This window comes from Talpa europaea (genome assembly GCF_964194135.1).
Source record: "Talpa europaea genome assembly, chromosome: 12".
Taxonomy (NCBI): Eukaryota; Metazoa; Chordata; class Mammalia; order Eulipotyphla; family Talpidae; genus Talpa; species Talpa europaea.
Genome location: NC_140079.1, coordinates 54,648,145 through 54,873,472, shown reverse-complemented (window position 1 = coordinate 54,873,472; position 225,328 = coordinate 54,648,145). Strand labels below are relative to the sequence as shown.

At 36.8% G+C, this 225,328-nt stretch overlaps 1 protein-coding gene across 2 annotated transcripts; it reads left to right on the top strand.

The window, feature by feature from the left end:
* Positions 1 to 20,426: 20,426 nt before the first annotated feature.
* Positions 20,427 to 207,622, top strand: XPR1 (xenotropic and polytropic retrovirus receptor 1; the record flags this gene model as incomplete). 2 transcript variants are annotated; one of them, XM_084251517.1, is made up of 15 exons in its annotated part: positions 20,427 to 20,495; positions 67,392 to 67,443; positions 133,754 to 133,855; positions 144,123 to 144,346; positions 146,938 to 147,087; positions 147,331 to 147,414; positions 150,135 to 150,216; positions 164,801 to 164,991; positions 165,227 to 165,406; positions 172,614 to 172,785; positions 173,851 to 174,045; positions 195,306 to 195,472; positions 200,263 to 200,402; positions 204,731 to 204,952; positions 207,562 to 207,622. In XM_084251517.1, 15 exons carry the CDS (start codon positions 20,427 to 20,429, stop codon positions 207,620 to 207,622), a joined length of 2,091 nt encoding a protein of 696 aa, XP_084107643.1. The 2 variants fall into 2 exon arrangements, with proteins under 2 accessions (XP_084107643.1, XP_084107644.1); XM_084251518.1 differs by lacking the exon at positions 173,851 to 174,045.
* Positions 207,623 to 225,328: the final 17,706 nt, after the last annotated feature.

Below are 225,328 nucleotides of genomic sequence, written 5' to 3'. Positions count from 1 at the left end.
CGTGGGTAAAACTCCATCCAAATGGGATCGGCCCAGAACAAGGCCCCAAAGCCTGCCACAAGTCTAAAGCATCTTCCAGTGGGGACCCACAGAAAAGGGTCACAAACAACCAGACAAGCCCGGAAGGAAAAGAGCAAAATCAACATTAAGATAAAAGCTGCCATTGTCACCTCCCCACGGGTCTCACCCACATTTGTGTCACCCAGTCCACGACCAAAAGACAAGCGCAGTTTCTTCACGTGTCTCTAGGTTCCATCCTGCTTCCTTCCTCAGTCTCTTCTTCAGCTTTTCCTCTTCCTGCTCAGCTCCACCCTCCCTTGGGTGGGGCAGGGAACCTCCCCCTTTCCTGGGGACCACCCTGTTACAATGGGAAGTATAGCAAAAAGGAAGGGAGCTAGATATATTACAACTTGTCTATTTCCTGCACATCTATTTCCAGTTCCAGAGCACAGTTACTGTATTAGCTTCTTACCTCCCTCCTTCTCTAAATGCAAACATTATTAACCCTGTTTTATTGGAAAAAGGCAACGGTGACCAAGGTAATATAATATTAAAGTTAAAGTTACCATATATTGGATACACACTTATCTTTATTTTCTTTCTTTTCCCTGGGCCTTGAAATTTTCCTTGAAAATTTTAGTGTGCTGTAGAAAATTTTTATCTTTCTTCTGAGGGGATGATAAAGAAGGACATGTTCCCTTTGTGGTGAAATGGGTAGTATGTGTTGCATTTGAAAGGCCCAATTTTACCATATAGTAATTTCCAGTAATTACACTTAGAGTGACTTATACAGAAATTAATTTCAGTAATAAAGGAGAGTTTAGGTATATCATGATAACTGGACATTCCTAAATCCTAATTAAGAGTTTGAGTACTAATACCATTATGCAACAATCTGATTCTTAGCTTTCTTACTTTTCCTATATTATACAGTTTAGCTCTTTACTACCATGTCTTTCATGTTCTAGGTCTGGTCTTTCCAACATTTTGTAAATAAATTGAATTCAGGGCTTCTCATTTCTTTGAGATCCTACAACTGAAATCTTTATTATTATTTTTTAAAGATTTACATATTTATACAAGAACTGGGGAACAGGACAGAGGCTTGGGAGGGTGAGAGAACTCACCAGGGACAGAGCAGGGAACAGAACAGGCAGACGACCAAAGGCACTGCTGAGGGGAGCAGTGGGCAAGACAGGAGAGGTCTGCACACCATGTGGGTGTCTCTGTAGTAGGAATCGAACCCCTGCTACAGAGGCTGCAGACAGCTTCACAGCACTACGCTCAACCCCCTGTGCCACTGGGGAGGCCCTATTACTGAAATCTTCAATCTTCAGAATACTCTTGAAGCTTTCTTCACTTAAAAACTTTCCACACTCCATTTCTGTCCCATTATTGTCTATCTTCAATCTGATTTATTATATCCTGTAAATAGCAATTGTAATTATTCCTTTGTTAATTCCTTCATTTATACATCTATAAAACTAACATGTATTATGCTCTTGTAATATTTACTACATTGTGTTGCAATTATGTTACTCTTTCTAAATTCTAACTGTCTGATGGCAAAGACTAACCTTTTAATTTAAGGAAGTACCTGGTACATAGTAGGTGTATGATGAATATATTTAGATGAATGGCATCTAAGAATATGCCACCTACCTGGCAGGCAATGACTAAATGAGATCTAGTGGTGAAGAGAACAAAGATTTCTTTCATCTTGTTTTAATCATTTTTATAATAAGTCAAAGGTTTGAAATACTTAAAAGAATAAGGCTCTCCCTTTTTTTTTTATAGAGGCATGCTTTATTTATTTAGTTTGTTTGTTTGTTTGTTTATACATGCACTGGGTACAGTCAGAAGCGCGGGAGGGTGAGAAAATTCACCAGAGCCAGAGCGGGGAGCAGAACAGGCAGAAGGACCGAAGGACACTGCTGAGGGGAGCAGTGGGCGGCAGGAGAGGTCTGCGCGCCATGTGGGACCCTCCTCCGGTGACCAGGGAGCAGCCGGGGATCGAACCGGCGCCGCAGAGACCGCGGGCAGCTTCGCAACCCAGCGCTCAACCACTGTGCCACCGGGGAGGCCCAAGGCTCTCCCTTTTAAGTGGAGTTTAAAATTGCATTACATGCAAGATTCTATCTAGATAAACAACCTATTTTGGGTGGCTAGATATTAAATGCCCCTGAAGCTTTTAAATATTTTATCAATATGCATAATTTTTTCAATAGGTTGATATATGCAAGTTATAATGGCAAGAAACGTTAGGTGGGAATCAATAGGTAGTATATTTTAAATCCTGTTAGAATAAACAGAAAACCATGAAAAAAAAGCAATGGATATTTATTTCTATGTTCATTTGAAATTTTGCCTCTGGTTAAACCAAGCAGACTTTTCAAAATCATTGGACTGTAATAACATGCCTCTAAATGCTTTCACTTGTTCAATTTTTCATTTGCAAAGGTAACCCATGCTTTAAAACCTGGAAACCTTTGAAATATGCATCAGGCAGGAGGCTTGGTGTGGAGATTGCCTTGAGGTCAGGGCTTTCAGTTCTTGGTTGCTGAGTCTGAGGTTTCTGCCAAAGGCCATGAAATATCCCTTCATTAACTGGTTCTTGGCGGCAAATATAATTAAGAGCTCACTGTAGACCAGAATGTTGTAAAGGGCTAGATGTCTCCTGTGGTGTGAAAATAGGGCCAAAGACGCTGATCCTATGACAAGAGTCCTGTACAATCACTACCCTGTAGTTGGTGGGGGTTTGACTTAAAAATGGTATGGAATAAAGCAGCTCTGTCATTCTGGTTGTTTCTAATAATACGATCTTTTATGATGCTGGCATGTACAGAGCACAGTGTCTTGACTCCACATGTTGGCCATTCCTCTGGTTTACCAAAGTCCTTCCCCAGGGACTCTTCATGTCAGGTCAGTTAGGTGCATGTTTGTGCAGGTGGTAGATCAGCTGTTTTCCCTGGAAATCGTCCCTGTCTCTTTCCAGTTTTCCCGTAGAGAAGCACTCAAGGGTGACAAGGAGTTTATTGCTCCTTACAGGTTGTGCCTGCTATTGCTGGGCTGCCAAAACAGTTTCAATGAGACAATGGTTTGAACCTGGCTTGTTGACTGCTGTCTCTAGACTCTCTGGCACCACTCAGTTTGAGGAAGAAAAAATATACCTGGTAGCATTCAAGTCTAGAATTGTAATGCAGTTAAGGTGTCCAGATAAGTCTTTTAAAAAGGGATTAACCTAGTGTTCCAGGAAACCTTTCGAGGATAATAAATTATTCACTTTTTCCAAAGGAGACAGGAATAGGAAATCTTCAACTATGCTTATGGAGATTAGAATTTCAGATAGTCAGGCCTTTTTTGAGTAGAGAGAAAGTAGCTGTTTGTGTAACAGAGAATATACCCACAGTAGATCTTTGTTTTCACCTGGGTCATTAATGTGTGCTTCTGATCATGCAAAGGTCCCTGAGCACACCAATTACACTTTGCTGAAGTCTGCTATAAGAAAATTGGATGATGTGGTTAAAAGAAAAATTCAAAACTATCTTGGGCTTGGAAGGAAGAATCCTGAACTGCTAATATTTTCCTTTGCAAGATTACATACCTATGATAACCCCTTCCATCTGCAGTTCTGTTCTCAGTTGGCTCACTACACAGACTTAACCATTTGCCAACACCTCTTTTCATTCCCTTGACACTAGTCTAACTGGATTCCTTACCATTTCCTGAACACAATATCAAATAAATATTTGTCAAGCCCATGCAATGCACCAGGTACTGTGTTAATTGTTTTATATACTTAAAAGCTCTTCAAGATGACTAATTATTGTCCATTCTATTCAATCAAGAAATACTTAATGAGCACTTACTATGTCAGGCATATGCCAAAAAGTGAGTGTATGGCCACACACATAAAGACATGTTCCAGGGCATCAACATGGGTTGATAGGCTTAGTGGTGACAGTTGAGGGGAAATGGAGGGTGGTGGAGGTTTTAGGAAGCGTGATTTGAAACCTGAAATACAGGTTGTGAGAGAGAATTTACTGGGAAACTAAGGTAGGGTGGGGGACCAGGTAAGTTTGGTGATGTTTCACTTTTAATAGCACTCAACTGCCTACTGTGAGGTTTTTCTCAGCAATACTCAGCTATAGAAGAGACATGAGAAGCTGAGAGCTCTGGGATCAGGATAATCAGATGATGATAATAATGATGCTATCTAACACTTATGAAGGCTGATTAGGTGTCAGGTGCTGTTTTCAATGCTTTGCATATATTATCTCATTTAATTAGAAGAAGGCGAGTCTTACAGTTGCATGGAATGTGGTTGATGGTGCAAGTAAACAGACTAAATTCAAGTCATCAAATAGAAGCTTAGCCAGCTGGGTCATGTTCTTTTGAAACCTCTGGAAGAGAATCTTTCCTTGCTTCTCTGTGGGTTCTCAGACTAGTCCTAGCTGTTCCACAGCTTGTAGGTACAACATTCTGTCTCGTGTTCTGCTGTGTCTTGATGGTCTCCTGGTGTGTCTCTTCTTTACAAGGCATTTCCCTTTTCTTATGAGAACACCAGTTATACATGATTAAAGCCCACTCCCTGAACGCCATATTAGCTTGAATACGTTTGTGATGACCCTATTTCCAAATAAGGTCACCTTCTGAGGTACTTGGGATTAGTACTCCAAAATGGCTCTCCTGAGGGACACAGTTCAACAAACACCTTCCAAGTAGCTCTGAGGTGCCCCAAAGTGCCTCTAGGTGGTTATGATGTAGTACTCTGTTGGCATGCACTTTTCTCATCTCTTGTTTTGGGTTGTTACACGGTGACCTCTCATGCTTCTGTCAATTCTGAAAATACCTCCAAACCTGCAAAGAAAAACCAGAAGGACAAGACCCATGGAAGGATAGGGGCCTCTCCTTGATGCCACTGCAGTCTGGTGCCCTCTTCTGCATCTTCCCTAAGCTGGCTACAGGATGGTCAGCTGTGCATGTTCTCAGTCCTTACAGAAGCCACAAGGTGACCAGACCCCTCCCTGAAGCTCTTCCACACTGTTTGTACACCACTCTACCTTACACTTTGTTTTTATCCACTCTTCAGCAAGTCTTTCTCCTTAAGTTCAGTTAGGTTGGAGGACAATCACAGTGGCAATGGGATTTCCACTGACACTAAACTTGATCAGAGACCTTGAACCAAACTTGTGAAATTTGCTTGATATGATGACTATTATGTGCCCCTTGATAAAAAATTAAACTTCTGCTGTACCCAGACAGGCCCAGAAATATCGACAGAAATCCTAGGGTGAATGCAGCTTAGCTTCTCAAACCGAGACTACAGCTTCCTAAAATATATACTTAATTTTATACAAAAGTGGATCCATAGAATGGTGCTTAGCTGTTAGGTTAGGTTGTTTACTGGATCTGCTGCTCAAAATTTGAAATATCATCTTCTGCCCTATTAGAAAGGGCTTTCTCATCAGTTTCTGTTCTGCTCCTCTCTCCAAGCCTATGGAATCCAATAAGATGTTTGATTTCAGTCCATACTGCTTTCTAGTCAATCATAACCTCTCACTGCAGATAATACACCCTTGCCAAGTAATATTCAGCTATAGTGCATCTTGATTACTTTTTCTTTTAAGAGACCCTATTATTAAAGTAATTATAAATGTGGGTACTTAATCCTCACCATGACAGTATTCGCTTTCACCACAGTGAGAAAAAGGTTGACTGTAATTACACCTGGGTGCCTTTGATCCTAACCTGCCTCCCGATGTGATATCTTTCTCCTAACCCAAAATACCAACCTAAAGTTAGTTAATTAATCAACTCACAAATATTTGTTTCTTATGTCCTGCATTAGTAAGGAAATGATCTTTTTGGAAATTATAATTTTAAACTCTCCAAACCCAGATGATTTAAATCATCCATTCAGAAAGTACTGAGGGCCTACATGTCAGGTACTATTTCCAGGCACTAGGGGATACAACAGAAGTGAAACAAACATAAAATCTACCATTTGTTGGGGGATCTGGACCTTAACAATCTTACAAATGAACACTCACAAATTTTAATGAGAATTGTAAAGGAAATGTATGGGATGCTGTGTATCATAGGAAGAACCCAAATTAGATTGGACATGGATGGTCAATGATTTTTAAGCTGAAACTCAAAGGTTGAGTGAAAAGAAAGGGAGAAGAATATCTCATGTGGAAGAATAGCTCACAGAAAGACTCAGAGGTAGAAAAGAGCTTGATGCTTCAATGAAATTGAATACAGACCAGTGAAGTGGTTGGAACTCAGAGAATTAAGAGAAAGCTGAGCCTAGATAAAGGAAAGGGAAGTAAGGACCAGATCCTGGATAGCCATGGTGAGGATTCTGGATTCTATCACATATGCCATTGAGAAACATTGAAGGATTTCAAGCAATTACATTTGTATTGGATATGGGTTTTAAAAGATTTCTCTGACAGTTGTGTGGACTATGGGGGTAGGACCAGAAGAGAGAGACAGCTCAGAAGCTGTTGTTGCACTTGAGGTGAGAGTGTGGTGATTGGTATTATGGAGAATGAAGTGGAAGATTTAAGAGAAATTTTGGAGACAGAGCCAACAAGATTTTTCAGGATAGTATGGGGGAAAAAAACCAAAGCAATATACATCAATGAATTATTTTGGTTCTAATCCAAGTAATCTGAAGTTAATCACCTATTCTTACTGGAGTCACCACTGAGAATATGTCCCAATGCATTTCAGGGAATTTACCGTTGAACAAGACCCAACCCTCCGGTATACATGCAAATAGAAAAACTGGCTTTCATTTTAGTGCATGCTTTGCCTGGGGCTGTGTGGTCCATTTCAGGAAGTGCACAAATGAAAATTGTTGTGTGTGTGTGTGTGTGTGTGTTTTTTTTTTTTGCTGTCATCAGAAACCAACTTTCAGAGATATACAGAGAACAGAAGCAGGAAATGATGAATGTTTTTCTTATTTTAGTAGGCAGCCCCCTACTTGGTGTTTCCTCCCTGTTCTCCTGCCTGTTCTTGACATTCATTTTCAAGAGCTCGTAGGACTTATCTTTGAAATACACCTGCCCAATAGACACCCAAATCAACAGTCCTTACACACCCCCTGCTATACTGACATACTCCACTTTCTATAGACACACCCTGTCCCTTTCTTGCCAGACCTAACTGATTCTTCTCATGGCCTTCTTTCCCCTCCTTCTACTGAGATCCTAGCTCTCAGAAGACAATTGGAAAGACATGAAATGTAATGTATCACAAACTGCTGCTGGTTCTCCCAAACTGTTTTTTTTTTTTTAAGATTCATTTTTTTTTATTTATGCACACAAGAACTGGGGTGTAGGCCAAAGGTGCAGGGGTGAGAGGATTCACTGGAGAGAGAGTAGGGAGCAGAACAGACAGATTGACTGAAATACACTGCTGAGGGGAGCAGTGAGCAGGTGAGACAGGAGAGGACTGCTGTGTCCTCTGGTACCTCCCTGGAAGGGGATGGAACTCATGCTGCAGTGGCTGGTGATAGCTTGATTGTGCTGAGACTTAAACCCTTGTGCCACTAGGGAGGCCCCCAAACTGGTTTTTCTTAATATCAATCAGTCATGCAAAAAAGTGGAACTCCTTTTCCTTGGCGTCAAGAGAAAACTTCTCTCTCTGGGTTAATGCCCAAGTCAGAGGTTTTGGGTAGCTTGAGTGGTGTCTTGTGAAGCGGTGGCTTCTTGATTCAGAGACCAGTACACTGATGTCAGAAATTCTAAAGACATACAAAAGAAGAATACACTTCTGCTCTCACTTTCTCTAATGTCTCAACTACCTTAACTTTAGAGACAAAAGCAATGTGTCCAATGTAATGGTAGTTCCTCCTGGATAATTAGATGGGGATCTATTTTTTCTTGCTACTTTTCTATCTGTTCTAAAGTCTCTACATTTATGTGTGCTAATTTGATAATTAAGAGAAAACCCACAAAAAGTTGGGAATTTTTTCACTGGATATACTTGAAACTGAACAGAAACTCAAAAGGCTCTCAGGTACACAACAGGACTTTGGGCACATTTGATAATCAGAGCCTAATTCCTCTAGTGTTTCAGATGCCTCATGTTTCTGGATTATCTATATAACCCTTGCATACAGCTCTAACTTCAGCTTAAATTGCTAGCCATCCAGATACTCCAGAAGAGTTGAGATTCTGATGACACGTTTTTCTAAAATGAACAGATCTGAATGGATCCAGAAATTGTCATGCTTATCATTCTTGAGGTGGGGAGGCATCTATTAAAGATTCTATTTATATTACTATGTGGAGTCTACTGTGTTAAGTGCTGGTAAGAGTGACTGAGATAAGAATGGTTCTTGTCCCTAAGGAGCTTGCTGCAATTTAGGAAAGGTTATTTCTCCAACTTTAAAGATGTAAGTGTTAGCAGAAAACAGTGATTCTTCTTCTTTGATCAAGACATCTGTGAGATTCATAAAAGAAAAAGCCATGTCAAAGTGAACTATATAATGGCCTACAGCAATTTTTATAGCCTGAATAAAAAGTAAAAAACCCTTTTAAGTAACCAAAGGAGATAATCTAAACCACTGTTCCATACTCGTCTTGACGCAACAACAAAATAAACGTATCTTATGCTTTTTGGTTCCTTGCAGTGTGGTTTTGTCTTGCTCTTTGGTCAGGGCTTAGGTACAGATGACAGAAAACCGTTCTAGCTATTTTAAGCAAGAGGTCTGAATGTAGGGAATTAGATGCTTACAAATTTTTTGGAAAGGCTGGAGGAGTAGACTACAGTGTGAGAAATCAGGAAGGCCTTAGAGAGACTCCTGGCTGTAAGTGGACATGTATTCTCTTCTATTTGGTCCCAATACTACTTCATATCTTGTAACCTAAAGTGTAACATAAATGTCACCATCTCCAACACAGAAATATGAAAAAGGAGAGGAAAAGTAAAGGAAATTCATTGCTATATGCATAACAAAACAAGGGAGAAGTGGGGTAGATAGTACCGACCTTATTTCTGCCTCTGGTCCCAAGTGCATAGCTGGTATTTATAACTTTCTTCCACTCCCATCTCATATTCCTTTTTTACCCTTAGCCAGCACCTTGGTTAGTTATGCTACTTTATCTGATGGTGTAATTCTAACCTTCATACTCAGGGGTCTGAACCCTTAGTGATCCTGCCTGTGTTGAGCTGGTGGTACATCCTCAATTAACTCTTACCACTGCACAGAGCAGTACAGGGGGTTCCCTGGAGGTTCTCCCTGATTTTAGACCAAATTCTGCCCATCCATTTCATTTGTAGTTGAAACTCTCTCCTTGGAAATCAGGATAAATCACCCTGGTAACATAAGAACTTCCCTTTACATGTTGATTTAATATCATGAAGAGCTTATTTTGGCCAGTTGACTGTTTCAAGTTCCCCACTAATAGAATTGTTTGTAGAAACGTCAGTTGGAAACACTTCTCCTCCAGGTTTTAAGCCTTCTCAGCCACCAAGGAGGCAAGCATTATGAGAACCAGATACAACATTTTTGTGATTGCGTCCTTGTATGTAATAATGAGAGGTACTACCACCCTTCCATTTCTTGGTTTCTAGACTCATGTCGCCTAGTTGGGAGAAGCAGCACCTTATATAGGCTACTGGTCAGAGCACTATGTTATTCTATACTACAGTACCCCAATTACTCAGAATGGTGTCTCCTAGCTGATACCAATCTGAGTCTTCCAGCAGTTATTCCACTGTTCTGGAAAGCCATGTGCTTAAATGGGATGGGATACATGGTGAGACCAGGGAAATCTGAAGACATATATATACCCTTTTACTTCTTTGGTAGCAGTACCATTGAATGGAAGACTGTGATGGTAAATAAATACCATCACAGATGGTTTCACTACAGGAAAGGCAAATAAAAGTCTAGAGTAAATGTTTATTCTAGTAAGGAGATGTTTTTGTCTCTCTCCCCCACCTCCATGATGGAAAGGAATAATGTAATCAATCTGCCACCAGGTATCTGGCTGGTCTACCCCCACCCCAAATATAGTATCATAATGGGTACTCAGCATTGGTCTTTGCTGGGAATCTAAACAATTAGCAGTTGACAAATCAGGCTTGGTGAGAGGAAGGCAATCTTTTACAAACCCTTCACATCCTCCTTCCCTGCTACTAGGACCATCAAATCCATGAGCCCATTGACAGGCCCCAAAGTAGCTATGGAAAAAGGTTGATTATTGAGTACCTTCTCAGCAATAATTACAGTTAATTCTCTGTGACCCGTTCAGAATTCTTGGCTACAAACAGTAAAATCTGACTCTGGTTATCTTAAACAGAAATAGATTTTATGGGATAGCTTTGGGTTGCTCACAGTATCAACGTGAAGGCTGGTAAACAAATCTCAGAGAAAGACAGAAGCCAAAAACAGAGTAGAGGTTGTGCCTCTCACAGTGCAATGTTGGACACTTGCTGCCATTTTCACTGCTTGACACTTAAATTTGTTGCAGCCTCTGAGAAGACATTCTATCCATTACCATATATTAGAGTGTTTCCACATGAGGCAAAAAATCTCCGGCAGGAGCATCTGATGAGTTAAATCTGGATCACATGCTTCCTGTAAGGAACTGGGATAGAGATATTTGCCTACTTCAGGCCTAGCAGGAGCTGGGGTCTTGTTTCCTATGAAGACCTAAGGGATGGGGGATCCCACCAACTAGGAAAGTGGCTCCCAGACCTGGCAAATGTACACCATACCTTCTAGGCCTGTTTTCTCATCTGTACAATGGAAATTGCAATATCCTTTTGATTATTCTTGTCTTTTAATATACTATTTTGCCCTGATAAATTTTTATCTTTATCCATTGCTATGAGGATTAAGTGAAATACTTCTTGAGAAATACAATAAATAATGGTTAATGTTATTATTTTGTTTCCACTAGTACCTCAGTATCTTCACCTCTTTGTTTTGAGGCAATTTTTATGATTCCTAACCTTGGATTCAATCCAACTATTCTTTCCCTCAACTCCTGCTCCTAGATTGCTGAGTACTGCTGAAAAAATTTGATAAAATCAGTTGATTCTGTTACAAGTAAATAGTTTTCATACTCAAGGAACTCACTGCTACGCACATCCATCTTGCCCAACTCTACTCCCATATTCCCAAGCAAATGGACAAAGTTGTCTTCTTTAGAGAGAAAAGAGGGAATTTACATGTAAATTCACAGTTCTTTCTCTCTCATTTAAAAAGTCATGTCTAGCCCAATCATTACTATCACCCCATACACACAGTATTAACTGCTATAAAGTTACCTCTCCACATTCATTGGACATCAACAGTTTCTGGATTATTTAAAGAGAACACTTACTATCTTAGTAGATTTGATAAATGTACTTTGTAAAAAGAAAACAAAAATATAAGGCAAAAAATCACCTCAATTCTCTAACCCAGAGGTTACCCAGAAAGTTCTTCTTGATTCTATCTTACTATATATATATATATATATATATACACACACAAGTGTATTTTTTTTTAAATTTTTTTTAAAGATTTATTTATTTATTTGTTTGTTTGTTTATACAAGCACTGGGTACAGTCAGAAGCGCGGGAGGGTGAGAGAATTCACCAGAGCCAGAGCGGGGAGCAGAGCAGGCAGAAGGACCGAAGTACACTGCTGAGGGGAGCAGTGGGCGGTAGGAGAGGTTTGCGGCCATGTGGGACCTTCCTCCAGTGGCTGGGGAGCAGCTGGGGATCAAACCGGTGCTGCAGAGGCTGCGGGCAGCTTCGCAACCCAGCGCTCAACCGCTGCGCCACCGGGGAGGCCCTACACAAGTGTATTTTATGTCCGGTTTTACATAGCAAAAATTTAGGTCCCTATCTTTACTATATAGTCTGTTTTTCTTTGTACATTGAATCATTTCCACCACAATATATACACACTGCTATTTCTCCTGTTTAAAAACCAAACACACAAAACCCCTCTATTATCACATTCTAATTAAACTATCACCTCATGCACAATCATTTCCTGAAAGAAGGATCAATTATCACTGTATTGGCTTCCCATCACCTTAATTTCTTCTCAGTCTCCTTTGCGTATTCCTCATCTTCCCAACCTTTAACATTGGAGGGCTCCAGGGATCTATCTTCAGATCTTTTTTCTTCTCTATCTGCACTGACTTGCAGTCTCTGGGAGTCTCCTGATTTTAAGTATCATTTTAATTTTATTTACCCACATGTTTCTACCTCCATCCAGGGCCTAATGACCTCCAATTTCTAAATTACCCACTGGACATTTCCATGTACATGTCAACAAACATCCTCAAGATGTCATCTCCAAAACTGAACTCTCAGCCTACTTTTGCAAAATTTATTCCTGAACCCCAAAGACAAGAGTCTTGATACTTCTCTTTTGCTCACATTCTATATCTAATCTTCCAGGAAATGCCGTTGACTCTGTCTTCAAAATATATTTAGTTTCCAACCTCTTCTCATTACATCCACTGTTAACCTCCTTGTCCAAACCACCATAATATTTTCCTTGTGTTACAATACTCTCTTTACCAGTGGTCCTCTGTTGTGGGTTGATTTATGTTCCTCAAAAAAAAAAAAAGATGCTGAAATTCTAAAATTCTAACCCTTCGTAGCTGTGAATGTTATTATCTTTGAAAATGGGGATTTTACAGATGCAATCTAGTTAAGATGAAGTCAATCAAGTCTATTTCCTCTTATAAGGACATGAGTTTTAATGGCTCAGGACCCATCAATTTTTCTTATAAGAGGAAATAGACACAAAGACAGAACAGCTTTGTGAAGATTCAAAGATACGGAGGGAGAATGCCATATGACGACAGAGGGAGAGACTGGAGTTGTACAGCTGCAAGCTAAGGAATGACAAGGATTGCCAGCAATAATAGAAACTGGGAGAAAGGCATGGAAAAGATTCTCTGCTAGAACCTTTGAGAGAATGTAAGCCTGCTAAAACATTGATGTTGCAATCTTAGCTTCTAGAACTGTGAGATAATAAATTTCTGGGTTTTTTTTTTTCAGATTTTGTTATTTATTTATTATGCATACAAGAGCTGGGGTACAGGCCAGAGGTGTGGGGAGTGAGAGGATTCACCAGAGACAGAGTGGGGAACAGAACAGGCAGATGTACCAAAGTACACTGCTGAGGTGAGCAGCAGGCGAGTCAGGAGAGGTCTGCTACGCATGTGGGTTGCTCCCTGGCCTGCCGGGGATTGATCTCATGCCACAGAGGCTGTGGACAGCTTCACAGGCTGTGTCCCAACCCTTGTGCCACCAGGGAGGCCCAATTTCTGTTGTTTTAAATCATCCAGTTTTTGGTAATTTGTTGCAACAGGCTAGGAAACGAATTCAACCTACATTTTCTTTTCCTTCTTTTAAGATTATGTTCCTATATATAAAATATATTATCTAAATATAGATAAATCCTATCTATCTACCAAACAATATCTGTAGATTTATTTGAGGATCATTAAAAGCCCTCCATTTCCCCAAAAAGTTGAACATAGAATTACAATATAATCAGCAATTCCACTGTTAATCATATTCCTGAAAGAATTGAAAGCAGAAACTCAGGTAGAAACTTGAACATCCTGTTCACAGCAACAGTATTCACAAGCGTCAAAAGGTGGAAACAACCCAAACATCTTCCAAGAGATGAATGAATAAAGCAAATATGCTATATTTTGATTACCACTAATAGATGTATATAAATGGTTAGTGTTTACCACTAACAAATGATATATTTAGCTCTAAAAATGTAAACAGTGGGATATTCTCCAAAATTATAAAGGAAATTCTGATTCATACTACAACATGAAGGAATCTTGAAAAGATTATGCTAAGTGAAATAAACCAAACATAGAAGGACAGATACTATATGGGTCCATATATTTGTCCCTCATGCCCTTGCGTTCCTTTCTTTCCTATATAACCTTCCTTCACTTGCCACTTGAGGAGACAGCCTTTTTTAGGGTACTAACTGCAGCTCTTCAATGGTGGTGCCACATGTTAATGAAAGGATTCCTTTGTAGGAATAATCTCAAGGTTCAAGGTGGGCTTTGTGAACAGGAGCAATAGGACTGGGTTACAGTGTGGATGAATCCTGAAAACATTTCACAAAGAGAAAGAAACCAGATGCTAAAGGCCACATATTGTATAATTCCATTTATATGAATTACCTAGAACAGGCAAATTCATAGCAACAGAAAGCAGCATAGAGGTGAATCAGGGGCAGAAATGGGGAGTTATTGTTTAATGGATATAGAGTTTCTGTTTGGCATTATGAAAATATTTTGGAAAAGGATAGTGGTGATGGTTATAAGCATAGTGAATGTTTTTAAATGGACTGAATAGTGTATATGTAAAAATGTTTGAAATGGAGAAGTTTATGTTCTATATCATATCTGTATCTTAACCGCAATTGTTAAAAATGCATAGGGAAAAAAGGTGGTTATTAACATATGTAAAGAGGAAAAACCAAACCAAAAAACAAAACAAACAAACACACGAACAAAAAAACAAAGTCAAGAAATCTCCGAAGACCTCAGTTCGGTCAGATGCCAAGTCTTAACCTTGGCCTACAAGTCTGTAAGTAATCTGGCTCCCAGCTGCCTGTCTGACTCTTATCTCGCTCCCTGTAATACTTTTTAACCACATTGGCATCCTTGCTGTTCCTTCAACACACTCAGCACATTCTAGTCTCAGGGCCTTTGTCTCGGACCCACCTCCATCTCCAGCACATACTGCATAGTTCTCTCTCTCCCTTTTTTCAGACTTCACCTCTGATAGACTTTTCCTGACTACCTTATAAAATAATGCAACAATCTTTCCCTTTTTCTGCTTTATTTTTCATTATCCATTTATACCCATCTAATTTATTGCATACTAACTGATTTGTTTACTGTCTGGATGCTCTCATTTGACAGCAAGGATTTGAGGAGGTCAAGGATTTGATTTGAGTCACTGTTCTAGGTGCAGTACCTAGAACAGTGCCTGGTAAGTAGTACTTGCTTAAAATTTTTTTGAATAAGCGACTATCATACTGTTTTGTAACCTGCAACTTTCTCATTCCTTAAAAAAAATACTCCAGATGTACTTCATCAAAGTAGTGTTGAAATAAAGGTATTTGTAGAAAATACTCAACTGAATCATTTGAAACTTCATTTGTATAATTTTGTTAGTTTTTTTGGAGGGGAGAGGGTGAGTATTTGGTATGCCCTGGTACTATTCTAAATACTTTGGGGATGTGAAAACTTTTGAGAAATGGTGTGGACATTTTTGCACAACCCCCCCCCCCAAAATAAAAATTCAAGTAACACACAGTTCTATGTGTAGTTTTATGCAGGTGACAGACCATCTATTATATATGTATATATATTTTAAAGATTTATTTTTATTTATTTATATAAGCACTGGGTAAAGTCAGAAGCACGGGAGGGTGAGAGAATTCATCAGAGCAAGAGGGGAGAGCAGAACAGGAAGACTGATGAAGCACACTGCTGAGGGGAGCAGCGGGCGGCAGGAGAGGTCTGTCGCAACATGTGGGACCCTTGCCGGTGGCCAGGGATTGAACCGGCACTGCAGAGGCTGCGAGCAGCTTCGCAACCCAGTGCTCAACCGCTGAGCCACCGGGGAGGCCCCATCTATTATATTTTAAAGCAGGACTGGGCCCCATATATTTTGGACTATGGGCTGTACTGAGAACAGGATCTTTATTTCTTATTGTGCTTCGGTGGGAGGTGTCGCTGAAGACTTGATTCCTCTGCAGGTCGGTTCCGCACTCTTCAGCATGATCACCAGTCTCATTTGCTCAAGCAACAGTTTGACTTTATATTTATCACACATAATTCTAAGTTTAGAACACTTACTTTGTGGTAAGTATAACTGTTCCAAAAGTTAGAATTATATGTGATAAAAATAAAGTGTTCAGACTCAGCACTTATGAATTTCTAGATAAATTGCTGAGTTTACTATTAAATTCTCACTCCTGGTCATCTTACAATATGTACACAGAATAAATATGATTTAGGATATAGGAAAACAAAATGCTGTTCACTGCTCAGCCATCTGCAGTGCTTCATGTTAGTGAAGTGACTTGCTCTGAGATTACTAGTGACTCTGAAATTGCTAAAAGCCATGACTTAGAAGTCACCCTGCTCAACTCTCGGTCACATCTGATACTGTTGATCACTGCCTCTTTTATGAAACTTTCGTCTTTTTATGGCAGCATTAACACTGTTCTCTCTTAATTGTCTTGCTGCCTACTCTGGTCATACCCCAGCTTCCTTCCTGTCCCATCTTCTTCATCAGGCTCACACCAGGATGTTCGCTTGGCCCTTTCTGCATTGCAGGCTATGCTTTCTTCCTGGGCAGACTTACTAGAACTAAGTTATCGCCTCAAAGGGAATGGGTCCCCTGGCTTCACCCTAATCTCTCTTTTCAGAACTCTGATCTGTTTTTCCAACCGAAGTATGACATGTCTCATAGATTCCTAACTATTTAACACATCCAATTATACCTGAAATTTGCACTCCATGTCCATCCCTCATCATAGTTCATGGCAGCACATCCACGCAGTCACTGTCCATAACCACGACTGGCCTGGGTTGTTGCTTCAGCAGTCAGCATAAGTACAGGTCAAGGGCTAAGTCTCTGGAGCTGGATGGCCAAGGTTCAAACCCAGCTCAACCACATAATAGGTGGGTGTCCTCAAGCAAGATTCTTAACTTCTCTGTCTCATTTTACTCGTTTTAAAATTGATAATCACTTTAGCTACCACTTATGGTTCTTGTGGAGATTAAATCATTTTGGATTTTAAGTATTTACAACAGTGTCTGGCACAGATTAAGTGCAACATAGGTGCATGTTATTAAATTGGTCTCTGGTTTGTTCCCACTCTATCTAATCCATCTTTCACACTGCTAACAAGTTTTTGGAGGGGCTACCAATTATGCAATTATGGAGTTGGCTCAATATACCAAGGGTTGGTAAAAAACAAGAGTTCTTTTTTTTTTTTTATGGGGCTACCAATCAAGACTTTGTGCTAAGTGCTCAATTTGTAGAATCTCATTTAATGCTCATAACAACTTGTTAGGGAGGTGTTATTATCCTCATTGAAGAGATGAAGATGTAGAAGAGGTGAGAGTTAATGCCCAAGATCACACAGACTTTGCCCAAGATCTTTGCCCAAGATCACACAGACTCTAAATGCCAGCATTGAGATTTTTAGTTCAGGTCTATTTCCTGAGCCAGTGTTCAAAGCCAAGAAGCTATACTACACTGCCTCCCCAGGTTTGAGCTAGTCACTTAACTGTTAAAACTTCTTCAAAGACCCTGAAATGCTTATGCAATCATGATGTATTTCTTTACCATCTTCTTCCAACTCTATTTCCTGCAACTTTCCTCCACGTGGCCTCCTTCCTCCTTGCCTCTCCACCTCCCTCCATTCTTTCCTTCCTTCTTTCTTTCCTTTGTTTCTCCAACATTTATCAAATCTTTGAGTGCCAGGAACCTTCCTAAATTGGAGAGAAGTAGAATTGAGCAATTTGTCTTTAAGGAACTCATAATCTGACACAAATTGTTACTGACAATACCATGAGGAGAGAGCACACTAGGGAAATGTGGGAGGCAAACTTGGGATGGGAGAGTTTCTTTGGGGAAGGGATATGTGGCTGCCTTAGAGGATAGTCTGGACAATTTCTTGCCATTCTTCAATAATTCTGACTTCTCCTCGGCTTTGCCTTTGAGATATTTTGGATGTCTTTGCTTTACCAGATTGTTAAGACTGTTTCAAAATCACCTTCTCTATGACAACATCCTTTACTTCTGAGTCAGCTGGATGTTTGTTTCCTTGTGCAGATCTCCTGAAAGCACACATCACACTAGAGTGGCTGTTGGTGTCTTTTGGAACAGAATGTAGTATCTTTAAAGAAAAAGACAGTCTATTTATTTTTGAACTGCCCAAATGGCATAACTGGCTTATCATAGTACTTATTAAAGTTTTGTTAAATAGTTATTTTTCTGCCTATAAAAGAAAGTGTAGGGCCTCCCTGGTGGCTCAGGGCTTTAAAGTCTCAGCACTATCAAGCTTCACCAACCACTGTAGCATGAGTTTGATCTCTGCCAGGAAGCTAAACCACATGGCACAGCAGACCTCTCCTGTCTTGCCTGCTGCTCCCCTCAGCAGTGTATTTTTGTCAATCTGCCTGTTCTGCTCCCCACTCTGGCTCTGGTGAATCCTCTCACCCCCTGTACCTCTGGCCTATATCCCAGTTCTTATATGCATAAATTAATAAAAATGAATATTTGTTTTAAAAAAAGAAAATGGAAGGCAGTGGGCCTTGTTGGTTCAGAGTAAAACTATCTAGATTATAGCTCATAGTACCTAGCACAGAGCTCTGCAGAAAGTGGGTGTTCAGCAAATACTGAGTATTGAATAGTTCTGTCAGTGACATAGAGAAGTAGTGCTAGGAATAAGGAAACATTACAAAATCTACTTTTGTAGATAAATTAAGATTTTCATGTCCAACTGAATGTCAAGAGTTCTCCATCAGGTATGATAACAATGAAGAATTGTTGGTTATAGGGCTACTACTGGGGATTTCCTTTCTTCTCCAGGTTGGGTTATGGTTCCAGAATCTTGTGCACGTTAAGGCACCAAGGTCTGGTGCTGCTGAGAGCAGGATGACATGGTATACAGGGGTTACTGCCAAGAATTTACCATTTAGTCCTTCTCTGGCTAAAAGCCCAGCAATCTCTTTTGCAGCTGTTCCTGGTTCTGCCTTCTTAGGCACCCCATGCAGTCATTTCCTCATTGTGGTTGTGCCTCCTTCCTGGGAGGGTAGCCCTCTCTTCTGCCTATCTCTTTCTCCTGGCAACATTTACCTCCATTAAAAGAGGTTTGGTTTAGTGGGCAGAGAGTAAGGTGTGAAGGTGAGAGGCGTTTTCACTCCACCTCCTCCTCCTCTTCTCCTTCTATTAAAAAAAACCCTTATTACCCTTTCTCTAGAGGTTGAGGCTCTTTGCACAATTTAGAAAGACTGGTAGCCTATGTCTATTTTCCATCATGTTTCATCCCTCTCCTGAGGACCTGATTGCAGAACCATGCAGAATTCATGCATTACTGGCATGAATCAAGGAGAAGGGAAAGGGGAAAAATACATGCATGGATGGGAAAAAAAAAATCAAAAATAGAGACTGACACTACTGTCCCAATCACAATCTTTGGGTCTCTTCAAACTGGTAAGAATTAAAGGACAGGCTACATGTAAGGGATTTGAAATAGTGTCTGGTACATGCTCATGAGACAGCAAGTGCTCAAAAAATGTTAACTATTATTATTATTATTATTATTATCCAGGGCTCCTTCCATCACAGCAGGACCTGACTTTCCGTCCCAAATTAAACCCTCTAAAACGATCACTCCCCTGCACAAAGTAGTGTTAAGCCTTGTGCATGATCTATTTCCCATGCTGCCTCGGGACAGGTCAGCCTGGATGCTGCGTCCATTTCTGGTCTCCCTGGGTGGTGGAGTTAGTACTGTACCTGTAGGGGATTCTCTTCTTTCCCAGTATTGGTTTCCCTCTCAATCCCTACCTCTGATCCCCAGGGAGTTCAATCCCAAGTCCAGTGGGTTCCTCCCAGACCTGGTTTGGGTGTCAGTGTTGCTACTGGCCTTTCTGGTAACCCTGAAACTGGATAATTACATTGAAATTCAGAAGCAGCACGCATGTATCTGCACGGACATCTTTAATTAAATTCAACAAACATTTATTGAACACCATTCTTGTCAATACATTTGGTCCCTAACTGTTTACTCTGTTTTATTACTCAGTTTGGGTAATGCTGATCCATCCTTAAGGGTTTTATGAAGAATAAATAATGCTGATCCACCCTTAAGGGTTTTATGAAGACTATTAAAATAGAAAAACATTTGCACAATTCTTTGCAAATATAAACGTCTTGTGTGGATTACTGTTGCTACAGTATTAATATTAATTGCAATATCAACACTGCTGCTTCCCAAACAGGCAGCAGAAAGCAGCCGGAAGGCCAACAGAAGCCAGACGGAGAAGGTCATGGGAGGTGCCTCTAGCTCGTCCGGCCCAGAAGGGGGTGGAGCCTAAGCAGTAGCCCTAAACCCCGCCCCTCCCTCCGCCCCTCCCTCCGCCCCTCTCGTCGGCGCAGCGTAGGCGGTTACCATGGCGATGACGTCTGGAGGGCGGGGCGGGGCGGGGCCATGGAGAGGAGGAGGAAGATGGCGGGAGGGCGGCTCTGAGGAGACCTCGGCGGCGGCGGAGGAGGAGAGAAGCGCAGCGCCGCGCCGCGCCGGGGCCCATGTGGGGAGGAGTCGGAGTCGCTGTTGCCGCCGCCTGGAACTGCTGGACCCGAGAGGGAGTGAGAGGGAGACGGCAGGATGAAGTTCGCCGAGCACCTCTCCGCGCACATCACTCCCGAGTGGAGGAAGCAGTACATCCAGTATGAGGTACCGGCGGCGGCCGGGGGTGGGGACGCGGGGCGGCCGCCGTCTCGCCGGGGCGACCTCCCCCTCTGCCTTCCGCTCTCGCTGCCTCCCGCGCCCGGGCGGACTTTGACCCGGGGCCGCGGGGGCCGCTGCGGCATCCCCGCCGCGGCCGGCCTCCCCGGGCCCGCTGACCTTCCCCCTCCCCCGCGGCTCCGCGGCCGCCGGGGTAACGGATATGCCGGCGGCGGCCCGGAGGGAGGGCTCGGCCCCGCCGCGCCGGGGAGGGGAGCGGGAGGGCGAGCCGCAGGTGGGGAGCCGGGGTGCGGGACAGCCCCGGGTCGCGGCCGCTCGGCGCCGGCCCCCCCACTCCTGTCCGCCCCGCTCACCCCGACCTCCCGTCCCCACCCCGGGTAGCGCCCCCGCGGCAAGGTTAGGTCTTGTTTCTCGGTGCCCTCCTCTCACCGAGGGATTCTCGTCCTGCGAGACCAGCCCCTCCAGTGATTTCCTTCATTCCGCAGAGCCCTCGGCGCCCCCCACTTGCCCGGTGTTGACAAAGGCTTTGTAACGGGGCTGAAACTTGGTTTAACGCCTGTCACACATGCGGGGGGGACCGGGAGCAGAGCCTTTGCAAGCAACTGTTCTGTGTTGCTAACAAGACGGTGACTCGTCTTTTTACTGATTGCTTGAAGTGTGCAAAGTAGTCGTGTCTTTGGTTTTGGCTCTTCTGTTGTTTTGGAATGGGGTGTCTGGGGGAGAGGAAGGAGGGCAGAGGTGAGGGTTTATTAAATAAAGATTTAGGGTTTTCTCCTAATGTTTTTGTTCGCTAGAGAGAAAAGTATTGTAAACACTAGTGCTTTTAAAACATACCTGTGTGTTGTGACGGCCGCCTTCCTCCCTAATTTCGGTGCTATCAGCTCCTGGAGGGTATTTCATAGTGATAAGCAGCCTTCCACGAATGCAGGGGAAAGTAAAGATAATACAGGCATCTATATATTAAGAAGGCAAGATTCCTAAAGGGATTTAAGCATTGCTATAGGTTGTTCTCAGTAGCTGGCAATTCAGCTCCTGGATAGGGAAAGACTTATCTGTAACCTCCAGGAATTTACATGTATGTTATGTGCAGGAACAAAGAGTATAAAATCAATATGAACATAAACATAGTAGCTGTAGCTTATGAATTACGATTTTTTAGTTTTCTATTTTAAGTTCAGAGATAGGCTATTTAGGCATTAGCAGCAAGTTTTTAATTCAAATAGTCATTGTAGTAATTTAAGAAGACAGGGAAAGAGGTGTAGGTAGGTTAAGTAACCTTGTAGATTGTAAAATAAATTCATTTGTAACATACAGTATTTGGTTATTGCCGGACATGAAAGGCCTAGCATTATTAATGCTTTGTTGTCACTTAATTTTCTTAGAGTGTTCTGTGGCCACATTTTCATAAGGATGAAAAAAGGACTAGCTTTTCAACTGGTAGAATTTTTTATTTATTGTTTCTAATAACATTCAGTCAGTTTTAAAGCCTTGGCTAGAGTCCAGATGATAGTTTTTATTGAAAGGAGGGTATTGGTCTTTCATCTTTCTAGTAGGAATTTTCAGCACCACTGCCAGTTCTTCATAGAGGCAGAGGACACAGCATGCTGAAACAACATCCAGTACTTGTCAGATAGGGTGGAATGCTGGATTTGGCCAGAAGTAATAGTGGCTGGTTGTATGCTATCGTTCATGTTAAGTATTACAGTATTACAGCACTTTTAACTGTTTCATAGAATTGTATTAATTTGGAATATCTCTTGTTGGAAGGGGGAAGCAAAAGATTGCTTTGAAAATGCAATTACCTTGATTTGTAATTTCAGCTTTGTGTTAGAGTAGCTGCAGTAATCCTGGGACTCCTCATTCACATATCCCTTTGAATACTAGACCTAAATGGTTACTTTAGGTTGTTCACAAAGGCACAAAATTCCCAAGCCTGTGTGTGACTTACTCTCTTTCCTGGGCCAATTTAAATTATTTCTTGAAAACATTTTTTGATTGTGAAAAATCGAAATTTGAGTCTGTGGAGTTCCTACTATGTGACTCCTGTTGTGGATAAGCTTATTGTTTAGTAGGGAGAATTACATAAGGGGCACTTTTCTTTGTGAATTGAAACTGAGGAATTTTTTTATAGGGTTGCTATCTTTGTATTCTATATTGTTTTTCAACTAGTGCTAGTCCTTTAAAAATAGTTAAAGAAGCATAAATAAGAGCTTTACAGTCTAGGAATTTTGGTGACTTAAAAACTTTGGGGGGAGAAAAGGACATCATAAGTCATGTTAGCCTTTGCTAGAGAAAAGAACCTTTTCATAATATACTAACATGTAGTTTCTTATATATGAGGATAATGCTTTTGGAACCACGGTAGAACAGACACTTTAATTTTTTTTTTCAAGCATTGATAGTGAAATTTTGGTCTACTACCTCTGATTTCTAGCGTATGGTGCTTTCTAGTGCTGTGAGCTACTGTCAAATGTTTAGCTTCTTTGGTTCTTATGTTATTTTGCTATATTATTATTTTTTATTTTGCTATATTAAATTTTACTTGAAATAAACAGAATATTAGATAGAAACTGAAAATGTATTATTATGTATACTTGGCCTCACAATAAGTGCTAGTTCTTGTATATTTTAGCCTTGAGATCCTGGGGACAATCTTTTTTGGTTTTCAGAGTTCTTCCCTTTTCCCCCAAATAAGAAAATAGATCCAGAATTTTTCAAGGTCCATTCTAGTCCAGTAGGTTTTTGATTTAATTTTTAATGGTTTCTGTTCCTTGGATTAAAATTATTAAAGATAATGGCCCATCAATATCCTGAAAATTAGTACATTTCTAATTTAAAAACAAATTTTGTTCATAGATGGAATAGTAAAATATAAAAGAAATATAGAGCAACATGGAGAAGCCATAATCCATTTGTGAATAGTTTTACAGTGAATAAACACAAAAGAACAGAGACTGTCCCTGAAATAGAGCATCAATAATCCTTTGAAGGAACACATTTTTGATTTAGAATCAGTGATCATATAATTTAGAGCCCTGTAATTGATTAATCAAAATTAACTTAGACTAGCTTTAACCAAATAGATTAGTGTAACCATGTTAATATTTTACAGAATATTAGCAAAAGAAGCAAGTACATTTGGTGCCTTAGGCTGCTGATTTGTGTTTTCTTCCCTGGGGTTCTGTGCTGCTTTGGTTTCTTAGGAAGCAGGAATGGGTTTTTTTTTGTTTGTTTGTTTGTTTTGTTTTTTAGTGTATACTGTAGTTTTGTAAGATACAAAATAATGAAGTAACCAAACTTCAGGATTTTAGAGCTTAAAGAGAATTTAGATATGATCCATCTCTTTGTTTTTTCAGACAGGGAAAACAAGGTCCAGTGAGGTTAAGTCCCTTGTCATAGCTGGTCTCTTGAGAACATAGATGTGTAAGGATTGGGAGCCAGGTCACCCTACCTGTGTGACCCTAATGAAATCACTTTCTCTTTTTGGGCTTTACGTTCTTCATCTGTAAAGTGAGAGAACTGGACTTGATGGTTTCTAAACACAGCTTATATTTTCTATAGACTCATCCATCTCTAAATTTTATATATTTTTTATGGTTTAATTATGTTTGATATATGAAGTGGACAGCATTTAAAGGACTGTTATAAATAGTATCCTTTTAAATTAATAGTGTCCTTTTAAAACATTCTGATGAGATTTTAATTTGGAAAATGGAAAGCGGATCCAATGAAGCACTTTTATTAAACTTAAATAAAAAGTGTGATAGTCATGGATTAATTTTTTTGTTGCAATCTGTGGGAAAAGGGAGATTCTGCATAAACTGGTTTGATCCTTATTTTCAAGTGTAAGGAAATATTGCCATAATATTGTGATTTTCATTTATAGGCTCTCCCAAGAGAACACTTGTGTTGCAGGCTTCAATTTCCCAAAGGTATTGTATTGATTAGTTAGGGTTAACTTGCCTTGCTGGAACTTGTTTGAAATTTCCAGTTTGGCTACCCTATGGGGCACAAACCACACTTTTTCTTTTAAGAATTTCTGCAAATGCAAGTACAGTATAGTGTTTAAGCATATTTTAAGTGATTGAGTCAGAGAGATGCCTGACATTCACAGATACTTCTTCCCCCCCCCCCAAGAGAAAAGCGTACAGATTTATTTAGAGTGGGTTTTTTTGAGCATTTTTATTTTATTTTATGTATTTTTTACATCATTTTTCATTTTTGCGTGATGTATGCTTAAATGAGTGAATGAATGTTGTCTAAAATAGGAAGTTACTGTTCTTTATTATTTTTGTATAATAAAGTGTCAGGGTAAGTACCCTGGAAAGATTATATACTTGTCCATCTATCCCTGAAGCTTGCTTCCTTCCCTCCCTCCCTCCCTCCCTCCCTCCATCCCTCCCTCCCTCCTTCCCCCTCCCTTCCTTCCTTCCTTCCCTCCCCCCTTCTTTCCCCCTTCCCCCTTCTCCCTCCCTCCTCCCTTCCCTCCCTCCCTCCCCTCCCTCCCTCCCTCCCTCCCTCCCTCCCTCCCTCCCTCCCTCCCTCCCTCCCTTTTTTCCTTCTTTCTTTCTTTCTAGAACCCGGGTACAGGCCAGATGCGTGAGAGGGTGAGAGGATTCACCAGAGACAGAGCGGGGAATAGAACAGGCAGACTGATGAAATACACTGCTGAGGGGAGTAGCTGGCGTGACAGGAAAGGTCTGCCATGTCATGTGGACCCTCGCCAGCCTACCAGGATCCAACCTGCGCTGCAGAGGCTGCAGACAGCTTCCAGTGCTGTGCTCAACTGCCTGCACCACCAGGGGAGGCCCTGAAGGTTATTTTGAATCAGCTTTTAGGTGAAGGCCCAATTCATGAAAACCTATGAATCTTATTTTACCCTGGTGACTGTGGACAATTATTTCTGGCTTCACATTTAATCCTCATTTGAAAAGCATTTGAAAGACTAAATTGGGCTGGGTAGGGGTTTCCAATATATTTAAGTTATAGTCCTCCAAAGGAGATTACCCACAAGGCCCATGGAATAGAGAAGGTAGTATTAGAATTGTTCATTATATTTATTTTTTATGCATAAGACAAGGAAGAAGTAAAATTTTACCTATAATGAATGGATTGATATGGTGACCCTGTTTACTATATATTCTGAGGAAGAGAGGATTGTTCATAGTTTTCTCATCTGTTCAACTTCCAGCAAATAACAGTTAATCCAGTTTATAGATACATAGTTAGATAACTTAAGGATATTATCTAGTTTTGACTAATCTAACTCTTATAAAGAGAATGTGACTTTAAAAAGACTCCTCCGAGAAGCCTCAGCAATAATATCAATAAAACAATGGTAAAACAGATCTACTTTTAGTATTAACTTTTTATTACTAAATTACAGATAAAGCAATGATACTTTAATAGACCTGACAAGAAGTTTGCCAAAATAATTGATTAACTCTTTGAAAAAAAATTTTCATTCACAATGACTTTGTCTTAAAAATATATTGTAAAGAATATTCTGGGGCCTCCCTGGTGATGCAAGGGGTTAAGCACCGCACTATGAAGCATTCCACAGCCTCTGTAGCACGAGTTCGATCCCCGGCTGGCCAGGGAGTAACCCGCATGGCGCAGCAGACCTTGCCTGACTTGCCCGCTGCACCCCTCAGCAGTGTACTTTGGTCAGTCTGCCTGTTCTGTTCCCCACTCTTGTCTCTGGTGAATCCTTTCACCCCCTGCATCTCTGGCCTGTAGCCCAGCTCTTGTATGCATAAATAAATAAATCTTTAAAAAAAAAAAGAATATTCTGTATTTGTGAGCCCTGTTTTTCTGCTTTTAGCCATTAGAGTCAAACTTCAGAATCAGTCAGATCCTGCAGTTTGACCTAGACCTTTGAGATACTATATCACAAAATGTTAAAGTAAGATTTAAAAAAATAAAGTTTTTCTAAGGAATCCTCATACACTGTTGGTGCGAATGCAAATTGGCACAGCATTATGGAAAATAGTGGGTGATTCCTCAAAAAAATTACTAATAGGAATACCATACTATCCTTTTGGGTGTTTACCTGAAGAATGTGATAACACTAATTTGAAGAGGTGTGCATCCCCATGTTCATTGTAGTAGTATTCACCAAATGGAGCCAAGAGTTAGAAAAAACCTAAGTGTCCATTGACAGATGATGGATAAAGGTGGTACTTACATATATACTGGATACTACTCACCTATTAAAAAAAAAGACGGACTCATGCCATTTGCAACAACATTGATGTGCCTAGAAGGTATTATGCTAAATGAAATAAAGTTAGATGGAGAAAGACAAACACTATGATTTCACTCATATATGGAAGATAAACAAAATTAATGAGCAAACAAAGCAAAACAAAAACAGATTCTTAGACTATATGAACAAATTAGTGGTTACCACAAGAAAGGGTGGAGAAGAATGGCTAAATTGGGTAAATGAGGTCAATTACGTGAGGAAAGAAAGAAACTTTTGGTGGTGAATGTAATATAGTATATATAGATGTTGACTTATGCTATATATCTGAAACCTACATACTTCAATACATTTTTTTTAAAGATTATTTATTTTATACAAGAATTGGGGTACAGGTCAGAAGCGCAGGAGGTTGAGAGAATTCGCCAGAGCAGGGAGCAGAACAGGCAGACAGAGCGAAGACATTGCTGAGGGGAGCAGCAGGCAAGGCAGGAGAGGTCTGCTGCACCATGTAGGGTTTTCCCTGGCCGGCGGGGAATTGAACTGGCGCTGCAGAGGCTGCGGACAGCTTCGCAGCTCGGCACTCAACTGCTGCGCCACCGGGGAGGCCCAATAAAAATTTTTTTAAATGAAGTTTTTCAGTTATATTTTTTCTAAAGTATTGTTGATAATTTTTTAGGAAAAAAATTTTTTTTACTATTCATAAATAAAAGGTAAAAATTATTTTAGCCTTGTCTCACCTTTTAAAAACTTAACATTTAGTTCAGCATCACTTGTAATCAGGGAAATGCAAATCAAAACTACAATGAGATACCATCTTACACCACTGAGAATGGCACATATTGAAAAAACTAACAACAACATATGGTGGTGAGGATGTGGAGAAAAAGAAACTCTCCTGCACTGCTGGTGAGAGTGCAAACTGGTCCAATCACTCTGGAGAGCTGTGTGAAGATTCCTCAACTTGTTAAAGATAGAGCTTCCATATGATTCAGCAATTCCACTCCTAGGTATTTACCCAGAGAACACAGAATCATTAATTCAAAAGGGCACCTGCACCCCTATGTTTATAGCAGCACTACTTACAATAGCTAAGCTATGGAAACAACCCAAATGCCCAAAATAGATGACTGGATCAAGAAGATGAGGTACATATACACAATGGAATATTATTCAACAATCAAAAAAGATAAACTTATGAAATTTGCAGCAACAGGTTTGGAGCCGGAAGGGATCATGCTCAGCGAAATAAGCCAAAAAGAAAAAGAAAAATACCAGATGGTCTCACTCATAGCAGGAATTTCGAAAACCTAAATAAGGGACCAGGAAAAAGACTAATTATAATAAAGTAAAAATCAAAAGCAACAAGCAGCTATAAACCAGAGACACACTACGGGGGTTGGGGGTGTAGGAGGGATTACGGTCAAAATAAGGGGGGTGGGAATTCTGTGGGGACTATAACCAAGATGAAAATGCATACATTGTGCAAAAATGAAAAATGATGTAAAAAATATATAAAATAAAAAAGAAAGTAAGCGAAATACAGATATATCTTTAAAAAAAACAGCATTTAAAAATTGTTTTATAAGGTTCACAGTGGTGGATGGTTATAATTTGTAAACAAATGTCTATATGTATACATGCAAATAAGCTTTTTTTTCCAAAAAAAGTAGGGCTGAAGTAAAAGTTTAGGAGACTTTGTTCAAGTTGTACAGCTTAACCAAAGCTGATTTGTGGGTTGCTTGGCATTGAACCAGCCTTTGGGATTGAGAGGGTGTCAGAATTCACTAGCATTGTTGTCCTGCTGTATTTGCTTTTCCAGGTCTTTCCCTTACCTAGTAAATCTTAAAAAAAAACCAAATGGGCACATTTCATGAGCAAAGGCCCTAAAAATTTATTCATTTTTTTCAGTAGGAGTTCTGTATGTAAGGGTTCTATTTTCTGTAGGTGGACAAATTTGTTATTAAATCCTAACTCTTTCATTATTCTAAAAACAGAAATCACAAAAAAAGTATCTACATTTGAAACTCATATTATCTTATACATCAATTATACCTCCAAAAAAAGAGACAATCACTTTTTTAATAATGTCCATAAAGGAATGAAAAAATATAATTTTATTGTGGTTATGGACTGCTTAGCTTAATAAGGCTTTCTTTTTTGGGAACAAGGTGTTGTAAATGCTTAGGGGAAAAGTGTTACCAAGGTTTCAATTTAGGCATATTTTGTGGTATATAGTTAAGTTCTCAATAATATTTGTGGAATCATTCATTTGACAAACAAATAACTCATTCAACGTGTATATATTAAGTCCCTAACCATGTAATAGGGACTGTTCTAGATTCATGGGATACAGCAGAAAACAAATGGAAAAATATTTTCTATAATATAATGGAGATTATATTCTACTAAACAGTACATAAGCAACAAAGCAAAAAATACCCCATAGTATGTCGTGTATGTGTGTTTGGTTTTATTTTTTAGTCCATATAGTGTTTTCAAAATTGCTGTAGAAAGAAAGATTGAGGATTTAAAACATGGTCATGATTATTGGTCATTTGTGTTAAAGTTATGAAAGGCTTTCTCATTAACTTTCCAAACAATTTTTGTTACAAACTTTTAAATCTAATTTCTTTATAAGAGGAAATATTGTTACTTTTTTTCCCCTATCACCAAGTAGTGACTGATCAGAATATCCTTAAAAAGTTATTTATTTGCTAGAAGTTAGAAGAAAGTATAATTAACCTTCTGTAGACATAACTTAAAATTTTCATATTCTCTGTAATAAAAGGAGCAATATGTTTATTAAGAAAATGCAGTCCTCTCTTTCTTATTGAGGGTGACTTACAGTGTTAGACTTTAGAGCACGAATAAAGAGATGATACCTTAGACCCAGTTCTGTCACTGACTAGTCATAAAAAATTTGTGAACAAATGTTTTTTTTAGGATTGAAGATCAAAAATAAAATCATACAGAAAATACAAAAATACATTAGGTTATAATATAATCATACATTACATTATTGTGTGACTTAGCTATATTGTTAAAATTGAAATTCACAGAATAATCCATGTGCTTTGTGAGGTTTTTCTATACCGTGGAACAATGGATCTTAAACTTTTTTTTTTTTTAAAGATTTATTTTATTTATATAAGCACTGGGTACAGTCAGAAGCGCGGGAGGATGAGAGAATTCACCAGAGCCAGAGCGGGGAGCAGAGCAGGCAGAAGGACGGAAGTACACTGCTGAGGGGAGCAGCGGTTGGCAGGAGAGGTCTGCGGGCCTTGTGGGACCCTCCTCCGGTGGAAGGGGAGCAGCCGGGGATCAAACCGGCATTGCAGAGGCTGCGGGCAGCTTCACAACCCAGAGCTCAACTGCTGCGCCACCGGAGAGGCCTGATCTTAAACTTTTTAATGTCAGGACTACTTGAAACTGTATTATTAGAAATACAGTTTGCTGTATTAGAAATACAGTTTGCTGTATGCTGTATTAGAAATTAAATCCAAGAAATGTTGAAAACACAAAGAATATACACGTATAATACACCTTCTACTAACCATCGCAGAAATGACATCATACTTCATGCATGTAGCCATTTGAAGGCCCTCACTGTGTACTCTTGAAGGAATGAGATTGAAAAAAAGCAAATGAAATTCTAGTATTGATATGAAAATTGTTTTGACCTCTTGGGTTTCCTGAAAGGGTTAAGAGTTGCTGCCTTAGAAGCATAGGACTTTTAGGAGGTTTGGAGGTAGCCTGAGGAAAAAAATCCCTCTAATCTTAAAAAGAGAATAAATGACTCCCATGTGTGAAGATTCTCCGGTATCTGCCCCATAGCAGAGAAAAATAGAGAGAAGAAAGTTGACTTCCCTGGGATCTGTAATTCCTTTCTCCCTTCCTCCCCCACCTTCCAGAGTCTCTCTCTGTTTCTCTCTCTTTCATTTGTCAGTTATTTACATGTCTATATAATTTTGGGGTTAGGTTTTTACTCCTCCATATGTGCACATGCTTCATTAACCCTCTAGCGAACACCCCATGCCAATACCCTATCTCCTTCCTTCTCCTGTACCCTCCTCCCTCCACCCTGTTCCCTCTGGTGATTAGAATATTTTCCCTAAGTCTAAGAATTATTTTTGATGTGCTTTGCCTTCACAGTATGTTTTTTTTTGTTTTTTATATTCCATAGATAACTGATACCATCTGCTATCTTTCACTTTCTTACTTATTTCACTGATTATACTCACCTAGAGGTCCTTCCATTTGTCCCAAAAAGCATTGTTTCATCTTCTTAAATAGTTGAGTAGTGTGTCATTGAATATATGTCCTACAATTTCTTTTGCCAGTCATTTGTTATTGGTCACTTAGGTTGGATTGTGTAAGTACTTTATGTATTTTGGAAATTAACACCTTGTCATAAATATGATATATAAATATTTTCTCCCATTTTGTAGGTCGCCTTTTTGCTTTTGTGATGGTTCTTTTGAGGTACAAAAGCTTTTAGTTTGATATTGTCCTACCTGTTTATTTTTGCTTTTGTTTCCCTACTGTTGGGGTTATATCCCCAAATACCTCTTTGTGGTAGACATTCTGTAGTGTAGCCCTATGTTTTCTTTTACTTATTTTATAGTTTCAGTTTTTATATTGAAATCTTTAATCCATTTTGAATTAACTTTTATATATGAAGTTAAGTATGGATCTAGTGTTTCCCAACAGTATTTGTTAAAGAGGCTTTCCTGTCTCCATTGCATGGTCATGACTCTTTGTCAAAGATTAACTGTCCATCTTTGTGTAGGTTTATCTTTGGGCTTTCTGTTCCATTGGTTTGTGTTTCTGTTTTTGTCCGATACCATACTGTTTTGATTACTGTTGCTGTGTAACATAGTTTGAAGCCAGAAAGTGTAATACATGCTGTTTTTGTCTTTTCTCTCAGGATTGCTTTGGCTCTTTGGGGCCTTTTGTGGTTCCATCCATACAAATTGAATTGCAATAGTGGAAGTATGGTCAGCTTGTCATTAAGAATAAAGAAATTAACAGTTTTTGAGCAGTTAGAAACTAGGTGTTGGCTGCTTTACTTATTTAACTGCACAACAGATTTGCAAAATAGTTGGTTTATTGTTTCCATTTTACTGGTGAAGAAACACAGACATCAGATATGATTCAGTTTTTTCACAGCTGTACACCTGGTAAGTAATAGAGCCAGAGTTTGTAGTCAAAGATGTCATAGTTTGGAGTTCTTGCTTTTATGCAGTAATTGTAAATAACAACAGTGGTGGTAGCAGTGACAGTAATAGTTATTTTTGAGTGCTTACTGTATCAGGCACTGTGGTAAGTACTTAAGAAACATTTTCTCTTTATAGAAAGCTTTTTAAACAGTTTGTTAGCTTATTTGTAGATTTGGGAAACTGAGTTTTAGATCCATTAAGTTACTATTATATTAACACTGCTAATTGAGGACAACAGAGATGAGATATAAGAACTCCTACTCTTAATTCCTACATCGTGAATTTCCTTTATGAAAAATAAATAAATCCATCCATTTATATATACACACATGTACATACATACATACCTGGTTTGATCTGTTCTGTAGCACCTGCTGAAGAATGGCTGGCCTAGTCTCAGGCCTCAGTGTGCATGATTTGGAGGTAGTGGAGTATGGTCTAGTGTTCACCTCTATTAATTTATATTTTCCTCAAAATTATCAGTTAACTATTATTAGAAAGGTAGCTGCTAATTAAAGGACCTTCTGGAGATGAACCATAGGAAAAAGATAATGAGATTCAATGATAAGGATAAAAAAGAAGAAAAAGAAAATTAGAGTTAGCTATTGCTATATCATAGAATATGGTATGTTAGACTTGTAAGGAATTTAAATGATTATTTAAATTACCAGTTCCCTTTTTTACTTAAATGGGAAATGAGATCCAGAGAGTTTAAATGATGCAAGGGCACATGGGTTGCTTAGTGTGTGAGTCAATACAATACCCTGATTAATTTTATTGATTGTTTTATATCAATGTTAGCATGTTAATAGTGTACATAGAGAACAAACTCTGAAGCCAGACTGCTGAGTTTCATATTTCTGCTCTACAATTTATTGAATCATCTCAGGGCAAGTCACTTAATCTCTCTGTGCTTCAGTTTCCTCGTCTGTAAAATGTAAATAATAGTAGTTTGGGGACTTTTGTAGTATTGGGTACATTAAAATATGAAAAATGCTTAAGACAATACCTGACACATAGTAAGAGTTATATATGTTTGCTATTAAAGTTATTTCTCCTACTGAACTCAATGGCATTTATTGTTAGGTTAACCTTATCTTTGTTAGGGAAAACAAGCCTTGAAACTAGTCCCTCTGAGCTTGCTCATTTTAGACTTTCTTGGAAAATAACTGTTGATTTTAATTATCTGTGATACTTATGTTGATAAAATTGTCCTTAACATTTTTATATATAGTAAGAAAATCAGATGGAAATTTAGATGGGTTTGAAATAATTCTCCCACGTCACTTGTAACTTATAAGTTGTATTAGTTTCTGGTTTCAGTTGTAGGTTCTCTGTATTTTTTTTTAAAGATTTATTTATTTATGCATACAAGAGCTGGGGTACAGGCCAGAGATGGGGCAGGGGGTGGTGGTGAGAGGATTCACCAGAGACAGAATGGGGAACAGAACAGGCAGACTGACTGAAATACACCACTGAGGGGAGCAGTGGGTGAGTCAGGAGAGGTCTGCTGTGCCATGTGGGCTCCTCCCTGGCAGGCCAGGGATCAAACCCGTGCTGCAGAGGCTGTGGACTGCTTCAGGGTGCGGTGCTCAACCCCTTGCGCCACCAGGGATGCCCTCTCTGTATTTTTCTTTTTTTAACTGAGGTGAAATTCACATGTTACTCAGTAAGTATGTTGAGGTATTCAGTGTGTGAGTTATTTTCAGTTTTCTAAAGTAATCTTAATTTTTATGTTTAAAAGACACTGAGCCTTAAATTGGGTAGGAAAACCAGAATTCAAACACAGATGAGTCTGACTTTAGAGTCTGGAGTCTTAACATGGTGTTACACTGTCAGGATCATGCAAGGCAGTGGACATATAAATATAAGTAAATCCCTGCCCTGGAGGAACTCGTAACTTGGGTCATCACCCATTCAAGTATACAGTGATTATGTCACAGATGAATGGCCAGTTGAATTTGCCCTGGAGATTGAAAGTATTTCTCTTGAAAGGATTCACAGATGTGGTATTTGAACTGTATGCTAGAGATAGAGTAGGATTTTATCTTGTGGTGAAGAGGGGGAAAGGTGCTGGGAGCTATCTTGGCGAAGAGTAATACTAAACAAAGGTATATAGATAGCTGGAAATGTCCAGGCACATTCAATGAAATCTGGTTTAGTGGATATTTTGGAGAGCTGATAGAGTGAGCTTGGAAAGGTGGGCTGGAGGAATCGAAGGGTTAAGGGCTTCAAATACCATGGGAAATTTAAACACATTTTTGGGTGTGAACCATTGAAGATTTTAAGGAAGAAATTGAAGGTAGGAATCAGTGCAAAGTGAGATGTGTAGTTTAGATCTTGGTGGATGTGTTGGAAAGAACAAGACCAAAGATAGGAAAAACAAATGGTATAGCCAAAAATAATGAAGACTTGAATCAATACCTTATTTATCAAATTTTGATATATATTTTTCCCACATCTTAACATCTGAAATTATAATTTATCTTATTATTTAATGTTGTCATGGATTAATTAGCAAATGAAGTAATGGTGTATATTACTATTATTGGCATCTGAGGTATGATGAAATATGATAGTAATAATATACATAATATTTACTGAATGCCTGCTGTATTAGGTAGGATTGTCGATATTTGTCAGCATCTAGCATCTGGCAGTGTCTAGCATATTTAGCAACTCACATATTTGTTGGATAAATTATCTCATGTGCTCTTTACAACAGTCCTGTTGATATGGGCATTTAACCCACTTTATAAGAAAGTAGAGCCTTGTATTTAAGTAGCGGTCCAAGGTCACACCGCTAATTTGTGATTGATTTAGGATTTGAGTGTAGGTCTAACTTTAAGTTGCATTTGTCACTATGAAGCTCTTTTATACTGTGTTCCACTGAGCTAGGAAGAAGATTGAAGAGGAATAATTACAGAGTTGAGAGAAAATTTGGTAGATAAAATTGTCAGAACTTTTGTTAGGCTGCAGGGACTGATAAATGCTGATGAAGTTTGAACAGAAGGTACACTTGAGGCCATTGTATCAAATGGTAACACCATATGACTGCCAAGAGACCTCATATTCACCGTGACCAGGTTCTGATCAGTAATTGACTTTTCACTGACCTTGGATTGATGGGATTTGGACAAGAGCATAATTAAGTGACTGAATGTTAAGACACTCACAAACGGAGTGATATAGAAAAATGTAGGTGCCAAATTATTCATTTACAGTAAGTGTACTGAATGTTCACATTCTAGGTTAAAATAGACTTTCGCTATCACTAAATTATGAGGGGAGAAATTATAACCAGAAGGTCTGGGCAAATGTGTAATTAAAAAGGGGGAGTTAATGATTCAGTTATTTGATGGTATCAGGTTAAGGTCCTAGTGTTTGGATGTGTCAAATCCTTGGTTGGGGTACCTTTTTTGTTGGCTGGTGCTTGGATGCACAGCTGTTGATTTTGTTTGAAACTTGTTTTCCTTTGCTTTTAACACTGACCTTTTTTGGTTTACTTTTTTTTTTTTTTTTAAGGTATGTTTATGCCTATACAGGTTTAGGGCTGTTTCTTAACTTTGCCTATATCTTCTGATCTATTGTGTGCTGATTTTATTTATTTATTTAATTGTTTAAATTGAAGTAATGTTGGCTTAAATTATTGTTGCTATTCTGGAAGTATACAATTCCCCCCTCCCTCAGGTATAGCCACCATGGCATACCTGCAACTAAACCACCCTTATGCTTGCTTCACCATAGTCCATTGTACTCCCTTTCCTTTTTGTTCTCACCCTTCCTCCAATCTCTCCCACTCTGGTTTCTTCATTTCTGTAGTTAGCTTTAAAGGTTAGTTTTTATTTGACTCTTAATTTAGTTTCTCTGTATTCCATATATAAGTGACAGCATCTGGTATTTATCTTTCTCCTGCTGACTTATTTCACTCAGCATTATCCCTTCCAGCTCCATTCATGTTGCCTCAAATAGCATGAGATTATCTTTTTTTTGACCACTGAGTAGTATTCCATTGTGTATATATACCACTCAGTCTTTTTAATTGGATTCTAAGGAGAGCAGCTGTCTTGGTTTAGGAAGTCTAGAATGCAGTACTGTCCAGTAGAACTTTCTGTGATAATGGAAGTGTCCTATATGGGTATTGTCCAATATATAGCCACATCAGCATATGACTGTTGAGCAATTGAAATGTGGATAATGAGACTGAGGAACTCATTTAAAATTTCAATTTTAGTCATAAAAACTTTAATTTTAATAGTGATATGTGGCTAGTTTAATGTAGCGATTTTGCACACTTAAAAACTTTAGCTGCTTGTAGTCATGACAAAAAGGAAAATTAACTCAATTGTTTCCTTTCACTGTTTTATGTATGTATACCTATATATGTATTTGTGTGTGTGTATATATCTCTACTGTCTCTCATTCCGGGACCTCCTTGAATTTGTGACAGCAGAGGCCAAGGTGTTGTAGTGCCAATGCCTGTTTAGTGCCTTGATCAGGTGCCCTCTCCCCTCCCCCCTTAGGCTCATTTCTAAATTTTAGGGTAGTTTCTTATTTACATTGCTTGTAAAAATACAGAAAATGCAAATATCTGGTCCCCATTAAAGAAGATTCCATGTGTTCAAAATTCTGATCCACTGAATTCTCAAAACCAAGATTGTGATTTTCCTTAAGTGTTTTCTATAAATTACCAAGATTATTCTGATTACTAGGCTGTATTACTTTGTTGCTTTTACTTCTGATAACTTAAAACAGTGAGATTTGCTAGTTGTTATTCCAATGTGTAAAGTATGTATGTTTGCAATTACTATCTTTTGGGGAAGTTAATTTCTAATGTTATGCATGGGTTCCTGAAAATTATGCTGTGTTTCTCACAATTTCCATATGTTTACAGGAAGAGCATAACTCTCTCCCTTGTTAGAGAAACTAACCCTAAAGAACATTGTCTAGTGTAAGTTAATGGTCTTTTAAGTACTTAATTAAAGAACTAAAGATTCATAACTACCCTAGAGCAAACTCATGGAGGAAGGGAGAGATTCCTTATACAAAATGTTGGGTGTTTAACTGTGAAGTTATTTTTAAAAACCAAATTAGCCACCAATATCAATGGGTCATTGCATTCTGATTTTCTGCTTTTCATGAATGAAGGGAGAAGTCCTGGGGGTCAGACATAATAATTCATTAATTTTAGAAGCAATTATTAGACCTTTATTATATTCACTGGTTGGTTGTGCCAAAAATATGACTTTTTTTAAATTGTTAAGTTATTGTCTTATGGAGTATTGTTGTTTACTGACAACAGTGCTAGCATTGGAAAACATTAGACATACCTAGGCATATTTATTTGATAATCTATTGATAATCACTATTCTGTTGATAATCACTATTTTCTCAGATAATATCAAAGGACTGTAATATCGGGGGAAATGGATGGATTTGACATTATTTCACTAAATAGAATCCTAATGGTTTAAAATGACAAGTATACTTCCCAAATTGTTCTACTATCCAATGAGAATATGTAAAATATTTCCACCTCACAGTTTCTGGTCACTTAAGGATTCTATTTCTTCAATTTCCTTTCAGAGGATAAGAGAACCATATGGTCTGATTTACTTGAAAGTGTTGTGATTTATGCCTGTTTTTCTTTGTTTAGATAATTAATCATACTACCTTTTTTATTCAGGTATAATTGACATTAACATATTAGCTTCACTGATCATTTGATATTTGCATATATTGCAAAATGATCACAGTAAGTCTTGGTAACATCATTCACCACATGTAGTTACAAATTTTTTTTTTGTGATGAAAATATTTAAGATTTACTCTTAGCAACTTTCAGGTATGCAATATAGTATTATTACCTGTTGTCATCATGTTATACATTAAATCCCCATGACAGTTATTTTATAATTGGAAGTTTGTACCTCTTGGTCCCCCTCACCCTTTTTTCCCCCTGACCCCCTTTGGCACCCACCAATCTGTTCTCAATATTTATGAGCCTGGTTCTCTGTGTGTGTGGTTTTTTTTTTAAGATTCCACATATACATTCCACATATACAATTATATGGTATTACTTATTTCACTTGGCATAATGCCTGTGTTAATTTCATTCTTTTTTATGGCTAAATAATGTTCCATTGTATATATATGTGCATACACACAAATTTTATTGATTCATTTATCCACCTATGGACACTTAGGTTGTTTTTATGTTGCCTACGTAGATAATGCTGTGATGGACATGAGGGCACATGTGTTTTTGGGGGTTAGTGTTTTTATTTTCTTTGGGTAAATACTCAAACTGGAATTGTTGAATCATATGGCACTTCTGCTTTTTTTTTTTTTTTTAATGTATTTTTTTTTTAATAGAGGCATGTTTTTATTTATTTATTTGTTTGTTTGTTTGTTCCGTTTACACATGCACTGGGTACAGTCAGAAGCGCGGGAGGGTGAGAGAATTCACCAGAGCCAGAGCGGGGAGCAGAGCAGGCAGAAGGACCGAAGCACACTGCTGAGGGGAGCAGCGGGCAGCAGGAGAGGTCTGCGCGCCATGTGGGACCCTCCTCTGGTGGCCGGGGAGCAGCCGGGGATCGAACCGGCACCGCAGAGGCCGCGGGCAGCTTCGCAACCCAGCGCTCAACCGCTGCGCCACCGGGGAGGCCCTCACTTCTGCTTTTTTGAGGCGCCTTCATAATGTTTTACATAGTGGCTTTGTCAATTTATATTCCCATCAGAGGTGCATAAGGATTTTGTTTCCTTTACATCCTCCCCAGTATTTCTCACTTCTTGCTTTGTTTTGTTTTTTACAATATCCATTCTAACAGATGTGAGGTGATATCTAGAGACCATTCTTTTTTTTATTTTTTTAAATATGGTTGGTCTTCTGAGCTGTGCTGTCCAGAAGATAGATAAAAATTGTATATTGATATTTATTTATTTTTTAAAAATAAATTTTATTTTTATATTCCCCATACAATTGCAACCCCCTTATTTTGACCCCAATCCCTCCCCTCCCCACACCCCACCCCCCAGAGAGTGTCTCTGGTTCATAGTTTTTGTTGATTTTGATTTTCACTTTCCTATAGTTACTCATTTTCCTGGTCCCTTATTTAAGTTTTCTAGATTCCAGCTATGAGTGAGACCATCCGGTATTTTTCTTTTTCTTTCTGGCTTATTTCGCTGAGCATGATCCCTTCCAGCGCCATCCATGTTGCTGCAAATTGCATGTTTTTATCTTTTTTTGAATGCTGAGTAATATTCCATGGTGTATATGTACCACATCTTCTTGATCCAGTCATCTATTTTTGGGCATTTGGGCTGTTTCCAAAGCTTAGCTATTGTAAATAGTGTTGCTATAAACATAGGGGTGCAGGTGCTCTTTGGAATTGATGTTTCTGTGTCCTTTGGGTAAATACCTAGGAGTGGAATTGCTGGATCATATGGAAGCTCTATGTTTAATAGATCAGAAATCTCCACACAGCTCTCCATAGTGGTTGGACCAGTTTGCACTCCCACCAACAGTGCAGGAGAGTTCCTTTTTCTCCGCATCCTCGCCAACATTTGTTGTTGCTAGTTTTTTAAATATGTGCCATTCTCACTGGTGTAAGATGGTATCTCATGGTAGTTTTGATTTGCATTTCCCTGACTGCAAGTAATGTTGAGCTTTTTTTCATATGCCTGTTGGCCATTTGCATTTCCTCTTCAGAGAAGTTTCTTTTTAGCTCTTCTGCCCATTTTTTGACTGGATTATTTTCTTTGTTGTTGTTGAGTTCTAGAGACCATTCTTGAATGATACAAATGCTTTATGGTGAGGACAGTCTATAATTACTAACTTATTTTGCTTCATGTCAGTGTTTAAATAATTGGAGCAGGCGGGCAATATTCTAGTTTTCTTCTAGTTACACTTCCCTGGTTGGCTTAGGCTTCATTGTCGGTGTTACGAGAATTAAATGGATGAAACTGAAGGAATCTGGGGATCCTAGTGTTATTTTATCTTTAGCCTGTATTTCTCACTTCTGTCCTTTGTGGAGTGTGAAGTCTCATTTAATCCAATTTTTTCAGAAACAGTGGCTCCTGGAATCTAGATCAGGAGGGTAGAGAATGGAGTGGTGGAGGTGGGGCAGTGTCAGATTGTAAGTGGACCTGTTAACTTCTTTATTTCACTAATTCTCCTATGTTCAGGCCCCTCCCTTAATCTGCCTTGTTCAGTACCTGGTACTTCCAGTTCCTGAACTCCTCTACACTGTAGAGACTAGAATTGTCTTTCTGTAGGTATCTACCTTTGAAGTTGCAGTTTTCCAGTTTACTACTCTCTATTCTTTCTCTCTGCCAAAAATTTATTGAAAATAAATGTTGGCAAGGATGTGGAAAAAAAGGAACTCTCCTGCACTGCTGATGGGAGTGCAAACTGGTCCAACCACTATGGAAAGCTGTGTGGAGATTCCTCTGCCTACTAAAGATAGAGCTCCCATATGATTCAGCAATTCCACTCCTAGGTATTTAGCCAAAGGCCACAGAAACATCAATTCCAAAGAGCACCTGCACCCCTATGTTTATAGCAGCACTATTTACAATAGCTAAGCTTTGGAAACAACCCAAATGCCCAAAAATAGATGACTGGATCAAGAAGATGTGGTACATATACACAATGAAATATTACTCAGCAATCAAAAAAGATAAACACATGCAATTTGCAGCAACATGGATGGCGCTGGAAGGGATCATGCTCAGCGAAATAAGCCAGAAAGAAAAAGAAAAATACCAGATGGTCTCTCTCATAGCAAGAATCTAGAAAACCTAAATAAGGAACCAGAAAAAAGAATAACTATAAGAAAGAAAAAATCAAAATCAACAAACAACTATGAACCAGAGACACACTACGAGGGGTGGGGGGGCAGGGAAAGGAGGGATTGGGGTCAAAATAAGGGGGTTGCAATTATATGGGGAATATAAAAATAAAATTTAAGAAAATAATTGGGAAAAAAAAAACTCTTTCTGTTGATGTCTCCTTACCAATACAGACGCTTTCCTGTGCCTTTACACTTTAGAAAATGCCCTGTATCTAGTTTTGTGAAGAATATAAGAGAAACATGTGTGGTTGATTCCATCATATTCTACTGTAATTTCTGCTCTCCAGCCCCCCTCCATTTCAGTTTATTTAAAGAGTTATTTGATCACTTTTATCAGTACTGTTAATTTGGAATGGCTGAATTGCAAAGTGATGATGTCATTCAATGTTTAGCTCAGGTTTGATTTGTAAATTTACCACAAATGTGTATCACACTTCTCAAAACACTTGATTTACTTTGACAGTATTTAATATAGTACATAGAAGTGGAAAAGAAAGGAGGAAAGAATCACTAATTGAATTTGAGGTGAAAGCTTTGAACTTTCTTTTTTTTTAAATAACAAAGTTAATTGAAAGGCATTGGATATGTGTGAGATGTCACTATGGGGTAAGACAGATATTCAAAAAAGCATGGTTGAAGATTGTGAATGTAGAAAATAAGAAAAATTCATGTTTGTCTTCTTCAGAGTGATTAGGGGTCTGAAATGAATTACTTTGGTATGAATTGAGAGGCATTTTTTATTCTTGTAGTTTTATTTATTCAGTGACTAAATTTACATAGTTTTATATAAAAACTCAAGTGTATATATCACTGATAATGAAATTGAGATGATATTCTTTTCCTCTTTTAAAATATTTTATAATAGCAGGTAACCTAAGTGTTGGTAAGCATTTCTAATCACAGGTTTCAAGTTATCGCTATCGCCAGCCACTAGGGCATGAGTTTGATCCCTAGCCAGGGACCTGACCCACATGGCACAGCAGACTTCTGTCTCCCCTGCTGCTCCCCTCAGCAGTGTATTTCAGTAGATCTGCCTGTTCTGCTCCCCACTCTGTCTCTGGTGAATCCTCTCACCCCCTGTACCTCTGGCCTATACTCCTGTTCTTGTATGTACAAATAAATCTTTTAAAAAAATAAAACTTTCTGATTGAGTCAATAAACTTACTAAGAAAAATGAATATTTCAAATTATGCTGTCATTAAGTACTTGCTAAAGAGAATGGCAAAATGTTTTCTGTAGTATTTGTTTGCTTTGTATCTTGAACTTTGAAAAATTCAGTTCTTGACAGAGAATTTAGAAAATATATTGATTTAGAGATCACTGAAATCGAAATTGTAATAATCTGTGAACTTGGTGAAGCCATTTAGCCTTTCTCATCCTTAAATTGGGATAATAATAATCCCTTCATTAGAGAATCATGTGAAATGAAATGAATTAGTAGATGGAAGGACATAGGATGGTAAATATGGTACTTATCATATGCTAAGTATTATGTAAGTATTGACCATTACATCATATATATTCCTAGTAGTTTGGAACCAATAGTTGAGCAGTGTCCTTCTAGGTGGTTGATTTACCCTTGAGACAACAGGGGGAAGGGATCAGGGAAACTATCACTAGGAAAAAATGACTTAAATACTACTGTTTATTGAACGTTTGAACAAATGGAAGAGGAAAGAATTTAACTCCTTTTTTAAAGTCTGCTATTGCATACAATAGAAAGTTTATGTTGCCACTGTTGATGACTTAATGAAAGAAAAAAATGATTATATGTTTTTTAAAGTTTCTTTGTTTTTTGGGAGTAGACATGAAAAACTGGAAAGAACTGGTATCTTTTATCTTTTTCCTTCATACTTCCTTTGCAGAGCAATATTAGAATTTCTGAATTAATTTGTAAGCATATGGTATTAGAGAAGATGTTTTAAAGAAATTATTATGAAATGGTATTTTGAAATTCTCCTTTGGCCTTTCATACTTTCATTTTGGAGACAATTTTACTTAATATGGTAGGCCTTGTATAAGGAGCAATTACTAAACTAATATTTAGCAACTTTAATTATGATGACTTTAAAAACTATATCAATAATAACTTGATGCATATCTTGTGCTCTGTTTAACACAGAATATCCTACTTAAGTAGTATCTTCCTTCCAAATAATATAATTTGGAAATTATAGTATAATAGTTAGATCTTTTTAGTCTCATTAGTGTTTGAAATTAAGTAAAAATATCATTGGTGAAGATAGAGTGATACTGTTAAGCATTTTATTTTCAGTTTTTTTTTAGAGAGTTAATTTTATTTATGCATAAAAGAACTGGGGTGTGCAAAGCAGTGATAGTGAAGTCAAAGATAAACAGCTAGGACTACATCAAATTAAAGAGCTGCTGCACAGCAAAACAGATAATAACAAAACAAAGAGAAACCCCACCAACTGGGAGAAAATTTTTGCACACAACACTAATGATAAAGGACTGATCACAAAAATCTACAAAGAGCTGATGAGACTCAACAAAAACAAAGAAAATAATCCAGTCAAAAAAATGGGCAGAAGAGCTAAAAAGAAACTTTTCCAAAGAGGAAATGCAAATGGCCAACAGGCATATGAAAAAATGTTCAACATCACTTGCAGTCAGGGAAATGCAAATCAAAACTACAATGAGATACCATCTCACACCAGTGAGAATGGCACATATTAAAAAAACTAGCAACAACAAATGTTGGCGAGGATGTGGAGAAAAAGGAACGCTCCTTCACTGCTGGTGGGAGTGCAAACTGGTCCAACCTCTATGGAAAGCTGTGTGGAGATTCCTCAACCTACTAAAGATAGAGCTTCCATATGATCCAGCAATTCCACTCCTAGGTATTTACCCAAAGGACACAGAAACATTAATTCCAAAGAGCACCTGCACCCCTATGTTTATAGCAGCACTATTTACAATAGCTAAGCAATGGAAACAGCCCAAATGCCCAAAAACAGATGACTGGATCTGGAAGATGTGGTACATATACACCATGGAATATTACTCAGCATTCAAAAAAGATAAACACATGCAATTTGCAGCAACGTGGATGGAGCTGGAAGGGATCATGCTCAGCGAAATAAGCCAGAAAGAAAAAGAAAAATACCAGATGGTCTCACTCATAGCAGGAATTTAGAAAACCTAAATAAGGAACCAGGAAAAAGAATAACTATAGGAAAGAAAAAATCAAAATCAATAAACAACTATGAACCAGAGACACACTGTGTGTGGGGGAAAAAGGAGGGATTGGGGTCAAAATAAGGGGGTTGCAATTGTATGGGGAATATAAAAATAAAATTAAAAAAAAAACTGGGGTGTAGGCCAGAGGTGCAAGGGGTGAGAGGATTCACTAGAGACAGAGCAGAACGGGTGGGTCTACTGAAATACACTGCTGAGGGGAGCAGCAGGAGAGACAGGAGAGGTCTGCTGTGCCATGTGGGTCAGCTCCCTGGTTGGGAATCGAACTCGTGCCCCAGTGGCTGGCAATAGCTATAGCTTGATAGCGCTGAGACTTTACCCCTGAGCCACCAGGGAAGACCTTCTAGTAAGCATTTTAAATATATCACTTCCTATTGCTTTTTTTTTTAAGCAGTGATTTATATAGGTTCTTCAATATTTATGCATTAAATAACAGAACTAAATGATTAGCTAGATATAGGCAGTGAAGAAGAGAAGAATTAAATATATATGGCTTAAACCTAGAGAAACTGGTAGAGAGAAGCTACTTTTGGGGGTGATAAGTTAGTGAAATTAGATCTCAAATATATTGATTTCATGTGTTAAGTATCTAAATTTAGATATAAGTAGTAGGAATTTGATAAATTGTGTGAAGTAGTAAGATTTTTTATAACTGAGATAGTAATTAAAGAATTAATTTGCTAAGGGAAAGGTGTAAGACAGAAAAATAGAGACCAAATAGAGAAAATCTTGGAAAATATGTTGTCACAGGAATAAAGGGTCTTAAGAGTGAATGGAATATCTGTAATGACATACTTTGTTGATAGGTCAGTGAGAATGAGTATTAAGTATAGGTCTTAGATTTGTCAAAAAGTGTTCATTGGTAAATTTTGAAAAATTGTCTTTTGCTAACTTTCTTAAAGTTTTTTTTTTTTAAGTAAAGCTAGGTTAGATATGATTTCTTTATTATTTTTTAAAGATTTATTTTTTATTTATACAATAGCTTGGGTACAGGCCAGAGGCGCAGGAGGGTGAAAGGATTCACCAGAGACAGAGTGGGGAGCAGAACAGGCAGACAGACTGAAATACACTATCTGAGGGGAGCAGTGGGCACGACAGGAGAATTCTGGGAATCTCCCTGGCCGGATGGGAATCTCCCTGGCCGGATGGGAATGGAGCTTGTGCTGCAGAGGCTGCGGACAGCTTCACAGCGCTGTGTCAACCCGCTGTGCCACCGGAGAGATCTTCTTACAGGTTTTAAGAGATTAAAGTGGCTAAGGCAGATATGTATTTTTTAAGAAATTTGACTAGTAAGAAGGAAATAGAACAGAATCTTTAGGAATGAGTAGGATAAAGCTAAAGGGTTTCTGAGGATAGATATAGCTTCAATATTAACTATATTGCTTTAATAGCATTTCCCTCATTTATTGACAGAGACCTTTAAAAAGTGATTTTACTTCTCTGAATTTCAGTTTTCTTTTGTGTAAACTGGGGTTAATATTTATTTTTCAGGGTTATGACAATTATATGTAATTATAAAAGTGTCAGCACAGATGTAACCTGTAAAAGATATATTTTAGTAAATTATAGCTGTTAATTTTGATCATTAAAATAAGCCATAGGAGTAATTTTTACTCACTTATTCATCATACTTATTTTAGGATGTTAGGATGTTGGTACTTAAATCTTTTTTTTGTAAAAGACTTTCAATATCATGAAGTTTTTTGGAAACCAATTAATGGTAGCTGTACTTTTAGAGAATATATTGCTTGAGCAATTACATTCTGAATAAATGATTTACTTCTTAGATTCTAAGATACATGTTCCCTTATTCTACATTCTAAAACCTTTCAAATTAGGATGCGTCTTACAAATGTCATAGTTCAATTAGTATTGTGTTTTTTAAAAGATTTATTTATTTATGTATAGAAGAACTGGGATGTAGGCCAGAAGTGTGGGGTAGGGTTGGAGGTGAGAGGATTCACCAGAGACAGAGTAGGGAGCGGAACAGGCAGATTTACTGAAATTCACTGCTAAGGAGAACAGTGGGCAAGACAAGGAGAGGTCTGCTGCACCATATGTGGGTTAGCTCCCTGGCAGGGAATGGAACTCAGGCCATGGCAATGACAGCACTGAGGGAGGCCCTGGCATGGTTTTTTTTTTTTTTTTTTTTTTAATGGTATATAAAGTAATAATTCATCTTGACTATTGATGGTGTCTTAAATTTGACAAAAAAAGAGAGTATTTTATTAAGTACAAAATCTTCATCTTTTCTGACAAGTAAGTAGAATGTCAGAAACATCCTTTAGCCTAGTTTATTAAGGTTTTGCTTTATTTGAAAGTGAAATGATATGGTGTGGCATGCATTTTTATAGGCATGTCAGAAACAGCACTGTAGACATTTTGAGTCTTTTTTTGCCTTCTTTCAGAGAAACTGGCAAACTATTACTAAGAGCAGAAATGAGAATTTTACGATGTGATAACTATTGTATTTGGGCAAAATCCAACATGTTTTATCAACCTGTATACAACTCAACTGTTAAATAGGGCTGGAAGCCAAAGCATTAAGAACTTTTGTTGTGACTACTAAATGATGTTTGAATTTTGTGTAGAAATATGAGTGAAAATTGGAAAAACTAAGAAAGGTCTTTATATTTGCTGCTTCCATTTTTTTCATAGTTGGCTTCCCCCAGAGTAGGCATTCCAAGAGAGAGTAAAATGAAAACCAGAGTGTCTTTTATGTTCTTGCGTTGGAAGTCATATTTTCCCATTTCTACAATATTCTATCAGTTTTAGAGGACAACTCTATTGAGGATGGGAGGAAACTGTGCAAGAGCATATTAACAGAAAACGAGAATCATGGGAGACCATAGCAGAAGCTAGTTATTGCACCTGTTACAAAATACAAAAATCTAATGGTTTAGAAATTTTTGGAAATAAAGAGTATTAGAAAATTGTGGAACCAAAACTAGAGATTAATCTTAGAAAATGAATTTCACTCCAAATAGTGAAATATGTCTGTTTACCATTTTAATTGTCCTATGGATGCCTAACATGGTTCGTCATCCTAAACTCTCTCTTCTTTGCTCAAATCTTTTTTTTTGGTGTTTTACCAATTTGATTATTATTAGTGCTGATCAACCTTGTTTTTACCTACCCTTAAAATCTTACTTTCTTTAACTTCCTTAGTTCACGTTGTTTTCCTCGTCCTCTGTTTTGCTTCTTCTTAACTCCTCTCTTTCCCGTAATTTATTCACATTTTTTTTTTCTCCACTGTTACTGCCTTAGTTAGGCTTCAGTGTGCTTTATTTTCTTTTTAGTGTTTAACATGTTGTATTATAACTTAAGTGCAAGCGAGACGGCTAATACCCTTATCTTACAGACAAATAGGGAGTAAGTTACACAGATAAATAATTAAAACATAGGTGAAAATATTAAATGCTTTAATAATTTCAAATAGATGAGTACAGGGTTTTAGAGGAGAGACTTAGGACATCCAGCTGGAATAATCAGGACAAAGCATAAAGGAGGTTGAATATGATGATTAAGAAATTAGATTAACAGATGATTAAAATGATTAAGATGATTAAGAAATTAGATTTTAAAAATGGGGTAGAAGCAGTATTTGTAAACAAAGACAAAGGTGGAAGAAATATTTAGGTCTCAGAAATGAGCAATAAGTAATTCTTGTTTGTTTGAGGGTCAGGCTGTGAAAATGAAATTAGTTGTCTCCATTTTGGAGGATAAACTTGGAGAAACAGATTGATCTTTTTGAGGGGTATGGACATTATTTCATGGCTGTTGGGGAATCCTTGTAAGTTTTTAAGCAGGAGAATCAAATTGGTGCTTTGGTGCAGTTGTAAGATGTGTTAGAGAGATGAAAACCTTTGCATTGCTAAACCAGTCGAGTTTGTTGAAATAGTTCAGATAGAAAGATAGGAGATAATGAACGTAAAAGAGGCTATGTAGTCCCCAGCAGGAAGGAAAACAAGGGAGAATATAAACAACTGGAACTGTATCAAACTGAGAAACTTCTGTACAGCAAAAGAGATAGTAATCAAAATGAAGAGACACCCTACAGAATGGGAATGTATATTATATGCAAATATTTGCACCATACATCTGACAGGAGACTGATCTTGAGCTCATACAGCTCAACAAAAAGAAAACAAACACCCCAATCAAATGGACAGAACTAAATAGAAATTACTCCAAAGAAGTCATGCAGATGGCCAGCAGGGACATGAAAAAAATGTTCATCATTTATAATCAGGGAAATGCAAATCAAAACAATGGAATACTATCCCACACCTGTGAGAGAGACCCATATTAAAAAAAAAAAAAAAACGGAAACAATAAATGCTGCTGAGGTGTGGAGAAAAGGAACCGTCTTATGCTCTTGGTGGGAAAGTAGACTGAGCCAGCCCCTATGGAAAGCGGTGTGGAGAGTCCTCCCAAGACTAAAAATAGATGTGCCATATCATCCAGCAATTCCACTCTGGATATCTACCCAAAGAACACAAAAACACTAATTTGAAAGGAAATGTGCACTCCCATGTTTATAGCAGCACTATTTACCATAACCAAGATATGGAAACAACCTAAATGCCCCAGAACAGATGAGTGAGTCACAAAGAGGTAGTGTATATACATAATGGAATATTTCTCAGCAATTAAAAAAGATAAACTCATGCCATTTGCAGCAACATGTATGAAATTGGAAGTGAAACAAGCCAGAAGGAGAAAGAGAAATACTGAATGGTTTCACTTATATGTGAAATATAGAGAAACCAAACAAAGGGTCAAACAAAGACAAACTATAAAACCAATCCTTGAAAGCTGACGAGAGATCTGAGGCATCTGAGTGGGAGGTATGAGAACAGAGGGGTGGGGGTAATGTAGAACACAGCAAACTGTGATGGAAGCCAGCATTGAATGCTTTGGTGCTGGGGAGTTATAATGACTAAAGACCTAAGGGGAGAAATCCTATATTGTTAAAGTATTAGCAAAGATGTAAAATAATGGTACATTAATAAAAAAACCCAAAAACCAAAACTCAACTTCAAGCACTTAAAAATAGCCTGCCATGGAAAATATATCTGTTGCTGATGCTTGGTCCATCGCTGTCAGTGTACTACTCCTGGACTCTGTAGTCTACCCCCCTTTTTCTTTTTTTTAGTTCTACAAAATAAAAATAAAATGCTTTATAATAAAAAGATAAAACAAGGCCAAAAAAAAAAGTAGTGGAATTGACTAAACCAGATCACTAAATCAGGGATGGAAAGGAGAATGTAATAATATTAACTGCTGGGACAGGGATTTTAATTTTCCTCATGATATATCTTGAGATGCTTAGGACAAGGCAGACACATAGTAGATAGTAAAAATTTGTTGAATGAATGAGACAATACTTGAAATTGTGAATCTGTGATTTGAATCCTGGAAATTACATTAACAAAAAATAATGAGCATGAGAAGACCATGGGAAGAAAATTAATTTCAGACATTTTGAGTTTTATGTTAGCAGACATGTGACTCAAAATACAGATTTGGGGGCCTCCCCTGGTGGCGCAGGTAGTTGAGTGCAGCGCTGTGAAGCTGTCCACAGCCTCTGCAGCGCCGGTTCGATCCCGGCCTGCCAGTGAGGGTCCCACATGGCTCAGTGGACCTCTCCTGTCGTGCCTGCTGCTCCCCTCAGCAGTGTATTTCGTCAGTCTACCTGTTCTGTTCCCCGCTGTCTCTGGTGAATCCTCTCACCCTCCCGCACATCTGGCCTGTACCCCGGTTCTTGTATAAATAAATCTTTAAAAAAAAAATACAGATTTGGGAGGTAGTCACATAGAAGTTTTAAAAACCTTGTCAGTAAATGTCATTTTCTTAGTGCACAGGAATTTATAAGTGTGAGTATAACATGATAGATTCCACATTAGTTATTAAACATTACATATATGTTATACATTTAATATAAAAATTAATAATTTAATGTAAAACTGATGTATAGTGAATTGCCTTTTGCTAATTGATACTTTTAAAAATTTCATGAAAATGTTGAAACAGGCATAATTTTTCTAATATACTACACTTTGGATTGTTGAGTATGTGTAAGAGTACATTAATTTAAAATTTTATTATATTAAGTATTAGATTGTGAGAATTTATGAGTTTTTATTGATATGTATTACTTCTATATTCGAAAACAAAACTAGGTTAGTTTATTTCTATTTGGGACTAGAAATGAAGCTTATTTAGGCGGTAATTCTTTGTATAGGCACATGAGAATGTCTGATGCCTTCTTTTGAGGTTTGTAGTTTGACTTTTCACAGTTATTATGTTAGTTAGGTCTTCAATATGCCTATCACTTTAGTATCAGGAAAATATGACTGATATCTAGATGATGAGACAAAGAAACCAGGTCAGATGTAACTGACTTGCACATTATTCACAGTATTTCTAGTGAAAAAAAATTAAAAAGGGAATGCAAAAAGAGGAAATAGAAAATGAACATGAAATCATTGGAGAATGTTTCTGGGGTGCTATAGAATAGCACATGATGTATTTTTGAGGATATATCAAAAATTTGTCAAGGTGTTATATTTGAAAAAGTTCGGATAAAAAAAGTGATGTAAATTTAAATTTCATCCAATTATTAACACTGTTATACGGGGATTATGACTCCTTTAAAAGTTTCATGATTTGAAATGATTCTTGATCTCCCTCTGCAATTTCCTGTTTATTTTATTGCCTGTTAATTCATTGATTGGATAGCAATGTGCTGACTTTGTTGAAACACGTGAGAACAACATAAGTTGGTTATTTTATTAGTAGAGATGATAGTATCTGTATGTTACATATGAGGCTATTGGTGAACTGGAAGGAAGTAGGAGTTTTTTCTAGCTTCTGATCTTCTTTAAATGGACTGTGAAACCCATGTGTGCATTGGAAAGGAGATTAGGGCTGATAACCTACTATGGGTTGTTAAAAATTAACAGCATAAGAAATTATATTGGCACTTTTATTGAACATGCATGTTAAATTTGAATGACACTCTATTTGTACAGAGATATGTTGTAGAAATTTTAATTAAATAAAGAGACCTTGTTATTTAAAGCCCACTCAGACAGGGATCTGCATATATTTTCTTAGGAATCTATGGGTTTCCTATGAGAATTAAAAATATGGTGTGTTCATGTCAGTAATCATTTGAAAGTATAACAGTAGGGCCTCCCTGGTCCTGCAGGGGTTAAAGTCTCAGCATTATCAAGCTATCTCCAGCCACTGCTGCCTGGGAGGTAACTCACATGGCATAGCAGACCTCTCCTGCTGCTCCCCTCAGCAGTGTATTTCAGTAGATCTGCCTGTACTGCTCCCTACTCTGTCTCTGGTGAATCCTCTCACCCCCTGCACCTCTGGCCTATACCCCAGTTCTTGATTCTTGTATGCATAAAAAAAATAAATCTTTAGAAAAAATAACAAGAGCATATTTTACATCATCTAGATCACCATCTTATAACAGGAGATTATAGTGTTTGTGTTTATGCTTGTTTGGTCATGCTGACTTCAAGCAGTACTGTGCTACTTTGTGAAGATTAATAAGTACTGAGGCATGCTAATGCGTAATGATGTATTCATGTCTAATATAAAGCAAAATGATCCCATAGCCCATTCATTGAGTACCTTCTATATTTTAGGCACTGTTCTAAGTATAATCATGAATCAGAATTAATACAAGGATTTGTGTTCTAAGGATTGCAAATACTCAGTAGACTTCTGAGATATGTGTGAGCACTATTCCTGTTTTACAGATGAGGGCACTGAAGTACAGAGAAATTAATTTTCCCAAGATTACATATCTTTAGAGCTGTTTTTCTTATATTTTGTCTGACTCCATAGCTCCATCCCACTCTGTTAGGCTGCCTCATAGAAAGAGGTACTAGGAAAATTACATCACATGTGATGCAAAGTCATATCTGTGTTCCAGAACTCAGAATAGGTATGTTGGCAGTCAGCACCATGTATTCATATTACCAATGAGATTTTGTTTCACCACATCTTTTTTTGTCATGTTAATGTTGTTGGTTGAATAATATTGGTTAAGTGATTATATTTAGATTTAATTTGTAAGATTTTAATGCTATATAAGTGGTTATATATATATATATATATAAGCACTAAGGTTTTAAATATAGTTTATGTATATCTCAGTAGCATTATGACAAATATAATTTTATACTCAGATTACAGTATAAAATGCTGATATATGAATGTTTTGAATCCTTTGGAAATCAAAACTTTTGTAATGCACTTAAGTATATATTGACTTTGTTTATTATGTAAATTCAGAGTTTTATATAAAGTATTGCATTTTCTTAGAGTAAAAGCACAAATTGAGGAACTATGATTTTCTTTATTTGCATATTTGGATATATTGTTACCAACCCAAGCAAGTGCATTTTGACACATATTATAAACAGATAATCCATAGGTAGTAATGTAGACAGTTCTGTACATTATTCTGTACTTCCCTTCCCTCCCTTTCCCAATTGAGGGCTACTCTGTTATCACAGACATAGAATAGTATGCTATTTGTAGAGTTCTCTAGCTAATATTAGGATAAAAAACATAGAGCGCTTCTTATTTGAAGAAATAAAAGTCTCTGATTTCACTGAGAGTTGTCTTGATTTAATTGAAATTATGATTCAGTTTTTAATCATATTGAAGACTGTCATTTTTCTTCTTTATAAAAATTTTAATTCACTTTTTGAAATTTAATTTCGTAAGCTTTCTTTTTGCAAATTTAATTCATTTTCCGTTACATGCCAGAGATACTACTTAGTATGCTTTGTCAGTGTGTTTTGCTAATCATCTTTAATGTAATTTTCTCTAAGGAAGAAACCTTTGGAATTCAAAATGTATCTATTGAACTCCTGCTGTTTACAAGTAACTCTGCTAGTTGTTGATGGTATTTTTGGTTCCTGATATCATCATTTAATATTGGTACACATGCCTATAATATTCCAGAAGTAGAAAAACTTCTCTCAGACATTTGAATCTCTGATAATACCTGTTCCCATCATAGATTTATTTTCATAATAATCTCTGGCTGTATTACTTGTTCCTTTCTTATATTTTTCTGCTATTTTTTTTCTTTCAGAGATTTGCTTTTATCTCAGAAATGTTTTGTTCATTTACCCTCTTCAAATATCTATGGAAGAACTGTATATAACTACTACTTTATACTTGTATTTTAATATAAAATTGCAATCTGCACTAAAATAATAAAGACTTTCTGATGTTTGATAAGATCTTTTGTACTACTTTTTAAATTGCAAATTAGTGGTTAGTGATGAAATTATATAGAAAAAATTGACAATAGGGGCCCCTGGTGGCGCAGCAGTTGAGCGCTAGGCTGCGAAGCTCCCCTCAGTCTCTGTAGTGCTGGTTCAATCCCTGGCCACCGGCGAGGGTCCCACATGGTGTGTAGACCTCTCCTGCCACCCGCTGCTCCCCTCGTCGGCTGCCTGTTCTGTTCCCTGCTTTGGCTCTGGTGAATTCTCTCACCCTCCCACACTTCTGACTGTACCCAGTGCTTGTATGAATAAATAAATCTTAAAAAAATAATAATAATAAGACAACAACAATTTAAAAAAAAAGAAAAAGAAAATATTGACAATATATACATTTTTCTTAAAAGAGGTTTCTTACCTTTGACATATTCACTTACAGCTTTTATGTGCTTTTAAGTCTAAGGATTGATGCTTATAAAACATGAACCTGAACTTCAAATATAATCTAATAAAGGTTTTCCAAAAAGATTTCTGTGTGGGTATATTGTGACACCTCTTCTGAAACCAGCAACCATTTCTTCAACTGGGTGTCTAACAATTCAGTTATGATACTATCTGCATCACAGGCCCCACATGTGACTGCCATCTACTTAGGATGCCAGCTGCGAATGAGGTGCCCAGGTTACTTGTATTTCTTGCTGGCTGACTACATATTTGAAGATTTCCCTGATCCTCATCCCTGACATTTGATAAATTTCTGTACTGACTCATGTGATTCATGAAAGTACTGTGCTTATTGCTTTACAGATTTATTACGGAGGATACAAATTAGAACTAGCTGAAAAGAAGAAAATGCATAGGGTAAGGGGTGGAAATAGAGGTCCCACAGAGTTTTTCCATGTGTTCTCTCAGCATATCAATATGTTCACCAACCTGGAAACTTCCTGAACCCTGAGATTTTTGGAGTTTTTATTATGTAAACGTGATTGATTACATTTTAAGCCATTGGTGGTTGAACTTGATCTTCAGCTACTTTCCCTTCTCCAGAGGTCTATTGGTTGTAGAGCTAAAACTTCTAATTCTCTAAGCATATTAATCAGGTGGTTGGTCTTCATGGGTACCAACCCCATCTTAAACTATCTAGCTACCACCATACCATAAGCCATACAAATTCCTGATTAGATTGATGAATTGCCTCAAATTTTATATTGTGAATCTGAGTGTTTTTGGATTTAAACATTTGTGACACATGTTTTTATTTATGCATAATTTACTACAAAAATTTTATATAAAGATGGGCTAAAATTAATGACTTAATTTTTAATTTTTCATTTCATTGAAAAAAATTTTCTTATATGTTGTCAGGCCTGGTTAGTCTTGAAACTAACAGGTTGGTCACTGATCCAAAGAAAGTGGTAAATTCATTTGGGAAGAATATTTTAGTAGATTTGAATACAGGGAGTTTACTCAGGAAATTTCTTCTTTTTTTGGCTTTTATATGTTTGAATGACTCTAGACCCCTTTGGAATGATTTGCCCCTTTCTCCCTAGGAGATATTTGGCAATGTCTAGAGATATTTTTGATTATCACAACTTTGTTGGTGGAGGGTTGCTTCTAATATTTACTGGGTCTCTAGGTGCAAGAGATGCTATTAGGCACTGAAAACAGAAATTATCTGGCCAAAAATGTCAATTGTAGGGAACCCTGCAGTGAGCACATTTGAGAATGAGCTCTGTTTAGACAGTATTTGAAGCTTTGAAGCTATGGAACTAGATAAAATCACCTAAGCTTGTACTATGTCTTGAGCTCAGGAATCATACCATTTAATTCATTCTACCATATTTTGGAGGGGAGGACCCCTAAGGATAAATCCAAGGACTTGCATTTTCATAAAGAACAAAATCTCTCACAATAACTTTTTGAAAAAATTTTCCCACCACCATCCATTATAATCCCCTTTTCGCCCCCCACCCCTTAACCTCAGACACCTCACTTGTTTTACTAATGTCTGCTAGTTTTTCTAAGTATTTTACTTTATCGGATTCGTCACTATATAAATGGCCAGTATTTGTCATTCTGACTTGATTTACTACACACAGTTCCTTTGAATGCTTTCTGTTTTGCTGTAAAGGCAGCATTTTGTATTTCCTTGTGACTGAACAGTATTCCATAGTGTGTATCTTCTTGATCCAGTCTTTTGTGGATGGGCATATTGCTGCTTTGTCTTAGCTGTTGTAAATAGTGCTGCAGTAAACATTGCAGAGTGTGAAGTTTTCTGAGTTACTGATTTGAAGATCTTTGGATAGATGTCCAAAAGTGGGATTGCTGGGTCATATGGTCTTTCCACTTTAAGTTTTTTCAGGTAAATTCAGATTGATTTCCATAATGACTGCACCAGTTTACATTCCCACTAATAGGGTGAGAGGGTTCTTCTTTCTCCACATCTCTTCTAGTACTTGTTAGGAATCTTTTTAATATGTGCCATTCTCAGTTGTGAGGTGATATCTCATTGTGGTTTTAATCTGCGTGTCTTATTGGAAGCAATGATGAACATTTTTCCATATATCTATTGGCCTTCTAGATATCCTCTTTGGTGAATTGTCTATTAATATATCCTGCCCATTTATTAATTGGGTTGTTTGTTTTTCTATTGTTGAATTGTGTAAGTTTTTTATATATCTTGGGTAGTCCCTTATCAGTTATATATTATATGAAAATTTTCTTACATTCAGTGGGAAGTCTTTTTAGTAATTCATATATATAAATGTGCATTTATAAAATGTGCAGTAATTAAATATATATGTATAGAGCTATGTAAAAGCTTTATTACTTGAGGTAATCCATATTGTTTATTTTTGCTTTTGTTTTCCTTGCTTTAGGGATCAGTTCTCCAAAAACATCTTTATCATTGATGTCATGGAACATATTGCCAGTGTTTTTGTCTATATATTTTATTATTGCACATTTTATATATCAATCTTTAATGCATTTGAAGTTTGTTTTTCTCCGTGGGGTCAGAGAGTGATCCAACCTCATTTTTTTATATGCAACCTTTCCGTTTTCCCAGCACCATTTTATTAGACATTCCTTTTCTCATTGTATGATCTTGGTTGCTTTCTCATCATTTAAATATTTATATGTATATGGCTTTATTCCTAGGCTTTTGATTTTATCATTGGGGGCTCTCCCCTACAAAATATGGTAGGCTGAATTAAGTGGATATGATTCCTGAGATCAAGACTTACTATAAGTCTTGTCTGTTTTTTATGCCAATAAAATTGGTTTTAGTATTCTTGGTTTATAGTATAAAGTCAGGTAGTGTGATACCTCCATTTCTCTCCTTTTTTCTCAGAATTGCTTTTGAAACTTGGAGCCTTTTATGGTTCCATATAAATTTCAATATTTTTGTTTGAGTATCTTAAAGAATATTGTAGTATTTTGATGTAATTGTGTTAAATTTTTATATCATTTTAGGTAGGATAATTATTTTGATTATATTGATTCTTCTCATCCATGGTCATAGGATGTCCTTCCATACTTACGTCATTATCTGATACCTTTAATAATGTCTTGTGGGTCTCATTGTTTAGGTCCTTTACCCCCAAGGTTAATTCTGAGGTACTTCATTCTTGTTAAAGTGATGATGAATGGAATTATTTTTAATCTCTTTTTTTCTTAATTGTGTGTATATAAAATGGTATGGATTTTTGTATGTTGATTTTGTAACCTATTTTTCTGTATACATTTGTTGTTTCCAATAGCTTTTATGGTGGCATCTTTCCGGTTTTCTATATATAATATCATCTGAATAATGATAGTTTCATTTCTTTTTGACTTGGAGTCCCTCTATTTCCTGTTGTTGTCTGATTGTTCTAGCCAAAACTTCTAATATGCAAACAAAAGTAGTAAGTAGCAGCAGACATCCCTATCTTATTTTCACCATTGCTTTCAATTTTTACCATTAATGATTATATTGGCTGTTGGTTTTGTAGTATTTGGCCTTTATTATATTAAGGTAGGTGCCCTTCTATTCCCATTCATTTAGAGTTGTTATCATAAATGGATTGTGAATTTTATCAAATGTTTTCTCTACATCTGTTGATTTTATAATCTGATTTTTATCTTAGCTTTTGCTGATGTAATTATTAGATTGACTGTTTATATAAGTTAAACTATCCTTGCATCCCTGGGATAAATCCCACTTGATCATGATGCATCCTTATAATAGATGGTTGAGTTCAATTTGCTAGTATATTGTTGAAGGTTTTTGTATTAGTGTTTATCAGGGATATTGCTCTGTAATTTTCTTGTGCTACATTTTTATGGTTTCAGTATTAAGGTAATATTGGCATTGTAAAATGTATTAAGGTGTACCCTCTTCTGGGATTTTTAGAAACAATTTGAGCAAGATAGGAAAAGTTCTTCTTTAAAGGTTTGATAGAAATTTTAAAACCATCTGGACTTGGCTTTTGTTTTTAGGAAGTTTTTTTTAAATTGCTGTTTCAATTTCCATCTTTGTGATCCGTTTATTCGACTCTTCCTGATTTAGTGTTGGTAAACCATATTAATCTAGAAATTTGTCCATTTCTTCAAGGTTGTAAAATGTATTGGTATATAATTAGTCATAGTAATCTCTTATGATTCTTTGTATTTCTATGCCATCTGCAGTAATTTGTTTTCTCATTTATGATTCTGTTTATTAATGTTTTTTCTCTTCTGTGTTAACCACTAGAAGTTTATCTGCTTTTTTTTAATCTTCTCAAGATCTTTTGTAGTGTCTTTATCTCTATTTTGTTTACTTCCATTCATTTTTTTTATTATTTTGTGTATGCTACTATCTTTGGGTCTTCTTTGTTTCTCTTTTTCAAGTTGCTTTAGGTATATTGTTAAATTGTTTATTTGGGATGTTTTTATTGTTTTTTAATGCATGCCTGTATTATAGTTATCATCTCCCTTAGGACCACTTTTGCTGTGTTTCATAGATTCTGGTAGCCTGTATCCTCATTTTCATTATTTTCAAGGTATTTTGGGGGTGTGGTTTTAATTTCCTCTTTTATCCAATAGTTATAAAGCAGAATTTTTTTTGTTTTTTGTTTTTTTAAGATTTATTTATTTATTTATACAAGCATTGTGTACAGTCAGAAGCGCAGGAGGGTGAGAGAATTCACCAGAGCCAGAGCAGGGAGCAGAACAGACAGACTGACGGAATACACTGCTGAGGGGAACAGCGGGTGTGGCAGGAGAGGTCTGAGCACCATGTGGGACCCTCGCTGGCCGGCTGGGGATCGAACCGGCCCTGCAGAGGCCGCAAGCAGCTTCCCAGCACAGCACTCAACTGCTGCGCCACCAGGGAGGCCCTAAAGCAGAATGTCTTTTTATTCTTTATGTCTTTATACTTTTTTCTGTTAATTTTTTATAATTGATTCCTAGCTTTATACCATTATGGTGAGATAGAGTACCTGGTATGATTTTGATCTTTGTAGTTTTATTGACAATTGTCTTGTGTTTCAACCTATGATTTATTCTTTTTTTTAAATTTAAATTTTATTTTTATATTCCCCATACAATTACAACCCCCTTATTTTTACCCCAAGGCCTCCTTTCCCCGCCCCACCCCCTATAGAGTGTCTCTTGTTCATAGTTATTTGTTGATTTTGATATTTTCTTTCTTATAGTTATTCATTTTCCTGGTCCCTTATTTAAGTTTTCTAGATTCCTGCTATGAGTGAGACCATCCGGTATTTTTCTTTTTCTTTCTGGCTTATTTTGCTGAGCATGATCCCTTCCAGCGCCATCCATGTTGCTGCAAATTGCATGTGTTTATCTTTTTTGAATGCTGAGTAATATTCCATGGTGTATATGTACCACATCTTCTTGATCCAGTCATCTATTTTTGGGCATTTGGGCTGTTTCCAAAGCTTAGCTATTGTAAGTAGTGCTGCTATAAACATAGGGGTGCAGGTGCTCTTTGGATTGATGTTTCTATGTCCTTTGGGTAAATACCTAGGAGTGGAATTGCTGGATCTTATGGAAGCTCTATCTTTAGTAGGCTGAGGAATCTCCACACAGCTCTCCATAGTGGTTGGACCGGTTTGCACTCCCACCAACAGTGCAGGAGAGTTCCTTTTTTCCACAACCTCGCCAACATTTGTTGTTTCTAGTTTTTTTAATATGTGCCATTCTCACTGCTGTGAGATGGCATCTCATGGTAGTTTTGATTTGCGTTTCCCTGACTGCTAGTGATGTTGAGCTTTTTTTCATATGCCTGTTGGCCATTTGCATTTCCTCTTCAGAGAAGTTTCTTTTTAGCTCTCCTGCCCATTTTTTGACTGGATTATTTTCTTTGTTTTTGTTGAGTCTCATCAGCTCTTTATAGATTTTTGTGATCAGTCCTTTATCATTAGTGTTGTGTGCAAAAATTTTCTCCCAGTTGGTGGGATTTCTCTTTGGTTTTGTTATTGTCTCTTTTGCTGTGCAGAAGCTCTTTAATTTGTTGTAGTCCCAGCTGTTGATCTTTGGCTTTGGGTGATGTGTCTGTAAAGATGTCTTTGATGTGCAAATCATGTAGTTTTTCGCCTATATTTCCTTCTATGTATTTTATGGTTTCAGGTCTTATGTCTAGTTCTTTAATCCATTTTGAGTTGGTTTTTGTGCATGGTGTTAGGTAGTAGTCTAGCTTCATTCTTTTGCATGTAGCAACCCAGTTTTCCCAGCACCATTTATTGAACAAACCTTCTTTGCTCCAATGCATATTCTTTGCTCCTTTGTCAAAGATTAGTTGACCATAAATCTGTGGGTTTATTTCTGGATTTTCTATTCGATTCCATTGGTCTGTGTGTCTGTTCTTGTTCCAATACCATGCAGTTTTGATGATTATGGCTTTGTAGTATAGTTTGAAGTCTGAGAGTGTGATGCCTCCATTCCCTTCTAATTTTTTCAGGAGAGCTTTGGCTATTCGGGGTTTTTTTGTATGAATTTCATCAATAATTGTTCTATTTCTTTGAAGAATGACATTGAAATTTTTTTTAATTATTATTTATTTATTTTATTTGTTTGTTTTGTTTATACATGCACTGGGTACAGTCAGAAGCGCGGGAGGGTGAGAGAATTCACCAGAGCCAGAGCGGGGAGCAGAGCAGGCAGAAGGACTGAAGTACACTGCTAAGGGGAGCAGCGGGCTGCAGGAGAGGTCTGCGCGCCATGTGGGACCCTCCTCCGGTGGCCGGGGAGCAGCCGGGGATCAAACCGGCGCCGCAGAGGCTGCGGGCAGCTTCGCAACCCGGCGCTCAACCACTGCACCACCGGGGAGGCCCAGACATTGAAATTTTTATTGAATAGCATTGAATCTGTAGATTGCTTTTGGTAGGATGGCCATTTTAATAATGTTTATTCTTCCAATCCATGGGCAGGGGGTGTCTTTCCATTTCTTTTTGTCTTCTATTTCTTTTAACAGTGTTTTATAGTTTCTTTGTATATGTCCTTTACCTCTTTTGTTAGATTTATTCCCAAGTATTTGTTTTTTTTTTGTTTCAATAGTAAAAGGGATTTTTTTTTATTTCTTCTTCTTCAGATTTATTGTTGTTGTATAGGAAAGCTACTGATTTTTGTGTGTTGATTTTGTATCCTGCCACTTTACTGAACTGATTGATTAGTTGAATTAGTTTTTCTGTGTAGTTTTTGGGGTTTTCTATGTATATTATCATATTATCTGCTAATAGTGATAGTTTGACTACTTCTTTTCCTATTTGGAGTCCTTGTATGTCTTTCTCTTGTCTTATTGCTCTGGCTAGGACTTCCAGTATTATATTGAAAAGCAGTGGTGAGAGTGGACATCCTTGTCTTGTCTCAGATCTTAATGGGAATGCTTTCAGCTTTTCGCAATTGAGAATGATACTGGCTGTTGGCTTGTCATATGTGGCCTTTATGATGTTGAGGTATGTTCCTTGTATCGCAAGATTTTCAAGGACTTTTATCATGAATGGGTGTTGCACTTTGTCAAAAGCTTTCTCAGCATCTATTGATATTATCATATGGTTTTTATATTTCTTTTTGTTGATGTGTTGGATTACGTTGATTGATTTTTGGATGTTGAACCATCCTTGTGTTCCTGGAATGAATCCTACTTGGTTGTGGTGAATTATCTTATGGATACATTGTTGGATTCTGATAGCTAAAATTTTATTGAGGATTTTTGCATCATTGTTCATTAGGGAGATTGGCCTGTAGTTTTCTTTTTTTGTGTTGTCCTTGTTTGTTTTTGGTATAAGTGTAATGTTGACTTCATAAAACGTGTTTGGTATTATCCCTTCCTTCTCAATTTTTTGGAAGAGTTTGTGAAGGATAGGCACTAATTCGTTTCTGAGCGTTTTGTAGAATTCATTTGTAAATCCATCAGGTCCTGGGCTTTTGTTTTTGGGGAGGTTTTTGATTACCATTTCTATTTCGCTGCTTGTGATTGGTCTGTTTAGGTGTTCTATTTCTTCTTTCTCTAGCTTTGGGTGATTGTAGAGTTGTAGGAATTTGTCGATCTCCTCTAGATTGTTGAACTTGTTTCCATATAACTGTTCATAGTAGTTTCTGATTATTCTTTTGATTTCTGCTGTGTCCGTTGTGATTTCTCCTCTTTCATTTATGTTCCTGTTTATTTGCGCTTTCTCCCTTTTTTCCTTTGTGAGCCTGGCTAGGGGTTTGTCTATTTTATTTATTTTTTCGAGGAACCAGCTCTTGGTTTCATTCATCTTTTGGATTGTTTTTTTAGTTTCAATTTCATTTATTTCTGCTTTGGTTTTTATTATTTCTTTTCTCCTACTGGTTTTGGGGTTTTTTTGTTGTTCTTTTTCTAGATCTTTGAGCTTCGAGATTAGGTTGTTTCTTTGAGTTCTTTCTTGTATCTTGATGTGAACCTCTATTGCTATATGTTTTCCTCTTATTACTGCTTTTGCTGCATCCCATACATTTAGGAAATTGGTGTCCTCCTTGTCATTCAATTCAAAGAATTTTTTAATTTCTTCTTTGATCTCCTCATTAGTCCAGTGGTCTTCCAGTAGTGTGGTTTTCAATCTCCATGAGGCAGGAGATTTCCTTGCCTTCTTTTTATGGTTTATTTCTAGTTTGATGCCTTCATGGTCAGAAAAGATGGTTGGTATGATTTCAATCTTGGTGAATCTGTTGATGTTTGTCTTGTCTCCCAGTATGCTATCGATCCTGGAGAATGATCCGTGTGCACTAGAGAAAAATGTGTACTCAGATTTTTGGGGGTTTAGTGTTCTATAGATGTCTGTTAAGCCCAAGCGCTCTAGATCCTTATTTAGAGCTTTAGTGTCTTTACTTATTTTTTGTCTCGTTGGTCTATCCATTGTTGATAGTGTTGTGTTGAAGTCTCCCACTACATATGTGTTTTCTCTGATGTCTGTTTTCAAAGATGATAATAGTTGTCTGATATATTTTGGTGCTCCTTCGTTTGATGAATATATGTCAATGAGTGTTATTTTTTCTTGAAGTATTGTCCCCTTGATCATAATGTAGTGACCATAGGGGCCTCTCTTTACCCTTTTGAGTTTGAAATCTGTTTTATCTGATATAAGTTTAGCTGTTCCTACTTTCTTTTTTGGTCCATTTGCTTGTAGGATTGTTTTCCATCCTTTAACTTTGAGTCTGTTTTTATCTTTTGTAGCTAAATGTATTTCCTGCAGACAGCAAAAGGTTGGGTTTTGTTTCTTAATCCAGTTTGCGGCTCTGTGTCTTTTTATTGAAGAGTTTAGTTCATTTACATTTAGAGTTAATATTGATATGTTAGCATCTGTATTTGCCATTGTGTTTGTCTTTCCTTTGATTTTATTTGTTTATTCTTTTAATAACTTTTTTTTTCGGCCTTCTTTCATTGTTATTCGTCCCTCTGAGGTTCTGGCTTTAGGACTCCTTGTAGTATTTTTGGAGTGGGGGTTTAGTCATAATGAAATTCCGGAGTTTCTGTTTGGGAAGATCCTTATTCTTTCTTCATAGAGGAAGGAGAGCTTTGCGGGATAGAGTATTCTTGGTTGGCATCTGTTTTCTTGTAGTCTGTTGACTATGTCCCTCCACTCTCTCCATGCCCATAGTGTTTCTTTGGAGAAGTCTGATGTCAGCCTGATTGGTTTTCCTTTGATTGTTATCTGTTTCTTCCCTCTTGTCAGCTTCATTATTTTTTCCTTGTCTTGGATTCTTGGGAGCTTTACTATTATGTGTCTTGCTGTATTTTTCCTTTCATCATGGACGTTTGGTGTTCTTCTTGCTTCTTGTATATCAATTTTCAGCTCCTTTTTCACGTTTGGAAAGTTCTCTTCAATTATTTCCTTGAATATTTTCTCTGTTCCTACATCTCTCTCCTCTCCTTCTGGGATTTCTATAACTGTTATATTTCCTTTCCTCATGGAGTCAGATAGTTCCCGAAGTCTTTTTTCGGTCTTTTTCCTTCATACTTCTCTTTCCTTTTCTGTTTTGGTTCTTTTTATTTCTGTGTCTTCAACAGTACTTATTCGTTCTTCCTTTTCATTTATTCTGCTTTCATTGCTTTTCCCAGAGTTCTTTAGTGTCTCCTTTAATTCTTTGATCTCCTGCATTTCTTTTACTTCCTTCTTTAGGGACTCAATTTCATTCTTCTGAGCATTGTTTTCCTTAATGGCTTCCCTCTTTAGGGACTCAATTTCATTCTTCTGAGCATTGTTTTCCTTAATGACTTCTATCAGTTTTTCCATCACGGCAATGTTAAATTCTTTTTCTGGAAGGCTCAGAAGTTCTTCCAAATCACCGTAGTTGCAAGCTGGTGGGTGGTTTTTTTTTTTTTTTTTTTTGGTGGTGTGTCTTTTTTCTGAGGTGTTGCTACTTTGCTTGTAGTTTTTCTTTTCCCTGCTGCCTGTCTTCTCATTTGCTTTATGCGTTGGGACACTGTGCCGCTGGTACTGGCTGGCATCCTTTTGGTGTGTTCTTTTGGGAGTTTCAGAAACTGGCAATCCAAACGAGTCAAAAATCGTTATGCCAGAAGTCTACTTTGAGTATGTTAATGGTCACTGTCACAGAATCTCTCCTCCTTCTGTGTTTGGTTACAAATGTGCATCTTGAAGTACCACAGACTTCCCTGCAGGTGGGGCAGCTGGATTGCACTCTGGGTACCAAATCTCTGGATCCTCCTCTGGGCTCTGACTTCCTGCCAGGTGGGACCGGGCTTGTGGGGGCCTTCAGCTCACCTCTGACTGTGCAGGGAACCTTCTCCCTCTGGCTCAACAGGGAGCCTTCTGCCAGATTCAAGCAGTCTTTACTGAAGAAAGGTCCCTGTTCTAAAATGGCGCTTTGGAGACAGGCACACTTTTCCTCACGCCTGGTCTGCCCCAGCCATGGGTGCCCGCTCCCCCTCTGGGTTCGGACTGCTGGCCTGAAGGGGCCTGGCGTGGGCGAACTTCCTAGCTCACCTCTGGCTCCTCTAGGAGCCTTCTGCCAGTTTCAAGCAGTCTTTATTGAAGAGAGGTCCCTGTTCTAAAAAGGCGATGTGGGTACGCACTCCCCTGCGCACCTGGTTTGCCCCGGCTGTGGGTGCCCGCTCCCCCTCTGGGCTCGGACTGCTGGTCATAAGAAGCCTGTCTTGGGTGAACTTTTGAGCTCACCTCTGGCTCCTCCTGGAGCCTTCTGCCAGTTTCAAGCAGCCTTTACTGAAGAAAGGTCCCTTTTCTAAAATGGCAATTCGGATACAGGCACACTCTTCCGCGCTCCCGGTCTGCCCTGGCCGTGGGTGCCCGCTCCCCCTCTGGGTTTGGACTGCTGGCCTGAAGGGGCCTGGCATGGGCGAACTTCCCAGCTCACCTCTGGCTCCTCCGGGAGCCTTCTGCTGGTTTCAAGCAGTCTTTACTGAAGAAAGGTCCCTATTCTATGGGGTGTTGGTGATTTTTTTTCTGGTCGCTAGGTGTCGCCAGAGATCTCTCCTAGTGTCCTTGGAGAGCTTTTTTTTTTTACCCCGTGGGACAGGGGAACAGAGTGGGAGTGGTGGGGAAAGCCTCAACGGCTTTAGGGTGCTGTGTCTGCCTTGTGCCCCACTGTCGTGGGGAACCCACGCCCCGAATTTCGTGCCCTGGGTCTCAGTTCCAAAGCCCTCAGGTCCAGGACGCAGTCTGTAGCCCAGTTCAGCGTCTGCAGAAATGGCGCCTTTTGCACCCCGCTCCTGTGTCCGGATGCCTGGTTTCTGATTACTCTGGGAGGGACATTCACCTCAGTGAGGGCCCCCGCGCGTCTCCCCGCAAGCCTGGGTCGCAGGCGCGGGGGCCTGGGCAGCCGCGATCTGCGTTTGCTTTTCCACTGCACCGCTTTCCCGCACAAGCTTACCGGCCGGCCGGGGGCTGTGTGTAGGTCTTCGGGAGTCTGTTTTTCTCTAATGGCTTCTGGGGCCGTTCACTCACCTCTATGGTGAATCCTGCAGGGTTCTCCACAGCTCCAGTTCACGGGTGTCATGGCTGAAATAGTTCCTTTCCACTCACAGTCCCACTTGATGCATAGTTTGTTCTTGTTGGTTGTTTTAGTTTTTTTGTTTTTTCCTCCTTCCTGTTGGTTGGAGAGTGCCGACTTTGTGGTTGGGGGAGGGTAGCAGGGTTCTGAGCTTTCCTTCCTTCTAGTCCTCTTTTTTGGCAACTTTCTTCTTCGGGTAGTTTGCTGGAGTCGTCCGTTTATCTTCCGTGTCCCAGTTCTCACTGGGACCTGCCGCTTTTCCTCCCTCTTAACTTTTTTTTTAATGGGAGATCTTACTTGCAGCGTTTCCTCGCTGCCATGTTGATCCACCCCCTCCATATGATTTATTCTTGAAAATGTTCCATGTGCACTTGAAAAAATATATATGCCATGTTTTTGGGGGGTAGAGATTCTGTAGATACCTGTTGAGTCTATTTGCTCTAGCTCTAAATTTAAGGCTATTGTTTTTCTCCATCTTGTCAATTTGTCCATAGTTGTAAGTGAAATATTAAAATCACATGGTATTATTATGTTGTTGTCAATATCACTCTTTAATTCTGTTGCTTATTATCATATATTGGTGTTCCATCATTGTTTGCATACATATTTACAAGCATTATTTCTTCTTCTATATTAAGATCATTAATTATAACATAGTGTCTGTCATTACTACCTTTTCAAATTGGAAGTCTATCTTATCTGATATAAGTATAACTTTCTCAGTTTTTTTATTAACTTTTGCTTGTAGGCTTGTCTTCTACCCTTTAACACAAGTCTGTACTTGTGTCGATAAGATGGGTTTCCTGTAACTAGCAAAAGAACCACTTAACCACCCTGTCTGTACCTTTTGTCTAGGGAATTCAGGTTATTTACAACTGAAGTGTTTATTGAGATTTAAGTGTTCATTGCCATTTTATTTATTCTACCATTTTGAAAAGTAAGGAGAACTGTGTTTCATTCCCATCACAAAACCACTGTTTTAGAGAGCTAATTGTAACCGTCCAAATTACCTAAAAATGGTTGGTAATTAATTTAATTTGAAAATTATAAAACTATAAAACTATAAAACTAAACTATAAAACTAAAAACTATAAAACTATAAAACGTGTACTATCTTTATCTTATAAGGACTTCGCAGACCTCCAGTGAGAAGTATTTGTATACAAAGTGAAAACTGTCCTGGGTATTGCCTATATAACAATGTGAATTTATACTAACACTATCGAACTGTAAACTTAAAAGTAGTTAGAATGGTAAATTTTAGGCTACATATATGTTACCACAATTAAAACAGATGCTATCCAGTCTTCCTCCCTCCTTCTCTCCTTCCCTCCCTCTATTCCTCTAGGGTTGTTGTTGTTCTGTTACTATCACTATTTATTTTTAGTAATCCTAGGTGACTTTGCATTCTTTCCCAAATGCCCCTTAATTTTTAAAATGTACAAGCCAGCCCTTGTCTAAAAGATTAAACAATACTGGATTGATATGAAAACATATTTCATTTTTAGTTTATTAAATTTAATTGAAGTACTTGACCCAGTTAGGGAACGAAAGTTTGGATATTGAGGAAGAGGTAATTGTTTTAGCTTCAGATGCTTTCCATGTAAATATTTCTCATGATTTCACATATATCTTTTCTTTCTTTCTAATAGGCTTTCAAGGATATGCTGTATTCAGCTCAGGACCAGGCACCTTCTGTGGAAGGTAAGATGCATTAAAATTACCTTAATAAAACTTATTTTTAAGGAACAATATTTTTAACTGCAGAGTATGGAACTAATATGATGCCTGGTTATGTAGATTTTTTTCTGCTTCTGATAATAGCTGATTATTTAAATAAAAAATTATTATTGAGCTCAATCTCTCTATGATAAATCTTTCATGTCCTTAAATCACCTTAGCACTGTGAATCAACAATACTGATTTAGAGTTAATTCTTAGTCTGTGTTATGCTCCCCCCAAGGTATTTTTATATTAATCTATCCATCCATCCATCCACCCACCAGTCCTCCCACCCATCATTTGGTGAACCCTTAGTACATAATTTGTTAGGGAACACAGTTTTCCTTTTCTATTTATGGCATGTCTTTAGTTCTGGGACTATTAAAAAATTGGGGCATGCTTTCTCTGTGTTTGTGAGTACGTGTGCACTCAATATGTGGGCATATTATAAAAGCATGTATATGTATGCGTTTGTAGTTTGTCAGTCATAAAATGATTGACAGTTGTTATCTCTCCAGTTACCTTCACTGATTCTTTTCTGTTACATCAGTTTCTACTCACTAGCTCATTCTTCATCAGTTTAACCTTGATAGATTTTGAGAGTTGTAAGTTAAAATTGTAGTTCTCATGTCAGCAAATAGTAGCTAATTTAACAATTGTTTCTTGAGGGAGTGTTCCTTTTGAGACTGGATATTCTTTTAAAATTTTACATTAAAAATTTCTAGGAGCAATTTATGTGAAAAATTATTATGCCAAGAATAGTCTGTATAGTCTGTACAGATTAATGTCTTTATGACTCATCAAACTGGAATTCTGTGAAGTCATTCTAATGACAAGCTTTTGGAGGCATATGTTTATGACATTGAGCAGATGCTGAGGTTGTTTAATAAAACCTGAACTATAATTAAAAACTTCATTGTTTCTAGTGACACAATAATATGCCTCTTTTCCCCTGATAAATTCTAAATTCAAAATGTGCTTCCTTCAACATCTCAAAATATTTTTCCCATACCACGTTTAAATTATGGTTTTGGCACTTTGGTATTAATTTTATTTCAACAATAACTTACTTAATTCTCTGATATTTAATTCAGGACACTTAGGATTTATTAGAATGTTTAATTCTTTATTGGGTACTATCTATTTTATTGTCTCAAAATATATTAAGAATGGACAGTTTTATGTTTGGTGTGACTGGTGTCCACAACAACAATTTTACCAAAAACATGACAATTTTTTAAGACTGCCTCTTATAATCCCAAGGTGTAATGTAAGAACTTATTGCTGTGATCTATAGGGCCCTAAATAGTGTTCATGATCTCACCTTCTGTCATTTCCCCCCTTGTTTACTAGGTTCCTCCAGTCACATTGCCTCTTTTCGTACCTCAGTCAGGTGTGCTTACTCTTATAATAGGGCTTTAGGTCATGCCTTCTGTTGAGAATCATTAATCTTTCTATGATTGTGTCCTACAAGAGGACTTCTGAATATCTAATCTAATGTAGCTACTTAGCACTTTATATCACCCTATTTTATGTATTTATTTGCATAGTATTGCTCATCGTCTGCTATCTTGTGTTTTTCCACTAATTTTTGATTTCTCTTGATATCAACGTACGTCCTCTGAGACCAGAGATTTTTTCCTTTAATATTTTATGTTTAACATCTAAAATACATACTTTACGTATTTACTGAGCATGTCAATGAGAAGGAATAAAAACAAATCCTTTCCCTAAATTTTCCTTGAAACCAAGTAACTATTATGAAAAAAAAAAAAGTAAATTGATCTAACTTACTTCTTTGTTTTTATTTTTTTTAAGTTTTTTCTATGTGTTTTTTAATTTTTAACTTCTCATTGTCTTTGGATGCAGAATTTTGCCTGCGGATTAGATGGCTAGCATATTGTTTGTTGTTTCATGATGCTGACACTGATTTTATAAGCTCTGTTTTGAGGTGACCATTGTAGCATTTCTTTAAAAGAATAGAGAAGCAGAAGATGTGAGGTCCTAGTGTAAAGATTTTATGTTGTTTCATACCAAGCATGGAACTTCCTTTAATATGATTTAACTTCCTATAAATCATATTTTATATGCTATGAGCAATTGGTATGTAGGTTTTGTAAGTCACCAAACTACGACTTTTTGTGTTTTTTCCAGTTTGGTGTGCCTCCTTTCAAGGAGGCATGAAATAGGCACTGTGAAAAATATTTGAATTGTTACAGGATTGTTTTTACATCTATGTACTTAGTAGAAACTAATATTTTTTGGTTGCTTGAATTAAAATGAAAAAACCTGATGCATTGATTGATTTCCTTTCACATTTTACCGCTCATCTTATAAAGCATTCCTTTTGATGAGGGAGTGTACATAACTAATACTAGCTTATTTAAAGCAGCTCTTTGATTCAGTTGGCTTAATATAGCTATCTGACTTTCTGAAATGGAATGAATAGATGCAATGAAGGACATAAGTCACTGAATACCACACATTAGTCACTGCTTTTCTGCCATTTCTTCTTTGTCGCCCCACCTCCCATCAGCCTCCCCCAATCTTGTAAACAGGTTTTATTGGATCATTTTTGCTTAGATTCTCTCTGCTTATTCTACTTGGTTAGCAGATGTGCTGCAGTCTCCCTAAGCTCCTTAGAATTCAGCTCTTAGAGGCACTGAAGATGAAAGTGTGGTTGTAAATTATTCATTCTGATTATATGCTTGAATGGGCAGAGTCCACTTCAGGCATCTTTTTCCACCTCACCTCTGTCCCCTGGTCTTTGTTGTTTTAACAGATGCAAACTTGCTTTTTAGTTCTGAAAGGTGGAAGATTAATTGCAATTCTAAAATTCATGAAATAGTTCTTGTATGTATAGGATTACTGTCAAGCCTGTGCATTTATAATATGTTACTTTTTACATGTTATTCCGGATTTTATGTCTCCCCTCTCCCCAGTTTTTCGTTTTGCTGTCTTGTCTCATTACATTAAAAAAAATTACCTGACTTTTCTGACCTCTAAACAAAAACATTTCATATTTATAATAGGGAGACCAATATCTATCTAACTTGCAGCATTTTCAGTTGGGCCATGGCAGGAGAGTAAATGTTCTGTGTTCATCATTTCAACACTTGTTTTGTCAATATGTTTTTTTCTTTAGTCATTTATTGTAGTATTTCAAAGATTGAAGTAGGTTATTGTTGCATGAGAAGGCCATACCAGGGACTTATAGTGAGTTAATCTAAAAAATGAAACTCTAGATTCATGTGTAACCACTGCAGCCATAAGGAGATATACAAATGGCTAAGAGTGGGAATTGAGATATGAAGCAAGTCGACAGGTAATTGTCATTTCTTTTAGAATGATGTATATTTTTATCTTTCATTATTTCTTTTAATAAGGATGAAAAGATCTGATTAATATTGAAAGCTATGTAATGGAATTATTTCTGAAGGACATATTTCATGTTTACATTGGAAAAGGGTGCATATGTATTTGTTTTGTGGAGATCACAACTTCTAGATAACAAATATTATAACCTTCAAAAATAAACGAATATATTCTTTAAAGATACCATTAATCTCTCTAATAGAAAAGATGTGCTTCTGAGTAGTCAGTAGCATTACTATTCAAGTTGAAAAATAGCTACTTCTCTTTTACAGGAAGAGAATTAAGTGTAATTTAATGCTGATTGCTAACAATAAAATTATGTTGTAAATAAATAGTAAAATTATCTCTAAAAGTAAGTATCAAATTTGAGTAGCATAAGGGAGGAAGCTAAAAGAAACAAAGAAATGCTTTTGAACACAGGCTTATAGTCCTGCAGAGTGACACTGCAGCGTATTTTCAGTGTTTAAAATTTTTCTTTGCTTATGAAAATCAGTAATGTATAAAGTCATTTTCAATTATCACACTATTTCTCTTTTTTTTTTTTGTCAGTAAGTTTGAAATAAAGTCATGTAGAGAGAAGGGATAGTTATAAAACATTAAATCAAAAAACAAAAATTTCTGGGAATTACTAGCATAGACTATACTACAGAGGAAAAGATATACCAGGTGAATGAATCTGGCAAACTAATACACTAGCTATTAGGAACTGGAACAGTTGTTATAACTTAAATTTGGCAGAGTTTAAAGTAAGGGAACTTCCTCTTTATATTCTTTTTATTTTCTTAATGTAGAGCCACTTAGGTATTCAGTGAAAGAACACCAATAGAAAAGTAGAAAGAAGCGTAAAAGTTTTGATCAGAGATGGATTTCCAATTCTAGGTATACATCATTGAATAAATGAAACAAACAAACAAACAAAAAACGCCTGCCTTCAAAGTGGAAAAGATATTCTAGAAATCATTGGTGTAAGCAATAACTTCTGATTATTTGAGGCAATATGAGAAAGGATTAGTCAGTAATTGAAGGAGTAAATGATCTCTTATATTCAGTTTCCTGTGGCTGCTGTAACAATTTACTACAACTTTGGTGGTTTAAAATAAAGTAAATTTATACTTTTAAAATTTCAAAAGTCAGTCGGAAATCAAGGTGTTGTCAGGCTGCATTCTTGGAATTGGGGGGAGAATCCAAGATTTGTCTCTTCTAGCTTCTGAGTTGCTGACTTCTGTGATTTGTGGCCACATCTCCAACTTCTGTCTCTTCATTTTGCCTACTCTTCCATCTGTTTGTTCTCCTCTGTGTCTAAGAACATTTGTCATTGGATATATCGTCTATCTATATACTTCAGAATGATTTCATCTAGGATCCTTCATTACCTTTCAGAGACCCTTTTCCCAAATAAGATATTGTCAGTTTCCAGAGACATGTCATCCAATACAGTAGCCATTAGCTACATATAATTATTTAAATTTAAAATAATTAAAACTAAAATGAAATATTTGGGCCCTTAGTCACACTACGTATTCAATAGCAATAAGAGGTTAGGGGCTAACAACAGCACAGAACATTTCTCTCAACAAAGAACATTCTGTTGGTCAGAGCTGAACTATAGGTTTTCCTCCCATCTCTTCTTTTTCTTGGATTTCCCCATTTTTTTAAATTGTTATTTGGTGTGCACACTGGACAGTTTGGATTTTAGTGATTTGTGCCACTCCAGTGTACATGAATTTTTCTTAAGAATATTCTTTAGGTACTAGTGCTACTATTAGAAGAGATGTTGACAATATATAGATAATACCAGATTTTTTTTTCTTTGTAATGTTACTGTTGGTGATCATTGCATAGCCTTTCACCCACCTATTATTAAGGTCTATTAAAATAGGGTGGTTTAATGCTCCAGTGTGTGTTAGTCTGAAATTTATAGAGAGAAACTTCCTTTCATCAACTCTATGGTAACCCGCAGATACAAATTATAAAGGACAGGTAGAAAGATTGCTTGCTTCTGTCCCTTTGTTTACCACTTTTCAAAATAATACTGGTTCAATATTTTCCAATGATGACTAGTGAAAAAATTTTAAATGTCTAAATGAATTAATGAACTTATACATATTTGTATGTTTTGGTCCAGTATAATTTTTCACTCTCCTTCAGTATCATTTTTGTCCTTATTAATGATCAGATTTTCAACTTTGGCCAGTGAGAGCCTCTTCAGGTGGTTTCCTAATTTCATCTCTTGTTTTCCCGACCATCATATATATATATATATATATATCCAGCCTAGGAACTGGTATCAGCCATCCATACTGCCAAGAGATCTTACTTCTTTTAGTAATCACCAGTGACTCTTCCTTCCTCATTCTGGCTACTTCTTTCAGTGTTATTGCTACAGGGTTATTCATTGTTTTAGGCTTTCTTTTTAGTGGAAATACATACATATCCACATTATGTACACACACTTATAAATGGATGAACGAGTATATATTGGATGTATTATATATATTTACTAGTATATATTAAAGATATTATACTTCAGTCTTTAAAACTTTACATTCTTAGCACAAGGGACTATGGTGATGGTACACAGATGAATTGGTGGTGGGAATTTCACAGGGACTACACCTGAAAGGAGAAAGCATGCATTGTACAAAAAGGAAGAATGATGTAAAATATATATAAAATATAAAAAAAAAACTTATATTCATAGTGAAGTTTGAATTTGAAAGTGTCAGGCCTAGGTGAAAAGGTGAACTGTGATGATTCTTAAGACTGAACTTAGGCATGGTAAACACAAGTACAGCTCTTTGGGATTAGAGTGCTGGGGATAGGGAACCTAACTTTACTGATTAAATTTTCATTTTCTTAGTTGAGAGTGGAAACATAGTTTATCACCTAGGAAATTGAGTGCCAATTTGTGATTCCTGATGAGAAATTGACCAGGTATATTCTTGTTACAAGAGGTGCAGTCAGAGAGATTGAAAAAGAAAATCGGATTTATATTTGTGTGTTATTAAATACAATTAATTTTGCTTATATACCTGAAACACATGAATCTTACATGAGGTTGAAATGTCTATACTTTGAATCAATACATTGCAAATCTAGTGTGATTAAATATACTTAAGAGTTGTTGTTGTTCAAAAATTTCAAAATATGTTCTTATTAGGCTATTCAAGCAAGGAGTCTGGTCATTATAATGAGAAAACTAGCTAAATTTGTGTACTTCTTTTACAAAAGACCAACCAGAGTAAAGTAATTTACATTTTATATTATAAGATTTATTATTTTTATACTCTTATTTTTTTTTCCTGTATAGGATCTCTGTCATCTTAGTAGAATAATTGGTTCTTTTTAAAAGATTACAACTAGTCTTTTAGATTAGTTACCAAAAGATCATAACTAGTCTTTCTACTTAAGGAAAAACATGACATATGGTTTACTCACGACATAGTAAATAAATGAGGGTATTTATACCAGAGAAGAACAGTGTAATAACACAGTATATTAGGGAGATACCCTCAGAAGCAGGTTATTCTCAATGACCATAAACCTCTGTTCATAAATTAAGTAGTAAGATAATGATGAATAGAAGAGGTGAGATTTGAGTTTGATCTTAAAGCATAGTTCTCTCCATCAGCCCAGAGAAACAACGTGACAGAACCAAAAGTTTGCAGGTACTTAGGCAATCAGGGAAAGTGTCAGTAGACTCTTAGTTAAATGAAGAGGAGGGTGAGCTGTAAGGGTGAGGCCAAATTTGCAAGGCTCTTAAAAGTTTTTTAAAAGTAAGTCTTTTTTGATAGACCAGTATGCTCCTGTATTTGGGCCTGCTAGTTAACTAATGCAGATTAGAATTTAAAGGTCATTGTGAATTTTGTATTCCAGTTCAGCAATATTCAATATTAGATAGACTTGGTGATGTTTTGAACTGATTACATAATTAGAAGTCTAGAGGAATGCAGGCTTTAGGTATGGAGCCATCCAGTCTTCCACTCTCCATTTTTAATGATTCTTATAGTTGTGTGACATTTAGTACATTTACTGTGTTGTACAGTCATCACTTTATCAAGACACAGAGCATTCTTTTTTTTAATTTTTAATTTTTTTACAGCATTGTTCATTTTTAAACAATATTTGCTTCCCCCCACCCCCTCAGATTGAGTCCCCATAGAATTTCCTTCCCCAAGGCACCCGTGCACCATCACCACAGTCCCCTGTGCTTCTCCCTCCCCTCCTCTGATATCTCTCTCTCCTCCTCCCCTGCAGTAGGTCTCTGATTTATAATTGTTGACACAGAGCATTCTTAAATATAATTTTCTTCAGCTGAAAATAAGATTCATTATAATTTGGGGCATGCCTTTTTCCTTTCTAATTTTTCAGTCCATCTATAGCACATGTAGAAATAAGTTTCATTTTTGATCCTTGCATTCATATTTAAGATGAATAATTTGGGGAATCAAAAAATAACTCAAGAGTAGAATTTTTTTCGATGGTAGTAGGAAAATAACCAACAAAATCAGTAAACCTGAATAGATTTTTCTTGTTTACTGTTGAATAGAATGAACTGTTCACTCTTTTAAATAGTGGAAATATTTTTTAAATTAGAACGGTCCCTGATGGCCTTTGAATTTGAGAGAGTCTATTTTTTAAAAATGTCTACACAACACTGCATAGGACTGTGGGAAAGGTGAAGACTTCATTTATAAATTCCTATTTATAAGTTCCTATTTATAAATTGTGTGTTCTGGACCTAGAAAGGTGAAGATTATGCTTACTGATGTTAGTTTTCTCTTTATGTTTATTCCAACTCTCCAAAAAATAAAATCTACCCAAGTTTTATTGAGAATATCCTGGTAGAAGCAAGGAGTTGATTGTTGTAAACATAAATTCTGGGAATTTGTGTAAAATATTTTAGATTTTAATAAGAAAGGTGTTAATAAGAAATCTTTTGGGGGCCTCCCCGGTGGTGCAGCGGTTGAGCGCTGGGCTGCGAAGCTGCCCACAGTCTCTGCAGCACCGGTTCGATCCCCGAACGCCGGGTGAGGGTCCCACATAGCACGCAGACCTCTCCTGCCGCCCGCTGCTCCTCTCAGCAGTTTACTTTGTTGGTCTGCCTGTTCTACTCTCCGCTCTGACTCTGGTGAATTCTCTTACTCTCCCGTGCTTCTGACTGTACCCAGTGCTTGTATAAATAAATAAATAAATCTCTAAAAAAAAAAAAAGAAATCTTTTGGGTTTGGATTTTGTTCATGGGTATCTTTGTTCTGCATGCTAGTTTTCTCTTAAGATCTCTTTCTCTCTGTGGAAGTGATGGTGGTGTTGCTTAAGTAGTATCTTGATGAGGATTGCAGTGGAATTTCCACTTAGTGTTTCTTTTTTAGGTCTTTTAGAACCCCTGTGAGAAATTAGAATTAAACAGTTAGATCAAATTCACTTAGGAAAACTAACTGGACTCTTTTAGGCACTATATTCAGTAAATAGAATACTCTCTTTGGATTAAAAGTAAAAGCAGTATACTTGAACATATTACAAATGTGAATTTTAAGACTCATCAGATGGATTAGCCAGTAGTTATCACTGCTGATAACTAGACATTGTTTAACCAGTAATTTTGCCTATGGTTCTTGTGAATAATAGCATCTGACTTTCACATCCTTTATGATTTTCAGGACTAGTTTTAAAGAAGTATCTTTAACTTCCTGCTTGTTTCATTTAATAATTAATATCTTCTATGTGCTTTTGAGGTAATGAAAAAGTTTGGAAAAAAGATAGTGGCAGTAGTTCTACAACGTTGTGAATTGACTTAATACCATTTCTTGTGCATTTATATTTGTAAGTGGTTAAACTGGTAAATTTTATCATAATTTTTAAAAAGGGAGAAAAGTCTTATAAGTAAATATATTTCTGGAATGATTTCTTTTTAGTTATGACATTTTTTAGTGGATATTTTTTACAGGTAGATTTTAATCCCAAACTATTGGCATACCTGTCTCCTACTTTTATAGCCTTATGTTTTCAATAGAATAGGAAAATGGAATCTGATTATAACTTTCGTTATCTGGAATCTGAAAATAACTTTCCCCATAGATTTGTGCTAGTTGAATGGGAAGTTTTAGCTTAGTACCTTAGTAATTATTTTAATGAAAATAATTAGATTTATTTGAAGATTTTGTTAAGGAAATTTAAAAAAAAATTTAAAAGATCTTGAGTTAAGCCAATTTTTAAAAATATAACTTTCAGTTTTTTATTAAACTTATTTGTTTATATATTTACATCATTGTTCATTTTTGTACAGTATTTGCTTTCTCCTCTCAGGTGTAGTCTCTATAAAATTCCCACCACCAATTCACCCGTGCACCATATCCATAGTCCCCTGTGCGCTTCCCTCCCCTGTTTTGATCCCTCTCCCTCCTTTTCCCCTGCAGAATGTCTCTGATTTATAGTTGCCTGTTAATTTGTTTATTTATTTATTTATTTTTTCCTGATCCCTTATTTGGTTCCCCTATATTTGTCCTTTAGGTGAAACCAGCCGACATTTTTTTTATTCTTCTGACTTATTTCACCGAGCATAATCCCTTCCAGCTCCATCCAAGTTGCTACAAATAGCATGAGTTTATCTTTTTTGTTTGCCTAATAGTTAAATATGATTTTTTTTTTATTATGGTGACATTAGTTTACAACACTGGGTGCATACCTCAGAACCATCGGGAATTGTTAAAAAATAGACTAATACCTAGATTCCACACTATACCTACTCCATCAAAGTCTTGGGGATGGGATGGGAAATCTATTTTCAAAACAGGTTTGTAGAAACTGTGAACAAAATTTCTCGTTTAAAATGATGAGTTACACTTACTGGTATGTTGAAGCCATCTCACAGGGGCTTGGGATGATTGTCTGCGTTTCTTCCCAATTTTATTTATGCTCAGTTTACATACCTTGAAATTGGCCATGACAGTGTTATTTACACTACAGAAATTGATAAATGCTGCAATGAGCCCACTGTCTTGAAGAACATTTATCAGCATATACTTATACTGCTAGCTAAATGATAGACCTGAGGCATACAGCAGAGGAGAGGGAGGAGGAGGGGTCAAAACATGGGAGGGAAGAGCACAAGTGACTGTGGTGATAGTTCATGGGTGCCATGGTGGTAGAAGAATTATGTTGACTATACCTGAGGGAAGAAATAAAATACTGTTAAAAAATGAGCACCGACCTGAGAGAAAATCATAATAAAAAGTTATTGCTTTAGGTTAAGTGTATAGAACAAAAAAGTACTGTACTATTGTATGAAGCATTATAATTAGACCATCTTTTTCTGGAGTATTGTGAATGTTTATAGCTGCCATGTTTTTTAAAGGATATTTAACTGCTAGAAGTGAACCGCTAATATATGGAAGTTAACTAAAAAAATTTTTATGAGGGCAATAATTGAAAAAATGTTTAGCATAGAATACTTAAAATAGCTCTGCTGATGAACAGAATAAGACTTATTTTATATGAATAGACAAGGTAGAATTTGTATATGTGCTGCCGAAGCGAGCACTAGACAAGGTAGAATTTGGATTGGTTAGACTAGAGTGGTAAATTTTGCTTGTTAGAGCTTTCACATAATTAAAATTGAACTCACTGAGATATAGTGAGTTTTATAATTGGTTGTCAGATGGCTGCTACACAGGGATATTGGAGAGTATTTTGCAAGTGTACAGATTTATATTAGAACAGTGATTCTTAATCATGGTCACACATTAGAATCCCCTGAGAAACATTAAAAAAAAAAAAAAAACCCTGAAATTCTCACTGTACACACTGCATCCTAAACTGACTAAATCAGAGTCTTGAAACTTAGGCATCTGTGTATTTTAAGCTCTTAATGTCATTATAAAATACAGCCAGACCATATAAGTTACATATTTTCCAACTTATTTTACAGCATAATTCTGACTATTGAATGGCAAGACTGTTTTTCTGACCAGATTTTGAGTAATCTGAACTTGTAAATATTTAGAAAACCTGAGATACATAGGTAGCAAGGGAATATATAGGCAAAGATTTATTGAATCTAAGATGTAAATTTCTAATTCTGGAAATAATAAACATTAATAATAACTGGTAGTAAAATAATTGATTAAAAGTCCAACATGTTTAAATCAAAATGCATTTAGAAATTATAAAACAACAAAGAAAAACTTGTGACTGTATTAGATTTTTTTTTAATGGTTAAAATGAGGTGATGTAATTGGCAAAATGTTAAAATTAATGAAGATGGACATTGGGCATATTGGGGCTTCTGTCGTCCTTTCTGCTTTATTAGTGTTGAAATTTCAATAAAAATTGAAAATATCTGAACTAATGCTTATTTAATAACATGCTGAATGGGAGGTGTAGCTGATATATTCTGGAAGCATGATGCATTAAAATTTAACGTTTTTTTCTTTTGAGATTGGTTCTAATATCATTTTTATGTAGTAATAGTCTTTCTAGGAAAACAAATTATCAGATACTTGGAGCAGAGATGCTTATAAGCTTGCAAAGCTCTGAAATTCTGTCAGTGAGAATATTAATATCTGAAATAAGAGACTGTAGATTATATGTGCTCATAATATGCAGAAAGAAAGAGTTTCCCCTGTGGCCAAAAAAACCTCTGGTGTGCAGAGCTCAGTGTCATTAATAATGCTTGTACTAATTTCTGTTTCTTTTTCATGCACTAGTAGACTGTAGGATTCATGCCTTTAAGTAAGGAATTGATGAATACAATCCCTGTTCTCCTGGGTAAGTAGAGGTGGTGTGAGGCAAAGCTTATTTTTCCTTCCTCTTTTGCATCCTGAGTTCCTTTCTTTCTGTCTGCTTTATTTTCTCCTCTCTTTTCTTAGTTTTTCCCCCTTTCACCTGCTCCTTCCCGATTTCTCACCTGTCTCTCTCCCCTGACAGTTTCTCTTTGACTCACTCTTTCTCACTTTTTCTCTCCCTGTCTTTGTAATGCTGCCTCTTTCATGTCTTATCCTCTCTCCTGTGTCTCCCCCCATTTGTTCATCTGCTTCTGTCTGTCATTGTGTCCCACTCCTTGACTACTGGGCAGTCTGTTTCTCCCCTTTTTTGTTTTCAGTATCTCTCTCTCTCTTCCTATCTGCTCATTTGACTCTTGTGCATCATTTTGTTTCTTCCTATTTGTTTTCTTCCTTAGTGCACCTGTCTGCCTGACCACCACTCTCTTGTCTTTTCCTGTCTTTGTCCTTGTTTCCTTTATCTTACGCTCCCTTACCTTCTCTCTTCCCTCACTTCCTTTCTCTTCCTTGCTCATTATTGTTCAGTCTCTGTTACTAACCTTTCACTCACTCTTTAACAGAATAGAATCATTGCTGTAGTTACTATACCTGACATGCCCACACTGTGCACAGAGATGCAGTGGTTGCCACAGGAGTTGGACCAATGTTTTCTTTTTATTTTTCTTTTTATTTTTTAAGATATTTCTTTATGCACACAAGAACTGGGGTGCAGACCAGAGATAGGGAGGTGAGAAGACCCACCAGAGACAGAATGGGGAGCAGAACTAGCAGATTGCCTGAAATACATTGCTGAGGGGAGCAGCAAGGAGATGAGAAAGGCCCCTCCATGCCATGGGGGTTGCTCCTAGGCCGGCAGGGGAACTTATGCTGCAGTGGCTGGGGAGAGCCCCACAGCGCTGTCCTCAGCCCCTGCACCACCAGGGAGGCCCTGAGGTATTTTATTTATTTATTTTTTAAGTTTTATTTTATTTATACAAGAACTGGGGTACAGGCCAGAGGCACAGGAGGGTGAGAGAATTCACCAGAGACAGAGCAGGGAGAAGAACAGGCAGCTGGACCAAAAACACTGCTGAGGGGAGCAGTGGGCGAGCCAGGAGAGGTCTGCCATGCCATGTGGGTATCTCCCTGGCCGGCCAGGAATCAAACCCGCGCTGCAGAGGCTGCGGACAGCTTCACAACTCTGTGCTCAACCCACTGTGCCACCAGAGAGGCCTTGGGGTATTTTATTTTTAAGGAAAATATAGCATTACTTAACATTTGTTGATACTCAAACTGCTAATGATAGGTAGTTCACAATTTCAGTGTTAGAGCTCACTTCATTCCTTTTGATATTATATGTTGTGAAGATCAACTTTCAATGGTTTTTGAGATAATATGCAGTACTTTGTAGAAATCAGTGAAATCAGGGAATGAGGTGGTATCCACTGTGATTTATCATTTAATAAGTTATGCAGTACCCAGCATGACGTAAGTAATTTTAAGGTATTTGAATTTAAACTGCTTAGTAAGTGGCAATATTAGATATTCTTTTAAACTGGGGGCATCACTGAAAAGTTACTGGACAAATTATGGTGTGATTGTGGATTCCAAAACTTTGTACCTAAAGTGAACAAACTGTGGTATATTATATTACCCCTGATTATAATGGGGAACTTGATAAAGCATAAATTCCTTATGTGTGGGATGCTTTAGAGATGAGACTAATTCCTGCATGTAAATACTGAGTAAGAAAAACTTGTGTGTCCTTTGAACTACTCACATAAAATCATTTCTGACACTTCTGGTCACCAAATGTAGATTATATACACCAGCAATTGTCTGTGACAACAACTGTGTATACTATAATTCTATTCATTTTATTCAGTGTCTACCTCTAGGTAATGTCCTTTCCTACAAGTTAAGAATCATGTACATGAGATCAACTGGTTAAAAATCAGGATACCCGCATCACTTTCCTTAGATTCAGTAACTTGTCAGAGTGAGTTACAGAACTCAGGAAAATACTTAATGTTTAAAGCGATTTCTTTTAAAAGGACATTTGTAATGGTTATAAAGTTATTTATGATAAAGGATACAGATGAATATTCTGATAGATACATAGGGCAAGGTATGTGGGAGGAGGTGCAGAACTTTCATGCCTTTTCTGGACATACTGCTCTCCCAACAACCCAGAAGCTCCCTGAACCTTGCCCCTTGGGGATTTTTATGGAGGCTTCTTCATGTAGTCATGTTTGATCATTAACTCATTTTCTAGCACTTCTGCCCTTCCTGGAAGATAGTGGATGGGGCTAAAGTTATAAGCTTCTAATCATAGCCTGAGCTTTCTGCTGACCATCTAGGAGCACATCAAGTATTACTTCATTAGAACAAAGACACTCCTACCACCCAGGAAATTCCATTAAGAGTTCTGTGTTAGGAACCAGGCTCATAGACTAAATATTAGAACAAAAAATGCTACTAGTACTCTTACCAACTTAGGAAACTACAAGGGTTTTAGGAGTTTCATTCCAAGAACAGGGGAAAAGACCGATACATATTTTTTCTTTATTTCAAAGTTCCTTCAGTGTGTCTTAAAAAATTCCTATTGACTTGGAATAGAATTTAAGTCAATTCTTTTGACTGTCATCACTCTTGGTTCTTAGAGAACATCTTTTTGTTTGTTTGTTTGTTTGTGAGTATGATGTATTATCTTTAATCCCCAAAGATTTACAGCTACTTTCCCCAGTAAATATCTTAGTGTATATAGACCATTACATATAGTTCTCTTTGGATCAGCTCTAATCAGAACCCAAATTTAGGGATGTCCCAGGGCCTATGTGAATGTAGAATACTATATTATAATTTTTTAAAAAGATTTATTTATTTATTTATACAAGCACTGGGTACAGTCAGATGTGCGGGAAGGTGAGCGAATTCACCAGAGACAGAGCAGGGAACAGAACAGGCAGACTGACGAAATACACTGCTGAAGGGAGCAGCGGGCGTGGCCAGAGAGGTCTGTCGTGCCATGTGGGACCCTCACCGGTGGCCGGGGGTTGAACCCGTGCTGCAGAGGCTGCAGGCAGTTTCCCAGCCCACTGCTCAACCGCTGCACCACCAGGGGAGGCCCTACTATATTATAATTATGTGTGTCTTAGTTATTTAACCAATCTTACTGCTTTCTTGCTCAAAAAACTCTTTGTCTAGCAATCTGTTTACTTCACTTTCAAATGAGTTTACCCCAAATTAATTTTTTAGCCATACTTCCCAATATTCTCCAAGGTTAAACTAGGTTAATTCTTATTTCTTCAAAACTCAATATTTTTTAGTGAGTTCATTTTTACTTTTTTTCTAGTTGGAGTACAGCTGTATTCCTATATATTACAATAGAAATCTTGTCCAATAGAAATCTTGAATACTTAATTCAAATGTCACTGTTTCCTTAAAGCCTTCTATAATACTTTTTTTTTTTAAGATTTATCCATTCATGCATACAAGAGCTGGGGCACAGGCCAGAGATGCAGGGGGGTGAGAGGACCCACCAGAGACAGAATGGGGAACAGAACAGGCAGACTGACCAAAACATACTGCTCAGGAGAGCAGCGGGTGAGACAGGAGAGGTCTGCCTCGCCATGTGGGTTGCTCCCTGGCCGGCTGGGGATCGAACTCTTGCCCCAGAGGCTGCGGATTGCTTCATAGTGCGGAACTTTATGCCTTGCACCACTGGGGAGGCCCCTATAATACTCTAAACAAGAAATATTTTCTTAATACTCCTAGCATTTTCTTCCATATTCCTTCATGGCACTAACCACATTATAATTTGTATTAGAGTTATCTGTATATATATATGTTTTATCTCCTTATTTAATAATTTATCATTTAATATTTTATAAAATAGCTTATCAGCTTATCATTAATATTATTATTTAATAGTTTACTATTAATATTAAGGTAAGGATAGAATTGTGCTTCTTCCCAATATACTCTGCATCCATATAATGAGGTGCTCGACAAATATTTCTTTTGCGGAGAATATTACTTTGTTAATTATGCTGGGGTTTTAATTTCATGGGGGGTTTAAATGTCATGATAAATTCAGTCTATCTGCTGTTACATATTTTCATTATAGGAGTTATTCTGTAAGGGTTTTGGGCTTAGGTTTAGCTAGTTTGAAGTTAGCAAATTAAGAATTATAGCACAGTCAAAAGAACCCTTACTTTACTCTTGGCTTTGCCTTGACCTGGGGTTCCCAGGTGCTTTGTTTGTAAAATAAGAGGAGTGGATTAGATGGTGGTTAAAGTTATTTCCAGCTTCAAAAATCTTATGTTTTGACTACTCTACTAAAAAAGTTGTGAGTGCAGTTTTGGCCATAAGCCTTGAGCTCTCTGTAATAATCAGTAATAATCATAATGAGGACCCTTGCTAGATTGGTTAACCACCTTCTAGCAGTGCACTGGCTAATACACAGAGGTCATCACTAAGTTGGTAACATCTTAGAGATGTCCCTTGTAAATTAGCCATAGTTTAGAGAAAAATATAAGATAAATAGTAATCCCACGTTATATAAACTGTTTAGTCATTCTATCTCATTTTGAGTTAAATACTATAAATATTCTCCTTTAAACAGATGTAACAGCCAGGTTATAAAAAACAGACAGGTCTGTAAAGGTTTGTTAAAGTAACTGTTACTTATCTCTTCTCCTCACCCCCAACACACACATCCTTCTCCTAAATTTATTTTTAAAATTGTTTTCTCTTAACTGTTGGATAATGACTCATCTGCTGTGAACACTCCTGATTTTGTCATCCACAATTAAAAGCTGCAGTATCACAAATTTTTACTCTAAAGTTACTTCCTAGGTTGTAGTTAGCTACTACATGGTAGGACTTAACAAATATTCTGAATATATTTTGGATTTCTTCACCAACACTAATGTAATGGTTTTCATTAAAGTTGTTACTACTTTTACTGTTAGTATCAGCTGATTATTATTTGATAGATCATGGAGAAAAATGTTTTGGGAAGGCATGAGGCAAATTTCGAGACGTGCTCTATGTCATAGCTTTATAGTTTTCTCTGCTAATAAGCAGTCATATTAAACTTCTTTACATTAGAAAGGTACAATTTTGCCTGGAATGATATCAAGTGTAAGATATGGAGACCAATAAAACTGAGGCCTATAACAAAAAATTGAAGGATTAGAAAACTAGAGATTTTTTTTTTCTTTAAAATCAAAGAATAGGGCCTCCCTGGTGGCCAAGGGGTTAAGTCTCAGTGCTACAACCCCAGTCAGGGACCTCACCCCATATGGCACAGCAGACCGCCTGTCTTGCCCGCTGCTCCCCTTAGCAGTGTGGTTCAGTAGATCTGCCTGTTCTGCTCTCCACTCTGTCTCTGGTGAATCCTCTCACTCCCCACACCTCTGGCCTGCACCGCAATTGTATGCAAAAATAAATAAAATTTAAAAAATAAAGAATAGGTGCACTGATTGAGCAGAAAAATAAAATATAAATAAAAATAAAATAAAATATATATAAAAATAACTTGGTCTTTATATAAGATTCTGTCTTAGGAAATCTTCTAGGTACACTTGCTGATACTTATAAAATTTAAGTAGTATTTTAATTTTTGTGCTTCATGTTTTCTCTGAGAGATTTTTTTTTCAAACCCAGAAAGTAAATAGTTTTGCTGGATTGAATCAGAACATACAATTAAAATTATTCCTGCTCTTTTTTTTATATCTCACAAATGGTTGGTTGGTTTGCATGTGCATGTGTGCATATATGTGCATGGGCGCATACACACACACACACACACACACAATGTAATTTTCAAGACAGTGGTTCTGTGATGGCTATTAAAATGTTTTAACTATTATTTTGGATCAGGACACTGTGATGGAACATGACGACATAGGCAGCATACCTTAACATAGGCAGCATACCTTAAAAGTTAAGGCTTCTTCACTACTAAATGGAATCAACCTGTTTGAGTCACAGTTTACACAGGTTTTCTACTTTTATAATTGAAAAATTTACTTTGCATAGGTCTTAGGTACAAAGAAGAACCCTTATGTGAGAGTCAAAAATAGCATAGTTCTGTTTCCAGTGTAAGTTAAAGTGCTCCTAGTAAACACTGTGTAAGAAACCATTTTGTACTGTACGTAACCCACAGTAGCTGTGAACATAGTGAAGGAATGTTCATTGATGACTAAGAAAGACTTTAAGAAATATTAAAAGGAAAGTAAACAATTACCTATACAAAATTAAAGCAAAGTGTCTTAGAGAATGTCTGATTAATGAGGAATGGCAAAGATAATCACATAAGAATATAGGATAAATTTTCTGAAGACTATCAGGTTTAATTTTCTTAAAGCAGTAGGTGACATGACACTCGTAGCCTTTTGGGAGGATTTTTGTGGGGTTTTTTTTTTTTTTTTTTTTTTTTTTTTTTTTTGCCAAAAGTATAATATAAAAGAATTGAGGAAAGAGGCTGTGGTATAGTTATCTTTCGCCCAGTAATAGAAATTTGAAAACTTAGGCCTACTCACATTTATAAATTAAGTAAATTTGCGCAATCTCAGGTATGATTTTGTGTGTATGACATGAAAATACATATTATTTAATTTTATTAGATCAGTGATTTTCAAAGTGTGATCCCTGTACCAGTAGCATCAATATCATTTAGATACTTGTTAAAAATGTAAATTCTTGAACCTTAACTTCAGAACTGCTGAATTAGGGAACGGGACCTAGCTACATGTGAACATTTAAAAAAGAGGGTAGAATGTTAGCTCTTTCTTATACCAGCCAGTTAATAAAATTCTATATGTGTTATTCTCTTTAAGAGTTGTGTCTTTATCGATTGCCTTGTAATGAGTTAATTCTACTCTTAACCAGAGTCATACTGTTGATATCAGCATGTTTCAAAGGTAGAATCAGACAGTAAATCAGAACATGTTATGATTAGATGTCTTTAGCATTTAAAAGGAAATTCCTCCATTCTGTTCCAACACTGGAGAAATCCGGGTTGTAAAATTGCAGATAAATGTTTTAGATAAAGTCATCTTGCTCATTTTTCTTTTTTGGTAACACTTGTTAACATTCAGCAATCAAGTCAGAGTTTTGCTTTTGACTGAAGGAAGTAATTAGTCTGAATTATCACATAAGACAGCATAAAAGTAGGTCTTCTAGAGAGATGAGAGAGGAAGTTGTACCTGTCTTGAGTTTGAGCAGGGATTGGAACCATCATTTTGCCATTTGGTTATGTGAGTCAGTTTGAAGCGTATTTTTCTAAGACATAATATTAAGATTTACATTTTTTAGTTATATATAATGAGTATTTAAACAGAAATGTTTAAAAGAGGAAATTAAACCTAAATTAGAAGCATTCAAAATGCTACTTTTTATTAATTTATACATTTAGTTATATGTTTTAATTTTATTCGGAACTCTCATTTTAAGAAAGGACTAAATCGCACTGAGAAATTAGTTGAGAAATTGGTCGGATATATAATGTAATTAGTTGAACAGAAATGTACTTTTATTTAATATTTAATTAAGTTAATTTATGGTTATTAATCTAGGAATGACTATTCTTTTGGGGAAAAAAAAATCTGGCTAAGAAAGTTAAATGCTTGACCATCAGAACACTGGTCCCAAAATAGACTGTTTTTCAACTTGACACGGTTGTCTCTTGCTTTTCCTTTCCTCCTGAAATGATGTTTCCATTTTTGGGATAGGAAGAGCTATGATTATTTATAGACTAGTGTGTTTTGGACAGGTGGTGTGTGTACACAGGTCAGTGGAATTATCAAATTTCCCTCAAGACCTTTACTGTGAATGCATTTAATCTTATCACTCTTTATATAAAAGAACAAAATAATTTTGTGGGATAGGTGAATTTTTTAAAAAATTTATATTTTAACATAGCAGGTGTCCTCTATATATTAGGAATTTTTTACAGTTTTGAAATGATAGAGTTACCAGTAAACAAACTATTTAGCTTTGTCCTTCAAAAATTTTGAAGACTGTTCTTAAAGAGCATGCAAATTATATCTCTTTCTCCATTTCTGCTTTCTGTTTATAGGAAATTTTTAGGGAGTCAGAAGCATTCACAAATTATTAAATGTTCCATATTATATAAGTCCATAATTATAGTAATGTGATAAAATAACTATGTAATATGCATAACAAAAAAATTTTTTTTGCTGAAATCTAAATAGCATGTGCATGTTACATTAACTATCTATGTAACCTTAGAGTTACTTTTCCAGTTATTATACTAGGTCCACTTTATCATAAAAGTGACATTCTTTTAGTCAATATCTATTTGATATCTGTCTTCTGTAGTAAGAGTCCACATAAGGAACTACTTTCACTTTCATCCCTGTGGAAGGCAGGTACTACTATCATTTTATTACCTTTTGAGAAGCCCTTCCTCTGGAGGACCTATTCCCATCTGCTTAGAGAGTAGGTGATATAATATAGTCCTATTCAGAAAGATATTGATAGTAAAATATTCTCTCCTTTTCTTCCTCTTACCTGTTTTCAACTCCTGGAACTTCCTCTTTGTCTATATCCACTTAACCTTGCTCATCCAAAGCCATTTTCAGTTTTTTTATGTTCTTCATGATGCTGAATTAGCAATTCAAATACTGTATCTACTAGGAGAAGTAATTCATTTCCTTCTTTAGACATCTGGCTATTTCACGAATTTTCTATCATGTGGATAAAATCCTCTTTCTGTGTGGATATTGTGTGTAACCATTAGTGTTCATCAGTCTTTTTTGTTCTTATAGTTCCTATTTTACCCTTTCTACAAATAAATATGAAGAATGGGTTTTCTCTAGACTTGTTATCAATTTAATAAAAAAACTAGAATTATGTGTCAGGGAGAGAATAGTCAAAAAATGAAAAGGCCATGGTCTTCATAGGGGGAAAAGATTCTTAAGTGTCTGATTCAGTGATATAAATGTTGTAAGAAAAAGTGAATGAAGTTCTGTAAGAGTAAAGAGTTAGCATTCTGCCTTGAGGCAGGACATCAGACAATATTTTGTAGAGATATTTAGGCAAAGCCTTGAAGAACATATAACTTTTCTATTAGGCAATGTATGCACACTGCCTGGGACTCACTAATTTGCCTAGGAACCCACAAAAATGTTTTAATTTTACCTTATTTTAGAATCAGAAGAAAAATTAATATAATGATAAAGAATATGTAGTAATTCCCTAAATTATATTCACTTTATTCTAATAGTTTTTATAAAATGTAATTTTCACTATTCTTTTCGATTCACAAAAGACATAAAACAGCTCTGCCTTGAAGGGTAAATACGGGTTTGTGGGTACTCAGAACTGAGTAAGAAATTGGTAATTAAATCACAGAGTCACTTTAAGGAACTGAGATAAAGATGGTTTCTTACACATGCTGCTGCTAATTGAAGTGCAATAGTAGAAAAATAAAAAGTATTTAGCCAGAATAAACACCACTTGAATATGCTAAACTCAAACTCTAAATAAAGATGCCATTAGTTAGTAAATAAATTAGTCATTGTTTTGAGAGGCAGTATTTATTTAATATTTTATCAGTTATCCATTTAATATCTTTTCAGGAAAAAACAAACATTATGAGAGATACATATCATTGATAGCGGAAATGTGATTAAAATGTGGTGGTATGGAGAAAACTATCTTTGATTCCAAGAATCACCATTGCCGGATAACTGGTATCTTAACATAAAATTAATCACCATGATAAAATAAGGATTAACCATTTCAACCTTGGTTTTATTCACTATTTTAAACTGAAATCTGTAGGTGTAGGATATTTATAGTTATCATTTGTATTTTACAGAGCAAAGAATCAAGTCAATGAAAGATTAGGATATCTTTTCTAGAATCAGATATTTAACATAAGGAGGAATGGCCAGGATTTCAATCCAGGTAGTCTTGGATTCCAGAGTCTTTGCTTCTAACCATTACACATCCAAGTTTCTTAATTCAGTTTGGGACACATTAAATTTGTGGGTCAGCCAATCTCAGATGTTCAGTATAGTATATAAGTCTGGAGCTCAGTAAGTAGTGATAAGGGTTAGAGATAAGATTCTGGTACCTTACCCTTATAGGTGATACACTTTTAGTGGAAAGAATCAACCATGAAGATGGAGACTTAGGATGTCGAGAACTCTGAGTAGTATATATTGTGAAATGCAGTGTAGAGGTCACAAGGATGTCATTGGTAAATATAGCAGTTTAATCAGCATTGTTTCTCTATATTAGAGGGGAAATTGGTGCACAAAAAGATTAACCTCAGAATGAGACCTCATTTAGAAATAGGATCTTTGCAGATGTAGTTAAAGACCTTGAGATCCTTGTCTTTAATGAGCTAGTGAGGAATAACCAAAATGTAGTATTGTTCCTTTGACTACCCTTAGGGCAATATTGTTCTTTAATATGTTTTTATTGTGACTCCATTGAATAATGCCTGTTGAAGTGCAGAAACACACTTAAATTCATAAATACATGTTGTCAGACAGAATGTGTCCGTTCTGTATTTTAGTAGTCCAAGTCTATTTGAAAACCGATCAAATTTTGTCTTTTTAAATGATTTTAAACAGATTTGGATATTCCATTATGGCTTTCTCTAGACATTGAACTTTAGATTCTAGAAAAATTGATTTCTAATTAATACCAGATTTCATAAGAAAGAAAATATTAGCTAAATAATTAATTCCATGAAATGACATTAATTCCAAATAAAAACAGGCAACATCTGTTAATTGAATTGGGAAGACAAGATTGCACTTGATCCTTTAATTTTAAATTAAGTGTTGTTTAGAATTTTTATTTCAGCCATCTCATAAGTATATTTAGTGACTAATGATGTGTCATACCAGAACTTGATTTGTGTATAAGTCATTAGATATTGTATGGATTGATCAAATGGTGAGAACTGGTCAGTTGACATTTTCTTAAACTTGAACTCCCCACTAATGATTCCCTTCATCTAAAATAAAATAATTATTTGAAAATTAACATCTAAATAAGATAGTTAAGGATAATTTATTTTCAAAATAGTCATAGATATTCCAGTCTAATTATTTGAAATTTTATAATTAACATTATAATAAGGTATTTCAGAGAATTTTGAAGGTTCTCTAGTTTTAGCTTCCATTCCTTGCCTTAATCCCTGTTATATTATTACAATGGTCGATGGTCACACAGTCTTCTTTGCACACCTCCACAGATAGGGAGGTCTTTTTATTTTTTTTAAAGATTTATTTATTTATGCATACAAAAACTGGGGTACAGGCCATAGGTGTGGGGGGGGTGAGAGGATTCACCAGGGACAGAGTGGGGGAGTAGAACAGGCAGAGTGACTGAAATACACTACTGAGGGGAGCAGCAGGTGAGTCAGGAGAGGTCTGCTGCGCCATGTGAGTAGCTCCCTGGCCAGCTGGGGAGCTCCTGCTGCAAATGCCGATAGCTTCACAGTGCTATACTTAACTCCTTGCACTACCAGGGAGACCCAGATAGGAAGGTCTTTTCCTTTTAAAGTATAACAGCAACGAGTCATGCATGTCCACCATATTCTAGATACCAGGAATATGAAATCACAATGAAGTTCATACTTTCCTTGTCTTCACAGATTCTATAACCTAATAGCAATTTTGAGTAAGTAACTAGAGGTATGTCAGCATTGTGAAGAAGAAATAGAGTTCTTTAGAAGAATATGAATATGGGAATTTAACATAACCTGGGATATACCAAAGAATATTGCCTTAAGGAATAAGTGTTTTAGCCAACACTTAGTTGGGCCGGGGGAATGAATTTGCTAGGAAGAAGGTAGAAAAGTTTTTCAAGTTGAAACAGCATGTACCAGGATCTAGAGTCAAGTATGACACACATTCAGGGAACATGAAATGATTTCAGGAAAACATTCTCCTCATCTCTGCAGGAGCCAGCTGCTTCATATATTGAAGACTAAAGGAACCCGTTTAAGGATTTGCAGCTTTGGAAGCTCGGCATCAGCATGGTGAAGCACTTCCCTTAAGTAACTTTATAAAAATCAGACAAAATAGGGACAGGATGTGAAGAACATAGGGAACACCTGTGAGACATCTGTGGCCTCCCAGAAATAACTGGGGTATGGGGGTAGGATAGCACTAAACTTTGTTGTCACTAATACAACTACAGACTTGGTACGGATGGAGAAAATTCAGATTATATATTACCTAATATAACATTTTCTAAAATAACTTACTTGATTCACACTATTTTCTTTCTCTTTGTTTCATTTCACTCTTTGCTGGAAAATGGCTTCTTGACAGTAATGATAATATAAACTAATATTTGATTGCTGGGCATTTTAACTACTTTTTTAAATTGACATGTAGTAAGGTTGCATTTTCTTGGTTGTACTGTTCTGTGAATTTTAACATGTGACTACTATTATAGTCAGGGTACAAGACAGTTCCATCATGCAAAAAAATCTCCAGCTTATCCTTCTGTAGTTGCCTACAACTTCTACACATAACCCCATTAACTACTGATCTGTTTCCTGTGACTGTAGTTTTGTCTTGTTTGGGAATGTCATTTAAATAGAATACTGCCGGACCTCCCTGGTGGCTCAAGGGGTTAAACACCGCACTATGAAGCAATCCACAGCCTCTGCCGCACATGTTCAATCCCTGGCCAGCCAGGGAGCAACCCACATAGTGAAGCAGACCTCTCCTGTCTCACCCTCTGCTCCCCTCAGCAGTGTATCTCAGTCAGTCTGCCTGTTCTGTTCCTCACTCTGTCTCTGGTTAATCCTCTCACCCCTCACAATCTCTGGTCTGTACCCCAGTTCTTGTATGCATAAATAAATAAATCTTTAAAAAAATAGAATAGTTTGCTTTTTATATTGATTCCTTTTATTCAGCCTAATTCCTTTGAGATTCGTGTAAGTTACTTTTTTTTAATCAATAATTCATTACATTTATTGCTAAGTTGTAGTCCATTGTAATTGCTTTGCTCTGGTTTTAATTCACCTGCTGAAGGAAATTTGGGTTGTTTCCTTTTTTTTTTTTTTGTTGACTATGAAAAACTTTTAAGCATTTATGTAAAGTTTTTTATGAATTTAAGGTTTTATTTCTCTAGATGTTCAGGAGTAGGATTGCGGCGTCATTTTGTGAGTTTATGTTTACCTAAGAAACTGCCATACTCTTTTCCAGAGTGGCTGAACCATTTTGCATTCCCACCAACAGCATACTGATTTCCAGTAGTTCTGCATCAAAATTATTCTTTTAAAGTGTAAAGTTTAGTGGTTTGTAGTATATTCACAGAGTTTTACAACCATCACATCAATCTTGAGTTTAAAACATTTTCATTACTATGTTGTATTTTCCTTTTCTCTTGTGACTTAATGGTGTTGAACATTTTTTATGTAATTATTTGCTATCTCTGTTTCCTAGTCTTTTGCCCATTATAAAATTTGGATTGCCTATTATTACTGAGTTATAAGAGGTTTTTAAAATATTCTGAATACAAGTCTTTTGTTTATTATATGGCTTTAAAATATTTTTCGCAGAGTCCATTTCTCAGAAAAAGTATTAATTTTCAGTGAAGTCCAATTTATAAGGCTTTTCATTTTGATATCATACATAAGATCTCTCTGCCTAACCTTTGATAACAACAGATTTTCTCCCTTTTTTTTTCTCCTGAAAGTTTTATAGTTTTACATTTTGTCTTGTTATCCCTGTTAGGTTAAATTTTTGTAGGTGTGAGGGTTAGGCCAATACAATTTCTGACATAAGAATGTCCAGTTATTCTAATAAGAATTGTTGGAAAGTCTCTTCTCTTTTGAATTGCCTGGACACCTTTGTTAAAAATCAGTTGGCCTTGGGCCTCCCCGGTGGCGCAGCAGTTGAGCGCGCTGGGTTGTGAAGCTGCCCGTCTCCTCTGCAGCGCTGGTTGGATCCCCAGCTCCCTGGCCACCGGAGGAGGGTCCCACATGGCGCACAGACCTCCCCTGCCTCCCACTGCTCCCTTCAGCGGTATACTTAGGTCCTTCTGCCTGCTCTGCTCCCCGCTCTGGCTCTGGTGAATTCTCTCACCCTCCTGCACTTCTGACTGTACCCAGTGCTTGTATAAATAATAAATAAATAAATTTAAAAAAAAATCAATTGGCCTTGTTCGTTTGGGTCTACTGAATTCTTTATTCCGTTTCATTTATATGTTTTATTTGTCTGACATTTTGCTGCTAATACACTATCAACATTGTCTTGATTATGTCTTAAAATTAGATTTGATTTCTGATTTTGTTCTTTTTAAAAATTTAAGGTTTTTCTACTTCTTTTGCCTTTCCATATAAATTTCAGATTCTGTTTATTTAGTTTTATTGTTTATAGTTTGTTTATAGTTACAAAAACAACTTCCTGGCATATAGAATGTGATTGTGAAATCTGTGGATCACTCTTAATTTATTTAGCTTTTCAATTCATGATCATGGTAAGTCTCTCCATTTAGGTCTTTTACATTTCATCAGTGGTTTATAGTTTTTGTGCTAGAGATCCTTTATTTATATATATATATAGATAGATAGATAGTCATATTCTTAATCATTTCCCCTTTTAAAGTTAAAATAAATCATTTATTTATAAATTCAGTTTTCCAGTTCAATAAAAATGGATATTTAAAACTGTGTTGTCCTTGTATCCTGTGACCTTGAACACTCTTACTAGTTGTAGAGGTTTTTTGTATAAATATTATTTCAGAATAACATAGGAAGGCTCTATGTCTTCCTTTCCAATTTCTGTCATTTTCTTACATTAGTATATTGACTGGGACTTCAAATATATTCAATAGGTGGGTGAGTGTCGTCCCTTTTTCCTTGTTACTATCTTGTTCTTCACCATTAAGTATAATGTTGGCTATAGCTGTAGCTTCCCCCACACTCCCAGGTGACTTTTTTTTTTAATCTGTTTGTGGAAATTCCTTTCTAGTTTGTTGAGATGTTTAATCATTGTAGGATGTGGAGATTTTGTCCTTTACTTTTTCTGCCTCACATATGGTTATGTGGTTTTTATTTTTCACATTGTTAATATGGCTGGGTACATTGTTTGATATTCAGATGTAAAGCTAGTTTTACGTTTCTGAGATCCACCTCACATTGTCTTGGGGTATTATCATTTCCTATTATTGTTGGAGTCAGTCATCTGATACTTTTTTTGAGGATTTTTACATCTCAGTCCATGAGGGATATTGGTCTGTAGTTTCTTTGCTTGTACAGTCTTTGTCTAATTTTGGTGTCAGGATAACACTAATCTCCTAAAATAAGTTGGGAAATTTTACCTCCTGTTTTCTGGAAGAGGTTGTATAGAATTAGAATTACTTCTATAATAAATGTTTTGTTAGAATCCGTGATTGAAACCCTCTAGGTCTAGAGATTTCTTTTTCAGAAAGTTTTTAATGATGATTACTTTTCTTCAATAGTTTTAAAGCTGTTTAGGTTATATGTTTCATTTAGAGTGAAGTTTGGTAGTTTGTGGTTTTCTAAGAATTGCTCCATTTCATCTAAGTTGTTGAATTTATGTGCATTGAGTGGTTTGTACCAGTCCTACCATCCAGCGACTATAGTTCTATTTCCTGTTTAATTTATTTTTATATTTTTCAAGATCTTTCAAACTTTACATGTCCAATATGGAATATTTTTGTAATTCTCTTTCAGCATTTCCATGTTGTTACTTCTTTTTTTTTTTAATTATTATTAAAGTACCATTATTTTATACCCTTGCTAGTGTTTTGAGTATAGGGTATCTCCTCTGCTTCTTGGTATAGTCACTGTAGCTCTCCTACCACCAAAACCCTATAGTCCTTAACCATAGTCCATTGTGTTCTCCCCTACCCTCTGTTTTATTTGAATATTTTTAACATTTTGTTTTATCTAATGTATACTTGATTCTATATTTTCCTCTGGTTTTGGCTTTTAACAAATGATGGCTCTGATTGTAATAATATACTTCATTTTTCACAGTCTCCCTAGAATGAATATTATATAATTTTATTTGGAATGTAGAAACCTTAACAGCAAATAGGTGTCTTCCCCCTTTTCCCTTAATGCTGTCATTGACTTATATATTACATTTACCTACATTGAAATCTTCATCAGACAGTTAAAATATTTTCATTAAACTGTCAGTTATTTTAAAGAACTGAAAGAAGAATAATTTATTACATGTACCCAGATATATTTTACTTCTATTGCTTTCTATTCATTTCTTAAGTTCCTAATGGTATTATTTTTTTTCTGTTCCAATAATTCCCTTTAACATTACGCATACCCAGATATATTTTATTTCTATAAATTCTGTCAGACTTGGCTTCCCATCCCTTTCTTGGATGCAGAAATTTACTGTAATAACTCAAAGAACTGGGGAAAAAGCTTTACATGCTATTACTAGTTTACCATAAAGGATATTATAAAGGATAAAGATGAATAAAGATGAAGGATATTATAAAGGATACAGATGATGGGTGGTGAAGAAACCATAGGACAAGGTCTGGAAGGGTTTCAAGCATAAGAGCTTCTGTCCTGGTGGAGTTGGTATGCACCACTTTCCTAGCACACAGATGCATTTACCAACTGAAAACTATCCAAATCCCCCTGCTTAGGATTTTTATGAAGGCTCTATTATAAAAGTGTGGTTGATTGGATCAGGCTGTTGATGATTGGTTCAATCCATATCCCCTTTCATTTCTTTTGTGGTTGAGATAGGGTGGAGTGGGAGTTGAAATTGATTAATGGCAAACCTAACTCAGTATTCTAGAAAGTCTTTTTATACTTGATTCATTTGATAGAAGATGCCCTTAGTGATGATATAAAATAGACAATGAGCAAAAATTACACAGCCATTGTTAGAAATTCCCAATGCCTGATAGAGTTTTAGAAGGGGGGAAAATCTGTATAATTCAAATTAATCTATGAAAACTCACATACTACCTTAGTGAGTATAGTAGGTTAATTCTTTCTTAACCCCTCCAATTTTCCTTCTATTCCTAATCTGTTGAGTGTTTTTATCATGAAATGGCTTTAAAGTTTTCCAAAAATCTGTTACTGTATCACTTGTTATAATCATTTATCCACTCCCTCAACCCCATAAAAAATGTTTTAACTGTAATCATATGGTTTGTTCCTCTGACTGTCAATACCCATCTTGAAGCAGTCTGGGGGCTTCCAAATGTCATCTCAATAATGGTTAAGGGGGGGTCTCCCTGGTGGCGCAAGGGATTAAGCACCTCACGGTGAAACAATCTGCAGCCTCTGCAGCACAAGTTCGATCCCGGCCAGCCAGGGAGCAACCCACATGGCGCAGCAGAACTCTCCTGACTTGCCTGCTGCTCCCCTCAGCAGTGTATTTCGTCAGTCTGTCTGTTCTGTTCCCCACTTTGTCTCTGGTGAATCCTCTCACCCCCTGCATCTCTGGCCTGTACCCCAGCTCCTGTATGCATAAATAAATAAATCTTTACAAGAAAAAAATAATGGTTGAGGGGTTTGTTATAAATTACAAAAGATGTTCCTCTTATCCCTATCACTCAGGAAGTTACGAGGATTTTAGTAATGTGTCAGGAACCAGGGATAAAGACTAAGCGTATCTTTCTTACTATGTCACAACATCACAGCTGAATATGTAGATTTGTCTTCCACCAAATCTGGGAAGTTTCCAACTATTATATCGTGAAATATTTTTTTCTGTACTGATTTCTGTTTCCTTTCTCTTAGGACTCAGGTGACAACAGTATTAGGTCTTTCGATATCCCTCAAGTCACTGAGCTCCTTCCCCTACTTTTTATTTCTCTGTTACTCAAATTGGATAGCTTTAATTTTGGCCTGTTTTCAAGTGTACTTATTTCCTCTATCATCGCCATTCTTTTGTTGGACGTATTCAGTCAGTTTGTTTTTTTTTTAAAGATTTATTTATTTATACAAGCACTGGGTACAGTCACAAGTGTGGGAGGGTGAGAGAATTCACCAGAGACAGAACAGGCAGACTGAAGAAATACACTGCTGAGGGAGCAGTGGGCGCGGCAGGAGAGGTCTGCACACTATGTGGGACCCTCGCCGGCCGGCTGGGTATCAAACCGGTGCTGCAGAGGCTGCAGGCAGCGTGGCAGCCCAGTGTTCAGCCACTGCGCCACCAGAGAAGCCCTCAGTCCATTTTCATTTCTGTTGTATTTTTCAGTTCTAGTTTTTTCACTTGCTTTTTGTAATCTTCAGTTTCCTTGCTGAAGCTTCCTGTCTTCCCACTTCTTTCAAGAATATTTTTATGTACTTGAATATATTTTTAATTGCTTTTGTAACATAATTCCAACATGTGTGTTAAATTCTTTGAGTTGGTATCTATTGTCTTCCCATGAGTGCTGATATATTTCTGGTTATTTGTATGTCAGGTGATTTTGGATCATATCTTTGGCATTTTAAATATTATCTCGGGGTCCAGGGCCTTGCTTATATGCTGTGTAGAAAGTTCTAGACAGAAGTCTGACATACTCAAGTTGATAGAAGTTCCACCTTACCCTTCTCAGTGAATTGTGATTTTTATGTTAGTGTCTTTTCAGAGATTTTGTGGTGCTATTCAGATATATCCAGTCTCATGCCTAGATGGTTCTCAAAGACTCTATGGTATGATGTTTGGGCTCAGATCTCCATGTATACAGTTTAGGGGTGCTCCTTGCAGTTCATAATCTACTTAATGGGTTTGCTTTCCTAACCTCTTTTATTGTGCATTCTCTGGAAAGTACCCTTTTGGTCCTGTAGTCAGATAACCAGGGCTTTATTTATCCCATTCTGCTGAGTAATTCTTCCACCTTGGCCTGAATCTGGGACCAGGGAGTAGAAGGAAAGAAAGAGAAAAATAGCAAAAGGACTCTTTCCCTCCCTCATTGTTTTTTTTTTTTTTTTTTTAATTTTCTAGAGGCATGTCTTATTTATTTATTTATTTATTTATTATTTGTTTGTTTGTTTTGTTTATACATGCACTGGGTACAGTCAGAAGCGTGGGAGGGTGAGAGAATTCACCAGAGCCATAGCGGGGAGCAGAGCAGGCAGAAGGACCGAAGTACACTGCTGAGGGGAGCAGCGGGCGGCAGGAGAGGTCTGCGCGCCATGTGGGACCCTCCTCCGGTGGCCGGGGAGCAGCTGGGGATCGAACCGGCTGCAGAGGCTGCAGGCAACTTCGCAACCCAGCGCTCAACCGCTGCGCCACCGGGGAGGCCCCCTCCCTCATTGTTTTAGACTTTGCAGACCCTTATCATCAGTGTCACTACTGCCACTATCACAATTTCTTGGAACGGGTGTACAGGAATGACTGTTAATAAAAAAGAATTGTGATTCCCTCCACTGAATGTTGAGATCACTTTCCGTTTACTCAAGAAGATGGATTTACTGGACTTTTGCATTTTGGTTTTGGCAGCATTGTGCCCAGGCCAGCAGATATCAAAGAGGAAAAACTGGTAAATTGCTCATTGCTTGTACTTCAAATTTTGGCATTTTACTCCAAACTGACTGTCCCAAACTGAATGTTTACTTTTTACTCCAAACTGACTGTTTACTTTTCAGAATCTGCAAATAGCTGCTACATACATTTTGTTTAAATGCTATAGATGAATGCAGTGGGAGAGAGGAATGGGGTGTACTTTACTTCCTCCATCCTCCTCAGAACCAAAACTATTTTAAAAAATTAATATCTTCTCTGCTAAACAATGACCAAAAATGACCTTACTAAAACTTTGCTATTCTCTAGTACGTTTATTCTGGTAATCTTCATAAACCCCTGAAATTTGTGTGTGTGTGTGTGTGTGTGGTGGGGGAGGACAGGAATATAGGAGTTACTTAAAAATTTGTTATTTTGTATGTAAATTATCCTTCTGTCTATCTGACTTTAAAATTTCTTCATTGTCTGCAGCATGATTGAAATCTACTTTATGATTTTTAAGGTTCATATTTCAAATTGAAATCTAATTGTGGTGGTTTTATGACAGAAGACTTACTCAAAATCATTAGCAATGAGCACATGCTTATATAATATTTGCAATAACTACTTCTGTTCACAACTAACTCCATGTAATAGATCTGATCAGTGAATCTATGTGTGTTGTAAATTCATAGCCTGAATCCAAAACAGAAATTGGTATACTAAAGAATGCCAATACTCTTAAAAATGTAGCCTCACGGGGTTATTGCCTATAGACAGCGTTTTAGCTTTCTCTTTCTTTCTTTCTACCCTTCCCTTCCCTTCCCTTCCCTTCCCTTCCCTTCCCTTCCCTTCCCTTCCCTCCCCTCCCCTCCCCTCCCCTCCCCTCCCCTCCCCTCCCCTCCCCTCCCCTCCCCTCCCCTCCCCTCCCCTCCCCTCCCCTCCCCTTCCTTTCCTTTCCTTTCCTTTCTTTCCTTTCTTTCTCGGTTTACAACACTGTATATGATTCAGGTATAGAATCAGGAAGACGTATGTTATTGACACCATTTACCAAAGAGATTTTCCTTTTCCATTATGGATTTTTTTCTCTTTTGTCATTAATTAGTTGACCATTGATCTGTCTGCCTGCCTTTATCCCAATACCACACTGTTTTGATTAGCTATGTAGTATTGTTTGAAGTTAGTAAAGTTTTGTTTAGAACTATGTTTTTGTTCTTTTTTCTTGGCTATTCCAGGTATTATGTGGTTCCATAGAAATTTTAGGATTGTTTGCTCTATTTCTGTGAAGAATGCATCTGAGATCTTGATTAGGGTTATGTTTAATCTGTACATTGCTTTAGATAAAATTTTGGCAATATTGTTCTTCTGATCCATGAATGTAGAATGTATTTCCATTTCTTTGTGACTTCAGTTTCTTTCAACAGTGTTTTGTAGGTGTCAGTGTACAGGACCTTTATTTGGTTAAATTTATGCTGAGGTGTTTAAATCTTTTTGCTGCAATTGTAAATTGTATTGTTTTTATTATTTCTCTTTCTGCTAATTTATTGTGTATAGAAACATAGCTGTGTTTTGTATATTGATTTTGTAGCCTGTAACTTTACTGTATTCATTTATTTTCCTAAGTTTTTTGGTGGAGTATTTAAGGTTATATATAATGACATCTGCATGTAGTGATAGTTTTACTTTTTGCTGTCTAATCTGGATAAAATTTCCTTTTCTTGCCTAATTGCTCTCTGGTCAGGACTTCCAATACCATATAATATAGAAATTGTGAGAATGGGCATCATTATCTTTTTGATATTAGAGGAAAAACTTGTGGTTTTAGATAAGCTCTTTATTTCCATTTTATTGAGAGTTGTTATTATAAATAGATGCTGAATTTTAGCAAGTGCATTTACTGCATGTATTGAGATAATCGTAAGATTTTTATATTTTTTTTATTTTTTAAAGATTTATTTTTTATTTATCCATTAACTGGGGTACAGGCCAGAGGAGCGGGAGGGTAAGAGGATTCACCAGAGACAGAGTGGGAAGCAGAACAGGCAGATGGACCAAAAGCACTGCTGAGGGGAGCAGCGGGTGGAGAGGTCTGCCACACAATGTGGGAATCTCCCTGGCCTGCCTGGAATCAAACCCGCCCTACAGAGGCTGCGGACAGTTTCACAGTGCTGTGCTCAACCCGCTGTACCACTGGAGAGGCCCATCATAAGATTTTTAGCTTTCATTTTGTTGACTTGCTGAATTTTTGTATGTTGAACAATCCTTGTATCAGTTTGCTGATATTTTGTTGAGATATTTTCCATCTTTGCTGGTCAAAGAAAATGGCTTATTGTTTTCCACTTTTGTGCTGTCCTTCTCTGGTTTGGGTATCAGTGTTATGACAAAAGGAGTTAGGAATTGTTCCCTCCTCTTCAGTTTTTGTTTTATTTATTTACTTATTTATTTATTTAAATTTTAAAAGGACATGTATTGGATCTTCTTTGAATGTTTGGTAATATTTACCACTGAAGACATATGGTCCTAGAATTTTGTGTTTGGGAGCTTTTTTATTACTGGTTCAATTTCTTTAGTTATGATAGATCTGTTCAGATTTTATGTCTCTTCAGAGACAGTCTTGAGAGGGTGCATGATTCAAAGAACTCATCCATTTCCTCTAGGTTGTCCAATTTGTTGGTAGTGAGATGTGCATAGTAGTCTCTTAAGATCTATTGAATTTCTGTGGTTTCCATCCTAATTTCTGATTTTATTTATTTGAGTCTTTTTTTTCTTAATGAGTCCAATCAAAGGTTGATCAGTTTTGTTGATTTTAAAAAAATGATTTTTTTTTTTGGTTTGTTTTCTGTTCTGTTTATTTCCACTGTGGTTCTTATTTGTTTTTCCTTTCTGTTAGTAATCTACTAGTTTGTCTAGGTGTTAGATTGTCTGAGATTTTTCTTGTCTCTTGTATTGTTATAAGTATCCCTCTGAGAACTGCTTTTGCTGCATCCCAAAGATTCCTGTATGTGTGTATTATTGTCATATATTCACTTTGTTGTAGGCCTTGCTGGCAGATGTGTGTGAGATTTTTAATGTTCTTACCTATTGGCATTATTTGTTGTTTTTCATAGTAATAGAATAGATATTCTAGAATGGTAAGTTATCTGGAATTAGATGAATATTGAAGGGTTTTTGTAAGGTAATAGGGGAGGCTTTATTAAGTATGAGGTAATGCAAAATATTCTTTTATTTGAAATCTATAAGGCAGAAACTATGAGATAATGCAGATGTTTGTAGAGAATAAGTAGAACACAAATGTACAGAAAAGTAGACAGCCATAGAGATAATAAGACTAGCAGTCCCTCAGTTCTCATTGCTTCCTAAATTCCATGAGGTGAACCTGTATAAAGATTTCTCTATTATTCTGTGTGGTGAAATACTATATAATGATGTCCTATTGCATCTCTTCCCAATTCTGTATTTAGTGCTGTCACATTTATCACTTGAAATCTGCCATATATCATGGAAATTGGTAGCTACTACAAATCAGACTTCGATTTTGTGTTGTTGATTGTCTAGATTTAAGAAAGTGATGGAGAAAATGCCAACAAAGCAGTTTAAATTTGTTGTTTCTTTCACTTGTGAAAGGAAAAATTCTAAGGCATTACCTAATTCAACAAAGAAGTTGTTCATTTTATTGATGCACAAGTGAGGCTATGACCTTGGTTTTGTTGTTTTACTTTCCTATTTTTCTTTAACATAAAATATCAAGCAGAATTAAAGTTGGAAATATATCAGTTGCAAATCTAGGTTGGCTTCTCATGGCTTTGGCAAAATCAAGAAAAACTTTTTGGAAGAACTGATGGCTTTTACAACATTTATGATAAAGAGTATTATATGTTGTATTATAATTTTAAATTGTGTATTATGTATCCTTCATATCAGTCAAATTTGTAATAAACACATATACATTCATACACACATACTTACTGACAGCTGATTGTTAAACATTTATTTGCACACTCAGTGTCTAGCAGAGAACAGGTAGGCGTTCGTTGTATGCTATTTTCCCCTTTCCTTTTTTCCCCTTTGGCCTTTTGAGACCAAATCTCAAAATGTCTGCTGTACTTATCATAATCAGGATTAGTGAAAGAAAACCTTAACACAGACTTTAACTTCAAGGCTATGATGTTATCAATCAAGGCTATTGTTATCAATTTCGCCAGTATTAGAAAACAATTTAGTTAAAAGAACAAGTGAAGTAGTGATGGAATATGATTGTCTTTTAAATTTAATTCATACACTGGGGACTCTCAGATCTAAAAAATACCAAAACTTCATTATATTTCAAAAAGGAACATTAGGAGCTTAAAGATATGTTTATTAAATATTGAAAGATAACACATTATCAATATTTGCTTGAAAATAATTTCCCAGGAAATATGAGTAATTTAAATTTGGGTTTAATTTTGAAAGTTTTCATTCCTTTTCATCCTTTGTTCTATTTCCAGTGTTATTAAGGAAATGATTTTATAAAAAGCATTTCAGGGCCTCCCTAGTGGTACAACCTCTGCAGCACGATTTTGATCCCAGGCCAGCAAGGAAGCAACCCACATTGCGCAGCAGACCTCTCCTGCCTCTTCCACTGCTCCCCTCAGCAGTGTATTTCAGTCCGTATGCCTGTTCTATTCCCCACTGTCTCTGCTGAATCTGCTCACCTCCTGCATCTCTGGCCTGTACCCCAGCTCTTTTATGCGTAAATAAATAAATCTTAAAAAAAAAAAAAAAAAGGCATTTCAACATTGGTTATAGTCATGGACTGATTTTCTTTTTCAGTCATTCCAAAGGTATGTTTTGGATTCTGTAACATTACATTTTCCATCATTATGATGGTTTTTCTTCCCATTTTCAATCAGGAATAAAACATTTTCTAAAACTTTTGCTTGATTTCTTTCTAAAAGACATTTTTAAAAAAAATACTGTAGAGGTCATATATTTAATCACTCTTCTCACTTCCTTTGCCTTCACCTGGTGTATGTACAAGAAAAGCAGTGGTATTCTGTAATTCATAGTTGATTGCTTTCCAGTTCCCAAAGGAGAGGAGCTGATGGCTGAACATAGAGAAGATGAAGTGTTGAGATGCCTTTCTGTGTGGATTTAATATGTTACTAATCAGGGAAATGTAAGCCTTTACACGTCTTAATCATTTTAATTCCAAAAGAGTAATATGGAATAGTATGTCTGCTACACATATGTTTCTCATACACGAGAATTGAGTTATGTTGGCGTCTTTGTAGAAAACCAGTCACCCATATATGTGAGTCTAATTCTGGGCTTTCCAATGTATTCCATAGGGTTTGTCCTTACGCCAGTGTAACACTTGTCTTCATTGCTATAGCTTTATAGTAAGTTTTGAATTGCACAGTATCAGCTTTTCAGCTTTTTTTATTTTCAAAATTATTTGGCTCCTCTGTTTTTTGCACTGCCAAATTTTCAAATCTACTTGTCAAGTTTTGCAAAAAATCTTGCAGGGACTGCAGTGAGTCTATATAATCATTTTGGTGATAATTGATATAACAGTATTGATATCTTAATCCATGAATGTAGTATATTTCTCCACCTATTTAGTTATTCTTTGTGTTTGATGTTTTTTGTTTTCAATAATGTATTTTTTGTTTTCCACACTTTAATGTACAAATCTTGCACAAATTTTATTAAATTTGCAAGAAAGTATTTAATATTTATGATGCCATCATAGATAATAATACTTCATCTAATCATTTGTTATTAGTATATGGCAATAAAATTTGTGTATTCTTATAATCTAAAACCTAGGTCAAATTCACTTATTAATTCTAGCAGTACTTTCTTAAGATTTCTGAGAATTTCTATATTATGAATTAAAAACCGTGTTAATTTTTTAACTTCTGTTCCATATCCCTTATATTTTTATAATTGTCAGTTCATGAGCAAATTTTCTTGCTATTACTAAATAGAATTCTTTACTATAGCTGTTCTAGTAACACCAGTCATTAAAAATATGCCTTTAATAATAATGCCTTGATATAGTAAATAATAGAATGAATTTATTAGAAAATGGAAGTTTCTTGTTTTTATAGAAAACTGAAAGTACTTCTTTTCTTTTCAACTATATATTTTACCTACTAAATTTGACAGATGTTTGTAAATTTGACAGGTATTTGTAAAATTAGAACATTTACTTTGTGAGCATAAACAGGAACTTTATAGGTAAAATAGCAAAAAGGGGAAGTCAAATCTACTAGTAGCTTTTAAATTTTTTTGTGTTGTTCCATATTATAGTTGCATGGTACATTACTGTTTTATACATTTCCTGGAAAGTTAAATACAGGTCACTTTCAGAGGTAGGATAATTTAAATGAACTATTAGTTCAGTATGCAGTGGCAAACTCGTTTTCCTGTAAAATAGAACACATGGCGATAATCATTGAAATAAATCTCAGCAGCATGTCTATAATTTTAAGAGACGGTGAGCTCATTTTTCACAGACTATTGAAATTTGTTTCCATTGAGGAGGAAGGAAGAGTTAATGTCTAGGGGAATAAGTGTGTCACCCATAAGTCTGGAATTTTGAGTGCAAACGGACCTTTATGAATACAGAAAGCAATATAACGATAGCATCATCTATTACACTTCGTAATGGAAAAAGAAAAAAGAGATAGTGTGAATGTAAATGAAAATAAGATGGAAGCTTCAATGAAAGGTGAATATTTATGACACTTATTGGCATTTACTTGAAGACTTGAATGTTAACCAAGACTGGCAGAAGAGGTAATAGAATGGAAAAGGTACTTTTGTTATTAAAAGAAAAAAAAATGTGAAAAGGATAGCTTGCATGACTGAATTTTTGGAAGGATTATTCTTGTTTTTTGTGGAATTATGGATAAATGTTGATTTCTCATTGCTATAGTTTCATTGTAAATGGTGAATTACTTGTATATAAAAATTTACTGTAAATCATTAGGCAATACTGGAAGCACCATATTATTATCCTTAACCTTTTTTGAGAGTTATAACAGTAGCAACTTTTTACCAAAAGTGTTATATTTTCTTTTTGGCATATGAAACTTGGCTGATTTTCATTTTCTGTATGTAACTATTCCTATCACGTTTCTTTGGAGATTTTTAGGAATTCTCCTATCACTCTTTTGGTGACCACATACCTTGGTTTACAAACCTGATTGTGTTGAAGATGTTTAATTGATTGTAAATTTAACAGAGGATTAGTTTATCTTTAAAACAGATGTCAGAGACAGAATGCTATTACATAAATTGTACCTCTGAAATGCCTGGATTGTATAATAAAAATGTACATTCTTTTTCTTTTTTTAAAGAAATATAAAAATTTCCAGATTACGGGGCCTCCCTGGTGGCACAGCACTACCAAGCTATCGATCCTTCAATCCCTAGTGGCTAGGGAGCATCTCACATGGCACAGCAGACCTCTCCTGTCTCGCCTGCTGCTCCCCTCAGTAGTGTATTTCAGAATGTCTGCCTGTTCTGCTCCCCACTCTCTGTGGTGAATCCTCTCACCCCCCTGCACCTCTGGCTTACACCCCAGTTCTTGTATGCATAGATAAATAAATCTTTAAAAAAATTCCAAATTCCAAATCTTTTTGTCACTAGATCATAATTGACAATATAAATGTTCTTTTAAAAAGTACTTTAAGATATAAAGGTTACTGATAATGATTTCAGATAGGCACAGTGATTCATAGAACTAAAAAACTCCTATTTGGTATTGATACATTAAGCATTGGAAGTTATTTCTGTGTTTATGGATTTGCTGGACATTTACTATAAATGTGGTCATGCATTATGTGGTCTTTTTTGACTTTTTTCATCTAGCAAATGTTTATATAAATTACATTTAGTTCATCCATGTTGTAGTATATATCAGTATTAGCATGTAATTTTTTGTGTACCCTTATTTTCACTTGTCTTGGGTATTTAGCAATATATGATAACTGAATGTTTAAGCAGCTATGTTATTTTCCTCTCCTGTCATCAGTATATGAGTGTTCAAATTTCTTATATCCTTGTCATTTGTCATTTTACAATTTTTAAAAATTATATTCATCCTAGGCATCTGACTGACATGTTACTATGGTTTGCATTTCCTTTCTGGCTAATCATGTTGAACATTTTTCATGTATTTATTAGCTGTTTGTGTATTTTCTTTGGGGTAATGTATATTCACTTCCTTTTCCCATTTTTAAATGACTTTTGTTCCTTTCGTATTAAATTGTTAAGAGTTCTTTTTTTCTGAATACAAATCTATTATCAGTTATATGCAAATATTTTCTTCCATTCTGTAGTTACCTTCATTTTGTTTGATGTCCTTTGAATTACAAAAAATTACATTTGATAAAATCTAATGTCTGTTTTTTCTTTTCTTTTTCTTTTCTTTTTTTTTTTTTTTTGCTTTTTTGGTGTTGTATTTAGAGGCTCTACCTAATTCTTGGTCACAAAAGATTTTCCTATGTCTTTTTCTAAGAGCAATGTAATATCATCTATGACAATTCACAGTGGAAATGGAATATTGGAAAATGGAAGATCTTTGATCAACTTTGAGTGAAGTTTTATATATGATATAAAGGGCTCCCCTACTGTTCTTTCATATATGGACAATCATTTATTCTATTCCCATTTGTTGAAAAAACTGTTCTGTCCACCACTGAGTTGTATTGGTGTATTTGTTGTTAATTAACCAAAAATGTGAAGTTCTTTTTTCTAGCCTCTCAGTTCTTTTCCACTGACCTACATGTGTATTCCTTTGTCAGTACTATAGTGTTTTGAGTATTGTAGCTTTATAGTTAGATTTAAAATCAGGAGTGTGAGTTCTCAAAGTTTGCTTTTCTTTGTCAAGGTGTTTTACTTCTTTTGAGTAGTTTTTTTTTCCCTTAAGAATTTTAGAATTAGCTTGTCTGTTTTAGCCAAAAGAAAACAAAACAAAAAACAAACATGTGTTGTTTTATACCTATGCAGGTATGTCTGTAGATAATTTGCTAATACTGAAAATTGCTAACTTCCCCTATATGCAAGTTTTTGTTTGTGGTCTTCCAGGAATGTATGAATGCTTCTTTCTCTCACACCTTCATTAACATATTATCAAATTGTATCTATGCTCCATAGGTGTGTAAAAATGGATCCTTATGTTTCAATTTGCTTTTCTCTTATTATAAGTGACACTGAATAATCTTCATATGTATAAGTGGCCATGTATATTTCTTTTTCCCTGATTTGTCTTTTTTAAAATCCACTATCCAATTTTATGTTGAATTTTTAAAATTGATTTTCAGAGAAACTTTATATATTAAGTAAATTAGGTCTCTGTATATACTTTTTAAAAAAAAAGATTTATGCATACAAGAACTGGGGTACAAGCCAGAGGTGTGGGGGTGAGAGGATTCATCAGAGACAGAGTGGGGAACAGAACAGGCAGATTGACCGAAATACACTTCTGAGGGGAACAGCAGGCAAGACAGGAGAGATCTGCTGCACCATGTAAGTCACCTCCCTGTCCAGGGATTGAACTCATGCTGCACTGGCTGCCAATAGCTTTATAGTGCTGTGTCTTAGCCCCTTTCACCAACAGGGAGGCCCCTCTGTATATATTTTTCACCTAGATTGTAGTTTTTTTTTTTGGTAGTTTTTATTTTTAATAAAATAAAATAGTTTTAAAAAAAACATTAAAAATGTTTTTATTTTTTGGTAGTTGGGTTTATAAAATGTTTGTCTTATGATTGATTAAATTAAAACTTCCTTATTTTCTTCTAGCATGTCTATAGTTTAACTTTCATGGTTACTCTTTGATCCATTTAGAATTTATTTGAGAGACTATTTCTTTTTTTAATTGTATATATTTTTTTACATCATTTTTCATTTTTGTGCAATGTATGCATTTTTGTCTTGGTTATAGTCCCTGTAAAATTTGCACCACCCTTGTTTTGATCCTACTCCCTTCTCCCCGCTGTAGTATGTCTCTGGTTTATAGTTGCCTGTTGATTTTGATTTTTGTTTTATTATAATTAGTTTTTTTCCTGATCACTTATTTGGGTATTCTACATTCCTGCTATAAATGAGACCATCTGTTATTTTTATTTTTCTTTCTGGTTTATTTCACCGAGCATGATCCCTTCCAGCTCCATCCATGTTGCTGCAAATGGCATGAGTTTCTTTTTTGATTGCTGAGTAATATTCCATTGTGTATATGTACCACATCTTCTTGATCCAGTCATCTGTTTTTGGGCATTTGGGTTGTTTCCATTGCTTAGCTATTGTAAATAGTGCTACAATAAACATAGGGGTGCAGGTGTCCTTTTGAATCAATGTTTTTGTGTCCTTTGGGTAGATCCCTAGGAGTGGAATTTCTGGGTCATATGGTAGCTCCATTTTTAGTAGACTGAGGAATCTCCACACAGATTTCCATAGTTGTTGGACCAGTTTGCACTCCCACCAGCAGTGTAGGAGAGTTCCTTTTTCTCCACATCCTCGCCAACATTTGTTGTTGCTATGTTTTTTTTTAATATGTGCCATTCTCACTGGTGTAAGATGGTATCTCATTATGGTTTTGATTTGCATTTCCCTGATTACAAGTGATGCTGAACATTTTTCATATGCCTGTTGGCCATTTGTATTTCCTCTTTGGAGAAGTTTCTTTTTAGTTCTTCTGCCCATTTTTTGACTGGGCTATTTACTTTTGTTTTTGTTGAGTCAGCTCTTTGTAGATTTTTGTGATCAGTCCCTTATCATTGGTGGCGTGTGCAAAAATTTTCTCCCAGTCAGTGGGGTGTCTCTTTGTATTCAATTTCTTTTTCTTTACCCAGATGGTAACCTACTTTTCCCTACTAATTGATATCCTAGCAGGAATGTTTTTAGCCTACTTACCCATTTTGTGAAGGTTGGTTTAATTTGAAATTTTATACTGTAGTCCACAAATACACTTATTTATCATCTACTAACCACAGTATAGACTTAATTAAGCACCCCAGGGGGTTATAGAACTCCCATTTTTCTCTTTGGATACATTTTGCATTGGTGAGCTGCATAGCATGATGGACCAAGTAGAAGTATCAAATGTCTTTCTGCATTTTACAAATTATTAAAGTTTCATTTTTTTTTTTTATAAAATATACAAATAGATACTCCAGCATGTTCTTGCCCAGCCCAAGTAATTACCTTTGTCCCCCTTTGGACATCTAGGTTATGACTACTGTATATCCCAAAAAAAAAGATGTTTAGCATAAATACCGTTTTTTGAATAAGTGCTTACTTGTGAATGACAGGGTGCTCTATATTAAGTGCTATAATGGGAGTTCAGATGACATTAACATGACATTAGCCATGTTCCTATTCCTTTCAGGTTTTTAGCATTTTAATCTCTAAAATGAGCTTTTTATTCAATAGTAGCTCAGTTATATTGAACTCTAAAAATTATTTTGTGCTGTCAGAATGCTTTGTAGAGAAAGAGCTTTTAAAGATGGCTAGGTTTTAAAACCCAATGAACTTGCAGTTTCAGGAGAGATTATATATGCATATAATTGGAAGCTCGAACATATTCAGTATAGTAGATAAATAGATCGATTACAGTGGCGGAGTACTTTGTCTCCCCCATTACTCCCATATTGCTACTGTCTAAGAATAGTGGAAAGAATCAGACCTTCTATAAGCACTGAAATGAATAAGTGACCCAAGATTTGAATCTAGGCAGTCTGACTCCAGAGCCATGTTTTCACAGCCATATTATAGCCCATCAAATTCTAAATGATCTTTACATTTGTATCAGCTTCAGCCATTCTGGTCTCCTAATATACTGTGTTTAATTTTACTATTCAGTTCCAGGTCCTTATGCAGCTAGTTCCCTCACTTCCTTATATCTCTTGTCTTCTCTGACTTTTAGATTCTTTCAGATCAAATGCCATCAGGATATTGCTTTTAAATATGGCAGCAGATAGAGAGCTTAACTCTCTGTAGTCATATAGCTTAATCATTAATACAATTGGGGGAAGTTAAATTCTTTCTCCTAGCCCACTGTCATTTTCATCATTCCTTCTCTCCTAATTTAGTAGGTTACAATTTAATATTAGTTATTTATTATCTGAGAAGATTGCATTTGTTAGTACTGCAGGCACTCCCTTAAAATTAAAACCATTTTAATAGGAAATTGAATCAGATACTTAAAAAAAATTGGATCTTTGTTCATTAAAATGATAACGGGGGATCAATTGTAGCTTTCAAGAGAGAATAGACTATTAAAAGATGGATCTGTTCATTTGTGTCTATTTGTGCGTTAAAAATAGGTAAACCAATAATTCTTAGTGCATTTCTCTTTTTTTTAGGATTATTATAGAATGTTAACTTGGTAAAAGTTGCCTGTAGTTTCTCATTGTGTATATTTATTTGAAAAAATAATATCTGGAGATTTTTTAATGTAATAAATTGGTAGTAGTTACAGGAAATTGTGAATTAGAAAAACTAGATATATTTCTCCCCTTCATTTAAAAAAAATAGTCATTTGGTTTATGATAAAATTTGGTTTGCATAACTCCTTTCTTAATAGTGTTTTTACATTCATCAACTCATTAAAGACATTGAGAAATAAGTTATAGCAGTTAATATATTTTTTAGCCTGTATCTGTGGATATATTTCTTAACCTCTTTTTAGACTTGTTCCCCCATTTTAATTTGGGGATACAAATAAAGCAGGTCCTCAAATAACATTTTGTTCACCCAGTGCTGTGTCTATGGCTGTGTGGATCCTGTGCCCTGAATTCTGTGCTCTAGTTCTCAATCTCAGGATCTCAGATCCAAAACGATAGCTGTCACCCTGTGCAGTACCCACTGTTATGGCGCATCCCACACCCCAAATCCTGTGCCTAGCTCTCAGTTCCAGAATGGGGTCTTGCTCCATGCTTTGTTTCCCTTGTTACCCCCATTTGCGTGGCCCACCCCCTCTCAGAGCCTGAGGGTGGTTTTGGAAAGCCTAGCTTCCAACTATTAGGAAGTTGGTGATTTTGTTCTGATCATTAGGTGGCACCAGAGATCTTTCCTACTGTCCTTCCAGAGCTGTGCTTTTTCCCATGGGTCTCTGGGGAACTGAGTGGGGGTGGTGTGGAATGGCTCAACGGCGTGTGGTGCTGTGTCTGCCTTGTGCCGTGCAAAGTGGGGATCTCCTGCCCTGAATTTTGTGTCCGGTTCTCTGCTATGAAGCCCTCAGATCTGGGACACAGGTGTTAGCCCAGTTCAGTGTCTACAGAAATGGCGCCTTTTGCACCCCGCTCTCATGCCCGGACACCTGGTTTTTGATTACCCAGTAAGGGTCATTCACCTCAGTGACGGTTTCCGTGTGTCTCCCCACAAACATAGGTCGCAGAGGCTGGGCAGCTGGGATCCACGTATGGTTGTTGAGGGTGCGCTTTTCTGCACAAGCTAACTGGCTGGCCTTGGGCTATTTGCAGGTCTGTTAGCTGAGTCCTTATCTTCCTCCAATGGCACCAGGAGCCCCCGTTAGCTCACCTCCCTGCTGCTTCCCGCTTGGTTCTCCACAGTTCCCGGTCACGGGGTGCGCTGCCTACAATAGTTCCTTTCTACTCACAGTCCCACTTGATCTCTAGTTTGCTCTTTTGTTTGGATTTTTTTCTTCTTTCTCCTTTCTGTTGGTTGGAGTGCCTGCTTTGTGGTGCGGGAGGGTAGGGTTCTGAGCTTTCCTCTCGTCTCCTCCTTTTTTATGGCAACTTTCCTCTTCAGCCAGTTTGCCAGAGTCAACCGTTCATCTTCTGTATCCCAGTTCTTGCAGGGACCTGCCGCTTTTCCTCCCTATTAATCGTTTTTATGGGAGAATGTACTTGTAGCCTTACTCTGCTGCCATATTGATCCCAATCTTTTTGCGCAATATTCGGTTTTATTTAACAATATTTAAACCAATAAGAAGATTAGGCAAAAAAACTTAAAAGATTCTTCATAAACTTTCTGTGAATAAATGATCACTTTGGGCAATTTATTTTGCATCTTAAAATGATTTTTTATTACTTTTAATTGTAGCACATCTAAGGTTTCCTATTTAAACTGCAAATAGTCTCATGCTTTTGACTTTAATCATCCTAATAATCAAGATTTTTAAAATAATCTTTTATAAACAAAATATGCAAAGACAAAATTATTTATTCTGGCATTGTCTAAAAAAATATCAGAATCTGGCAATTAATTTGAAAAGACAATATCAATCCCAAATAATATGAAAACAAAATAAACTCTAAAACATCCATATGAGGTAATACTATGTAAAGCCATTGAAATCATAGTGCTAAAGTCTATATAATAAAATGGGGAAGTACTTCTAACATAATATTACACCAAAGAATATAAACTGCAAGCATATAATGATCCCAGTTCTGTATAACATATACATGTACACATAAATGTATGTTCATAGAAAACATGTACCAAAATAGTGGCTGACATTGTCATAAGTGATAAGGGCACTAAATTTTTTATAACTTTCATTTAAACTTAATGAGTAGAGTTTTGGCTTAAAGTTAGGGTTTATTATGGCATTTTTGTTTAGTTTGAGTGTTGTGTAAATACTGGAGACTATATATTATGTCCTGTTTATAGCTTTCTGGCAAGATCTGCTGCATTCATAGACAATTCATAAGTCTGTTTCTAGACTTTATGTGCCAAAAATAAATGTCTAAAATTGATGCCTCTGTATGAAACTGTCAAACCCCATAATTCCATTATAATTTTCTTCTGGGTAATGCCACCTTAGTTTAGATTTGAGACATGACTAGGATTACATTTATGTAATTCATGTGACTGAGAAGTTCAAAAGATGAAGAGGATTCTGCACAAAGAAATTATCAGGTATTTCATTCTGTGGGATTGATGCACACTACCCTTTAACAAAGTTACATAGAAAATATAATTGTAGGTAGGGTTAATAAGACCAGGAGTACATAAAACTTTGCTGTAGGAAATAAAGCCTTATTATTCCAATGAATGTATTCCATCCCTTCATCTTTTCAGATTCCTTTCTTTAATAACTAGAACCATTTCTTGGTGTTTTTAAGGCTTCAGCTGTTGTTCATAATGATTCAGAGAATCCTGTCCAAATAAAGGAACCTTACTTTCTTTATGTGAATAAAAATTCCATAACTAAAAAGATTTCAATAAGTTCAGAAAAAAGCAGTGTTTTTTTTAATTGGCTAACATTCAGAAAGTTTAGTCAGCTGCAGTCTGCTTGGACTAATTTATTCCAGCCGTCCTAGAACAGGGAATTATTGCTGGTGTATCCCTTTCTCTTGGCTTCAGGGATTTTAGCACTCAGAAGTAGTACATCTTAACTTTCTTTAAGACAAAAAAAATCACTCTAAGTACTTTAAGAAAAATAATTGTGTCCTAAGATCTATAACATTTTACATTTAGTTTCAGAAGGAATTTCTTATAGTTTATCTGTGAATTTGTAAAGATTACTGCTTTAGGGTTTCCTTGACTTTGTTATTTTGATGTCTTGGAAACACTTTTTGAATAGTGTTTGTCCTTTTTCTAAAAGAGAATTACCATCCTTATTTTTTTCCCTTAATTTCATGCTTATTAATTGTTAAACAAAAGGCCTGACTTTCTTATGAAAAAGTCAGTGAGGTACTGAAAGATATGTTCCAAGTTCAACATGGAGGGTGTGGAGTTGCAACCTTTACACAGAGAACATATCCTTTTATTTTACAAAGGAGGTTGACAAATCAAAAGTAGAATAAAGTACTCCTACTCTCAAACTAAGTGTAATCTTTATTTGATAATAATGATCTCTCCTAGTATTTGTTGAGTAGGACCTAGAAGGCCTCTGGGAGAAATATAGGAGCTAAGGGCTATATACAAAAGAGAGCTGAAAAATGTTAGGATGAATTGTGTTTATAACAGTTAAGTCATCTAAACAAAATTGCATTTATGCTCATTTGCTTTAAGATTTAAATTGTATTGTAAAGTTGCCTAAATGTAGAAGTTAAAACTGTCTTGACCGCCTTAAACATATACTGTGGTTTACATGATGACGGCTACCCCAAATGTAGATAGAAATTATTCATTCCCATGGATGTATGATATGTTCCATTGTAAGTATAGAGATGATTATCAATTGAGTTATTTCACTACAGGCAATTGAAGTTGAGTGCCTATGTAAAATAGGTATTTATTTGAAGGATGTTATGGTAGTACATAGAATTAAAAGAATAAAATAGCCAAATCATTTAAAACCTTGTTAACTTTGTTGCTCCCAGCAGTTGGGCCTATAGATTTAATTTTAGAGCCACATTTCTCAAGTAACATATGGTGAAGGACCTCTATCTATTGTTTTTTATTTCAGTGCCCTTTCTTTTAAATAATTATTTTGATTTTGAACTTATTACTATTTATAAATATAATGTTTAATTTTGTGAATTTATTATTTCATTATCAAGCATCTCTCAGCAAATATCCTTGGAGTAGCCCTTTGCTTCAGTTCTCAGTTCCTTTTTGGGTTGGCATTTTCTCTTAGGCTTTTTGGTGTCTGAAGATGTCTGTTACTCTCTTTTAGCTATGTATTTAAAGAGATGTCTTTTAAATTTTGTACAGTATTTTAGGTATACAAAACTCTGAAGTTTCCTCTATGTCTTTAGTCTGCTTTATTTCCAGGAATCAGTCTCAGTCTCTTTACCCTCATGCAAAACACTCTTGTTAAAAGTGCATCAGGCCATAAAACTCCCCTTTTTATTGTCTTCTACAAGTCTTGCATAGCCCTTTCATTTGCCCCCTGCCTCTTCACCTTTATTTTAGATTACTTTCTTTCACTTGATGTGGTTCAGCAGTAGTGGATTTCTTTCTCAAGTCAGCAAGATTTTCTGCTTTCACATACTGTTAGAATACTCTTCCTGCCCCACATCTCTCAGTTCCTTCCTGATCTCTCCACTGACCTCAGAAAGATTTGCTTGATCACTTTGCACTGACTTAGTAGCTGTTGTCATGCTCTCCTTGTACCTTGTGTTTTCTTCTTTATTACATACATGCTCTTTTACTTTCCTTGTTTAGTATCTGTTTTCTCTCAAAGTTCAAAGAGCTTTCTGAAGCACTGTATTTTTAGTAGCATAGTGCCTGGCACATAATAGACATTTTATAATATTTGCTATAACCAGAAATAAAGTGTCAATGATAATTAGACGCAAGGAGTTTATTAGATAACTCACGGTGAGGACATGAACCCAGGAAGCAGTCTGACAGATTTTACTCTGGAAGAACTGTTCCAGCAAACACAAATTTGAATTTAGTTTATATAGGTAGGAACAGTGAGTCATTGACATTAAAAATGTATTCTCAGCGGGTGCCTTCTGTTTCTAAGTTGTTTTGACCCAGATATGTTGATGCATCTGTGCTCAGAGGAAGGCAATAGAGGGCGTTAGTGTCTTCCTTATTTTTAAGATTTTGTTTTTATTTTATTAAGGTAACATTAGTTTGCAATAATGTATATGATTTACATGATGGTATAGGAGGTATAGGATCACACCTCTTCAAATGTATGTTACCAAACTACACAAACCACAAGTCATCCATAAACCTTCACAATTGTCCCTTGGGTCCCCACCCTCCTGCAGGTGACTTTTAGAAATACCTAAGGATGCTGGCTGCTTAAGTGAAGAACCAACCAAGTAATTAGAGGGTTAAAACTTTAAGTCCCATCCCACTAACCTTTCTAAAGAATACAGTTTAGAGATGCAAAGACTCAGTATCCATTATTTAAATCTTCTTTATCTAACTCCTCAGTCTTTAGTGAGAGTAGGAAAAGACTGACTTTACCTATAGGCAATGAGTTTTGCACAGCTTTTCCCCATATTTCAGATCTATACAGATATTCTCTTGTCTGCTGCAGCTAGGAGGGGTTTTACTCCAAAATATTTTACATGTATTTTACAGTATGTTCACAAATATGTGATAGTGGTATTAAGGCTTGTTATGAGACTATCTTACAAATTAAGAAGTTAAGTGTCTTATTAATTATAAATTAAGTAACATGGTAAATGGTATTAAAATTGAATCTCTTACTAGTTTAAATTGTTTTCATTTTTACATTTGCTGTCATACCTAGAAATATTAATTTTTTATTGAAATAATTTTAATCCTATAGAAAAAATGCAAGAATAGTACAGTTTGTTTATCCTCCTCATCCAGTTACCCCAAATGTTGACAGCTTGCTTAACAATAGTGCAATTATCAAAACCAGGCAATTAACATATTGGTAAAGTAGTCTTGACTAGACCTCCAGATTTTCTCCTGGTGTCCTTTTCTCTACAGGGATCCAATTCAGGGTTCTGTTAATGTGCAACCAAGGGTACCCCTGGTATCCCCAAACTAGAAGGGGCCCAGCCACCTGTGCACACAAAGACAAAGCAGATTCTGAGTTTGAAGAACTGTAATGGAAATTAGTGTGCATAGAGAAAGAAGAAAGAGTAATAGTTTCCCAATAAAACACCCAAAGTTACCTGACTTCTCTTGTACAAATGCTCAGCCAAAGAGGGTTGGCCTGAAGTGGGCCATTGAGACCTGAGAGCTTGCCACAAGTCTGAGGCACCTTCTGACACGGAACCATAGGAAAGAGTGTCTGAAGCAGGTCCCAGGACAAAAGGAGAAACTACATCAAGATAATTGGTACCATTGTCAACCTCTTCACATGTCTCTCACCCACATGTGTCTTCCTCCAAGTGTCTTGACGTGTCTCTTCCATGTGTTTCCTTCCATCTCCTTCCTGCAGTGCCAGGGCATAAGTTGGGTTGCAGGAACCAGAGTTCTTCTGTTTCTTCTTCCTCAAAGTCCATCTACCTTTCATGTTATATAACTTCACCCCTGGCCACTCTGCTCACCTCGTCAGTGGGTACATTGCATTTAGATGAGTTTTTTTATGTTACTTTTTTTTTTTAAAGATTTATTTATTTATGCATACAAGAACTGAGATGTAGGCCAGAAGTGCAGGGGTGAAAAGATTCACCAGAGACAGAGTGGTCAGCAGAACGGGCAGATTGACAGAAATACTTTGCTGGGGGGAACAGCAGGTGAGATGGGAGAGGTCTGCTGTGTCATGTGGGTTAGCTCCCTGGCCTGGGATTGAACTCATGCTTCAGTGGCTGCCAATAGCTTCACAGTGCTGAGACTTAACACCTTGCATCTCCAGGGAGGCCTAGTTTACTCTTTTAATTGTTTCTTAGTCATGGCTGTGACAGTTTGATGAATACTGTACTTTGATGACTAATTTTGTTTATCTGTAAGTTTATTTTTGTCTGACTTTTTAAAATTTACTTACCTATTAATGAATAGATTTGGGCCATGCCTTTTTGCCAACAGTACCACTGAAGTGATGTGTTGAATGGGTTCTGATCACCATGTACTGACTTGGTAGGTGACATCCTCCACACATACAATTCTCCAGATACCGCTTGGGTATCCTACTTTTTCAGTTCAGCTCAATTCTAACACTTCCCAAGTAGTATCAGATTTCATAGGTTAAGAATTCTGTTTTTAACAGTAGGCCTTCTCCCCCTCACTCTCCTCCTCAAAATAACACTTACAGACTGAGGCTGTTGTGCTTTTGAGCAACAGGTTAAATATTGGAGGTTTTCATGACCTCTTCCAGATGCCAGTAACAAGCACAGGTTTGTTACGTGTACTTCGGTTTAGCTATAAAGTAGAAGTTCCCACGTCCTCCTCCTTGAATTCCATTAATATGCTGGAATGACTGACAAAACTCAGGAAACCAATTTATTCATCAGTCTATTGTAAATGAATATAAGTCAGGAACAGCCAGTCAGAAGAGATGCATAGGGCAAGGCTTTGGGAAAGGATGCAGAGCTTCATTGTATAGGTGTACTGTTCTCCCAGCACCTCCAAGCACTCACCAACCCAGCCGCACTCTGAACCCTGTCCTTTTGGGTTTTTACGGAGGCTCTATTCCATAGACATGATTGATAAAATCACTGCCTTTGGTGATTAATTCAACCTCCCCAGAGTTTGGGGTTGGGGCTATAGGACAGAAATTTCCAACCTTTTAATCACTTATTTGATTCGCCTGGTAATCAGCCAGCATCCTTAGATACTTTCAAAAGTCACCTCATTCACAAAAAGAAAGGACATCTTTGTCATTTTCTACTCTTTGGAAATTCCAAGAGTTTTGGGAGCTTTGAGTCATAAGTAATGGAAGAATTCCCAATAACTGTAAGAAATTGATTTTTGGATCAAGAAGATGTGGTACATGTACACCATGGAATATTACTCAGCATTCAAAAAGATAAACACATGCAATTTGCAGCAACATGGATGGCGCTGGAAGGGATCATGCTCAGCGAAATAAGCCAGAAAGAAAAAGAAAAATACCGGATGGTCTCACTCATAGCAGGAATTTAGAAAATGTAAATAAGGGACCAGAAAAAAGAATAACTATAGGTAAGAAAAAAATCAAAATCAACAAACAACTATGAACCAGAGACACACTGTGGGGGGTGGGGGTTGGGAAAGGAGGGATTGGGATCAAAATAAGGGGGTTGCAATTGTATGGGGAATATAAAAATAAAATTAAAAAAAAGAAATTGATTTTGGTCATCTGAATGACCAAATATATATATATATATTTATGTTAAATAATAATAAAAAAGAAACAGACCAAAAATGGGATTGATCCAAGACTTAATATGCAACCTAGTTGTAGTTTCAGCCTCTTCCAAAAGTGGAAATGTAAAATAGCCATTCTGGAGTTTTCTGGTCAATACCAGTGAGGTGTGATATATGTGATGACTCTTGTCTTATTGAATCTTTCTTTTCTTTTGCTAATGACTGTGCTAGCCTCTTTCTGAGTATTAGAAAACAAAAACGCCATTTTGTACAACTTTTTTCAATGCCTTTCTAATTGCTAGATGGGATATTAACTGATTCATGAATTATTTAGTAAGCCCATTTAAAATTTACTGAGTTGGATTTTTGTTATTTAGCACTTAGAAATCTCTGTATCACTCGTGTTCTTTACAGTGAGTCATTTCAGGAATACATAATGTTGATTTCTTATTTTTTTGGTGCTGTTAACCTTGATTATGTGCTGAAAGTGGTGTCTACCCAGTTTCTTCATTATAAAGTTACTGTTTTTCTCTTTGTATTGATAATTATCTTCCTGCTCTTCAAACTTTTGTGTGCTGGTTTTATTATTCTGAAAAGCAACATCACTGGAACCATATTAAAATAGGACCAGAGAAAGCTATCTCAGAAAAGGCTACATTAATGTGCTTTTTAATCTGGATATGACCCTTGGATCAGGCAAAACCGCCAACATTCCAAGAAGCCAACACAATATCCTGTGTGAAAGGACTAATACTCTCTGGAAGAATGTTTTATCTGCTTTTACTCTGTGACATCTCCACCTGACTGTTTTAGCTTGTGATCCTGCCATCCAACTATTTTTCCCTTGTGTCTCCTTCACCTGACCAATTACCTTATTCACTACCTCATCCTCCATGACTTCATCCTTTTTTCTCCCCTTTATAAAAGTACTACCCTCCCCAACCTGAGCCCCTCCTGAGGATATGTTTTAGGTTACTACCTAAGTCTGTTTCCTGGAATTGCAGTTTTGTGCTATTCCCAAATAAATATATTTAGATGTATCTGCAACCTTGCTGTTCTCTTATTAAAGGTTAACATATCTGTAGGTGAATCTTGTATACCCGGTTTAGTATTGTGGTATTTGCCTGATGGTTATTTTGTATTTCTTACTCCTTCCTTCCTTATTTATTTATAAACCAGAAATGTATTGCATAACTCTTAAAATTCCTAAGATGAACTGGATGCTGCAACATCTGCCCTTTTGGGTTTAGGTGTTGTTCCTTCACGGAATCCGTGCCTGAATCTGCAATAGGTGCCTCATATGACTAGTCCTGGTGGTATTTCATCTTTTAGCCTTGGTGCTCCAGATATGCTTTCTCTTCTGCTTGCCAAGGTAGCCACATTTGCCTCCAGTTGACTTCTGAAGGTGGTAGGACTTGTAGCCACAGCGGTGCACAGTGTATGTGTCATATTGCGATGCTTTCCAAATGATGCCCTTCCCTTCATCATCTTGCTTTTGCGACTGGGGCCGAAGAGTCCTTCCACATTTAATAATTAAAATTCTTCTGCAGGGACGAGCTAGCCTATCTATCCATTTATTTATTTATTTATTGATCTGTACTTGTGGATATTTGTTTTATACTACGAATTATAATCTATCAACTAATACAATAATTTATCTTATTGTTTGACCACTGGGAGCTTTTCCTTATTGACTCCTGTATTGTTTTGACATACTCCCATCCTTTGGCAAGAATTTATTTTCTGTTAGCTGTTTTGAATAGTTATTTCATATTCATTTTTTACTTTCCCTGCACTAGTCCTGGATTCAGTCACCTTTCTCCTTTTGTTAGAGAAGATTATTTAGAAATTAAAATCCCAGTGCTAGGTGTTTTTAAAGTATCATTGCTCTGACACTTTGATAGGGCTAGAGTTAAGAAGGTGTGTGTGTGTGTGTGTGTGTGAGAGAGAGAGAGAGAGAGAGAGAGAGCTCCCTTTGCATATATATGTATCTGTTTCTTTCTACGTACATATTAGCAACCATGAGTTCACACTATCTTTGATTCCATTCCTACATATAGGGTTCGTTGTATCTTTCATCCTTTTCTCACTCCCCAAGGCAGTTTCCTAATAATTTTTCTCCTATTCTGTATTTAAAATTCACCTGATAATACTTGTGAAAGATATATATCATTAATAGTCAATAATTTAATGCACTAAGAATGTTCAGAGTTGTTCTGGTCCATAATGTCTCTTAAAAAGAATCAGGGAACAAGGGAAATACTGTGAATATGAATGTTGGTGCTGGGCAAAGAAATGGATTTGGGGTACTTAAGGAAAAAAATGTTCAGGCAAAAGAATATCTTGTGTTAAGTCCCGGAAATGGAAAAAAATGTGATTGCTTAATGGGACTGAAAATAGTTCAGGATAGCTCTAAAGACTGAGACATAGGGCTTCCCTAGTGGCATAGGGTCAAGTGTCAGCACTGTCACAGCTATGGCCTGAGTTGGATCCCCAGCCCTGGAGCTAATCCACATGTAGCGCAGCAGACTTCTCTTGTTCTGCCTGCCTGCTGCTCCCCTTAGCAGTGTATTTAAGTAAAATCTGCCTCCTCGCCTCCCCACTCTATCTCTTGTGAATCCTCTCACACCCCCCACCCCCACACCTCTGGTCTACACCCCAGTTTTTCTATGCATAAATAAATAATCTTTAAAAAAAAAGATTGAGACATAAGTTTCTAGTTTCATAACATTTTGGTTGGAAAAGATACTTGATATTATTTAGCCTTCTTAAATTTATTAAGACTTGTTTTGTAGCCTAACATATGATCTATTCTGAAGAATGTTCCATGTGTGCCTAAGAAGAATTCATCCTGCTGCTGTTGGATGGAATGTTCTGTAAATGTCTGTTAGGTCCATCTGGTTAAATTGTAGTTCAGGCCTACAATTTCCTTATTGATATTCTGTGTGGATGGTCCCTGCATTGTTGAAACTGGGCTATTAACGGTCTCCCCTGTCATTATTGTATTATTATTTCTCTTTTAGAGAAGGAGCCAATTTCTTTTCTCCTTTAGGTAGTAGCTGGAGTTGGGAGTTCTTCTAGATTGTACGACTGTGCCAAGGTGGAGTTTATGTGAGTCTTTCTCAGCATTACCTATCCATTTCAGTGTGAGTAATGTGGGCATTATCTTACTTAACTCAATGGTAAGAGTCACTCGGCTGGTTTGATGGTTTCTCCTTCTGTGGAAGGAGATGAACTTCAAAGCCTCCTTTGTTATGTCTTGGACTAGAACCCCTAATCATACTTTTAGGGGAGATGTAACTATAAGGTATGTCTTAGCTGCTTAGATGGTGAATCTGTCTATATGTAATTAAGAACCAAAAACTATATTTTGGGGATCAAAAATTGAGTGTTTTATATTGAATATGTTACTCTTTTCTTCACGGAAATAGAAAGTTCAAATCTTCCACTTAAATACATAAAATCACTAGACCATTATTTATTTCCTTAATTTCATTGCTTTATTTACTTTTGCTTTGTTCTCTCATGTTTCTCAGTGTGATTCTGGGATGCATTTTGTTTATTTTATTCATTAGATAACTCTTGTATTAGACAAATAAGTGTCTACTTTTGTGGTCTAATTTAAATACCAACTAGTCCCAGAATATAGAGAAGGGAAGCTTATAAAATTCACTTGGAGAAATTTGAGCTAAGAAAAAAATTTTTAGTTGATATATTGCCATAAAATCAAAACTTGGGAATATTGGGGAAATTTTCCAACAAACATGTAGTTTATGGATCTTAAAGAATTGAAGTGTAAAATATACCTTGATTTTACAGTACTTTTTTGTTACAGACCTGTGTTTCCTATTTTATGTGACTAGATTATTGATGTTATGTTCATCATAAATGCATTCTATCTTTAGCTACATGGCTACCACTTTAGAAAGAAGTGAGATAGTTACATAAGTGTAGTTCTTTGAAAGCTTTATGCCTGGCATGTATAACCACTGTGCTTATAATTCTTCTGGTTCATTCTTATACTCATCTTAGCAAAAAAAAAAAAAAAAAAGTGAGATTTCAATTAAATTAATACTATTCACCTTGGGTAGTCATTAGACACTTTGTATTTAACTGGCTTGTAGTAATGCCAGTCTTAATATATATTATTACTAATACATGGAGCTTTGTAGAAGTGAAAAAGAACTATAATCAATAATAATTCAGCTGAAGGTAGATCAGACTAGATAGATTTGATTAACTAGTTGGCTTTGAAGAATCACATATACTTTCCCATCGTATGAATTAATTAGGTTAACATTATTAGCAAATGTAAATCCTTCTTTAAAAAATAATTATCTTGGGCCTCCCCGGTGGCGCAGCGGTTGAGTGCTGGGTTGCAAAGCTGTCCATAGCCTCTGCAGCGCCAGTTAGATCCCCAGCTGCTCCCCGGCCACCGGGGGAGGGTCCCACATGGCACACAGACCTCTCCTGCTGCCCGCTGCTCCCCTCAGCAGTGTACTTCAGTCCTTCTGCCTGCTCTGCTCCCCGTTCTGGCTCTGGTGAATTCTCTCACCTTCCCCGCGCTTCTGACTGTACCTAGTGCTTATATAAATAAGTAAATGTATAAATAAGTATAAATAAGTAAACTTGTATAAATAAGTTAAATATTTATATAAATATAAAAAGTTGACTTGTATAATATATAAAGTTTACTTGTATAAATAAGTAAACTTCCAAATGAAGGTGTCAAATACTTGGTGTAGATCTTGAGAAAAATGAGTAATTAACAGGATAAGAAATGCTTTTGAAGTCAAATTGTTGTCAGTTGAAGAATGATTTGTCAATTTGTATTATATTGAAACTAATCTTTAATAATAGAATACTATATAATTTTTTAAAAATTCTTGGAAGATGTTCAAAGAATTAACATTTCTACAATCATCACTATGTGAACAAGTTTTTTTCAGCACTTACATCTACACAAGTTAGATTATCTCATTCTACACTAGTCATAATATTCTAGTAAATAATGTAATATTCATCATTCTAGCAAATGTAGTATTTACCATTCATGCAATAATGCAGTGTTTATCAATGGATATGTGAAGTAATTGGAAGAAAAAGTTCTGTTCACGTCAATGTGAGATTTTATTTTCAAATTCCCACTAACATTTTACTTTTTATGTTTAATATTTATCTAAGTAATTACATGTTTGTGTTGGATTGATGTAGTGTGTTCCGGTAATTGTAATGATAACCTAACCCAGGAGCATTTTAATATTTAGAGATTTATGACTAGGAAAGTTTTTTTTTAAGAATTATTCCTTTATTGTAAGATTTTTATTTATTTTGCGTAGAAGAACTAGGTGTTGGCCAGAGGTCCGGGGGAGGGAGGGTGTGAGAGGTTTCACCAGAGACAGAGTGGGAAGCAGAAGAGGCATATCTACTGAAATACACTGCTAAGGGGAGCAGTGGGTAAAACAGGAGAGGTCTGATATCCCATGTGGGTTGGCTCCCTGGCCAATCGAACTCAGCTCCCTGACCTAACTCAGGCCTGGCAGTGGGCCGTCACCATGGTAGCACTGAGACTTAACCCCTAGGCCACCCAAGGAGGCCCTGACTAGAAAAGATTTTGTACTTAAAATTCCATTTATATATATATTTAATGGATGATATGATAGGATGATCAATAAATGATTTTCAAACCTAAAAGTATATTAGAATAAATGCTATAACATATCTAGAATGGAAATACAAGTTCACAAAAAAAATCATAAAATTTCCAAGGTTCAAGAGGAGTTTATTTGTATACATGATAATGAATGTTGTTATGTTTCATAGCTTTTAAATTCCATTAGCTACATTTAAAACAATTTCAACTTTAAAATCAAATAATTACAGTGCATCAGACATTACATTATTTGTAACTCTTTAAATGTGCCCAAAATCTTTTGTCATAATTTAAAAATGTGGAAGATGTCTTTCAGAAATTCTTGCAGAGATAACAAGAGCAAAAATCATTTGAAAACATGGGTATATATCACTTATTTTACTATTTGATTATGTGCTGGCTGGAATTATTTATTGCTTTTTTGTTGTTCTTTTTTGCATAACAGACATTTTGTAAATATTCATTAGGACAATACCAGGTCTATTTTAAAAACACATTTAGTTAAACCTCATATTGTGAAACATCAAGATTAGAAAATCTTGTTAATGACCATTTAAGGCCAGTTGGAATCAGAATTACTTTGTATAAATTAGCAAATTTAATTATGGAATATGAAATTTGGAACTTTAGGGGAGGGCCTAGCAAATGTGTGTATTGAAGTACCCTCATTGCCCAAGAGAAAACACAGAGTCAGTCACTACTCAAGCTAATACAGGTAGTTGGCATCAGAACCATATCCAATCTCTCATTAAAACCTATTGATTTTACCTCCAGACTATCTCCTTAATTTCTCTGTATCTCCAATCCCCTCACCCTAGTTTAGGTTTTCATGACTTGTCACTTAATAGTAATGAATCTGGGGCCTCCCTGGTGGCACAAGGGGTTAAGCGTCAGCACTATGAAGCAATCCACAGCCACTGCAGCGCGAGTTTGATCCTGGCCAGGGAGGTGACCCACATGGCACAGCAGACCTCTTCTGACTCGCCCACTCTATTTCAGTAGATCTGCCTGTTCCACTTCCCTCTGTCTCTGGTGAATCCTCTCACCGCCACCCCTCGCAATTCTACCCCAGTTCTTGTATGCATAAATAAATAAATCTTTAAAAAAAAATAGTAATGAATCTGATTGGTTTCCCCATACCCTTCATTTACAAAGCACAGTTCATCACAATTTTTACTCTGCTAAAAATCCTACAAAGATGTTTCTTTGGTTGTGGGAGAAAGACTAACCTTTATCCCTAACTAATCTGACTCCTACTTGCCTGTCTAGCCTTAGCTACCACCACTATCTCTCTTGTTCCCTGGAGTCCAGTCACTTGACCTCTTCAGTTTCTCAAATGCACCATGCCCTTTTCTTTCTTCAGCATCTTGTTAATATGCTTGCTGTTCCTACTGCTGGGAGCGATTCTCCTATTCACATTTTATCTCAAATGGTAATTTGTTGGCATGCCACTGAGGAGGCTTATCAGGGACCCCAAACTGTTAAGGGATTCATGCTCTAAAAGAAGTACAGCAATCCACTCTCACAAAGGCAAAGGAAGCAAACTCCTAGTGTGAAAAGAGTTTTAATAGAATTGGTGTGCAGAGAGAGAAGAAAGGATTTCCAGTAACAGTTTCCCAGTAAAACTTCAAATATTCCTCATTTCCTCCTGGCCAAATGTCCATCCAAACAGGCTTGGCTCAAAGCAGAGCCACTGAGGCCCTAACACTTGCCATAAGTTTAAGGTACCTTCGGATAAGGAACCACAAGAGAGGTTAGGCAGGTCCCAGAAAGCTGGGACATAAGGAGAGACTCAAAATTAAAAATATACTACACAGTCCATCTTGAGGTCAAGATAACAGCCACCATTGTCTCTGCCATGGACCAGGAGCAGTCTCCCCACATGTCTCTTACCCATGTATCTCTTCCCACTACTGCTTCCAAGTGTTTATGTATCTCCCTCCACATGTCTCTTTAATGCTCCTTCCAACTCTCTTCATATGTGTCCTACCTGTATATATCCACCTCTCTTTCCCAGCTATCCCCCATTCAGGAAGTCTGAATCATGGCACACTGAAGTGTACAGACCAAGGTGACTGCATGTAAGTGGAAGCAGGGGGAAATGGTGCCCTTTCAGTGCTCTGCAATGCTCCTCCCCTTTTTATGGCGTTGCCTTTGTAACAGTTTCTTCAGACTCCCACACCTTCCCTCCCTACAATCCTTGCAGACTACCAAGTTCCCACAGCTGTTTTTTCCTTATTTTTTTCTTCAAAACTCATATTACAGTTTGCATATTTTTGTAATCGTTTAAGTATTGTCCTTAGGACGGTGTAATCTCTGAGAGCAAAGTTTTTGCATATTTTGCTTGTCATTATATCCCCAGCACCTGTTTCATTGCCTGGTGCCTAGGAGGACTCAACATTTATTGAATGAATGACTTCCTACTCCCATTTAGCTCCATTTCTACTACACCAATGATTTTAGAGTAACATTTTTATGTTTGAATATTCTTTGCCATATGCTTTATATAATTCACCCATCTGTTGATGAAGTAGCATTTGGGGAAAAAAATAGAATTTTAAGTTATTTATTCTGAATTTGTAAATCACACTTTTAAAAGAAACACCTTTTTTTTTCTTTAAAGCATGAAATCAGTAGTGCTAAATAATTCTTCCTATATTTGATGGAACCTAGTCACATGTTAATTTTTATTCATTAGTTCTCTCACTTATGAGTAGTTTTTGAGACAGAAGGCATAGAAACACTTGCATATAGAATATAATAAAAATACAAAGAGCTGGTCTCAAATCTAATTGCCTTAGAGCAATTTCTCAACCTTGACATCATTGTCATTTGGGACAGAATAATTCATTATTTAGCAGGGGGAGAGAGAGAGGATGATGTGCTGGCAAACTCATCCCTAGTTGAGGTCTACTACCTTAAAGGAATCAGATTAACTCAGTTTATACTCTTAAATCACCGACTCAGTTTAGTTCCTTGGAATTCTTCAGTCATATACCTAATGTCCTGGGAAATACTGTTTTAAATTATCATTTAATAAAATTAAATTAATTCTACTTTAAGACATTTTGCGCTGAGGATAAAATTCAAGCACAGTATGGCCTTATGTGTGTAAGGGACTTTGCCTGTGTCCTTAATTTAATTTCCTGTCACTACCACCTGTAAGTCCTATTGTGACCTGATTTCAGGTGGTCCGGTACCAGTGTTTCTCTCCTAATAAGCTGTTTCCTCTGTTGGAAACCATTTTGCCCTGGATCTATCTTATTCTTCAGGTTCAAATTTCAGATTACGTGTCATCTCCTAAGAAGAGGTCTTTTCTCACTTTCTTTTTCTGCCAAAAAGGATAATCATAATACCAGTTACATACCCTCTATCTTTGTATCCTGTTTGTTTTCACAACACTTTTCAGTTTGTATTTCTTTGTCTGGGTTTCTTTCTGCCTCACTTATTAGAATACAAATTATATAATAAAGTCAAGACCAATATCTACCTTGTTGATCATTTCTTCTCCAGCATTTAACACTGAATGTAGTATCTAATAGACAAATTATTTGTTGTATAAATTAACATGCTTTACCATTATCTCTGTCATAGGGTTAACTTGAAGTTAAAAAATTTTTTATTGAGATATAATTCAAATAATATAAACTTTACCTTTTTAAAGTATACAATTAACTGGTTTCTAATATATTCACAAAGCTGTATAAATATTACCTCTAATTTTAGAACATTTCATCACTTCCCATTTCCCCTCTACTAGCCTCTGCCAACCACTAATCTACTTTAGTTTTCTATGGATTTGCCTATTGTGGACATTTCATATAAATGGAATTATACAATATGTGGTCTTTAGTGTATGTTTTCTTTCTCTTTGTGAAAATGTTTTCAAAATTCATCCATATTGTAACCTGGTCTTATTGTTCTTGCTCAGAAAGCCTGACTGTGATCCATGAGATTATTTCCACAAAGAAATCTATTAACAGGGCCTCCCCAGTGGCACAGTAGGTTGAGCGCAGTGCTGTGAAGATGTCAGCAGCCTCTGCAGCGTGTGTTCGATTCCCGGCCGGCCAGGGAGAAACCCACATGGCAGGGCAGACCTCTCCTGCTTTACCCACTTCTCCCCTCAGCAGTGTCCTTGATCCGTCTGCCTGTTCTGCTCCCCGCTCTGTCTCTGGTGAATTCTCTCACCCTCCTGCGCCTCTGACCTGTACCCCAGTTCTCGTATAAATAAATAAATCTTTTAAAAAAAATCTATTAACAGGTGGCACCACCATGGAAGAAGGGCAGTTAGTACCCTAAATAATACTGTCTTCTCAGGTGGCAAATAAAGGAAGGATATATAGAAGGAAAGGAAGGACTGAAAGGACCTGAAGGCCTTGGTGAGGGTTTCTGCTTTCTCATGTCCAGAAAAGCAAAGAGCAGCCTAGGGATAGTTATCAGATTATTGATGTCTCTCCTGGAATAGTTGCTCTCTTCCTATGTTACCACTTTCAAATGACCCTCAGGTATTCCTGTGGCACTAATATTAACAGCATCCTCAGATGGAACAAAATATATATGTGTGCATTCAAGAGTCTATTATCATGACCCTAAGGATTGTGGCACAGTAGTACCTTAAACTAAAGTTCCAGGTTAAATGTTAAGATAGGGGTCAGGTCATTGTCCTTCACTCAGGCCTGATTCTAGTAGCACATATTAGTGTTTCACTCATTTTTAATGACTGAGTAATATTCTATTGTACAAATATGCCATGTTTTCCTTACCCATTCATCAATTGATACACTTGGATTGGATTGGAGTATATCAATTGATGAATGGGTAAGGAAAACATGGCATATTTGGCATGCCAAACATGGCATTTCCACTTTTATGCTGCTGTGAACATTCATTTGCAAGGTTTGTGTGGACTGTCTTAACTTTTCTTGGGTATAAGCCTAGAAGTTGAATTGTTAGGTCATTGGTAACTCCATATTTAATTTTTGAGGAACTGTCAAACTATTTTCCACGTTCCTGCACCATTTTTTAATTCCTACCAGCAGTATATGAGGATTTCAATTTTTTTTCTCATCCTTGCAAAACATTTGTTACTGTTTCTTTTTTGTAATAGCATCCTACGTGGGTATTAGGTGACTTTATGGTTTTGATTTGGGTGTCCCTAATGATTGGTGATATTGAAATATTTCATGTGCTGGTTGGACATTTGTTGATCTATTTTGGAGAAAAGTCTATTCAGAGCGTTTGCTCATTTATCAACTAGGTTATTTGTCTTTTCATTGTTGAATTCCAAGAGTGAGTTCTTTATATATTGTGGGTACTTATATCCTTATCTGATGAATGATTTGTAGATATTTTCTCCCATACTGTGGTTGTCTTCACTTTATTGATAGTGCCCTTATAAACACAAAAGTGATTAATTTTGATAAAGTCCATTTTTATTGGTATAATTAACATATTATAGATGTACAACATTATGAGTCAACTTTTATGTCTATTCAAAATGATCACATTATAGTTATCTGTGCATAGTTAGAAATTTTTTTCCTGTGATGAGAACTTTTACCATTTACTCTTTTAGTAAGAAAAATATGGAACGCAGAATTATTAATTGTATTCACCTGCTATACATTAACCCTCACCCCAGGACTTTATTATAACTGAGTTTGTACCATTTGACCTATTTTGCCTAACATTCACCCAATGCCTGTGTTAACAGAACCAGTTTGTTCTCCGTATTCAAGAGCTCAGTTTTTCTTCTTTTTTTTCCCCTTCAGATTGATTCTGTTTGATTTATTTCACTTAGCACAATTCCATCGAGGCCCAGCATTGTCACAAATGGCAAGATTTTAAAGATTTCATTCATTTTTATTTTTGAATATTACATTATATATATCTTCATTCATTCATTCATCCACAGATGGGCATTTAGGTTGTTTCCATATTTTTGACTGCTATGAATAATACTGCAGTGATCATGGGGGAGGAAACTGTGGTAGGGTACAAATATCTTCTTAAGTTAGTGTTTTTGTTTTCTTTGGATAAATACCCAGAAGTGGATTGTTGGATCATCATGTGGTAGGTCTGTTTTTAATTCTTGAGAAACTATAGTGGCTATACCAATTTGTATTCCATCAACAGTGCATAAGAGTTCCCTTTTCTCCACATTGCCAATTTTTCTTTTTTATAATAACCTTTCTAACATGTGTGAAGTGAAATTTCATTGTAGTTTTGATTTATATTTCCCTGATAATTAATGATGTTGATTACCTTTTTGCATATCTATTGGCTATCCATATGTCTTCTTTGGAAAAGTCTATTCAGATCCTCTGCCCATTTTTACTTTATTGTTGTCGTTGTTGTTATTATTATTATTATTGCTGTTGAATTGTATGAGTTCTCTATATTTTGGATATAAACTCCTTATCAGATTTATGATTTACATGTATTTTCTTCTATTCGTAGATTGCCTTTTTATTTTGCTGATGGTTTCTTTGCTGTTCAGAAGTTTTGTAGTCCTCTCTGTTTTAGTTTTGCTTTTATTGATGTTACTTTTAGTGCCAAATCTAAAATATCATCACCATAACCAAAGTTTTCTTCTAGGAATTTTATAGTTTCAGTTCTTATATTCAAGTGCTTAATGAATTTTGAATTTAATTTTATGTGTAAAATAATGGTCCAGTTTCATTCTTCAGCATGATTTTCTAGTTTTCCTATAACCATTTATTGAGATTGCCCTTTTTCCATTTTCTACTTGATTACTTTATCATAAATTAATTGCCCATATATTTTGGATTTGTTTCTGGACTTTATCTTATGTTCCATTAATTTATGTGTCTGTTTCTGTCTTAGGGGAAACAAGCAAATAGGACAAAGCCCATTTTTGACTTTTAACTTTTCTTTCCTAACAATAAAAAAATAATTAAGTAGAGCAACATTTTCCTCTTATTTTAAATCAGCTATAGCTAGGTGTTGTTATAAGGGCAGCATCTGTTACCATGAGCTTCATTAACTGGTCAGCTTTTTAAAAGGCTTTGACCTGCTTTATGCTTTGAAAATATAATTCTCACTGGCCTTGGGCAGTTTTAGCCTTTTCTATACCTAAATTGCTGAGCATATAGGAGGAGCTTAAAGTGGCCATCTTTTTTTTTTTTACTGTAAAATCAATAAAATCCTGCATTATCTGTTAAGATCTAATGCATAACAAATAGAAAAGTAGATGTATGTAAGTAAAAGTAAGGTTTCTTGTAGTGCTGATTTGTTTTACATTTGTTGCTCATGCTCTTTAAAAACTTGAACCTTTTATTTTTCTTTGGCATATCTCTGATACAATGGATTTTTGTGTGTGTGTTGCATATTATTCAAGGAAACACCATTTATCTTGTTCCTGGGCAGGTGAACTTTTTAAAGATTCCTGAGATTTCACTAAGTTTACGAATGTCAAACAATTTTTTCTTTTTCTAGACATTTCAAATTTAGAGTGCCCTAAAGATTCAGATAAGATAGTTACATATTATGATTATTTTGGAGTCTAGTCCGTTCTCACTTGGACAGGAAACATACCCTTTCAGGCTTGGGGGTTTCTGAAGCTACATATATTTGTACTTACAGGATTCAATAAATCAGTCTGTTATATGACAAAACTCACAAGATGGATCTAGCCTACAGAGACATGTATTGATTGTATTTAAAATGCACAGTATTTTAAAAATACCTAGTGTAAGATTGCTTTTATAAAGTTGGGAAATCTGATAACCTGGGTCCCTTATCAGCTAACTAGATGGGCATGTGCGCTCCACTCCCATTTGCCTTATCCTGAAGGTCACTTGTCTAGCAGCACACACGCTTGCACAGACTCTTACTGGCTCAACTCATTTGTCTCTACTGAGCAACTAAAGGTTTGGAATGTCAATTTATAACCATCAGTCTGCATCTCCTTCTCTGTTCCTGGTGTAGCTAAAGTAAAAATAAGTGAATATCAGTTTAATATAGTTGGAACAGTCAACACATTTTTTTCCCAGAAACATGTTAGTTATTCGCACCTTCATTTGTTGTCTTTTCTTCCATGACATATTTAATCTACAATCTTGCTGAATCCTACTCACTTCAGTTCCCAGCACCTTGAATCTTCCTTCATCACTTTGGTCTACTGTAGTGTCTTTCTTTTTTGAAGTCTTAGAACCCTCATTTTTTCTTCTGCTAAATTTCTTATAGTAGAGATTTAGATAATTTTATTCAATTATATAATGATTGTGTTTTTGTGAAGAGGACTTTCATTGGTCTTTTCTTAACACAATTCACAGTTCATTTTTTCAGAAAATGCATATATTATTGTCACTTTGGACTAAAGTAGCAACTTCAAATTTTATTTCCCCAATTGGCCTTTGGATGCTAAATTTAAATATTTTTCTTGCTTTCAGTTACAGATGAGGACACAGTAAAGAGGTATTTTGCCAAGTTTGAAGAAAAATTTTTCCAAACCTGTGAAAAGGAACTTGCCAAAATCAACACATTTTATTCAGGTGAGTAGTTTTTTGGTAGAACAAGCAAGAGACAATTTTGGAGAGATTCTACCATGTTGTTTAAATTTCTGATCAACATTTTAAAGTTGGGGCTTGTTTTCCATGCTAAATTATACTTAAGAGAAATTTTCTTTAGTTGAAGTAGGAATATATTTAGCATCTCAATATTTAAGCCTTTGGAGTTAAGAAAAAAATATTAGAAACCCTATTGTTTATGTCTAATTGTTTTAAATTTGGATTTTTGTATGTTTACTTCCCTACTCCTGCCATCTGTTTTTCCATCTTAACTCAAGTTCCTTGACTCCTCATTCAGTTGATCCCCCATACCAAATTCCTTTTCCATCAATTATTTTAACCACTTGACCCTTGTGCTTTTTGTACTTTAACCCTTTGCACTCCACTGTCCCCTCTCAGGGGACATCGGAATTCTAGCATATCAGTCGGATGTCCCCTCTCAGGGGACATTGCAATTTATTAGTGATTATGGGGAATTGAGGTTATTTCAATGCAACTTTTTGAGACATGCATGTTTCCCTGAAGTTTTATCTTGAAATGGCACAAGAAATTAAATCAAAATATCGTAAAATGGTTCAGAGTGCAAAGGGTTAACCTTCATGACATTTTAACTCTCTGCCTAGTGGATAAATCCAGTTTTTTCTTTTTCTTCATACCTACCTGTAGGATGCTTAGGACAGCTGGGAGAAAATCATATAGCAGAACAAATTTGAACTACTATAAATTCATTGCTGCATTCTTAACTGTATCCTCAAAGCTGCCTGTTTGTCCTAATCAGTGTCCTTTTCTATGCTCTAAAGTGCTTCTCTAACCTTATACCATTTTCTTGAATTCTCTAATCCCACCATCTTCCCCATCGTGCTTATTTTACCTTCTACTTGACAAATAAAATAAGGGCCATCAGCAATAAATAAAGGTAATTTCCACGACTAGAAGGTAGGAGAATAAAGAGGAGCCAGTAGTATAGATAGGAGAGGACAGCCATGTAGAAGGAGGAAGAGGAGACTAATGAGAAAGACATATGCAATCAGGAGTGTTTAGGCTGAGAAAAAGCTGTTGGATGTAATCCAACACTGTAAATGGAAAGTATCTAAGGTCACATTTATTAGCATTTTTCTTTTACTATGTTTTTTTGGGGGGAAAGATCTGTGAGCCTACCTCTAAATGAATATTTTTTGTTTGTTTTAAAAATTTATTTATTTATGCATACAAGAACTGGGGTACAGGCCAGAGGTGTGGGGGGTGAGAGGATTCACCAGAGACAGAGTGGGGAACAGTAGATTTACTGAAATACACTGCTGAGGGGAGCAGCGGGGAGACAGGAGAGGTCTGCTACACCATGTGGGTAGCTCCCTGGCCGGGGATCAAACTCTTGCTTCAGTGGCTGCAGATAGCTTCATAGGTTCTGTTTTAACCCCTTGCGCCACCAGGGAGGCCCTAAATGAATACTTTAGATAAAGAATAGATAATGTATCTTGGTTTGCAAGGAAAAATAAATAATTACTCTTAACAATAGATATATTTTATATTATGATTAACAGTAAAAAATATACAAATGATGACATTACACATGACAGATATGTATATCGAATGTATTATGCATCTATTTTTAAATAAAATATTTTAATGAAATACTACTTGTTTACACAAGATACTACTACTGTACTACATGTATTATATTCAGTTTTCTGTAGTTATTTCTCTTTGATTTTCTAAAGAATTTTTTAAGATTTATTTTTGTTTATTATGCATACAAGAACTGGAGTGTAGGCCAGAGGTGCAGGGGGTGAGAGGACTTACCAGAGACAGAGTGGGGAGCAGAACAAGCTAATCTACTGAGATACACTGCTGAGGGGAGCAGTGGGTGAGACAGAAGCTGTCTGCTGGGCCATGTGGGTTAGCTTCCTGGCCAGGAATTGACCTCAAGCCATAGTGGTGGGCCACAGCTTGATAACACTGAAACTTTAACCCTTGCACCACCAGGGAGGCCCCTCTATTTGATTTTTTTAAATGCTGATTTATGATTCACTAAATAGCTTTCAAGTATCTACATTTTTTTTTTTTTACTTTGATAGATAGTATCTTAGAGTTGCTTACTTTTCAAAAATAATTTTGGATAGTCTACTACTGAAAATTTAGGGTGATGATTTAATGAAGTCCTTATTCATGTGTATTAGTAGGGCCTTTAGGGCCTGTCTCTTGATGTCATCAAAGAGTAGTTATAAATTGATACACTCCAGACTAACTTTTTTCCCAGGTCAGGAAATGATGAATGCTATGAAAACATGATTGGCAGTAGAACTTGGCACTTGTCCTAGACAATACCCTTTTTCTCATTCAGACATCTCCAGGGCAGATTGTTTGTAAATTGCAATCTTGAGACATTAGGAAACATGAAAAACTATAAATAATACAGGCATGTGTTCAGTTTATAAACCTTCCACTCATTTACATCTCACAGATCATTTAATGGTCAGCTAACAATAGTCTGTTTTTAAGTGATGTATAATCTTCATTGGAACCTTTAAATATTCAAAACAAAATGCTGTGAAAGCCAAACAAACAAAATGTAGAATGAATACTACTAAAATGTGGGTATTTATTTTTATATTAATTCTGTTATCTACCAGTTACCATTTGGATTTTTGAACCTTATTTTTTTTAGAAGTTTACCATTTAATTTTTCTAGACTTCCATGCACTTGCTTATAAAATGAGCAAATTGGTTCCCAGCCTTCTAGGGTTCCACTGTGAGGAGTTAGAAGCTATTTTCAATATTTCCAGAAATGTGATATATGTAAATCATTTTACTGCTTACTATTTTTGTTACATATTTTTGGTTAATAAGATATGGTCATTTATACTTATAAATGAAATCTTTTAATATTTGAAGAAAAAGAAATATTTTAAAGGAGGGATCCTTTTTGGTGATGACATTGCTAACTAATCACTGACCTAGAAATCTCCCAGATCTCCTTTAGCATGAAAAATGGTATTTAATCTGGAGGCGAATATAGTAGTAGAAATCCTTTTTGTGGTGACCAGAAAGAAGTAGGCTTTTTCACTAGGAATCCAAATCATTTCATGTTACAACATCATTCTCCTTGAATCATTTTGTTTTCTCTCTTCATTCAAAATACTTAGTAGTTTTTAAGTAGTGTTTTTATATGCCTACATTAAAAAAAAGCATATCTGTTGTTTTTAATAATTTCACAATTAAAACAAGCAAGCCCTTTTTTATTGTTGAAATGTTTTAAATGGCTAAGTGCTTTTTCCTTTGTTTTCTAGATAATTTTTTTTTCCTGGACTGTCTTAATTTTTTTACTTCAGTTTACGTTAGGAACTCACAATAGTATTATGTGCTTTTCCTTTATTTACCAAAAAGGATGGAGGAAAAGGAGGAGGTAAAGAATGAGGATTACTGTTATATGGTTATCTGTAGTCCTATTGTACAGTGACTTGCCATATGTTTTTCTTTATGGATTTGAGGTGCTATAGATTGCTTCATACTTATTTGAGGCACAGTATATTGTATACCACCGAGTAATGAAATATAAGGGTTTCTTTCACTGAAATACTATTGTAAATATAGTACAGTGATTATGTGTATCTAGTACCCACATATTGAAACTATGACTTAGTGACTGGTTTTGTTCTTTGTTTATATGTGTGTTAAAATTTGTGTTAAATGTATATGCAGTTAATTAGGGTGATCATAGGTCTACAGTATTTTTTTAAATTCTATTGTCTTAGGATTTCTTCCTACGTCATGATTCTCTTGAGTTCATTACAACAAAATCAGTAAAGCGCTATTAAGGGACAGGGAATGGGAGGGCAGTTAGAGAAGTGAATTAAAGCAGCTAGTCTGTCTTGTTCTCTTGTTAACACATCAGATAAAGATTAAAATTATAGGGCCTCCCTGGTGGCGCAGTGACTTAAGTCTCAGTACAATGAAGCTATCAGCAGCCACTGCAGCACTAGTTCCATCCCTGGCCAGGTAGCTTATCCATATGGCACAAAAGACCTCTCCTGTCTCACCAGCTGCTCCCCTCAGCAGTGTATTTCAGTGGATCTGCCTGTTCTGCTCCCCACTCTGTCTCTGGTGAATCCTCTCACCCTCCCCCGTACCTCTGGCCTGTACCCCAGTTCTTGTATGTATAAATAAAATAAATCTTTGGGGAAAAAATTACAATTACAGTGGAATTTTTCAAAAATGGAATGTGGTGATGATCAGACAACTTTGCAAATTTCCTGAAATTCTTTTTAATTTTGTTAAAAAAAGAAGTGGTTGGTAGGTTTCTATTAAAAACAAGCCATGTGATGGCGCGGCAGACCTCACCTGTCTCACCCTCTGCTCCCCTCAGCAGTGTATTTCTTCAGTCTGCCTGTTCTGTTCCCCGCTTTGTCCCGGTGAATCCTCTTACCCTCCTGCGCATCTAGCCTGTACCCTGGTTCTTGTATAAATAAATAAATAAATCTTTTAAAAATAAATAAAAACAAGCCATGTGAAACCAACTTAATTTCTGTTCTACTTTCTTTTTCCCTCTTTCATTTTCTGTCTTTCTAAGACTGTTCAAAGGGGTCACATAGTTTTCAGGAGGCATCTTCACAAAAATGCAGACTTTTAAATTGTAGGTTGCAAACCCATGTGAGTCAGGAACTGAAAATACATGATGTCATCAGCATTTTTTTAAAACATGAATAAAATATAGTAGAATAGAAAATATTCTACTATACAGCCAATATGTTCGTTTACCAGTTCTGTCTGTTTTTTAAGTATATGTACAATGATGATACTTAGTACTTTAGAGTTTTACAAAGTAGTATGGAAGCTGACATAAAGAAACACTGAATTCACCTGGAGAAAAAAAATGAGATTGAGGAAAAGCTTCCAGAAGAAGTAACATTTAAATTGGGTCTTTGAAAATGCATAAGCATTTGCCAAATGTTCTTTGAGGAGTGTTTGTTTTGTTTTGTTTTATTTTGTTTTGTTTTGTTGTATTTCTCAGGTAACAGTAGGGAGATTTAGAGTATGGTGTTCCAGGGCAAGGGAAAATACCTATCCAGAAATATAATGGCATCAGAGTACATGATGTATTCAGAGGTGAGAAGGGTAAATTGTCTGCTGATACTGGAGTTGTAAAAGAAAAAAGAGTGAGTAGGTGGTTAGAGAGAAAATGGAAAAATAGAATACACATATGGAGACGTCTGACTTTGATATTTGAGAGTTTAACAGTTTCAAGTAATAAGAATTCCATATAAAAAGAGTATAAAAATTGCATGAAATATAACAAGACTAACTATCATGAATCATCTGTGATGGGCCAACTTTCTTATAAACTACTTTGTATTTTGAATAACACTGAGGTTCAAAAGTTGAATCAGCAGCATGGTAACATTCCAAGACAAGTAAGTAAATTATTCCAAAAGACACTATATTTTATCAAAAATTATTTTCTGTTTTATAACTTTAATATTCCCAAAATAGCTTGTAGCTCAAAGTACCTTTTTTCCCCTAAATATAATATATGTGTGTGTGTTGTGTGTGTGTTGTGCGTGTGTGTGTATCACTTTTGAGTGAAATTCAAAAAGATCTTATTTAAGTCTTATGACGTCTGAGGTGGTTTGAAAGTTCTTGAATACTTACTGGGAATTTTTATCAAATATATTTTGCATGAGAACTTACTGCATTAACATATATTACTAAAATAATAATCTGTTCTCATTCAGAATCACTTGATTTCCTGCCTTGAGTAGAAATTGGAATTTATCGCCAAAATAGACTATTACCATAATTATGAAATTGTCCAGAACTGTTCATTTTTATTATTAGTGTGTTTGTAGATTTTCATTCATAGACCATGGTATATTTTATATACACATATATCTACTTTTCCAGGCTCTGTGCTATCCTGTGTGTGAACTTTTTGGACCTCTGACTCTAGAAAATGGAGTTATCATTGCAAAATAGATTCAGAATATTGGTACCAAACTAGTGTTTCTCATCTTTTTAAAATGTATCCCTCTTTTGCTCAGTATGAAAATCTCACACCATGACTGTAGTAATATTCAGTGTGATTTTTTTTTCTATCAAATTACATATGCTTTATACTTCCTTACTCCTACTCAGGGATTCTCATATGCTCTTTTAGATAGCCATTCCCTTAAGAAAGAGAATCACTGGTTTAAAGAAAGTAGAAAAATACTCCTAAATTTTTTATTTCTCTTCTTTTTCTACATAGAAACTTGTATTGCTGGAGAATACTTTTTCCTGCATATTCATTCATTCAGCAAACATGGAGTGAACCTGCTACAGGCAAGCTCTCATGATACAAAGATGAAGCTGACAATACACAGAAATGTGTATATGAATGTTAATAGAGCATAATTTATATAGTATAAACCTAGAAACAAGCCACTTGCTCATCAGCTTTATTCACACAATGAAATGTATTCACACAATGAAATGGTGTATTTACACAGTGAAATATAGTTCAACAATAAAAGGAACAAACTGATACATGCTACAAAATGGATGAATCTCAAAATTATTTGCTAAGTTAAAGAGCCAGACACATACAGAAAAAGTACATATTGTATGATTCCTTTATATAAAATGTCCAGAAATGTCAAAACCATGGAGATAAAAAACAAATCAGTGGTTGCCTAAGGCTGGGGGTGGGAGTGAGAATTGTCAGCTTGGGTGATGGAAATATTCTAAAATGAGCTGTGGTTATACAACTCTGCAGATTTATTAAAAATCCACGAACTGTGAGCATACAGTGGGTGAATGCTATGACATATAAAGTATATTTGAGAAAAAATATTAAAAATGTTAATCATGTGTCTATGAAGATTATAGAACCATTGCCCTCAGAAAACTTGTTTAGTCATATAAACAAAGCAAACATACAAACAAAGAAGTGTATATACTATGCTGTATGTGTGCATACATATAGTTCCGTGAAAGCCCTAAGGAGAGAAGAGGGACTGAGGATTGTTAGGCAAGAAAGATTTTGCATATATAAAAATTGATAATTGAATTATTGAATTGGCTTTGTAAAATGAGTAAGTAGTTTGCCACTTGAGCGGTATTTGTTTCTTGATTTATTACTGGCATACAGCAGCAAATGACAGGTCTTCCTTGTTTGTACTTTTGGGACTTCTTACATTTTTGATATCCATGTAATGGAAAGTGTAAATATTACAAAATATATGTGTCTGTCTGTGAACCAATTAGGTATACTACAAGTTAAACCTGGGCTAACATTCTTGTCACCTGAATGCTATAAACCTCCACCTTGACTGCTTCAGAGCTATATAGTAGGGCATAATTCTAAAATGACCTCCAGGACACCCCCCCCCTTTCCTGCCCTCCCCCACTGCCCCGTTGTACACATACTTTCTTCCAGTTACTCAATCAAACACTAACCTGGGTGCTGCTATGAAGATGTAAATTAAGGTCCCAAATCAGTTGACTTTAAGAAAGGGAGATTATGCAAGTGAACCTGCTTACTCAGAATTGAGCTATTCCCAAGGAGAGTAGATTCAAAGAATGAGAATATTTCACTTGAGGCATTTCACCTTTGCTGACTGGGAATGGAGACTGGGAAAGGTACACTCTAGGATCTAAAAGTTATCTCTTTGGGGCCTCCCTGGTGGTGCCAGGGGGTAAGACGCAACCTATGAAGCTCACCTCAGCCACTACAGCACAAGTTTGATCCCCGGCCAGGGAGGTAACCCACATGACGCAGCAGATCTCTCCTGACTCGCCTGCTGCTCCCCTCAGCAGTGTATTTCAGTCGATCTGCCTGTTCTGTTCCCCACTCTGTCTCTGGTGAATCCTCTCAGCCTCCCAAAAACTCTGGCCTGTACCCCGGTTCTTATATGTATAAATAAATAAATCTTTTAAAAATAATAAAATAAAAGTTGTCTCTTCTACAGCCAATAAGAAAATAGGAATGGCAATGCTACAACTGCAGAGAACTGAATTCTGCCAGTACCAAGTGAGCTGTAAGAGTAACCATCCCTACCAATGAGAAAGTAGCCCTGCTGATACCTTGAGTTTAGTCTTATGGAACCTCACAGAGAACCTAGGCATATTATGCTTGGATTTCTGACCTGCAAAACTGGGCTAAATAATGAATTTTGTTTATAACAGTAAATCTGTAGTAATTTGTCATATAGCAATAGAAAATAAATTGGAAAAACAATGTCTAATAATCCTTGAAAGGTCTGGGTATTTCCTTTTCCCTAGTGCACCATCACTAAAGTGACCACTATAAATGCTCTTTAGCTATTTGAGGACACTTTTAGTAAGATGTACAGTATATACTTTTGTATATATTTTTGACTGGAACCACCCAAAAGGGAATCTGAACTAGCTTACTTCTGGAAACTAAGTAAGAGGTCATTACTCTCCATTGTGGTGATTAAAATCAAGCGTTTGACTATTAAGTCTGAAGGATTTTTTCTGTTATATTGATCAAGCAACATGCTAGTAAGTTGTCTATTTCATTCTGAATAATAACCATGATCAGTTAACATAGCCACAATCTCTATGGGTGAAAACATTCCGAATACTGATTTGCTCTGTTGCCTTCTATGGTAAATGCACTTACCTTGATTTTGATGGTTAAGTGCTACCATCTGGCCCTTCTCTTTCAGGAAATTATCCTTTCCACTGATGAGGTGGCCCATTTCAATGAACACATCTTTGTTTCATACCTGGCCTACAACACAACAACCTAACAGCCTTTTAATGATGCAGGTGTACATACATAAGTGTATGTACAACAGAAGTCATGATCTTTCACCTAGTTTCCAGACCACAAAAAAGACTTAAGGTTAGGAGAAGATAAGATTGTTTAGCAGTATACCAAGTAAAGAAGGGGAGAACTTTAAGGAAGAATTTACTACAAATAATACTTTGTTGTTATTATTGTATATCATTATCATCATTATTTACTGAGTAGTAATTGGCATGTTCTATGCTTCATTTACTCTGTACAACTGCATTATAAGATTATTGGTATTATATTTCATCTATGAATCATAGAAGTGTTAAAAAAAATAACTTTGCCTGAAGTTGCATAGCCCATTAATGATGAGGCAAGAATTTGAACCCAAATTTGCCTGGTTTCAATATACTAGTGATCATGGAAGAAAAGTTACAGAGGATTGTATTTTTAAATGTATGTATAACACAAATACACATGTATCCAGTTACACTTAATATGTTTTTGTTATTTTTTCTTTCCAGTCTTAATTTCATGTACCATCTGACTTTGGAGAAGTAATGAGATGTAGTGAGAAATGCAGCTGATTAGAAATCTAGAACCCAAATTCTAATCCTGTTTCTGAACTAACTTACGTAGCCAAAAAAATTCTTACTAGCGTCCTTAAAAAAATTGAGATATTCACATATCATAGAATTGACACTTTTAAAGTATACAATTCAATAGTCTTTAGTATATTTACAAGGTTGGACAACCATCATCTGTATCTATTTTCAGAACATTATCAACACCTCAAAAAGACCCCATACCTATTAGCAGTCACTCCCCATTTCTCTCCCCCACTTGCCTCCCACCCCAGTTACTGGCAACCACTAATCTATTTTCTGTCCCTTTAGGTTTTGCCTATTCTAAGTATTTCATATAAATAGAATCATATAATATGTGGAACTTTGTCTCTGACTTCTTTCATTTATTTATCTTCTTAAAAATTTATCCATGTTGTTGCATGAATCTGTACTTCATTCCTTTTTATGACTGAATACTATTCCATTGCGCACACATACCACATTTCATTTATCCATTCATTTACGGACATTTGGATTGTTCCCATTTGTGCCATGAATATAGATTTGCATATGCATACAAATTTTGTGTAAACATGTTTTCAGTTCTCTTGGATATATATCTAGGAGTAGAACTGCTGTATTTTAAAGTAACTCTGCTTAACCTTTCAAGAACTACCAACATATTTTTCAAATTCCAATGTGATGTGTATCCTCAATCTCAGTAATCTCTTAAATTATAAAATGAAAAGGTAATAGTTGAGCTTTTGCAGGGAGGGAAGTGTGACAGAGTGAAAGGAACATATTACACCAGTTCTAAATATTACAAGTAATACTTTTTCCCTAGAATTTTTAGGAAAACAAGCTAGAATAATTAGTTGAAATTCAGGAGTCAGAACTTTTCTAGCTTTTTTATCATGATTAATTGATCGTTCTGCTTTGTTTTTTATAGAAAAGCTTGCAGAGGCTCAACGCAGGTTTGCTACACTTCAGAATGAGCTTCAGTCATCACTGGATGTGCAGAAAGAAAGCACTGGTGTCACTACGCTGCGACAACGCAGAAAGCCAGTCTTCCACCTGTCTCATGAGGAACGTGTCCAACATAGGAATATTAAAGACCTTAAACTGGCCTTCAGCGAGTTCTACCTCAGTCTTATCCTGCTGCAGAACTATCAGGTGTGGAGTCTCACCCGGAGAATGGAACCTTTAAATAATTGATAGATTATAATAAATACAATTACCTTGATCAAAAAAGGAAAGTCCTTATCATGTCATTATTCATTACATTCCCATTGGGGTTTCAACTTTTTGTTGGCTAACAACCATGTATCAAAGGTGGTACGATAGTGTTAATAAGACGTCTGTGTTTGAAGATCAGTTTTCTAAATCCTTTTTGTGTGATATTCAGGAGTACCCCTTGACTGAAGATCTAATGTTGATAGTTTCCTTTATATTTTCAGAGGCACCTCTGGTTTGACAGGTAGTGCAGAATAGAAATAAGAGATATTACGTCTATCCAGCCACTATTGACTATAAGAGCTTTTATATTCTTTTTAACCTGTGGTAAAATTTCTACTAAAGTAGTTAAAGAGTGCTAACTTTCGTTCAGCTAACACTAATAATACAAAAGATATTTTCAACCCGCCATTCAGAATTCTTTTGATTTTATTATTCACAGAATGCAGTTAACTATATTTTTGATCTTGTTAAGGAACAGAAATAGTTAGCACAAATGTGTGGAGACTGAGTATCTAGACTGTTAAATTACTGTATATTTTTAAAACTCAATCTGGAAAGTTGAACTACCCTGTATGCTAAATTAAGAAGATACAGGGCACTTAATCATCTGTAATTCTTTATAGGTTTGTTTACATAGTTAAATATATAAATGTACTGAAGAACAGATTTTTGTTCAATAATAAACATTTAAGTACACAAAACATCTCCCTAATCTTTAGAAAGCCCTTATACACTCTTTCTCAAATTATTCTTATGATTATGTTTAATCAATGGTGAGGATCATTACAAGGTCATATCCTACATAAAAAGTAAAGTTTATGTAACAAAAACATTCCAGTATAAATACTGGAATTTTAAAATAAATAAGTATAGCCTCATATCTATACTAATCTAATAGCTAATATATGTTTTTCCATCTTTCCCTTCACAATTCTACTTTCTTCCTTGGTGATTTAATATGTTATTCAAAATATACCCAGTTGGAAAATAGTTTTAGAAAAACAGAAATTATATAATGTGTATGATGGAAAATTCCTTTCTTTTGAAATTACTTATAGCTTCATAATTTATTTTTAAAAGAAACAGAAAAATGTATTCTTTACTATAATGCCATGAAGCATTAGCATTTCACATTGCATTGATTATGCTTATATGTTACAGGGAAATACACTTATTAAATTTTATTTTGTTAACTTTCCCAGATGCTTTTGTCTGGGGTAATCATTAGAATCTACTTTGGAAAACAAGAGTAGCTGATAACTGTGAAGGTTCTGGGCCTCCCTGGTGACCTAGGGGTTAAGTCTCATTGATACAACTGCTATGGCTTGAGCGCAATCCCCAGCCAGGGAGCTAATCCACATATGGCACAGCAGACCTCTCCTGTCTCGCCTGCTGCTCCCCTCAGCAGTGTATTTCAGTAAATCTGCCTGTTCTGCTCCCCACTCTGTCCTGGTGAATCCTCTCACCCCCTGCACCTCTGGCCTATACCCCAGTTCTTCTATATGCAAAAATAAATTAAGAAAAAAAAACACAAACTATGAAGGTTCTGATCTGGTTACCATTTCTTGAGACTGTTTATTCTGTAGGAATACATTTATTTTGAGAATAAAGAGAAAAAAATGGATTGAAAACAGTCTCCAAGTCACAGGATATGACCCCAAGGAGTATTTAAGGTGATTCATTGACTTGTGAGAAAAAAGAAATTATATAGAAATTAGCAAGCAAAGCCTGATTGAGAGTGAGTCCTTAACTTTCTTTTACTGATGGCAATACATGATCAACAAATTTAGAAGACTGTTTAAAGAATCTTGCAAAATCCATGGTTTCCTGATTTTTTTACATGTTGATCAAGAACATGAGAATGTAGAAAAGTATAGTATGTTGATAGTATAAATATTAAATAAAAGACTTCCTTACCCATTATCAACAAAAGCTTGTAAGCATGATCCTTTCTTCTTTTCTACTGACTTTACTTCATTCCCATCTCCAAACTGAGAATGCATGGAAGGACATGAAAATTAAGAGAAGGAAGCTTTCTTTTTCCATTACAGTACACACATGCTGCCATGGTAGGGAGAAAGGCATAGCTGTACCGGTCCTTCAAAAAGCAAAAAACTACTAGATATATTCAGTGCATGATAAAGCCAAAATTTTCTCTAAAAATGCTTTTTTGATCAAAGAATCAAAATAATATAAATCAGTTATTTTGAAAACAACTAGATATAGGAACATGGAAGTAAAAATGTTCAGAGTTAAGGAATTTAATTAATTTACTTGAAATAGAAATAATAGGGTTCATAGTGTAGGAATTCTTTGTATCACTGATTGTATATTGCCTTGAAATGAATAAATGAAATAAGAAAGAAGAGTCTTACATTTTAGTAGTAAGTGCTTTCATTAAAGTGTTGCCATTGCCCTCAGTAAACATTCTTCATCCAGTCAGCTTGTTCAATGCATAGTGCTTATTAATTTTCATTTTCTTTTATGGTGGTGGAAATTATAATAGTGTCTTTCATTTCTTTCTCTAGAATCTGAATTTTACAGGGTTTCGAAAAATCCTTAAAAAGCATGACAAGATCCTGGAAACATCTCGTGGAGCAGATTGGCGAGTAGCTCATGTAGAAGTGGCACCATTTTATACGTGCAAGAAAATCAACCAGCTCATCTCTGAAACTGAGGTGCAATAATCCCACTTATGTAGTACATATTTTCAATAACATTCATCTTATTTCTAATGAAATAATTCCTCTTTTCTGTTTTCCTTTTGTAATTGTTTGCTAGTTTTGAATACATATATTCCTACTCATTTTTTCTATTGCTTTATCAACCTATTGCTTTTTCATTATTATGGTTCAGAATAATTTAAACATTACTCAAGTTTAATAAAATCTGTGTCAGAATTTAATATTATGTCTTTCTAGGCTGTGGTGACCAATGAACTTGAAGATGGTGACAGACAAAAGGCTATGAAGCGTTTACGTGTCCCACCTTTGGGAGCTGCTCAGGTGAGTGTTTGCTTCTAGTTGGGTGATTTTTCCTGATTAGTAATCAACACAGTCTGTTCTGCTGGTAAAATGTATTAGTTTCCTTACTTCAAAAAAAGTTTCAGCCAAAATTTATAAATAGTTGCTACTACTGCTTTTGTCTTAAAAAACTCAATGCCAGATCTCACTTCTTTTTTTTTTTAATAGAGGCATGTTTTTATTTATTTGTTTGTTTGTTTGTTTGTTTGTTTGTTTTGTTTATACATGCACTGGGTACAGTCAGAAACGCGGGAGGGTGAGAGAATTCACCAGAGCCAGAACGGGGAGCAGAGCAGGCAAAAGGATCGAAGTACACTGCTGAGGGGAGCAGAGGGCTGCAGGAGAGGTCTGCGCGCCATGTGGGACCCTCCTCTGGTGGCTGGGGAGCAGCTGGGGATCGAACCGGCGCTGCAGAGGCTGCGGGCAGCTTCGCAACCCAGCGCTCAACCACTGCGCCACCTGGGAGGCCCCAGATCTCACTTCTTAATGAATTCTCCTTCCATAATGAATGTAGTGTCCTCCCACCTTTTTCTTCTTGCTCTTACCAAATGATTAAGATATTTACTTGATGATGTTGGGGAGGGAGAGTCTGATGTGCTTGGGTGCTGCTACAAGGTTTTATCCAAAACACAGAAGTTATCTTTTAAAATACACTTATAAAACAATATCTGCAGAATAATTATACCAAAGAAGCATTTATTAAGTGCTATCATCTGTGAATGAAATAAGTCTCAAATGTAAAAGAATTTAAATCATAGCAGGTATCTTCTGTCACTGCAATGCAATGGAAATCAGTAACATAGCTTCCTCATCCTAATAAAAGGGATGTACAAAAAAATTTATGACTAATATCATACTAATGGTGAAACACTGAATAGTTCTCTGTAACTGGGGACAAAAAAGGATATTCACTCTTACCACTCCTATACAACATTGTACTGGAGATTATAGCCAGTGCAGTAAGGTAAGAAAAGGAAATAAAATTTTTCTGATTAGAGAGAAAGACATAAATGTGATGGGACTTTTTGCTGGTGACAGGATGACCTGTGCAGAAAATCAAGTGAATCTATACAATAGATACTAAAACTAATCATTGAGTTTAGCAGGGTTGCAGAGTACAAATTCAGTATATCAGTTGCATTTCTATCCATCAGGAACAATTGAAATAAAAATTTTAAAAAACAATGCTTCTTACAATCAAAATATTTAGGAATTGATCTGACAAAATTAGATTTTAATTTTCAACACAAAAAATGTTTAAGATGCATTTAGTCCTAAATTAAGAATTTAGGTATCTGTCACTGATAAATAATAAGTGTATTAGAGATAATCTCAATGCTTTTTGTTCACTTGAAGAGTTTTAGAAAACATTTAAAATACCTTTGGCACTGACTGCCAAAGTTTTTTATAACATTCATAGCAAATATTTAAATACATAAGATTATCCATGTTTTTCATTCCTTTATGTTTAAAATATCAGGTACTTTTATTTATTTTAGAAAACGGTTCATTTAAAAATCATTTTCTGGGCCTCCTGGTGGTACAAGGGTTAAAGTCTCAGCAATATCAACCTATAGGCAGTCACTGAAGCCTGAGTTGGATCCCTGGCCAGGGAGCTAACCCATACATGATGCAATAGGCCTCTCCTGCCGGTCCACTGCTCCCTTCAGCAGTGTATTTCAGTAGATCTGCCTGTTCTGCTCTCCACTCTGTCTCTGGCGAATTCTCTCGCCCCCTGCACCTCTGTCCTTCTCTCTCACCCAGTTCTTATATGCATAAATAAATAACAATAAGTCTTTAAATAAATAAATAATAAAAAAACATTTTCTGATATAAAAAAGTACAGTATAATAGGGAAAAGTTTTTTAAATTATCCCAGTATAATAGTGTGTGTACTACTGTCAGAAAATAAATGTTCTTATTTTCACTTTTGTCTCTAAATTATTACTCATAGTACCAAATATATGAACTCCAACTGGATAATACTGACTTAGAAAATCTAAAGATGTATACATTATAAGAATAAAATTGCATCTTGTCTCTCCTTTAAGAAAAACTCAAGATATATATAACGTTATGCCTAAGATTATAATCTTGTTTATTTAGTAACTCAGATTTCTGTAAAAGAATTTCAGTAACTGGCAACTCTGTTCTAATATTATATGATAGTGAAGGAGGATTCTCTTTCAAATTTATAAAAATTCAGATCCTGAAATAATTGTTCTCATGATAGAATTTTGAGACTCTTATTAATAATTTATTATAGCATATACTAAAGTATTCAGGGTCTCCCCTGGTGGTGCAGTGGTTGAGCGCTGGGCTGCGAAGCTGCCCACAGCCTCTGCAGCACCGGTTCAATCCCCGGCCAGGTTCAATCCCCGGCCACCGGCTAGGGCCCCACATGGCGCATAGACCTCTCCTGCCACGCCCTCTGCTCCCCTCAGCAGTGTATTTCGTCAGTCTGCCTATTCTGTTCCCCACTCTGGCTCTGGTGAATTCTCTCACCCTCCTGTGCTTCTGACTGTACCCAGTGCTTGTATAAATAAATAAATAAATAAATAAATAAATAAATAAATAAATAAATGAATGAATGAATGAATGAATGAATGAATGAATAAATAAATAAATAAATAAATCTTTAAAAAAAAAAAAAAGTATTCAATAATTTCCCTATACCCAAAATGCTGTTTTTCTGTCCACAGCCTGCACCAGCATGGACTACTTTTAGAGTTGGCCTATTTTGTGGAATATTCATTGTACTGAATATTACCCTTGTCCTTGCCGGTAAGTATTTTAAATTTTGAATTAATTTGTTCTTACTATTTGCCTATGATGTCTTCTGTCCCTATGTAAGAAATCAAATTTGTAACTACCAAAGGTACCAAAAGAGAAGTCAATCTGTCAGGGTTAAATTTTTTGTTCTTTCTTTGGTAAGGTGGGAGAAGATGGTGTTGGTTGCTTGGTTTTTCCTTTGGATACAGTTGCCTTTTAAAAACATTGAGTTTATGAATTTTTATTTTCCATCATTTTCTAGTTTTTATTGTATTACTTTAGACTTTTTCAGAGTTCACTTACCAAGAACCTCAGTTCCCTTAATTTCATAGGAGAGTAACATATTACAAAATTTATGTATTAAAACTGACTTGTGAAAATTTTCTCACGTCCTCCCCAGAATATAGTTACAATTACTCTGTATTTACTTTTTTAAAACCGTGGTTTTGTAATATCCTGTTCTATAGAAGTTAAAGGTTACAAAGAGGTAGGAGGAGTTGTTAGAAACAACCACACTCCAACATCAAGAAATGATTTAACAGCAGGGGAAGCATAAACTCAGCTAAAATCTTTTAGCAGAAATTGATGCACCCTTCAGCAGCATTTGACATTGTTGATCACTCCTTGAAACTCTTCACTTGATTTTCCTGGGAGACCACACACAGCCAGTTTTCCTATTAAACTCTGCTGACAGTAGAGGCCTCCTTGGTAGCACAAGGGCTTAAGTCTCAGCACTATCAAGCTATCGCCAGCCACTGCAGCATGAATTTGATCCCCAGCCAGGGAGCTAACCCACATGGCACAACAGAACTCTCCTGTTTTGCCTACTGCTCCTCTCAGCAATGTATTTCAGTAAATCTGCCTGTTCTACTCCCCACTTTATCTCTGGTGAATCATCTCACCCTCCCCTGCCCCACACCTCTGGCCTACACCCCAGTTCTTGTATGCATAAATAAAATAAATCTGTTAGGGCATGTCCCTGGACTCAATCCTCAAATCTCTCTCTGTCCATATTCATTTCCTATATAGTCAATGTTATTCAAGGCTTTGGCTATAAATACTATCTGTATGCTAATGTTTTCCAAGCATGTATACTCTCTCCCCTGTGTGATATCTGATTGGCTACTTGAATGTCTAATAGGCATCTCAAACTTAAATGGATAAATTAATTTTACCCCCAAATACATATTTTCTTCTATCACATTCCATCAGTTGCTCAGGCCAAAATTCTTTAGCCTCTCTCTCCCCTCACACCTCATCTCCAATCCATCTGCAAATCCTATTGCTCTGTCTTCAAAGTAGTTCTGAATTTGATCACCTCTACCAGTGCTATCCATATCTAAGCAACCATTTCTTGCTTGGTATACTCAGCAACCATTTCAACTTTTCTCTCTTTAGTCTTTATCCACTCTTGCCTCCTTATAGTCACCAAGGTCTTTTTTTTTTTTTTTTTTTTAGTAATTTAGATCATATCAAATCCATTAATGATTTCTCTCACAATAAAATTGAAACTTCTTGCTGTGGCCTCAAGATTCTGCAGGATTCTGCCGCTGTTGGCTTTTCTGACTGTATATTCTGTTATCCCCCCACACTCGTTTCACTTGTTTATTACTGTCCTTGAGTTCAAACTCATTTCCATGCATGAGGGCTTGTAATTACCTAAAAGTCCCTTTCCCAAGATGCCTACATGGTTGTTCCCTCACTTCATATAGTCTCTGTTCAAATACCCCCTCCTCAGTAAGACATTTCCTGATCACCCTGCCCTGAAATAGCCTGTTCTACCCTTTAGCCTATGTTGATTTTCTTCAGAATGCTTGTAACTATATGATATATTACTACATATTTATGTTTCTTGTTATCTGTTTTCCTACTGAAATGTAAGTTCATTGACTTCTGGGCTTTTGTCTCCCCTATTCATCATTGTAACCCCAGTACCTATGGATAGTATCTAGAACTCTCTCTGGGGCATAAAAGTTTAAAAAATATTGGTGTATAGAAGTGAAGGACAGAGATGAAATTAAATGATACAGAAAAATTGCATAAACAATGGAAAGAGACAACTGAACTTATTTTTCCTTATGAACATACTTCCTTGTAAAGATTGTCATTCACACATTACAAAATTATAATCCAGATTATAATGGCTTTTAGGGAGTATATGTTTTCAGTTGTATTTCTCTACCAGTTACTAAAAATCTACCCTAATAATTGCCATCATGATTTAATATTGTTGTAATTAAAGGTCATATTGTAATATAGATATATTTCTTTAGGTGAATATAGCCTATATAAAATACATGAAAATACTACAATTTAAAAAAAAATCCTACCCATAGAGTATAAAGCTCGTTGTTGAGGAAGAAACACTGACTTGGATCCAAAAGGCCTTGCTTGGGTTTCCAGCTCCACTGCTGATTGTTTGGGCTTTAAGGATTACCTAACTTCTCTGAAACAATTTTCTCATTTCTTAAATGCATTTAATACCTTAAATTTACAGGGTTATTTTAGAATTCATTCAATTAGTAAATTTTATAGATCTCATCATTCTTGATATTCATTACTCTTAAGCTAAATAAAATCCTTTTCCTTATAAAACTTACTATGCCAGAAAGATTAAGATAGTAATAATACACTAAGGAGAGAAAATGTTAAATGTTCTAAGCAGGTCAAAGGAACAAGTAAGTGTTTTAAACAAGTAAAAGTTTAAATGAAAGCATCAGGGAAGACATTGTGAAACAATATGAAATAGCATTATGCTGGACATTAATGGGCTGAAAAGCATTCCAGGAGGAGACAGATGAGCAGAGATTTTAGTTGACTGGAGAATGAGGTGGAGGGCATGAAGGAGAGTAGGTTATGAAAAAGAGAAGTGATACATTCAACTAGAATGAAGGAGAATATTAGATGACAGTGTAAAAAGCTAGCTTGAGACTGGTTCACAGAGGTGAGCTAAGAAGTATAAGTAAATGTCTATAATTGTGAATCACTACAGCAATACAAAATATATGGTGTGTTTTTTTACTCAGCAATCAAAAAAGATAAACTCATGCCATTCATAGCAACATGGCTGGAGCTGGACGGGATTATGCCCAGTGAAATATCCAGAAAGAAAAAGAAAAATATTGGATGGTTTCACTTATAGGAGGAATGTAGGGGAACCAAATAAGGGATCAGGAAAAAAAAGTGGTTATAATAAATTAAAAATCAAAATCAACAGGCAACTATAAGCCAGAGACATTCTGTACGGGAGGAGGAAGGACAAGGATCAAAACAGGGGTGGGAGAGCACAAGGGACTATGGTGGTGGTGCACGGCTGAATTGGTGGGAATTTCATGGGGACTATTCCTGAGAGGAGAAAGCATACATTGTACAAAAATGAAGAATGATGTAAAATAGGTAGAAAATATATATATGGTGTATGTGATAGAAGTTATTTCGCTAGGAAAAAAATCTAGTCATTTTTGTGTACAGGATTTTTCCTTTTATTTCCAAGATGAACTTGGTAGTAGTATTATCATCATCATTAAAATAAGATCTAAGAAAACAAAAATAAATTTTTATTCTTTTTATGTGACTGAATTGCAAAGATTTTTTTTTTTTTTTCATTTCAAGGACTAGTTGAGGTTTTATTTTCTTTTGTAAATACAGACTGCATTTTTGTGAGACATTGTGATTTGTCTTTTAACATGTGTGGTTCATGTATTTAATGTTGTGCACTATGTTCTCTCACCTCAGAAATCTTTGTTTGATCTTTGTGTGTGTGTCTGTTGGGGGTGATGGAGAAATGGCAGGGTAAATATAGTTAAAACCAGCTATCTATCCTTATTTGTCCCCCAGCGGGTCTTAAAAGATAACAGCGTTGAGAGTTGAGAGAGAGACACAGCAATAATAGTGCATGTACAAGCATGATTCTTTTTTTCAAACATTCACATGAAAAAATAATGTGCATAATTGCTGTAGTTTCTCAAGGGGACATGACCTGTTATTTAATAATTTGTCAGAAAATAACATATTCCAGTTATTTAGTTGCATGAAGATGAAGTTGTTTAGATTTTTAGAAAGTTGTTCTGTAATAATCTTTACTTACTTTGATATAATAGCAATATACTTTACTTTTTGATTGTTTAAAGTGCATAATAAGGGTTTAAAATAACAGGTTCTTGTATACTAGTGGTGAGACTATTAATTGTAATCTCTTTAAAGGATAATTTGGCTGTGTATATAAATATCATATGTATAGATATAACAAATATAGATTTTATCTATTAAATAAATTTGATTAAGCAATTTATTTCTAGAAACTTATCTTACAAACATACTCGTACTTGAGTGCACAGGCATATAGGAAAGGAGGATATTCTTTGCTGTTTTATTTATAAGAGCAAATGTCCATCAATTGGGAATTGCTTAAATAAATAGATCATATTAATTGCTATACGGTACAGTGGAATGCCATGAAGATATTAATATGAATGAGTGAAAATGGGTGCTGTACTTTGAAGAACTGTTTGACAGTGTCTGCCAAAACTGAGCATATAATATATTGGGTTGTTTCTATCTTTTGGCTAATATGAATTTGCTGCTATGAACATGTCTATATATATGGATTTATTTGAGTACATATTTTTAATCCTTTTGGATATATACAATAAGTCCTTGAATAACATCATTTAGTTATAACATTAGTGAGAAAAAAATCCCAGCTGAATTGAACAGAATGGCATTATTTGAGGACCTAATTTTTATTCATCATTTTGCTTAAAGTTGCAGTTTCCAAGAAGCTATTGACCCCGAAGGTTAAATGGGCATTTAGTGTACCTAGATGCTGAATTCCTCAGTTCTATGATATTTCTGTTAACAATGAGGAACTACCAAATTGTTTTACACAAAGGCTACACCATTTTCCATTCCCACCAACAATTTATGAGAGTTCCATTTTCTCCACACCCTCACCAACTCTTACAATTTTTTGTTTAAAAAAATTACATCCATTCTAGTGGGTGTGAAGTGGTAGATCTCATGGTTTTGACTTGTGTTTCCCTAATAACTAATGATACTACTGAACATTTCACTTGAGTGTTGGTTGGTTGAATATTTTCTTTGGAACACTGTCTATCCAAGTCCTTTGCCCATTTTAAAATTAAATTGTCCTCTTATTGGTAAGTTACAAGAGTTCTTTATATATACTGGATAGTAGAACCTTATCAGATGCAATTTGTAGATATTTTCCTATTGTATTAATTGTCTGTTACTTCCTTAATGTCCTTTGATGCACAAAATTTTTTAATTTTGTTGAAGTTCAGTCTATCTGTTTTTTCCTTTCATTATGCTTGTGTTGTAGTAGCTAGTAATTCATTGCTAAATCCAAGGTCATGAAATTTACCCTACATTCTAAGAGTTTTGTGGTTTTAGCTCTTTTATTTAGGTCATTGATCCATTTTGAAATAATTTTTTATACTTGTATGGTGTTTGGTAGAAATTCAATTTATTTCTTTGGCATGTGGATAGCCATCTCTCCCAGCCCCATTTTTTTTTATTTTTTATTTTTTATAGTCCCCATACAGTTGCAACCCCCTTATTTTGACCCCAATACCTCCTTGCACCCCCCCATAGTGTGTCTCTGGTTCATAGTCATTTGTTGATTTTGATTTTTTCTTTCTTATAGTTATTCTTTTTCCTGGTCCCTTATTTAGGTTTTCTAAATTCCTGCTATGAGTGAGACCATCTGGTATTTTTCTTTTTCTTTCTGGGTTATTTCGCTGAGCATGATCCCTTCCAGTGCCATCCATGTTGCTGCAAATTGCATGTGTTTATCTTTTTTGATTGCTGAGTAATATTCCATGGTGTATATGGACCACATCTTCTTGATCCAGTCATCTGTTTTTGGGCATTTGGGTTGTTTCCAAAGCTTAGCTATTGTAAAAAGTGCTGCTATAAACATAGGGGTGCAGGTGCCCTTTGGAATTAATGTTTCTGTGTCCTTTGGGTAAATACCTAGGAGTGGAATTGCTGGATCATATGGAAGTTCTATCTTTAGTAGGTCGAGGAATCTCGACACAGCTTTCCATAGTGGTTGGACCAGTTTGCACTCCCACCAGCAGTGTAGGAGAGTTCCTTTTTCTCCACATCCTCGCCAACATTTGTTGTTGCTAGTTTTTTTAATATGTGCCATTCTCACTGGTGTGAGATGGTATCCCATTGTAGTTTTGATTTGCATTTCCCTGATTGCAAGTGACGTTGAACATTTTTTCATATGCCTGTTGGCCATTTGTATTTCCTTTTTGGAGAAGTTTCTTTTTAGCTCTTCTGCCCATTTTTTGACTGGATTATTTTCTTTGTTTTTGTTAAGTCTCGTCAGCTCTTTGTAGATTTTTATGATCAGTCATTTATCATTAGTGTTGTGTGCAAAAATTTTCTCCCAGTCGGTGGGGTTTCTTTTTGTTTTGGTTATTGTCTCTTTTGCTGTGCAGAAGCACTTTAATTTGATGTAGTCCCAGCTGTTTATCTTTGCCTTCACTATCACTGCTTTGGGTGATGTGTCTGTAAAGAAGTCTTTGAGGTGCATGTCATATAGTGTTTTGCCTATATTTCCTTCTATATATTTCATGGTTTCAGGTCTTATGTCTAGTTCTTTAATCCATTTTGATTTGGTTTTTGTGCATGGTATGAGGTAGTAGTCAAGTTTCATTCTTTTGCATGTAGTGACCCAGTTTTCCCAGCATCATTTATTGAACAAACTCTTTGCTCCAGTGCATATTCTTTGTTCCTTTGTCAAAGATTAGTTGACCATAAATCTGTGGGTTTATTTCTGGGTTTTCTATTCGGTTCCATTGGTCCATGTGTCTGTTCTGGTTCCTATACCATGCAGTTTTGATTATTATGGCTTTGTAGTATAGTTTGAAATCTGGGAGAGTGATGCTTCCATTCCCTTCTCTTTTTTTCAGGAGGGTTTTGGCTATTCAGGGTTTTTGGTGGCTCCATATGAATTTCATCAATATTTTTTCTATTTCTTTGAAGAATGACATTGAAATTTTTATTGGAATAGCATTGAACCTGTAGATTGCTTTTGGTAGGATGGCCATTTTGATAATGTTAATTCTTCCGATCCATGAGCAGGGGATGTCTTTCCATTTCTTTGTGTCTACTTCTATTTCTTTTAACAGTGTTTTATAGTTTTCTTTATATAGGTCCATTATTTCTTTTGTTAGGTTTATTCCCAGGTACTTGATTTTTTTTGTTTCAGTGATAAAAGGAATGGTTTTCTTGATTTCTTCTTCAGATTTATTGTTTGTGTATAAGAAGGGCTACTGATTTTTATGCATTGATTTTGTATCCTGCCACTTTACTAAACTGATTGATTAGTTTAATTAGTTTTTCTGTGGAGTTTTTGGGGTTCTCTATGTATATTATCATATCATTCGCAAATAGTGATAGTTTGACTTCTTCCTTGCCTATTTGGATTCCTTGTATGTCTTTCTCTTGTCTTACTGCTCTGGCTAGGACTTCCAGTATTATGTTGAAAAGCAGTGGTGAGAGTGGACATCCTTGTCTTGTCCCAGATCTTAATGAGAATGCTTTCAGCTTTTTACCATTGAGAATGATATTGGCTATGGGCTTGTCATATATGTCCTTTATGATGTTGAGGTATGTTCCTTGCATCCCGAGAATTTCAAGGGCCTTTATCATAAATGGGTATTGTACTTTGTCGAATGCTTTCTCAGCATCTATGGATATGATCTTATTGTTTCTATATTTCTTTTTGTTGATGTGTTAGATTACGTTTATTGATTTTTGGATGTTGAACCATCCTTGTGTCCCTGGAATAAATCCTACTTGGTCATGGTGAATTATCTTATGGATGCATTGTTGGATTCTGTTGGCAAGGATTTTATTGAGGATTTTTGCATTAGTGTTCATTAGGAAGATTGGCCTGTAATTTTCTTTTTTTATGCTGTCTTTGTTGGGTTTTGGTATTAGTGTAATGTTGGCTTCGTAGAACGTATTTGGTAACATTCCTTCTTTTTCAATTTTTTAAAGAGTTTGTGGAGGATAGGCACTAATTCACTGCTGAACATTTGGTAGAATTCATTTGTGAAGCTGTCTGGGCCTGGGCTTTTGTTTTTGGGGAGTGCTTTGATTACTGCTTCAATTTGACTGCTTGTAATTGGTCTCTTTAGTTCTATTTCTTCTTTGTCCAGCTTTGGATGATTATATAGTTCTAGGAATTTGTCCATCTCTTCTAGGTTGTTGAATTTGTTTGCATATAAGTGGTCATAGTAATCTCTGATTATTCTTTTGATTTCTACTGACTGTTGTGATTTCTCCTCTTTCATTTATAATCCTATTTGTATGTGTTTTCTCCCATTTTTTCTTTGTGAGCCTTGCTAGAGGTTTTGTTTATTTTGTTTATTTTTTCAAAGAACCAACTTTTGGTTTCATTGATCTTTTGGATTGTTTTTTTAATTTCTAATTCATTTTTTTCTTTGATTTTTACTATTTCCTTTCTTCTACTGGCTTTAAGGTTTTTTTGTTGTTCTTTTTCTAGTTCTTTGAGATGTGAGATTAGGTTGTTTCTTTGAGTTCTTTCTTGTTTGTTGATGTGAGCCTGTATTGCTATATATTTTCCTCTTATTACTGCTTTTGCTACATCCCATACATCCTGGAAAGTGGTGTCCTCCTTGTCATTCAACTCAAAGTGTTTTTTAATTTCTTTGATCTCCTTATTAGTCCAGTGGTCTTCCAGTAGTGTGGATTTCAATCTCCATGAAGTGGGAGAATTCCTTGTTTTCTTTTCATGATTTATTCCTAGCTTGATGCCTTTATGATTGGAGAAGATAGTTGGAATGATTTTGATTTTCATGTATCTGTTGATGTTTGTCTTGTGGCCCAGTATGTGATCAATTCTGGAGAATGATCCATGCACACTTGAGAAAAATGTGTGCTCGGATTTTTTGGGGTGCAGTGTCCTGTAGATGTCTGTTAAGTCCATGAGTTCTATGTCTTTATTTAGGGCTCTAGTGTCTTTATTTTTTGTCTCGTTGATCTGTCCATTGTTGAGAGTGGGCTGGTGAAGTCTCCCACTATATATGTATTTTCTTTAATATCTGTTTTCAGAGCTGATAATAATTGTCTAATGTATTTCGGTGCCCCTTCATTTGGTGAGTATATGTTGATGAGTGTTATATCTTCCTGATGTATTGTTCCCTTGATCATAATGTAGTGTCCATCTATGTCTCTCTTTACTTTTTTTAATTTGAAGTCTATTTCATCTGATATGTAAGTATGGCTGTTTCTGCCTTCTTTTTTGGTCCATTTGCTTGTAGGATTGTTTTCCAACCTTTTACTTTCAGTCTGTGTTTATCTTTTGTGGTTAAATGTGTTTCCTGGAGACAGCAGAAGATTGAATTTTGTTTTTCAATCCAGCCTGCTACTCTGTGTCTTTTTATTGATGAGTTTAATCCATTTACATTTAGAGTTACTATTGATATGTTGGCATCTGTGTTTGCTATTTTTTTTGTCTTTTTTGTGATTTTATTCCTTGCTTTATTCTGTTCTTCTTGTTCATTCTTCCATTGACTAGGCTTTAGGACTTCTTGTAGAATTTTTTGGAGGGGGCGTTTAGTTGTAATGAATTTGTGGAGCTTCTGTTTGTCTGAGAAGGTCCATATTTTCTCTTCGTAGAGGAAGGAGAGCTTTGCAGGGTAAAATATTCTTGGTTGCCATTTGCTCTCTTGAAGTTTGCTGAATATGTTACTCCATTATCTTCTTGCCCGTAATGTTTCTTCAGAGAAGTCAGAAGTTAACCTGATTGGTTTTCCCTTATAAGTTATCTGTTTCTTCCCCCTTGCCAGTTTCATTATTTTTTCCTTGTCTTGGACTCTTGCAAGCTTTAGGTGTCCATTAGGTGTCTTACTGTAGCTTTCCTTTCATTATGGTAATTGGGGGTTCTTCTCGCTTCTTGTATGTCTATATTCATCTCATTTTTCAAGCTTGGAAAGTTTTCTTCAATTATCTCCTTGAATAATTTCTCAGTTCCTTTGTCTCTCTCCTCACCTTCTAGAATGCCTATAACTCTTACATTTCCTCTCTTCATGGAGTCTGATAATTATCCTAGAGTCTCCTTATACTGCTTCATTTGCACTTCTCTCTCCTTTTCTCTTTTGGCTCTTTTTATTTCTGTATCTTCAATAGTACTGATCCGTTCTTCCATTTCATCGATTCTGTTTTCATTTCTTTTCCCAGAGTTCTTTATCTCCTCTAGTAATCTTTTTATCTCCTGCATTTCTTTCCTTTCTTAAGGTCTCAATTTCATTCTTCAGTTCAGTGATTATTTGTCTCAAATCATTTTTTTCCTTTTCGTTTTCTTTCTGCTTTTTAATCAGGATGATTATTAATTCTCTATCTGATAGGCCGAGAAGTTCTTCCATGGCATTGTTGAACTCTGGTGACTGTATTTCTTTTTGTGGTGTGTCCTCCTGCTGGCATGCTTGGTTATTTGTATTTTTTCTTCTCCCTGTTGTTTGCTTTCTAATTAGTTCTATGCATTGGGACGTTGTGCCACTGGTGTTGGCGGGCATCTCTTTGGAGTGCTCCTTTAGGAGTGTCGTAAACTGTTTACCAGACTGAGACCAGCACTAGTAGGCCAAAATTCCACCAGGGTGTTGATGCTGTGTTGCTGGGCTCTGTCCCTTACAGTTTCCTCCCTCTGTATTTACTCAGTTCCAACAGGGAATCAGCTAGTTGATGATTTAGTTCTGGTCACAAAGGTGGCGCCAGAGACCAGTACTTGCTGACCTGTGCTTTTTCCCAGTGGTTCTCTGAGTAGCAGAGGGGGGATGGAGGGGAGCACCTCAACACAGGTGCTCTTATTCAAGCTGGGTGCTGTATCTGCCCCGTGTTCACCAAGTGTTGTGCCCGCAGCTGTATGGATCCCACGCCCTGAATTCTGCACTCTAGGTCTCATTTCCAGGGCTATCAGGTCCAAAACGCTGGCTGTCACCCTGTGCAGTGCCCGCTGCTATGGCGTGTCTTAGGCCTCAGATCCTGTGCCTAGCTCTCAGTCCCAGGATGGGGTCTTGCTCCATGCCTTATTTCCCCCCTTAACCCAGTTTTGCGTGGCCCACCCTCTCTCAGCGCCTGAGGGTGTTTTTTGGGATCCCTGGTTTCCAACTATAGGGTGTGGGTGATTTTTTCTGGTCACTAGGTGGCGCCAGAGATCTTTCCTCGTGTCCTTCGGGAACTGTTTTTTAACCCCTTGGAGGGGGCAGAGTGGGAGTGGCGTGGAGAGCCTCAACGGCGTGGGGGTGCTGTGTCTGCCCTGTGGCCCACAGTCATGGGGATCCCACGCCCCGAATTTCGTGCCCCGGGTCTCAGTTCCAAAGCCCTCAGGTCCAGAATGTAGGCTGTAGCCCAGTTCGGTGTCCGCAGAAATGGCGCCTTTTGCACCCCACTACCGTGTCTAGGCTCCTGGTTTCTGATTACTCAGTGAGGGACATTCACCTCAGTGAGGGCTCCTGCACGTCTCCCCGCAAGCCTAGGTCGCAGGCTCCGACCTGGGCAGCTGCAATCCGTATGCTTTTCAAGCAGGCCACTTTTCCGCACAAGCTTACCGGCTGGCCTTGGGCTGTTTGTAGGTTTCCTGGGAGTCTTTGTTTTTCTTCAATGGCGCCTGGAGCCATTCGCTCACCTCCAGGGAGATTCCTGCACAGTTCTCCACTGTTCCAGTTCACAGGGTGTGGTGGCTGAAATAGTTCCTTTCCACTCACTGTCCCGCTGGATGTGTAGTTTGTTCTTGTTGGTTGTTTTAGTTTTTTGTTTTGTTTTGTTTTGTTTTTTTCTTTCCTCCTTTCTGTTGGTCGGAGAGTGCCGACTTTGTGGGTGGGGTAGGGTAGCAGGGTTCTGAGCTTTCCTCCCTTCTAGTCCTCTTTTATGGCAACTTTCTTCTTCAGGCAGTTTGCCAGAGTTGCCGGTTTATCTTCCGTGTCCCAGTTCTCACAGGGACCTGCCGCTTTTCCTCCCTATAAACATTTTTTTTTTTTATGGGCGGTCTTACAGCGTTTCCTGACTGCTAGCCACCGTTTTGAGCCTAGTCCTCCCTAATCTCTCCCAGCCCCATTTTTTAAAGAGAATATTCTTTTCCATTGAATAGTCTTGGCATTCTGTTTGAAAATCAGTCTGCCACAGATGTATAGATTTATTTCTGAACTCTCAATCCCATTCCATTTGTCTGTATGCCCATTATTTTGCCAGTGCCACTGTTTTGTAGTAAGTTTTGAAACCATGCAGTGTGCGTCCTCCAACATAGTTCTTTTTCACTGCTATTTTGGCTACAAGGGGCCTCTTGCAATTCCATATGAATTTGAGGATGGGTTTTTCCATTTCTTCACAAAAAGGCTATTGTTATACTAGATAGGTTATATTAATGTGTAGAACATATTGGTTGGTAATACCATGTTAACATGAAATCTTGCAATGCACAAACATGGGATTTCTTCTAGCCACACACTGAATTTTGTATGTTGATTTTGCAATCTATAACTGCTGAATTTATTACCTCTGGGAGTTTTATTGTGCATTCTTTGGTACTTATACTTACTATTTTTGTTTCTGACTGTTATATCCATTATTTCTATGGTTTTTGCTTAGGAAGCAGGATATAAAACCACATGTAGTTTTTATTCATATCCTTCTATCTATCGTATATTCTCTTACACTCTTCTTCACATAATAGCTAGAGTAGCCCTTTAATATTGTTCATCTGGTCATGTCCTTTATGTGCAAAACTTTCATTGACTTCATATATCAGAAAAGCTTGTCTTGGCAAAGTACTACAAAGCTCTCCTTGGTCTGTCCCTGATTAGCTTTTTGTTACTATAATCTCTCATTCATTCCAATCTGAGTGATCTTGGCCTTCTCTGTGTTCCTGGAACATAGCACATTCATACCTGTGTTAAGACCCTTTTGTACATTCCCTTTCCTGAGAGGTCTTCTTGATCACCCTATCTAAAATAACCCCTAACTTTATCGCCTTTTTCTTTGTTTTATCTTTAAAGCCTTGTTCGTTGACATACAGAATAAAAGTTTTGTGGTTATGGTTTGGTCTGATCTTAATGATATTTCATCATTTGTTCATTACTAAATCCCTAAGTCATAGAATGGTATAATGTATAATAAGCACCTAATAAATATTTGTCAAATTAAGAAAATGAAATTTTCTCAAGCAATATGAAAAACAAACTAATATAAATTGAATACTCATAATGGACCACCATTTTTTAGACTATATATAATTCACATTTAATCTTCTTAACAAACTTATGGGAACAGATATTATCTCCATTGACCAACAAGGAAACTGACACTTAGAAAATCTAAATAATTTGGCATAATATAGCTAAGATTTGAAATCTGGTCCATAGTAATGTCCCAAAGTAAAGACTTCCCCTACCCTGTTATTTTTGTAGTGTTAAATATGCTGTATACTATAGAGAATACAAAGGTAAGTAATAAATGGTTATTTGAATTATGCACTTGTGTAAGGTAGCTTACAATTAAATTTCAAGTGATATTAGTACATTTTATAGTTCCTTGGGAAATTGAGAAATTGTTAACTAACTTGAAATGTTTGGCACAGCCTCATATGAAGCAATTAATTCAGTGAATTTATGAACCGATAGGGATCAAGCTCTCAATAAATAGAATTTGAATTGATGGAGAAAAAGAACAAGGACATTTTAGGTACTGGGACAACATAAACAAGGGTAAAAAATAAACTTGTTAAAAGGATAGTAAGGTTCATGAGGAAATAAGAATTAGTGATTTGGGGCATTGTGAGGTGAGTGTGGGGAAAGTGAGTTGGGGAACAGATTGTGAAGAACTTAAATTATGAGACTAATGATACTGCGTATTTGTGTGGCCATATGGGTAATAAAATGAAGAGGTTAAGAATGTGAGTTTTAGAGCAAAATTAAAATCCTGACTCTGTTCTATACTGGTTTGGTAACCCTGAGCAAATTAACTTCTCTGTTCTCTAGTTTCCTCATCAGTAAAATGGAGATAATAGTTTTAAACTGATAGAGCCATTTTGAGGGTTAAATGTAAAATACTGAGAACAATTCTTAGCACATAGTAAACATCCTATAAATATTAACTGTTGTCATTTATATGGCATTTCCATCTTTACATTTCTTTCATGTATACTGTTTTGACTCTCACAACATCTCTGTGAGTTAGGTATTACTATATGCAATTTGATTATGTATAAAACAAAGTGAAGGAAATTGTGTCATGTTAGAAATCCCTACTGACTGAACTATCTTGTGTTTTAAACTGTTTCACCGTGATTTTCTGTAACATAAGAAATTAATGGGACAATGAGTTAACATACTAAAAGTCAAATTATTCTGATGTAATTTTGAAGAGTGAAATGTAAAAGGGAAAGAATGTATAGGTAAGTTAATATTAGACTCTTTAGATAATTTAGGCTTGGGTTTTATTTATGAAAAATTCCTATCCAGGGGTTATCTTACTGAAAAATAAGAGCACATTAAAAGGACAGTGAATTTTCTAACTAATTGCTGATTTCATATTCTTTCAGCTGTATTTAAACTTGAAGCAAATAAAAATATATGGCCCTTGATAAGAATCTATCGGGGTGGCTTTCTTCTGATTGAATTCCTTTTTCTACTGGGCATCAACACATATGGCTGGAGACAGGCAGGAGTAAATCATGTGCTCATCTTTGAACTTAATCCAAGAAGCAATTTGTCTCATCAACATCTCTTTGAGGTAATCAAAGCAAGATAAAATCCCATGAATAAAGTTTGTATTAGCTATAGCTAATATATCTGGTTTAGTGGGCACTGAAATTCATCCTCTACTTGAGGAGGAGGATTGAATTAATGGGCATTTTTTTCTGCTTTTTTTTTATAAGCTATTAAAAAAAGTTTGTAAGATATTTCTGAGTAATGATAAGAATAAAGATAACAATTTCTCTCTCTTTGTCTTTCTTGTCCTTTATTAGATTGCTGGATTCCTTGGGATCTTGTGGTGCCTGAGCCTTCTGGCATGCTTCTTTGCTCCAATTAGTGTCATCCCCACATACGTATATCCACTTGTCCTTTATGGATTTATGGCTTTTTTTCTCATTAATCCCACTAAAACTTTCTATTATAAATCACGGTTTTGGCTCCTTAAATTGCTGGTAAGTTCAGAAACTTGTATGCCTTTTTAGAGTGGTATATTTGGTCATTGACTTCCTCTAGGATGAAACCAAGGTAGTTGGGTTGCATAACACATTGTCCTCTATGTGAGTGATATCCCACCTCCAAGGGCAAAGAATGCTCCTTGACTGGTTCCTTTGACATTTTGCAGTACGCTGGCCCTAGGGAAAGCACTCATGCATTATCTCCAAAAAAATAGAGTGTGAAGTGTCCAGATACTGAAATAGTTTTACAAATTAATAATAATTGATCTGTGGTTAATTATTTCATTACATGATTATTTAATCATTACACAGATTAATCAGCTGTGGTAAATTTCCTTTATTTAAAAGTGGCAAAGCTCTTATATTCCTGTTAAGTTGTTATATGTAAACAAACATTTTTATTTTATGGCAGACTGATTCTCTAAAAGCAGTGGGAATGCCTTGCTACGTCACTTTATTTAATTTGAGAAACTAACTTTGATTCTTGATTATAATAAATTCCATTTCTTCTTCCAGTTTACCTGTTTCGTAATGATCTCAAAATCACAGTCTCAACATTAGGGTATAAAATTTCCTATAAAAATGCTAGCTGTATTTCTTTTTGATAAAGATAACACTTGGAAGGAACATCTACTTCTAAATTAAACCAACTCTATTTTGAAAATCAATTGGGAATGTTTTCATATAATTAGATTATGAACTACAGCTAACAATAGAGTGATGATTAGTGATTAAATTGACCAATCTCTATAAAAACTTTCAGAACTCCCATAATTATTATCTGACTCTTTTTTTTTTAACCTTATAAAGTATACAACCTTTTGAAAACAGTGATTTTTCTTTTCCCATTTGTATGCCACTTAGGTTTAGCAGAATTTTTGTTTTTAGTAATCTACCCCGTGTAGTTAGCATTTTTAACATCTGAAGACATAGAATATGGTTTTCTTATTAAAATCATAATAAGTACTTAACAGATAAAAAGCAACCTATATTCCAATACAGGTTAAGTGTTTATAGCAATCAAGAAAAGAAAATGATCCATATTTTCTTGATATTTTTCCCAAAGTTGATTTTTATTTGTACTTCTTATTTCTTCCACTAGGGTTTTTATCACAAATTGAAACTCTCCCCCTTTTCCCCCAATTTCATTAAATGCAAATAAATAAAAAAGCTAACCATTCCTTTTAAGTGCAGCACCATTGGACTAACTTTGGGTTTGAATTCTGAATTGTACAACTTAGATGAACAAGAATCTTTTGATAAGTCATAAGTCTGTTTCACATTTTATTACACCATCATCTAGAAGACAGAGATTTATTTTTAAGACAAAAGAGCCGTTTTTTTCCTCTTTGAAATTTATAAACTAAAAACAAATATTTTTAAGACTCAGAAAAACTAAGGTGCTAATATGATCACATCATTTCAATAATAGGATGATACAGTTGTAAACATTGCATGCTAAGTGAGCATTTCCCAGTGCATCCTTTTTTAAAATGGTAAACTATGATTCATGCATTACTAGTTATTCTTATTAACAGAACAGTTCCCCAGTGAGTAGACATTTCTGTATACATTTGCTGTGTGTTAGTAAACTAGGACTTGTTGATGGGATGATACAGTAAGTAGGAATAATAAAATAAAATGTACTATCAGAAACAGTGAAATATAGAAGAAGCATTGTGGTCTGTTATACTTATAATAATTGTAGGCAGAAAAGATGTTATTTATAGATCACTTTTATATTAGTTGACCTTGTGACTTATTTTAATTTAAATCTCACTGAGAACACTTACCATTAGACTTTTTCTAGTGAATTAACAAGATTGTTTCCAATCTAATTATGTGTCTATTTTAGGTTTTTAGTGTTTTTTTCTAATTTCATCCTAAACAAAAACTACATTTCCTTATTTCCTTAATTCTTAATGGCCAAAAAACCTATGTCACTTAGGCATAGTCATAGACACTGGGTACCACTTATATCCATATTTAAATTTGAGTCTATGAAATTGATACATGCTGCTCTTCTTCCCTAAAAAAGCTATAAAAAGTTTTATAAAAGTTGACTTATTTTTATATGAATGACATATGTCAAATTAGAGCAGAATATTTACTTTCATTAGGTCATACATCGTCTTTTCCTCTCCCCAGATCTGTATTTGCCTTAATAGAAAATCCCACTAGGAATCATAAAGTATCTAAGATTTTCTTTTCTTTTCTTTTTTTTTAAAGATTTATTTATTTATTTATTTATTTATTTTAATAATAAATTTATTTTTATATTCCCCATACAATTGCAACCCCCCCATTCTGAGCCCAATCCCTCCCCTCCCACCCCTCACCCCCCCAAAAGTGTCTCTGTTTCATAGTTTTTTGTTGATTCTGATTTTCACTTTCTTAAAGTTATTCATTTTCCTGGTCCCTTATTTAAGTTTTCTAGATTCCTGCTATGAGTGAGACCATCCGGTATTTTTCTTTTTCTTTTTGGCTTATTTCGCTGAGCATGATCCCTTCCAGCGCCATCCATGTTGCTGCAAATTGCGTGTGTTTATCTTTTTTGATTGCTGAGTAATATTTCATTGTGTATATGTACCACATCTTCTTGATCCAGTCATCTATTTTTGGGCATTTGGGTTGTTTCCAAAGCTTAGCTATTGTAAACAGTGCTGCTATAAACATAGGGGTGCAGGTGTTCTTTGGAATTGACGTTTCTGTGTCCTTTGGGTAAATACCTAGGAGTGGAATTGCTGGATCATATGGAAGCTCTATGTTTAGTAGGTCCAGAAATCTCTACACAGCACTCCATAGTGGTTGGACCAGTTTGCACTCCCACCAACAGTGCAGAAGAGTTCCTTTTTCTCCACACCCTCGCCAACATTTGTTGTTGCTAGTTTTTTTAATATGTGCCATTCTCACTGGTGTAAGATGGTATCTCATGGTAGTTTTGATTTGCATTTCCCTGATGACAAGTGATGTTGAACATTTTTTCATATGCCTGTTGGTCATTTGCATTTCTTCTTCAGAGAAGTTTCTTTTTAGCTCTTCTGCCCATTTTTTGACTGGATTATTTTCTTTGTTGTTGTTGAGTCTCATTAGCTCTTTGCAGATTTTTGTGATCAGTCCTTTATCATTAGTGTTGTGTGCAAAAATGTTCTCCCAGTTGGTGGGGTTTCTCTTTGTTTTTGTTATTGTCTCTTTTGCTGTGCAGAAGCTCTTTAATTTGATGTAGTCCCAGCTGTTTATCTTTGCCTTCACTATCACTGCTTTGGGTGATGTGTCTGTAAAGATGTCTTTGATGTGCAAATCACGTAGTGTTTCGCCTATATTTCCTTCTATGTATTTTATGGTTTCAGGTCTTATGTCTAGTTCTTTAATCCATTTTGAGTTGATTTTTGTGTATGGTGTGAGGTGGTGGTCAAGCTTCATTCTTTTGCATGTAGCGACCCAGTTTTCCCAGCACCATTTATTGAACAAACTTTCTTTGCTCCAATGCATAGTCTTTGCTCCTTTGTCAAAGATTAGTTGACCATAAATCTGTGGGTTTATTTCTGGATTTTCTATTCGATTCCATTGGTCTGTATGTCTGTTCTTGTTCCAATACCATGCAGTTTTGATGATTATGGCTTTGTAGTAGAGTTTGAAGTCTGGGAGTGTGATGCCTCCATTCCCTTCTTTTTTTTTTCAGGAGAGCTTTGGCTATTTGGGGTTTTTTGTGATTCCATATGAATTTCATCAATAATTGTTCTATTTCTTTGAAGAATGACATTGAAAGTTTGATTGGAATAGCATTGAATCTGAATATTGCTTTTGGTAGGATGGCCATTTTAATAATGTTTATTCTTCCAATCCATGAGCAGGGGATGTCTTTCCATTTCTTTGTGTCTTCTTCTATTTCTTATAACAGTGTTTTATAGTTTTCTTTGTATAGGTCCTTTACCTCTCATAAAGTATCTAAGATTTTCTAAGCAAAAATATCAACTCTTCTGACTGAATTCTTAGAGTCCTTTTCTATATAATTTGAAATAGATTTTTCCAATATTTTCTTTAGTTATATAGTAACAATTTTATATATGTCTCTACTGTAAGATTAGATGCTAAATGAGAAATGTTCTCAATAATACACTATTCTGGACATTTTATATGTATTAATTCATTTGATCTTTTTAATGACCCATGAGATTGGAGCTGCTATTAATCCACATTTTATAAATGAGGAAACATAGCTTCAAAGAAGTTTAATTAGGTCACACAGCCAGTAAGCAATATGGGATATGAGTCCAGGTAGTCTGACTCCCTAATCTATACTTTTAAACACTAACATTTAAGTTACACCTGCTGTTCACTTTCTCTAAGATAATACTATACAAAAATCAAATTTAAAAAGAATGTGATTATTCATAAGCCTCTAAAACAAGGAAATTAAAACTTCTTCTTAACTGTTTATCTACATTTACTTAGAAGATGTTGTTAGTATATCACCTTTTTAATAACCTATCAGTGACTTTTTGTATATGTAGATAAAACATCAGAGACCCAGAATTATTATCTGTCTTTTTTACTACTGAAATGTAGTCATTCTTTACCATTTTGATCAAAATCATAACAAGGTAGAAGTTGAAAGACTTTAGCCAGAATAAGAAAAGAATTCTCACTCAGGAGAATTCAAATAAATTTGAGATGAACTTGATAATGTGTAAATGTCAGGGAGTTAAGTATGATTTGTTTTCAGCCCACCTCACCCTACCTCTGACTCTGAACTTGTTACTTGTTCCTTTCTTGGTATTTCTAGAGTATTTTCTGCATATCTGTATTAGCGCACTTACTACATGGTACTATCTTTTTTTTTTTTTTTTTGGCTTTTATTTGCCCAACCAAATGTGGGCCTTTGAGAGCAGAGACTATGTTTTGTTTATCCCTGTACCTTTACAATGTCAACATACAGTAAATAATCTTTGGGAAATAAATGAAATAAATGAATAACTTATCTTTCCTTCATTAGTCATTGTATACCAACATTTTCGATTCCCCCTTTTCTTCCTTTTTTCCATCTGCTTTCTTCTGTAGAATTTTCCTCTCTCCTGTTAATATTTTCATGCCACTCCTTTCCTTTCCCAGTTCCTTACCTTTATCTGTTTGTTATTTGATGCATTTTTCTCTTACGGAGGTTTTCTGTATTAGCTAGGTTTTGAGGCTCTCACAATCTGTGAGAGTGATGGTTATTTGTCCATGTTAGTGAGAAAGTGAAAGTTTGTCCTAGGCTACAAATTTCACAAAAGTTGATGACCAAACATTGAGTTAGACTTCCTGACCCTTTAGTGTTATATCTATATTATCCTATTGCTTTTTGTCTCTTTAAAGTCCATTAGATACTATAGAGTTTCTTAAAATACCATGTGAACTGGTAGTAGAATGTAACTCCTGCCACCTACCTTCTACCCCATGAATAACAGGAGTTTGCTGTATTTGGCACTTATGGTTGCTTGCTTCTCTGACTATTGTACAACTTATTGAAACACAGTTAAGAGAGTGTTAAGAGACCAAGCCATGGACTCAAAATATATCAGCTCCAGAAAATAAGTTCTCAAAGCTTTTACTGTGTCCTGAAACTACCTAGTCCAAAGCTCTAAGGCAGTTTCTGTCATAGATAGATGACACCCAGGACTGGGTCATAACTTAGCCATTTGTCTCCCTGAAATAATAGAGAAATATTTAGAGAAAGAACAGAAATAACAAGAACCCACCATATCTGAGAGAAGAGAGGAAAAGACTCCAGGCTGAATATGTCTGCTAAATTAATATTGCTAGGTGGCAAAAAGAGCTGCAGATTTTGTACTCATTTTCTCAAAACTACTTAGTGAAATTACCTTGTTTTAGGAGTCCATTTTTTCATTTTTTAATTTTTTACATCATTGTTCATTTTTTTTCAATTTTTTTATAGAGGCATGTTTATTTATATTTATTTGTTTGTTTGTTTTGTTTATACATGCACTGGGTACAGTCAGAAGCACGGGAGGGTGAGAGAATTCACCAGAGCCAGAGCGGGGAGCAGAGCAGGCAGAAGGACCGAAGTACACTGCTGAGGGGAGCAGTGGGCCGCAGGAGAGGTCTGCGCGCCATGTGGGACCCTCCTCCGGTGGCCGGGGAGCAGCCGGGGATCGAACCGGCGCCGCAGAGGCTGCGGGCAGGTTCGCAACCCAGCGCTCAACCGCTGCGCCACTGGGGAGGCCCTCATTGTTCATTTTGAAACAATATTTCCTTCCCACCCCCCCCCCCAGGTATAGTCCCCATCGAATTTCCTTCCCCAACGCACTAGTGCACCATCACCACAGTCCCCTGTGCTCCTCCCTCCGTCCCTCTGATCCCTCTCTCTTCTCCTCCCCGGCAGTATGTCTCTGATCTATAATTGTCTGTTTTTGTTTTGTTGTGTTTTTTATTTTTTTTACACTGATATCTTATTTGGTTCCCCTATATTCCTGCTATAAGTGAAACAATCTGATATTTTTCATCTTCATAAGATAGAAATCTTGTGACAGAATAAGTGAGGAATAAAGCTGCCTTAATCCCATATCCTCTTCATTCTGGGCCTCTCAAGGCATTCAGCACAATTTGATCCCTACTCACAGTGATTGCATTCGAATCTAATCCTTCCCCCTTCTGCAGTGCCAGAATTTCCCTTTACAGTAGTAAATAGTCTTCCACATAATAGGTTAGGATGAGTCTTCTGTAAAATGGGGATATGAATAGTACCTAGCTCATAGATTTGTTTTGTTTAATGGATTATGAGAAGTGCATTACAAGAAGAATGCACAGAATGGATTACTGCTCAATAAAAGGAACCTGAGTTAATTTATCATTGTTTTCATAACAGTGGGATGTGAGCTGATCTTTGTGGCATAATTTCAAGACATGGCACCTCTCTGCTTTCTAACTGTAACTATTGCTGCCTCCCACCTATTCTCATCCTTTCATTTCCTTTCCTATTTATCCATTCAGTTCATTCCCTTCACTAATAATTCTCATTGAATTCTACTATTTCTCACTATTAATAGCCACTGTTGCCATGTCTCTATATTTGTGATTGCTTCATTGGTTTCCATGTTATCAGCTACAGTGATTATGTTGTATAGTCAAATATGAGTTAGAGAAACTTAAAATGAATTTTCTTGTTGCCGTGCTTTCTAATTTTTTTTTTTTTCCTTTCTCTCAGTTTCGAGTATTTACAGCCCCTTTCCATAAGGTAGGCTTTGCTGATTTCTGGCTAGCCGATCAGCTCAATAGCCTGGTAGTGATACTGATGGACCTGGAATATATGATCTGCTTCTATAGTACTGACCTCATTTGGGTTAAAAGTGGAGGCCTTTTGCAAGCGAACCCAGAAGGTAGAGTATGAATGTGCATCCACACTACTAAGCTGCCAATGTAAAGCAGGAAATATTGGGAATGATGATAACTGAGAAAGTTAAGTTCATGGTGAAAACTCATCCAATAATATTGCAAACTTAATTAAATGTACTTGGCTTCTTTTAACTGTCTTTTTATCTGATATAAATTGGCTCTTAAATGATATGTAATGAGTTGCCAAGAAATATACAACTTTAAAACTAAAAAAAGTTCAAGAACTTTGGTATCTGTATCACAAATGCTTTAGTGCCAAGTATTGCTTTATAACCAGAAATACTGATAATTTAGCATTAGATAAAATGCCTTGAGAAAGCCATTGTAGATTGTTTTTTAATTCTTATTATAGGGGGCCTTGTTTTTCTTCTGGCTTTTTCCCACTCTTATTTTATGCTAGGAGTATAAGATGTTAAGGAATTTTACCTTAATGACAAAGGCCAAACTTAGACAGATTATGTAACATCTGACTAACAAAAGTTAACAAAGCTGGTGCCAACACAATTTTCAATGATTGCCAGTGTATCACAACACTGCTAAGACTGATCACACTACAGTACTGTCCCAGAATTTGAAGAAAACCCGATATACCAACTCCAGTCTTCTCATTTAAAAATACAAATTTAACTCTTCTTTGTAAAGAAAAAAAAAGAGGAGCACAAAAGTATAAACAGTCTATTGGGAGTATATTATATTGTAGTGGTTTAGAGCTCATGTAATTGAGGTTTTCCAGATGTTTCGAATTACAGAACTAACCAGGTTTTTCCCTTTAGATTAATATGCCCACCTTCTGTTTTCTTATATTTTACATGCATCAAAGAAAGTGATTCAACCACAGATATCTGAGAGGCTTCTCCTTCTAATGTATTTAACTTTTTTTCCTGTTTACCTACAACTAAAAATTTGGACAATATAATAGTTGCAAAGAAGAAAGTGATTCTAAACTCTGTGTCCTTGCTTTTATGGACTTGCTAGTGTTTAGTATGTGACTAACTGATGTGAACAAGTTATTTTTTATTGTAATTTTTTCTCCTTTGAAATATTCACAGAACAAGAAATTTGCAATACTTACATGTATGGTACGCGGGCCATCGTTCAGTGCATTCCTGCTTGGCTTCGCTTCGTCCAGTGCCTGCGCCGATACCGAGACACAAAAAGGGCCTTTCCTCATTTAGTTAATGCTGGCAAATACTCCACAACTTTCTTCATGGTGACATTTGCAGCCCTTTACAGCACTCACAAAGGTATTCTATGATTGACTGTGAAGAAATTGTTCAGAACCAGGATTTTCATACCTGAATCTGTTCTTACTCTGGTTTCTTTTCCTTTGTCATGCTCTTTTTTGCCCATTGATTCCAGTCCCCTCAGTTAGTTTGTTCTTGAACACAATTTTAGTCTCATTCCAGTATTTATCAGCAAGACCATTACAAAGAATCAAAATAATATAGAAGAGGAAAGATTTGAAATATTGTTTGAAATTTTGAATTAGGTTTAATGGGCTCAATCTGTGGACACCATGGATTTTCATTTGGTATTTTAGATTTCTGGTTCATTAATGAGGTTGGGAAATGCTAGGTGAAAAAGATTCCCTCTGGCAATCATGTACATTTTTAATCTCCTTTCTTTAAGTAGTAAGGATTGTTTCCAGCCCATTTAACTGCAAATTGAGTTCTCTGATTTCTCTAGTTTTTTATCTCCATGGCAACCAGTTATTACTTGAGACTGCTCTTCTGTTGGGAAGAGAAAAAAGCTTTTAGATACTGAGCTGCATGCAGTCACTTCTTTTGAATTTTTAACCTTTTTCCAAGAACTGTCAATCAAAAGTCTCTCTTCCTTTTACTAAAATGCATTCCTTCTCTGTCTATTTAAATCAATATCCGCCTACACCTTAGAGGCTGCACACTCTTATCTGTGGGTGGTAAAGAATTGGTACTAATTAAAATTATTACAATTATTTTTAAGTATCTTGGTAAAAATTTGTCAGTGAGTTTTTTAAATTGAGGTGCTATTATGTGGGAATCTTATAATGCTCTCAAATTGTTACTTATCTAAAGTGTGATGGATTTGAAAAATGGGGATCATGGGTTCTTTATAAGATTTGTTGCGATTTGGTTCAGCAGAATACTTTCTATAACACACGGGTTTTGTTTTTTTGTTTTTTTTTTTTTTTTCAGTAGATTCTTCAAATACAGTAGTATTGATAATGCAGTCAATAATTTTATTACTATATAGGAACATTTGTTAAAATACATAATTTTAATTACATACCTCAAAGCTCCTATTAATAATCTTGCTGAGGAATGCATTATTTAGTCCAGGCATGCATCATGATTGAGAAGGTTGTTACTAGAGAATTTATAGAATAGGCAACTTATTTAATACATGGTACCCTTTGACTCAAGAACTCTTTACTATTCTCCTACCCTCAGTAAATATGAGCACTGTCATTTTGGTTAATTATTTTGGGACATATCTTTTAACTATACTGATACCACTGGGTGGAAGCTAAAAATCCAAATTCCTTCATTTGCAACACTCCAAATCTCAGCATTTAAAATTAGAAGCAGAGGTTTGGGCAGTATTTTGACCTTCAGACTTTTTTCTTTTTGCTCATGTACCCCTTTAAATAATTTCTAAAATGTATATTTATTAAACTGTTATTAAAGCTTTATTATTTCTCAAACATTTATAAATTTATATGCACAGTTTAAATAATTACAAAAAATGTAGTCTCCATTTAAATATCCACACTTTAAAATTAAACTACTAAATGTTTCTATTAAAATATCCATATAATTTAATTTTTTAATTTTTTAAAAATTTATTTATGCATACAAGAGCTGGGGTGTAGGCCAGAGGGGGTGAGAGGATTCACCAGAGACAGAATGGGTGGCAGAACAGGCAGATCTGACAGGCAGATACACTGCTGAGGGCAGCAGTGGATGAGACAGGAGAGGTCTGCTGCACCATGTGGGTCAGCTCCCTGGCCGGAGATGAAACTGGTGTTGCAGTGGCTGCTGATAGTGCTGAGACTTAACCCCTTGTGCCACCAGCAAGGCCCGATTTAAATTTTTTTAAATTGAGGCAATATTGATTTTCAACATTGTTTATGATTTAGAGGTATAGGATCTCCCCCTTTGGGTGTTGCTACCACACCACACCTACCACCAAAACACCCAAAGTCCACCATCAGTCCGTTGTGCTCTCTTGTTTCCCTTTGTTGTCTTCCTTCACTCCCCTCTGACAACCTCAGTTTTACATCATATTTCTAGAGTTTGTTATTGATTTGGCTTTATTTGACCCTTTTTTCTCTGTATTTGTCTGGTATTTGACTGATTTGGTTAGTATAATCTCCAGTTCCAAATCAAGAATTTATTTTTATAGCTGAGTAGTTTTCCATTGTGTGTATATATCATATCTTCCTGATCCACTCAGAAAGTTTTGGGGCACTTAGGTTGTTTCCATAATTTATATTTTTAAAGTGAAGCAGTACTACAGTAGAAATTTTATGTCTCTGAATTTTATTTTAATGTAATATGTTTTTGTTTTAATGGCTTATCTAATGCATGTATAAATTATTAATTTCCTGTTACTAGGCAATACTAAGAGATTAATTTTTTTCTTTCTGTGTTGTAATTGTTATTACCCTGATTATTATTTTTAGCTCATCAAAGTAGCATTACAAATGTATTACAAATTGAGGGGGCCTCCCTGGTATCGCAAGGGGTTAAGCATCAGGACTATGAAGCAATCCGCAACTACTGTTCGATACCCAGCCAGGGAGGTGACCCACATGGCACAGCAGACCTCTCATGTCTCTCCCGCTGTACCCTCAGCAGTGAATTTCAGACAATCAGCGTGTTCTGCTCCCCACTCTGTCTCTGATGAATACTCTCACCCCTGCACCTCTGGTCTGCACTCCAGCTCTTGTATGAATAAATAAATATTTAAAAAATTGTTTAAAAAATGTATTACAAATTGAGATAAATTCATATTACTTATTATAATTCATAAGAAAACTTACTAATATAGCTGTATACATGAGAACAAAAGTTTTGTTGTAGTGCCATCCAATTTTTTTGGAGAAAAATTGCAGGGTAGTATATGCAATATAAGATAAGTCTTTAAAGAAACCCTTATAAGGTGATGGTGCACAGGTGCATTGGTGAAGGAAACTTTATGGGGACTACACCTGAGGGGGTGGGGGGAAGCAAATATTGTTTAAAAATGAACAATGATGGGCCTTCCTGGTGGCGCAGGCAGTTGAGCGCCACTCTGTGAAGCTGTCCACAGCCTCTGCAGCACGGGTTCGATCCCGGCCGGCCAATGAGAATCCCACATGGCAAGGCAGACTTCTCTTGTCTCACCCGCTGCTCCCCTCAGCAGTGTGTCTGAGTCAGTCTGCCTGTTCTGTTCCCCACTCTGTCTCTGGTGCATCCTCTCACCCTCCCGTGCATCTGGCCTGTACCCCGGTTCTTGTATAAATAAATAAATCTTTTTTTAAAAAGTGAACAATGATGTAAAAAATAAAAAAATTAATTAAAAAATTTAAAATAAAAAAGAAACCCTTATAATTTACTTGGGTGAGGGAGGAGTCTGGGGCAAGTATCAATTAGAAGTATATTTTGCTTTTTGTTCAAGTAATACACATTATTGGGCTTAATTCATGGGTCAACGATCCTTTTTTTTTTTTGAACAAATATATACATAGTGATGTAGTAGTTATTTTTAGTGATCTATCAGGTTTTCTTTGTTGAGAGCAAAGAGTAAAAAATGAGCTAAATAAAGAATTGGATATCAGCTGAGTGAAAAGGCATTTAACTAATAATTAGAGGGCCTCCCTGGTGGCTGAAGGGGTTAAACACCACACTATGAAGCAATCCGCAGTCTCTGCAGCATGGTTCGATCCCTGGCCCGTCAGGGAGCAACCCACATGGCGAAGCAGACCTCTCCTGTCTCACCTGCTGCTCTCCTCAGCAGTCTGTCTCAGTCATTCTGCCTGTTCTGTTCCCCACTCTGTCTCTAGTGAATCCTCTCACCCCTCGCATCTCTGGCCTGTACCCCAGCTCATGTATGCATAAATAAGTCTTTAAAAAAAAAATAACAGATCATTAGAGCCTTTTACTTTCTCTCAGAAATCTTGAGTAGGACCAGTCATAGTAGATTTAATTTTAGAAACTAATTGTTTAGTCCAACATCAGAAACAATTAGGGAAAAAACGTGTACTTTCAGTACATGTTTGCCAATGTAATAATTTTTTTTAAAGATTTGTTTATATACAAGAGCTGGGGTACAGGCCAGAGGCATGGGAGGGTGAGAGGATTCACCAGAGACAGAGTGGGGAACAGAACAGGCAGACGACCAAAATACACTGCTGAGGGGAGCAGCACGCACGACAGGAGAGGTCTGCTACACCATGTGGGAATCTCCCTGGCCAGCCAGGAATCGAACTTGAGCTGCAGAGTCTGCAGACAGCTTCACAGCAATGTGCTCAACCCGCTGCGCCACCAGGGAGGCCCCAATGTAGTAATTTTTTTTTTAAAGATTTATTTATTTATTTATACAAGCACCGGGTACAGTCAGAAGCGCAGGAGTGTGAGAGAATTCACCAGAGTGGGGAACAAAACAGACAGATTGACAAAATACACTGCTGAGGGGAGCAGCAGGCACCGTAGGAGAGGTCTGTGCGCCATGTGGGACCCTCGCTGGATCAAACCAGCACTGCAGAGGCTGCGGGCAGCTTCGCAACCCACCACTCAACTGCTGCGCCACCTGGGGAGGCCCCCCCAATGTAGTAATTTTTGATGAAATATTTTTATCATTATTTAAATGTATTTTTGAAAAAATTCTTGGAACTGCAGATTATACTCATCCAACTCACTATACGGAATATCTGCTTTAAGACCCTCGTTGGAAAGCCAGTCTATGAAATCAGGAAACGTTTAGACTTAACATATGTACATACACACCCATGTAAATGTTTCTTATTTCTAATTCTGGGTTCAGAGTGTATGTGGGTAAATAGAGTAAGCATGCATTCAGTAGGTACTGTTGAGAATATTCTGTATATCATCACTGCTAGACACTAAAAATAAAGCAAAAAATAGCACATCATTCTTACCCTCAAGAATTTATAATAAGCTAACAGGGAAAATAGACAAGAAAGAAGACATTAGTTGGTGCACAACAATGTGAATATATTTAAAATTTCTGACCCCTAACATAGAAATGGTTTAAGTGGAAGATTTTATGCTTTGGGGGTTCTTTTAGCCACATTTTTTTAATTTTTATTTTTTAAAGATTTTATTTATGCATAGAAGAACTGGGGTATAGGCCAGAGGTCCGGGGGGGCGGAGGGGGGGGGGGGACAGCGGTGAGCCGATTCATCAGAGACAGAGTGGGAGCAGAACAGGCAAATTGACTGAAATATGCTGCTGAGGAGCTACTGCGCCCTGTAGGTCATCTCCCTGGCAGGGGATCAAACTCATGTTGCAGTGACTGGTTTGATAGCTTGATTTCACTTTGTCTTTAACCCCTGAGCCACCAGAGAGGCTCTTAACCAGTTTTTTTAAAAGGCATTGTAGGGCCCCCTGGTGGTGCAAGGGGTTAAGACACAACCTATGAAGCTGTCTGCAGCCACCGCATCAACCTATGAAGCTATCTGCAGCCACTGCAGTACGAGTTCGATCCCAGGCTAGGGAGTTACCCACATGGCACAGCAGAACTCACCTGAGTAGCCAGCCCCTCAACAGTGTATTTCAGTAGATCTGCCTGTACTGCTCCCCCCTCTGTCTCTGGTGAATCCTCTCACCCACCACACCTCTAACCTGTACCCAGTTCTTGAATGCATAAATAAATAAAAATGGCATTATATAGAGAGGGTAAAGAGACAAGCTGGGAACAATCTGTAGCACAAATCCCTAACTCAGTCTCTAGATTTCAGGATGAGAAATATAGAAAAGACTTCCCAAAGGTGATCATTAAACTATATCCTTTGTCTATTAATTTAAGGAGGATTCCAGTTATCCCTTCATGTCTTTGCTTAAGGTAATATAATTTATGAGAAGTAGAAGTGTTACTGTCTTCCACTTCTGATCATCTTTAGCCTAGGGCTTTTATTTGTTCCCTTCCCCCACCCACACCCACACCCACACCCAGACAAAACCACATCTTTGAAGTGGATATAGTAGTATTGTAACAGGGTGGTCCCCAGGAAAGGGGGAGGTTCCCTGCCCCACCCAAGGGAGGGTGGAGCTGAGCAGGGAGAGGAGAAACTGCAGAGGAGACTGAGGAAGGAAGCAGGATGGAGCCAGAAGGAGACCTAGAGGAGGCACATGGAGCCTAGAGACACGTGAAGAAACTGCGCTTGTCTTTTGGTCGTGGACTGGGTGACACAGATGTGGGTGAGACCCATGGGGAGGTGACAATGGCAGCTTTTATCTTGATTTTGATTTTGCTCTTTTCCTAATCTGTTATAGGGCAGGGAGGGGGCAGCCCAAACCCTGCAAACCTGCCTATACTAAATGGGTTCTGCCATCCGCCGCATCAACACAAAACATATGAGACTTTGATGGGAAGGAACTTTAATACAATTAGGAAACAATACAGGAAAGGCAAAGAATATAGTTTCTAAATCAAGCACCCAAAGTTACCCGTCCCCTCGTGGGTAAAACTCCATCCAAAGGGGATTGGCCCAGAGCACAAGTCTGCCACAAGTCTAAAGCATCTTCCAGTGGGGACCCACAGAAAAGGGTCAGAAACAACCAGACAAGCCCAGAAGGAAAAGAGCAAAATCAAAATCAAGATAAAAGCTGCCATTGTCACCTCCCCATGGGTCTCACCCACATCTGTGTCACCCAGTCCACGACCAAAAGACAAGCGCAATTTCTTCACGTGTCTCTAGGCTCCATGTGCCTCCTCCAGGTCTCCTTCTGGCTCCATCCTGCTTCCTTCCTCAGTCTCCTCTGCAGTTTCTCCTCTCCCTGCTCAGTTCCACCCTCCCTTGGGTGGGGCAGGGAACCTCCCCCTTTCCTGGGGACCACCCTGTTAAAGTATCTATTCTGTTTATTTCACAGATTTGTAAGGATTAAATAAGATATAATACATGTAAAATCAGTTCATAAACTCTAGCTTGCTACCAAAAAATCATTTAATGAAATATAGTTGTCTTTGCTATCTAGAGCTGATATATGTGTGTGTTCTTTTTGGAACATCATTTTTTTTTAAAGATTTATTTATTGATTGATTGATTTATACATACATACAAGCACTGGATACAGTCAGAAGCGCGGGAGGGTGAGAGAATTCACCAGAGCCAGAACGGGGAGCAGAGCAGACAGAAGGACCGAAGTACACTGCTGAGGGGAGCAGCGGGCAGCAGGAGAGGTCTGCGCGCCATGTGGGACCCTCCTCCAGTGGCCGGGGAGCAGCCAGTGATCAAACCGGCGCTGCAGAGGCTGCAGGCAGCTTCGCAACCCAGCACTCAACCACTGCACCACCGGGGAGGCCCGGATGAGGGATTTTATGGGGCAGTATCAGTTAGGATTTTTGTTCAAGTAATGCAGCTTAATTCATGGCTGAACAGACTTTAAAAAAAAAAAAAAATGCATTTTTAGGGAAACCAGTAATTATATATATTAATCATGTCCCTAAAACTTAAAAAGAAACTTTTAAAAATTATGTTTAATATGTACTTATTACATATTAAATATATCACTTAAATTTTTTTTTTTACCAAAAAGCCTAAAACAAAGGAATAAAATTAGAAGGACCATTGACAGAAAATTTGACACTGAGTGATGTTCAAAAGTAGAATTTGATTATTGCTTTCTTGTATAATATTTAAGAGAAAACATATCATAAAAATTAGATTTGAGAAATAATCATTGAACCAAAAAAAACAGGTCCTGTGTGTTTACTGCAGTAGAGCCTTTTCTATTGAAGTTGTGCTATGGTAATGGAATACTTTTATGAAGGGTAAAGTATAGAAGATCGTAAGGTGCTGGTGTTCAGCCTCAGGGATCTGAGTCTTCAGAGAACTAGCATCATACAAGGGTTACCATAGTAACAGCATTATTAGGGGCTTTTTCAAGATTGTTTCAAAGGTTATACTTTATGTTATGCTGTATGATTTGTAAAAACAGAGGTTCAAGAGTTACCTATATCTAGAATCATTTTTTAAGAGATGAGGGAGGGTATGTAGGCAGCTTATTTTAGGAAGATTACATATGAAAATATTGCAGTCAGCCACCACTTACAAATTTTTGTACATTTTAAATATGTCAGTGTATTTTATTTTCCATCATTGATTTTAAAAACAAAGGAATTAAGCTAGCAGCCAATCTTATTTTAAGAATTCACATTTCATTACAAGGCTAAATTTGAAGCCAACCCCTACAAGTTTTTTTTGTTGTTGTTGGAATTGAAGTGGAGGAGACAGGAAAGTGTTTTAAATGATTTTTTTGTGTCCTTGAGGTTCTTTAACTTTGGCAGGAAAAAAGCCTGTGGGGAGGTAACAATAATAAAAAAGCCATTGTAATATTATTTCTAACCCATTGATGTGAAGAATTCACTTCATTAGATTTTCTGGTTTTCATTTATAGTTTCTAACATTCTAAAATATTCATAAATTCTAAGTGTTTTTAGCTCTTGCTGTTGTCTGAATATATAGAAGGGAAAAAACTTCTTTTAAAAATACTGCATGTTTTACTTCAGACTTTTGTTAGCATTTGCCCCCACAGGCATTTGCTACTAGACTTTTAAAATACTTGGAAGAAAAGAGATATTCTCTGTTCACTTAAAAACTGAGTTCATTTATGTTTGTTTGCTTGGTGGCTTTCCAGTGCCCAGACCCTTCTAGATCTCTCCTTGTTTAACATTCTCTAAGGGGTTCTGTGCCCCCTAATGAGGATTCCCTAGCAGTAGTTCAGTGCCTTCCATGCAAATAGTCATTTCATTATTTAGAGTGAGCACACATAGTCCTGAAGTGCTTCCTCTCTGGGGCATAGCCAATTTGTTACCCTGTTTCTACCCTGAATACAAGCTGCTTTGCCAGATTTCCAAATTTTGTTCTTGTTTTACTATAATAAAAACACTAATTGTTTTTTTAAATTCTCTAGGGAAATTTTTGTTCCATTAACTTTTTTAAAACCAACTTATTTGGATAAATGCTTTCATGTTTGATTTTCTGTTGAAAGTAGCTCAACTCTTTCACTCTATTGAAATATGATATATTTGGCTATAATTTCTCTAGCCTAACAAGTAATGCAGACCAGAAATAAATTATTTTAGGAGTCACCATTTGTCAATATTGTCTTAAGTCCTCTGATGATATAAGCTCAAATGTGAAAGATAATTTGCTTCTGGTTATTAGTTTAACAGATAATTTCTGCTGCTAGCTTTTATCTGTTGGCATTGTGCTGATTTTAAATGTTTTATTTTTTGTTGTTTGTTTGTTTGTTTGTTTTTGGTGGGACCCTCGCTGGTGGCCAGGGAACAAACCGGCACTGCAGAGGCTGCGGGCAGCCTCGCAGCCCAGCACTCAACCGCTGCGCCACCAGGGGAGGCCCTGATTTTAAATGATTTTATTGCACTAATGATCTCATTTATTTTTCACTTTAAATGGCTTTAAAAATGTTCGTTGTAGTTTTGAATAAATATCTTCCTTGTCCTGTAAAAAATAACATGTTCTTACCCTGATAACATTTTTGTCTTTTCTCTAGTTAACATTATTTTCTTAATTGCTCTTACAGTTGACAGATGTAGTCTGTTAACATTTTTAAAGAAATTGTATTGGTTTTGAAACTTCATGTTCCTGTGCTTCAGCTGGGAATTAATGAAACTAGATTGGGCTCAGATGGATAGCACTGCTTTACGCCTCTGTTCCCCCCGACCTTCAGTTCTTCTCTGTAAATTGGATTTGGGTCTGTTATATGAGTTTTCTTTCTGATGTCCCAACTGAAGGTGCAGCAGGTACCCACAGAAAACTCTTAAGGTGGTACTGGTAGAAACAGTTCCTATCCCACAAATGTATTTCAAGTCTCTGCTTGCTTCATACCTGCTAATTTCCTACTGACTGAAGCAAATCACATGGCCAGGTTGAAAGGAAGTGTATCCATTCTGAAGCCAGAGCACATCATTAAACCCCACATCAGTGAAGTAAGACTAAGACTCATGGAGAAGCGCTGTGGGGGAAGGAGACAAATATTTGTGAACTGTAATCTACCCCAATATGGAAGTCAATTTTAGGTGATTTTTCTTAAATTGGAAAAGGATATAAACAGATAATTTTGAAGAATAAATAATGTGGCTAATAAACATATGAAACATGTCCTGCTTCTAATAACAAAAGAAATATAAATGAAAAGAATATTTCCTCAAAGAAATGTTGCTCACAGGATGTGGAAAGATGAACATACAGTCTGTCGATAGAGTATAAGTAGTAAAGAGTTTGGTAATTCTGTCAAGAGTCTTAAAATCATTTTGACCTAATAACTCCATTTCTTTAACATTTAACTGAAGTTAACTCTTTAGCTGTTCTCTAAGGAAGTAAGTAGAGAATTGGGTAGAAATTAATATATGTTTCTAGCATTATATAATGAAAAAAGCCTGAAATAACCTTAGAAATGTCCAGTAGCAGGGGAATAATTTAATTATAATAACTGGTACAGTGGCTTATCAAAAATAATGCAAAGCACCAGCCAATAGTATATTAAAAAGAAGGATATTATTATAAGCTTTCAGTGAACACTTCTATGGGTTAAACAGTATTTTAAGCATTTAACATGTACTAATTCATTTAATTCTTAAATAGCCTGATGAGGTGTTAAAATCAGAGCCAGACATTAAAGTAGCAAAAGCAAATTGTATTCAAGAATAATTACAATAGGGCCTCCCCTGGTAGCCCAGGCGGTTGAGCGCAGTGCTATGAAGCTATCCGCAGCCTCTGCAGCACTGGTTCGATTCTAGCCAGCTGGTAAGGGGTCCCACATGGTGAAGCAAACCTCTCCTGTCTCACCCGCTGCTCCCCTCAGCAGTCTATTTCGTCAGTCTGCCTGTTCTGTTCCCCACTCTGTCTCTGGTGAATCCTCTCACACTCCTGCGCATCTGGCCTGTATACCCTGGTTCTTGTATAAATAAATAAATAAATAAATAAATAAATAAATAAATAAATAAATAAATAAATAAATAAATCTTAAAAAAAAAGAAGAAGAAGAAGAATTGCAATAGGGGGCCTTTCTGGTGGCCTGGGGATTAAATCTCAAGGCTGCCATCTCAACTGCCCACCACAACAACCTGGCCTGAGTTTGATCCCTAGCCAAGAAGCTAACCTACATGATGCAGACCTCTCCTGTTTTGCCCACTGCTCCTATAGCATTGTATTTCAGTCAGTCCACCTGTTTTTCTCCCCACTCTGTCTCTGATGAATCCTCTTACCCCTCTCACCTCTGACCTGCATCCTAGTTCCTTGCAAAATAAATAATAAATAAAATTTTTTTTAAAAATACAATATTTTCAGGTTTCCCTGGTGGCACAAGGGGTTAAGCATCAGCACTATGAAGCAATCCACAGCTACTACAGCACGAATTCAATCCCAGGCCAAGGAGGTAACCCACATGACACAGCAGACCTCTCCTGTCTTGCCCACTGCTGCCCTCAGCAGTGTATTTCAGTAGATCTGCCTGTTCTGCTCCCCACTCTGTCTCTGGTGAATCCTCTCACACCCCCCCACACACCTCTGGCCTGTATCCCAGTTCTTGTATGCATAAATAAATAAATCTTTAAAAAGGTACAATATTTTTAAAAATAATTATTGCAATAGGAAAAAACAAATCTTGTTATAGGACCATAAAACTGGCCTCAATTTCAAATGCAGAATGGGCAAGTGGGGATTTATAGCCAATGAGCAGGTCTGTGTCATTCGACAGAAAAATACTAGAAGGAAACATCAGAGGTAAGAGGATTCTAGCTAAACTGTCTTGACAGGAGTCTTGCTGAAGAGAGAGCATAGTGATCACATACCAAAGGTGGAAGATAGGCATTTGATGAGATATAGAGGTTAATTAAATATGGAGGGTAGTAAACAGTTCTGTCAAACTGATTTAGCAAGATTCTTGCTACAGCTGGGTGATGGAAGCTTTATAAGAATGGTGGGTATCAAAGTTGAGTCCTACAGCTTCGAGGAGCCTGACTAGAATTAGGTAAAAGAAAGAACCTTTGTCAGAGGTGAGAACTTGATCATTTTCCTGGTGAAAAAATTGAAAACAGAGAGGTTAAGTTACATGTCAAAGCCATACAGCTGATGAAGTAGAAGATCTTAGAATATAATCTAAATTATAGTGCCAGAATCAAGTAGCAAACAGGTGACAAAGCTAGAATTCACACTCAGGTTTTACTCTACCATACTGCCCTCCAAATTTATAGGATGCTGCAGACTCTTCCCAAAAGTAAAATAATAAATCCCATGATAAATACAGAAAGATCACTGGGCAGTGTGCTATCCCTGCAAGTATAAAATCAGTTTATGTTTGGGGAAGTACAAAAGTACATTGTGCTGAGAACAATCTAACTTTTAGGGGATAGGTCCACTTTCTGACCCTTTGGGCCTAATGACCACATTTGTGGAAAATCAGAGATGCTGCCAATAACCAGCATTTCACACTAACAGTCAAACACTTTATTAGTAAAAGCAAGGTAGAGTTTGTCCAAATATGTAAATAATTCTTCCTGCCAAAAAAATTGAAAGTCATTCTTCAATTAGAGGGAAATAAAAACTGTTTAGTTTTATGTTGTTATCAGTGATAGGAGGATGGTTTGACATGATTAATTAGATACATGTAATTAGATATTTGTTAAAGCTGGCTCACTATTTTCTTTATATATAGTTAATAAAGCATGGTTCTTGGAATGAACAAAATTTGAGAATAAAACCAATGATCTAATACTAAGTTTTATTGTACTTTTTTTGTTTTAAAGATTATTTATACAAGCACTGGGTACAGTCAGAAGTCGGAAGGGTGAGAGAATTAAGCAAAGCCAGAGCGGAGAGCAAAACAGGCAGACAGATGAAGTACACTGCTAAGGGGAGCAGCGGGTGGCAGGAGAGTTCTGTGCGCCATGTGGGACCCTCGCTCGGCAACCTGGGATCGAACCGGGGCTGCAGAGGCTGCGGGCAGCTTCACAACCCAGCGCTCAACCACTGCGCCACCAGGGAGGCCCTGTACTTTTTTATTTTTAAGATTTATTTATTTATACAAGAACCAGGGTACAGACTAGAGGTGTAGGAGGGTGAGAGGATTCACCAGAGACAGAGCGGGGAACAGAACAGGCAGACTGACGAAATACACTGCTAGGGGGAGCAGCGGGCAAGACCGGAGAGGTCTGCTGTGCCATGTGGGTTTCTCCCCTGCCAGCTGGGATCGAACCTGCGCTGCAAAGGCTGCAGACAGCTTCACGGTGCGGCGCTCAGCCACCTGTGCCACCATGGAGGCCCCTTTATTGTACTTTGAATAAGCTATAAGATAAGGTGTTCATGGATGTTTATATAGAAAAGTTTCCTATATTTTAAGCATTTTTTTTCTTCACCTATTAAGAAATAGTGCTGCTACTTAAAAGGGAGGAAAAATAAAGCATTTACCTACTGTTTAAGTATTACATTGATATGTGACTTTTTACTATTGTTTCTTCTCTTAAGGGCCTCCCCGGTGGTGCACCGGTTGAGCGCTGGGTTGCGAAACTGCCCGCAGCCTCCGCAGCGCCAGTTTGATCCCCGGCCACCGGGTGAGGGTCCTACATGGCGCGCAGACCTCTCTTGCCGCCCACTGCTCCCCTCAGCAGTGTTTCGTCAGTCTGCTCTGCTCTCCGCTCTGGCTCTGGCGAATTCTCTCACCCTCCTGTGCTTCTGACTGTACCCAGTGCTTGTATAAATAAATAAATAAATAAAATCTTAAAAAAAAAAAGATTCTCAGGGCTCTCTTAAATATTTTTTAGTGCTTTTGAATAATACTTCAGACTATATATTTTTTAGTGAAAGATGGTTTCCTATTGAGAGAAAGAACAGGGGCTTTGGAGTTAGGTAAACTAAAGCTAGGTCAACTCCTTCATTATGTCACCTTGAGAAAAAAGTACTTTTACCATCTGAGTAAAAGTAAAGTCAAGATAATAATTCCTACCCATAATTTTATTGTGAGGATCAAATTGCGTAAACTCTAACTGGTGATAGTTGGTTATTGATAATCCTTTCCATGATTTGGAGAAAAGTGTAGGGGAAAAAACTTGTGTAAAATATTAGGAAAAGGATTTTAACTATACTTGTAGAGGAATGGGTAAATGGGCGGTTTTTAGGGAATTGTAAGCAAATTAATGGGTAAAGACATACAAAATCTAAACTGTAGACTAGAAGCTATCAAAGGAATCAGGAAAGTATCAAGTTAAAACATTTTTGTAGGTGAAGCCTTGTGAAACCTTCCAAACTTTGAAGGAACAGTTTGTTTTAAACTGTTTCAAAACTTTCAAAAAGCATTCATTTCTCTCTGGAAACTATTTTTTATACTTAGAAAAATTCCTTGTAAAATACTAGAATAGAGCTAAAATCAAGCGATAAAGTATAAAATAATTTACTATGAATGAGATACTTTAGGAATATTTTACCATTACAACTAAACTGAAAGTGAAAAGCTATGTGATCATCTCAGTAGATGTCAGAATACATTAATTCATTTAAATATATATGAATACTTTTTTAAATACAACAAATATCTACATATCACACATTTATCAATGTGTATCTCAAACCAACAGAGGTAAAATATCAGAAACATTGAAATCTGGAGGAGGTCTGCAGTCATCACTAATATTTAATATTCTATCACTAATACACAAGTAATAGATAATATGGTTGCTCAATGCTCTTATTTGGCCTTTTATGAATTATTTTATAATGGGTGTAATTCTTTTATAAAAAGGATAAGAAATAATTATTTTTCATCACAGTTTTTTAAAAGGAATTAGCCTGGACTTCCTAAGGCTCATCCCTTCAGCTCTTTATAGTCTATAATCCTATTAGAACTTTTTGCCAATATATAGTACCTTGGCACACATTTCATTTTGAGGCTGATTGATCAAAGTAGAAGAGATTTTTTTTTAAATAAATGAGGAAGGCTAAATTGTTTGCCCCCAGGTTACATGGCAAATAGCAAAACCAAAAATCTCAACCTCTAAATCCATTCCTTATTATGAGACAGTATGAGATACTGCTTTGATCTTCAAAGTTTGACATGAGTATGAATCACCTTGTATGTTTTCTTAAAGATCTGTTATCTTAGACCCACCATCAATCTAATTTAGTAGAATTTGGGTAAAGATTTTTAAAAATTGTTTTTTTACCACCTATGTCTAGGTGCTTCTGCTAAGGGTGATTCACTGACAACCCTTTAGTAACTACCAGGAGAATGTGAACAGTAGAGGTGGTAAATGGATGTGGTATTGAGCAGATACAGAGACAAGTAAACTGTGTTTGAATACTGCTTCTTCCTACTATAGTATTTGTAAGATCTTAGACATTCAAGCATTAAATGATAGAGATGGATGAGAACATGGGCTTTGGATTTTATGAACCTTAATTGTGTCACCTGATAACAACAGCACCCAATTCACAAGAGGTTAACTATTCCTTCTTTCAAAACAGCTAGCACTCTACACAATTCTGATATATTATTACACTTTCATGTTCATGATCACTGCAATTTGTTCTCCCTTACTGAACTAAACTGCGCTCCAAGAAGAATTTTTCAGGGCAAGGTATATTGTGTTCATCATCTGTGTAAGTCTAGCATCTAGTACAACCCAATATGCTATGAATGTTTTGTAAATATTTGAATAAATGTGACAGATGTAATCAAGAAGGTAATTCAGTTATTAAATTGCATTTGTCATCATTATTAAATTATATTTATATTCCATTTACTGTTTAGATCCTTATTACAGGCTCCTCAATAACAAAAATGATCTCTTCAATGGTTATTAAAGATTGATTTCTGCTTTCCCCACCTGTTTGGTAATAGAACTAAACAGTAATTCTAAAATAGATAAGATTATGTTTCTGCCTTCTGCAAAAAGACAGAATTTTATTTAACTAAAAATGGAATGCTATCAACCAGTCATTTTATAAAGAAATAAAAAGGACATATAATTTTTTCAGTTTCCCAAGTGCTTATTTTATGAAGCTATAAGAAAACTTCAGGTACTACATACATATGGGCAAGAACTTTTTCTTAGTTGAACTGAAAAAATTTAAGTCATCAACACTAGCTGAAATTATAACTATTTAAAAATGTAAATAAGATTGGAAAACATTTTTAAGCACTTATAGTAGTAGGACAAAAATTAATCTAGAATTGTAGGAAATAAATATTTTCAGTATTATGGTTAATTAACAGATCTAAGAGAGTGAGAGTTCATATAGTAGGAGGCATGTACGGAGAGAGGACATGCCAAAATCTCCTTCACCATTTTCCAGACAAACTGCCTAATATGCTACAGTAATATAACATCAGATCTAAAAATGCCATCTAAAACAGTTGTAGACTATGATGCCTTTTTATAGAAAGCTTTTTCGATATTTTTAAAATTGGATATTTTTAGAAATAGAGTAAAATGTGTATTATCCCTTACTTTACCAATAGGATCAAAGCTATTAGCTCTGAAATTTCTATTCAAAATGTTCAGTCTTGGAATCATCTCATCATTGTTTAAATTGTTATAAAATATTACCACTTTAACAGCCACTATTTCCCTTAGACCACTTTATCTTTCCCCCTTTTTTTTACATTATGCAAGTAAAACATATAGATGCATATATCACTATAAAAATTCAAATAATACAGAAAGTTAAAAGTCAGTTCTCTTCATAATTTTACTTCCCTCATTTTAGGGATAACCTCCTCTGTCTTTTTTTATGATCATAATTTTGTATGCAGTATGAAATAATATGTGTATAGTGTTTAAATTATGTTTTCTATTAAAAATGTTTTTAATGTTACTAGTTTTATGGAACTTTTACCATTTTAGAGTTGAAGAGGACTTAGCAAAACAATGTTGCTGTTTCTAGTTTCCTCATTTCTAGTTACATCCTTAGGCCTAATGATTTACATTTTTGTTTCAATCATCTTAAGATTATGAATTTTTTGTAATAATGTAAGGAAGAGGAAGAGTCTCCATTCAAAACCAGATATTCTAACTTCAAATTTATTTCTTACCATTATGCAATATCTCTGAATTTCAACTTCCTTAACTGTAAAATGGGGACAATATCTATCTTGCCTGCCCTGAGGATAAGTGTAATTACCCAAGGAGGTATATAATGCACATGATGTATTAACAAAATACACTAAAAATAGGAAAGTATCTAGATTCATTTATTTTATTAATTAATCTTATTTTCAATGGTTTTTATTTTTGATTATAGGAAAAAGACTAGGATTTACCAGATGCCAAACTCAAATATAACTCAGCTTACCTATATATAGTAGGCTTATATAGGCCTACTATATAGTTTTAAGCTTTGAAATCAATATTAAGTCTTTTACTTCTGTTCTTATTTAATTTCACATTAAAAACTAGTTTGTTACCACAGTAGAAAGGTTTTAGTACTCTCTCTTCACATATGCTACTTTTTTCATTTTTAAAACAATCCTCCTAAATGGTTCTTGAATTTCCCTATGTAAATTTTCTGGTTTCTCTGCTAGCACTTTTATAACATTATTTCGCTTTATCCTTCCTATGATGGCTATGGGCTCAAAACTCTAAGAAGTTTATTTTTGTTTTAGAATCAGGTACCATTACCATAAATACATACAGTATAATTATGCTTTTAATGTGGCAGGTGTGTAATAGATAGAAGCTTAGGGTAGAATAGCAATGATTTGATATTCTGTGATTCTGAACATCACTGAAGTGGGCTACCAGAGTTAGCCAAGAGAGCATTAGATGTAATTGCTTGCCTAAAGTGATAATATCTTTCTAGTACATCCCCTGAATACCAATGAAGACAGATTATTTCAGGGAGAAACACTTCTCATTTGGGAGCTGAGAAAGATCAAATAAGGGTAATAACTAAAAAGAAACCAAAGTATAACATATGTATACCAGGTGGGTGCTAATCCTTCTTTGAAAAAGTTCAAAAGATAAAACACTACCTATCCCAAAATGTTTTGTTAAAATATTTGTGGTAGTTTATTTTTTCTCACAAGTCAGTAAGTCTTTATGTTTCATAGGAATAAAATGGGCTTCACTGCCCCCCTCAGCAGTGTACTTCAGTAGATCCACCTGTTCTGCCCCCCACTCGGTCTCTGGTGAATCCTATCAGACCCCACACCTCTGGCCTACACCCCAGTTCTTGTGTGCATAAATAAAATAAAACTTAAAAAAAAAAAGAGAGAAGATGGACTTATAAGGACAGTAGGCATTGACCCTTTATCATTTTAAGAATTATACTAAGGTTAAGACTTGAAACAAAAAGAAATAAAATTAGCACATTGCTTTTAGTTTCATTATTCCTTTTTGTTTCTTTATTCTCCCTCCCACAATCTCCTTTTATATAATAATTTGAACACAGTAATTTCAGTAATTAGGTAAGAAAATCAGCTTTTAGTAATAAGATAGTACTGACTTTACTCATTTGAGAAATAACTGGTTTTGTTACCTCCTACTGAATATATCGATGTTCTGTTTTCATTTCATTACTGTTACTAGCAAACGAAGTATGATGGCTTATTGCAAAAACTAAATGAGGTAATAGATGTAAGCACCTGACACATAATAATAAAATCAGTAAATCAATAAAAAGAGTTGCAGATGTAATTTACAGTTAAGGTGCTTGTCTCTATATGTTGACCTTATTTTGAAGTAATGAGAAAAGTGTGATTATTATAAAGTTGCTACATTTGCCTTATGTGCAGACCTTAATTGATGTCTAATAAGATTTTTTTAATGTAATCATAATGCTAATTTTTTAACAAAGCTACTCAACTAGACCCTGTATGTCTATAGAATGAAACTGGTATGTTGAACACATCCAGTATGATGTCTGTCTTGCCTACCCTGAGGATAACCTAGATAAGTAAATGTTAGCTCTTTTAAATTTATGGTTCATATGGTACAATGTTGTAAATTCATTCCAGTTTGCTTTTAATGAGGTTTTGTGGAAATAGTTTACACCTTAAAATGTGTTTATAGCCAAACTGAATTGTTCATTAGAATCAATTGTGAGTCATTGAAAAAAAAAGTTTCTATCCTCTATCACTGATTTTCCAAGAGAAGAAACTCAAGAATGTTATCAGGTATGTGTTTTATGAAACCAGCTCTTGGGTTATTGGCTGTTCTTGCTGATTTCCTGTCTGTGAATATTTTCACCATAGCCAATTTCAGGCTACTAAGATACATTGAATGTTGGAAAAATATGTATAGTAGCACAGCATTATGTAGTACTTCCATCATACAGATAAAATGAACATACGTAACTTGAACAGGTAATAGCAAAATTTAGAAAATGGTTAGGAAGTAACAAATTTTGAGTTATTACCTTTGTTTATAGTATACTGATTATAAGCTTATATAATTTAATTTTTAATAATAATCATGTTTAACAACCTGCTTACAAAATTTCTGGAAATTTAACAGTTGTCTCGCATGAACTGTTACAAAATGACTACCACAACACTGGAGCTCTGAGATTTTTTTTTTAACCAACTGAGTATTTCTGATGCAAGCAACCTACCTCAGTTATTTTTCTAAAATACAGGTCTGATTCTAGAGCCCAAGAAGACATTCATCAGTCAGACCCAAGCGCTCTTTTCCAGTGTCATTTCAAATCATTCCTAGTCACTATAGCTTGTCTTTCACTGACACTAGGTTTAGATTACTTGCAGCTTCTCAAATACACCTTGCACTTTCCCATCCCCATGCCTTTTCATTATCTTCCTTCAGCCTTGCATGGCCTTGTCTCATCTGCCCAACTTTACAACACTATTTATTTATCCTTCCAGAAATAACTCAAATTCTACTTCCTCTTATTTTCTACTATTGGAAACAGTCCCATTCTCATAGATGTCTTCACAGAACTTTGTTTATACTTCATTTTGAACTCAAATTTATCATCAATAACAAATGTCTACTTCATTTACCAGATTATAAATTTTTGAAGTGTACACTTTAATACCCAACACTTTAGTTCCTACAGTGATTAAGAAAGACTTGTTTATTTTAATAGGAAGGATATAGATAATGCACAATACATCTTTTCCTTTATATCTTTGGGAAGCTAATCAAAATTTTAAACTTTTTTTTTTAAGATTTATTTATTTATTTATACAAGCACTGGGTACAGTCAGAAGCATGGGAGGGTAAGAGAAATTCACCAGAGCCAGAGCAGGGAGCAGAACAGGCAGACTGATGAAGTACAAAGTACACTGCTGAGGGGAGCAGCGGGCGCAGCAGGAGAGGTCTGCGCACCATGTGGGACCCTCGCCAGTGGCCGGGGATTGAACCTGTGCTGCAGAGGCTGCGGGCAGCTTCATAGCCCAGCGCTCAACCTCTGCGCCACCAGGGAGGCCCAAAATTTTAAACTTTTTTGAATTAGATGTTTTATATCTTTTTCCTGTTGTTTCTTAACTGTATTATAATTATATACCTATGTCCAGCACCGGGAGGACACAGAAAACATAATGATGAATCTTGAACTCACCAAAGAAGAATGTCATTAAAGAATATATGGAGCGCTTTAGATTCATAGAAGACTAAATTATATACCTATACTTGTAAATTATTTTCATTCTGATTCAGTGCACTTTATAATTTCAGTATAAAGCCAAAAGTTACTTCAGTGTTACCAGCCTAAAGTCAAATTTGGCCTTTGTATTGATAAACAGCCTCTAAAAGAACAAAAAAAAACTGTCATTTTTGCTTTGTGATGTGCTTTCACATAGGTCCTTAAGGATATATCTCATCAATCTGCTGCTTTATGGCATTTCATCTAGAATTAAAATGACCTGATTGTCTTCATAATAAGTATCAACAAGATCTAAATGCATAATAAATGAAAGAAATGTTCTAAAATAAAAACAGTCCAAGAATTTCCTTGAGCAAGTATAGTCTTATTAGGGTATTTCCTATTTTCATCTTTGACTCTAAGCTGCCATCTGATGGCAAAAGCTTAAATGACATTTTGTAACATTCAAAACCTCTTTTGCAATTATTTGTATTTTTATGTGTTGAGCCTAGAGTCTCTAAAACTACAAATGCACCTTTTAAAAAGTTTTATTCCTTAAATGCTGATGATTACTTTAGACTTCGGGAGAATTAGGTTTATTATTTAAGGTTTTTTACACAACAGTTTTGCCAAGGAGATTTGTTTAAAATCTTCCATAAAGTATTTTTAAATTACTTTTATTTAATGAAAAATTGTACTTTAGTAATTTTCTCTTTTTCCTTTCCTTTTTTCTTTCATCAGATCGTGGACACTTGGACAGCAGGGTGTTCTTTTACCTGTGGATCGTCTTTTGTATCATCAGTTCGTGCTATACCCTCATCTGGGATCTGAAGATGGACTGGGGTCTATTTGATAAGAATGCTGGAGAAAACACCTTCCTCCGGGAAGAGATTGTATATCCCCAAAAAGTATGTACAAAAAGAATATGTTTACTTAAAAAAAGACTCAGGTTACCACCAACTAAATCTTAATATTATAATGATCCAATCCCAGCTTTATGTAATTAGAAAAAAAATTACCAAAAAATATTTCATTCAGTCAGCAAACATGTATCAGTTGTTTACTATATGCTAGGCACTAGAGAAAATAAAAACATAAAGTTGTGGTTCTCAAAAAGTCATAAGCTAGATTCTAAACATATAAGTAAACATAATTTTGTGATTTAATGTGAAAAAAACTAGAAATAGGGTAATAAACAACTTTACTATGATTTATGATTTATTTTTGAACATATAGTTCCCTCCCTCTCAAATAATCTCCACTTTGTCTCCCTTACAAACTCCTGTTCCTCTTTTTAAAACTCAGTTTAAGTGTTACTTTCTCTGTGAAGCCTGCATTTCTCCAAGCATATTTAACCATTTTTCCTGATCCAGTTATATCCACTACAAACTTCCTTCAATACTGTTAAATCATTTTATATTATCTGTTTATGCATCAGTATCTCACATTGCTTAACATAGTCCCTGGTATGTGGTAGACTTAACGTTTGTAGAATGAATGAACTTGGCTTAATGAGCAAAAATGAAAGGGAATACCTAACTCTTCTTGGGTGCATCCAAAGAATTATTTATTTCAATCAGTATTTATTAAAATCAAGTGTCAATTTAATCCAAAAGTGTACTTAATGCCATAAGAATTATTTTATGGTTTTATCTATATGTGAATGAAGGATGAGAGAAGACCAAATTAAAAAGCCAAAAGATCAGGAATACCTTTACTCAAATGTTGAAAGACATTAAAACAGAATTCTAGCTCTCTCACTAACTCATTCTATAACTTTAGGCAACCAGACTACAGTTCATTTTCTTCAATAAGATCAGGTATTATACTGAATTATCTTTTAATTGTTTCCATGTTCTAAAATGTTGTGATGAAGAGGGGAGTATAAATTGGATGATTAATCTTTTATGATATGTCAACATGTTACATTGTACTTTGAAAAGTGTGTGGATGTATAATATTCACTTGTTAAATAGGGAAGTCTGTTTTCAAGTGTGAGTATTGAAGATAAATGATAGGAGAGTGACTATGAAGTGCGCCTTTGTAGGATAACCTCAGATAAGCATATGAAGACATTCAAGGGACTTTTCATTGAGAGTGATTTTTTTTTAATCTAACTATAACTGTAGTTATAAAACTATATAACAACAATCCCTATGTACAAATTTAGATTAAATGACTAAGATACTATATATATATCTTTATAAATCTCATTTGTAAAGAAAATCAGCATTGGTAAGAAGAAACATGAGCTCAGTTAAAGATGGTCATTTTGTACTCACCAAATGTATGTGCCTTACTGAGATATATAATACATTTCTTTCTTTTTTTTTTTTTAATAGAGGCATGCTTGATTTATTTGTTTGCTGGTTTGTTTGTTTGTTTTGTTTATACATGCACTGGGTACAGTCAGAAGTGCGGGAGGGGAATTCACCAGAGCCAGAGCGGGGAGCAGAGCAGGCAGAAGGACCGAAGTACACTGCTGAGGGGAGCAGCGGGCGGCAGGAGAGGTCTGCACGCCATGTGGGACCCTCCTCCGGTGGCCGGGGAGCCACCGGGGATCGAACCGGCGCCGCAGAGGCCGCGCGCAGTTTCGCAACCCAGCGCTCAACCGCTGCGCCACCGGGGAGGCCCATAATACATTTATTTCTCATGATGCCGATTCTTAGATGAACTGTTTGTCTCTTTATATAAATGTTAATCCATTCCCCCTTTTATTTTTTTAAAGATTTATTTCTTTATGCATATAAGAACTGGGGTATAGGCCAGAGATGTGGGGAGTGAGAGGATTTACCAGAGACAGAGTGGGAAGCAGAACAGGCAGATTGACTGAATCACAGTGCTGAGGGGAGCAGCGGGCGAGACAGGAGAGGTCTGCTATGACATGTGGGTCACCTCCCTGGCCTGGGATCAAACTTATGCTGCAATGGCTGTGGAGTGCTGACCCTTTACCCCTTACACCTCCAGGGAGGCCCCCAATCCCCCTTTTAAACATAACTTGTTTCGGTGTAATAAAATTAGTGCATAGGCTCTTTCAGTGTTTCTCTATTATTATATATTTTCATGCCATTAGAAAATAAAATGTATGCATTCCTCTATTATAATTTGCAAATTTATATCAAAAATGTTCTGTAGGATTTCCCACATCCCTTTCAATTTTAAAAAGACAAACAATTGTAATAAAATGTGTTCCACTTAAAAGAACTATATATGGGATTCAGTGGAGCTGCATTTAAAAATTAAGAATAGGAACTTCCCTTATGGCACAAGAGGTTAAGCATCAGCACTATGGGACAATCCGAAACTACTGCAGCACAGTCCCATACCCTGCCAGAGAGGTGACCCACATGGCTCAGCAGACTGCTCCTTTCTCACCCCGCTGCTCCCCTCTGCAGTGTATTTCAGTGGATCTACCTGTTCTGCTCCCCACTCTGTCTCTGGTGAATCCTCTCATCCCCTGTACCTCTGGCCTATACCCCAGTTCTTGTATGTATAAATAAATAAATCTTTTTTTAAAAAATAAATAAAAATTAAGAACACAGCCATATGAATGTTAAAATCATTTCTTAGGGATTACTAATGCCTAATATTCAACAACACAACCAGGTCCAGGTAGTATTTTTGTTATTTCTATATTGAAACTTAACTTTTCTGTCTCTTGACTTCAAGTTGTATTCTTCCCAGAAGATTTCACATCAGCCCCCACATCAGGCACCTGTGGATCAGCTTAAGACTGATGATTTAAAGACACATGAAATTGCAGTTCTTCATGTAGGCCTAATAATAATTTCACTGACCGTGGATTTATACAAAATTTGCATTAACTACTATGTTGAGTGAATGAGGGAGGGAAAAGAAAGGTATGTTAGCGTATTAAAAATCTTCTTAGAACCTATGGTAATAAACAGTCAATATAATAATATTTATACTTGGTTAATCAAAATATAACAATATGTACACATCATTTGGAAATGTGGAGTAGAAATATTAGGAAAATGGCCACAAATTTTGAAATGATTGTGGTTGGAGAATGGGAAAAGAAGATGTCAAGGGGGGCCTCCCCTGGTGGCACAGGCGGCTGAGGGCCGCACTGTGAAGCTGTCCGCAGTCTCTGCAGCGCCAGTTCGATCCTGGCCAGCCAGCGAGGGTCCCATATGATCCAGCAGACCTCTCCTGTCTCACCCGTCGCTCCCCTCAGCAGTGGTGTATTTCGTCACTCTGCCTGTTCTGCTCCCTACTCTATCTCTGGTGAATCCTCTCACCCTCCTGCGCCTCTAGCCTGTACCCCAGCTCTTGTATAAATAAATAAATCTTTTTTAAAAAAAAAGATGTCAAGGGGACTACTGTTTTTTTTTGTTGTTGTTAATAGCCTTCCAACTAGTCTTTTAACATAATTTGTTAATTTTTTTAATAAATACTATGGCTTACTATACAGTAGTTTTAGTTCCCATAACATGTCACTACCTTTAAAATATGTGTATTTAAAGAACTAGTTATGCAGAGATTAATAATGAGCAAATCTATGAATAGCAGTTTTTGTCTATTGGCAGTTTGTGTATTTAAAACTTCTGTGTAGCTAAAACTGGGTTCCTAAATACTGGGTAGTAGTATCTGAAAGATTTAGTTGAGTACTATCTTCCTGGTAAAAAAGAAATATTTCTTAAATTCAACCATGAATTTAATTTCAATTACTAACATCAAAAAACAAGGCGGGGGCCTCCCCTGGTGGCACAGTGGTTGAGCGCTGGGCTGCAAAGCTGCCCACAGCCGGTTCGATGCCCGACCGCCTGCGAGTGTCCCACATGGTGGGATAGACCTCTCCTGCCGTGCCTGCTGCTCCCCACAGCAGTGTATTTCATCACTCTGCCTGTTCTGTTCCCCGCTCTGGCTTTGGTGAATTCTCTCACCCTCCCACGCTTCTGACTGTACCCAGTGCGTGTATAAATAAACAAATAAATCTTTAAAAAAAAAACAACAACAACAACAAGGCGGGGGCCCTCGCTGGTGGCGCAGGGGTTAAAGTCTCAGTGCTATCAAGCTATTGCAAGCCCCTGCAGCATGAGTTCAATGTCCAACCGGGGAGCTAACCCACATGGAATAGCAGACCTCTCCTGTCACACCTGTTGCTCCTCTCAGCAGTATATTTCAGTACATCTGCCTGTTCTGCTCTCCACTCTGTCTGGTGAATCCCCACACACACCCCCACACACACCTCTGGCCAGCCCCAGTTCTTATATGCATAAATAAATAAATCATTTTAAAAAAAAAAGGCAAAAGTTCTTTCAAATGCAGGGTAAGACAATTTGAAAATAAAAGTACAAAGAACAGTTAATCTGCTTATCTTTTCTAATATTAGCTCTTGTATCAATAGTGTATAATGTGTATGTTAGAATGTAATTCAGTCAGATCAAGAATCCCACATGACTTGTTTTTTCTCAGGTAACGTAGAAGAGAGCCTGGCATACAGCATGGATATGAAATATATTTGTTAAATGATTACTAAAATTCAATTGTTTATTTTGAATATTACACTAGTTAAGAAAAACAACCGTAAAATCTTCCTAAAATGTAAAATAATAATGTTCTTTAACCTCTTTGTTTATTGGTGGGACACATGTGAATCTTGTTGCTATGCTAGGTGTGCTTATTTGTGAGGAATATAATTGTAAGTGTACTCAATTTCCTTCTTATTCCTCAGGCCTATTACTATTGTGCCATCATAGAAGATGTGATCCTGCGCTTTGCTTGGACTATCCAAATCTCAATTACCTCCACGACCTTGTTGCCTCATACTGGAGACATCATTGCTACTGTCTTTGCTCCCCTTGAGGTTTTCCGGTAAGCAAGCAAGTTTATCATAAACTCTGTGTATCTAAAGATGTCCAGTACTTCAGATTATGATTTCTTAAAACTTATACTTGAGGGCCTCCCCGGTGGCGCAGCGGTTGAGCACTGGGTTGCGAAGCTGCCCGCGGCCTCTGCGGTGCCGGTTCGATCCCCGGCTGCTCCCCGGCCACCGGAGGAGGGTCCCACATGGTGCGCAGACCTCTCCTGTCGCCCACTGCTCCCCTCAGCAGTGTGCTTCGGTCCTTCTGCCTGCTCTGCTCCCCTCTCTGGCCCTGGTGAGTTCTCTCACCCTCCCACGCTTCTGACTGTACCCAGTGCATGTATAAACGAACAAACAAACAAACAAATAAATAAATAAATAAATACATGCCTCTTTAAAAAAAAAAAAAAAAAACTTGAGAGTTTAAATTTTCCCAGCTTTTCTCAAACTTTCTCATTAGCACCAGAGTTGGAAAGTCCTACATTGAAGGACTAAGAGATTATTTCTCACAAAGTTAAAATAGCTATTAATGATGATTTTATAAACATCTTAGAATTGGAATGGAATGGTCATGAATGGAAATTGGGAAGTAAAAAATCTTAGAACTGAAATTAAAATTAAAATCTAATCATTTTTTGCAATTTGGCAGTGTAGGCTATTAAGCCCAGCCTTCTCACTGAAAACAGTAAAAATGCTGAATAAAATATTTGTTAAATCTTCCTAAAAACATCTATGATCTTACAAGATAGCCTGAAATCTAAGTGAAAGCAGGTAACCCAAGGTAAACAGAGTACTAAAACACTTTTGCACTAATGAAATTTGCCAAACTAGAGATTCTGAGATTTGGTTATGATTGGCCAATTCAAATTTTTATGCATCTAATAATAAAAGTTGAAAATATGTAAAGCAAAATATTACATTGCTAAAAACTAGAAATAAATGAATTTACAATTTTAGTGGAAGATTTTAACATACTTTTCTCCGTAATAAACAGTTAACCAGTTTGACTTAATTGACTTACACCATTGCATTTAACAACTGCAAAATAGACATTGTTTCAGATGCATATAGAATGTTTACCAAAATTAACCATATACTGGATCATAAAGACTCAATGAATTTTAGAGGATTAAAGTCATAAAAAATTAACTAAATCCTTAAATGTCTAGATAGTAAGCAGTGTATTTCTGGAAAAAAATCATGGGTCAAAGTTGAAACTGCAATCAGAATTTTTAAATATTTTGAACAGAATGAAAATGTGACAAAAGAAAATGCTGAGACTACAGCTAATGTCATGCTTAGAGGGAAATGCCTAGTGTTAAATGTGTACATTAGAAAAGTTTACAAAAAAATAGAAAATTTTCAAAACAGAAAAACCCAAAAGAAGAAAAAATAAATAAATATGGGGTTGTCAGAAAGTCATGATGCATTTTTGCTTGAAAAACATAGAAAAAATACATCATAATTTTTCTGAGAATCCAGTATTTAAAAAGTAAATATGTTTTTTAAAGTAATTAAAAAGAAAAAAAGAAAAGAAAATAGAATGTAGGAAATGTAAAGAACAGAAATTAATAGATAAAAGTATTCAGTAGAGATAGTTAAACAAATCCAGTTAGTTCTTTAAAAAAACTAATAAAATTGATAAAATGCCAAAACAGGACTAATAAAGCAAAAATAAGAAAGAAGGCACAGAATTACAAATTCCAAAAATCCTTAAGTATTTTAAAAGAGTAAAACAATACCATGGGCAATTTTAAGCCAATAAATATATAACATAAAATGAAATGGACAAATTCCTCAAAAAGCACAATTACCAGGCCTCCCCGGTGGCACAGCAGGTTGAGCGCAGCACTGAGAGGTTCGATTCCTGGCTGAGAAGTTCGATTCCTGCCCGGCCAGGGAGGTTCCCACATGGCACGGCAGACATCTGTTGTGCCCGTTGCTCCCCTCAGCAGTGTGTTTCAGTCGCTCTGCCTGTTCTGCTCCCCTCTCTGTCTCTGGTGGATCTTCTTACCCCTGCATCTCTGGCCTATACCCCAGTTCTTGTATAAATAAAAATAAACCTTAAAAAAAAAAAAAAAGAAGAAGCACAATTACCAAAACCAATAAAGAAGAAATAAAAAATCTGATTATATAGGCTTATATGTTTATAAAATAAATTATATCCATATTAAAATTTTTCCCAGTTCCATGAGAAAAATCCAGGCCAAGAAATCCTTCCAAATATATGAGGAAGAAATACAAGTTTTACATAGAACTTTTCCAGGGAAAAGAGGCAATAAAAAGAATATTTCCATGTTTATTCTATGCATCCACAATGACTTTGATATCTGAACATACAAATACATCCCAAGGAAGACTAATCTGTCTCACGTAGAGAGATACAAAACATTATGAAGAAGATATTAGCTAATGAATCCAACAGTATTCTAAAAGGAATAGTACATCACAGCTGAGTTAGTGTAGGGATGTAAGATTTAAAGTAAAAATGTATCTGGGGCCTCCCTAATGGGCAAGGGTTAAAAGTCTTAGGGCTATCAAGCTTTTGCAAGCCACTGTGGCATGAGTTCCATCCCCGGCCAGGGAGCTAACCCACATGGCACAGCGGACCTCTCCTGTCTCACCCACTACCCCCTCAGCAATGTATTTCAGTAGAACTGCCTGTTCTGCTCCCTGCTCTGTCTCTCGTGAGTCCTCTCACTCCCTGCACCTCTGGCCTATACCCCAGTTCTTGTATGCATAAGTAAAAAAAAATTTTAAATCATTAAAAACTCTTAACTCACCAATAGACTAAAGAGGGAGAAAATTACATGTAGAAATGTTGAGAAAAATCAGTACCTATTTATGAAAAAAAGAAAACATAAAGATCATATTTAATGGTGAACTACTGTAAGCTGTTCCTTGAGATTAGGATTGAGATAAGTACACCTACTCACACATTCTATTTAACATCATTCTTCAGGTGTAACTAGTTAATGAGAGGGGAAAAAGTGAATGGATTAGAAAAGAAATAGAAAACAAAACTATAAACACAATGGCACGATTGCATGTGCAAAAAATTCAAAAGAGTGTACATGTAAACTACTAGAATGAATGTAACTATGTCGCTGAATACAAGGTCAATAAATTAGTATTGTTCTAAAATGCCATAAATAACTAGAAATACAGTCTTTTAAAAACATGCCATTTTGTATAGCATATTATACAACCACCTAGGAATAAATTTAATGAAAGATATATGAAAACTGACAAACCACTCCTCTAATTTTTATGAAAGAGGTAAGGATCAATAATAGCCAAGACTGTCTGGAACAAAATTAAAGGACTTACATCCTCAAATATCAGGACTTAATGTATAACTGTTATATTTAACACAGCGTGTGGTGTTGGTGAAATAGATAGTCCTCTGGAACAGAATAGAGAGTCCAGAAACAGATCCACACTTAAATTGACACTGCCTGATTTATGATAAAGATAGCTAAATAGCAGTGGAGTAAAAGATATCCTTTAATAAACAGTATTGAGTCAGCAGGATTGGAGTATATTTTTCTATATATATAAAAAAAAAAAAGAATCTTGACTCCTGCATACTATATGTAAAATCTGTCTGCTTCTCATCAATCTTTTTCAAACAAATCACCTCATTCTCATTGTTTTTCATCACACTTCAAATCCAAACTATTATTACTTACAAGGCCCTCTGTGGATCAGGCCCTTTTCTTTTTTTATACTTTTATCTCCTGGCATTTTAACCTCACTACTCCTCTCCAGCCCCACTGACCTTCTTGCTGTTATAGCAACACACCAAAGGTCTTTCCAATTTGGGAGTTTTTAGGCATGGCATTTCCTCTGCCTAGGACACTTTTCTTCGGGAGCTTACTAGTCATTTCCTTGCACCATTCAGTTTTCTGCTAGATGCCATCTCTTTGGAGAAATATGCTCTACCCTCTTAGTCTGCTTTATTTTCTTCAGAGAACTTAGTATTAACTAATTTTTACTTGCTTAATTATCTGTCTGTGTGACCAGAAATTATATCCCATAAGGGCAGACTTTGTCTCATTCAGTGCCTTTTCCTGTCATATGATAGGCATTCAATAAATAATTTTTAAATAAAGTAAAATAGAACTCTGAAACTGCATCTCATGAGTTCATGTTGCCTTTTTTTTTTTTGCTTGGTCCCTTCTCCCACCACCACACCATCTTTTATTACTTTATTTTAATATTCTAGCCTTTAATTCCTTGTTTTTGTTCCTATCAGTGGACACAGGGAAGTTTACAGGTTCTAGTAGTATGTTCAAATTTTATAAGTAATTTGCTTACTCTTAACCACTTTATTAAGGCGATTTGTGTGGAACTTCTTTCGCCTGGAGAACGAACATCTGAATAACTGTGGTGAATTCCGTGCTGTGCGAGACATCTCTGTGGCCCCCCTAAATGCAGATGATCAGACCCTCTTAGAGCAGATGATGGACCAGGAGGATGGTGTGCGAAACCGCCAGAAGAACCGGCCATGGAAGTCCAGCCAGAGCATATCCCTGCGCCGTCCTCGCCTCGCTTCTCAGTACGTATGGTTTAACTTATGTGAGATGAATTTCCTTCTGGTTTTTGCACTGGATAACATTTAAGCTAAGACACTCTCAGGTTGCACCAAATCAAATTGCTGATATTCAAGCATTTTCAACTACCAAAAAAACCCAGCAATAACAGCACTTTCCTATGATCCAATCTGTAGACTGTCTTAATGAGTGTATGGAAATAAATCATTAATACATTAATTAATGTATTAATACCTATTAACTTGGCATAAAAAGTACGTTGTCTGGCGAAAAATTGTTAAAGAATAATTTACTGGCTATAAACAAAGTACGTTTTGTAGACAGATAGTATTTAAGTTTTAAACTTGAAGAATCCTGGCTCTGCAATTGCCATCTGTATAACCTTGGCCAGGTTACTTAATTTCTCTATATTATCCCTCATCTGTAAACTGAGATTAACACAGTCGCTACTTGTAGAGTGGTTAAATGGGTTAAATTTGTAATCATGGAATTTTTTCACAGAAAAGGTTCATAAGCACAAGCTGTTATTGTCTTCCTACTAAATACCATACCTACAACAGTATTTTTTAATCAGTATTGACTTTATATGTTCCTAGAAGTCATAATGAATCTAGGCTATACTGTGGCTACATTTGGAATTTAGAAATAGTAGATACTGCAGTGACTTGGAATGAAGGAGATCTAAGTTAGCCATAAGCAATATTCTATGGTAAGTGTGTGTTTTAATAGACTAAAGATACAGTAAAGACATAAAGGTGAAAATCAGGGGGCCAAAAGAAAAATAAATCACATTACTAAAACTTGAGTAAGAAAATTTTAGCTGAATAAATGAAGTGTGATTGCAATGAATGAAAACTGAAAGTGCAGCTTGTAGCAAGAAGGAGGCACAGAGTATTTTTTCATAGATGAATGGCATTGTGAAAGTAGTTTTAGTAATTTTTAATGGCAAGATATGGGAAGAAAGGGAAACTAAAGGTCAGAAGACCAGCTGAGAGGCCATTGCACTAGAGTTAAGTATGGTACACTGAAGACTTGGGATTAGGGCGCTTGCAATAGAACTAAAAGGGATGTAAGGAGATGTTTAAAAGGAAGTGAAAAATAGGAGCTGCTAATGGTAACCCAGTGGATGTGGGGAGTAGACTAGAACTTGCCCAAACTTTAGCTAGAACTTAGAAGTTCTCTGAAGAGATGGTAGAGAAAAGAAAAGCAGAGAGCAAGGAAGTGTGTCTTAGGGAATAAACACAAATGGAAGAAAAAAGAATACACCAAGGGGGCAGGAAAAAATGGTCAGTGGGGTCACTAGGAAGAATGTCAACAAAGCATGATACTATTATATCAAGGAAGGAGAGCCTGTAGAAGAGGAGGAGGGAGTGTGGGACCAAATGGTGGGTTCAGCAAGATAAGTGCACAAAGAGCTGGAAGACAGTCATTCGTGGTTGTCTCTCTGAGTTCCTAAATTTGAAAGTCCATCCTTTTGTTTACCAGCAGAGGGCAATGTAAGCATATATTGTTTCTGCTTCAGAATCAAGGAGACTTCTTTGGCAATGGATCATTATTATGTTCAATTTCAGGTGTTTAGTGGATAAAGGAGGATCCGAGGAGGACATATAGTACAATGGAGCAGGTTATGTGCCACAGATAGGGTAGGGAATCAAATAATATCTGAGTTTGAGTACTGACTTAGTGATTCATAGCAACCTTTAGCACATCCTTAACATTTTTTGAATGTCAATTCCCACCTCACTCAACTAGGAATAAAAAGACCTATTTCACCAAGTAAAGTGCTTCTTCACCCAAGGGTGAGTATTGCAGAATATGTCTCTCCAGTGCAAGAATCTCTTCTGCAGCATCCTGAATAATGATGTGCTCATTGACAATCATCTGTGATTATGAAATTCGTTAATTATGCATCTGATTTTATTGTTAGATTGTTACTGTGGTAAAACAGCTTATGTTGGACTAAAACATACTTCACTAGAACTTCAATCAGTTGATCCTCGTTGGACTCCCTAACAGAATTTTGATTGAATTTCCTCCCTCTTCTACATCAAATTTTGTCAACTATTGGAAGATAAAAGGCTATCTTGCCTCTCCTTGGGTGGGACGAGGAGGCATATTTTCTGCTGGCTAACTCTTAAAAGTCATTAGCCCTTACAAGGCAGTAGATCTATTATCTTCATCATAGTTCCTTGTATTTGATGCTTTACTGATGCTTTTTACATCCATTTCCTCACTTGCTCTTCACACTGTCTCCATGAGGTGAAAGTAGCAGTATGTGAAATAGATATTATTCCTACTTCATATAGATGAAAATTGTCACTCAGAGAGCTTACATCATAAAATCAAAGTCAGTACATGAACTCAGAACTTATTCCAGAATACTACTACACACGACCTTCCATTGTTTTTGTGGCCATCTAGTTTCTTAGTTTTTCCAGTAATACCTGATATTGAATATGAAGCTCTGAGAATCATCCATCTGGTATAGTGCATGTAATGCCTATTTAGGATGTATTTTTAATGGAGGTAAGATTGGAAATGTACCTAATACTGTAGATGTGTTTGTATTTTAGTAATGGACTATGTGATTTTTTCCCCCCTTTATGATGACCAGATCCAAGGCTCGTGACACTAAAGTATTGATAGAAGACACAGATGATGAAGCTAACACTTGAATCCTCTGAAGTCTAGATTAACATCCTTGGGTTTCCTGTTCTACAATTCTTTCCTCGACCAACGCAACCTCTAATACCTTTCCAGCCGAAAACAGGAGAAGACACATAACACATTTTCCGAGCTCTTCCAGATCGGATCCTATGGACTCCAAACAAGCTCACTGTGTTTCTTTTCTTTTCTTCTGGTTTAATTTTCATTTTCTATTTTTAAAACAGATTATTTACTTCATTTTGCCAATCAGAGGACATTTTAAGGAACAAAAAAATAGTATCTTATGGATTGTTTACAATCACAAGGACACAGACACCTATCAGGATGAACAACAGGCATTGCAAGGACCCTCTGATGGGACAGTACCGAGATATCTCGGCTTCTGCTTGGCCCGGTTTTGACTGGTTGAAACCGGACATTGGTTTTTAAATTTTTTGTCAGTTAAAGTGGAGAAGTTTTCCTTTCCTTCATACCCAGCGCAAAAGCACTGGCTGCACTTGCAGGGAAAGTGCAACTTAGAGCAGTACCTTCATTCATGAAGCTACTTTTTAATTTGATGTAACTTTTCTTATGTTGGGGAGGGTTGCTGGGTGGGTGGGAAATATGATGTATTTGTTACATATAGTTTTCTCATTATTTATGAAACTTAACCATAAAAGAATGCTATAACTCCTGTGCAATGAAGGTGATAACAGTGAAAGAAAACAGGGGAAACTAATGTTGGATAGCATTTATGAGGGTTCAGTCCCACAATACCTCTCTCACACAACAACTTGTATCAGTTTGACTTTTTAATTTTAAGCCAAAGTTTCATTGCTAATTTTTAAGTTGCTGCTGCTTTGAAATTCTATCTCTCATAACGAAGCATCCACATACTTTCACTCAAATGTACGAGGTGTAATGCCTTTTTTTTTTTTTTTTCAAGGAACAGATACGGAATACATTTGGCCATATTCTAACCATAACAACTGAAGTTTTAAAAGCCTTTTTATGCTTCAGCATGTAGGATAATGAAGTATAAACTATACTAATTCTGAATTAGAAGACAGAACTATTTCATAGACTCTCTGCACCCTCATTTGATAGTTTTTCTTCTGGGCTTGGTTACTTTAGCCAGAATTTTATCAAACAAGTCTCTTGGGGAAACCATGTTTTTGAGAGCATAGAACAAGTTATCCTTCCTCTTTCACAACACATTGATGAAAAAGACCTTGGCAGCCATTTCCCCCAGCAGTTTTAAAGGATGAACATTGGATTTCATGCCCTCCCTTGGTGGAAAATTGGGGAATCTAAACAAAAAATCTATTTCTTAGACATCTCAGACTATTATGGTGTGCACAAATGCCCATTTTCATTTCTTTGTCTCATTTCTTTTCTTTGTTCCAAACATCTAAATAAACCCAAAGAACATAAGCGATTTTACTTTTTTGAATGTGGTTAGCATTAAACAGCATTTTGTTAGCTAACAAAATTATTATGAATACCAGAAAAAAAGTAAAAGTGTGTTTTGATCCTTCCCACCCAAATCCAGATGAAGATTCCAAAGACAACATCCTTTGGATTCATGAAAGTAAATTACTTCTGTCATTTTCAGCTTAATTTTAGATAAAGGAGTATATAGTTGGAAAGGCAGCTATTATTATCACTTACTTAGTCTTCAAGACATGGTTACTGCCCTTTAACATACTCCTCTTTGTCATCTTCTCCCATGTACCACACGTCTACTGATGTCTGTCATAATCCCAGTAGGTTATATTAAAGTTACTGTTACGACCAAATTTCTATCAATTGACAAATAGTATTTTTATAAAAAAAGTTTTTTCTATCTTTATTCCAACAAACTCACAAAATTTGTTCCCTTTCTAGATTGGAATTTTTTCCCCAGAAAAATCATATAATTTTGTGGCTTTTAGTGTGTGTGTATATGTGTGTGTATATGTGTGTGTGTGTGTGTGTGTTTTGCCAAGCATATTCCTTGGCCCAAAACCGAAGAGGAAAAGTTTAATTACTATTTTTTTTCGTTTAAATTGAATAATTTATAACAATCAGTGGTAACAATTTAGTGACCCTTAAAAGATTAAAGGTTGCATTATTTAAACTTGGGATTTTTTTCCCTTACTGTTCTGTTTTTGTACTTTATGGGGGAAATATAACTGGTCTGTCCAGACATAGCAGTAATTAATACTGAGTTATATAGATAAGTCCAGTGGACCAGTCATTTCTTGTACAAATAAAATTGGTGGTACTAATGTGTATCCAGAGCAATTGGAATTGTCAACTTCATTCTGTCAGTTTATCTATGTAATGAAACACATAAATCCTACAGTTCTCATATTGAAATCACCAGTGTTTTTACTTCTGTATATTCGGTGGCCAATTTGGTCTTTACTCAACTGTTAGGATTTTAGACCCTAATCAGTATTATTTTTTCATAGACAATACAATGTTGAAATGTATTCCTTTTTCTATTTTCTAATGTTTGTCTTATTAGCATAATCTATTCAAGAATGATAGGCTTATGTAACTCAGCTTACTGTGATAGATACTCAAATGTTTATTTAAGCCCACAACTTTATGTTTCTCCTAAAACTGTAAAGAGAAAAGAGGACTTTTCTCATCAAGAAGAAACAATTTGGAAGACAGTATACATTTACATTTTTTCTTCAAAAAAGACTGTGCATTTTTTCTCTTCTAAATTTTCTGTGCCCTAGGAGTGTCTGTGCTGTGTCTTACCTAAAATTCTATTGACAACTCCTATATACTGAAACTCTCATTAGAACTCTTAGGTAATGATTATCACATAGTCATTTTAAGGAAGCAGCGATCTAAACAGAAGTCTATAAATAAATAAATCTAAATTTTATTACGATCTAAATAAAAGTTCATCTGATTTTAGGGTTAGAAATTCTAGTTTTATTTTTAGTTGAGAATTACTCAATTAAAATCAGTTAAAATACTCCCCCAAAGAATGAAAAGAAGTTATAACTAAAAGGATAAAATTCATTTTTCATTTTATGATAATGTGAAAAACATTGATATGTATGGAAAATTTGGAAGACAAAAGTGGTTTATTTTCTATGCACAAGTAAGCACCTGTATTTCAGGCTGTATGTCCCATTAAAATAGAATAGTTGATTTTATACCACACAGAGAGATATTAAAATGATCAGAGGTTAAGTCATCATTTGATTTAGGTTATCATGATTGCTTTTAAGATTGGAAAGAAATTGAAAACCTATGCGCGGCTTTCTACCCCTAGACTCTTTAAATAAGCTGCTTAAATTCCAATTCAGGAGCAGTGATCGAGAAGAAAATGCCAATTGCCTCAGCAGTGACTTGAAGGAAAACGGAGTCCAACTCCTAAGATTTGTGACTTCCCAATATTCTCAACATGAGAGTTCTAAGATTTTAATGGAGATATTACTAGAAGTAACTTGTTGATATATGGTATCCATGGTTTGACCAAAGTACCTTCATGATAAGTAAAGAAGTTTATCCTTTCTTAACAGATGAACTAAAACAGGAATAGAAAAAGGTAACCTGTTACTGAGTCTGACAGGCTTCAGATTAGTAGACATTTAATTGAAGAAAAATAAAAAATTGTAGAGATATCAGAGAAGAGCAGTATCATGTTGGGCCTTGGCAGGAAAGCAGGGCAGTTCCAAAGGTCTGTAAACATGGCGACATGGAGGTGATGCCTCTCTGTCTTTTTTCAGTAGTTCTGTTGCTCGTAGAAACCTGCCTGTATTCTAACATTTTTTCCATTACTTTGCATTATTCAGGACATAGTTCTTTATGCCCAAATGGAATTTTCTTAGCAATGACTAAAAAAATTTCTTACCTTAGGGAAAATAATGTAGAAAATAACCCTATCAGTGGCATTATTCAAAGACTTAGGTTTCTCTGAAATAATTGCCCTTTATTTGAGAAATCTCAGATTATTGTTTTCTTTAGTAGTTTGCATAAAATTTGCCTAATCCCCCCTCAAAAAAATGGTAATACTTGCTATATATAACATTTAAATTTTTAAAATTAGGATAAGTTCTGAGATTTTAAAAAACAATACCATGTAGGTCATTACAAATAAGATCTACAGCCAGTAAGTCAAGACAAAAAAAAAGTTCTAGTAGAGCTTTTGAAAAGGTTGAGTAAATAAGAATAAATCAAATTTATCAGCTTAGTTTATTTTCTCTTTATGATGAGTCTAAATTTTCTTATTAGCTGAAACAAATTTTTATAAATGCATAGATTTCTTCATTTCAGGTAGCAGTCTTAACAGTAAATCTTAGTAAAGCTCCTAACTTTCTGCATTGTCTGTACAGTGTCAGAGCACAGTGGTAATGTGGGATAGAGCTGATTATTATGTTAGAGCATAAGAAATTTGTACTAGTCATTGCCACAAACTGGTAATTTAACCAGCGTTAAACCACACTCTACTCACAAAATAGGAAAAAGTAAAAGCATCTTATTAGATTTGGAAGAACTTAATTTAACAAGATGAGAAGCTTGCCTGGGAAGGGAGAAGACCTGCTGATGGGTGTGGCTCATAATACCTTTCTTGTATGAATTGGCAAAACTAATCAAGTTGCCCCTTAAAAACAACTTTTCAGAGTATACTTAAGGTGGAAAAGGAAGTAAGAGGGATGAAAGTTTCCTCTAAAGAGAACAGTTACGCTCATTTTCAACTGAAGTATGTTTCCTTGTAGCAGACCCATGGTTTATTTTATTATTAAATGAAAGCCACCTTAGTTTTTTTTATGGTGCCATCAACCTAAGAAGGACAATCAAATAACCCAGTTTGCCTTGGACTCAGTGTGTCTGCTAACTACACGGTCTCATCTTGTGTACCTTAGAACCAGTAACTTGACTAAACTTCCACCGTATTACCTTAGTTCTTCCTATCCCTTTCCTCTGGATCACCACAGATCAGAGGGAAGAGCGACTAGCAAAAAGATACGGACTTCTAAGAGAGGGCAAGAATTCCATCTCACGATCCTTTTGTCATTATCCTGGAAGTCGCTACCACACTTCCCTGATTGTCCTACAGCAACACCAGCATGGGGGAAATAGGGGGTAAGACTGTGGAGAATCCTTAAAGAATAATTGATCATGACATTATTCTGAACTGTACAGTGAAATAGCAACTCACATTTGCATCAAGAGCAGAACTCTTAAGCTTTATCACATTGTGAAGGTTAATGTCTTGCTGTTTTCCAGATCAGCACAAAAACTTGTATCATTGAAGAGTGTTTAGGAGGGGGGATAGAGTGAAAAATGTATCTTGTCTTTTCAAACCCTCTTCCTCTACTCATGTTTCCTTCACCCCCTACCACATTGTGTTGGTCAGACGATGCTATGGATCCCTGAGCTATAGTTGTCAAAAGTAACTCTGGAATGTGATTAGTCTCTGTGGGTGCTCTTTCCCTCTTTTTTCTCCCTTGCTTTCTTACTCTCTCCACTCTGGTAAATGGAAAAGGTGACGTCAAAGAAATGATGCTTGCTTGGACTCATGTTGTACCTGTGACTATGCTATTACCTGTCTCCTTTTTCCTCATATATGGGTAGAATTCTTATGAAGTGTGGAGTTCCCTTCTTGATAAGTAGGTTAAATGCACAATGTGGTACTGTTTATAGTTTCTAGATGGTTGTATAAAGCAAAAAAGTTAATGTGGTTATGTGTTTTTAAAAGAAAATAAGTGATTGGTTACAAAACTCTGTCCTTTTTTCATTATTACAAGCTCTCTCTGTTTTTCAACAGTTTGCTGACTCCTTTGTCACTGATGAATGGTTTGTGTGATTGTGTGTTTTTCTCTCTGGGTTTCTTAGAGTCCAGAACATATTTCCCCTTAGGACTAACTTGCATACAGGTTTAGGGCAAACCGACTTCAATGGTGAAAATATTTTAAGCTATTTCACTAACCTTAAAAAATCAACTCAGATTGCCTTTTTTCTTTAAGTAATAGCAGAGATTTGACTCTCAAACAATGGGATTGATGCAACGGGGCAGTGGGTCTTTTTTTAGAACACAAATACTGGGTGACATGAGTTGTATTTTGGAGAGCCAGACACCTATTATCACTGTAGATCTATGCCTTGTGTGGTAACATAGAACTTTCTGTAGAATTCCTGCATCAGTGTTTAATCCTTATGTCTGGGGAAAAGTGTAAAATTAACAGACCCTAGGATGAATGTACTCAGAATGCAAAGAGAAAAATATTTTACTCGCTGAAGCATAAAAGTTTTTTTTCTAACTTTAATACCACACACTACTCTTACTATATTTCTGTGTAGATTGGGCCAGAATATAATATGGAATTTCCAGGTTAAAGCTAAAACAGGCTGTGAACATACATGAATCACTACTCAATATCCAGTACTCCATATCCCTTTCTATAATTTGACAATGTACACGCAACATTTGTATGCTTGTAACATTTAACATTTTCCAAGGCTACAGCATTGCAGACACATGAATTATTTTGATTTGTAGATGATGAGACAGCTGAATCTATAATTCCAGATGATTGTAAGGAGCCACTCTCTTATCCATTTCACACATACGCAGAATCCTTGGACTTTGTTTAGTTACCTATATCACTATGTGGATAATTTTGACTAGTTTTAAGTTTGAGGGTAAGAATTAATTCTGTACTTTCTAATTGACCTCTTTTTCTAGTTTCCCACCTTTCCCATGGGTAAGCAAGGAGTACTTGTATTTTCTTTAGTATATATTTATTGAGCTAGCAAATGTTAAGTGTTACTGTAATACTTATAGTTGACACTAGTTTCACCATCATCATAGTTCCATGAAGACAGACGGGAAAGGTGATAAAGTTACTTCTATACTGCTTATCTGAAACCACTGCCCAGAAAGTCATGGTTTCTCAAACACTGCCTTCTGACCAGGTGACCAATAAAATTAAATATTTCCGTTAACTAGGGCTTTTGTATCCCTTCTATAAGAAATATCAAAGATACTTTAAAAATATCAGTTTGCCAAAGATTATTCCTGTAACTATTGGATGCAAACATTTTTTCAGCGCTTTCATAGACTTGTGAATAAACTGGAGGTCCCTCCCTGGCAACCCTTGTCAGAAGACTTGTTGGGTAGGGTGTGCCCTGCTGCCAGCCATGTGAGTGTCCCTGACAGTACACTCTGCTTTCTTTCTGTGGCAATGTCCAGTTTTAACCACTCTGGAATTCTAATAGTGATGCAATTCAGGGGGAGGGGGCATTCTTTGTCCAAATATATTCATTGTCACCAGGAGGTCACAAGATCATGTTTCCTAACATGTTCTAAATGCCTAATAGATAGTCGGGGCTCTTTGTCCAGCTTAAAGGCAACTTCCGGACTCTATTATTAGGCGAGCTGCTGAGGACATTTGGTAAGGAATTGGTTTTTGAGTGACTTCTGCAGAGGCTGTGCCTCTTACCAATGCTTGCTGACTGGCACACTGGTGAGTCTCTTCACTTTGATTCTTGAGTGAAGTCAGCTGGTGTGCAAACTTGATTCTGGTGCTCCCTTGCCAATAATTAACATAGGTTTTATTCTGTGAACTTTCCATTCTCTCCCACATACAACAGACGGCTCCCTCAACAGCAGAGCAGTCACCACTGACCCCTGTTCCACCACAGGCAAGCCACACCTCACATCAGAGCCGCCATGCCGTGTTAGCACTACTGATGGCAGAGAGAAGCCACGTGTTAGTTACTGGCCCTGGACACTGCAGTCATTACTGACCCTGGGCTTAGCTCTAACTGGCTCCGTAGCCCACATTCCTGTCCCCTTAAAAAAAAGAAAGAAAAATATTTCTACTTGGCAGTCAAAACGAGGAAGTAATTGTGAATTACTGCTTCTTTCAAGAGCTATGCCTGGTCAGATGAGACTATAACCGTTTCAAAGAAAATCACTCATTTTTCCTATGAAACACACACATGACACACACAGCAAGCTGGATTCCACTGATTGCTGCTTCCTGGGAATTTGTCCTCTGCCCCTCCACAGAGGTCAGGTCTTAGAAAAAAATTTAAAACAAATATTAACGAAACAGCTTCCTAGGTGACTGCTTTTCACACAAAGGTGTCCTCTCCTTTGAGCAAGCTACTCTGCCTCCCTTGCTTCCTTTCAGTTGTTAGAAAGTTTCATCAGCGGTGAATTGCATGGTGAACTGGTGGAAGGCAAGAACTTGCATTAGACAGTTGAGCTATAGGGAGCCATAGTAGCTGTAGTCCAGTTAAGAGTGGATGACAGCTGCAAAGTGTCACTGGTGCCCTCAGAGGATAATGAAGCTGACCACGCAACTGAAAGCAGATTTTGACCAAAGACCTCTGGCAGCATACAGAGAAACTCATCTCCTCTGCAGGAGGGAAGGGAAAAGGAAGACCACTCCCAGCCTTAATGGATGGACTAACAGAACTTCAAAGACAGTTAAACACCCAGCTGAGGCCAGTTGGTGTCTGTTATGCAAGGTCAGAGCCCTGATTAGGAAAATCTGACACATCAGGTGCAACATCTGGTTGGATCCCCCACAAAGATTTTGATTCCCCTAGCCCCTCGGAATTGTCTGAGCCTATAGGCATGCCTCCCCATAATCTTCACCCCCAGCATGATGGAAGAGATTAAAAAGGCCTCTCACCATGGTTCAACTTCTCCCTCAACCACATTCTGCTTCTCTTCTTTAATTTCACATATATAGATTTCTACTAAACACCGTGCACCCAAAACTCCCTCTAGAAACCCTGTGACACTAGCCCCCTTGCTACTAATCCATCTCCCTCCTGCAATAAAAACTTTTTCTTTTAAACACCATCTGTCTCATCCTATCAGCGACTCGAAATCATCAGTGACGTCTCACACCGGGGTATTTACTCCCCTTGGTATGCCAGGAGATGAGAAGCCAAAACTAATTTTATTAAATTTATTAATTTGATTCTATAACTTTTGAGCCTCCCTGGTGGCCTGGGTGTTAAGTCTCAGTGCTATCACCACTAAGGCCTGAGTTCAATCCCTGATCAGGGAGGTGACCAATAGGTGCAGCAGACCTCTCCTGTCTTACCCACTGCTCCCCTCAGCAGTGTATTTCAGTAGTCACCTGTTCTGTTCCCCAATCTGTCTCTGATGAATCCTCTCAACCCCTGTCTCTCTGGCCTACACCCCAGCTCTTCTATGCATAGATAAAATCTTTTTAAAAAATTGATTCTATAATTTTCAACTATCTGGAATCTGTCTTACATAATGTAGGACACAAGTCTCCAGAATCTGACCTGTCCACTAGTCCACCCTCACCTCTATCCATCCTCACAATGAATAAAACGGGAATGGGGGTACAGTTCTTGGCACAGCACCTGGATATCAGAAGGGCTGGAAAGAGGCAATGGCATTCTCTATCCCTGCCTCTGCATGAGGCTGATTCCCCAGGGAATTCTCCCTTTCTGCCCTCCACCTGCCCAGCCAGTGCCCACAAGAATGCCTTCTCCACTCACTCCTTCAAGAAGGCTAATAAGCCCACCATTCATATAGTCCACCAGTCCTCCCAGTAGAGCACTCCTTATCTTTATGATGTCTGGTCACTTATCAGTCTCCACCCATGAGCCCAAGTCCCCTCCCTTTTCCTAGGATTTCATCAGAGGCAAAGATACTATCTATTTTTCTCTCCTCAGTGTCCAACCATGATGCCTGATTTGTTCTAAGAGGAGCTGCATAAATTTATAATTTTTATATAGGAATATTAATAAACATCATTAGTTATAACTGTCAAAGACTTGAAGCAACCAGTTAAATGGCTAGATTGTGGACTCCACTCACAACATGGCAGGATCAAGAGTATGTGATAAATCTTTCCCCCAAATACAACTAGGAAAAACTAAATATTGCTCACAGGAAATTTCACCAGTTCATCGCTACTGATAGGGGACTAACCCACAGATATTTTACTTGAAGTTGGTGGCTTGTTGTGGTAATGGAATACACACACACACACACACACACACACACCAAAATACTTTATTCTCAACATCTAGAAAAAAATCGTTTTTAGGATTAGCCAGTAAGCTAAAGCTAGCAGCCTGGTTTATGTTCAATATTAACAAGAGAAAGATTTCTGGTCTTAGATGCTCCATACTGAAGAATTAGAAAAAACTACCTACCACTGTGAGGCATGCAGGGACCTACCACCTGCAATTTTCACTACTCTGCTAGCGGCAGAGACAGGTACCCTGGGTGCAGCTCCCAACCCTGCTGCTGAAATGGAGCCAGGCATTGTGGCCAAGAGGCCCTGAGGGAGAGAGGGGAGCAGCAGGCCAGAGTAGCCATTCTGGCTAAACAGCATGGTAAAAAAAAAAAAAAAAAAAAAAAAAAAAAACATGACCCATATATAGTATCTTGAGAAGGAATTGCTTATGAAATGGGGTGAAATGGGACTGGACTTCACACATGTAAAGTCAGAGCTTTCAAGGACTTAAAAACCCTCAGATATCAGCACTGCCAGAAAGCTTTCTAAGCAGTTACATGGAAACTCCTTTGGCCTAAGTCCTGAGCCACTGGGCTTCTGGGCACCAGAGGCCTCTGCTCTCTGTTCAGTAAAGGTGGCAGTTCACACTGTCACCCCAAAAACCTTCCCCAGTGCACCCTGCATGCTGCAGCTGCATCACACATTAAACATGTATTTCTGTACAACCCCTCAGGTATCCCTCCAGGACTCCCTGGGAGCACACCAACCATCTGCAGGGCCCATCTCTCTTCAACCTCCACCTTGGGGCTTTTAAACTGGTTTTGGACCCAACCTCTTGAATCAATAATTTCATGTCTTTTCAGTACCCATTGATCCCTTTCTTTTTTTTTTTAAGATTTTATTTATTTTTGCATAGAAGAGCTGAGGTGCATGCCAGAAGTGCAGGGGGGCAGAGTGAGAGGATTCAGCAGAGACAGAGTGGGGAGCAGAACAGGTGGGTCCACTGAAAAACACTGCTGAGGGCAGCAGCCAGCGGGACAGAAGAGGTCTGCTGTGCCATGTGGGTTAGCTCCCTGGCCAAGGATTCAACTCAGGCCTTAGGGGTGATGGCAGTGAGGCTTAACCCCTAGGCCACCAGAGAGGCCTGATCCCTTTCTTAATGTCGATTACATTTGTCAGAGAGAATTTTTGTGTGTGTGTGTGTGGGACCCTTGCTGGTGGCTGGGGAACGAACCCACGCTGCAGAGGATGCGGGCAGCCCCACAGCCCAGCGCTCAACCACTGCGCCACCAGGGGAGGCCCCTGTCAGAGAGAATTTTTTATAAGGAAGTTAATTAACAGCTTTATTTATAATTGGTCCATGAACCCAAAGTCTGTAAAGATTTTGCCCAACAAACCATAGTGATTGCAGAATAATCCTTGTCCCAAGACAACTGATGTGGTCATGAGTTGCTACGATGCCAGTCAAAAGCAGACTTTTTTAAACAAATGTATGATTTCCGTTAGACTTATTTAAATATTGGGAAGAGCTACGTTGCCAGCCCATGAGGGATCTGGGAACTCCAGGTTCCAAACTTCTAAAATTTAGTAAAACGATGATTTTTTTTTATTAAACTATTGATATGAGAGTTATGCTAATACATATTTTTTTGAAATTTTATAAGTGTCTCAAGTGAATCATTAATATAAGACTAAGCACTTTCTCTCACAAACATGACTGCGGGGCCTAGTCATTCTCCTACAGCTTCCTTCTTGAATCTGTCTCATTGCACAAATGAGAAAAACTGACTTGGCCGTGACAGTGATGATGGACAGACAGGTTGAAGTCAGGAGTCCACTCCTCAAATTGAGGCTGGCTTCCCACAGAGCAGGCGTGGGAGGGAGGGGCAGAGGATTCGAGAGTTTTCCTATTTCCTGTGCTTAGGATTATGAAAGGTTTGGACTTGGTGACTATGTGCAGAGTGGGCATCAGAGACCTTGAGGTCTGAAGTCCACATCTCCAGAGAAGGCCTCTGTCCCATCCCAGCGGCAAACTGCCTGCCAGCGGGGTGGGGGGGGATCAGTGCAGGCTGAGCCTGACCAGGTAAAAACCTCATTTATTTTCTCCTTGGGTCTCAGGTGATTCAGGCAGCTGTGGCAGGGAGAACCCAGCGTAAATGTGTTCACATGTGTGTGAGGGTAGGTGTGGGCAGAAAGACAAGAAAATGGGGTGGTACTCTCTGGGGGTGCCGTGTGGTCTTGCTGCCTGTGAGCACCTCAGGTGCCCTCTCCCAGACTGTTTTTCTTGCTTTTGTCTCACTATCTTCTCCAAGACCCTCCCCTACTCTTTTCTTCTCCTAGGTCTTTTTTTTTTTTATTTTTTTTAAACAGCTGGGTTTCTTTTTTTTTATGATTTATTTATTTATGCATACAAGAGCTGGGGTACAGGCCAGAGATGCGGGGCAGTGGGGGGTGAGAGGATTTACCAGAGACAGAGTGGGGAGCAGAACAGGCAGACTGACTGAAATACACTGCTGAGGGGAGCAGCGGGCGAGTCAGGAGAGGTCTGCTGTGCCTTGTGGATTGCTTCCTGGCCAGCTGGGGATCAAACTCGTGCTGCAGAGGCTGCGGATTGCTTCACAGTGCGGTGCTTAACCCCTTGAGCCACCAAGTTTCCCGGCTCACTCTGAGTGGAAGTGTACACCGCTGTCTGTGGTCATTCTGGGCAGAGAGGAGGTATAAGTGGGACTCAGTAAGAAAGCCCTGCCAGTGACCAAGCCCTGGCCAACCAAATCCTTTGAAATGATCTTCGTCCTTGCTTAGCAAGCTGTGGCTCTGAGCCATCCTTACCTGACAGGGATTTTCTCCTTTCGTTTAACCATCTGACATTTAACTAGTCCTTCATGTGACAGACACCTGTTAGGGGCTAGGGACACAGGTACAGGTTGGGAATCTCTGTGAAGTGTCAGATGTTGAAATCTCAGTGTGATAAGTGCCCTGGCAGAAGGGAGGAGGGAGTGCACTCTCACCCAGGTTAGGAGGAAGGTGGAAGGTGTTGGGAATAGTTTCCCTAAGGAGGCAACTTTTGAGCTGCATGGAGCAGGTCAAGTAGGAGTTGCTAATTTGGGGTGGGCATGTGTATGTGTGTGGAGTGAAGTAGGGTGTTTCAGGTTGAAGGAAAGTCTGGGCAGAGTCAAGGAGTCAGAAGCAGTAGCCAATTGAGGGAACTAGAAGCAATTCCACATGGCAGACATGCAGGATGGGCTAACAAAAGCTGAGGCTGCAGGACCCCTGTATCTAGCAAAGGAGTTAAGAATTTTAAGCACCAGGACTGGTACTTCTCAAACTGCCTGAGTCTCAAAATCACCAGGGAAACTTATTGGGAAACAGATTCCTGGACCTTACTTCAACCTAGGGAATCAGAGTCTCCATGGATGAGACTCAGAATCAGCTTTCCCACTGGCCTCCAGAAGAGCCTACAGAGGTACTGGTCAAACCAGCCCTCAGGAAGTCCTGGATGAGAGACCTGGTCTGACATTCTCTTGGGCCTCTACTGGGAAGAAATGAGGAGGGCTCAAGTATAGGTCTTGGTGCCTTGAAGAGCACCTTCAGATATTGCTGCTGGAATCAGCTCTTTCCATGTGCTCCTCAGACCATGTGCCCTGTGACCAAGACAGACAGGCGTGGCCAAGAAATTGGGGTTTCTGGTTAGACAAGCTCCTTCAGGGAAGCAGGATGGCGAGGCGTCCCTTCTACCCCATTCCCGCCCCACCTGGCTCTCACAGCATCATCTCAAAGGATCATCTCTCTTCCCTTTTTCATCATCCACATCCCATAAAGCTCCTTATTCAGGCTGAGTGCTCAGAGCATATTGGGGGGAAGGTGGGAAGGAGGGATGAGCTTGTGGTTTCATTTAGGCTGAGTAAAGGAGTCTTCTTGGGACACTGGATTTCCCTAAGTTTTCAAATGGAGGAAAGGGGCTGGGTGATTGCTACTCAGCAGGTATTGTGTTCCTCCTTATGTCCTTATGTATCAGACTGTGGTAATGAAACAGTCTGAAACCTGAGGACATAGGTGGTTCCCAGGGCCCAGAAATGTGTTGTGTTCAAAGGCTAAGTGGGGTGTAGACCATCTTCTAGGGTATCCCACTTGACAACATGGAGTCCAAGCTCCTCACCCAGACCCCAGAGACCCCATCAGATCACCCCGGCCCTGCTCTGAAGCTTCAATCCTCCCCTGGCCTTTCCCAGTTTCAATTTCACACTTAGTAACACTGAATGAGGGCAGGTTCGCATGTAGATGCCTATGTTTATGCTAATCTCTGCCTGAAATGCCTTCCCCAGAGCCTCCATCTGGCTAACTCCTGCTCAGTCTCCAAGATTCAATTTCCGTAATACCCCTCTCACCCAGCCAACACACAACTCAATCCTGGTGTCCTCCTGAGCCACCTCCACTCCACCCTAAGCTAACTTTATTATTTTTTTTTAATATTTTATTCTATATAATTCTTACATCATTTTTCATCTTTGCACAATGCATACATTTTCTTTTTGGTTATATTCCCCATACAATTGCATCCCCCCCCTTATTTTGACTCTAGTTCTTCCTCTCCTCGCCCCTCCCTAATCCACCCCGCCAAGTGTGTCTTTGGTTTATAGTTGCCTAAGCTAACTTTACGCAGAACATTTTTGTGCTCGCCCCTCCCCCACACCCACTTGAGCAAAAATTCCTCAAGGGCAGGGCCTATGGTATTACCTTTTGTCTCCCTAGTGCTGGGCACACAGTAGGAGCTCAACAAATATTTGTTGTACCAAACAGAGTGCAGGTGAAAAAGTGCTCTTGGACAGAAGCCGTCTAAATTTAACATTCGGAGTATTTGCTTGTTTTTATGACAGGTGCCTTGTGAAGCCTCCATCCCCCTACATCAAGTGCAAAATAACAAATTTAATAAGTAAACTAGAAGTGATCATTTGCATCCCAAAAGGTTGGGAAGCAGTTTTGCTTTAAACAGTAAGCCTTTGCTGGTACTTTCAGAAACTTGCTTTACAGATCATTAACTTCTGGGGGAGGGTCTGGAACAGGAGTCATGGTTTGTTAACTCTCAGAGTCTAGCTTCTGGGGCTGAAAGGAGGAAGCAAGGCAAAAGGTCTCTGCACCAGACAGGAATGGGTTCAGATTCTGGCTATCCTAGCTGTGTGGCTTCTAACATGTAACCTCTCAATACCCTAATTCTTTTATACCTAAAGTGGGGAGACACTGTACCCACTTTGCAGGTTTGTTGAAAAGATCCTATGTTGAGTGTCGGAGTTCATAGGAGGTTCCTAATGTCCCGCTACTATTATTTGGTTCAACATTGCACATGGAGAAAAGAGTCTTGTGTCTTGGGCCCTAGAAGACTTGCCATTTACTCGCTCTGTGCCTTTGGGCAGATCACCTAACTCCACTCCTGGCCTGTAGAAAAGAGACAATCAACAGAACCCAACTCTTAAGGTTGCAATATGAAATAAGGATTGTCAAGTGCAAATCCTAATGCCTGATCACAAATGGTACCAGTTGCTGACTACAAAGTGATGGGGACTGTTACAGGGCAGAAAGAGGACCCCCAAACCTGCCTGCTCTAAATGGGTTCTGCTACATGCTACATAAAAACAAAACATACTCTAGTGCATAATACCTTCAATAAAAAAAACTTTAATACAAGTAGTATGCGATAGAGAGAAGAGAAAGAGAAAGAGAAAGAATATAGTTTCCAAGTCAAGCATCTGAAGCACTCATCCCCTGGTGGATAAATGCCCAGCCAAACAGGGTTGGCTCAAAAGCTTGCCACACATTTAAGGCATGTTCTGGTGGGGAACATGCCTGGTAGAAGGGGCCAGGCAAGTCTGGAAGAAAAAGAGAAAAATCAGAATCAAGAGAAAGACTGCAATTGTTAACCTCCTCATAGGTCTCTTTCAAGTGTCTCCTTTCATGTCCCCCAAGTCCCTGGTCCAAGTCTAACGCCAAGAAGCAACCACAGCTGCTTCTCCACGTGTCTCTGCTCCATGTGCCTCCTCCAAGTCCTCTTCTCATATTCGTAGGCACGTGGGATCGCTGGCTCGGAGGAGGGGTAGAGTTCTCTCAGGGCATTCTGTTCCCTGAACAGGACTAATAAGCAGAGAGTGGGTAGTGCCCTGTGGGAGGAGCTGTGTGCTCTGGGAATATGGACTGGGGATGGGATGGTCCCAAGAATACAGCCCCACTTAGAGATTAAGTCACCGGAGCTGTGGGACCCAGGGCCAGCCCTGTAACAAAGAGCATTCTCCCTGGACACTCAGGTTCCCAAGTTACCCCAACGTTAAAATCTTATGTGTAGATACACAAAGCTCCCCAAACAGCTGCTCTCAGGCCTGGGTGTTCTTGTCCTGCCCAGATATTCCTTTTCCCCCACCTTCTGTGGGGTACTGCAGCTCTCTCCAGAGGCAGGCCTTCCCAAACAGCCTTTCCCTCTACCCCCTGCATGTACTCAGCACACTGCCTGGCTCTTTATGCTGCTGTGCCTGTCATCTATGGTGACTGAACTGCACAAGTACAGTAAGCAGAGAAGCCCCGCTTGAGAGTGACACTCGGTAACTGAAGCAAACACCACGGGGTACTTTCCCTTTGTAGAAATTTCTGGAATCTCTTGGGTGCTCTTATGGTTTCCTGCCTTTTGTGGGGAAAAAACCCACTTTGGAGGGGAGTCCCTGGTGGCACAAGGAGCACCGCACTATGATACAATCCGCAGCCACTGTAGCACAAGTTCGATCCCTGGCCAGGGAGCAAGCCACATGGAGAGCAGACCTCTCCTGTCTCGCCCGCTGCTCCCCTCAGCAGTGTATTTCAGTCAGGCTGCCTGTTCTGTCCCCACTCTGTCTCTGGTGAATCCTCTCACCCCTCCCCATCTTGTATGCATACATAAATAAATGTTAAAAAAAAAAAAACAAAACTTTGGAAATAGGCAAGTCTTCCACAAGGAGAAAGGTCGGATGGGTGGTTTGGGGCAGTTGCGTGTAAAAGCCCTCGCTGCTGCGTCCTCCCAGATCTGAAGAAGTGCCAGGGTCTCTCCAGGAGTCCCCAGAACCCTGAGGACTGGTCCCTACGCAAGGTGACTGCCAGCAGCTCACCGGAGGAGAGAATGGGGGACCCACAACCACCCCGGGTTATCCTTGTGCCTCCAGAAAGCGCAAACAGCCTCGACCACCGAGGAAACCGGTCCTAGGCCTATGGGTTGGAGGGAGCGCGAGCGCCGACGCCTCTGGAAACTAGCAGAGGGCCTTCCTCAGCCTCCTCCCGGGGCCGGGCCTCCTCTCCCAGCCTTGGGGGTGTAGCATTACAAGCATTTCCGCGAAACTGGGGGAAAACGTGGTGTTTTCTTGGTTTTTGCTCGCGTTGCACCCCGGCCGGGCCCGCACGCACCTCCCCGGGCGCCCGCAGCGCGCGACTCGGCTCCACAGCCCCGGCTCGCGCCCCAGGGGTGGGCGCCCGCGCCCGGAGGCCTCTCGCGGGGCCGTGGTCCCCAAACTCCAGCCCCGCTCCTCGCCTGTCCTCCCGCCGCCCTGGCGTCTGGGGGCCACGGCTCCCTCGCCGCCGCGCCGGGGAAGCGGCTCCGCGGCGCTCGGGCGTCCGGAGACCCGGGGCGGCAGCCGGCGCGCGGGGCCGCGGGGCGGAGGGGGCAGGTCCCGGCTTCTCCAGCCCCTTCCGCTCCCCCCCTCCACAGCCCGCGCTCGCCCGCTCCTTCTCCTCCCTTCCCGGCCCAGCAGGCGCCAC